The 268,768-nt window shown below is 59.8% G+C and overlaps 17 protein-coding genes, 4 long non-coding RNA genes and 1 pseudogene across 31 annotated transcripts; 12 read left to right on the top strand and 10 right to left on the bottom strand.

The window, feature by feature from the left end:
* The first annotated feature begins 4,835 nt into the window (after nucleotides 1-4,835).
* On the top strand, nucleotides 4,836-7,769 carry ARHGDIA (Rho GDP dissociation inhibitor alpha). The gene is made up of 6 exons (XM_042967222.1): nucleotides 4,836-4,921; nucleotides 6,359-6,578; nucleotides 6,694-6,777; nucleotides 7,075-7,151; nucleotides 7,241-7,304; nucleotides 7,472-7,769. Exons 2-6 carry the CDS (start codon nucleotides 6,389-6,391, stop codon nucleotides 7,669-7,671), a joined length of 615 nt encoding a protein of 204 aa, XP_042823156.1. The 5' UTR covers nucleotides 4,836-4,921; nucleotides 6,359-6,388; the 3' UTR covers nucleotides 7,672-7,769.
* A 3,695-nt stretch (nucleotides 7,770-11,464) lies between these two features.
* Nucleotides 11,465-12,890, bottom strand: LOC122233527. Its single transcript, XR_006211102.1, has 2 exons — nucleotides 12,174-12,890; nucleotides 11,465-11,651 (listed from the first exon to the last, which is right to left on the bottom strand). It is a non-coding gene; the product is annotated as an uncharacterized LOC122233527 (long non-coding RNA).
* Nucleotides 12,891-13,509: 619 nt separating this feature from the next.
* On the top strand, nucleotides 13,510-23,055 carry P4HB (prolyl 4-hydroxylase subunit beta). Its single transcript, XM_042966289.1, has 11 exons — nucleotides 13,510-13,726; nucleotides 14,647-14,853; nucleotides 16,272-16,405; nucleotides 16,542-16,679; nucleotides 19,843-19,947; nucleotides 20,132-20,257; nucleotides 20,439-20,639; nucleotides 20,968-21,088; nucleotides 21,204-21,385; nucleotides 21,489-21,575; nucleotides 22,163-23,055. Exons 1-11 carry the CDS (start codon nucleotides 13,576-13,578, stop codon nucleotides 22,241-22,243), a joined length of 1,533 nt encoding a protein of 510 aa, XP_042822223.1. The 5' UTR covers nucleotides 13,510-13,575; the 3' UTR covers nucleotides 22,244-23,055.
* Nucleotides 23,056-23,852: 797 nt separating this feature from the next.
* On the bottom strand, nucleotides 23,853-28,402 carry LOC102971964. Of its 2 annotated transcripts, XR_006211101.1 has the most exons (5): nucleotides 28,384-28,402; nucleotides 25,186-25,294; nucleotides 24,979-25,050; nucleotides 24,601-24,770; nucleotides 23,853-24,453 (listed from the first exon to the last, which is right to left on the bottom strand). It is a non-coding gene; the product is annotated as an uncharacterized LOC102971964 (long non-coding RNA). The 2 variants fall into 2 exon arrangements; XR_444610.3 differs by lacking the exon at nucleotides 28,384-28,402 and having other exon boundaries at nucleotides 25,186-25,613.
* On the top strand, nucleotides 26,993-28,118 carry PPP1R27 (protein phosphatase 1 regulatory subunit 27). Its single transcript, XM_007079110.2, has 3 exons — nucleotides 26,993-27,182; nucleotides 27,268-27,418; nucleotides 27,740-28,118. Exons 1-3 carry the CDS (start codon nucleotides 26,993-26,995, stop codon nucleotides 27,861-27,863), a joined length of 465 nt encoding a protein of 154 aa, XP_007079172.1. The 3' UTR covers nucleotides 27,864-28,118.
* Nucleotides 28,403-30,980: 2,578 nt separating the features above from the next.
* MCRIP1 (MAPK regulated corepressor interacting protein 1) lies at nucleotides 30,981-35,161 on the top strand. Its single transcript, XM_042966521.1, is given in 6 exon segments — nucleotides 30,981-31,731; nucleotides 33,145-33,200; nucleotides 33,295-33,353; nucleotides 33,356-33,412; nucleotides 33,930-34,031; nucleotides 34,241-35,161. Coding segments are annotated over 5 exon segments (291 nt in total). The 5' UTR covers nucleotides 30,981-31,731; nucleotides 33,145-33,192; the 3' UTR covers nucleotides 34,306-35,161.
* A 4,700-nt stretch (nucleotides 35,162-39,861) lies between these two features.
* GCGR (glucagon receptor) lies at nucleotides 39,862-47,722 on the bottom strand. The gene is given in 15 exon segments (XM_042966520.1): nucleotides 39,862-40,426; nucleotides 40,789-40,830; nucleotides 40,906-41,044; nucleotides 41,166-41,254; nucleotides 41,483-41,552; nucleotides 41,766-41,826; nucleotides 41,904-42,063; nucleotides 42,152-42,308; nucleotides 42,396-42,502; nucleotides 42,598-42,659; nucleotides 42,662-42,718; nucleotides 42,800-42,907; nucleotides 43,543-43,645; nucleotides 43,754-43,925; nucleotides 47,612-47,722. Coding segments are annotated over 14 exon segments (1,449 nt in total). The 5' UTR covers nucleotides 43,817-43,925; nucleotides 47,612-47,722; the 3' UTR covers nucleotides 39,862-40,195.
* A 24,405-nt stretch (nucleotides 47,723-72,127) lies between these two features.
* Nucleotides 72,128-79,745, bottom strand: SLC25A10 (solute carrier family 25 member 10). 4 transcript variants are annotated; one of them, XM_042966869.1, is made up of 11 exons: nucleotides 79,493-79,740; nucleotides 76,884-77,003; nucleotides 76,197-76,311; nucleotides 76,057-76,105; nucleotides 75,796-75,837; nucleotides 75,017-75,060; nucleotides 74,786-74,856; nucleotides 74,572-74,664; nucleotides 74,156-74,233; nucleotides 73,347-73,403; nucleotides 72,128-73,243 (listed from the first exon to the last, which is right to left on the bottom strand). In XM_042966869.1, exons 1-11 carry the CDS (start codon nucleotides 79,583-79,585, stop codon nucleotides 73,142-73,144), a joined length of 864 nt encoding a protein of 287 aa, XP_042822803.1. In that variant the 5' UTR covers nucleotides 79,586-79,740; the 3' UTR covers nucleotides 72,128-73,141. The 4 variants fall into 4 exon arrangements, with proteins under 4 accessions (XP_042822803.1, XP_042822805.1, XP_042822806.1 ...); XM_042966871.1 differs by lacking the exon at nucleotides 79,493-79,740 and adding an exon at nucleotides 78,927-79,416; XM_042966872.1 differs by lacking the exon at nucleotides 79,493-79,740 and adding an exon at nucleotides 78,542-78,859.
* Nucleotides 79,584-82,465, top strand: LOC122233422 (annotated as a pseudogene).
* Nucleotides 82,466-83,984: 1,519 nt separating this feature from the next.
* Nucleotides 83,985-88,106, bottom strand: MRPL12 (mitochondrial ribosomal protein L12). Its single transcript, XM_042965513.1, has 5 exons — nucleotides 87,844-88,106; nucleotides 87,034-87,220; nucleotides 86,792-86,875; nucleotides 84,509-84,643; nucleotides 83,985-84,380 (listed from the first exon to the last, which is right to left on the bottom strand). Exons 1-5 carry the CDS (start codon nucleotides 87,915-87,917, stop codon nucleotides 84,264-84,266), a joined length of 597 nt encoding a protein of 198 aa, XP_042821447.1. The 5' UTR covers nucleotides 87,918-88,106; the 3' UTR covers nucleotides 83,985-84,263.
* Nucleotides 88,107-89,889: 1,783 nt separating this feature from the next.
* Nucleotides 89,890-104,037, bottom strand: HGS (hepatocyte growth factor-regulated tyrosine kinase substrate). Its single transcript, XM_042965511.1, is given in 23 exon segments — nucleotides 89,890-90,009; nucleotides 90,012-90,048; nucleotides 90,436-90,525; nucleotides 90,719-90,838; nucleotides 90,914-91,047; nucleotides 92,617-92,794; nucleotides 92,888-93,028; nucleotides 93,109-93,281; nucleotides 93,628-93,838; nucleotides 94,364-94,423; nucleotides 94,516-94,659; nucleotides 94,744-94,782; nucleotides 95,387-95,488; nucleotides 95,613-95,711; nucleotides 96,117-96,195; nucleotides 97,076-97,200; nucleotides 97,909-97,977; nucleotides 98,381-98,433; nucleotides 99,693-99,816; nucleotides 101,483-101,575; nucleotides 101,955-102,030; nucleotides 102,361-102,445; nucleotides 103,913-104,037. Coding segments are annotated over 23 exon segments (2,340 nt in total). The 5' UTR covers nucleotides 103,950-104,037; the 3' UTR covers nucleotides 89,890-89,938.
* ARL16 (ADP ribosylation factor like GTPase 16) lies at nucleotides 102,023-106,686 on the top strand. Of its 4 annotated transcripts, XM_042965519.1 has the most exons (5): nucleotides 104,248-104,308; nucleotides 104,460-104,518; nucleotides 104,994-105,107; nucleotides 105,681-105,796; nucleotides 105,960-106,686. In XM_042965519.1, the coding sequence occupies exons 1-5, from the start codon at nucleotides 104,248-104,250 to the stop codon at nucleotides 106,150-106,152; spliced, it is 543 nt and encodes a 180-aa protein (XP_042821453.1). In that variant the 3' UTR covers nucleotides 106,153-106,686. The 4 variants fall into 4 exon arrangements, with proteins under 4 accessions (XP_042821452.1, XP_042821449.1, XP_042821451.1 ...); XM_042965518.1 differs by lacking the exons at nucleotides 104,248-104,308; nucleotides 104,460-104,518 and adding an exon at nucleotides 102,023-102,137 and having other exon boundaries at nucleotides 105,960-106,682; XM_042965515.1 differs by lacking the exon at nucleotides 104,460-104,518 and having other exon boundaries at nucleotides 104,134-104,288; nucleotides 105,960-106,682.
* Nucleotides 106,687-108,887: 2,201 nt separating this feature from the next.
* Nucleotides 108,888-113,105, bottom strand: CCDC137 (coiled-coil domain containing 137). The gene is given in 7 exon segments (XM_042965512.1): nucleotides 108,888-109,201; nucleotides 109,372-109,451; nucleotides 109,582-109,664; nucleotides 110,932-110,989; nucleotides 110,992-111,153; nucleotides 112,451-112,584; nucleotides 112,944-113,105. Coding segments are annotated over 7 exon segments (873 nt in total). The 5' UTR covers nucleotides 113,075-113,105; the 3' UTR covers nucleotides 108,888-108,976.
* Nucleotides 113,106-113,240: 135 nt separating this feature from the next.
* Nucleotides 113,241-114,754, top strand: OXLD1 (oxidoreductase like domain containing 1). The gene is made up of 2 exons (XM_042965514.1): nucleotides 113,241-113,340; nucleotides 114,161-114,754. The coding sequence occupies exons 1-2, from the start codon at nucleotides 113,281-113,283 to the stop codon at nucleotides 114,578-114,580; spliced, it is 480 nt and encodes a 159-aa protein (XP_042821448.1). The 5' UTR covers nucleotides 113,241-113,280; the 3' UTR covers nucleotides 114,581-114,754.
* Nucleotides 114,755-114,838: 84 nt separating this feature from the next.
* PDE6G (phosphodiesterase 6G) lies at nucleotides 114,839-119,912 on the top strand. The gene is made up of 5 exons (XM_015541750.2): nucleotides 114,839-114,872; nucleotides 115,739-115,797; nucleotides 118,481-118,702; nucleotides 119,112-119,152; nucleotides 119,541-119,912. The coding sequence occupies exons 3-5, from the start codon at nucleotides 118,557-118,559 to the stop codon at nucleotides 119,615-119,617; spliced, it is 264 nt and encodes an 87-aa protein (XP_015397236.1). The 5' UTR covers nucleotides 114,839-114,872; nucleotides 115,739-115,797; nucleotides 118,481-118,556; the 3' UTR covers nucleotides 119,618-119,912.
* A 982-nt stretch (nucleotides 119,913-120,894) lies between these two features.
* Nucleotides 120,895-125,942, bottom strand: TSPAN10 (tetraspanin 10). Its single transcript, XM_015541757.2, has 3 exons — nucleotides 125,002-125,942; nucleotides 123,086-123,660; nucleotides 120,895-121,954 (listed from the first exon to the last, which is right to left on the bottom strand). The coding sequence occupies exons 1-3, from the start codon at nucleotides 125,176-125,178 to the stop codon at nucleotides 121,459-121,461; spliced, it is 1,248 nt and encodes a 415-aa protein (XP_015397243.2). The 5' UTR covers nucleotides 125,179-125,942; the 3' UTR covers nucleotides 120,895-121,458.
* Nucleotides 125,943-126,007: 65 nt separating this feature from the next.
* Nucleotides 126,008-130,119, bottom strand: LOC122233731. 2 transcript variants are annotated; one of them, XR_006211421.1, is made up of 3 exons: nucleotides 129,869-130,119; nucleotides 128,406-128,578; nucleotides 126,008-126,910 (listed from the first exon to the last, which is right to left on the bottom strand). It is a non-coding gene; the product is annotated as an uncharacterized LOC122233731 (long non-coding RNA). The 2 variants fall into 2 exon arrangements; XR_006211422.1 differs by lacking the exon at nucleotides 129,869-130,119 and adding an exon at nucleotides 128,851-128,954.
* Nucleotides 130,120-130,254: 135 nt separating this feature from the next.
* NPLOC4 (NPL4 homolog, ubiquitin recognition factor) lies at nucleotides 130,255-188,524 on the top strand. The gene is made up of 17 exons (XM_042965687.1): nucleotides 130,255-130,332; nucleotides 133,749-133,829; nucleotides 143,188-143,300; nucleotides 147,691-147,867; nucleotides 149,571-149,619; nucleotides 150,409-150,503; nucleotides 152,157-152,280; nucleotides 153,354-153,533; nucleotides 156,462-156,548; nucleotides 159,051-159,122; nucleotides 159,494-159,620; nucleotides 163,242-163,402; nucleotides 179,185-179,256; nucleotides 182,744-182,839; nucleotides 183,896-184,012; nucleotides 185,566-185,668; nucleotides 187,661-188,524. Exons 1-17 carry the CDS (start codon nucleotides 130,318-130,320, stop codon nucleotides 187,816-187,818), a joined length of 1,827 nt encoding a protein of 608 aa, XP_042821621.1. The 5' UTR covers nucleotides 130,255-130,317; the 3' UTR covers nucleotides 187,819-188,524.
* A 4,074-nt stretch (nucleotides 188,525-192,598) lies between these two features.
* Nucleotides 192,599-202,851, top strand: FAAP100 (FA core complex associated protein 100). 3 transcript variants are annotated; one of them, XM_042966930.1, is made up of 10 exons: nucleotides 192,604-192,806; nucleotides 193,148-193,266; nucleotides 194,098-195,056; nucleotides 196,192-196,348; nucleotides 197,197-197,969; nucleotides 198,067-198,203; nucleotides 199,439-199,555; nucleotides 201,519-201,605; nucleotides 201,858-202,000; nucleotides 202,302-202,851. In XM_042966930.1, exons 1-9 carry the CDS (start codon nucleotides 192,642-192,644, stop codon nucleotides 201,987-201,989), a joined length of 2,646 nt encoding a protein of 881 aa, XP_042822864.1. In that variant the 5' UTR covers nucleotides 192,604-192,641; the 3' UTR covers nucleotides 201,990-202,000; nucleotides 202,302-202,851. The 3 variants fall into 3 exon arrangements, 2 of the variants coding, with proteins under 2 accessions (XP_042822864.1, XP_042822863.1); XM_042966929.1 differs by having other exon boundaries at nucleotides 198,064-198,203; XR_006211288.1 differs by lacking the exons at nucleotides 201,858-202,000; nucleotides 202,302-202,851 and adding an exon at nucleotides 199,687-199,893 and having other exon boundaries at nucleotides 192,599-192,806; nucleotides 198,064-198,203; nucleotides 201,519-201,577.
* A 2,430-nt stretch (nucleotides 202,852-205,281) lies between these two features.
* On the bottom strand, nucleotides 205,282-212,134 carry FSCN2 (fascin actin-bundling protein 2, retinal). The gene is made up of 5 exons (XM_042966396.1): nucleotides 209,896-212,134; nucleotides 206,808-206,964; nucleotides 206,162-206,283; nucleotides 205,608-205,775; nucleotides 205,282-205,512 (listed from the first exon to the last, which is right to left on the bottom strand). The coding sequence occupies exons 1-5, from the start codon at nucleotides 210,719-210,721 to the stop codon at nucleotides 205,307-205,309; spliced, it is 1,479 nt and encodes a 492-aa protein (XP_042822330.1). The 5' UTR covers nucleotides 210,722-212,134; the 3' UTR covers nucleotides 205,282-205,306.
* Nucleotides 212,135-219,807: 7,673 nt separating this feature from the next.
* LOC122233542 lies at nucleotides 219,808-221,728 on the top strand. The gene is made up of 2 exons (XR_006211138.1): nucleotides 219,808-220,917; nucleotides 221,049-221,728. It is a non-coding gene; the product is annotated as an uncharacterized LOC122233542 (long non-coding RNA).
* Nucleotides 221,729-225,301: 3,573 nt separating this feature from the next.
* Nucleotides 225,302-228,094, top strand: ACTG1 (actin gamma 1). Its single transcript, XM_042965902.1, has 5 exons — nucleotides 225,302-225,412; nucleotides 225,767-226,135; nucleotides 226,419-226,857; nucleotides 226,950-227,131; nucleotides 227,221-228,094. Exons 2-5 carry the CDS (start codon nucleotides 225,773-225,775, stop codon nucleotides 227,362-227,364), a joined length of 1,128 nt encoding a protein of 375 aa, XP_042821836.1. The 5' UTR covers nucleotides 225,302-225,412; nucleotides 225,767-225,772; the 3' UTR covers nucleotides 227,365-228,094.
* The last annotated feature ends 40,674 nt before the right edge of the window (nucleotides 228,095-268,768 follow it).

The raw sequence follows: 268,768 nt of genomic DNA, 5'->3' as shown, positions 1-268,768 counted from the left end.
ACCAAAAAAAAAAAAATAGAGGAGAAAATCTTTACAATTTTGGCTCAGGCAAAGAGTTCTGAGACGCAACACCAAAAGCGTGAGCCACGAAAAAAAGCAAAAAAAGAACAAAAAACAAAACACAAAACAAAACAAATGACATTAGACTTCATTAAAATAAAAGGTTTTGTCTTCAGAAGACACTATCAAGAAAATGCAAGTCGGGGCGCCTGGGTGGCTCAGCGGGTCGAGCACCTGTCCAACTTCAGCTCAGGTCGTGATCTCGCGGTTCACGGGTCCAAGCCCCACATCGAGCTCTGTGCTGACAGCTCAGAGCCTTGGAGCCTGCTTCGGATTCTGCGTCTCTCTCTCTTTCTGCCGCTCCCCTGCTCGTGCTGTCTCAAAAATAAAATAAAGCATTGAAGAAAATTAAAAAAGAAAAGAAAATGAAAGTCACGCCACGGACAATATTTCCAAGTCATACGTGAGAAAAGACTCCTATCCAGAATGTGTAAGGACTATGACAACTGAATACCAGAGTGCAATTTAAAGATGGACAAAAGGCTTGAGTAGATGTTTTACCAAGAAGCCCCTTCATCAGGGGCTGCAAAGCAGACCCCCAAGGAGACATCACGTCACACCCAGCTTTAATCAAAAAGACAGACAATGCCACGTATTGTCAAGGGTGTGCCTGAGTGGAACCTTCTCGTATTGCTGGCAGGATTGTGAAATGGTACATCCACCTTGGAAATCAGGGGGGATTCCGCTCTCGGGAATCTAGCCAAGAGAAATGAACATATGTTCCCACAAAGATAAATGCAAATGTTCATAACAGACAAACGGAAGTGAAAAGTCCATCGATTACCAAGGAATGCAGGCAGATGTGGGTGGTGTACTTGCACAATAAACGGGACAGCATGCACATCCTGTGCCTTCGATGGAACGTACAAACATCGCTCTAGGCGGGATCACGAAGCACCGTAGGACCACGCGTTGTATAATGCCACTGACACGAAATGTTCAGGAAAGGCAAATATATAGGTACAGGAAGCAGGACACAGGTGCCAGGGTCTGGGAGTGATGGTGGGGGCACGCATCAGTGACAAAGAGCTCAAGGTAAAGTCTGTAATGATGTTTATTCAACCCGACAAATTTACCAAAAAATAATTGAATGATAAACTGTCCATGAGCGGATTTGGTCAATCGTACCTCGATAAAGTTGTAAACAAGGCACCTGGGTGGTTCGGCGCGTTAGGCAACCAGCTCTTGGTTTCGGCTCAGGTCATGGTCTCCCGGTTCGGGAGTTCGAGCCCCCGAGTTGGGTCTGCAATGTCCGCTAAGCCTGCTTGGAATTCGCTCTCTCCCTCTCTCTCTGTCCCTCTCCTGCTCTCTCTCTCTCTCTCAAAATAAATAAATAAACATTTGGGACAAAAAAGCTGTAGGGGCACCTGGGTGGCTCAGTCGGTTGAGTGACCAACTCTTGGTTTCAGCTCAGGTCACGATCTCACGGTTCGTGAGTTCCAGCCCCACATCGGGCTCTGCGCTGACAGTGTGGAACCTGCTTGGGATTCTCTCCCTCCTCTTTCTCTGCCCCTCCCCTGCTCGTGCTCGAATGAACGCACGCTCTCTCTCAAAATAAATAAGTAAACTTTAAGATTACAAAAAATGTTGTTTGCTGAGCCAAACCACCTGAAGGTTACGCTAAGGTGTAAGGTTTATTTTCACAGCAGGCTCCCAGCCCCACCAGCCACCCCGGGTCAGGTATGGCCAGGCTGTTATACCGGGTGTTCACATCCCTTAGGTTCTTTGCTAATTTGTCTTTTTTTTTTTTTTTAATGTTCATTTATTTTGAGAGAGCGTGCGAGAGCGAGCTTGAGGGAGGTGGGGAGAGAGAGAGAGAGAGAGAGAGAGAGAGGGAGAGAGAGAGAATCCCAAGGATGCTCCACGCTGTCAGCAAAAGCCCAATGCGGGGCTGGATGCCATGAACCACGAGATCATGACCGGAGCCAAGTCAAGAGTCGGACACTCGACCGACTGAGCCACTCGGGCGCCTCTCTTTGCTAACTTGATAAAAGGTTCAAAATAGTGTCACTGCTCCCTCGTGACGGTGCGAAGTATGCGCCACATCACATTTGAAGGGGTCTGGTTCCCACAGGTTCGAACTGCACCCCACAGGAAGGACGGAGGACGGGGACTGGTCAGGGCGGTGGTGTGGGGCCACCAGCCGGGTCTCAGCCACGGGAGACTGTACGGGACCCCGGGATCCTTCAACACGACACCACATGGAGCAGAGAGAGGATGATTCTATCGACTGAGACATTAACGTATCGCTAACTGCAATGCACGTAACTTTGGTTCAGGTTCAAATAAAACGTGAAAGAACTCACGATGCAATCAAGGAGAATACCGTTTGGATCTTTAATTCTGTTTAGGACCGTCGTTACTTTTCCTGGTTGGTATTCCAGGTGCCAACTGCTCTGTGAGAGATTACCCAGAACTTAGCGTAAAGCAAACACCATTTTATCCCACGCTCGCGGACTGTGAAGGTCAGGGCGAGATGGGTGGTTCGTGGGGCGCGGTGGGGCAGGTCTTCCGGGTCTCGAGCCCCAGGTTTCAGATGAAGAGAAACCACACCTGTGCCCTCTCACCTCTGCCCTGAGCTGAAGCCAGAGTAGGAGGAGACTTTTGGGGGTGCTGGGAGGCAGTGTCTTAGCAGAGGGGGACGGGGGTCACTGTGGCTGGATCAGAGGCCACGCGTGCATTGCTTTTCTTCCCATTGAGAGAGATGGAGTCTAACTCCCTGCCCTTGAACCTAGGCTGGCTCAAGTCTCGGGCTTGACCGGCGGAAGGGCGCAGAAGTTTGGTTCTGGCACTTCCCAGTGGGTTCACACGAAGACTCGTGGGCGGGCCTTTCAGAACATTGGTTCTTGGGGTCCGGCTGCCCAAATCCCACAGGAGTCGTGTGGCGCGGCCTCGGCGGGGCACTACACGGTGGCTCTGTCTTAGGCGGCCCAGCCTTGTTTGGCCCCAGCTTGGACCTGACCCGGCTGCCGCTGCAGCAGAGCTCCCGCTGAGCTCACCCAGCCCACCGAACCCAGAGAACTGTAAACCGCTGCTCCAAAGCGCTCCGCTTTGGAGTGGTTCCGTCCACAGCAGCAGAGACGTGGGACACCACGGCTACTGTTTGCCCCCAAGGATCTTTTTCCTTCGAAGTAAATACGTGCTGAAATAGGGCGCCGGGCTCAAGGCGGTTAAGCATCCACCTTTGGTTGGGGTCACGGTCTCACGGTTTGTGCGTCCAAGGCCCCCATCGGGTGAGCACAAGCCCTGCTTCGGGATTCTCTCTCTCCCTCTCTCTCTGCCCCTCGCTCACGCTCTCTCTCAAAACAAAACAAGAAGTGCTGACATATTTATGGTGGAAATAACCTCTGAGGTTCGCTTCAAATTGGCTGCATGTGAGGGGAGGAGGGGAGGGCACGGGCGAAACGGGAGAGGCCATCGGCTGAAAATGATTGAAGCCAGGCAGCGGGCCCACTGGGTTCACAACCCCATTCCTTCCACTTTGGTGCATGGGGTGGTCCCCTCCCACACTGCACTAGGGCAGGCCCGTGTGACCAGAATAGGGCAGAAGTGACCCTGCTTCTAAGAGACGCCGCGGCTGCGTCTGGAGTGCTTGCCGGCTCCCTTGCGCTTGCTCGCTGTCCATCTGTCTGTCTCCGAGGCCTCACCCGGGAGCAGCCCTGTGCACAGCCGGGAGCTGCGGGTGACAGGGCACTAACTCCCCAAGCCACGAGGAACCGGGCCTCCTGATCGCAGCACGCGCTGGACTGCAGCCTCCTGAGAGGCCGGGGCCAGAGCACCTGCTCAGCCGCGCCCTGATCCTCGGAAACCCTAGAATAAGCGTGTGCGGCTGCTACATTCCAGGGCACGTTCTCACACGGATTGCTAACAAGATGTATGTTTGGAATTTTCCACAATAGGGTTTTCTGCTTTTGTTTTCAAGCACTTGGGTGACCTGAGGGCAGCGCTCTCCTCACCCGGCCACCCAGCAGTGCGGGACAGTGGTCTGTGGTACCCTGGGTCTCCAATGACAGGGAGCCGCTCTGCTTCGGGGCAGCTCAACTCTGCACAAGGAGCCGCCAGCGCGACTCTTAAGTTACACAAAATTCGCAAATGTTCCTCAAATATGAGAGAATCTCCAAAAGACAACGAAGGTTAGGGTTCTGCATTAAGTTCGCGGCCGAAACCGCGCCCCCCACCCCCCCTCGCGCGTGGGTTCCCCGCCTGGCCTCGCGGGTCGGGAGGGGACGACGGCGGGGGGCGCGCCCCCGATGGGGGGGGGGGGTCCTTCAGGGACTCGGGCCCCGCGAGAAGGCCTCGCGCTTCACGAGGTCCCTCCCGCTGCTACGAACTGTCCCTCGACCCGGCCCGCTTCCGTCCGGGGCGGCGGACAGCGCACGCCGGGAGCCTCCGAATCGAACCCCCTCCCGCGGCGCCGGCCGTGCGGCGCGGGGGCTCGGGGCGCGCGTCCACGGCCGGGGGTGGGGCGACAGCGCCGGCTCGCCCCCGCGCGGCACCTCTTGGACATGTCACGACGGACGGGGGCCGGGGGAAGGCGCACGGGAGGCTGCGACACTGTCCCGTGCCCACGGAGAGCGGCCGAGCCCCGAGGACCGCCCCGGGCCGGAAAACAGCGGCAGCGAAGGGCGCGAAGCCCCCAGGCGGCCCCGCCCTCGCGGGACGCGCCCACGAGGCCGGCTCCACAAGATGGTGGCGGCGCGCTCCCGGCAGCCCGCGCGCGCGCATGCGCCCTCCGCCGCCGCCCGGCGCGAGCGGAAGTCGCGTGACCCCGGAAGTGGCGGGCCGGGCGCGCGCGGGCGGGGCGGCGACGTTCGTCATTCCGTGCGGGAGGGAGCGTGAGAGCGGCGCGGTCGAGCCTCCGGTGAGCGGCGGCGGCGGCGGGCGGGGCGGGGCGGGGCTGGGGAGGGGGCGCCGCGGGGGCCGGGGGCGCGGCGCCTTTGTTCGCGCCGCCCGCCGGGGGTGGGCGCGGGCCGGTGCGGGCCTCCTTTGGGGCCGCCGCCCGAGTCCCGCGGCGCCCCCTCCCCGCCGATGCGCGCCGGCTGGACCCGGGCCCGGCGCCCCCTCCCCGGGGGTGGTGGGCCCGGCACCCGGCCAGGGAAGCGTGGGCACCGCGCCCCTGCCCGGTTCCCGAGCACCCCACCCTGCGCGGCGTGCCTGCCCGCCCAGATTGCGGGGCCCCGCGGAAGGAAGTGTGGGCCGCGGCCATCGCACTCGGAGGAGCCTGTCGCCCGCGGCCGCACTTGGGTGGCGTTAGGGCGTGAGCATTTTAGAGGAATTTAAGAGGAAGCGGCCGTGAGGCCTGGGAAAGCGGGCGGGCCCCACCCCACCAGTGGCCGGCCGGCCGGCTCGGGGTTCCCAGCGGCCCTTTGTGAGGTCTGCTGCTCGGGCAGCTCCGGGCTGCTAGGCTGGTCCGTGGGGAGAGGCGTTGATCATTCTGGGGCAACCTGAGGTCTAGTGCTGACCGGGCTGTGGCCCACTTCCCTTACCGCCCAGAAGGACTTGAGTGGTTTCCGCTACTTCTCAGATTCTAGCGGGGTGCGATGGGGATTCCTAGTTGAAGCCAGCCTCATGCACTGCTCCTTGTTCCCACAGCGCTGTCCCAAGCTCTTCTGGGCCAGGATCCAGAACGAGGGTCCTGAAAGCATAGGCAGGTCACAAACCCTCACAGTTGGAAAGAACATTAGCCCATGGTTAGGGTTCCTCATGACTTTTGGGACCCACCTGTGGGACTCAGGCTGGCCAGGTCGTCTGAGCTCCAGGAGAGCCCTGCGTTTGCAGGGTGAGGCCTTGCTTCACTGTTAGAACAAGGCCCAAGGAGTGTGCTTGGTCAGGGAGACCCAGGAGGAGGTGTCCCTTGGGGAGAGGGTCTAGGCAGCTCCAAAAGAACAGCAGGACTTTAGAAGTGACCCCGTAGGGGCCCTGTCAATTGGGCCTGGTGGTCTGTCTCTTCCCCCAGGGTGGGAGAGGTATGCCAGGTCTCCCTGAGGAGCGGGCTCCAGGCCCCACTTAGTTCTGGATGCTCTGTCCAGACCGTCCCAGCAGGTCCCCGAGGTGGGCAGGGCAAGGAGTGTGGTTCCCTCTGGGCCTTAGGAGTCTGTGTCTGGGCCTTTTGCAAAGCTCTGCTCGGAGCTGCTTTCTTCCAGAAGGCAACTATCCCTTGGGGTCCAAATATAGAGCCTGGTTACCTGCAGAGGTTTTTCAACAGCGAACTTGTGCTGGCTGTGGGGCTTGCTGAGGGACAGAAGAGGTAGACACTGTGGGTCCCTTCAGGCTGCCACAGCCCTGTCCCTGCCCACAGGTGTGCCAGACCCAGTTAGAGTAAGTGAGCATGGCCGAGCAGGAGCCCACAGCTGAGCAGCTAGCACAGATTGCAGCCGAGAATGAGGAGGACGAGCACTCGGTCAACTATAAGCCCCCCGCCCAGAAGAGTATCCAGGAGATCCAGGAGCTGGACAAGGACGATGAGAGTCTGCGCAAGTACAAGGAGGCCCTGTTGGGCCGTGTAGCTGTGTCTGCTGGTAAGTGGGCTGAGGCAATGCTGAGAGGGACACCTGTCACTTTGGGGTTTCTGCTGCCTCCCCCATCCTGCAAGTCACTAGTGGGGTAGAGCTTTAACCTGCTCTCACTCCGCAGACCCCAACGTCCCCAATGTTGTTGTGACCCGCCTGACCCTGGTGTGTAGCACAGCCCCCGGTCCCCTGGAGCTGGACCTGACAGGTGAGTGGCATCCGGGGGTCCTCTGCGGCCCAGGCCGCCCAGCACCTTGCGGGCTCTGCTGAAAATAGTCTTTTGGAATGCTGGTGCCCTCTTGTGGGGGGCCGGAGAAGTGCAGCCAGGAAGTGTTTGTGGACTCTGAGTTTGGAGAGGCCTGGGTCCTGGGTGGGGCTACCTGGGGCCGCCTGGGTCAGGGTGGGAGCGGAAGGGGTGCCCTGCAGCTGCAGACGGGGGACATGCTGAGGTCAGAGCAGCTTCCTGTAGCCGAGCCTTTCAGTACAAGCTTCTTCCTCGGCACAGGTGATCTGGAGAGCTTCAAGAAGCAGTCCTTTGTGCTGAAGGAGGGCGTGGAGTACCGGATAAAAATTTCTTTCCGAGTAAGGCAGACGCTGGGGGGCGGGGGGGTGCTGGGAGGAGTCGGGCCTGGAGAGCCCCACCGAGCCGTGTTTGGGTTGTGTCCCTGCAGGTGAACCGGGAGATCGTGTCCGGCATGAAGTACATCCAGCACACGTACAGGAAAGGCGTCAAGAGTGAGTGAGGCGAGCGCCACCTGGCTGGCCCGTGGGAAGGGGCAGGTGGAGGTGGCCGCCCGGGGCGCGGGGATCAGCAGGGAGAGGAAGGAAGCGGTGTGCGGCCCCGGCCCCGGCCTCAGGTGGAGGCGGGCGGCACTGGTGACCTGTGCGTTTCCTACGCGCAGTTGACAAGACCGACTACATGGTGGGGAGCTACGGGCCCCGGGCAGAGGAGTACGAGTTTCTGACGCCCATGGAGGAGGCGCCCAAGGGCATGCTGGCCCGAGGCAGCTACAACATCAAGTCCCGCTTCACAGACGATGACAAGACCGACCACCTGTCGTGGGAGTGGAGCCTCACCATCAAGAAGGACTGGAAGGACTGAGCCCCGGGGGGCGGGCCTTCAGACAGACGGACGGACGGACCTGTCTGACGCGCCCCACCCCCACCGCCCCCACCCCCTCCCAGCCCCCTACCAAAGTGCTGACAGGCCTGCCCCCCCTCCCCCCACCCGCCCGCGGGCCCCCGGCCTCCTCCTCCTCGGCGGCCTTGCCTTGCTGCTTCTGCCTGCGCTGGGGGGGTAGAGAGGGGAGGGAGCCTGCACCTCAGGCCTCCACCTCCCTTTCCGTACCCCTTCAGGTTCCCTCCCACCCGTCCTAACCCGACTTGAGGCCCCGGCTTTTCCAAGGGAACCTCGTGGCCTTGGCAGTTGCCCTGAATCCTGTTCTTCGGGGGTGGGGTGGGGTGGGGTGGGGTGCATGATTGGAGGCCTCTTGGGGGCCGGCCACCCTCCTGCTTTCACCTGTCCCCGGTCAGTTCATCCATCGCTGTCAGTAACCGTCTAACCATGATGCCTTAACATGTGGAACGTGTGCTGTGGGGGCCGTCACTAACCTCTAACCACCACCACCACCACCACCCCCCCCCGTGTCTGCATGAGCATGTGGTCTCCCCGGTCCCCGCCCCATCTGCGATCCCCGTGGCCCCGGGAAGTGTGTGGGATGTGCTGCTGCTCCCCTGCCCGCCAGGGCCTCGCCGGCCCCCTCCCCCGGCCAGGGCTGTGGGGACGGCTCCAGGGGCTCTGGGAAAGCCAAATTGCCAAAACTGAAGTTGCCTCCGTTCCCATCCGGGAGGCCGGGTGTCCTCACGCCTCTGCCTTCTTTGTCCCGGTGGGCGGCGCTGGAGCCCACAGCCCCAGCAGACGGCCCTCGCCGGACAGAGCCAGCGGCCGAGCCTTATGTGTCCCACCCGGGCCTGCCGGCCCGGGGTCGCGTGCCTGGCCCGTCAGTATTTATTGTCTCCATATGTGCCGTCCTCTGGGCCCCCTGGCCTGCCACCTCTGCCCCCAGGCTCGGTGCCACCGTCCCCGGCAGGCCCTCCCCACACCCAGCCAGGACAACCGTGGGACCAAGCGCGCACAGTCGGAGCCCTCCCCTGTGCCTCCCCTCCCCGACCTTCCCCGTGCCCCCCTCTCCCTGTCAGGACGGGGCCTAGAATGCCCAGGAGCCTGAACCTGCTTCTCCTTTTCTGACCGGGAAATAAACTCCCCCAAAGGAGCCAGGGTGTTTGCTGCTTGTCTCCTGGCGGGCGGGGGCAGGAAGGCGGCAGGAATGCTTTTTTCCTGGGTGGCAGCCGCTGCTTCTGTGACCACTTTCATACTAATGTCGAGTGGCCAGGGTTCACTGTGGGTGAGGAACCGGAGTCCCCAAAGTGCCCAAGTTCCCCCGGATTCGGGGCAGTGGGAGGGGGCGCGGTAGGCCCGTCTTGGGGTCTAGAGCACCGGCTCCTCGGGAAATGCCCCAACCCTGAAGAAGGGGAGCCTCGCTGGAGGTTTGAGGCCTGTGCGCAGGCAAGACATGCAGGTAGGGGATGGGAGGGGCCCTGCTGCCCTCTGGTAGTGCTGGGGGGGGGGGGGCAGTCGGTGCTGTGGGCTGCAGGAACAGGCAGGATCAGCCGTCCAAGGGTGGAAAGGGTGAAGCAGGGGTAGACTGGAGGAGACTAGAGGGCCCTCGCTGCCTAAGGTGCAAAAGTGCCAGGAGAGCCCTGAGTAACAGCCAATCCCGTGGACCAGGGAGGCCTCTGCCGGGCCTGGGGTGGTGGGGAGTGGAGAGGAGGATGGTCCTGCCTCCTCTCCAAGCACCACCCCCAGGGCACTCAGTAACCTTGACGCCCCTCCCCAACCCCAGGGTGAGGAAAGGGCAGGTGGGCAACCTAAGCTCCAGACACCCTCTTACCTGGCCCACGTGGGTTACAAAAGCGGTCGGGTGCCACACAGTGGGGACGCGGACTGCTCTCCTGGAGCCTCTACTGGCCACACCTAAGGCGGCCTGCCCCTTTCCATTGCTTCCAGCACAGTGTGCTCGGCTGGCAGCTTATCGCCAGCTGGGCTGGGCCACATGCCCGTGCCAGGACAGCTCCTACAAGGCTGGTCACTGCCTCAACCCTCCTTATGGGGGCCCCGTGCTCGATGGCATGAGGAGATGGCACTTCCTGCCCAGACACAGACCCAAGAGCCCAGGCAGGAAGCAGCCTGGGCCCCAGTTCTTGATTCCACAGGGTCAAAGACCCTAACCCACCTCTCCCAGAGCCAGAGCCGTGCAGCCCCAAGACAGGCCTGGTGGGACAGGCTCGGGCAGGGAGCCGCCGGGAGACCAGTTCCAGGCTCTGAGGCCTTTCTCATGGAACCTCATGAGAGGTTTCTCATGGAACCTCATCCCCATCTCATGGCGCTCATCCCCACCCCCAGAGGCAGAAAGCCCCATCTCAGTCAGTCCATAGCGCTGGGGCCACCACCTCCCTTCTCCGGGTACACTTCCTGAAAGGTCCAGTGCAAACCTCTAAACCCAGGGAAATCCTGTGCCGTCAGCAGCGCCTTGGGCCAGGGCCTTCTGAGGCTGGCAGGCCAGAAGGCCTACTACTTTTGCTCTCGGATTTCCCCAGCTTTACTAGACATGTGAACTCAGGACCCAGAGTGCCCAGTTGTACAGGCACACTGCCAATCCCCAGGACTTTGTCCCCCGCCCCCGCTGAGGGGCAACACAGGGTGGTGCCTGCAGGACGTGGCTCTTGGGTCCCAAGTCTAATCTGACCCTCCTGGTTCCACCCTGAACCTGCCTACAGTCTGGGAGCCGGTGTCTGTGGCCCTCTTCCCTTCCGTCCTCTTCCACGTCCCCCAGAAATCCCCAAGCTGCCACCTCCTCATCCACTCCAAGATGGGCCCTCCCTTCCACTGAGGAGGGTGCCGTGGTCACCAGGTCAGGACCCCTGATGTGACTGATCACCAAATACTGTGGTTTAGGACAATCTTCATGCCCCCGTGCAGTCCCGCTCCACGATCAGGACGCCTGCAGCCCCCACCCCGGGGGCATGCTCACCACCTCGCCCCCAACATGCACAGGAAGAGGACCGCGGGATAGTGCCTGATCGGCAACCTAGTCAGATTTCAGTGGCCCAGCGAGCACTTCTGGGGTGTCCGTGAACCTGCCATGACTCCCTCGACACACCCTATCCGACCCTATCCCTCCTTCCAACCCTATCACGCATTGGAAGGCAGTTTTATTCTGAGAACTCTACTTTTGAGAATGGTATTTATCAAAACATCTGCTATTTAATGGGCAACTTCTCCGGGAATGCCACGCCTGGAGGATGCCCTGTAGTTGTGTGGGTCCCCCAAGACACAGCCACAGGGGCAGGTGGGGCACCAACCTCCCAGGGCACATTCCGGCCCAGGGCCTGGGGCACAAGGTGAACACACCCCACTGCCTCTCTCTGGAGCTGATTTTGGAAGGTATGTGAGTGGGTCTTAGGAAGAATGAGACCGAGCCGGCCCTCCCCTCAAAGCTGAGGCCTGCAGAGGCGTTCAGTCAACCAGCCTGTGTTCCGGGACCAACCCCACAGAAACAGGGGGTCTCAGGCCTCCCCCAAACCAGGCCTCCTTCCAGCTGAACCCCCGCTTTGCTGCTCCTGCACGGGTTGGTACGTGAGGCCAATTCAAGATGAGCAAAGGCATCCTGAGGAGAAGGCACATTGGTGCGGCTGAGGTATCGGAATACCGTGCCTGGGTCAGGCCAGAGGCCAGTCGCCCGCATCAAGGTGTGTTTCGGCCGCCCTCAGCGGCAGCCATGGAGGCAGACTCGGCCACAGTGAGGCTCATTCGCGGCCGTTGCACCCTTGTCTGCTTTATTCTCCCCTCGATCCCGACGTTCTCATCTTTGTCGGGACTGTATGCTCTGGGGCGAAGCTGCCTCCGTGCTGGCACAAACTCATCGTCGTGGTGTGTATCATCTCTTCACTGTCCCCAGCGGAAGAAACTCAAACCCCACTCTTGAGGCACCTAAACCCTGGTCTCACGAGCGCTTCCGAAATCTAGACAGGATACAAATAACCCTTATATCAGGCCCCGCGGTCTGTAAAATAAGGGTTGTGGCAATCATAAAAACGTTAGGAGATAGTGCAGCAATGAGGCAATCCCCACCCATACGCAGAGAGCAGAGGGGGAGGACTCCGCTCGCAATTGTTAGGAAGAGCTGTCTTTCATCTGTTGAAGCCCCAGGCCAGGGCTTCCCCCACCCCATGCCCCCCTAGCTGGGGCGCAGGCCGGCACCTGCCAGGCACACGTTCACCGCCTTTCTATGCCCAAAGTCCCAGCTCCTGTCAAGTCGTCCCTGTGAAGACACGGATGCCAGCAGGTACAAGCACCTCGGTGAACCTTGCTCCCCTGGCACTGGGGGAAGAGCAGAGAACATGGCCTTGACCTTCAGGAGTGCATACACCAGTTGAGGCAGCCCCACACAGGAGAGACAGGAACACATGCCCTCCCCTCCAAAAGCAACCACTCGACAAATGTGAACTCTCCAAAGCACGAATGCATGTTTTTTTCTGTCTTACCATTTCTGAAATGAGGAGATTATTACAGCCAACGTGTACATTTAACGTGGGCGTTTCTCTTCTTCCTGCCATGTTATTAAATTGATGAGAAGTCTCAAAGCTACTGGTGGTGGCGTTTCGCAACAGAGGAAGCGAATACAAATGAAGAGGAAGGTTTCCTGGAGACAAACGGTCTGTTCCAGGGGTGGGGGTGGGGCGGGCTGCCAGGGAAAGGCAGACGTGGTGGCAGAGGCTTTGAGCAGTGACGGAAAGGGACGGCGGATCAGTCTAGAGCAGCGCCGTCCAGCAAAAATAGGGTGGGAGCCACAACCGATATTTTAAAATTTCTAGAAGCTAGTCAAACGTTTTAATTTAGCCCAACGTATACAAAGTACCAACGCAACATCTGAATATAAAAAAGTTACGGGAGTTCCCGTCGCCTCGGTGGCAGGTGGTCACCGCCGCGGAGGGCAGCGCCCGGGGGCCCGGGATGGCTCGCAGACAGCCAGCAGGAATCGGCAGCCGGCGGGGAGGCAGGTGCGCGGCCCCCCGAGTCGGCCTCCCCCGAGACCCCGAGTCCCCCGCTTTTGGACCCTCAGCTGCAGCGGCCCAACCTCCCTCTTCCTGCGCCCGTTCTGGTGGGCCTCCTCGCCGGCCTTCCGGCCGTATCACGTTCTGCCTCGGCGTCCCCCGCGCCACCTGCGCGCCGCCTCCGCGCCCCGACCCGCCGCCGGCACCGCCCGGGACGGCCGAGCCCCGCCGACCCCGTCGGCCCCGCCGGCCCCGCGGTGCTGGGCTCGCGGCACGCATCGCCCGACCCTCACGCGCACCGGAAGTTGCGTAGGCTCACCTTCCGACTCGCAGAGCTGGGGGGGCGGTGTCAGTTAAGGACAGGCCGTCCAATCAGAATGCAACACGAAGGGTTTCAGAGGCGCAGACGCAGCTCCGCCCTTCACTCGGGAGCTCCGCCCCACTGCCACGTTTGACGACGGATCGCGCGGGCGTGCGCGTATCTCTTGGCCAATCAGGAGCCGCAGATCCTGGCCTCCAAAGGTAGCAGCCATTCCAGACCCGCGGAAGGTGTAGGAGAAAGCCACCAGTCACAAGTCGAGGGAGAGAAAGTTCTCCATGGGGAGCCAATGAAAAAACCGGGTAGAGTGCGAGCGCGAGCTCCTCGGCCAATCTCGGGCGAGGGCGAGGGAAGCCCCCATGGCGATTTCGAATCCGGGGTCGGGGGCCAGAACGGACAGCCAATGCGAACGCTTTGGAGGTGGGCCCCGGAGCCCGCCAGCCAATCGAGAGTGGGCGCAGGCGGGCGCGCGCGCGGCGGCGGCCGGGCTTATAGGGGCGGGGCGGCCGGCGCGCGCTCTCGTGGCCTCGCTGTCCCGGCGGCGCCAACCGAAGCGCCGCGCCCGCTGCCGACATGCTGCGCCGCGTTCTGCTCTGCCTGGCCCTGGCCGTGCTGACGCGCGCGGGCGCCGCCGCTCCGGAGGAGGAGGACCACGTCCTGGTGCTGCACAAGGGCAACTTCGAGGAGGCGCTGGCGGCCCACAAGTACCTGCTGGTGGAGTTCTGTGAGTGCCGCCGGCCTGGCCGGGCCTCGCCGTGGCGGGGCGGGGACGCGGGGGGGCCGGCGGGACGGGCGGGGGTCTCCGGGGCTGTCAGCATCCAGCCCCCCCTCCGGAGGCGCAGTCCCGGGCTGGTGCGGCGCGCAGAGCTGCTGTCGGCGTCCCCGCGCTGCCCACGTCCTGGGGGCATCCCTCCTGCTTGAGCCGGGTCCCAAGGCTGGCCGCAGGCCGACAGCCAGGACATGCTTTGTGCCTTACGTCCACATGGCAGGGGCCCTCCTTTAGCCTGGTGTCAGCTGCCACCAATACAGAGGAGCACGCCGGGGTCCAGCCCCCTGACCGCCCCCCAGGACTGATCCCAGAGCGCCCCACCTTCAACCCCATACAGCTCGCTTTAGCAGTGCTGTCACCCAGACTCCAGCACCGCCGTCTGCGTTTATAAGTGTGTAAGCACTACCTGGGGTGGAAAGCTCCAGCCCGCCAGAGCTGCTAACCTGAGCTGGCAGAGAGTTGTGTTCCCACAGTGCATAGAGTCACTTTTAAGTGGGAGTCTCGGGGCAGGCGTGCACAGGTGTGTGTTGCACATTCACGACTAGGTCTTGCTGAGCGTACAGGTGCCGAGGCGCTGGCTTCTTGACTTTTCTGGGAGATCCCAGGGACGTGACCGCCCTCACTGCTTGCAGATGATGGGAAGTCACCCGTCGTTTGTCCCGTGCCAAGCAGCTTGGGGTCTGGTGTCAGTTTGTCGTTCGTGGCCTCTGTACCAATATTGCCCAAGAGCGTCAAGCTATCAGCTCAGCCCTGTGGGTTCAGGGGGGTTATCTTGGTGAGTAGATAAGATTTTTATGGAAGGAAGTGCCAGGAGAAGGTGGGGGAAGCGGTGGAACTTGGTCGACGCTGCTTTCCAGCATCCGTTTCTTTTCCAGATGCGCCATGGTGTGGCCACTGCAAGGCTCTGGCCCCCGAGTATGCCAAAGCAGCTGGCAGGCTGAAGGCAGAAGGCTCGGAGATCAGACTGGCAAAGGTAGATGCCACTGAGGAGTCCGATCTGGCTCAGCAGTATGGTGTGCGTGGCTACCCTACAATCAAGTTCTTCAAGAACGGAGACACCGCTGCCCCCAGAGAGTACACAGGTGTGATTGCTGCACCGCCCTTCTCTTCCCTGCAGACGGGGGTGTGCCTGCAGCCTTTGGGAGAGACCTGAGAGGTGGGGAGGCCCGCTTTCAGAGGCAAGGCGGGGAACCTGGTCTCAGACTGGATTCTCAGTCGAGGTCAGCCTCTGACGCTCTCGAGGAAAGTGCTCCCATCCCCGAAGAGTGCGTCAGGTAGAGAGGGACATCCTTCCGGGGCGGGTGGCAAGCTGAGGCTTGGCCTAAGGTTGACCAGTGAGAGGAGGAAGGCTGGGGCCCTCGGGCCCGCTTGGAGCTACAGGTGTAGCGATTTGGGACTGTCCGGTGTGCCAAGCCAAGTGCCCGGGGCCTTCCCCAGGGCAGGGGCTGAGGCTGAGAGCCACTGGGTGACAGGCTGGCGTCACTCACCTGTCCTGGCAGAGCTCAAATGCAAGGCCCGGCCCCTCAGGCTGCCTCCTGGGGCCTGGGCCCCTTTGTAGCCTGGTAGGTACCGGGACAAGAGGAGAGACTTTTGTCCATAGAACCGGTTCTGTGGCTCTTCTGTCAGAATGCTCTCCAGCAGCCTCGTTGATTCTGACGTCTGCGGCTCTGGTGTTCTTACTAGGCTGCTGTTTTGTTGTTCACACGTTCGCCTGGGTTCGCTCTCAGGACAGGAAGTGCAAGGTTCCCACGGTCCCATCGCTCGCGCTTAGGTTTGGTGAATGAGACAGCGGCTCCTAACTCCACCTGTAATGATGAGTCAGCATCTCGTTGCCACTTAGGAGAATCCTAAGCGTGAGCCTCGCACCCTCCTTGTGCCGGGCCAGGTGGCCAGATGCTTTGAGGGGAGGAAGGGCTTGGCCTTAGTCCCAGGAGGAGCAGGCTTCTACCTTTTCGGTTTGTCAGCTCTGGGTGGCGTGCGGGAGCCTGATCGCTCTCATTTTGCTGGTCTGGGAGGCATGTGGGAGGGCCAGGCCGAGGACAGGGACCCCTGAGCGGTCCTTATGTCCCAGGCCAGCTAGAGCTCGGGGAAGGCGGGGGTCGAGCTGATTTACCAAGCAGCCTTTTTTTATTTTATTTTTTTTGAATTGCATTACATCTTTGATTATGACGGAGCCTAGAGTGAGGGCACTGGGGGAAAGTGTGTGCTTGATGAATTTAAGCGTCAAGGGATTTAGAAAGTGCAGAGGGCTTAGAGGAGGGGGCGGCGGCGTGATTCTGCTACCCTGGGGGCAGCCGCTGCGTCTCCCCTGCTTCACACCCAGTCCCGGTTTCTCAAGAGGCAGAATAGTGCTCTTAGCGCTAGGATTTGCACAGACGCGTAGACAAGGTTCCTCTTCTGGAAGGAGAGTGTTGAGCCCCGGTCTTGGCAGAGAGCTCGGAGAACGGGCAGGGAGGGTGGGCCCCGGTTTTCAGCGGAACCCGCCTGTATTTGGGTGCAGCTGGCAGAGAAGCTGAGGACATCGTGAACTGGCTGAAGAAACGCACCGGCCCCGCCGCCAGCACGCTGCCCGACAGGGCCGCCGCGGAGGCCTTGCTGGAGTCCAGCGAAGTGACCGTCATCGGCTTCTTCAAGGTAGAGGCTTCGGCACTGCGCCCCGCCGTCGGGGAAAGGTTCCCTGTGGTCTGGGTACTGCCTGTCTGTCCTGCTGGCGGCCCGGGCGGGACCCTCGGTGCTTGGGTGAGTGGCCACCTCTGCTGCTTCTCTGTAGGATGTGGAGTCGGACTTTGCCAAGCAGTTCCTGCTGGCAGCGGAGGCCATCGATGACATACCTTTTGGGATCACGTCCAACATCGACGTGTTCTCCAAATATCAGCTGGACAAGGATGGGGTTGTGCTCTTCAAGAAGGTAAGTGGCCCTCCGGCAGCCCCGCCCAGGGCATGGAGACACCGCGGAGGGGGGGGGGGCTGCTTTCCTTATCACTTCCAGCCCCTGAGAACCTTGCCCGGGCGGCGCTGGACCGCCAGCTGGACTTATCGGGGGCCTGTTGGCAACGTCAGACCATAGGAGCCACTCAGACAGTGGCCTTCAGACTTTGCGCTGTGGGCCCGTTGTTCCGGCTCGAGTGGCAGCTCCAGGGCCGTGTTTGATGAAGGCAGAGCTGCTCTGGAGTGTTTAGTGTTTCCGAAAAAAAGAAAATGGCGAAATATTCAGGAAGGTCTGCCGCCCTAATCTTTTCTAAGCACGTGATTCTTAGTATGAGGCATCAGTTACGTTGATGGTGCCGTGCGGCCGACACTCCTGTTTGCTCAACTTTTTGATCCCTGGAAATGGAGGCCGTGCAGGTGGTAGGCAGAGGAGGGCAGAAATCAGGAGAGAGGGGCAGGGGACAGGAGGCGTGTCTTCGGGGATGAGGATCGGGCCTTTCGCTCCTGTTTTGTCCTGGTGGGAAGAGGGCGGGTTTGGAACTCCAGCAAAGCAGGAGACCCTGTGGTCAGAAAGGTCGCCGGCTTCTGGTCTAAGGCCGTTGTGTGTGTGCGCCCCACGTGTAGGGCATCTGGGCCGAGTGACTGAAGACAGGTAACCTTGTGTAGAAACTGCCGCATCTGGCACCTTGCCAGGGGCTGGCAGGGAGGGGTGAGGGTGTCTCCCGGCTGTACTCCTGAGGACTGGGGACGCCAAGGTGGCTGTGCTTCCGTCGACTGGGGACGCCAAGGTGGCTCCGGGTGGCTCTGTTCCAGCGTCCTTGCCACTCCAGTGTTTCTGTAGTCTTGCTTTCCTCAAAACAATTCTAGATCCTCGTAGCACCCCCCCCCCCGTCCCCGAGGGAACGGAGGGGCTATGAGGCCCCCATGGGGGGCCCGGGTGGGACTGGGTGGGATGGGCCTCTGCGGGTGGCCAGAGTCCTGGGTCCTGAGGTTGAGGCTGACGGAGGGGGAGGGTGTCTCAGAGACCGCCGAGACCCATGTGCCATCTCGCGTCCAAACCGTGCTTTCCTACCTCCTGAAAATCCAGAGCGCCAGTTCTCAGGCATCCTCCGGCCTCGACTCCCCGTTGTCTGTGGGCACTGGGCGCGGCCTGGGTGACATGACCCCTTGGGTCTGGTGCCAGTTGGGGGGCAGCCTTGAGCAGAGGCCTGGCAGGATCCCGGGGACTTTGTGCCGCGTGGGTCAGTATGGGTCCCAGCTGCAGTCACAGACCGTCGTACGGACGAGGAGGAGGAGAAGGCTCAAGTCTGGCCCCTCCCGGCTCTGTTGGGCCGGCCCCCGTTTTCTCCATCATGCTCGTTCCCTCAGTCTTTCTTGTTCCCTTTTCTCTAGGTTGTTCGATCCCGTTTCTTGCAGCGTGTTGGGTCTGTCCAGGGGCCGCTGTGGGCAGCCTCACTGAGTCAGGCACCTCCCTAGTGGGACAGGGCAGGCCACTTGCTGGGAAGGATGGGGGCTCGGATGGCGGCTTGGGTCATGGGTCACTGGCAGTTGGACTTCTGGTTTGAGAGCTATTCTGTGTCTTTATTCGTCCTGGTGGTTACTTTGCTTTTCTTTCCTGAAACCGAGGGGTAGGAGTAGGTGTCGGGCCAGGCCTGTCATCCGCTGCCTGCAGCGTTGCGCCTTTTGGGGATGTTTGTCATTGTGGCCTGACGGGGCTGGGCTTCACTACTGTCCCTGGCTGAATGAAGGCTGGTTGTGTGCTTTTTACTGAAGTAGACGGGGACTGTAGTGTGACGTGACCCCATTACTAAAAAGATTGTGTCTCAAGACAGGTGCGTGCGGCAACTCTGTTCTTTGGGCCTCTGGGCATGAAATTGGGCACGCCGCCCACTGCTTGGAGGGGCTGGCAGTACGGTTCTGGAGCAGTGGGGGCCTGTGTGCCCCTGGTAGGGGCTCAGGAGCATGCCTGGTGGAGCCGGGCCCCCTGGCCTTGGCTTTTCATCCCCTTTCCCCTCTTCTCCTTGGGTTTGGGGAAGAGAGAGCAGGCTTCAGCTTTTCCTGGGGGTGCTGTGCTCGTGGCCCCTGGCACCTGGCCCTCGATCTGGTCTAACTTTAGCAGCCGGTGTCGTAGTCGAGCCGAATGAAGGTCAGGCTGTAATGTGATGTTGGCGGGAGCAGGGAGTGGCCGCCTGCTTTTCTGGAAGTTCCTTCGGGGAAGTGTAACTGGAAATGACTGGGAAGAAAAGGTGAGTAGTTTCTCTCTGTGGGACTCATTCGAGAGTTCAGAGGGAAGGATGAGATGCTCGTGCGAACAGGTGTGGACGCAGCATCGTTTTTGTGCTGGGAGTGGTCTCTGCGCTCCACCCAGAGCCAGGGCTGCAGCTTGGCTGCACGGCTGCCCGTGGGCCTCTCTGGTCTGTAGCAACAGCCTTCCAGCTTCGGGGCCTCAGGACCTCTGAAACTCTTAGATATTACTGGGGATCCCAAAGAGATTCTGTTGCTGTGGGTTCTATCTATTGATTTTTACCAGGTCAGGAATCAGAACCGAGAAATGTTTCTAAGACCCTAACCGTCTAGGGTGTCTGGCTGGCTCTGTCGGTAGAGTGAGTGACTGTTGATCTCAGGGTTGTGTGTTCAAGCCCCACATTGGGCATGGAGCCTACTTAAATAAGAACTCGTCCGTCTAAGTAACAGTTACGTGTAATCAGAAGGTCTTATGAAAGTTAGTTTTTCCCAGACAACTGCATTTGAGTGGTGAGCGTGTTCGGGTTCTGCTGGTTTCTAGCCTCCACCTTGTGGAGGGCAGACCTGGCTGATGTCAGTCTGTCGGGACGTCCCTTGTCGCTCTGCTCTGATCTGAGGGCATAGCACACTCGGGAGAACGCGTGTTCTGAGCAAGAGCACGAAATTGCAGCCCGAAGAGCCCCACGCTCTCCCCTTGGTGTCGCTGTGGCTCAGTGCCCGGAAGAGGCTGCTGTCTGCAGCCCTCATCTGGCTCTGTTCGGTGGACAGAGGCGTGTGGCTTCTGCTATCACAACTCCGGGTTGCTGTGCCGGGCCGAACCTGGGCTCCGGGGGCCGGGGCGGGCGGCATGGGAGGCTTTGGGAGGACCGAGGTTCTCACAGCCCTCTCTGTGCCCACAGTTTGACGAAGGCCGGAACAACTTCGAGGGGGACATCACCAAAGACAAGCTGTTGGACTTCATCAAGCACAACCAGCTGCCGCTGGTCATCGAGTTCACTGAGCAGGTGCGGCTCTCCTGTGGGTCCTGCGCCCTGAGGGCGGGGCGGTGTGTGAGGGTCGTGGGGTCCCGACCCCAGGAACCCCCACGTACAGATCGTTGCAGCGGTGGCATTGCAGCCGTTGAGAGAATGTTCTGCGTAAATGGCTTAGTTTGTGGCTCAGACCCAGTAACCTCTGTTTACAACACAGACAGCCCCGAAGATTTTCGGAGGTGAAATCAAGACTCACATCCTGCTATTCCTGCCCAAGAGCGTGTCTGACTATGAGAGCAAACTGAGCAACTTCAAGAAGGCCGCCGAGCGCTTCAAGGGGAAGGTGAGCGGCTCGAGTGACTCAGGCTGCAGGGTGGCCCGGGGCTCTCTGCGGCTCCCGGGTCCCTCTGGGAGGGCCGGGCCGTGGCGGTGCGAGTCTGCACAGTGTGCGTGGCGGGAAGCAGCCAGGCAGGGGAGCGGAAGCTGCCTGCGGCCCCCCGCCTCACCTGCCGCTTCTCCCCTAGATTCTGTTCATCTTCATCGACAGCGACCACACGGACAACCAGCGGATCCTGGAGTTCTTCGGCCTCAAGAAGGAGGAGTGCCCCGCCGTGCGCCTCATCACCCTGGAGGAGGAGATGACCAAGTACAAGCCGGAGTCGGACGAGTTGACGGCGGCGAAGATTGAAGAGTTCTGCCACCGCTTCCTGGAGGGCAAGATCAAGGTGGGGGAGCCACATCCCGAGGTGGAGCCGGCCCGCGCCGGCCTCCCGGCCTTTGGGGTCCTGGGCTCCCTGCGGCTGCATCTGGAAGGTGTCCGAGCTGGGCGTGGACTCCTGCGGACGGGGCCCCAGACGGCGTGAAGATGCTTGGGGAGAGACGCGGTGGTCCCGCTGCTTGGGGAGCACCGAGCAGCCCCGACCCCGTGGGCTCGGCCCTCTCCCGAGGCTCCGTGAGCAGCTCTGGTCCCTGTGTGTCTCAGGCCGGGGTGGGGGTCCTAGGGGCCGGTGGGGTCTCGAGCCATCCCTGACCCTGCTCTGCCTGCCCCCCCAGCCCCACCTGATGAGCCAGGAGCTGCCCGAAGACTGGGACAAGCAGCCCGTCAAAGTGCTGGTTGGGAAAAACTTCGAAGAAGTTGCTTTTGACGAGAAAAAGAACGTCTTCGTGGAATTCTGTAAGTGGAGCCTCTTCCACTCGTGCGCGCGTCCTCCCCACGAGGGCCAGCGGGCCGGGGGTGGGCAGAAAGCGGCTCCTCGGCCCAAGGGGGGGACTCCGCCGCTCTCTTCCAGACGCCCCGTGGTGTGGGCACTGCAAACAGTTGGCCCCCATCTGGGACAAGCTGGGAGAGACGTACAAGGACCACGAGAACGTCGTCATCGCCAAGATGGATTCGACGGCTAACGAGGTGGAGGCCGTGAAAGTGCACAGCTTCCCCACGCTGAAGTTCTTCCCGGCAGGCGCCGACAGAGCGGTGCGCCTCCGGCCGGGGGCTGGGGGAGGAGGGGGGCGGGGCCGGGGAGCGCGGGACCGGCTCCCTGATTCACATTCTTCCCCCCCCCCCCCCCCCCCCCCAGGTCATTGATTACAACGGGGAGCGGACACTAGACGGTTTTAAGAAGTTCTTGGAGAGCGGTGGGCAGGACGGGGCCGGAGACGACGATGTAAGTGGCACGTTGGTTCCGCCCGGCCACGGCCAGCCTCTGGGTCACACCGTGTAGTCCGTGGGACAGGCTTCCGTGGGCGCCACTTGAGGCAGGCACGGGGACCCGGGCTGGGGGGCTGCCGGGAAGCCCTCCCCGTGCCCCGCAAAGCCATCCTCCCCGATGAACACACTGTACGGAGCGCCCGAGAGGGGCCTTTAAATGCTGACATCTGCTTGAGAGACTTACTCGTCCCGTGAGGCTCCCTACTGCGCTGGACCCGGACGCTCCTCCCGGCCGCCGGCTGAGGCGTCCCACCGGCCACCAGCTTGGGCCGGTCTGTGCCCAGGCCAGAGGGCAGGGTGGTGTGGGGGCGGGGGCCAGGGCAGCGGTCAGTTCAGCGGGGTATGGTCGGCGGGCTGTCGGCGGCCCCACAGACCCTGGAGGCTGGGGTCCCGGGCTCCCCTTGCACCGTCTTGTGGGCGGAAGCTCTGAGAGCCGACGGTTGGCTGCTTCTGCCCGAAGGGCCCCGCCCCGTCCCTCCCGGTCCCTCCCGGTCCCTCCCGACCCACGTGCTTGCTTCCCTCCCTCTTCCTGCTGCGCCCCAGGACCTGGAAGATCTGGAAGAGGCGGAAGAGCCTGACCTGGAGGAAGATGACGATCAGAAAGCGGTGAAGGATGAACTGTGACACGGAGGCCAGACCCCGGCGCCCAGACACGGCACCTCATGGCCGCACCCCCAGCGGCGCGGCCTCCGGAAGCTGGGGCCCCTCCCTGGAAGGAGGGAACGTCCATCGGAAATGCAGGGAACTTTCTGAAGCAACACTTCATTCTAACACACGTGTAAATCGAAACCCATCACCCTTTGCTTTTCAATCTTTGGAAAGGGATTTATCTCCAGGCCAGCCCATCTTCTGGGCCAGTTTTTTTTAAATCGTGACGTACTTTTTCGTACATGGTTTTGTCCAAAGTGCTCGTTAAAATGTCTTGGAATCTCGGGCAGGTGAAGCCTCCTTCCTGTTAGGTTTACACTGTCACTTTTGAACATGCCATCGGTGGGATTTTTAGACATTTTTGGACGTCAGGGTGTCCGTTCCACTCTGGCCGTGGCTCCCCGGAGACTCCTGTCCCCTGCTCGGGGAGGGGCCCGGCCGGCCTGGACAGCCACTCTCCACATGCTGGTGTTGCCATGGCTGAGCGTGGTTCTCCCGGTGTTTGGTTAAATGGACGCTTTGGCACGGTGGGGAAGGCGGGGGGCCTTCTGTGCCCGGAGGGGTGGTGGGTGCCGGCCGAGCCCCGGGCAGCCCCCCATCCTTCCCGAGCCAGGCCCCCCGTTCTGTGACTTCCGGGGTAACCTGAGGCCCGTGCCAGGCAGAACCTCCCATTTCCAGGCTGGGAAACGGTCAGGAGTGCTTGAGCCGAACCACACGTTGACAGTTTTCAGGCATTTCTACCACAATATTGGAATTGAACACATTGGCCAAATAAAATTGAAATTTTACTACCTCTCGTTGTCTCTGCTGTACGGTCCCTCCGGGGCCTGGGCTCGGGTGGGGCCTCTCGCCAGGGCCTTTCTTGGCACGTGGCGCCAACACGGCAGCCACAGGAGTCTCTTGGGTCGTCAGCCCGAGGTGGTGACCGCCTGCAGGTCACCGGGTGGAGGCGCTGCTCCCGCCCCCCGCCCAGGTGAACGGTCCACAGCCAGCGGGCAGGGAGCACCCGGTGTGAGCACTCTGGGCAGCGCCGACCAGAGCCCTGTGCTGCCTCCCCAGCCCAGTAGCCCGCGGTGAGCGCCGCCCATAGCTGGCTTCCTTCCCCCGTTCTCCAGTCTCTGGTGGCCTGTGCCGGCAGCTCTCCAGCTGGTCCGCTCCCGGGTTCAGGTGTGCGGGGCCTCCGTCCTGCTGGCACAACGAGGCGCTTAGCCGCGGAAAGGTGAGCTGGCGCCGTTCAGCTTCAGTGGGAGGACGGCGGCCCTGCCCTCCAAAATGTGAGCTGCTCCCCCAGGGGGCGCACGCCCTCCAGCCTCCAGAGGAGGAAACCCGGCACAGAGCGAGGCTGCCACGGGGGAGGGGAAGGCGGGGTCCGATCCTGTGCTCCCTGCCCCCAGCGACCGGTGTGGGTGACCCTGTGGACCCAACTGCGCCAGAGCCAGGCCCCTCCGCATGGAGAGCTGGGACCGGGCGGGAGGGAGCACGGTGTCATGTGCTCCTGGGAGCGGCGGGTGAATCACCCGTACCTTTCCCCTTTTGCAGAGGCAGCTGATTAGCACATTCCAGGGCCTGGATTTGCTGGGAGGATGTGGGGGTGGAGTCCAAAACCTGGCCGGGCTGCTGGATTAGCAGGCAACTTTGCACACTCAGGGTGGTCAGTTAAGGCTTAGCAGCCCGGGCGTCCCAATCTCCCTATCTCCCTCTCTTCCTCTCCCCTGCCCTCCTTCACTTCTCTCTCCAGGTGGCAGGAAGTTACTGCCCTGGTGCACCAGACACCCCTCCCCCGCCTGCCCCCCCAGGTCCTCAGGCCTCAGAGCCTGCCGGCAGGGACAGGCTTTACAGTGGGCCCTGCACCCAGTCTCCCAATGGGCTCTCTGGCTCCTGTTTTCTGCTGGATAAAAAGCACCACTAGTCGCACTCCTCGGACTTTCCAAAGTGGGCTTTTTGCATTAAATGTTTTGGTTTGCTTTATTCCTCTAGAAGGTAGAAACCTAACATCGTACAAGCCAGATCGCGGGTTCACACGGGCATCAGGAAGAAAGCCACATGAATACAGGTGTGGTTCTGATGTGGTTACAGGTAGTTAGGGTTTGCCAACCAACATTCTTAGGTGAGACGCTCACAGCCAGCTTCTGACAAAAAGTTCCAAAGTGAGACGCTTCAGGCCAGGCCCACGGTTTAGAGGACGGCTCCAGTGCCCAGATAAGAATTAAAAGCACATTAAATACCTTTCAGGGGAGTCTGTTGTGAATGGGGTAGGGGGCACTTTGGGCACCAGTCCCTTCTCTGGCCCAAGCTGAAACCCAAAAGCCAAAACCCCCAAGCTCTCAGCTCACCTTGGTAGGACGGGGCCTGTCTCCAGCCCGAGGCCTGGCTACTCTCAGGAAGGCCTGGGTGGCAGCTTCATAAAGCCTTCTTTCATTTGATCCCCTGAGCAGGGAGGGCAGACAGAACTTTCCACGACACCAGAACAGGCCATCTTCACATCAAAGGAAAGTTCTTTCTCCTGTAAACACGCCAGAAGAAAGTATACTGACTCCTCCCAGGTGACTAGGAGTTAAGGTCACCCAGCACCGTCCTCTGAGCCCTGAAGCTCAGGAACCCCAGGCACCACCCTTGGATCGGGGGCCCTGCAGGGCCTGGCCTGGGAGGAGGGTTCCATGGTGGCCAGGCCCGGCCAGCAGGTAGGGGCTCTGAGACCAGCCGAGAAAAACCTTGTCAGGGCAGGGAGTCTGTCTTCGGCGGTGCCCCATTTCTCCACAGCATTTGGCCCCAAGGCTTTGCACCTAGAGGGTGTTAAATACATTTGTTGATTTGGTTCTGTTGGATGGAGACCAACCTGGTGATGCAAGGCTGCTGGTGACCAGGTGGCCGGCCCCACCCCCAAGAAGAGTGCCAGTCAGCCTTGGTTCTGTCCTTACTCAGGACTCCAGAGACTCCCCAGGGGCTTCTCGCCAGTGTCATGGCTTGAACTGCATCCTCCAGTATTCCTAAGTTGAAGTGCCAACCCCCGGGACCTCAGAATGTGATCTAATTTGGAAATAGACAGTTGTCATAGATGTGGTCGCTCAAGACGAGGTCATTCCGGAGTAGGGCGGCCCCTAATCCAATGACTGGTGACCTTATAAATTTGGACACAGGCACACACAGGGGCAAGGCCGTGTGAACATGAAGGCAGAGATGGGGTGATGTCTCTACAAGCCAGGGAACAAAGACAGACACCAGCAGCCAGGAGGGGGCCTGGATTCTCCCTCAGAAGGAACCAGTCCTGCTGACGCCTTCATCTTGGACTTCCCGTCTCTAAAACCATGAGGAAACAAAGTTTTGTTTTGTTTTTCAATGTTCACTTATTTTTGAGAGACCGAGTGACACAGAGCAGAGCAACAGAGGGAGACACAGAATCCGAAGCAGGCTCCAGACTCGGAGCTGTCAGCACAGAGCCAGATGTGGGGCTCGAACTCAGTGTCCAGGAGATCGTGACCTGAGCCGAAGTCGGCCGCTTAAGTGACCGAGCCACACAGGTGCCCCGGAAATAAAGTTTGTTTCAGCCCCCAGTCTGGCCCTTTGTTATAGCAGCCCAAACGCACCCAGCTAGCCAACAGCACGTGCTGCGGGCGCTGCCCCCCCGACCCCGTGAGCTCCTGGCCCAGCTCTGCTCCTGTGTGCAAGGCTCATTTCCACTGGCCCTTCTCCCCGCCAAAGTCTCGGCCACCCCTGGACACAGGCTGCCGCGGTGGACTGCTAGCGCCGGCCCAGCCTGCCGGGCATCTTCGACGCACCGCACTGGTTACGTTCTCACAGGGAAGCCCGGACCAGGCAGAGTGCGTACGTCACCTGGGCCGTGATGGCCCTTCCGAGGGGAGCAGACTGAATGCTCCCTCAGGTGTGAGCATGTGTGTCCTTGGCAGTTAGCGGCAGGAGCCTGGAGCCAGAGGAAATGGGGGTGGAGGGCACGGGGGCTAGAAGGAAATGAGGGCGGTGTGGGGAGGGCTACCTGGGGGGCAGGGTGGGATGGGCTAGTGGAAGCAGAGGCATTTATTTACATTCTAACCTGGGAAGGTTCCCAGCGGGAGGGCAAGGTGGTGCAGGCCCAGCTGGAAGGTGACAAGTGGCGGGGGGGGGGGGGGGGGGGGGGGGGGGGGGGGGGGGGGGGGGGGACATGGGTGGGGCTGGACCTGTGCTGGCATGGTCAGGACCCTGTGCTTCCTCAGATGTGGGCAGCCCCTTGCTTCTCAGGAGGTGGGAGCAGCCACCCCCACCAGACCTCGGGCCTTTTCCTTGAGCTCCCAGGACTGTGGGAGATGCCTGGGCCCTCTCCATGCCCTTGGTACCCGCTTGCCGTCCTTATGGGTCCTGTCCTTCTAGTGCCTTCTCCTGCCCTCTGTAAGGCACCTTCTAGGCCCAGCTGTGGGGCAGACAGCAGTGGCCAGGGAGGATCTGACCCTTTGGCCGGGGCAGAGCGACAGGTGGGCTGAAAGACGAGCCACGAAACATGATCCTGTGTGCAGGGCAGAGCTGCTCTGTTTCAGCCCCTCCCGGTGTGAGCATGACTACGCAGCTTTATATAGCACTGCGGGCCCTATATAAGAGGGAGGTGGCCTCATCACAGGAGAGCACGGGGCGGCGGTGGCGCGGGAAGAGCCTGTATGCGTTGTCTGATCCGGGCCGGACACGTCCCTCCCCCGAGCAGTAGGGTCCCCGCAAGGTGGACCCACCACAGCCCCCAGGATGCCCAGCAGGACCAGCCGCTACGCCCGATACAGCCCACGACATCGGCGCCGGCGGATGCTGGCCGATCGCAGCGTGCGTTTCCCTAACGATGTCCTGTTCTTAGACCACATCCGCCAGGGTGACCTGGAGCAGGTAGGGCGCTTTATCCGGGCTCGGAAAGTCACCCTGGACACCATCCACCCCTCAGGTGAGCGCCTGTGGGGCCAGCTGAGGGTCTGAGGGGTGTTGGGGGGAAGACCTCAGCTTTGACCCCTCCCGCCTGCCCTGCCCAGGCCTGGCCGCCCTGCACGAAGCCGTGCTCTCTGGAAACCTGGAGTGCGTGAAGCTGCTGGTCAAGTACGGAGCTGACATTCACCAGCGAGACGAGACTGGGTGGACGCCCCTGCACATCGCCTGCAGCGACGGGTACCCTGACATAGCCAGGTGAGAGGGCCAGGCCAGGGGCTTCATCCCAAATGCCCTGACCTCAGGTGGCCTCCAGGATGTGGTCTCCTGAAAGGCGGCCCTGGCAGTAGAGCTAAGAGCCCTAAGAGCTTCTAGGATCTCCTTTCTACCCTGTTGCCTTCCCTAGAACAAATGGGAAAAGTCAGCCACTGTTTCTGGAGGATAAAGTTTCTTCCTCTTCACCCTTCCTGGAAACATTTTTTTTAAAAAGGTGCACCCCAGGACTCTAGCCTGCTACGCCGGGGTTGGGGTGAACATCCTGCAGGCCGCCTTCCCCCCACCACAACCTTTGCACCCCAGGTACCTCATCTCCCTGGGGGCAGACAGAGACGCAGCCAACGACGATGGAGACCTGCCTTCAGACCTCATCGACCCAGACTTCAAGGACCTGGTGGAGCTCTTCCAAGGGACTCGGATGGACTGAGCCCAGCCCTGCCCTCCCGGGGCTCTGGCCCTCCGGAGAGAAGTTGGGTGCCCACCTCCCCCACGTACGAGGACTTGCCCCACCGGTAGGGGCGGCAGCTGGCCAGGAGCCCGTACCTGGGCACAACCCCCACCCCCCACGCTTCTGGCCTGGCTTTTTCTCCAGGTGAATTTTTTTTTATCGTGACACTTTTTACTTTTTCAATAAACGTCATTCCCCAGCCCCTGGTGGTAGCCTGATTACTGGGCACGGGGCCGTCCCGGTTCTCCCGCTTCCGGTGGTCAGTGGGCCCTGCCATCCCAGCGCCAGGCTTGGGGGTGCAGGGGGCAGCGCCAGGGAAGGGAGCCAGCGTCTCGGGGCTCCGGGGTCTGAGGTCTCTGACCCCGCCGACCCCCGACTCCCAGAACCCCAGCGTCCCCAGCCCTCAGCTCCGCTCCCCTCGGCTCTGCAGCCCCCGCTCCCGCCGCTCCCGCCGGTACCCCGCCGACCCCGGACCTAACGAAACCGGAGGCGCCCGTACCGCGGTCCCCCGGTCTCTGGCCCCGCCCCCAGCGGCCCCGCCCCCGCCCCAGGCGCGCGCGCCGGTCACGTGCCCCCCGCGCCTGCGCCTGCGCGCGCGGTGGTGGCGTCACTTCCGGCCGGGCCCCAGCTGGCGGCGGCGGCGGTGGCCGAGCGGGCGAGGTGAGGCGGGAGCGGGGGCGGGGGCGGAGGCGGGGCGGGGCGGGCGCGGCCGGGACCCGCCCTGGCTCGGCGGCTCGCGAGGGCAGGGCCCGGGCGGGGTCGCGGAGGGCCGGGACCGGGCGCCCCGCTCCGTCCGCTGCGCCTGAGTCCCTGGGCCTGCTGGCGGGGGGGGCGGGGGGGGGGGCGCGCATCCCGCCGCGGGCGGTGCGGTGAGGAGGGGGCGTGGGGACGTGGCGGGGCCGGTCCGCACCTGTCCCGGGACGCGGCGCCTGGGTCCCCCCGGGGGAGACGGGCGCGGAAGGGGCAGCGATGGGCCCGCCCTTTCCATTCTCTGAAGCTGCCGCCGCGGTGGTTGACAAATGTCCTGCCTTCCCCCTTTCCGAAGGGAGCGTTCCTGAGGATGCTCCTTGGCTCTTGGAATGCAGCTGGCCAGGCCCCCCGCCGTTTTCCCTGCCTTCCGTTATCCAGCCTCTCCCACAGCCCGGCCTCCGCAGGCCAGGTGGTGCGGTGCCAGGTGCAGGGTGGGAACGGGGGAAGACGGGCCTGCGTCTGCCCCGCCCTCGGGGAGCTCCCTGGGTTGCAGGGCCTGACCACCGGAGGGGGCTTCCAGAGATGGGGTGGAAGCCGTGTGGGGGTCGGCTTTCTAATTACGAAGGCCACCGGGCTGTCATAAACATCAGATGATACGGAGGTGCAAAAGTTGTATTCTCCGCCCAGCCCCAGGGAGACTTCCAAGAAAAGGCTGTCTTGTAGCTGACTCCCGAGGATGAGTCAGGTCGTGTTGGGCAGAGGGGACACCTTGAGCAAAGGCCCTGAGGTGTCTGTGGTGAGCAGTGAGGGAGTCCTGGGTAGAGAGCTTTAAGAGAGAGTGGGAGTGGGGAGGAGAGGAAGCGGGGCGTGGGCTTGATTTGGGGTGAGCTGAGGTTTCCAGGTCACGTGGTGGGGGGTGCACAGGCTGGCGCTGGTCTGTTGCTGGGGATGGGAGCGGCTGTCAGCAGCCAGAAAAGAGGGTGTGGGGGTGGGGCAGTGCTAGGGGCTTGGCCTGAGGGATCTTCAAGGGAAAGCCCCTGTTGGACGTGGGGTACAGCAGTATTCTGGCTGTTGTTGGGGTAACATCATTTCTAGAAGTCTTAGTGGCTGAAACTGTTGAGTACCACAAAGACACAGGATGTGACGGGAAAGCGGAATCTAAGAAAAATTTAACATCGGAAATTCTAAAGGAATGCCCACCATTTGCATCACCGATTCTAATTCTGGAATACTCATTGTCACTTTTCTGGAAAACAGAGTAGCATCTTCTTTCCTGTCCTAAAGCATATGGCTGGGGGGGGGGGCGGGGGGAAGAATTTGAGACTGGGTGGCCAGAGGCTGGGCTTCGGGTCCCCCCCCCCCCCATGCCCTGCCTTCCCCTAGGAGGTCTCTGAAGTCCTTGGTTCCCATGGAAGGGCAAGGTAACAAAATTCACCCATCTGGAAGACTCCCTCCTTGTCTCTGAGCACAGCCACGTTGACGTCAGGGGTGTCCCGGGACCTGGCAGGGGTGCAGGCAAGGGCAGTGGTGGGCTCCGGAGGGCTCAGGTCGGCTGAGCTGTCCGGGCCTGGCCCTGTCTGCTGCCCCGGAGGCTCAGAGGCTAGGGCTCCTTGGGGTTCAGACCCTGCCTTGCTGGGTGCCGGGCTGCTGTGCCCAGCAAGCCTGTAACCAGCCCGTAGCAAGTGCTTGCTGTGGCTGGCGGTACCGCAGCCGCTTCACATATGCTGGACTTTCCTGGGCCTCTGCCTTCCTCTGAGTGGCTGGCTCTGCATTCGGTGTGTCCAGCACTGTCCACAGTCGTGCCTTGTGGTCAACAGTGGCCCTTCCGCTCCCAGAAGTGCCCAGTTAGGGCGCTCTTCCTAGGACGGTCCTCTCCGAGGGCGTGTCTGTGGTCCTGTTGGACGAGGAGCCACAGAGGTGTGGTTCGAGGTGGTAGCTCCACGTGGTTGTGCTGGGGTCCCTGTCAAGCGGGAGAACCTGGCGAGCCATCTTGGGGGCTGCTTTGGCTTCAGTGAGTTCTCTGAGGTCCAGAGAGGGAGGGATTTCCCTGGAGGCAGCAGAGCAGGGGGTGGATGATCTCCAGCCACAGAACGGTTCTGGGCCCTGCCGTTGGCTTGGATAAGAGTCAAGGCGCACAAAGGGGGCATTAGCGTGTGGTTCTCCGTGGCGATGGCAGCTGGCAGAGACGGCTCTGTTTATACTGTGTCTGGGGGTGGGCCCGGCAATGCGTGACACCTGAAGAAACGGACTTGGGCCAGATTGAGGGCTTGATGGCTTTAGAGGGCCCAGGGCGTTCAGGGTGGGGAATTATTTGGGGAGCGGAATTAGGACAAGGGTGGGGGATGATGGTGCAGCTGGCTGTCGTGTTGTGGGGGGTGGTAGATGGAGGAGGGGCGGCTGCAGATGGGAAGAGGTGATGAGGGTGAGTGAGTGGCGGGTCACTGTCCTTTCTGTCTCCAGGAAGGCACCAGGCCCCTGGTCTCTTTGCAGGAGAAGTCTCTCAGTGCCCCCGAGTCTTGCCGGGTGGCAGGGCCCGGGGGGGGAGGGGGGCAGTACAAGGTCTTGGTGGTGAAGACCCAGGGCCCAAAGCTGAGCTCTGGAGGGGGCGGGAGGACCCAGATGTTCCTGGGAAGATGGGTCGGTAGGACCTAGGCTGTGGCAGAGTCAGCTGGGTGGGGTGTGATTTGCTGCTGCAGAAGGAGGCAGAAGGCGGCGCCCGTAAATGTTATATTAGCCTCGTTCTTCAAGTCCCCAGGGGGTGAGAACCTGCTGACTGTGTGGCCAGTCCTGTCTTTCCAGAGTAGCAGAAACCTCCTTAGCTAAAGTAGGATGTCCGTACAGGCGGGCCTTTGCTGACAGATGCACAGCCCTGGGACAGGGAACTGATGTGACCTCATCCTGCTCCTGGTTTGGTCAGGAAGCCCAGCAGGCAGTGGGGCCGGGTCCCTGGTGTGGTGACCGAGTGTTTTGTGGGTCCAGGGCTCTGGTCTTAGGCACACCCCTGCGGGCCAGCTGCTCTGGGCCCAACCCGGGTTTGGCCTTAGGTCTGCAGGGACAGGGGAGCTGGTGAGGTGTCCAGAGAACCCCATTAGGCACGTGCCTGTAGGCAGGGCGACGGGAGCCAGGAGGGGGTGAGCACCTGAGTTAGCCCGAGAGGGTGAGTAGGCGGCCCTGAGATGACGCCACAGTGCCCACAAAGGCTGGGGGGCCCCCAGAAGCTGTGGCCAGAAGAGGCAGAGGCTGCCGTGCGGGGAGAGGCCCGAATTGGGGCGGGTGAGGCTGGGAAGGCAGGTGCCCTGAGCAGTGGCCTCCAGGGTTGAGGAGAGCAAAGTACAGGAGGAGAGGGGGGCCTGGCTGAGGCGGGGGGCCATCCTGTGGCAGGACCGGAGCTTCCCCGCCATGTCCCACTGCCGATAGCCCCCCGGGTCGACCAGCGCACCCTTAGGCCCGAGAGGGCTCCCTCTTTGCTCTGGTGTTCCAGGGGCCGGCGCCTGGGAGACAGGACCAGGGCAGGGAGACCCCTGAGTCCAAGAAAGAAGACGTCACTTTGTGAGGGAGGGGCACGGGGTTGCACGCACCCTCCAGGAAGCTGGTTCTGTGCTTTTTTTTGTTGTTCTTGCTCTGCCGCCTGGGCTCGCGTTCAGCCGTGCGGGTGTTCAAATGCCTGATCGTTGGTGAGACGGCGAGTGAACCAGAGAGCCGGTGTCCACAGCGTCCCGCCGCTCCGGCCCTCTGGGAAGGCCTGTAGCTGCACGCTGGGGCCGCAGGGGCGGGGGCTCTTGAGTTCAGGGCCCCCTCCGTCCGCCCCTGGCACCGAGGCTTGTCCTGTCCCGAGGCCAGGCCTGGGACCGGCCCCGTGTGGGCAGTAGGCAGCGTCCTCACCCTGTGCTGTGTCGTCCACCAGAGAGGGAACCCTGTCCAGCTGGCTGGTTTTAGAGTGAGCCTGAGAGTAACCCCCGCCCGGGGCTATGGCCGCAAGCAGGCAGCACCCCAGGGTCTCGGTCACTCGGTCAGGCCCAGCTGCTGCTTCCAGGCTCGCACCTTTACCCCGGCCCTCCTTCCCCGTTGGGTTCTGTGTCCAGGGCCCCAGGTCACTCGCGCCCCGGCCTCTGGGACCAGGAACCTCCGGCTCTGCTCGGCTCCTCACTGAGGAAGCATGGCCCCGTAGACAGGGAACCAGGCTCAGTGGAGACAGCCCCCGGGCCCCGCAGGCAGTGAGGGTGGAGGTGGGGTTCACTGGGATGGTGGCAGCCCTTTCCCGCAGGCCCACGCTTCCCTGACAGGTGTCCCGGGACTCTGGAAAGGGGGCATCTGGGCTCTGCTGCCGGCGCCTTCCCAAGCTGCCTGACTGCGGGGGAAGGGGCTCCCTGGGTAGCGGTGGCCCAGGCGCCGGGATCTGCCCGGAACCGAGGCTGCTCTGAGCGCAGGTGCCGGCTGCTGGCCCCCAGCCTCCACGTGCTTGACTCTGCCCACACTGGGGCTGCGCGCCAGCCTTGAGGGACCCCGGCGGGCAGCTTGAGGGAGGAAGCGCGACTCGGTCCCACCTCTGGCGTCTGGGCTTCTCTTCTAGAGGCCGAGGGGACCCGGCAGCGGAGCGTGAGGACCAGACACCCCCGCGATGACCAGGTGGGTCTCGGGTTGTGGAGCGGCCTCGCCCAGGGGTCAGGGGGTGGGCCCCACTCTGCCCCCAGCCCTTCCTCACGTGCTGGGCCCCCTCCAGTTCCCCCGTCTCCAGAGTCGTCTACAACGGCAAGAGGAACAGTAGCCCCCGCTCTCCCCCAGCAGCAGCGAGATCTTCACCCCGGCCCATGAGGAGAATGTGCGCTTCATTTACGAAGGTACGCGGGGCACCGCCAGCCGGGAACTCTCCAGAACCCCCCTCTTGCCGTTCCGGGATACGGGCTCTCCCCTGGCCTTCAGGGGCCCGGCAGCTGGGGTCACTGGGGACTTGTCTGGTGAGGAGACCCGGTCCTTGTAGTGGGAGGCGGGCAGCTCCTAGGACAGGCCCCATTTGGAGCAGGCCAGGTTTACTTGAGGACAGGGGACCGTTGTGGAAGACGGGCAGACGGTGCACCCCAGGAGGACCCAGGGGTGTCCAGAAGTGTGGCCGGGGCACATGAGCATGTGCGTGATGAGCGTGCCAGGAGGCGGGAGAGACCCAGAGCCTCCTGGAGGAGAGCTGCCGGGTCCCGCGTGTTGGGTCCCGCGTGTCGCGTGTCTCTGTGACCGCAGCCCCCTACAGACGAGGGGCGGAGCTCTGAGGGCTGGGAAGGGGCGAGGGCGCTGAGCGCGTGGGCTCCGCCTGCCACCGCCCGGCCGCGCTGGGGGATCTGACGTCCTCCCTGCTCTCCGCAGCCTGGCAGGGAGTGGAGCGAGACCTGCGGAGCCAGATGTCGGGCAGCGAGCGGGGCCTGGTGGAGGAGTACGTGGAGAAGGTCCCCAACCCCAGTCTGAAGAGTGAGTGGGGAAGACGACCCGGGAGGGAGGGGCCCGGCCAGGGGCCCCGCGCCGCGGAGGGTGGAGGGCGGAGGGCAAGAAGGCTGCCCACTCGCGACGCGGTTTGGCAGCACGGGCCCGGGCCCAGGGCTTCCAGAGGCAGGTACGGGATGGGGGGCCCGGGCCCGGTCTCCGTCTGTGCCACCGTTGACCGCCCCGTCCCCTGACAGCCTTCAAGCCCATCGACCTGGGTGACCTGAAGCGCCGGAGCACGCCTGACGCCAAGAAGTCCTGAAGCCGGTGTCCCCTCCCCACCCCCCCCCCACCCCCCCGCCTCTGGGAGACCCGGGTGCCACCCGATGTTGGTCTCCCGTGGGCTCAGTTCCTGGGAGGGGGAGGGGCCCTGTGCCCAGGGGGCTGTCAACCCCAGGACCGGGAGGGGCACGATTGGTGGCCAAGGCCTGCCCTTCCTCCCCGAGCCCCCTCCTTTCCTCCTAGGGGGTCTCCAGCTGCCCCTGCCCCTGGGCGGGTCTGGACCCTGCCAGCCCCCACTCTCCCTGTAGTTGTCTCCTCGGAGCTGCCTGCCCCACCCCAGGGCCTCGGCTCTGACTCCCCTCCACCTCCCGTCACCTTCCATTGCCGCCACCCCCTGCCCCCCGGCCACTTCCAAGGTCACGAGGGAGACCTGGGGGGCCTGTGCCGTCTCCCAGGCTGGTGGTACTGGGCTGGCCTTGGCCCTGAAGTGGCCAGGAGGCAGGACAAAGGTGGCCCTTGCATAACCTGTTGTGTATTCCCTACCAACTCCTGCTGCTTCTCTGGCCTGGACACGTTGGGGAGCATCTAATTCTTCACCCCACTGTCCAGCCTGGCCCTGTCCTTCCCTGCATCAGCTTCGGGTTGGCACCAGCCCTCTGGGCCTGGGATGTTGCGAGCACCCGCTCAAAAGGGGTCCTGGGCAACCAGGCCTAGCCCCTTGTTGTCTGTGGCCCTGTGGCCACAGCAGCCCCCTTGGGCAGGGGTATGAGGCTGGCCTTGGCCCTGTGCTGTGTGCCGGGACGGTCACCAGGGCCCCCCTTTCTTCCTGTGCTCTCCAAAAGCCAAGTGTCTGTGACTGAAGCCCAAGGACCAGTGAATAAAGGCGGGTGGCGCTGGATCGGCCCCCCTTGGTCTGTCAGGCCCCTGTCCCAGCAGCCCACGCGGGGCTAGAGGTCCAAGGTCACGGTCCAGGTGCCAGAATCCAGAAATTTCATCTGATCCCTGGGATCCTCTAGGGGGGGTTCAGGCCTCCTGGGGGGCTGTGGGAGGTGGACGTGGGGCTTTCTGGAGGAGAGATCGGTTGGGGTGGCTCTATGCTCTTCAGGGGACCATCCTCTTAAGGGCGGGGCCCTGCAGGCAGCAGCCTCCCTCTGCAGCCCTGAACCTCCGTGCTGGACCCTGGAGGGAAGTGGCTTCGCTAAAGGGGTGGCCGTAGAGCCCTGAGAGAGACCCAAGTGCACTTGACCTTCAAACCTGGAAAGCCCTGGCAGGCCAGGCCCAGATAAGCCAAACTGGAATTTATTTTGGGAACACTGTTTCCTGGAAGAGTATTCTGGGGCCCTACAGGTGGCTCCAGGAGGCATCTTCTCCGGTGGGGGGAGGGGGGCTCCCCAGGGAAGGGGCACAGGAAGGACAGGTCATGCAATAAACAGCCGCCTTGGCTCGCTGCCAGTGGGCGCTGGCTGGTGCCAGGCCCTGAGCCAAGCCTCTAACCACGTGGCCTTGTTTGCTCCCTGGGGACCCGTGGGGTGTTTTGCAGAGGGTTTCAGTGCCCGCAGCTACCCTCCCCGGCCTCGTGCACTAGTGGTGATAGCCGTGGACCCGTACGCCCCACCACTGTGTGTGGGGGCACCACAGGACACCCCCTCGAAGCCTTTTTCACTTTCCATGTCCCTGCAAACTTAGCTTTTCTGTGAAATGGAGGCCCTCAGCCTGCGGTGTCTGCCCAGAGCACCTGGGAGGTGGATGGAGGCTCGGGGGTCAGGGGACGGGTGGGGGCAGGGCAGATCGGAGGAGGCATGCCGGCAAGGTGTGGAACCACCCCTTCCCTAACTTGGGGTCCAGGTGTCCATTTGGAGATTATGACCGGCGGGTGAGGACTCTGTGGTCATAAAGGGGGTCTTGGGACCAGGGGGGAAGGGGCAGACATGGGGTGGAGGGATGCTAGCAGGTGGGAGGTGGTGGTTGGGCAGAAGTCCTCCCTGTTGGCCTGGCCCAGCTCTCTGGTGGGCATGGGTCCTCCGGGCTGAGCCCGGCCCCAGCTGTGCTGCCACCTCCCTGTCCAAGGTGCCTTCACCAGCGCTGTGCGGCTGCCTACGAGTGGCTGGAGACGCCTCACCTCGGAACAGTGAGGGCAGCAGGCAGCGTGGTGGACCAGGGCTGCGTTGTTTCTCCACATTGTACGCTGCACGTGTGCACGTCATTTCATTCGATGTCAGTGACTCCGCGGGGCAAGTTGTATTACCCTAGTTTCACGAATGAAATGGCCTATAAGAGACTGCCCTCATTCAAGTTTTAGGACTTTAGTTTTATCAGAATTTTAATTTAGTAAATACTGAGCATGTTCATGTGCCTTGAGCATGAACAATAATCCCCAGTCCACATTCCCCTTATCTGAATGCATTCTCGGCGGGTCACGGACTCGGGATGGGGAGGCAGAGTGCATCGGCTGCCTCTGCTTGACGCGTCCCTTAAGTCTTAACAGCTGCCCTGCCCCAGTTTGGTATTGAGGACCCTGGGGTGCTTCAAAGTGGAGTTTCCCACACTCTGGGTTTGGCCAGTCACCTCCTGTTAACGGGCTCCTCTGTCCCCTGTGTTTCTGTAAACTGAAGCGAGATATAGAGGCCTGATGGGATTCATAGGAAGAGACCTTGGATGTAATATGATCACTTTGGCTGCTAAGGTTGAGAAAGGACTGTAGGCAGTTTCAGGGTAGAAGGAGAGAGACCTATTAGGGCTATCTCAGTGAACTCTAGAAAGAGGAAGCTGGGGGTGGGGCAGTGAGGAGCTCTGTGGATTGTGGGAGTTGAGGTGTTACGTGGGAAGATGGGTCCAAAGTGTGGATATGAGAGAGCCACAGGGGCTGGAGATAAAATTGGGAATCATCTAGAAAGATAGTTTTCACAGATTGATGAGAGGAGGAGAAATGTGGCCTGGTCCCTGGGCAGGGCCGTCAGGGAGGGGAGGAGGAAGCAGGAAAAGGGACTGAGCAGTGGAAAGGTCAGAGAAAGAGCAAGCAGGGGGAGGATCTGGGGCTGAGGCTTGCCAAAGTGTCCAGGAAGAGGTTGAGGCAGCTCAGAGAGTGGACCAGCAGCCCTCAGTCTTCTCCCACCCCTCCCCCACCCACAGGCAACCCTTTTCAGCTCTTCAGCTGATTCTTTGACTTGTATTTCTAAGTAGCGAACATATGCTGTTCCTTCTTGGTTTTCCACTACACACATATGCCGTTCCCATCCACTATTCTTCCTAGACAGTTCTTTTTTTCTCCCCTACCTTTGGTCACATCAGTGTTGAGTATTTACATTATGATGTCTATGTATTTGAAGCTGAACCATGTGGTAAATTGTGATTGTTTTTCTGTTCTGCCCAACTTTTTGTTTTCCTTGAAGTTATTAATTGCCTTCTTTTTTTCATTTGCTTTGTTTTCTATGTACTAAGTCCTGAATTCTCCACCAGGTCATTTAAATTTCCCCTTGGTTTAGTCACTTTGGTCCTGTTGAGGGTGTCTCGCCTGGAGCTGTCTGCCCCCCACCCAGTGATGCACTCTGGTGCAGAGCTGCCATCCTGGGGAATGACCCCTCAACTCTCCTAGGTTTGATCCCTGTTTATTGTAGTCTAGGTATTCCTCTTGTTCTTCACACTCATTTTAGTAGCGCGTATGTACACACACATGCATGTGCATACAGGCAAGGCAATACCCATGTATTCTTTGGGGGTAAGGCCTGAAGTGAAGGACTGTGGTAGCGATGGGGAAGGCAGAGGGCCTGGAGTGTTCATTCTCCTGGGCAGAGAGAGGCGGGGGTGCTGGGCTGTGAGAAAGTGGGTTTCTCGAACCATCCCCCTCCTCCCTACTTGCGGGCTGCCCGGTCAGAGCCAGTGTTTATTGGCTGGGCAGGTCCAGCCCCTGCCAGACCTCTGCCTCCACCCTCAGCTCTACCGGTCTGCTCCAGTTCCCGTGGGGACAGGGACAAGGGTGAAGGAGGATAAGGGCAGAGGGAGTCAGGATAGGGAGGGCTGTCAGGAGGCCACTAGGTGAGTGGCACACTCCCCAAGGCAGTCACCACCCCTGAGCTCAGCTGGCGTGAAGGAGAGCTTACGCCCTCCTTGTGCCCACACAGGCTTCCGGGCATCAAGGGCTGGCAGGGGTGCCCTGTGGGCAGGGGCTTGGGAGGCCCTGGCACAAGAGGCAGCCTGAAGCCTCGAGGTCAAGGCCCTCAGTCTTCCAGCTGCATGGCTGGCACTGCCCACCAGTCCTACAGAGGCACAGTCGGCTCTGCAGACCGCCATCAATCATAGTAACGCTGGAGACCCCCCTGGGCCACGCAAGAGCTCAATCTCCCCTAACTTGTCTCCAGCCCCTCCCTGACCTCCCCCCCCCCCCACTTCCCTCCCTGCCACATCCGGGCCTGCGGTGGGTGTGGGCAGCACGGGGTGAAGGCCCCCTCGGGAGGGCCCCAGTGCCTGGCGGGTGAGTAATTTTATTTACCTTTCCTGAGAGGCCTTCTGTCCTCTCATTTTCTCCAATTAGCCCGGCTCTGCCTGAGCAGCTCCAGCCCACGTGGCCTGTGGGGGCTGTGGGCACCCCACACCCTAGAGCTCAGTGGTCACCTCCCAGGTCCTTGAGGCAGGGACACCTGGCAGGCTGGTCAGCTTGTGCTCTCTGTGCCTCTGGCTCCTTTCTCCTCTGACACACAGCCCAACAGGTGTCACCGCACTGGCTGCACGGGCACTCAGGAGGGGTGACCACAATCCCCACACTCGTTCCTCCCCCTGCACTTGCCTCCATCCCCGCGTCAGATACACTATCCCCAAGGTGGCAACCTTGACCTTGGGGTGCTCCCCAAGCAATTGGGTTCCCCACCTAAGTGCACCGTCTGGTTCTTCCTGTGTAGGACACTCCACTCTTCCCTGGTGAGCACCAGCCCTTGCTGCCTGCCAAGCAGGGTGCCCACCCATCATGCCACGGACAGTGTCCTTGCTGCACTCACTCGGGTGGAGCGGGTCAGGCTTCTCTGTTAAGCGATGACGTCAGGACGGCGCAGAGGTCTTGGGAAAATAGTGCCGCTGCCATCACTCGGACCATTTCAATTTTGGGGGGTCCGTTCCTCCCCACTTCATCTGCTAAATGGTCTGTGAATTGTTGGGGTTAGAGCCGGGATCGAGTAGCGGCCAGTGGAGGACATCCGGCTCTGGATTGTCCGCCGACGCCCCTGTCGGGCCTGAGCTCAGCCCTGGCTCCGGGAGAGAGCCCGAGGTATTCGCGTGGGGTTGGTGGAAGGAGTGTGGTACCTGCCGACTTCCCTCCGCCATCGTCCGCCCCTTCACACCCTTCCGCTGGCTGATGGTGACCCTCTGGGGGTCGGGAGCCAAAACGGATGGACCGTCCCCTCGGGCCCAGGGTGTGGGCGAGCCCCACCTAAACCAGCATGGGAGGGTGGCTAGAAACTGCTCCGGTGGGGACGGGGAGGGGCGCTGTCAGCCACCGGTCGGGTCGCGCTTTGGGACCCCCTCAGGGGTTCCAGCTCCAAGTTATCGGGAAAATGGGGGGCTCCCAGAGGCAGCACACCAGCCGCAGTCCTCATCCAAGGCTGCTCCCTTCCGTGGGGAGGCCCTGGGCCCGGCCCCGCCCTCTCTTTCAGCCCAGCTCCCCACGGGGTGCGGCCGCTACTCAGACTCTTTATTGTTGGAGGGTACACACGTCCTTAAACACCGGCTACGCCGGCAGGCGCTCACAGCACGGCTTCCCGCCACACCCCGCCCCCCCCAGCACAGGGCAGAAGGGAGGCCCTCAGACCTCCCACACCGGGCGGGGCACGGGTGGACGGTGGGGCCGCTGTCGGGCTCCCGTCCCTCCAGCCTGGGCTCTGGGTGGTTCAGCAGGGCCCTCTCTCAGCACCCGAGTCCGGCCTCGGCGGGGGCCCGCGGGGGCGTTAGAAGGGGCTCTCGGCCAACCCAGGGAGGCTGCTGACCCGGCCGGTGTCCGCGGAGGGGTCCCGGCCGGCCCCGTTGCTGCCGCCCCCGCCCCCGGAGAGCAGCAGCTTCGCGCTGGGGGCGCGGCCCCGGGGCCGGGCCGAGGCCGAGGGCCTGTGCACGTGGCGCTGTTCCCGCAGCGAGTTGCCCACGTGCCAGCGGTGCCAGCGCCGCAGCAGCTCCGACTGCACCTGGGGGGCGGGGGGGCGGGGCAGGTCGGGCCAGTCCCGCCCCCCGCCGGGACCCCCGACCTCCCAGCCTTGAAGGACCGGCCGGCGGCCCCGGGTGTAGACAAGGCGGGCTGCACCACCACGGGCCCCTGGGGTCTTCCGGTTCCCGGGCACCCCCCCTTCACCGCGCACGCCCCGAGCACCAGGCCGAGGCTGACCATCTGGGGGGGCGGGGGGGGGGGGGCAGCACCCGGCGTCGTGGGGACCGCGGCGCCAGTACATGCGGATGGACGTGGGGGGCGCCCCCTGCACGGGTGAGGCCAGGGCGCCTAAGCTCCCCTCCGACCCCAACCGCAGGCCCGGTCCCAGACCTCCCCGCCTACCTCCTTATTGAGGAAACAGTACAGAACAGCCACCAGCAGGCCCTGGAGAGAGGAGGCAGTCAGGGCCTCGCCCAGGCCCGGAGGGGGCCAGGCGGTTACAGGGGGCAGGGCGGGCACCTGGAAGGAGCTGAGGAAGAGGTCGAAGAAAAGCTTGGCGGAGCGCAGGGTCCCCTGGGCGTGCTCGTCCGTCACGAAGGCAAACACCACCTCGTGGACCCCCAGCAAGGGGATGAGGGTCAGCGTGGACTTCGCCAGCCTGTGGGAAGGAGCCTGAGCCGCCGGACCCAGCCCTGCCCGCCGGGGCCCCGGTGTCCCCCAGCGCCCCCAGCCCTCCCGCCTCCTCCCGGCCTCGGGGTCCGTAAGCCGCCCGCACCCACCGGAACTTGTAGTCGGTGTAGCGCATCTGGCGGGCTCGCAGCTTGGCCACGAGGACGCGGAGGACGCGGGTGAAGATGAGGAGGTTGATCTGTGTGTGGAGGGCAGAGCTCAGGGCGGCCCCTCCCGGAACCGGCGGCCACGCGGGCCGGGGTTGGGCACCGGCCGGTGTCCCGGCTGAGGGCCAGGGCCTCCCTCCCTGCGGCCAGCAAGGTCGTCCGCCTCCTCGGGCCCCCCCGGGGCCCACACAGGAGGAGGGGGCGGGCGGGGGCCAGACACCGGCAGCCTCCGTACCCCTCCCCGTGCCTCACTTCCTCACCAGGATCGCCAGGAAGACGGGGAAGCGCAGGATCCACCAGAAGCCCATGTTATCGTTGCTCGTCCAGCACCTGCAGGGTGGGGCCGGCTCAGGTCCCGCCAGCACCCCCTCCCCCCACCCATGGGGGGGTCTAGTTAGTGCCTTGGGAGAGGGTGGGAAGTGACCCCCATCCTTGGGCAGGCTCACTCCCCGCCCCCGCCTCTGACTATTGACTCCACCCACACACCCGGCCCCGCACCCTGCGGCCGCCCCCAGCCCTGTCCTCTGGCCGGCCCATACTCACTGGATGTTCTCAAACAGACACTTGACCACAGCCCAGGGGATGACAAAGAGCATGGGGGCACCTGCGGGGAGGGGGCAGCTGTGGTCCCGCGGCCCCAGCCAGCCTGCCCCCCCCTCCGCCCCGCACCGGCCTACTCACCCCAGCCGAGGCCCAGGTAGAGGGCGAAGAAGCTCCTCTCCGGGAAGGCGGCGAGGCCCAGCAGGCTGTGCAGGTACACGCCCTCCACCAGCAGCCAGCAGTAGTTGGCCACGATGCCGTACTGCATGAACACCGCGGCCACCCGGCAGCCGGCCACTGCCTGGCCGCAGGGGCGGGGTGAGCTCGGGTCCCGCGGCCACCTGCCGCCCTGGGGCCGGGAGGCCCGGAGGCCCGGTCTGGGTGCTCACCCCATCACTCAGCCAGACGCTCACGCTGAGGTCGTCGCCGATCTTCTGGCTGTACCGGGTCTTGAGCAGCGTGTCGATGACCAGCACGGAACTGGCCTTGAGCACGAAGGACGCGAACAGGTTTGCGTGGATGTAGTTTCGGGTGCAGTGCAGCTTGCTGTGGGGACAGCGAGTCGGTGCCTGCCCGCCGGCCCGCTTCCCTCGGTGGGGGCGGAGGGGGGCCGAGCAGGGTGGGCGGGCGTACCTGAGGCCCAGCAGGGTGGCGAGGGCCAGGAGCAGGGCCCCCAGGGAGAGAGAGTACCCCACCGTGTACATCACCTGGAAGCTGTTGTACATCTTGGCCACCTCCTTCTGCAAAGCGCGGTGGCCGGTCAGGGCCGGGGCGCCGCCGCGCCCCGCCTCCCGCCCCCCTCCCCGGGGCCCCGCTGCGCCCGCCGCGGGCTGACCTGGACCTCAATCTCGTCGTCGTCCATCTGGCACTGAGAAGCATTCCGCCACGGCTGCCCCGGGGCCCGCGCACCCACTGCCCGTCAGGCCCGCACTTCTTGAAGACGAGGCGGTGTTGTACTGGAGGGGCAGGCTCCGGTCAGCCCCCGGCCCCCCGGCCCCCGGCCCATCGGCCAAGCCCCGCAGCCCCTCCACAGTTACCTTTGTGGTGCCAGGGCAGGTACCAGGGGCAGGAGATGTTGGCCGTGGTGTTGGGAGGGGTGTCCGGCCAACAGGAATACTTGTCGAAGGTTCTGTTACAGACCAGCTCTGCGAGGCAAAGCAGGGCGGGCTGGGAGGGGCCCCTCAGCACTCTTAGAAGGCCCTGCCTATCATCCTCTGCTCCCCAGCATGCAGCCCTCCCCCACTCCCCTTGCACACCTGCCGTCTCCAACGTGCCCCAAACCCACCCGGGCTCGTCCCTCTTCCCAGTGCCCCCTTGCAGTGCCTCCCTCTCCGGGGGCCGAACCCCTATCTGTTGGCTTCCTTCCAGGGTCCAGCCCCGAGTCTGTGGCTCACATCCCCTTTCCCTTGGCCCAGCACAGGCTCCCTCCCTCCATCGGACAACGGCCCTGAGTGACCCTCAGAACTTACGTGCCCCTGTCCCTGCCTGTGCCGCATGACGGCCCATCTCCCTCTGCACCCGGGCCTCGTGTGGGCTGCCTCCCTCACCACCCCATCTGCCTGCTGGGCCTGAAGCTCCATGGGGGCAAAGACATGACCCCTGGGACCAGCAGCGGACTGGGGGGGAGGTGGGGGACTGTGTAGCTCCCAGTTCTGGACCATTTCTTTTCTTTCCTGGTGTGTGGCCTTGAATAAGTCGCTGACTGGCCTTTCCGCGGCTCCCCTATAAACGGGGGGAAGGGGGGCAGGGGGGCAGGAATGGTGAAAGGCTAGGGGCTCACCGGTGGGGGGGGGCAGCAGGCTCAGGTTGTAGAGACACTGGTCACCGTACAGCTTCCACTTCTCAAACAGGAAGTCCATCACCTGGGCGGAGGGGGCCTGTGGCTGGGCGGACAGGTGAAGGGACAGGGGACAGGACTGCATCAGCGGGAGAGGCAGGCCGGTGGGTGGGAGCCCGGGGGGGCTGGTGGGGCGTCTGGCCGTGGTGCTCACCTGGCAGGCCAGCAGCAGCAGCAGCGGGAGAAAGTGGGGGCGGTGTGTCCGGGTGGGGGGCATGCCTCTGAGCGGCCGCCCCCCACATTTGGCTGGGACTGCGCGGCTGGGGCAAAGCGGTCCTCCTGGGCACGCACGCTCCTCTGGGGAAGTCCGGTCGAAGCAGCGGGGCCTGTGGAGGGACCCCCACGGGTGAGGAGACCCAGCTGGGCTCCGCTGCGACCAGAGGGGTTTTCTTCTTCCCTGAAACCGCCCCTCTGAGCCTCTGGTCCTGTTGATGAAGTGGGAGCCGGGAGGGAGAAGATGCCAGAAGTCGCTCTTGGCCAACGACAGGGTTGGGGTCCGGCCCGGTGCCAGGAGGTGCTGCCCAGGGTCGTGGAGGCTGTGCTGTCTCCCCCGGGGGGAGCTGGGTTTCCCACGGCTGGTGGCTGTCTGTCTGGCAGCTCTGACAGGCCCGGAGCTCTCCCCGCCCCATGCTGGTGGCGGTCACCATCCAGCCTGACGACAAAGCTGCTCGAAGCAGCCTCCCTGGTTACCCACCTCCTCCCTTCGGCCCTTGCCATCCTCCCTACCTATTCTTAGCCCCTGGGAAAGGCAGCTTGCCAGGCCGGGGCGGGGTGCCAGGGCCATCCATCACAGTGCCGTGGTTATCCAGGTGGCCCCAGGCCAGCTCCCAGCCTCGTCCAGGGGCCAGGAGTGCCGGGCACATGCCTAGGATGGTCCCTGTCACACACATGCCCTCTTCCCAGGACTGGGGTGTCAAGGGGTACCCTCTGGGCCCCACCCAAGGCTCAGGCCTGGCTTCCTGGATCCCCTGGGGCACATAATGCAGGTGGCTGGCTGCCCAAGCTCGGGACCCCCGCCGTGGTGGTGCCTGCAGGGGGGTGCCCTGGGCCTGGCCTGAGTCTGAGTGGAGATCTGGGGTGGCAGATCCGATCGACTTTCTTTGCTTTCAGAGCCTGTCTTGGGCTCTGAGCGAATTCCCCGAGGGCAGGAGGGAGGGGCCCCTTAGGGCCTGGGTGTGGACTCCCTTAGGAATGGCTTGCGTGAGCCCTCCAGGGCCCTGGATAATCCCTTCTTTGGGCACCCTGGCAAGGAGTGAACAAGTGATGGACGGATGGATGGACAGATGAACAACCAGTTGGCTGGAAGACAGTGAGCAACCAGGGGTGGGAGGGGGCGGGGTGGGGTGCAGGCAGGTGGAAGGTTTCAGCTTCCTCCCATCAGCGTCCAGTTGGGCCCTCGTGGGGCCAGCTCAACCTAGGGCTCCCCTGAATTCACCCCTCAGCCCTAAGGGGACCCTGAGACGTCACCATGTGGGGTGAGAGCTCAGTGATCCAGGACGGGCACTTCTGTGGGGCTCCTGACCCAGCCCCTGACCACGGGTGCAGACCAGCCCGGTAGAAGCCTCACCCAACGGTCACCGGTCCCCAGTCTACAAGCCAGGCGAGGGGACACGCAGACTGAGGGCTCAGGAGCAGAGGCGCCACAGTGTGGAGGACCCTTTTGGCAGGGAAAGTGGCAGGCAGGTGGAGAACGAGGGCCAGTTCAGGTATCTCCAGCCCTGGGGTCGCCCAAGGGGCCTTACCTCCTGAGGCTGATTGGCCAGCCCCGTCCTCTGCCCTGCCCCTTGCCGGCTCCGGCCACTGAGCCGGGTGGGTAAGGAACAGGCAGGAGCCAGCCTCTTGCAGGAGGGAGAGGCGGTGCAGGGGTGGCCTGAGAGGCAGGGAGGGGGAGGCAAGGGCTGGCTGGGGCACGGCGGACAGCGAAGATGCAGGCAGGGGACACGGGGAGGAAGGACGGCCCAGTAGGTTTTCCCTGCCAGCCCCGCAGCTGGGGATGGGGAGCGAGGAGCTCCACGCCAGAAGGACAGCCCCTCGGACCGCAGCTGGGGGTGGCGGCCGGGACAAGCCTGGCAGCACCTGAGCAGCCGACTGGAAAAGGGGAGCTCACCTTGCTGACTTTCGGCCGTTCAAGGCTGAGGGTCTCGGGCCCTGGCTTTCGGCACCCAGATGCCAGGCCGGCCCCACAGCAGAGGGCCTGTCGCGTGCCAGCCCCGTTCCGGTTCTGGGGCCATGAGTAAAGAATTTAACTTCCCAGAGGCTCAGTTTCCCCACTTTACAAATGGGGATCCCTGCTTCCCTATCTTGAGGAGTAAATGAGCTTTGCCACACGGATGACCATGGCCAGGCCCCTGCCCTACCGCGGGGGCACACTGAAATCCAGCCCCGGGATAAATATTTGCCGAATTGGATGAGGGTTGAAGTTGAGACAATGAGGCGGTCAGAGGCGGAGACGCGGCTTCTGGGGCTCCCCCAGCCCCCCATCGGCCGCAGCTCCAGAGCTAGCTATTTTCCACCTTATTACCCTAGCTTGAGCCGGCGGGGGTGGGGCACGGCCCGCCAGGGACCCGAGCCTCCTCGCTTCGTGGACCGGGTGACCTGGTCCTGGACTGCCCCCGCACAAGTGTCAGCTCGGTGCTGGAGATGTGGGCAGGGGTTTAAGCAGAGAGGCAGAGTCAGGGGCCTCGTGGGAGGTCTGGTGGGCTAGGAAAGGACGAGGTGGCCTTCCCCAGCTGCTCCGCTCACCTCCTGTCCCCTTTCCCAGCCCTTTCCCTCCCCCCTTGGATTCCCCCCCCACACACACCACCTATTGGGCTGGCTTGCAGGGGGTGCCCAGCCCCAAGCCTGGCCAAGGCACCACTCCCAGGTGCTCACGGCCCAGCCACCATCCCACCAGCTTCCACTGGGGATAGCTGAAGGACTGCCAGACTGGACTGGAGGAGGGGCCCCCAGAATGGGCGGTTGGTCCAGGGAACCGGCTAGGTTGCCCTGGTCACCCCCTGTTTGCCCCTTGATCCAAATGGGGGGGGTTTGAGGATTCCCAGCCTCAAAGGGGTGTGACGTGGTGGGGGTGGGGGGTGTTTTTGTGAAACCAGAGCAAGTAGCAGGAAGGTCATGGCCCCAGGGCAGGATCAGGGGCCACCGGCTGTTGACAAAGCCTGACTCCCGTGTCCTCCCCACCCCCGTGGGGCGGAGCAGACCTGGATGCCAGCCAGGGTGCAATTCCCCTCCAACCCTCATCCCCCAGCGCTGGGGGACCAAGAGACAGCCAGGGCCAGTCCTGTGACCATGCGGGTGCCCAGACATCAGGGGTCAGTTGGTTCAGGGTGGGGACAGAAACCCCGAGGCCTGGAAGTAGTGGGGGGGGGGCACTGGAATGGTGGGGGCAGAGCAGAGCAGGTCAGCCACCGGCCCTCGCTCTGGCTCAAAGTGACAAGTGTGGGCCCCACGAAGAATGGGCCGGGCAGGGTGCAGCGCCACTCGCCCCCTCCTGGGGAAGCCGGGTAGAAGGGATGATGCAGTGGGAGTCCTGGGGACCTGGGGGTGGGGGGACGGGGAGGGGGGGCTGTTCTGGGGAGCTGGGGCCAAAGGGGGCAAGCAGGACTGCCTCTGCCCTCCCCCTGGGAATCTCTGGGGTGTCTCCTTAGAGCTGCTTGTGGGCACCTTGCGGGGCGGCCAAGGGGGCGGGTGCTGGACAGGAGTGGAGAGCTGACTGGGGCCGCAGGACAGAGCGCCGGGCCGCCCGGACCACCGCCCGCAAACCCGGCTGCCCTCCCCAGGGAGGAGACCCCAGACTGCCCGACGGTGCGGGACCCGGTTGACCGTCTGAGCTGGAAGGGCGAATCGGATGGGGACGGAGGTGTCCGCCGGGGTGAGGACAGCGACACCCCGGGCCCTGAGACCGCCCGGCCCACGACAGGGGTCCCCGCCGGCCATTTCTGCGCTGCCCACCCCGCGGGCCCTGGCCGGGTGGGCTCCGGGGACGTCCCCTCGGGGCCGGGCCCGGGTTGCTCACCGTGTGCCGCTCGGCCTCCCGCTCCGGCCCCGGTTCCTCACCGCCCTCCGCGCTCTCGGGTCGGCGCCCGCTCCGCTCCCGCGCCCGCCGCGCGCAAACTTTCCGGCGGCGACGCTGGGTGGCGGTGGCGGTGGCGGCAGCGGCGGCGGCGGCGGCGGCGGAGGCGGAGGGGCGGGGGCGGGAGCGGCCCCGCGGGGGGGCGGGGTGGGGGGAGGGGGGGCCGCACGGAGGGTCCCCGCCCGCCCTCCCCCACCCGGCGCCGCGCTCCCGCCCCCGCCCCCCCCCCCCCCCCCCCCGGGTCCCGGACTCCTGCCCGCAGATCGCTGCCCTGCGGACCCCCACCCCCGGGACGGGTCTGCAGACCGGGTCGCGGCGGGTCAGCGGCTACCCCGGGGAACAGGAGACGCGGGGGGGGGGACTGGTGGGGGTGAGCAGAGCGCTCGGCCGTGGCGGGAGGGAGGCTGTGACTCGACGTCCCCTCCTCTCGCGCCACCCCCCGCCCCCCCTCCGCGCTCCCCGCCCCGCCCCGCCTCTTTCCCGGATGCCGCGCCGACTGGACCCCACTTACCCCCGCCGCGGCTCTGGGGGACATTTCTTCCGAGCGCGCCACGGGGCAGACTGGGCTGGGTGGGGGCAGGGCGGCCCGTGGGGTGTCCCCCGGCCCCGGGCTCTCGGGGCCTCTCCAGCACCGCTCGCTTTGCCGGTGCCACCGACCCGACTCCTCCCGCCGATGCCGCCGCTGCTCCCGGTGCCCCGGGGACGCTCTGCTCCTCCCAACCTCCTCCTCCCCAGACTTCTGCCCTGGGCTCACCCTCCTGAGGGTGCCCTCTCCTCCCCGCCCCCCCGGGAGGGGGCTAAAGCCTGAATCCCAGCCCCTGCTCTGTGCCCAGTGACTTCAGGGTCACCAGACCCCAGAGACGCTTTGGGGCCTCCTCTTTCCTGGCCTTTCAGCATCCTGGGACCCTAACCGTCCTCCCTCCTTCTAGAACGTTATCTGGTGTCTGTGGCTTCCAGGGTGGCACTCCCCCTCGCCCTCTTCACTGCCCTGCTCTCTCCCTCTCCTTCACAGCTCCCAGCCCCCCCCCCCCCCCCCCCCCCCCCCCGCCTCCTCCGGGTGCCCAATGCCCCCCCTGGAGCCCTCTCCCCCCACCTGCTCCTAGTTTCCAGAGGGACTTCCTCCACCCACCCCACCCGCCTCTGGACACCGGGCAGTGTCCCAAGGCCTCCTGTCCATCAGCAAATCTCCATTCTCCTTCTGCATCTCGCTGGAATCCATCGGGTCTCTTCTCCACTGTCAACCCCGACCAGCCACCCACTGTCACCCAGGACGGCCTCCCTGGCCCAGCTCCTTTTTTGGTGCTACCCTTTGTCCTTGGGACCCTTCTCTCGACGCTACTTCCGTTTTAGGGGGACACTGGAACCTGTAGGCCACCCTGCCGCCCATCCCCCAGTCCCCGGAACAAAGCTAAAGCTGGCCCCGCTGGGCGACAGGTAGCCGGTCTTTAGCACATCTCTGTGCCCGGCCGCACACCCCGTCCCAGGGTGGGGGTGCCCTTCGGACCTCCATTCTTACCAGCCCACCCGAGACCCTGCCCCCAGAGCTAGCCTTTCTGTTTTCATTCTGGGAACGGGCAGAAGGCAAAGGTCAGAGGCAAAGGTCAGAAACTGTGGCTCCACCTAGGGCCACAGCTAGCTGGGTGCAGGTGCAGATGCTGGGCTGGGGGCGGGGGGAGTTAGCTTCCAAAGACTCCCTTTGCCTCTGCCTCCACCCTCCCCCATCCCCTTCCTCCAGCTCCCCCCCTCCCCACCCCCCCCACCCCACCCCGCACCTTTCTGTGGTGGGGCCCGTGGAGGGGGCGGCACAGATCTGGGTCACGCCCCGTCCATCCCCAAGGGAGACCCTGCCCTGCAGCCCTGGTTGGGTCCCAAGCTAAAGAGATGGGGGGTGGGGGGCAACACCTGTGACGCGTGGACTGGGGCGGGGGCGGGGCGTGGGGGGGCATCAGAAGGGGATGGGACAGATGGGGTGGGGGGCCTCCCAGGGCTGGGCCACCTCTATTTACATAACGGAACTCAGAAGACATAAACAAAGTGGGAGCTGGGAAAGGAGGGGGCTGGGCCTTCCCACAGAGCCCGAGTGCTGAGGACGGTGCCTGCCCTCTGCAGAGTCCCCGAGGGTTCTGAGGGGAGTGGCATGTCCCTGGAGGTATGCTGGCCGGGCTCTGGGGAAGGCCAGGGTGAAGACTGGAATGCGGGCTCCATCTGTCTGCACCGCGAGGTCTGGAGAGAAGCCCAGCAGGGCTTAATTCAGGTGCTTGACCAGCTTGTGCAGTGCTGCCCACAGGCCCAGCGCCCGCTTGCCTGTCGGGGGAGAACCAGACAGACGCCCACCCTCATGTTCTAGGGTGGCCAGACGGGTGGCCGAACAACAGAAACCGAGGGCAGGGGGAGCCCGGGTGGGGAGGGGCGTCAGGGCTGCAGGAAAGAAGGTGGAGCCAGAAGGGGGTCCTCCCCCCCCAGACAGAGCCGCTATTGACAGCGCGGACGTTTCCTCCAGACGCCTTCCCTGGGCTCCTGACCCGGGACGTAGTTTTGTTCCCGGCTTTGCACTCCCCACCACAACTTGTCACATAAGTGTCCCTTCTATCAACAAGAGGGGACGGAGCGCCCATCTCAGCGCCTCTGCGCTTGGGTGAGACCCATCAGATCTGACTCAACCAGAGCCCGGGCTTGTCCCGGCACCTCGCTCTTAGAGGTGGATGGAAAACCGGGGACCAAGAACTGAGGGCAAGAAGGACGCTGGAGAAAACGTCAGCGACGTGGTGGCCGCGCTGCTCACCCCGCGGTGATGGCGAGAGGCGCCCCTGCAGCGGGAACAGGACATCGTGGAAGACGGGCAGAGAACCAGAAAGAGCCCTTGTAGATGAAAAGTGTCGTATCTGAGGGGCAGCTGCGTGGCCCAGTTGGTTAAGCATCCGACTTTTTTTTAATGTTTATTTATTTTTGAGAGAGAGAACAGGGGAGGGGCAGAGGGAGGGAGACAGAGGGTCTGAAGCAGGCTCTGAGCCCTCAGCCGAGCCAGACACAGGGCTTGAACCCGTGAACCCCGAGATCACGAGCTGAGCCAGAACCGGATGCTCGACTCACCGAGCCACCCAGGCGCCCCACCTCGTGCGGCTCTTGATCTAGGCTCGGGTCATGATCTCACGGCTCGTGGGCTAGAGCCCCGTGTCGGGCTCTGTGCTGGTGCGGGGCCTCCGTGGGACGCTCTCTGCCCCTCCCCCACTTGCGTGTGCTCTCACGCACTCCCTCTTTCTCCAAATAAACATTAAAAAAATATATGAAACGTCTCACACACAAAAAAGTACAGGAAATATCAGGTGTCTGAAGAAATAAAACGTTAGGGGCACCTTGGCTGGCTCAATCAGTGCAGCGTGGGACTCTCGATCTCGGGGTGGTGAGTTCGAGCCCCGCGTCGGGCTCCGTGCTGCCGGCTCAGAGCCTGGAGCCTGCTTCAGATTCTGTGTCTCCCTCTTTCTCTGCCCCTCCCCCGTTCATGCTCTGTCTCTCTCTGTCTCAAAAATAAATAACGTTAAAAAAAAATTTTTTTAAAAACAAAGTGGTTGAACGTGAGCCGGGGCTCACCCGTGTTGGCCGGGGGGCGCACTGGCTCTCGGCTGCCGCCTGGTAGTCCCGCGTGTGGGGCAAGCCCACTTTCCTGTTCATGCGTCCGATGGAGGGCACTGGGTTCGATTCCTCCCCACGCCGTCCTCTCCTTTCCTTCTCGGCCGTGACGGTGGAGCTGCCGGGAGCGGTCCCGGACGGGCCTCCTGTGCACGCGAGCTCGGGGCTCTCTCGTCATCGGGCTGTGCCCATCGTCAGGTGGCTAGGTTTGACGGGCTGTTCCTAAAGTGCTTGTGTCCCCTCGTAATCCCGCCAGCCCGCGCTCGCCAGCATCGTGTTTTGTCTTCTGATGGACACGTCCCCGTTGAAAGTCAGGCTGGTGGAGGCTACATTTGCACACAGAGAAACTTACCCTTGAGAGATGTATAGTTCAATGCACACGTGCAGCCGGGTAACCCCCACAATAGGGGTGCCCAGCGTCTTGCCCCCAGAAGTCCCTGCTGTCCCCCAGCCCCAGGCCGCCCCTGACCTGGCTTCTGTCCCTGCGGTCCTGCCCTTCCAGGAATATTCTGTAATGGGGTGTGGGGCCCTCTGCGCCCGGCTGTTTTTCTTTATCACAAAGCCCTGGGGACTCTCCTCTGCCGCGGGATGTGACAATAGTCCCTTCTGTCTGTCCCCCGCTGGCAGCCACAGCTCTGTTTCTCCACTCTCGGGCCGGCGGACACCCGGATTGTGTCCCCTCTCGGGCGGCTGCGAGTGGACAAGCGCGGGTCTCCCTGCGACGCGGGTGGTCGTTTCTCTGAGGCTGTCGGCTCCCAGAGCAGGCATCTGGTCCCTGCGACAGAAACTGCCCGGCCCCTTTCTGGAGCGGCTGCTCCGTCTGGGTTCCCACCTGCCCAAGGGGGAGGGGCGGGTCCCCCACCCCCCCCCCCGCCCCACCGACCCTCCACGGTCCTGGCTGTCGGGCCTTCCTGTGTTTGGTTCTTTTGGCCATTTTAGCAGATGTGCAGCGGGACTTGGGGCGTCTTCACTTGAACTTCCCCAGGAACCCCGCCCGTGCTGCCTGGCCGTCGGTGCGGCTTTTGTCATGATCATCTGTTCAAATCTATTTCTCATTTAAAAATCGCCTTCTTTATTTTATTTTATTATTTCTATTGAGTTGTAAGAGTTCCTTATACCTTCTGGACACAAGTCCTGTACCGGCTGCATGTTTCTGTAAGTGTTTTCTTCTACATGCCAGCTGGGTCTCCAGTTTCCTTAGCAGTTTTTGGTTTTTAGAAAAAAAATTTTTAGCATTTATTTATTATTAAGAGAGACAGCGTGGGGCGCCTGGGTGGCTCAGTCGGTTACGTGTCCGACTTCGGCTCAGGTCACGATCTCGTGGTCTGTGAGTTCGAGCCCTGTGTCGGGCTCTGTGCTGACAGCTCGGAGCCTGGAGCCTGCTTCCGATTCTGTGTCTCCCTTTCTCTGACCCTCCCCCGTTCATGCTCTGTCTCTCTCTGTCTCAAAAATAAATAAACGTTAAAAAAAATTAAAAAAAAAAAGAAAGGGACAGCGTGAGCACGGGAGGGCCAGAGAGAGAGAGGGAGACACAGAATCCGAAGCAGGCTCCAGGCTCTGAGCTGTCAGCACAGAGCCCGATGCGGGGCTCGAACTCATGAACTGCGAGATCATGACCCGAGCCAAAGTCAGACGCTTAACCTACTGAGCCACCCAGGCACCCCTGATTTGCTAGCATTTTAATAAGGATTTTTGCATCTGTCCTAATTAAGGGTATTATTCTGTAATTTTATTTTTTGTGTATTAAGAAAATTGGCGTGGGTATCAGGAAAATGCTGACTTCATAAAATGAGGTGGAAAGTGTCCCCTTGTCTTCTATTTCCTGGAAGTCTCTGTGGAGGTGGTGTTATTACTTCCTTAGAAGTTGGTAGAATTCAAAAACAAACAAACAAAACAAAACAAACAAAAAAAGAAGTTGGTAGAATCGACTAGGAAAGCTGTCCGGGCCTGGAGCTGTCCTCTTGTGGGAAGGCCTTTAACAAATCCAATGTCTTTAATAGATACAGGGTGAAAAAAAAAAAAAAATAGATACAGGGTGGGGGCACCTGGGTGGCTCAGTCGGTTAAGTGTCTGACTTCAGCTCAGGTCATGATCTCGCGGTTTGTGGGTTTGAGCCCCGTGTCGGGCTCTGTGCCCCCTCTCTCTGCCCCTCCCCTGCTTGTGTCCTGTCTGTCTCTCTCTCTCAAAATACATACATAAAGAAAATACATATACATAGATACATATATAAGCAAAATAACTACATAAACATTAAAAAAATCAATCAATCAATCAAATAAAACCATTGTGCTCATCTTCACCCCACGTAGGATTTTGGGGTTTCTGTTGTTAATCTTCACCAATACAAGGCTCTGTTTCATTTTCAAGTGTGTGCGTGTGGTATTTTCTTAATGTAAAGCACCAAGATATCAGGTCAGTGTCCCGGTGGCAGGTGCATCCGAGGTGGGTGGTGGGCAGTTATCTGTCCCTGTCCATCCACGCAGATCCAGCTGTGGGTAGAAAGCCTCACTTCCGTCAGCAAACAAAAGATTGTGTCATCAGAGAGGCACTGCCTTGAGGTGGCAGGTGACAGGTGGGAGCCCTGAGCCCTGGAGGTTGGGGGCAGAAGTGCGGGGTTTGTGTGTGTGACTGGGGTGCGGTCCTGATGTCAGCCTGGCCACCCCCATGGCCGCAGCACGGGACGGCCTCGACCCTCCAGCCCCTTCCCCTGGGCTCCTTCCTGTCTTCTTCCTCCTGACCTGCTTTTTCTCCCCTTCCCCACCCCCCCACCACCCGATTTTGAATTTTGGTTGTAAAAGAAACATCTGTAGGCAGCCCTCGTCCTCCAGGCTGGACACTGGCCCGGGCACCATTTCCGAGAGGATAAACTGAGGCACAGAGGAACTGAATAATGCAAGCTTGCCCAACGACCCTCCAGGACGGAGAAGCATCTGGAGCCCAGAACCCATGCACTTGACCTGCAGGGGACTCTGATCCCTGGGACCAGCCTCTGTGGAGGGGAGGGCTGTGCTCTCCCCTCTGCAGATGGGGAGCCTGAGGCTGTGGAGGTGAAGTGGCTGGTCCAGGGTCACCCTCTGTCCTCAGGGCCTGTCCCAGGGAAAGGACCCAGGCCCCCCCGCTTGCAGGAAGGGGGGCGGGACCAAGGAGAATGGCCTCCCCTCCACGGCCTTCGTTCTCTCCCCGAGTGACCCCCATCCTCTGGGAGGACACCTGGGTCCTGGCCTCTGTCTCGCCGGTTGCCTCTCGCCCTGGGGCCACCATCAGTGTCATTTGGCTCTGCAAAGTCACATTAGGTGTCATTCCAAGTGGCTGGATCAAATCAGGCCACTTAGAGGGATGGTGGCGGCTGGAAGGGGCCCTGGGGCCGCCAGCTCTGGATGGGGCCAGGCTCGGGTCAGTGACAAAACGGGGACGGGGGGAGGCTGGGGTCCAGTGCCGCTGGCAGGGGGGACCCGAGGACAGGGGAGCAGGGGCATGGAGGAGATTGTGAGACAGGCGGCCCCTGACCCACGAGCTCAGGAACCCCCATGTGGGTCACAGAGCCCAGGTGATGTAGGACAGGAGGAGGCATGGCCCCTGGGCTCCTGCAGAATGAGCCAGGCCAAGTGGGGTTGGGGGACAAGGAGGCAGGACGGGGTGAGGACTGGGGAAGGCACCGGAGGGGGTTAAGTCTGGTGCCTCTCGGGGTCTGCCCCACCACCTCTGCGCACACCCAGCGGCTCAAAACCTGCCATGACCCCCGCGTCCTGCGGCCTCTCAGCAGACACGGACTGGCCTCTGCTTCCCTCTCTTGTCTCAAAAAGGTGAACTGGTAGAGTCCTGGGGCAGGGACGCTGGAGATTAGCTGCCACCGGCCTCAAGGGTTGCTGGCAATGGGTGGTGATTGCGGGTGGAGACAGCTGCTCCGCAGCCTGGCCTGGGCCACGAGGACAGGAACAAGCGGCCGAGACTCGCCTCCAGCATCCAAGAGATACGGGGGCGACAGGAGTTCTACGCATCGGGCATTAGCGTGGAGCCCCGAAGGCGGCTCGGTCAGCAGATTCCGGGGCCTGCGGCGAGACCCAGAAGTGCCCTATGTGGGCTGAGCAGAGTCCCTCCAAATTTCTTTAATTTTTTAATTTTTTTTAACGTTTATTTATTTTTGAGACAGAGAGAGACAGAGCTTGAACGGAGGAGGGGCAGAGAGAGAGGGAGACACAGAATCGGAAGCAGGCTCCAGGCTCTGAGCTTTCAGCCCAGAGCCCGACGCGGGGCTCGAACCCACGGACCGTGAGATCGTGACCTGAGCCGAAGTCGGACGCTTAACCAACTGAGCCACCCAGGAGCCCCCCCTCCAAATTTCTATGTCAAGTCTTAGTCCCGGGTACCGCGGGGTGTGACTGTCATTAACGTACATGAGGTCCTGTGCGCGGGCCCTGAGACACTAGGAGATGGGAGCACAGACTCACGCAGAGGGACGACACGTGAGGACATGGGGGAAGAGGCCTCTGAGCCCAGGAGAGAAGCCTGGGGAGGAACCAGGGCCGGAACCAGGCTCTAGACCTGGTCTGGGCCCCCAGTCCGGGGCACGTGCCGTGACCGCCCCCGGCCGCCACAGCACCGTTCAGAGTCTTGATTCCTAAAGCCAGGGAGTGGATTGTCCTGGAAATCAGGCCAAAGCTTTGATGAAAGGGTGTTGGGGCCACAAAGGAGGGGACAGTGACTCCTCAGTCCTCCTCCCATGCTGCAGCCAGGGCCCCCCGAGGAGAGAGCGGACCCCACCCCCTGGGGGGGCGGGTATCTACGGGACTCACCTGCGGCCAGGAGCCAGCAGCCCGGGCCCACGGGCCAGCTGAGGGGGCCAGCCTCCCGCGTCCCGGGCCGCGCTCTCACCTGGGCCAGCTGTCCCTCTCGACCTCCCTGCCGACCCTCTGAGCTGCCTGGGCAGAAGGCTCTGCAGGCCGCAGGCGGGGGGCGTCATTGCACAGGGAGTGGCCGGCCAGCAGGCCCCGGGAGAGTGCGAGCCAGGGGATGAATGTTGAGGCTGCCGGGGGCTTGGGCCTGACCGGAGGAGTTTATGGACACGAGGCACTTTGCAAATCCTGGCCAGGCTGCGTGAGAGCCGCCGCGGTGCCCCCCGAGGCTGGGGCATGACAGGCCCTGAGGCGAACGGGACGGAGGCGCCCCGGCTGCCTAGGGCGAAGGGGCAGAGAGGCGGGAGGGCCGGGGTGGCCAGATCAGAGCCCCTGGCTCAGGTCATGATGTCACCGTTTTTGAGTTCAAGCCCCGCGGCGGGCTCTGTGCTGATGGCCGAGAGCCTGGAGCCTGCTTTGGATTCTGTCTCCCCCTCTCTCTGCCCTTCCCCGACTCACACTCTGTCTGTCTCTCTCTCTTTCAAAAATAAACATCAAAAATTATTTTAAAAATAAATGAACATTTAAAAAAAATTTTTTTAACGTTTATTTATTTTTGAGACAGAGAGAGAGCATGAATGGGGGAGGGGCAGAGAGAGAGAGGGAGACAGAATCGGAAGCAGGCTCCAGGCTCTGAGCCATCAGCCCAGAGCCCGACGCGGGGCTCGAACTCACAGACCGCGAGATCGTGACCTGAGTTGAAGTCAGACGCTTAACCGACTGAGCCACCCAGGTGCCCTAACAAACATTTTTTAAAAATTAAAATTTTTTTAAAATGACTGAGGGTCCAGCTTCAGGAGAGGCTTGATCAGGGCTATGGTTCCATCTCTCTGGGATTGTCTATTCTGCCCGCTCTATGTGTTGGCGGCCTCGCCAGTCCTGCCATCGGACCCACACGCCATGCACACATGCAGAAGGTGTAGGTGCCTCAGTGGAGACCAAGTAGTCCTTCCAGGTGCCTGGTCCCATGTGACTTCTGCTCTGACCACCCTGGGGAAGGGGCCAGCTGCCTGGGTAGAGCCCAGACCTCCCTGGAACCACTCTCGGCCTGGAAGAGTGGAGCCGTGCCCTGCCTGCATGGGGAGCTGGCCTAGGGGACCTGAGCCTTACAGGAGCAGACAGTGGGCCCTGGGTCGGGCTTGACCCTGATCCCCCGAGAGGGAATGACTCACAGAGCCTGCAGTGACCAGGCTTCCAGGGACCACAGGCACCTGTCATGGGAGGTGAGGCCCTCGTGGGTGCCGGGTGCCCCAAAGAATGAATCACCTACCTCCTCTCTGATGCCAGGTGTGGCCTCTGCATTGGCCCTCGGTGGCAAAGCAGGCCATAGTGGCTGGTGCTCCAAGTTCCCGGGGGGGGGGGGCGGTGCTCTTGGTATAGGGTGCTGGGGAGGGAGGGAGCCCCACGGTGGTCCTGGGCTTCCTGGTAACCCTCACGGGGTCCGGAGCCATCACCTGGAGAAGGAACCTGCGCTCGGTTGGCCCCCCCGCGGGTGAGGAAGGACCTGGTCCCACACAGGGCAGAAGGCGCAGGTGGGTCGGAAGCCAAAAAGGGGTGGTGTAGAGCCCCCAGGGGCCCACAATGGAAACAGCCAGGCCCCTCTCCACGCCCCTCCACTGCACCCGCGTCGGGCACCCCGAGGCCTGCCATTGCATGGTCCTCTGCACCCTGTCCCTCCAGCCCCCTCTGTCCCGTTTGAACTCAAGACCATGCTCCTCAAACCATTCACCGAAGGCAGCCAGAACCTTCTGCCCCAATCTCTGGAGTCTCCCTCCCGCTGTAAACTCCCAGGTGTCCCCAGCCGGAATCTGGAGGGACAGACTCGTCACATGGTCTGGCGTGTCCCCTTCGTGCTTCCCTCAGGTGGGCTCAGGCCACCCAAATGCCCCTCACCCTGCCTACCCTCCCTCCTCAGGAGGTGCCTCTGTGGTCCGGTGCCGGCGTCCGCGTGGGGAGCACAGAGGCACCCCAGGGTCCGACCTGTGCCCCTGGAGCACCCTCCCTGCTCGGGAGCCGGGAACCCACGCGCACCCTCTCCCCAAGGCTGCCTAAGCCCCCAGGAGCCGGCAGGTGCAGGAAGGCCTTCCCGCCTGGACCCAGCCACCCCCTCTGAACGCTCGGACCGCCTCTGATCCCCGTTTTTGTAGTTTTGTGTTTTCCAGACCACTGCTGTTCCCAGGCAAACCCAGAAACATTTCAGCCAACTTTTCGTCCGTCTGCTCATCTTCCACCCTGGAGGGCCACGCCCTCAGCAGCCAGGCCGCACCCTTCTGGGTCACCTCCTGAGCCTGGGCTGTTCCACTCCTGGGCCGTCCTGGCCATCGGCGCCTCGTGGCTGCCACCCAGCGGCCACTCAGGGGGTGGCAGGCTTTCCCCGTGGCTGCTGGCCTGCCAGGTGGACACACCCCCAGCTCCTCTCCCATCCACTCCTTCGCTCAGCTGCTTGCTCATCCATCCGCCCATCCATCCATCCATCCATCTGTCCATCCATCCATCCATCCGTCCATCCACCCATCCGTCCATCCACGCATCCATACAACCATCTGTCCATCCGTCCGTCCATCCATCCATCTGTCTGCCCGCCCGTCCGTCCGTCCGTCTGTCCATCCATCCATCCATCTGTCTGCCCGCCCGCCCGTCCGTCCGTCTGTCCATCCATCCATCCGTCTGCCCGCCCGTCCATCCGTCCGTCTGTCCATCCGTCTATCTATCCATCTGCCCTCCTGCCCGTCCATCCGTCCATCTGTCCATACATCCGCCCATCCGTCTGTCCGTTTGTCCATCTGTCCATCCATCCGTCCATCCACCCATCCGTCCATCCATCTGTCTGTCCGTCCATCCATCCATCCGCTTAACAAACAACAGTGACCTCTGCGAAGACAGGCCCCAGCGGGCCCGATGGCTGGAGGGACACAGCCAGAGGAAGCACTCGGTCCCCCTGCTCAGGGACCACCTTTCTAGCAGGATGCAGACAACTTCGCACACGGGCAGTTGGCACGTGGGACAGAGGGACAGACGCGCCCTGCCCGGGGCCGCGCTCTAGGCGCCACGACCTCCCTTCTGCAGGGGGTGCTGGGCTCCCCGCGGGGAGGGTGGGCGGCCCGAGGCGCCAGTGGACGCGCTGTCCTCCAGCTTCACACCCCTCCCACAGGCGTCCTTTTGTTCTGTTTCTTCTAACAGCTTTACTGGCGCCCCCCCCCCCCATTCACTCCCTGGGAGTGCACCGTCAGTGGGCTTGGGAGCCTGTGGTCCCTGGAGAGAGACCCCCTGCCCTTGCCGCCGCCCCCACCCCCCACCCACCCCCCAGCCGCTGACACACTGTCCAGGGACCCGCTGTCCGTGGTCTGCCCCCTGCTCTGGCTCCTTCCCTGGGAGGAGAGTCTGCCGTTCCCCCCGGGCCTGCTGTGCGAGCCTCGATTTCCCTTCCCTGGATGGGCCTGCCACGGTTTGTTTATCCGCTCATCCTCCAGGGGACCCTCGACTCGTTGGCACCTTTTGGCGGTTATAAGGGGGCTTCGAGCGAGCGGGAGGAGCTTGCTGTGGGGACGCGAGTTTCACTTCTCCGGCACAAACCCGGGAGGGGGGCGGGGGGGCAGGGGTAGCTCAGGGTTTCCCTGAGGAACCGCCAGCGGGGGGGTCTCCAGCTCCCAGTCCTGACTCAGCCACAGCCCCCACCCAGGCCCCCACAGCCCCTGCCACGCAGCCCGGCCAGCCGTGCACCCTCCCTGCCCTGCGGGTCCTGGGCGGGCTCTCCCCTCCCTTCCCCTGCTCCCCCTAGATTCCACCACCCCCCCCCCCGCTCCCAGTTCTCCAGCCCCTTTCCTGAATTGCTCCCCCAGTGTCTGTGCAGTCAGTCCATTAGAGTCCAGTCTGGAGGCTGCAGGAGAGAGAGTGTTCCGTCTTGAAGCACATAGTAGGTGTTCGTCTTAAAGCACATAGTAGGTGTTCCACGTCGCCTGGTGAGAACAAACTTTCTGAGCAGGACAGGATCCAGAGATGTTTTAATTTCTTTTTCTCTTTCATTTTTTTTTTTTTAAAGTTTATTTTGAGAGAGAGAGCGAGCAGGGGAGGGGAAGAGAGAGTCACAAGCAGGCTCCACACTGTCAGTGCAGAGCCCAGTGTGGGACCTGAACTCACGAACCATGAGATCATGACCTGAACTGAAATCAGGAGTCAGAGACTCAACCAACGAAGCCACCCAGGTGCCTCTCTCTCTCTCTTTTTTTTTTTGTAGTTTCAAGTTTAATTTAAATTCCAGTTGGTTAACATACAGTGTAATATTAGTTTCAGGAGGTAGAATCTAAATTAAAAAACCTTTTTTCAAATTTTATTTGAGAGAGAGAGAGAACGCGCGCGCACAAGCGAGGGGAGGAGCAGAGAGGGAGGGAGACAGAGAATCCGAACCAGGCCCCACGCTCTGTCAGGAGCCCGAGGCGGGGCTCGATCTCGTGACCCTGGGATCATGACCTGAGCTGAAATCAAGAGTTGGACACTCAGCCGACTGAGCCGCTCCCGGGCGCCCCTCAGGAATAGATTCTAGAGACTCATCGTTCACATCACAAGTGCCCTCCTTAATGCCCATCCCCCACCTAGCCCATCCCCCACCTCCCTCCATCAGCCCTCAGTTTGCTGTCTCTAGTCAACAGTCTGTTTCTTGCTTTGCCTCTCTGTCCCCCCAGCCCCCACCGTGTTCATCTGTTCTGTTTTTTAAATTCCACGTAGGGGTGAAATCATATGGTAACTGTGTTTCTCGGACCGACTTATTTCGCTCGGTGTTACACCCTCCAACTCCATCCACGTCATTGCCAATGGCAAGACTGCATTGTTTTTGACGGCTGAGTGATATTCCACTGCTGTTTTGATTTCTAAACGGGGCTGCATGGGACAGAGTTCTCTTCGGCCTGCAGAACATTCTCCAGTCCCTCCCTGTGCGTCTGTTCACAGCATGTTGGTTTTCCCTTGGGGACCTTCTCCCCACTCCTGGGCTAAGGTTAGAGGCTGGAGCCTCAGACTCGGCTGCTCAGCCTGTCCAGGGCAGCTAAGGTTGAGGTTGGCCCAGGGGCCAAATGGCTCAGGCGGCGTAAAGAGGTCTTTACTGCCCCCCCCCCCCCGCGCCCCCCTCCCATGGGGAATCCGAACTGGTGGAATGTGGCCACCATTTGAGGAGAGGCTGCTTGAGAAGGAAGCCGTGTAAAGGAAAGCTGGACTGAGGCCGGAGAAGAGGAACGAGTGAGGCACCCAGATCAAGCCGTGCCTGAAGGCTAACACCCAGGCTCTTCAGTCACGGAAGCCAATGATTTTCTTTTGTACAAGTCATTTTGAACCTTGTTTCTGTACCATGTAATCAGAAGATCCCCAACTAATGTGAGTGTATGAGCCACAAAAGATTAACAGTCTTAGCCTATTCTTTTATCAGGTTTCCGAGTAATTTGCAAGAGCAATTAGTCCAGTAGGGACTTTTTATTACAAACTTTGCAAATATTGTCTCTGATTCGTTATTTGTGGGCGTGTTTGGTATACTTGTTTATGAAACTTTTTGCCATGCATAACTTTATTATTTTTTTTAATGTTTACTTATTTTTTTGAGAGAGAGAGAGAGCACGAACAGCGGCGGGGCAAAGCGAGAGGGGGACAGAGAATCCTAGCCTGACACGGGGCTCGAACTCACGAACTGCGGGATCAGGACCTGAGCTGAAGTCAGACCCTTAACGGGCTGAGCCACCCAGGCGCCCGCCATGCGTAATTTTAAAAGATTGTTGGATAATCAAATGTCTATCTCTCCTTCTAAACGTATGCTTTAATTTCGCTGTACATTTTTAAGGAGACGCCCTTTAGCAGATCAAGAAATTGTTTTTCTACTCCTGAGTTGCTGAGATTTTTTATTTTAAATCACAAGCGAGTATTAAATTGTGTGAAGCGCCTTGCATTGCTTACCAGTCTATTTAAGCTTTGTGCAGCACGGCCGTGACCTAGATGGCTCTACTCATATTCGTTTTGCAGCCGAGCGCCTGTTAGCCTTCTGCGAACACTGTAGGACAGGGACTTTTCTGATCCGGACACAGTCCGTGGACATGTGGCAAAAATTCACCTGTGGAGCCAGCCAGCTCTGGGATTCGGGTGAGGTGCGGGGTATCGATGAAGGCGCCCGGCCGGGGCTGAGTTCCCAGAGCTCGATCCGGCACGGAGGCGGCCCCCCCGTGACTCGCACTCGGGCAGAGACTCAGGCCGGAGGAGAGGGACGGTTCGTGGTGCAAAGCGGGGAGGCTCGGGGGCTCCCCGGCGGGGACGGGGCTGTTGGCCTGGGGAAGCCGCGGGCCGGAGCAGGAGGCACAACGTCTGCGATGGCTGAGCGGGGCGCACCGGCTCTCTGCTGGGGCCTGAGTGGGCAGTTGAGGCAGGAATTAGGGAAGCTGGCAGTTATTGACCAAGTCCTGGCCGTTTGGGGCCCGAGTGGTGTTGGCATATGTCACCACCGTGCGGTTGTATATTCTGTCTCCGTTCTTCTAGAACATTATCTGTCCGATCTTGTCTTCCAAATCTGCGAGCCATTTGGGGGATTTGCTTATGACTCTAATCTCTAAGATTTCTTTAGGGTGTTTTCCTTCATGGGTGATTTCTACCCTCGCTCGTTTTCCCCTCGTTGGACATCCAGACGTTGGATGATTTCATTCGTCTTTTCAAAGGGCCGGTTGCGTGTTTCTGTCGATCGATTTCTCTTTTACTGGTTCTGTTCTTATCTTAGTATTTCCTTCCTTCTGTTCTCTCTGGGTTTTACTCTGCTCTTTTCATACTTGCTGAAGCTGAATGCTCAGGTGTCCTTTCAATCCTGCAATAAATGCATTTCAGGCTGTAAGCTTCCCTTTCAGTGGACAAGCTGTGGCCGCAGCTGCGAGTTTGATGCGTTTTACCTTCATCGTTGGTCATTCTTAGTTTTTTCATGGTTCCCCTTGTGATCGCCCCTTCAGCGGCTAAATTATTAAGAGTGTGTGTTTTAGTTTAAAAGATTTGTTTAATGCTTATTTATTTTTGAGGGAGATACAAAGCGTGAACAGGGGAGGGGCCGAGAGAGGGGGAGACACAGAATCCCAAGCAGGCTCCAGGCTCTGAGCTGTCAGCACAGAGCCCAACACAAGGCTCGAACTCAAGAGCCGTGAATCATGACTTGAGCCGATATTGGACGCTTAACCAACTGAGCCACACAGGCACCCCTTTAATTAAAAAAAAATAAAATAAAATAATTTTTAAAACATTTATTTATTTTTGAGAGAGACCGAGCACGTGGGGGAGGGGCAGAGAGAGAGGGAGACACAGACTGTGAAACAGGCTCCGGGCTCTGAGCTGGCAGCACAGAGCCTGACACGGGGCTCGAACCCACGAACCGTGAGATCATGACCGGAGCCAAGTCAGACGCTTAACCGACTGAGCCCCCCAGGGACCCCTTATTTTTTTCCTTTTTAAGACAGAGTGCTAGAGCGGGAGAGGGGCAGTGGGAGAGAGAAGGAATCCCAAGCAGGCTCCACGCTCATCACAGAGCCTGATGCAGGGCTCAGTCCCACGACCCTGGGACCATGACCCGAGCCGAGATCAAGAGTCACTCAACCTTGGGGCGCCTGGGTGGCGCAGTCGGTTAAGCGTCCGACTTCAGCTCAGGTCACGATCTTGCGGTCCGTGAGTTCGAGCCCCGCGTCAGGCTCTGGGCTGATGGCTCGGAGCCTGGAGCCTGCTTCCGATTCTGTGTCTCCCTCTCTCTCTGACCCTCCCCCGTTCATGCTCTGTCTCTCTCTGTCCCAAAAATAAATAAAAAAACGTTGAAAAAAAAAAAAAAGAGTCACTCAACCGACTGAGCCACCCAGGAACCCCTGTGTTTTAGTTTATAAGCACATGTTATTCTTTCAAAGAACCTCCCTTTTTATAAACAAAAAATTTAGTTCTAGGAGAATGTTTTTTTTTTTCCTTTTGTAGCTTCTTGTGTCAACAGTGGTAGTTTTATTTCTTTCCTTCTCTGTATGCCTTTTGTTTTCTGTTCTCGAGTCCTGTGCTGAGCGCAGGGCCCGCTCTGACCTCGGGGAAGCACCCTGTCCCCCAGCATTAAGTGTCATGTTAGCCGTAGGCTTTTTGGAGACGTTCTGTATCATGTTGAGATCATTCCTCTTATTCCTAGTATTTTTTTTAAATAGTTTTTTAAATGTTTATTTATTTTTGAAAGAGAGAGAGACAGAGTGAAAGTGGGGGAGGGCCAGAGAGAGAGGGAGACCCAGAATCCGAAGCAGGCTCCGGGCTCCGAGCCGTCGGCACAGAGCCCGACATGGGGCTCGAACTCACGGACTGTGAGATCATGACCTGAGCCGAGGTCAGGCGCTGAACTGAATGAGCCACCCAGGGGCCCTCCCCGGTGATTTTCTATCCAGTTTTTTTTATCACCTGAGAGAGGGGTCAAGTGTGATTGGTTCAGTGTCCAATCACAATGATGAATTTGTCTATTTTTCAAAATAACCCTTTGAGAGAACTCTTGAGCAAAAGAGGAAACAAATTTTAAGTGCCTGGAGCGCCTGGCTGGCTCAGTGGGGGCGGGGGGCGGGTGGGAGGCAAGAGGCTCTTGATCTCGGGGCTGGGAGGACACTATTGATCAGACACCTGGGAGTCAAAGTGGGTCTCAGAGAAAACACTCTGCAGCCATAAGTGCATAACTTAGAAAATGTGAGTAATTAGTAATCAATGGACTGATTAAAAGGGCACTAAAGGAACATTATGGACAGTTCCAGGCCAATACCTTCAACAAGTTCCTTGAACAGCGTAAAGTACAAAGCTCACCAAAGAAGTAGGTGACCCGAATAGGTAGGCCTGTATCTACTAAAGAAATCCAACTTTTAGCTACGAGGAAAACTGAAATAAATATATGAACCAAAATAAATAGTTTGCTGGGGTTATGTTTTAAAAACCCTATAATGAGAAAACAACTCAATTATAAAAAATGGTCAAAGCATTTGAGCAGACCCCTTACTAAAGAAGATGTACAGAGGGGCACCTGAGTGGCTCAGTCAGCTGAGACCATCTTACTCTTGATCTTGGCCCAGGTCATGGTTGCAGGGTCGAGCCCCGTGTCAGGCTCCACTTAAGCATGCTTAAGAGTCTCTCTCTTTCTCTCTCTCTCTCCCTCTGCCCCTCTCCCCTGCATACTTTCTCTCTGTATAATAAAAAATAACAAAATAAAAAGTAAAAAGGATCAAAAAAGGAGGGAAGGAAGGAAGGACGGAGGGAAGGAAGGAAGGGAGGAAGGAAGGAGGGAGGGAGGAAGGGAGGAAGAAAGGAGGAAGGAGGAGGGAAGGAAGGAGGGAAGGGGAAGGGAGGAGGGAGGGAGTGGGGAGGGGTACTGTGGCAGGTGAGCCCACGCACAGGAAAGGGCTGCATCTCGGTTGTCCTTAGGAAAACGCACCCGAGACGCACAGGACAGCCCAACGTGGGGCTCCAACTCGTGAACCAAGACACCAAGACCTGAGCCGAAGTCGGATGTTCATCCAAGGGAGCCCCCCCAGGCACCCCGAATAAGGAACTTCTTCCTGGCCTTGGCCTTGGCCTTGACAAGCATTGGTGCAGGCTGCTCGCGGCCCCGACCCTTTTTGGCACGACCAGTATTCCTTCTTTTATCGGTCGTCTTGGAGGTGAGGACACGAGGAAGGATATAGCACTTTTATAAAGAATATATAAATGAACTTAAAAAAGAAAGAACTTCACATGGTCTCCTGGAACACCTGCTTTGGGGAAGGTCCCTCCTGGAACACTGTGGCCGGGCTGTGAGACACACAGGAGGCCACTTCTGGGCACTCCGGTCAACAGGCCCAGGGTCCCCCGGCCCGAGGAGGCCCGTTGGTGGGAGCCACGGTGATGACTGTCCCTCGGGCCCAGGTAACACCTTGGGCTGTAGCACCTTGGCCTTGGCCGGCAGTGCCGTGTGTGGAGAGGCGGGGAGGCCTCTGCTCCCAGGCAGTTGATGTCCGGCTGTCCTCTGTGGAGGCCGGAGGGGCCCGGCAGCAAAGCACCCTGGGGCGTGACCCTGGGATTGGGGTCAGGGAGCAGCACCTCCTCTCCCGGGAGCCGGACGCCGAGCTTTGCGCAGAGCAGGGCTGGATGGCGGGTCCACTGGGGAGGCAGCTCCCTGCTCTGGGCCTCGAGGGTGCCCCAGGCTGGGGGTGGGGCAGCGGGGACTGTGCATGGGCAGCCGTGTCCCCGAAACCCCAGAGGACCTCGGGGGAACCGAACTACATCGGAGCAGGGGGTGCAGAGATGGGCAGTGCCCAGAGAAGGGGTGGAGTGGGGTGCGAGGGGAGGGGCGGAGAGGGAGAGGGAGAGCAGGGACGGAGGGAGGGAGAGGACAGAGAGCCCAGGAAAGCCAGTGGGCAGCCTGCAGGGACAGACCAAATGCCCGATCTGGGGAAAGGAACCAAGGAAGGAGCAAAGGGCATTCGGAGAATGGGGGAGAATCGCTCAAATTAACCACCTGCTGTCAAGGAGCAGGACAGAGCCAGCCAGGGGCAGCCTGGGGACAACTCACAGTGGGGACAGCCCAGCGTGGCCCCTGGCAGGTACAAGCAACCTGGGAAAAGTAACGGGTGTGCAGCACAAAGACTCCCCAGGGGAAGGTGTTTCTGGAGGGAAGCCCTTTACCTGAGGCAGAAAATGTTCTAGAAGGCGCAACAGAAGCCGAGGTCCGAACCCGGGAGGGACTCATGCACAGATCCAAGGTACACTCGTTCCAGGAAAACACTGCCACAGACAGACCTTGAGACCTACTGTGGTTGTCACTGAAATTCAGAGTTGAAGAACCATGCAGGCCCGGAGTCAGAAGAAGAAGGAGGGTAAGGAAGGGATCAGCATTTACAAAGGGGCGGAAGGTGTCCGGGGGCTGTGGTTGGCTCACAAGGCAAAGGGTAGCGTTCAGGCTGAAAGACCCCGAGACTTCCACCCCCACCCCAGCCTTTCTTCGAGGCTCCCCAGCAATGAAACCCTGGCCAGCAGGAATCTTCCTGGGGATCACAGGGTAGGAGGCGGAGCTGGATCTTCAGAGGCCTGGGGGCACCTCCCGCCGATTGTCCCCCTGGGTCCAGGTCCCAGGGGGCAGAGGGTGAGGGTCCCGGAGACCCGGGGCAGGGTCCAGACGGGGCTGCTGGGGAGCCAGGGGCACCTTCAAGGACAGGACAGAGGCAAGCTTCCGTGCTGGAGAACACACACTACAGGAGGGGCAAGTTCCAGGGTCACTTGTGCCCAACCCTCAGAAGGGGCCCTGCTGGTCGCAGAGTGTGGGCCTGACCCCAGGGACAGACCCCTCTGGCTTAGTGCACCAGCAGGACGGCCACTGGTCTCAGAGGACAGGTTGACCACTGGGTGCCAGGTGGTTGGGTGGCCTGGGGAGCAGGGGAGGAGGGGGAGGGGGAAAAAGGGAGGAGGAGGAAGGGAAGGGGAGGTGAGGGAGAGAGAGAGACAGGGAAAGGGGAGGGGAGGAGGGGGAGGAAGTGAGGGGAGAGAGGGGACAAAGGGAAGGGGAGGGGAGGAGGGGGAGGGGGAGGAGAAAGAGGAGAGGGGAGGGGGGAGAGGGGGAAAGGGAGGGGAAGAGAAGGGGAGAAGGGGAAAGGAAGAGGGGAGGGGGAGGGGGAGGGGAGCAGGGAGGGGGAGGAAGGGAGGGTAAAGAGAGGAGACAAAGGGAGGGAGAGGGGGGAGGAGGAGGAGGGGAAGGGGAAGAGAAGGGGAGGAGGAGGGAGGAAGACAGAGTGGGGAGGGGAGGGGAGAGGAGGGGAGAGGAGGGGAGGGGAGAGGAGGGGAGGGGCCGGGAGGAGAAAGGCACATGACTCCACTTTGCCCTGTTTTCCATCATTTTTGGGGAACTAGCATCTCATGGACCGTTTCCTGAGCAGCGGAGATTCCCCGCGGCGTGTCTGTCTGTCCCCTGCTCTGTCACAGCCCAGCGAAGCGGGGAAAGTACCCAGGTCAGGCGGGCGGGGTGTTTCTGGGGAGGGTCTGGTCGGAGGGAGGTGTGTGTACCGTCCCAAGAAGAGCCTTCCCGATGTGGAGTTTGTGTTGAGGTGCAAGGTCCCTTAAAACCCCTAAACGGACAGAGGAACTAATGGGTCGGGGGAGCAGAGCGGGAAGAGACTGGTGGCCCAGGGTGGCGGGGTCGCGGAGAAGGCTCTCCCTGCCCGCCAGCCTGCCCTCTACACTCCTTTGGGCTGGTTTCAGTGCTCCACCCTTGTCCCCAACTGCCCCAAACGCCCACCAGCCTCACGCAGGGATCCAAAGTTCCTGGCGGGGCTGGGCGGGGAGGGCAGTGTGTTCGTCACAAGGCCGTGCCCCCAACGCCCCCTCGCGTCCCCGTCCCCCACTTCAGTGTGGCCGCTCTCAGGGTCCCTAGTCCATCACTTATTCCTGCGAGCACCCGGCTGGCTCGGCCGGCAGAGCGTGTGACTCTCAGTCTCGGGGTTGTGGGTTTGAGCCCCACGTTGGCCGTAGACGTTACTTAAAAGTAAAATCTTGGAAAGGAAATTCTCTTTTCAAAGTTAAATATAATTATCTCCCTTGTAAGCAAGATATGAAATGGACGTCTTTATTTAATGTTTCCATATAGCATTATAAACGCTCCCATATGTTCCGGTCCCGTTACAACAGATGGTTCCGTTTCTGTGTTACCAACACTACTACTGGGGAATGTGCGGGTGGGGAGGGACATTTCTACCTGTTTGGCTCCCTTTGTAGTTTTGTGTATTGCTTGAAGTTTTTTTTTTTTTTTTCCTTTCTGGCATTTTACTTATTTGCTTATTAATGTTTATTTTTGAAAGAGCACAGGCAGGGAAGGGGCAGAGAGGGGGACAGAGGATCTGAAGCGGGTTCTGTGCTGACGGCAGACAGCCCAACGCGGGGCTCGAACTCACAAACCCTGAGGTCATGACCTGGGCCAAAATCGGATGCTTAACCAACCGAGCCACCCAGGCACCCCTGACATTTTATTTCTAAGCCGTCTCTACACCCAACGTGGGGCTTGAACCCACAACCCGGAGATCAAGAGTCGCAGGCTCCACCCACTGAGATACCCAGGTGCCCCTTTCTTTTTTAAAACCCATTTTTTAGTTGGGAAACTACGGAATGCCTCTCTCTGCATGCGGTCCTGGTGCCGGAGCCGCGCTAACCTTCCCCCGTTTCCGTGCGCGGCTGTGGACCTGCGCCTGGCTGTCCTCACCCCTGAGACAGCGTCCACTGGCCAGGACAACCGCGGCCCAAAGCAGGAGGCTTGACTCAGTAATCACTCGGTAGCTTCCCCCTATTGCAATGGGGGAAAGTCCAGGGCGACCTGACCTCCACCGCCCCGGGTGCTGCGCTGGGGGCGGGGGAGGGGGCGGCCTCGGGGGGGGGGGGTGCAGACGGAGAGACAGGCCTTGCAGCCGGGGCTGGGGTCCTCCGGTGTCCCCGCAGCACACGCTGGATTCTCCTGGCCGTCTGGACTTCGTTCTTTTATGGCCAAAGAATACTGCGTTAGGCGAACACACACGTGGTCCCCCCGCCAGGTGGTGGACGTTCGGTGGGTGTAGAGCGGCCGTGACCGTCTGTGCACAAGGGTCTGTGTGGACACATGCGTCTTGGCCTCTGCCAGAGCGAGCTCTGGGTGCGTGGCCCCTGCTGGTTCCCGCCAGGGTCACCGTGTCAGCTCTGACACGGGGGTGGAAGACCCACTGCCGGTGAGATTGTGGACGTGCGAGGGGAGGGTCCGGCCGCACGCCTCAGCACGTGGACACCCAGCTGCCCCGCGATGCTCGTGGACAGACTGCCCTCTCCCCAGGACTGGTCTCGGCGCCCTTGCTGGAAATTGGCAATGCCCATCACGTAACTTTTTGTAAATTATAAAGTGTTTCTTTAAAAAAAAGGGCTGAGGGGCGCCTGGGTGGCGCAGTCGGTTAAGCCTCCGACTTCAGCCAGGTCACGATCTCGCGGTCCGTGAGTTCGAGCCCCGCGTCAGGCTCTGGGCTGATGGCTCAGAGCCTGGAGCCTGTTTCCGATTCTGTGTCTCCCTCTCTCTCTGACCCTCCCCCGTTCATGCTCTGTCTCTCTCTGTCCCAAAAATAAAAAAAAAAAAAAAAAAAAAAAAAGGGCTGAGGCAGACCCTGGAAATGCTGGCGTGCCCTCAGGCCCAAGTGTGAAATTAATCGGCTTGGGGCCAGACCGCAGGTGGAGCCCGGGGTTCTGAGGCCGCACAGAGCTCCAGGGGCCCAGGCCTTCCAGGCGCCCTTCCGCCCCAAGCTCCGCCCTGGGAAGCCACGGGGTGGGCGGGTGGACATCTCTGCTCCAGGAAAGGTACCGTCCCTCCCTCCTCCGCATCCTGCCACGTCCCTGCCAGACCTGTCCTGTCCCTACCAAACCAGTCAGGGCACTTCCTTCCCCTGGCCCTGGGAGACAGCTGGTGAAATGCCAGCTTCACGTAGGGCGGGCAGACCATCCTGTGGTGAGCCCAAGCGGCTTCAAGGCGAGAACTTGCCCCTCAAGTGGCCCAAACTTGCTGCCGGGGTCCGAGAAGCAGCAGCCTTCAGCCTTCCTACGGCTCATTCACTCACCCCTGCCTGTCCTGATTTCCTGTTTGGGCTGTGGGTTCTAGTCCCCTCCACGGGGGGGCTGTGGCCTGGGCTGGGGAACCGTGTGTGAGCCCCAGGCCACCGCACAGCCGGGCAGGGCCAGAGCGCACCTCGAACACAGCCAGGCCGGCCCGCTTCCTCTGTGCGTGTCAGGGCACGCGGCTGCCCTGTGCTGACCCCCAAACGTGGCCAGACCCGGAGACCCCTGGCAAGGATGTGGCAGGAACCACACCCCACACCAACTTCTCTCGCCCAGGAGTGGGCCTGGATCCAGATCGCTTGCCGGATTTAGGAAAGAGCCCGCAGGACGAGCTGCAGAGAAAGGGCAGGGAGGGGACCCCGCTCTGCACGCAGCCAGCACAGGGCAGCCGGGAAACCTGAGGGTAGTGAAGACTGACCGTGAGTTTCTATCTTGGGTGGATTGCCACTGCAGCGATCACATTCTTTGAAAGACTAACGTACAGGTACAGGTGCAAAGTATCTGCAGAGGATTCAAAGTCTGGGATTTGCTTCCAAATAACGCGGTGGGTGGGGACGGGGCTGTGGGGCGTGAAGGTCACGGACAGCCCAGTGGGTGCTTACCCTGTAGCTGGGGTGGACAGGCTTGTTTTTGCAGGAACAGCTTATCAAGATACAGCGGGTTTTAGTACATTTGCAGAGCTGGGCGACCCTCACCACTGATTTTTTATACACTCGAAACGCTCCAGGACGGTGTCGGAGGTCCTTATGTCTGGACGAGCTGCCAGCAGACCACCTGTCAGTCTCTGGTGAGCAGGTGGCCCCCGGGGCGGCGCCCACAGGTCCTGGAACACTTCAAGGCCTCAGGTGGTACTCACACCAGCTCCTGCCCCAGCCCGTCTGCCCGACGGTCTGCAGTCTTCGAGAGCCAGGGTCTCCCCAGCCCCTTTCTGGGCTTGCCAGACAACCGGGCAGTGCCCAAGAGCCCAGGACTCCGACTCCAGGGGCTCCTCCCACAGCCAAAGAGGGGTGGGGCTCCCAGGGCAGCCGGCCGGCCCAACAGGGGACTCTCAAACCATGGCGCTCAGGTGCCTGCTGAAAAGGGGAAACCCTGGGGGTCCATGGTAACTTGGATCCGGAAACTCAACGCTGACCAGACCTCCAACTTGCACACCCTTTCCCTCTCCTTCCCCGGTTTTGGGCTGCTGTCAGCCCAGTGTCCCCCAATTCCTTTGCCCGCAGGCTGCCCCAATGTATCCAGGGACTTCTTTCCCACCCTGGGCCCTCAGCCTTGCCCCCGCCTCCCCCACCGCCCCGGACACTGGAGACCCCTCCTTGGAGGGTGCAGAGTGGGTCTGTTGCCCTGGAGGCCAGACTCAGAGCACTTCACGGTCCTTTATTAGTGTCCCTGCGGAACACCCCTTGCTGTGGTGGGGGTGCAGTACCCGGGGGTCCTGGGGAGGCAGACGGACGTGGCCCCGGCCCACTTGCGGGAGGACAGGCTGCTTGGACAGAACCCAGGTGCTGACATCTGGGTCTCGGCTGCGGGGGGCCTCGCGGACAGCTGCCGTCCACACAGAGAGGGCCCCTGAGGGACACTGCGCAGAGGGGGCTGTGCAGGGAGCAGGGGGAGGCGCGGACCCCGTGCACGACACCGCACGCTCCCTGAAGGCAGCAGGACCTCCTGGCTCTGAGGTTCTGGCGAAACCACTTGTGAAAGCAACCGGGGGCTGGCTGGACCTGGCGCCCGCGGGCCATGTAGTCACCTCCCTCCTGGGCACGTGGTTTCTGCACGGTGCCATCTGCCCACTGGCCTGGAGCTGCCAGAGCGTGGCTGCCTTCGAGAACTTCGGAAAAGCGGTGGTCCCTCTCCACGGATAAAAGTGCATGTGCACACACACAATTTGGTAAAGCACTGCAGGGGGTCTGCGCCCCACTACTCTGCCCCCCAGGTCCTCCATGGAAGCTGCTGGAAGATGGTGTTGAGGGCCCCAGGCGGCTGCTCCATGAAATGAAGAAACCTCAGGGGCCAAAGGAGAAGGGGCAGGGGACCCCAGACCCTAGAAGCCCCAGCCCAGCTTTCCCGCCTCCAGTGTTAACCAGCTACCCAGGGAGGAGAGAAAACCGGACCCGGGGCCTGGATACCTCCCTTCTGAGTGAGTCAGCAGTGTGCAGGGGACAGGCTGGGGCGGGCAGGTAGGAGATGGAGGGGGCCAAGGTCACTGGAATGAGCCTGCTGGGAAAGGACAGGGTGGGGCCTGGGGCCAGGGAGGCCGGGGCGCGCCGGGGCAGATGCTGGGCTCAGGGCAGCGCTCGCCCACGGCCCTCCCAGACCCTGGAAGAGCCTGGCGCTGGGGGCTGGCCCTGGCTCAGCCCACTCCTTGGCCCCGTCAGGAAAGCACTTTGAGGCCAAAGTGTTTGCGAAGCTGTTCCAGGAAGACAAACGTGAGCACGGTGTGCGGCATGAGGCGGATGCCTGCAGGCACGAGGCCCTGGGCGGGGAAAGGGGAAGCAGGGAGTCAGAAGACCCCAGAGGGACCCCCAGCCCTGCCACCCCAGCCCCGCCCCAGCCCTGCCGCCTCAGCCCTGCCCAACCTTGTAAAAGGCCAGCGGCCCGAGCTTTGCTGTCTCTACAGCGCAGTGAAAGACACCCTGCAGAAAACACAGAACAAAGCAAAGCAATAAAAGAAAGGCTGCTTTTGGCTTGAAAGGCACAAATCAACCCCCCTCCCACCCTCAGCACCAGCCAGCGGCCCTGTGCAGAGAGCAGGGCCGGTCAAAGGTAACGACAGCTGGAGGCGAGTGCGGGGGGCGGGGGTTGGGGGGGGTGAACGGCCACCCCGTCTGCTGACACAGCAAAACCAGAGCCAGGGCAGGCGACCCGCCGGGCCCCCACAGCGCGTGGGGGACTGTTCACGCGGCAGGGCAGGCACGAAGCAGGGCACCGTAATGACTGGGGAGCCGCGGCGCGCGCTGTGGGTCTGCCCCGGGCACTTCCCGAAAGTTCATGGACTACAGTGAACCGGCTGCCTCTGTGAACGCACCAAGGAATCGGATTTAAAAACACATACAGGGGGTGCCTGGCGGGCTCCATGGGTAGAGCCTGCGACTCCTGATCTCAGGGTCGTGAGATCAACCCCCATGTCGGGCATGGAACCTACTCAAAAAAAAATAAAATAAAATCTTTAAAAACACACACAGTGCCGACCGCTGCCCCGGGGCCAGCCAGGGAGGACAACTGAGAGGACACAGTCACGGAGGGAAGGGCCTCATCCACCTGCCAGGACGGGGCTCACCCAGCCACGGAGCGTCAAGTGGCAGCACGGGGACTCCCTCCCTCCCCGCCACCCCTGGGCCCCCGGGTCTGTACTCGGGAGGGGGTGGTGCCTGCCGCCCCCATTCACCTTGTACTCGCCCTTGGAGTTCATCAGGCGGGTCTTCAGGACGTCGAGGGGCTGACACAGGACCGTGGCACATCCACCCTGGGTGGGGTGGGGTGAGGTGGGGGCGCTTATCACCAACGGGCCTGCCAGGCAGAGTGCGCAAGCACCCTCCCTCTCCCCTCACAGCCCCCGGCCCGGATCCCCGGATGCATCCCGAGGGACACCAGGAACCAACCAGGGACTGTCCTGGCTTTGGCAGCAGGGGACCCGTGAGCTCCTCCCTCCCCAGGGCCTTGGTGCCCACTCACACAACCCGGAGGGACACCCCCAGACTCGCCCCAAGCCTCCTGCTTTCTGGGCTCGGGCCTCATCCTGGGTACCCTCAGCTCCCAAGGCTGGTGAGGGACCCCCACCACCTCCGCGAACCCAGCACTCACCGCGATGAAGCTGGCGACAAAGTGAGTGAAGATGTTGTCGGCCAGGTACCCGGTGCTGAGGACCAGCTGCTTGGCCTGATCGTAGCAGGACAGCTGTGGGCGTGCAGGGGCGATCAGGGCCTGGAGGAGGGCCCCCAGCTCTGGGGAAAGCGGATGGGGGCCCACAGTGACACCACCTGGGCTGACCGAACCCCAGGGCCAGCAGAAGCCCCACCTGGCCCACGGTGACGAACATCCCGCGACTGGCCGCCATGCTCGCGCCAGAGAACAGCTTCTTCAGACCCTCTGCCGGAGAAAGGAGGTGAGGCGCCCAGCCCAGCCCGATCCCTCAGGCCCGCCCAGGTCCCGCACACGCCCCCCATGCCGGAGGAAGGAGGTGAGGCCCCCCCCAGGTCCTGCACGACGCTCCCCACACCCTCGGCCTCCTTGGACCCCCTCTTCTTACCTTCTCGGGCCACGCGGTACAAGCCATCCAAGGCATGGGCGTAGCTGCCAGGGATACAGAATGGACTCCGTGAGGCTCTCCCTGACCGCCAGCCCCCGAGGGAGGGTCCTCCCTGGGGAGAGCCATGCAGCTCTCACAGGAGTCAGGGGACAAAGGAGCCTGAAGATCTCCCAACTACCACCAGAAAACCCTTGCTCTGGGGCTGGTTTTGTCTGCCCGCTGTTGCCGAGGGTGAGGAGGGGGCCTGCCTGAACTCCTTCCACCCCGTTCCCTTGGCTCACAGTCTGGCCACAGAGAGGACAACGGGCTTGCCTGGAGCCCCATTTCACTGCTCAGCTGAGTGTAGCCCGTGTCTGCACTTAGCTAGGACAGCAAACCATAGGCAGCCTTGGAGTTAACAGGAACTTAAACTTCATGGAAAATAAGATTTTTACCGTTAAAAAAAAAAAAAAAAAAAAATCCGAGCTTCCAAACCTGTTTGAAGGCCCAGACTCAAACTTCTAAACCATCCTCCCTGTGAACAAGCACAAGGCCCAGGCCTCGGGGGCCCTGGGAGCCCAGCCACCATCCCAGACTCCCCCCCCCCAAAGAAAGCAGCCAGAGGCCTTCTGACCCAGGACGGCCGTGCCCGGTGCGGGTTTCCCAAAGCTGTCAGCCGCCTCTGCTCACTCCAGCTGACGCCACAGGCAGCACGGCCCATTGGGGCCCACGCTGGCGCCTGCATGGCCCCCCACACCCGCCAGGAAGCCCCAGGGGCTGACCTCGGCCCTGCTACTCACTTTCGGCGCTGACTGGGCTCCAGCTTCACGTCGTTCTGCATCCTGGAACGGGGGGCGCCGGCTCAGGGGGCGCCTCACACGCCCCGCACGGAGGTCAGCGGGCTCCAGGGCTCACCCTGGCAGTGAGCAGCTGGGCCCGCCCCGGCCTGCCCCCCCAGCGCCCAGGACCCCAAGGCGTGAGCAGCTCTTTCCGAGCAGAACACACCGCGGTCCCGTCAGGGGACAGGGAAGACCCCGAGCTGGGTGGGTGGGCACACTGACCTGACGTTGACCATATCTGCAGGGGTCCCCACGAAGCCTCCGATGCAACCTGGGGCGACAGACCCCAGAGCCAGCATGCGGCGACTGGCGATGCCCGCATGCCCCCCCATCCCCCCAGCCCAGCCCAGCTGGCAGCTCACCGCTGATGGAACCCAGCAACACCTTCTTGTAGAAAGGCAGGGGTCCCTGGCTGCCCGTGGTCACATGGTCCCGCACGGACTCATAGATGGCAAACCGAGTCAGGGAGTAAGTCATCTGGGGAAAAGGGGCCCAGCTCAGAGGGTGCAGGTGGAGGGACCCTGCTGGGCATGTGACACCTGTCGGGCCTCCCCCCCCCCGGTGCACAGTCATCACCAAATGGGCCATGGGGATATAGGGACTCTCTCGAAGCCACACGGTCAGCAAGTGGCTGAGACAATGTGCAAATCTGGGGCTGGCGGAGTCCAGAGTCCTGCCCTTTCCTCTGTCTTTCCCTCCCTGGGCTCAGCTTCCCCACCTGTAAAGGAGGGTCTTGAGCCCCGTAGGAGGCAGAGCACACCCGATCCCACGGCACCCTGTGCCATCTGGGGGTTGCCGCCCCTGGGCCCCGTGGTTCCTTTCTCCCAACCACCGTGAAGAGGAGGAGAAGTCACTTCGGGGCCCACAGGGCACCCCTGGCGAGGAGGCGTGGCTGTGTCCGAGTCCAGGCCTGGGGGGCGCCAGCCTTCCCTTCGACCTGCCTGGGCTCTGGGGCCAGGACCTAAGGAAGCCCCTGGCTGGGAGGCGGAAGTGCCCCGGCCATGCGTCCTGCCCACCCGGCGTCCTGGGAGGGGGGCCCCCAGGGGCACCTGTCTGCACAGGGAGGCGCTGAGGCCGTTGTAGAGCGCCAGGACGCCGTCGGAGCGCACCACCTGCAGCGCCATGCCGGTCATGCGCAGCTTCACCTCCTGCTGCGTCTGCAGATGTACCTGTCGGGGGCACGGCTGCTCAGAACAGGGCCCCTGCCCCAGGGCCCACCCAGGCCGGCTCTGCTCTGAGCCCTTTCCCACCATCTAGCGCTTTACGTCCTCATGAAGACCCCACGGGCCGACTATTACCAGCGCCCCAGTTTAGAGACGGGAAACTGAGGCACGAGGAGGCAGAGAGCTGTCCTAAGGGCATCCAGCTGGGGTGGAGAGATGGGACGCCACGCCCACACCTGGCCCCAGCCTCGATCCCACACTCTTCATCGACAAATGACAATACCAGCTGACACGTGAGCCCGCCAGGCCCGTGAGAAATACTCCACATATGTGTCTGAGTCCTCATGGCACCTGCCGCTGGGATGGCGGTTGGCAGTCCCATTTTACAGATGAGGACACCGAGGCACCATGCAGACACCCACCAGCTGACTGCAGGGCCCCGTTTCTTAGCTATGCCACTTCTCAAGAGGGACCAAGAGTCATGGAGACTCAGAGACAGTCCCGGTGGGCTGGGAAGAGGTGGTGGGAGTTCAGCGGGGGAGAAGGGGAAAGACACTTCTGGGAGGGCCAGAGCACGGCCACCCCGGAGTCTGTCCAGCCTCAGTGATGTTCTGGCTGGGCCTGCTGGGCAGGTTACCGACCCTCCTGCTTCAGTTTCCTCGGTGTGCTGTGAGCACCAAGTAGCTCAGTGGATGGACCCTTCCCTTCCCACTCTGTCGCTGCCCAGGGGCTCTGGTGGTGGGGCAAAGGTGGGTTGGGGTGGAGAGGGCTTCGTGCTCAGCACAGCCACATCAGCCGAGCTGGATAGGACAGAGGGCACTGGGCCTGGGGGCAAGGTGGCCATGCAGGAAGCAGCCCTCGTCCAGGCGAGAAGCAGCCTTGAGGACTGAGCCAGGGCACAGGGGCAAAGGGAGAGATCAGCGAGCTATAAAATAATTTCTCCAGTGACCACAGGGCCAAGAGGCAACAGCCTCAGCCAGGGCCTCCCCTTGAGGCTGGCCTCCGTGGCTGTCCACACTGCCTGCTGCTCCCCAGCAGGGGCCAAACAGTGGCCCCGGTCCTGTGGCTGCCTGCCTCTCTCGACCTCCTCCCCCTGCAGGATTCTGTGGCAAAACAGCACCTGGGGGGCAGGCACGGGGCCTGTGGACAGGTACAAATGACTGTAGGCTGCCTGTGAGGGCTCCAAGGGCCCCTGGGAGCTGTGTCCACTCACAATCGGATGAGAGCCTAACCCTCCAGGGCCCCACGGTGGGGACGGGGGAGGGGACATGGGGAAAGCAAAATTAAACACAAGGAGGGGATCTTGCCTCCCCTCTCTCTGGTGGTCAGAGCAGCCTTGACTTGGCCCTGCTCCTTCTGGCAGCGCTCAGGCCCTGGGGACTACTAGGAGCCATGCAGGTCTCTCCCAGGAGAAGCCCAGGGGCCACCAGCTTCTCAGCCCCCCTCCCCATCTGCTAATGCTGCCTTGACTGGGGAGGGGGTGCATTTTTACCAGAGAAGTCAATTTCCTTCATTCAGCAAAAAAGTCGCTGGAAGGAAAATACCTTAGGTGGAACGCAGCGCAGCGTGGGGGCCTGGCCGGGCTGCAAGTGAGGCTGAGGTTTGGGTCAACAGGGCCCCCGTGCCAGTCGCTCCCAGAGGGTCAGTGTGGGGATCAGGCTGCTCTGGGTGGGGGCAGGGAAGGAAGTGGCTGGGCTGCTGTCCCTTGCCCAAGGGTCCATGTGACCCCAGGCCAGGTTCCCCGGGGCAGGGCCTCCTGGGCAGGCGATGCTTTGCATCACTGGCCCTTTCTTCTTTGTTCTTTGCAGGGAGAAAGGGGCAGAAAACACCCCCCGCCGGCTCTGGGAGACAACAGAACTTCTGTCTCCTACTGCCTCATAAGCGTGTTTTCTACAAGAAGTGAAGTGGGCATGAATGCCTCTTGCTCACCCTCCCCGGGCAGGACCTGCGTGGGCGCAGGGTCCCTGGCTTCCAGGCGCCCACCGGTCCAGGAGGAAGCAGCCACCTGCAGTCCGCATTCCCTCACTGTGTGCTGGGTCCCCACCAGGCAGGGAGGCCACCTGGGCCCTGGGTGTGCCGGAGCCCTGGCTCGTCTCTAGATGCCAGCTTCTGTGCGCCTCACAGAACCACCCCCTCAACTTGCAACCAGGCAGAACTGTGCTCAAAGGTGAGGGGTGGAAACTGGCTCAGAGAGGCCAAGTGACTAGCCCAAGGTCACACAGGTAGTATGGGGGAACCGCGGCCCGTGAGCTACGAAAACGGGACGCCTCCATCCGGGAGTGGGCAGGGTCTCCCGGCGGGGGCGGTGAACCGATGCCCCTCAGGCCCGGCGCCAAGGCCGACCCAAGTCCGAGGCCCTCCCGGGCAGCGCAGCGCCAGGCTGGTCGGCGCCCAGAGCTTGGGCGGGCCCCCTCGCCCCACCCCCACCCCCACCCCCACCGCCCCGGCCCGTTAGCGCTCGTCGCCCGCCCCCGCCCGGCCCGCGCCAACCTCACCTTGAGCAGGTCCAGCGGGTGCGTGCAGCAGGCGGCCCCGCACGAGGCCAGCCCCCCGAAGTACCAGCGCGACACGCGCGCCTCGGCCGCCATGGCTCGCGCCGCGGACGCCCAGGAGCGCCGGCTGCCGGCCCCGGTTCGCGCCGCCCAGACCCCGGCTCAGGCCCAGGCCCCGATCGGACCCCGACCCCAGTCCCGGACCCCGGCCCGCGTAGCCGTCCGCTCCGAGTTCAAAGCACCGTTCGCCACCCGCGCGCCGCGCAGCCAATGCGCCCGCGCGGCCCTGGGGGCGGGACCACTTCTGGGGGCGGGGCCACCGCGACCCCGCCTCGAGCCGGGGGGGGGGGGGGCGGGCCCCGCGCCTTAAAGCGGCCGCGCTCGGGCTGGCCCGCGGAAAGGGCTCCACCGAGCCGCCTCCCCGTGTGCAGCAGGCGGCGAGAGAGGGAAGGGGAACGGGCGCGGCCGCGCGGACCCCCGGGAGCTTGCTGAGTGGGCTGCTCCACTCTCCCCGAGAACCGGGAGAACCGGGCGTCCTTCCCCCGCCCTGCTCCGGCTTCCCCAGGGCCACCCCCACGCCTAGGGCAGGTCTCCGAAGGTCACGGCTGAGGAGTGGCCTCGGCGCTCGGCCAGTCCCCGCCACTCCCGGAGCCAGGCCTCCTGCAAACACCCCGCCCCAGCCGAGGCCCTGACCTTGCACCCTGTGTCCCAAGGCAGCCACACAGGCCCTGGGGTCAGCTCTGGGACACGTACACCCAAAAGAGGTGGCACAAAACCTTCTTGGAGCCAACCTGCGAATTACATGAAAACTAGGGGCAGAAGACAATCCACTCTCCGGAGCTCCCAGCCAAGGCCAGCCTCAGGTCTGCTCTGACCAGACAGCCCCAGGCAGCCATCCCGGAGGAGGACAAGGGGACAAAGTTCTGAGCCATGGGGGTTCAGGCTCCTGGGAAGTGGCAATCAGGAGGCTGGCTGCCTGTCCCCATGAGAAACACACCTGTGCACACGTTCCCACTCTCATCTCACCATCCAGCAAACAGCAGGTGCAAGTGCTGGACAAAGACACACCTGCTGGGCAAGATGGAAATTGGAATCCCTGGGGCCACATGGACCCGGGGGTTCCCCGCACCTGCTGAGAACCCTGAATAACAAGTCCAGCTGGCCTCCGAGCGCCCAGCAGTTATCTCGCCGTGTCAGAGGCGTAAGATGGGCCAGCAAACCTATTTGCTTCAAGTGGCCATCTGAAGACTAAGGAGACTGCCTTCCAGAAGGCTAGGAGGCTTCTGACCCTGAGGTCATCATCTGGGGAAGTGAACAGCCCAGAAATGCTGTGTGGACTGGGGAGGTGGAGGGAGCGTCGGCCACACAGACATCCGGCATCCGGCTTTTTCTTAAGGGGGGGGGGGGGGCGGGGGCCTGTGTTTCATCTGGATGAAAACACAGGCCAGTGGGACCCGGTGCCGGAAGGGAAGGGTCGGGTCGGAAGGGTTGCAGCGATTCTCCAGAAGAAACCAGAGAGGGGGCGCCTGGCTGGCTCAGGCGGAAGAGCATGTGACTCGATCTCAGGGTCGTGAGCTCAAGCCCCACGTTGCGCATAGAGCTTACTTAAACAAAAATTCAATTGTATTTCTATGCAACAGCAATAAACAATCTGACAATTAAATCAGGAGAAACAATTCCATCAAAGAGACAGAAAGAAAAGAAACCAGAGAGGATGCGAGACACAGCTCCGTAAGGAAATGGGAAAATGTGTCACCAAACAGCGAGATGGCTTTCACAGCTGAGCTGGCCCTTTGTTTTAAAAAAAAAAAAAAACAGGGCTACCAGATGGAACTGGTAGGCTGCAGAGGAGGGGCCTCCTTGTCCAGGGTCCTATGGGAAGTAGGAGCACCTTTGGGCCCACTCCCTCTCTGAGACCCAGGCCAGCACAAAACCTGCCCCTGCACCGGTCTCATTCAGGATAAATCGAGATGTTGGAATCCTGAATCACCCGAGGGCAATGTTATCATCTCCTGCCTAAGCAAACACGTCAGTGGCGTGGAGCAGGGCAGCCCAGAGGGTGAGGGGCCAAGGGGCCAGCGCTTGCTGTGTGCAGATGGTGGGCCGCCCAGAACATGAGACACAGCACGAGCGATCTGCGAAGCCCCGCCTAGAACTGGAGAAGCCCCGGAAGCGCGGAGGAATCCTGGAAAATGGTAAGTGCGTGGAGTGTGGGGCGCCCTCTTAAGAAATAAGGGGTCTAGCTTTTGGCTTTCTGCTCAGGGGTGCGAAGGTGCGACTGTCTTCTGGAGTCCTCAGTCCGAGTTCCTCCGACAGCGGCCGCCTCCACCCTTCCGCCTAAGTTCCGCCCCCAGCAAGACGAAATCAAAATCGTGGGCCTGAGGCGCGCCAGTGGGGGAGTCGGGGCTACATCTGCCCTGGCCCCGAAGCTCAGCCCTACTGGCCTGTCTCCAAGATAGGGTGGTGATGACATCGCCAAGGCAACCGGTGACTGGAAGGGTCTGGGGGTTACAGTGAAGCTGACCGTTCGGGACAGGCCCAGATCGAAGTGGTACCTTCCACCTCTGTCCTGCTCATCAAAGCCCTCAAGGAACCGCGGAGACAGAAAGAAGCAGAAAAATATTAAGCACAGCGGCAATGTCGCTTTTGACGAGAGTGTCAACATTGCCTGACAGATGCGTCACTGATCTTTAGCCAGAGAACTCTCTGGAACCATTAAAGACCTCCTGGGGATGGCCCGGTCTGTGGGCTGCAACACCAATGGCTCCCACCCTCAGGGCATCACAGAGGACATTGACAGTGGCGCAGTGGGATGGCCCACTAGCTAAGAACTATGAAGGAAAATACTTCCATGAAGGATCATTTGGCAACCAAAAAAGGAAAAAGGTGGGACTTTGCAAGCTGTAGGTCAGGGGAACTCAAAAAGATCCCCAGCCAAATTCTCAAATGGATCATGAAGACTTCTGCATAAATCCAAGGGGCTCTGAGATGCAGAGGTCAGGTGAGGTCTCGAGAACAAGGCTGCCGGCCTCGTCTCTGGAGGACGTCCGTTCCTGAGCACTCCTGCATGGCGCTTAGGGAGCTAGGATGGCACCATGCGGGGGCCAGGTGGACACCAGGGTTCCTGGAACGGGCAGGAGCCAGGGGTCAGCTTCAGAGCTCCCCCTGCCGTGTCCTCTGTGACCATTTCATCAGCCCGGACGAAGACGCGGTACGCGGATTCCTACCAGGATCTGACGGGACCTCGCAAGGTTCTGTGCTAGTAACATCAAGCCAACGCAGGATGCACAGACCTACCTCCTGGTGTCGAGCCCACGGGCCAAGGCCAAGTGGCCTCCGGGGACCCAGGGCACACCCCATCTACTGCCAGGTCTGAGACACTTGGCCAACTGCACCAGCAGGTGGAGACCACAGCTGGGGTGGGGTGGGGGGGTGGGGGCAGGACCATGAGGGACTGTGAGGTCAGGTGGGGGGCACCAGGTGACACTCAGCATCAGGGAAGCAAAAGGAGTATGGCCCGAGGCACACGGTCAACTGCACTTTTGAGCAGTCAGCCCCAGCACGTCCGGGACGCAGCGAGGGTGTCATCATCCCAGGAAGAGGGGAGGGGAGGAGAGTCCTAATCATTACCCACAAGTCCCTTGGAAAGACAAAGGGGCTCAGAGCACACACAGACTCGGGCCACCAGTACAAGGCCGAGGCTGAAGGCTATCCCTGACTTTAGATCCTCCCTTCCCCTGGGAAGGGCAGTTGGGCCAGCAGGATACCCAACCGGTCATACCCGCCTCAGGTGGCCCAGGAGTCACCTCTGCTGAGGGAAGGCGCGCCCAGAGACCTCCTGATGGTGAATCATTAACTCCCTGGGACCGTGCGGGCCACAGGTTTGGCCGGTGGAGCTCTCTGGGTCAGGGAGCAGCCTTCTTACAAGGAGGTCCAGCAGGGTCCTCCGGGAGGGCCCACAGGTGGCATCCGGGTGCTGGGCACGACCACCTGGGCACATGCCAGCTCCCCAGACCTGTCCTCAGGGTACCCAGAGCCCGGCACTCCCAGATGCAACATCTCCTTCCGGGCCCACAGCCCTGTCCTTGCAGACCACTCTTCCAGCATGGCCAGGGAGGGGACACAGGGGCTGGCCGTTCTCAGGTACACGCCTCACCTCCTGCCTGTCTGTAGGCCAGTGCTATGCTTCCTGCCGAAGACCAGCACTGGTGCCCCACGCCCACCTCCCAGGTCACGATCTGACATCAGCCAAGCACTCAGGCAAGCTGGGTGCTGCCCCAACCCACCCCCCCACCCCGTCCCCCCCTCCGTGAGCTGCTGCCGGACCTCCGAGGTCAGGCCCCTGCACAGAGAAGACACAAGGAACGCTGGCCGACCCCCACGTGCCCGGCAGGGAGCGAGCCCTGCCACCCCCGGGGCGGCCTCCCTGGCGGGCAGGAGCTCCAAGCCAGCCCGCATTGCCCACTGGCCGCTGACTCAGACACACCACTGCACACACGGCACCCAAACAATGTATTTTTCTCAGTGGCCACCAGGGGGCGCGCGTTGCCTCTGGTACGTTCCAGAGTTCATCTCCCCGGTGCTCACACAGGAGCTGCCCCCCCCGTCTCAGCAGATCCCTTGTCTGTCCCGGAGCAGAGATGGCAGAGCCAGTGCCAGAGCTCTGCCCTGAAGCCGCTCCCACCACGGGTCCCGGATGCCAGGGCTGGAGCAGGAGGGGGCCTCCCCCAGGTCAGGTCCCAGGGACCCCAGTCCACCAGTCCTCAGAGCTGGCCTATTCTAGAACCACGGTGCCGCCCACCGCCTCCAGGGCTGCCTTGATCTTCTCCGCCTCGGCCTTGGAGACATTGGCTTTGATCTCCTGGGGCAGGGACTCCACCAGCTTCTTTGCCTGCCAGAGAGCAAAGTCAGAAATGGGGCCCATGTTGCCCCAAAAAACCCTGCAGTAGGAGGGGCCGGTCTGAGTACCGTTAGCACGTTAGCAGCAACAGCCAGAGGGCTGTGCAGCGCGGAGCTCACCTGGACGAGGTTTATGCCCTGGATGTAGTTCTTGATTTCTTTGATCAGCCTCACTTTGTCCACGGGCTTTGCCTCTGTCAGGCGGACGGTGAAATGCGTCCGCTCTTTCTGTCTGGGGATGTCTTCCTCTGCCTCCTGGGAGAGGGAGAGAGAAAGGATGGGGTAAAGCAGGCACATTCGGTCCTGTGGCCCCAAAGTCGCCAAGATGGCACAGCAAGGCCCGCCATTCCAGCGGGAGGCCGCGCCGGGCAGCTGGGCTCAGGACAAACTGGTCCGCCTCGTCAGCGCCGGGGCCCCTCCCTCACGTGCTCCTCGGCGACACCTGCTCCGTCGCTGGAAACCTTGCCATCTCTCCGGAGGCGGTTCTGAAACCACCTCCCCCCACCCCGACCCCGCTCAGGTTCCCTCGTCCCTTAAAAACAGTCACTTGTGGGGCGCCTGGGTGGCGCAGTCGGTTAAGCGTCCGACTTCAGCCAGGTCACGTTCTCGCGGTCCGTGAGTTCGAGCCCCGCGTCAGGCTCTGGGCTGATGGCTCGGAGCCTGGAGCCTGTTTCCGATTCTGTGTCTCCCTCTCTCTCTGCCCCTCCCCCGTTCATGCTCTGTCTCTCTCTGTCCCAAAAATAAATAAAAAAACGTTGAAAAAAAAAAAATTTTTTTAAAAAAACAGTCACTTGTGGCCGGTCAGGGTGACACCAACAGTGCTCGGCCCATCCTCGGGTGAGCCCCAAATCACATGGACAAATTTGCAGCTGCACCGTCCCCAGGTGACCAGTGGAGGACTGGGGTTGACAGAGCCTCTCCCACCACATGTGAAGATACAGCACCGCGGAGAGCAGGGGGCACGCGGCCCGGCAGCCTGGGGTGTCCTGCTTTGCACCTGCCCTATTATTAACAGTGTTCCTTCGCCCCCCGAAGTGTCCCAGTTTAGATGACAGACTTCAGAGTAACTCTCTCTCCTTGTCCCAAACGTTCAGGCTGAACATGATGAGTCTGTAAAGCTACCACTTCGTGGCAGGTGGGGGAGTGGATGTGATGCCAGGGGAGCCACAGACACATATGGAGCCGGGAGGGCACTCTACGGGACCCCTGACCTGGTCTCCTTGGTAGGGGATGGATGGCCAGGGAAAGGAGACCGCGGACAGTGATCCAGACTTCAGACACCCAATGACCAAATGCAATTCACAGACCTCGTATAGATTTGGGTAAACCAACTGTTGTAAAGTCTGGAAGCATTAGCTAAATCTAAATAGACTGAGATAGAAAACCACCGCTAATTACGTTTGTTGTACAAATGGCTCCTGGCTACGTCAGTACCTGCGTTCTTAGAGATGTGGGCTGGAGCGCACCAAGAAAGGTCAGATCAGAAATGTGCCCCGAGGGGCACCTGGGTGGCTCAGTCAGTTAAGTGTCTGACTTCGGTTCAGATCACGATCTCATGGTTTGTGGGTTTGAGCCTCATGTCGGGCTCTGTGCTGACAGCTCAGAGCCTGGAGCCTGCTTCAGATCCTGTGTCTCCCTCTCTCTCTGCCCCTCCCCTACTTGTGCCGTCTCTGTCTCTCAAAATAAATAAAGGTTAAGAAAAAAAAAAAGAAGCAAAAAACAAAGAAAGAAAGAAAGAAAGAAAGAAAGAAAGAAAGAAAGAAAGAAAGAAATTTGCGTTAAGCTTCAAAGGACAAATGAATTAAATATCAAAACCTTACTAATTATCGAGACTGGAGACAGATACACAGGGCATTATTTGCAGTTGCAGATAGAACTTCGAAACTTTTTGTAAAAATTGCAACAGCCCCCAACCAAACTAAAAAACCTAGAAAACAAAAAACAAATTCACGTGTGGCTTCAAGTCTGCTTGTTTCCTTACAGAGGCTCCAGCCTGTCCAGCGCCTCCCCACCTCGCCGCTCCAGCCCGACGTGCCCCCACGGCTCTCTCGCGTGCAGTCCCCTTGCAGCCTTTCTTGACATCATAACCCTCCTCTCCCCTCAGCTTCTTCCCTACTTTTTTCTCGTAGCACTTGAGTTCAAGTCCTGCTATTCAACAAACATTTTCTTCTCCTTTGACTCATTGTCAATTCCCCCCGCGAAAACATGGTCTCCGCGCGGGCAGGGACCCGCACACCCTTGGCAGGGCTGCAGGGGAACCCACAGCCAGCACACACAGGTCTGCAGGGCGCGCTGACTGATGCAGGGCCAAGACAAGGGACAATGAGAGAAATCTGGGCGTCGGGCCATGTGACACGAGGCAAGACGGGGGCCTTTCGGCACAGGACCCTGGCCTGGGCTCACCTCTGGGGCTGCTGCAGCAGGGGCAGCACCAGGCACTGTGCCACCCATTGGCATGAGTCCAACATCCTGGATCTTCAGGGTTTTCTGCAGGGAGGGGAGAGAGCAATCTCAGTAGCTGCCCATCACATCCAAGATAAACACACAGCCTGGCAGGATCCTCACATTCAGAGGGCACACTCTGGACGATTTACTACACACCCCAAATACACCAGGAACAAGACACAGGCCGGGGCCTGTGGTACCTTCAGAAGCTCGTTGAGATCTGAGATCTCCAAGAGCGTGAGGCTGGCGATGTCCTGGACCAGCTGCTGGATCTTGGGGGGATACTCCTTGGGGGCGTTATCCAGGGGTGCGCCGGCGAGGGCCTCCCCCATTCGAGGGCTGCTGCATCTCATCAGCCGCACAGCGCAGACACGGGGCACCTGTTGCCTAGCCCCCCAAACAAAGCTGTCAGCCTGGCACAGGCCAGTGACACAGACCAGACAGGTTGATGGTGAGAGCGCGGTTCTAGCTCCTAGGTCCCAACCCAGGGTTCTCAGATTCCAGGGTCCACGCAAATAAGGGGATTTCCCAGCTACCTTAAGTACTTCAAAGAGCCGTAGAAATGCACGCAATTATCTGCAGACAGACCACCCACACCGTTAAGTTCCCGTGTCGGAAAACTCTCTATCAACCCACGGGAGCAGGGCAGTAGCCTGACGGCATTTTGCTACACTAAGGCCTTCAGAACCTGGGGCCCTCGGACGGCACAACGCCGGGCCCATCGACGGAAGACCTCCAACGTCACTAGGCCTGTAGGGGAAACTGAGGCCCGCAGAGTGGCAGGGACCTGAGCAAGGTCATCTGGGACCACCCCTAGCACTCTGCGCAGCACGCGTGGTTAGGGGGCCGGCAAGTGGGGACCCCCGCGACCCGCACCGCCTCCGGGCCCCACCGAGTCGGGGGTGGCATCCCGCCCGCCGCACGCGGACACCGCCCCCAACCTGCACCCTCAGTTGCCGGCCCAGGGCCCCGACCCTGCCGCCCCGCCAGCCCTCGGCGGACCGTGGTACCTGGCGAGACGGAGCGCAGCGCCCTGACGTCTGAGACACGGCCCCCAAAAGGGGCGAGCGGCCGCCGGCAGCATCGGTCCGCGGGCGGGAAGGTCACACGCGGCTCCCCAGGAGGAGGACGCTCTAGCCGCCCGGGCCGCCGAGCATACGAGCTGCGTGAGGACGCTCTAGCCGCCGAGGCCGCCGAGCATACGAGCTGCGCGAGGGCGCTCTAGCCGCGCGGGCCCGACGGGCGAGAGAGTTGGGGACCGACGCTCTAGCCGACGAAGCCGCCGGGCAAACGAGTAGGAGAGGACACTCTAGCCGCACCTCGCGCTCCCTTCCCGAGATTACCCACTAGGCGGCGAACCGCGCAGGCGTAGAGGGTCGTTGGTGGCGGCCGGGGGCCTGGGGCTGGACGGTGACCGGCTGGGGGCCCTCTACTCGCTGGGGGAATCAAGGCCAGAAAAGGCCGCCGCTTGGAGCCAGGCTCCGTCCGATTCGGGGAGGCGGTCCCGGCCCCCGGGCAGCCCCGCCAGGGAGAACCTGGGGAAGCCTCGCGGCGGCTGACAACGAATTTCCGCCGCCGCGGGGCGGGCACGGGGATCCCAGGTGTCCTTTCTCCGCAGGTCCGTGCTGGGGGCCTTGGCCGCCCGCAGCCAGGAGCCACCTAGTGCGGGGAGCCCCCGCTGCCCTTGGGCAGTCTTTTCCTTGGTTTCCTCCTCCTTCTGAAGGATTGCCTTTCTCGGCCGCGCGGTTCCCGTAGCCTCGGGAGCGCCTCGGCAGCTGAGTTGGGGGCTCTCCCCTTACAGCGTTGCCAAGGGTTGTGATTGAGCTCTGAAGGGTCGAGGGATGGAGCCCTGGACGGGAGGGCTAGCCGCACACCTGGCTCTGTCTCCAGCTGCCTTTCCAGCCGGCTCCCAGACATCCCGCACCTGCTCTTCTGCTTAGACCTCTGTAGCTCCACCCCGCTCAGCCAACACCTGCCCTGAGGGCCCTGGGTCTCTCCTCTTCCAGCTCATTTTCCAAGAGCCAGGCGTGGAACCGCACTTTAGATCACGAAAGCAGAGCCGTCCTCTGCCTCAACCTCTTGTTCTCCTGGCCCAGCTTTTGACCTGCACTCAGATCACCTATTAAACTAGTCCATTCTTTCTCAGAAGAGCTCATGCCGGGGTCATCTAAGAGACTTGGTATTTAAGGTGTGAAATGTTTTGAACTCTAGACGCAAAGGGCTGTGAGTTTACATTCTTAAAATATTTTCTTCCAGACCACGACTGGTGTAGAATCAGACCAGATCCTTGGGCTTTGCAAGTCTTGGAGGAGTCTGGGCAGAGCAGAGCCGGGTGGAGAGGGCTGCTGCTGGGCTCCCCAAGGGCACAGCTCGATGGCGCCCAGTTTCCAGGGCGGGAGCAGATCTGCAGCTGCTGCCAGAGAGTGTCCACCCCTGGCAACTGCCTGTGGAGCTGTGCCAGGCTTGGAGGACAGGCTGGCCTACGGACACGTGCCCACACGCCCCTGCCCAGACCTGGGCCGGCTGCCTACCACCTTCTTTCCGAACAGACACTCCAGTACTTGTTGAAAGACGTTTTATTTTCAGTGTTCCATTCCGTCTACTCAGGGCACTGGATGACATGGCAGCTCAAAAGCAGAGAAGCTGGAGATGAACCCCAACCTTCCCGTGAGGGCCGGGGGTGCCTGCTGACCGCTGGGGGGCACGCACACGAGTCAGACCACAGGCTGCACAGGCTCACGGTGCAGATGGGAGGGCACAGGCTGCACGGGACAGAAGGGCCCCACTCCAGCAGCCCTCACAGGACCTGACACACTGGGCTGGGGGCTCCCTCTCAGAGAAGGTCCTTCCCTCCCACCCTCTGAGGCTTGGCCCTGGGGAAAGAGATCAGAGACCCAACTCAGGGAGATGGGGATGAGGGTAGGGCCTGGAGCACGAGGAGTCAGCAGAAGAGGACAGAAAGGGGGAAGGGCCACCCCCTGCCTGTAGCAGGGACACTACATGGCGGTAAGAGGAGAGCAAGGCAGGACGATGCTAGTTAGAGACGGAGGCAGGGGTTTCAGAGAACCGTAGTGTTGTTCTGGATGGCCAGCTCCCAGCTGGGGATCAGTCAAAGGAGATGAGCTGGGCTTCACTGCCCTGTGCCGGAGGGCCCTGTGCCGGTGGCTGCTGGGCCACGGGGGCGGCTGCTGGGGGGGTCCCCCTGAGGGCGCCATCTGGAGGGGACACAGAGGAACCATTGGCCCTGCCTTCCCACCCTCTACTGGCTGTTCTATAGAATGCTCTGCCCTGGTCTCAGCCCCAGGGAGGCCCCAGCCCCACTCCCTCCTCCCAGCATGTGGCCGGTTCCCGTTTCTCTTCCTGCCCCAGCATAGACCCCACGCGTTCCCAACCAACATCTGTGGAGTTGAGCTGACTTGGCCTCGAACTTTTAAGGGAACGTGCGTAGCTTGGTTATCTGCGGGTGCTGTGGCGTGCGTGCGGTGTGTGTTGATGTCCTCGCTGCTGGGAACCAGTCCTGGCCTGCACTGTCTGTCCTCCCCAGGCCAGCCCCACCACCCTCAGCGTCCTGAGCCTCGCCGGCAGCCTGGGGAGAGGCTCACCTGCTGGTACATGGGCTGCTGCCCTGAGATGTAGGGCTGCTGTGGGGGCGGCATCGGTGTGTCCTGGCTGGGAAGGGTGTTCATGAGGTTCTGCGAAAATGAAGCGAAACTCACATTAAGGAGTCCTGCCGACAACAAAGGGGGGGCATTTCTGACCTGAAAAATCAAACGCCCACCAGCTAGGAGACCCTAACGGTGGGGAAGGGGGTGTTGAGCAGGATGGCCTGCCCTGCCCAGTGCTCCCCTGGCGTCTTTTCCGTGTGGACGCCTCACAGTCTCTCACCTGCATGCTATACGGCTGGTAGCCCATGGACACCGACTGGCTCCCCATGTAACCCATGGCACCGGACTGTGGAGGCTGGGAGATGGCCGGGAGGCTCTGTGGGGCCTGGGAGGCCACGTTCTGTGGAGGGAAGGGCGTGATGGGACAAAGGCTGGGGTCCTCTCCCCGGGAGAGGGCGCGGCCCCACCTGCCTACCTGATAGCCCTGCGTGGGGGTGGGCTGATAGGAGGAGTAGGCTGGGCTGGCGGTGGGTCCGGCCGGGCCCTGGGGGGCCGCCTGCGCACCGGCGGCTCCTGCCGGGTACATGTAGGCGCTCACCATGCCGGGATCTGCAGGGGAGAGGAGCAAGCTGGCTGTCCTGCAGGGTGGGGGGCGGGGAGGGGCAGCACTTCGGAGTCTCCCTTTTTGTCGTGACTTTTGGGAGCGAGTTCATGTTTCACGTTCTCCCAAAAAGAAAAGCAACGAAATCAACGAGAACAGGAGAGGAGTTCTAAAACAGAATGAAATCAGAAGAGATGAACCAAACTGTACTGACAGTGACAGGAGGACACGGGAAGTTGGCGAAAATGAGCCCTCGGGCCTTCGGAAACTCAGCGTCTGGACCCTGCGTCCTCGGCCGAGAGAGGACCACAGACCTAGTGAACCTGTCAGCGAGCGCCTGTCCCCAGTGGCTCGGGCTGGCGTTCCCGGAGCCACTTTGTGTGTATCCCAGGAACGAACAAAACAGCACACGTGGAGTGGACGAGAGGCAGGAGTTAGAGGCGTGGGAAGGGGAGGGAGCCCCGTGCGGCATCACCGAAGCTTTGCCTGCCGGAAGACAAGCCGCGCGTGTGCATCTACACGTCCCGGCGGTCCCCTGCGCTGAGCGCGCCTGGGCCCGGGTTGCCAAAGAGCCTCCGCTATCAGGACCAGGGGCTCGCTGGACGGGAGCTACGTTTCAGGAAATGGAGCAGCCGAAGGGGTTTCCTGGGGCCACAGGAAACCCTGTGACCATCTGAGCGTCCAAACACACTGTGAAATTTGAATAAAATGGGTCTGCCTGATGAAAAAGTAGACAGGAGAGAACAAAAAGTGCCTTCTTATTTTGAACAGACCTCTGATCAACGGGAGGAACGAGACAGTCACCGTTTGGCAAACGTTATGATAAACTCAGACAAAATTAGCAAAAAACATTAAAACCACGAGCTAAAGCCTGCAGAAGAACAAGGATGTAGGTGTCTTATCTCCTCGCCAGGGTCTTGTTGGTTACGGGAAAACCGTCCCCTCCGGGGAGGACACCCAACAGACGGCCCACGCACCACGTGGCCAGCGGCCGACTGTGCCTTCCTGCTGAACACTGTAGCCCCCCGATGACTGGCCCAAACACAGCCACGGGCCGTCACGCCGACCGAGACCAGACAAAACCCGCTGAGGGGTGGTCTGCAAGACATGGGCCAGGGCTCTTTGAGAAGTCCGTGTCGTGAAACACACAGAGTAGGAACATTCTAGGTTAGGGACAAGAAGAAACAGAACCAGTAAAGACAACAACCGTGGGGTTCCTACTGGCACAAAGAGATGTGTGAGAGCTGAACCCGGCTGCGGAGGACGTCACACCACGGCCTCAGGGGCTCCTAGCGTGGCATCCGTGCCCAGGCCGTGAGGGAGTGACCTGGTTTTAGGACACGCATGCTGAGACCACGAGGAGCAAAGGGCATCGTGCCTGCCCCTTACTCTAAGAGGTTCAGGAGAGGGCACACGTGCCCGTATGAAGAGAGCGCACACGTAATGAAACGTTAACGTGGGGAAAACCTGGAAAGCTCTCGGTGCTGTTTTCACCTTCCTGCAAATCCAAAATTACTCCAGAACGAAGAAAGATAAGCTGGTGGTCTGGGGCTCATCGGAGGTGCCCGCCCTGTTACCTGCTCCGGCCCCAGGCATGCCGGGGTAGGGGCTGCCGGCAGTGGGCGCCGGCTGGCTCATGTACACGGTGTGCATGGGGGAGCCCTCCACCGAGCCTGCTGGGCTGAAGGTGCCTGGGAAGCTGGTCGGGCCGGAGGGCTGGTAGAGCACGCCCCCGGCCGCGGGCACGGCCTGGAGCTGCGGACAGAGAGAGACGACGGTCAGGGCGGTCGGGGCAGTACGTGGTCGCGGGCGTCCCCGGCTAGGGGTGGGCCCGGTGGGGGTGCGTGCCTGGGCGTAGGGCAGGGAGAAGGCGGGCATCTGGGCCCGCATCTGGATGGTCTGCTTCTGCTGCTCCAGGCGCATCTGGCGCTCCTTCTCCTGCTCCTGCAGGCGCTGGATGGCCAGCTGCCGCTGCACCTCCAGGTATTCCTGCGGGCCACGAGACAGGGGTCAGGGCCGCCCGCAACCTGGGCGCCCCCCCCCCCCCCCCCCGGGGCCGACCGCCGCACCTGCTTTTTCTGCCGCATGATCTCCAGCTTCTGAGCCAGCTGTATCTGGCGCTGGCGCTCGGCTTCCTCAGCTGCCCGGCGAAGCTTCTCCCGGTGCTCTTCCCGCAGGGCGCTGAGGGCCCCCCGGGCATCGCGGATCTGCGCCAGCTTGTCCTGCAGCCCCTCGTAGTATACTGTGGGGAGAGGGCGGAGCCGGGAGCCCTTGGGGTGGGTGGGAAGCGCTGGCCGCCCAGGGCTGGGCTCCCACTCCGGACAATGGCCACCGGGCCTGCCCCTGCCCAGCCAAGGGCTTGGCGACAGGGCACGGCCGGGGTGTGGGCTTCTCAGGGGCAGGGCCGGGGGTGGGATTCCTCCTTGAGCGGACTGCCCTATGCTCAGCGGGGTACTTCCCACCGCTGGGGGCACTTCCCCGCCCCCACCCTAAAAACCTTTGCCGCGCCCACGGCGACCGGGCCGGCACTGCCCCGAGGGGCGCAGCGAGGCCGCCACGGAAGGTCCCCCGTGCGCCGCGGCACCTACGCCTGCGCTCGTCCAGCTGGTTGAGCAGTTCCAGCAGCTGGGGGTGCATGCTGTTGATGGACTGGAACAGGGACAGCACGGCCGAGTCGTTGGTGATGCTGCGGCCGCGCACGTGGTTGCTCTTCATGCGGTTGACGAAGGTGGTGACGGCGTTCTGCAGGGCCTTCAGAAACTGCGCGTGGCTCTCCTCCGACTCCCCGTTCTGGAATTGCTGCTCGGGACACACGTGGGACCTTGCTGAGCGTCCCCGCCCCACCCCGTGCCCTCCAGGGCCCCCAGACAGGACCCGCCACTCCAGGCGCTATGCTCCGACCCTGCTGTGCATCTGACTCGATCCTCCCAATGGTGCCGCTGAGCCCCAAGGAGCCCCAGGAGCGCCTCCTGCACTGGGCTCCGTGTCGGCCAGGACGGAGCTGGCCGAGCTTGGGCGGCCTGGCTCGGAAGCCTTCAAGGTGGCCTGATTCCCTTGAAGAGGCCCTGGTCTGTTAGTCAATGGCCCACAGAGCCCCCAAGCCCCAGGACAGGGCAAACAAAGATTCATCCGGGTGGTTCTGGGCTGCCCTACAATATTCTGATCCACGCCAGGCAGCAGGTGGCCAAGAGCCAGCTGGTGCGCAGGGGTTCCATGGAGTTCTCCGCTGGAACAGCTCGCCTCCGGGAGGTCGCTGTGGGCGGGGCCCTGGCCCCACCAGGAGTAGTGCCGGTAACGGGGCCCTCAGAGGGGGCCACGGCTTACCTCGCCAAAGGGGCCGCTGGAGGGGGCCACGGGCTGAGAGTCTGTCTCCGGGAGGGGCGTCTGGAAGAGGCCAGAGGGTGAGAGGGGCGTCCGGCCTATCCCAGGCGCCGCCCCCCCAGGACCGTGGGCCTGGAGTGCCGAGAGCAGCCCACCTCCAGCGCACTGGCAGGGACTGTGTGCCCCTCCGCCGGCGGGGCAGCCGGCTCCGTCAGGGGCGCGGGGGCAGACGGCGTGGGGCTCTTCCGGGACTCCTCCTGCTTCTTCTCCCAGTAGTTCCGGTTGAGGTACCGGGCAAGCTGCACGGGCAACAAAGGTCACTCCCGAGGAACAAGGAGCTGCATGGGAAAGCACCACGCGCAGAGGCACCCTCGCCCCCTCACCTCAGGGTCGATGTCCTCAGCCAGAGGCGCCGACGAGGTCTGGGGAGACACAGGCCAGATCGGCAGTGACCCACGGGCTCGAACACTCACCCAGCTCCTCCCAGGCCATCGCTCAGGATGCTGGGATGCCACGGCCGTGACAGTGGGCACTGAGCACCGGCCAGTCTGTCCGAGGGGCCCCCGGGGCTCTGGGTGTGGTACCCCCACGTCACTTCCCAGAAACCACACTGTAACGTCCCAATGGCAGGTGCAGGGTCTCCTTAGGCCCTTGGCCAGCTGGCCCCCCTGCTCGTGCAGCCCCGCAGAGCCCACGATGACTTCCTAAATCTTCCGCCCCACCTGCCACCCACCCCCTATTTACAGAGGGAGCTAAAGCCAGAAAAAGGCAGACCCCTTTTGACCCCAGGGTTCACCCATCTCCTCTTGCTCGGGGCGGGGGCGGGGCTGGGGGGGATGCCTCCAGCCTTCCCATGTCCTCTCCCCTCACAGGGGACCCCTGGCCAGGGGCAGGAAGGCCGGGGAGGTCCAGCCCGGACCTCGACCTGCACCCACCCCATCAGGCGCCGTCTTTTCTGGGGCAGCCCTCTGGCCTGCCTCCCCACCCCCTGGCACAGAACCGCGGCCCGGCCTGGGATGGGCTCACCACTGGCGAGGAGTACAGGCTGCTGGCAGGGGGCGCCGACGAGGCCACGGGCGCGGGTTCTGCTTTGGGGTACGTGGCGGCGGCGTAGGCAGACTTCTGTCTCTGCCGGAGCAGGGAAGCGTCAGGGTGCAGGCAGACTAAGCCTCCACACTCCTCGGCCCTCCCCAAACGTCTAGGGACGTTCTCCCCCCGTGCCCCCGGACCGGGGGAGCCTCCCTCGGCTCACCATCCTCTCCTTCTCCTCGGCCTCTGACTGAGACAGGGCCAGGGCCAGCTGCAACTCCTCCTCCTCTTGCAGGGCCGTCTCGTCCCGCTTGGGGGGCAGCTGGGGACAGACAGGCCGGTGAGCGGGGCCCGGGGCCAGGAGTACCTGGGACTGCTGGGACAGGGGACCGGTCAGGTACTCTGGGGGCAGCTGGGGACAGACAGGCCGGTGAGCGGGGCCCGGGGCCAGGAGTACCTGGGACTGCTGGGACAGGGGACCGGTCAGGTACTCTGGGGGCAGCTGGGGACAGACAGGCCGGTGAGCGGGGCCCGGGGCCAGGAGTACCTGGGACTGCTGGGACAGGGGGCCGCTCGGGTACTCTGGGGGCAGCTGGGGACAGACAGGCCGGTGAGCGGGGCCCGGGGCCAGGAGTACCTGGGACTGCTGGGACAGGGGGCCGCTCGGGTACTCTGGGGGCAGCTGGGGACAGACAGGCCGGTGAGCGGGGCCCGGGGCCAGGAGTACCTGGGACTGCTGGGACAGGGGGCTGGTCAGGTACTCTGGGGGCAGCTCCGCTGTGGACGACGCCTTTCCTTCTGCTTTCCTGGAGGTGAGAGAACGTTGGGTGGCCGAGAACCTCACCCCAGCCCCCCGCATCCCCACAGAATGACGACAGAAGTGCCACAGGCCATGCTCTAGAGAAAAGCCGGTCCCTCAAACCAGCTGTCGCCTCTGGGATGCGGGACCCTGGGCAAGTCACCGGCCTAAGCCCCAGCCCCCTCTCCTGAAAATGAGGTTCACACGTGGGAAAGGAAGTTTTCAGGGGAGCGGCCTGCAGACACCATCGCAGACGCCGGGAGGTGGACAGCACGGGCCTCCAGACGGGCCGCACCGAGAGGGATGAAACCTCACTCCTGGGATGGAACCAGGAGCACAGAACCAGACTCTAAGGCAGCTGAGGAGGTGGGACGGCCACCTGTCATGTGCCACGGACCTGGATGGGCCTGACAGGGACGCAGTGGAACCAGAATGGGAGCGCAAAGTAGGTGTTGGCCCCGCACTGATGTCACGTGGCCCGGTGTGACAACTGTGCTGTGCTCCCAGGAGAGCGTGCACTTCTAGGGAAACACACGGGGCTTGGGGTACAGGGGGGGCGGGGGGGCTACCCGCAGCTCGCTCGCAGAGATCCAGAACGGACATGGTGTGCGTGAACATGCAGGTGGGTGGGGAAGGGGGACCGTGCAGTTATGCCAACGTGGCGGCCTCAACACTGAGGGAGCCGTGAGGAGGCCACACCACGTGGCGTCTGCTTACCGCCCCTGCGTCTCTTCCCTAAGTTTTACGTCCAAGCTAAAAAGTTAAGAAGCACACAAACCCTAGCACCCGGCTGGCAGGTCTGAGAGCCTGGGTGCGTGCCAGCCCCCCTCCTGGACAGCCAGGACCCGGAGCCCACGAGGCCCTCGGGGCAGCCGGTGCGGACTCACTTGTTCAGCTGCTCGTAGCACGGCTCGCACACGCGCACCTCCTTCTCGATGCCGAACTTGGGGATGGTGGAGGACTTAGAGGAGCACTTGCCGCAGAAGATCTGGCCGCACGCCCGGCAGTGGTGCTGTGAACGGGGCGGGTCAGGGCGCGGCCCGCCACCGGGCCGCTGCCCTCTCGCGCCCACCCTGCCCACCTCCGCCTGCTGCTGAGTGCCCCCGGCCGGGCCTCCCCGGGTGGGAGCTAGGCCAAGAGCGGGCAGAAGGCAGGCCTGAGTGGCCCCAAAGACCCTCGGGAAGCAGCACGCTTCCAGGCTCCCGACTGCAGCCATCGTTGTGGGAGAAGTCCAATTAAAAAAACCCACGCACGAGTTGTGCTCGGGGATGAGTACTTGCGGGACAGTAGATCCGGGGCGTCAGCTGAGCCCCCCGCCCCCCCCCGGCCCCAGCCTGCACCATTGCCTTCTGTGCCTCAACAGGAAGGGAGGCTGCAGCCGGGGGGCTGGAGCGCACAGGCTGTCGGCCGTGAGGTGCAGCTAAGGGCGCAGCAGGCCCGGGAAACACACGCCCGAGCCTCCCGCGGCCCCAAGCCCACGGCATTCTTGTCCCCTGGGGGACGCAGCCTCGCCCAAGCTTCCTCCGACAGCACAGGCCATCAGACTCAGGACCCCTCGGTGACCAAGATGACCGCACGGCTGGGGGTGGACTTGGCCTTGGCCCCCCCCCCCCCACCACCACCACGAGGTCACAGCCAAGAGGGAGAGGACCTCGAGCGGGTGCAGCGGCCTCACGGCAACAGCGGGTGGTCTGGGGGCTGCCCCGGGGGGCACGCTCACCTTGCGGGTCACCACCCCGAACTGCACCCGGCAGCGGTGGCACTCTTCGGCATCCACCCAATCGGGGGCCTGGGGGACAGGCAGAGTCAGGGTCACGTGGCCCCCGCCTTCCCTGCCGACATGCCCACTCCCCACAAATGGGGGAAGACCCCAGAGAGCGCAGGGGCTGGGGGCCAAGTCCACAGATGCGAGGAGGGAGGCCACTCCAGGACACCCTCTTCACTCTAAGCACGTGGCAGCCAGGCTCCCTGCGGGCCGCAGCGACACAACGGCGGGTCTTAGCTACGCGAGCCCGCCAGCCACAGGCACCTTGAACGACCTTCCGACCCCAGCCTGACAAGACCCAGCGGCACGTTCTCGTGGAGACGGCAGCTCCCCCGCCAATGTTCCCAACGAGCCGGGCCCCCCGGGCTTCCCTTCGGCTCCCTCAAAGCAGCCTAACTCCCAGATGCCCAGCACCCGGAGGACTCACTCTCTCTGCAGCAAACATGGCATCGCTCTCCTTAAACTCTGGGAACACGTGTCCTGGAGGAAAGAGCCCGCGGTCACCGCCGGTGCTACCCTGGCACGCAAGACCCCGACCGCCCCACCTGTCCTCGCCCCGTCTGCCCCGAGACCTTTAGGAGCCACGTTCTAACTCTTGGCATCCGCCTCCCCAAACGGACCTACAAAAGGAGGCCTAGAGCCCCTGGGTGCAGAGAGCAGCGACCTGGCACCAGGTGAGTGCGCCTGGGTGCACGAGTGGGCCTGCCCGGTACCCGAGGTGGCTCCCCACGGCCGCGCCATTCCGGGGCCGTGGCATGGAGCCTGGCCGCACTCCCACCACACCAAGGGCCTCACAGATCCTCCCTGGACCTCCCATCTGGCTCCTGGCCCCACGCTCCAGCCCCCTGTACCTCTCAGGATTCTTAAAACCAGTTCCCAAGCTTTTCTGAGACGCAGATCCCTCAAGAATTCAAGCTTCAGATGCTCTCCTCAGCAAAGTAAACGTGAGCGTATACGCACCATCCCAGGTCAGAGGTCCAGGGACTGCGGGCCTGAGGCCAACTCACCAACACGGACAGGACCCTTGTCACACGTTCTCCACAGGTTCCTACCCGCCCGTAGCCACCAGACGCTGCCCCTGCCCCAGGCCTCATTTTCAGGGCCAGAGGGCTCTGCCCAGGTGGGGGACACACCCGCTCAGCCACAGTGGCCCAGCCCTTGCCAGACCCCACCAGCTCGGCACGGCCACTGTGGCGGCGGGGAGGAACCTCAGCTGTCACGGCCCAGCTTAAAGCCCTCCTGGGACCAGCTCTGCCTGAGCTCTCCTGCGGGCCGGCACCTCCCATGCCTTCGCACCAGCCCGCCGTGGCTCCAGGGCCTCGGAACGGAATCCTCTGGGGGATTCCAGGGCCCAGCCCTTCTCACTGCCCGTTCTCGTGTTCAGGTCTGGTGTGCGAGCTGCCTGCTCCCCAGGCGCTCTCCAGCCCTCGTGCTAAACCAGCACCAGGGTTTAGAGGCAGGGTTCCCAGGCTTTGCTTCCTTCCTAGGACCTGACGCTCGGGAATTGGCTCCTTCACTAACCCTTCACTCGTGTGTCGTCTGCCTCACCCAGGGGGTGTCGGGCTGCCCCACGGCGATACCACCTCAAGCTCCCGCCACCAATCACGCAGCACGAGGCCGTCCCCCGCCCCGCACACGGTGCACACAGCCTTCCTTGGGACGGCCTGGTGCACAGCGGCCCCTCAGCTCCTAGAGGCTGTGTCCCGAGCCTGGGACCTGACAGACCCCGCCCAGCTCACCTTCCACCTTCATGATCTGGTACGTGTCCTGGACCACCTTGTACTTGGGCTCGTTCCGGAAAGCATGCGCCCAGGCCTGGATCAGATACAGGATCTTGTTTCGGACGTTTACCTCCACCTGCCTCTGCAGAGAAAGGGGAAAGGAGAACAGACAACGAGGAGGGCCGTGAGAGATGGGAACACCAGAGAGGGGCCTTGCGAGGAAGCGGCAGGGAGACCGCGCCACTCTGAGCGCACGGGCCGGCAGGGGTGTGTGGGGGGGGGGAGCCCTGCGTGGGACACAGGGGCCACGAACGGACCCACTCCCCAGGCCCGACGCTCCTCCGTGAAGCCCGGCCCCGAGGACAAGCCCATCACAGCCATCTACCCACACAGGACCGAACTTGTCCTCAGTCCCCTAGAAAAAGCTGGGGCCTCCCTGAAGCCCAGCTCCCCAGATCCACTACCCTGCCTCCTCTTGCCCTACCCCAAGGCACCCTAACCGAGCCCAGAGGCCCCTCAGTCTGTAACCCACTGTGGCTCCAGCAAATGCCAGGCCGTAACAGGCAGAGCCCGGCAGGACTGCGTTGAGGCCGCGGACACGCGGCCGGCTGCCTCTCCTCTGGTCACAGCCAGCCTGTGTGGGTGGGGGCCGGCCGCTCCAGGAACCTCCCCGCGTGCACAGCCACCATTTCCACCAGGTTCCAGCACGGCCAGTCACATCTCCAGAGCTCTCTCGGGGACTCTCAGGAAGACAGCAGGGCGAGTAAGCTGCTTCCTGGAGATGCCAAGTAGACTCACGCACGAGGCCTCCGGTTCTCTCCCATAACTGCATCCAGTGAGTGGAACCCTCTTTCTTATGGTTACCCTCCCTCTACAAAACGGGGTTAACAGGCTCAAGCCACGTGTGGCACATGGGATGTGGCCGTGATAGCACGAGGGGCAGGGCTAGCCCTTCTGACCTTGTAGCCAGGCCACCCTAAGGACCGCCTGGGTCACCAGTCGGAGCCCACCTCAGGCCCCAGATGGGCTCTTGGCCACGTGAGCCCACGGGTGCCCACCCGGGCCGGGAAGCGGCGGCCCCGCCCACCAGTGGTGACAGAGCCGGTATACGGGGCTGGGCTCCTTGGCCGCCCCCAGGTGGCCTCACCCCTGCGAGATGCCCTTTCACCTCAAAGAACGGCCGGACCACCTGCTCTGTATCACCCAACCTCATGTTGTCACCACCCACATCACAATCCCTGCAGCTGGGCGGTGGCCCGTGCAGGACACTCTCTCTAGGGACTCTGGAGGACCGTCCCTCCCCTAAGAACAGAGAGTGTGAAACCCACTCCCCAAGGTGTCCCCGGTATGCCGTCTCCCCCAGCTCTCCCTCCACGAACACGTCAGACTCACGTGCCTCCCTGCTCAGAATCCTGGCTCTGCACGTGGGACAGCCCCCCCCCACCCCGGCCCACGCTTCGGGGCTCCCCGCAGGCCTCCACCCGCACACCCTGCCCACAGCTACTCACGCACACACAGCTCCTTCCCCACCACCCAGTGAGGCTCTGAGCCCAGCCCCTGGGAAGCCTTTCCCCTAGGAACGGCGGGGTCTCCTCTGTGTCCCCAGACGCAGCAGCCTGGCTCACTTCTGGTGACGCCCCGACCTCACCCAGCTGGGATTCCTGAGGCTGAGGTGCTCACCTTCCTGTCCTCTGCTCTGCCCGGCACTGCTCTGCCCTAGGTGCCGGCCAACACCCAGAAGAGCCCGGCCTCGGGGGTCACTGCACTCCCCACAGTCTAGAACCGTCTGTCCCCTTCCAAGAGCCCACCTTCAACAGCTCCTTTAGCTCCTCCATAGTCTGCTTGTTGGCCACCTCATCGTGGACCGTCTGGCCGCAGTTCTTCACCACAGACTCCATGACCTGCGGGACCCGAGGAAGGGACGGGCCAAGTCACCGGTCAGGGTGGGACGCCCCTCTCGGACAGGCCCCTCGGGCAAGCCAGCCTGTCGAGGGATCCACGTGGCAGCTCTGGGTCAGGCAGCAACCGCTGCTACGTGCGCCCCTTCTGATTCCATTTTTTACTACCAGGGACAGAGACGAGAGTCCACGTCTGGGCCCCAAGTCAGCCGGCTGCAGGTGGGACAGCCGAGGCATGACCTCTATCAGGTTGCTCGTATCTCCCTCGTTCCCCAGGCAGGTGGGCAAGGCCCCAGACTCAACTCGTCTCTGCCTTCCTGACACGGACAGCGGGGTGGGGACTCTTGAGGTGGCCAGAGCGCGGGGCGGGGGTGCTAGTTACCTCGAGGGCATACAAAGCCACGTGGGGATTCTTGTCGTTGACTTTCTTTTTGATAGAACTCACCGCGTATTTTGCTCTGAAAGAAAAGAACGTTGGTGAAAGAAATAGAAAAACGAACCATCTCAGAAGCTAACGTGAAGAGAGCCCACCCGCCCTCTGGTCCTCAAAACCCCCAAGCAAACGGTAAGGGAATCACACACCTCCAGGCTATACAGAGAAAGCCCTTTCGTTGTCCCCAGATCCCAAAACTCCCAGTGTGGAGACCATTCACTTCTCCACCTCAGGACCTGCTCCCACGAGGGCAGGCCACTGCCGGATCTTGGCGCATCAGAGGGCACCAAGCAACCCCGAGTGCGCCATGGTGCCGCCCCCTCGCCTCTGGGCGGCACAGGCCCGCCTCACTTACTGTGTGTCCCCCTGGCGGATGAGGTCACAGATCTGGAGGATGGACTCCCAGTCGGTCTCCAGCAGAAGCTGGCTGGTAGCTTTGTCTAAAGCAAAAATGCATCGTTACTGGGGCTCGGCGTTCGTCTGATGCCCTAGGTGGCCCCAGAGCTCCGCAACAGGGAGGAGAGACCGTCTCCTTCCCATTTAAAACATCTGGACTGAATGGAAAGGCACACGAAAATCCTCTTGCCACCTGATAATGAGAGCGCTGTCCTTCTCAGAGAAAGGACAAACCGCTTAAAAAATAATGATACGGAACACCGCTTATGCACTTGTGGGCCAAATGCCGTTCCAAAGGCTTCATGCAAATGCTGAGTTCTCACACAGCCTCGCCAGCAAGGGCCTGTTTCCATCCTCTTTACCGACAAAAACAAGGAAGCCGAGAAGTGAGGTCCCACGGCTCGCTGGGGCAGAGCCAGGCAGAGTTCAACACTACACTCGGCCACCTCATCCCGCAGAGTCCCTGGTTCCCCCCCAAGTTTAGCCTAGTTGACGAGATCCCAGCAAGGGCGAGGCTGGAGAAGATGCCAAGTGTTTTGTGGGATGAAGACAGGACTGACCCGGAAGAAGGACTCTCTGAATGACACCTTCACACTCTCCACATCACAGGTGCCTCAGGCAGACACACATGCTCTGTCCTCCAGCCCTGCTGCCTCTCCTCCCGGGGACACACAGGTGATCTAACGAGGTGCACCCACTCGCAGTACTGGTCTGGCAGTAACTTCGGGGTTGATCTCTGGGGGGCTGAGCCACCGCTCAGCTGCGTGTGCTCAGAACAAGGAAGGTGGCTCATCTGAGGTCTTCTCCAAAACCGTATTCAAGGGGAAAGCGTGACAGGCTCAGACTGACCACCGGAGCACAGGGAGCACTGGCCCCAAACAGAGCTCACGCAACGCAGTTTCACTGGGGGCAGAAGAGGACACGTCCCTAAACATTCATTTTCTTTGCTAAAACTCGTGACCTCCAGGAGGCTCCCAAAGGATCAGCTCCACCTCCGGCAAACAGAAAACCCGCCTTCCTAAACCACCGCGGCCTTCCGGGAGCCCAGTGGGGACAGACAGCGCCGGCCTGGTTCCCCAGGGAAGCAGCGCTCATAAGAGCGTGGCAGGTCCCAGTGAAGACACTACTGGTTCCACCGTTTGGAGCCCAATGTTTGGGGGGCACCCTCAAACCCCACGCAACCTAGGTTTTTTGGGGGAGCGGGTCTATGTGACCAGGTCACCCCTTTCCGTGACTCAGGACTTGTGGCCCGCTCAGTCAGATGCTTGTTTCCTCGGGACCGGCCCGCTCCCGGCCCAGGAGCAGAGCCCCGAGCGCAGTCGCCGCGGGCGCGGGCCCGGTCTCCTCCGCAGACCCTCACCTACTCGGGTCGGAGCCCGCGCCCAGCACCCGGGACTGCCCGGTCCCCAAAGCGCGGGCGCGCCCACCCACACCCCGGGGGCTCGGCGGCCGCCTCCCGGCTCAGCTCCCAGGACGCGGGCCGAGCCGCGGGGGGGCGGGGGCCACGTTACCTAGGAGACGCTCGAAGGTGCCGCTGCCGCGCCCCATGGCGCCCCAGGACCCCGACCCGACGCCGCTGCGCTCCCCGCTGCGAACCGGCGCGCCCCCGACTTCCGCTTCCGCCTTTTCCCCGGGCGCGCGCACGCGCGCGGCGCCGGGCCGGGCCGCGAGCGGCGAGGAGGCGGGCTTTTCGGCTCGCCCCAGAGGCTGTGCGCCGATTGGGCTGCACCAGGTCCTGAGCGCCGCGAACCAATGAAGAACTTGGACGTGAGGCCTATCCAATGAAAGCGGGGTGGAGGGCGGGACTTGCGCGGGCTACGGATGCCGGGTGGAGTCCGGGGACGCGATGTGTCTTCTCCTGGGGGCCTCGGGTGTCGGGAAAACGCTGTTGGTGAAAAGGCTGCAGACTATCCTTCCGCGTCGGGCGAGGGCCCGGGGGGCGGGGTGGGCCCGGGGGGGCGGGGCTGGGGGCGCCGGGACGCGGGGTGTTTCCCCGGGCGGGGTCCGGCTGCCGCCCGCCTTCCCTGCCTGGCTCTGGGGATCCTTGACCGCGCGCACAGCTGAGCTCCGGGGATGGGAAGGGCGACCTGGGCGATGCTCCCCCGACGCGCCCCACGGTAGGCACCCGCCCTCTCGCGGGGCTACGAGAAGGGGGTACCCTTCGCGGTTTGCAAAGTGCTTTGGGCTGTTTTAAGCGGACGCTGGAGTCCGGCCGGTCCCTGTGTTAAACCCAACCCTCAGGAGGTGAGGGTGTCTTGGGAAGGAGACTGCCTCCTGGGACACAGCTGCAGGGGAGGTGGGTGCGGGACAGGGGCCCAGAGCCGCCCACCCCTCACCACTCTTGAGACTGCTTTTTCTGGTCGCCTCGGAGGGCGAATCCCCCGATGGGTGTGGGTGCTGCGGCCACAGTCAGCTCTGAGGGTTAGGGCGTTGGAACCCAATTTAGTCTTCCTTACGTAGGACTGTGTCTTAGGGGCTAAGCCCTTGACAAGGGGCGTTTTGGGGTTTGGATCACAGTGTAGAGAGCTGCTAGCCAGGAGTTCCCAATGGGAAAGTGCTTGTGTCCTTTGTGCATCTCGAGTTTTTCCACAGGTGGGCACCAACCTTACTGACATCGTCGTCCAGAGAAAGATTACCATCCGGGAGCTGGGGGGGTGTATGGGCCCCATCTGGTCCAGCTACTTTGGAAATTGCCACTCTCTCCTGGTAGGTCGTAATCCTTTGCACTTAAGCGTTGTCTGGTGCTGGACCTCACTCTGCGTAGGCTGAAGTTTGGGTTCCTGAGCAATTACGCGAAGGCAAGGAAACATGACCGAACTTCGAGTTGCTTCCTTTTCCGAATAGCTTGATCCCTAAGTGCTCCTGCTTCAGAGCGGACATAAAAGCTCACGCAAGGTTTGCTGAGGGGAGCGTTTATTCTCTGCCAGTAACTGGCGCTTGCTCTCTGCCTTGATCCTCTGGGTGTGTTTTATGTTTGTGTTTGAATCCCACATCTCTTGGGTTTGTCCCATCCTGGCAAGGCCTGTGCCCCAGATTCCAGGACCCTTCCTGGAAGAACTGATGACCACGTGAGTAGTGGAACTTCCACGTAGGTGAAAGCAAATGACATCAGGTCGCTCTCATGAAAGTCATTTCCCCTAACTTCTGCTGTCCCCCCAAATCCTTTGTTTAAAAGTCCTTTTGCTCTTCCTGAGCCAGGTCTTGCTGCCCCAGGGAGGGGATTTGGGAAGGACTGTCTCCATCACGGGGTGGTCCCATCTCTGTTTTCTTCCTCCCCAGTTCATGATGGACGCCGCTAACCCCACTCAGCTGTCCGCGTCCTGCGTGCAACTCCTGGGCCTCCTTTCTGCAGAGCAACTCGCAGAAGCATCCGTCTTGATTCTCTTCAATAAGATGTACGGTCTGTCTTCCTGGAGGAGAGCACGGCCGCGAGTCCTGGGAGGAGCTCCCTTGGAGTGGAGCCGGGACGGTGGCTCGTGGCTTGGGGGTGGGGGGTACCGTGGGCTTTGGGATGCACTTGTGGCAGCCCGCCGTGACGGGGTGCTGCTTTTGCCCTAGCGATCTGCCCTGTTACATGACCGTAGACGAGATGAAGTCATTGATCAGGCTCCCAGACATCATTGCCTGTGCCAAGCAGAACATCACCACGGCAGAAATCAGCGCCCAGAAGGGCACTGGCTTATCGGAGGTGCTGCGCTGGCTCCAGGACACCCACAGAACTGACAGGCGACTGCCGGGAGGAGAACCGTGACCGGCCGGCTCTGGGGAGGAGGCAGAGAACGGCACCGCTTGGCCTCTGGCGATCTGTTCTCGTCAGGGACAGGACGACCCGACGTGAGCCTAGGAGATGGGCTCCCGTCCTGAGTGGCGGTGATGGGTAACTGGCCTCTGAACGAAAAGATTGTCCCCAGGGCTGGGAGAGGACAGGCTTGCAGGCGGCTGCGTGTCCTGCCTGGGATGTGCTTCCTGGGATGTGCTTCCCGCCCATCGGGAAAGCAGCTCTACTTTCCTGACGGTGTTTGCACCGCCTGGGACCAGACTTGCTCTGGGGACTGTGGCACAAAGCCGTACCTGTGGAGTTTCCCACATGCCGACGATGTGGCCTCCGTCGTGTGAGGCCGTCACCTTAGGAAGAACCGAGCCTGGAGTCAGAACAAGAGTAGTGTCTTCATCCGTTCAGCAAACGTACATCACCCCGAGGAGGGCACAGGGCTCCCGCGGGTCGGTGCGAGTGGGAGCAGCCCTGCTAGAGCACAGGGGGTGCCGTGCTCAGCTGAGGGGGCTCACGTGGGGGGGGGGGGGGACACCTACTGGTATATTCGTGTCCTAGAGTCTCCGTAACAAATTAGCACAAACCTGGTGGCTTAAAACAACAATTTGTGCTGACAGTTCTGGAGGCCAAACTGAAACCGACGTCAGCAGGGCTGGAGGCTCTGAGGGAGAACACGTTCCTTGCCTCTCTCCTGGCTTCTAGCGGCTGCCGTACTTCTTGCCGTGACTTGGCTTGTCACACACAGAACTAGAGTCCCTGCCCGTCTTCCACGGCTGCTGCTCCCTATGGGGACACCCGTCACTGGATTTAGAAGCCACCCTAAATCCAGGATGATCTCTTGAGGTCCACGATTATGTGTACAAAGGCCCTTTTCTGGAGTAAGGGGACACTTGCATGTTCCCGGTCGCAGGGAGACCTCTTTAGGGCTGCCGTCCAGCCCACTGCAGTTGGCTAAGAAGCCTCTACTCCTGGCCGTGGTTGAGTTGCTGACAAACGGCTTTCTCCATCTCAGCTGGCAGCAGGGGCTGGCTGGACCACGAAAGAATGCCAGGCATCTGTCGTCTCGCTTCCTGCGTGCAGGGCACCGGGCCCAGGGCCTCCTCCCGCACACAGTTTCCTGTTGGCCACTCTGCTGGGGTGTTCGCTCGGGGGTTGCAAGTGATGCCTCAGAAAGGCTCTTGCATAGACTCCGGGTAATTTGGGCTCGAGTCTCTCCCCGACCCCCACCCCGTGGAAGCGACAAACCCCCTCCTCTCTGGGAAGGGCACCACTGCTCCAGGGGTCCCACTGTGCGGCTGTAGATGCGGTGGTCTCCATCCCATGGGCGAGTCCTGGTGGATGTCACGGACAACCTGGCACCCAGGGTGAATGGGCTTTCCTCACACCTCCCACCTTCAGAGAGCTCCGTGCGCTCAGGGGACGTGCACTTTGTTCTGTCTCTAGGGGCGACCCCCAGCTCAGGGTCCATCTCTGAGATTTGGGCCTGGTAATCTCTCATGGCAAAGCCATGGGCCGAGTTGGTGAGTTTGGAGGACACTGACAGGCCTGAGCAAAGCTGACACGTGAACTCGGTTTTGAAAGGCAAATTTCCTCCCACCACAACCCATTTCTACCTTCCTGCTTTTGTGCCGTGCTTGGCGAGGAGCCCAGGGATGTGGGTATTTCTCAGGGACTGTGTTCACCCCTGGCCCTGCCCCTGCCTGCCCGCTGCGCTCTGGGGGGGACCCCTGCCTACAGTAATGGCAGCCAGCACCCCTGCCACCCCATGCAGGAGACGGGCCCTGCCACACAGAAACACGTTCCTGAGAAGCTAATAGCTGTGATCTCAAATACAGCTTCAACGTAAAATTTCTTGATTTGAAAATAAGCGTTGTAAGGGATACAAACTTAGGGAAGGGCAAAAAAGGATCCCACAGAAACACACCCCCCACGCCGTGCAGGGCCACCCTGGCCAAGGCGGAGACAGCACTTCCTGAGCTGTCCCAGCCCAGCTCTGCCAGCCAGAGGCACCTGAGCTGGTGAGCCCGAGGGAGGAGCCAGGTGCCTTCACAGGGATGTGAGCAGGACTCCACCCCTCCCCCCGCGCCCCCGGTCCTACAGCTGAGCACCCTCAGAACACGTGGGGCTCCCTCCTTCGGCAGGAATTCCCACGCAGCCTTTTTAACTACAAGAAAGTTGCGGGGCCAGGATCCTGTCCTTGCCGTCAAGCTGCTTCACCCCTGCTCTTCTCTCCCCGGAGTCCTTGGGGACGCCAGGAACAGACCTCCTCAAACCCACTCCACGTGGGGATGTGGCACCAGGAGAGGGTCCAGGTGGCCGAGGCGCTGAGCCCACCCCCACCTAGGCTGTGTTTCCACCTGTGCTGCACTGTTGAACCCAATGGGGCCTCAGTTATCGGCTTGGCTGCCAAGTCTGCAGTGTCTACAGTTAGTCGGCGTTTAAGGACAGGATTACGGGATTGGCCCTCCCCGAAGTGACCGTGGGTTGTCTCAGGCTGGACCCGTGTGTTCAGCACAAAGCTGTGTGTGATGCCCGACTGGCTGTGTCCCAAGCAGGTGCTGGTCTGTCTCTGGGGACTTGGGACGGACAATGCCCTGTGGGAGATGGCCCAGCAGACGGTCAGTCACAGAAGAGCCCTCTTCGGGGAGGAAAAAACGAGAGAGCAGAGACCTGGAGCCCTGTTCTACACTCGAGAGCTGGTACATGGGGGCCTGGGAGTCCCAGTGTGCTCCGGAAAGGACCCTTGTGTACAGGCCATCTACGTGTCCTCCCCGACACAGGTGTGGAGGCCCTGGTCGCACCGTCACAGACAGGTCTCTGCCTTCTTCCTGGAAGCAGGGTGGGGTGAATGGGGTGGCCGTGGGGACTGAGCCGCCTGCCGCTGCCGCGTCTTTAGTGCCCGGTAGGCCTGCACAGCCCGCTCTCTCTCCTCCCCGACAATCCGCTGTCGGGCCAGCGATGCGGTCAGAGGCTGGGACACACCACCAGGGCTCAGAAGCATCCTCAGCATCAGCGATTTCTTCCCAGGCTAAAGAACAGAGATAGAAGTTGAGGCACAGGTTCGGGAAGGAGGGAGATGAGGAAGGGCCCACGGTGGTCCGACAGCCGGACGCCCGGTGAGAACGCAGCATTCCGTCTGCAGGCCGTGGGCCCGGCAGCGCTGGGGGACACACAGGGCCACCCCCCGCCCCTGCTCACCTGGCCCCCGCCCCTGCTCATCCTGGGCTGGGCGGTCAGCTCTGGGGGCTGCAGGGCAACCTCGCCAAACTTCACCGTGTCTGCAGGGGCAGAGGGGCACAAGTGAGGCCTCTGCCCACACAGCCGCGGCCCCATCCGCTGACCCCCCTCTGCTGACCCCGGGAAGACAGCGGGGCCCGAGGCCGACGCAGTCGCTTCAGGAAGAGCCACCTCGGAGCAGCTCCCGCTCCAGCCTTTCTGCTGCCTTTTCCTCCCTTCTCTGCCGGACTCTATCCAGTCGCCGTTTCTGGAACCTGGGGAAGAAAGCACGATGCCGTTCAGATTCCTAAACTCTCATTTCTCTGGATTCCGAAGGTGGAGATCACCCTGCCCGGGAGGGTGCCCTAGAGTGGACCCCAGTGAGCTGCCACCGTGTCCCCACAGCTGTGCGCCAGAGAGGGCTCCGAACGGCAGGCGCCCAGAGTTCCACGTCAGTGGTTCTCAGTGGGGGCGACGGTGCCCCGGGGTACGTATGACAACATCCGGAGACGTTCTGGGTTGTCACAGCGGGTGGGAGCACTCCTGGCACCTCAGGTGGAGGCCGGGGATGGTGCTCCCACACCCTACACCACACAGAACGGCCCCCACCCCAGAGAATGACCGGCCCCGAGTGTCAGCTGTGCGACTGTGTCTAAAGGGTCTCACAAAGCGGCCCTGTGTCCGGGGCATCGCTGCGGCCAGACGGTACGTGGGACAGGTTACCTGTGATGGGCTTCTGGTCACCTGACCTGACTACAAGCACAAAGAGTGCTCAGACGAGGCTGCAGACCATCCCCAACTCACAGGTGCTGAGGGAACTGCTGATGAAGCCCGGGCTGGCGCAACTCAAAAGCCACAGCTATGGCAGAAACATCTCGAAAAGCCCTTGTTTGTCAAAATCACCTCCCAGCTCCGGCCCCCAAGCCCGGGAGGTGGCACGTGGCTTCCTTCCCAGACTCCAGGGCTGGGAGGCAGGGGAGCAGCAACTGGCAGCGTGCTCCCCCTGGCCCCAGAGGCCGCCTGAACCCCCCTGGAGATGCTGGTGTCCCTACTTTGCGGACGGGACACGGGAGCTGAGAGAGGTCACAGAACTTGTGCATATGGCACAGCTGAAGGTGCTCAGAGATGACGTGGCATCTCCCGCCAGAGGCAGGGGAACCCCGGGGCTGCGTGGGAACCCCACATGTAGTACCGATCTCCGGCAGAGGCGGCATGGTCCCCTGGTGGCCAGCAAACCCTCCCGAGGGAGCATGGGGCCTCGTCTTTTCTCCACCTCCCTACTGCAACTGGCCAGGAAGACGGCTGGCCCTTGACCTCATCTGGCTCTTGGGCCCCTGGATGCTTTTCCAGAGAAAGGCAAAGACAGACCTAGGCCTTCAGAGTTCCGTGGGTTTAGAGGCTCCCTGCACCGCAAGGTTAAGAGGCTCGGGTGTAGAGAAAACACTCACCGACTGACCAGCTTTTCACTTCTTTCTGTGCTCCCCATTCTGACACTGCAGGAGACAGTCGTGGGACCCCAGCCCCTACCCCGCCCCCACTCACGCTTTCTTCCGCTCAGATTTCTCCTTCTTGGGAGCCACCTGCACCTCAGGCTGCCGGCCACCTGGTTCTTGCTGAGAAAAAGCACATGCTGGGCCTCCTGCTCCATACGCTGGATGTAGGCCCCGTCAGACTCCCACTTCCTCTGCTTGAATTTGGGGACAGCAATGTCCGGCTCCACTCCTTTTGCTTCCTTCTCCAACGTCTTTCTGAAGGCCATCTGGGCTGAGGACAAAGCGGGCGTGGGGTGAGGGGCAGGAGGGAGACGGTGCCAGGCTGGCTGCACGTGCTGGTGCCTCTGCCCAAGGCCACGGGGAAGGAAGACCAGACCCAGTGGGAGCAGCCCAACCACGGTAGCTAAAGAGGATCACGATGCCCAGCTCGGGCACCCTTGCGGATGGGATCCCCATGGCCCACCGCTCCATGTCAAAGACGTCCACCACAGCTCGGCTGAAAAACAAAACAGGAAATAACCTAAATGTCTACCAAAACACGGCTGCTTGAGGGAGCACCCTATGTTCGTGCGAAGACTTTATCACACAAATCGAGGACAGTAAGCAAAGCACGGGAGGAAGGCATAGCTTTACCGCCGTTAACACGTGAAAATAGGCAGACCCTCTCTCGGAAAGGCACCTGAGAAGATGAACGGTGCTTTCTCTCAAAGGGTGACAGCAGGATTCAGAGACAGGGAGCCAGGCTATGCCGTACCTCATACCCCTCAGAACTGCTTGATTCACCGTGTACGTGAGCGTATAGCTCTTAAATGACCAAAAACGAGTGCCAGCTCAGGAGGGCACAGTTCAAAGTGTGCCATCTGCCACTGGGGCCAGCGCGCCTCCTCCAATTCTCCCCTTCCGTGCCTCTCTCACGTTCTCTTTGGCAGTCACGTAACCCCAATGAAAAGCAGGAGGTTTACAGAGAAATTATAGAACAGCACTGCTGTAAAATCAATCTCACATTTGGGAAAACATTTACATACACAGAACATGCTGGACTCCATCCCCCTCAAACGCCCTGAGTGTTGTTTCTGGCAGAGGCTGACAGGTGGGCACCCAGCCTGGCCTTGGGTGAGGGTTGGAAAGGTAAGTTTCTCAGGGGGGTCCGATCAATTCTCTCCTTAACCTCCGGAAAACATCCACTTCTCTCCACCGTCCTTTTCCGCACTCCCATCCAAGAAACTGCCATTTCTCACTTGCAAGAGCTTCACTGGCCTGTCGTGTCCACCCCCTCAGCTGTTACACAGTGATCTCTCTTCTGATGGATCTCCACTACTTCTGGGAGGGGAATCCACAATCCTCACAGGAGGCCCCTTGGGGTTTTTCTGGAGCCTCATCTGAAACCACACTACCACCTGCTGCCAGCCACCTCTTTGGCCCTGGTGACACCAGCCCTTGGTTAGTGTCCCACATGTTCCTGCACCCTCAAACCACTGGGTCCTGGCAGATTTCTTCTGCCTGAAACACGGCAAGTGGATTCAAACACACAAAGCTTTATTACCACCCAGCATGGGCCTGCACGTTACCTTCTTTCTTTCTCTTTTTGTTACTGATGGGATTTTTCATCTCCTGGCGGCTCCTCATAATCTCTCGGAGCCGGAAAGGGATTTCCTGTTCGTCCTGGTTTTGGGGCTTGCAATTTACTTTCTTTTTTTCTTTGCTGGGAGGGAGAACAGGAGGGTGAGACGAGACTTAAGCTCGGCATAAGCAGAATCAGAGAAACTGAAGCCGGGCCTGGACGGGAATTTCGCAGGCCACCTGGCTGCTGGGGTGCGTGCCAGGCAAGGAGGCATCCTCACCGCACACTGTCCCTGCGCTGCGTTCCCGCAGGACGCTGGGGTGGAGGGCCGCTCCCACAGCCCCAGGAGGACTCGTCCCTGACCTCCTCTCGGATGGCAAACACGGCACCCCGGAAGGTGGCTAGTGCCTCCACGCTGGAGACCCTCACGCCTTCCCTCACCCGGCCGGTCCCCCGTCGCGCCCGTGGCACGGACACAGCGGGGCCGGGTAGAGACCCACCTGCGCGGTCCGGGCCACGGCGCCGAGCGCTGCTTCCCCGGGAGCTGCTGCTTTCTCCCCTGCGGCCGCCCCGGACCCCCAGGCCCCGCCGTCCCCACCGTAGCACCCCCTCTACGCCCGGCTCCCGCCATCTGCACGCCGGGCGCTCCAGGAAGAAGCCACTTCCGCCCTTCCGCACAGTCCCGCCCCACGACCGCCACTTCCGCTTCCTGCGCTCAGCCTCGCGCCCATTGGGGCGGTGCTGCTTCCTGGCGGGCCAGGATTGGCCAGAATGGCCGCCCCTCACGCCTCGGTGGGCGGGGTGAGGCGCGCGTGTGCGTGGGTCGGGCCGAGTGTGATGCTGCTCGGGAGCTTGGCCGGGGGAGGCCGGGCGGTGGCCGCCGCTGCCCGGCGTCCGGCAAGTACCAGCGGGTCGGGGGCCGGGGCTGGGCGCGTTCGGGAGGCCGGGGCCGGCAGGGACTGGAGACGTCCTGCTTTCCCCGCCTGCAGGGGACCGTGGCTGCCTGCCCTGGCTCCACGGGAAGGACCGCCCTGCACTGGACCCACCCGCTCAGCAGTGTCCCTTGCGCGCCCGCTGTGTGCGAGCCCTTTGGGGAAGCTGCGGTGAACAAGGAGCTGATGCTCCTCGCAAGAGTTAGAGGAAATGGATAAATAGAGTCAGGGCCGCGTCTGTCAGTGCTGAGGGCCCCAGACACAGTGGAGAGGGGAGGGGACCCTGGGCCGGGGCTGGGACCGGAGAACGGATAGGAAGCGGGAGGGCTGCCCTCGGAGCCTTTGGGGGATGACCTGGGGGAAAACAGGGATGAAGGGGCGGTGTCCGCAATCAGGCTGGTAGGACAGGGACGCGGCTGCGCTGGTTGGAGAGGGAGAAGCAGCTGTGTGGCCCGAGCTCACAGGCTCCCGCCCCGCCCCCATTCTGCCAAAGGAGCAGAGCGTTCTTAGCTGGAGGTGCCAAGGTACCCCCCACACCACCATCTGCTGGAGGGCGCACCCAGTGCCTGTACCCGAAGCCAGCATTTCTCACGAGTTGTGTGTTACAGCAGCCCTTATGTCCACTTTACAGAGGGAAAACTGAGTCTAGAGGTGAAGTAACTTGTATAAGGTCTCATGGGAAATGAGGGAGTGGAGAAGCACCTGGGGCCCCCTGCCAGTGACAGGGGCCGAAACTCCCCTGGAGCTGGGGGCAGGCAAGGCCTTACCAGCCTCTGTCTCCTTAGGGGCCACGGCGACTCTCCAGCTGGGGCCGGTGCCGAAGGCTTCCTGGAGGCAGCAGCACTCTTTACCAGCACTGTGCCCGGGTCCAAGCCCGGGAAGGCCACGGAGAGTTCGGGAAGGACCACGTGGAGGTGGGCTCTCAGTCCAGTGCGGAGGGCACCAGGCAGCACAAGTCCTCCTTGCCTGGCGGGGGCCCCTTGGAACCCCCGGTTCCCCTGCCCCCCGGGCTCGAACCCCCCACAAATTGCTGCATGAGTGGCTGCCCCAAGTGCGTGTGGGTGGAGTATGCGGGCGCGCTGCTGCGGCACTACCAGGATGGCGGGGAGCGGGCCCTGGCCGCCCTGGAGGAACACGTGGCTGACGAGAACCTCAAGGCCTTCCTCAGGATGGAGATCCAGCTCCGAGCGAGGAGTGGAGGCTGAGCTGGCTTGCCCACACCCGCACCCAGACAGGCCCCGGCCTGGCAGCTCCTTCCTCCTCGGGAAGCGACACGGAGCTTCATTCACAGCCCTTCACGAGGCTGGTGCCAGACAGGAGTAGGAAGAATTATTTATTGACCTCATCTGGGAATAAATAAGTTCTCTGTGGTGCTCAGACCGGAGGCTTCCGTGTTGTCGTTTGCGGGACTGACGTTGCGTCGTCACAGAAAGACGGTACAGGTTGCAATCGAACGTTCGTTGAGGGCCTACAGCTTTACCAACCCGTAAGGGTAACGTAAGCTCCATTCTTTTGAATAATTATGTGACGACGACCCCAGGAACCCCCTTCTGCCTCCCAGCGTCCCAGAAGTCCTGCGCCGAGGTCAGCTCTGGTTATTCTCAGTGCTGCAGCAGAGGGAGGGGCATCTGGTCCCTCAAAGCTGCTATTGGCAAGGCCTCTAGCAGGCATGAACGCCCGCGGGCAGCCTGGGAAGGGCCCCTTTGTTCCAGCTGCAGGGATCCTTGGGGAGATACCCATTCAGCCAGGGGGGAGGCGGTAGATACACCTCCGGGGCCTGAGCCTTCAGTCCTTCCAGCCCACTTAGCTCCGAGGATCGGGGCGATTGGCCAGGGCATCAGCCCTAGAATCAGCCTCCGGGAAACCAGCCTGGTCAGCTGCAGACCTGGCTGCTGGACCATCCAGCCCAGGTAGGACTTTGTCTTAGGGTCCTCACTGCCCACCTCTCCTGCTCACCGCCAGCATGGAAATTGTCCCACCTTCTCTCCCTCCCCCAGCATTTCCAAGCGCTGATATGAGCAGCCTGGACGAGGCAGGGATTAAAGGAATTTATGCCTGTTTTATCTCTTCTCATTTAAAGAAAAAGCTAAGATTGTACTAGAATTTCGTGAGAGGTTTGAGCTGATAGGTCTTCCCAGGTAGGGGCTTTAATGTAAAGCTAGTGTATCACATGGCGATGTGTGGGCCAGGGAGTGGGAGAAAAATGTGAGCCTAGTGAGACCCCTGTGGCTTAGGCTGTCTTTCTGAACAGCTGAGTGCCCTCCAGAAACAGGGTTTTGATTGGTTCAGAGAAACCTGATTTATGGTGACACATTTATTAGACTATATCTCAGAGCATCTAATTTAACTGCATCCTCACACAGATTGAAAAACGGCCCAGGAAGAGAAAGATTTTCCCGAGACAGCAGCATGGCAAAGCTTGGTGAGCTCTGGGCCTCTCAGAGACATAGAGGTTTTCTGTATTTTTCTCAACAATTCAGGTTTATGGGGTGCCTGGTGGCTCCGTCAGTTAAGCGACCGAAGCTTGGTTTTGGCTCAGGTTCTAGTCTCATGGCTTGTGAGATCAAACCCCACGTCAGCATCGGTGCTGACAGTGCAGAGTCTGCTGGGATTCTCTCCCTCTCTCTCTGCCTCTCCCCACTCTCTCAAAATAGAGTTTAAAAAAATCAGATTTATAGAGGTTTTTGTATACGTACCCGTGTAGGCACGTACGTACACCTCGAGTGCATGCTACTCAGTTGGCCTCGCTTCAGAGCTCAACAGTCCTAGCAGAGGCCTGTGTGATGTGAGCTGTCCCCATCAAGAAGCCACTGGCGTTGGCCCTGGCAGCGAACGTGGCAATCGTGCCAGGGCAGCATAACACCAGGCTTGCTGAGACGCATGCGGGTGTGGATCTCGTCCTTGTGCATCTGTTTGTTTCCCAGGTACTTCCCCATCTGTGACGTTCTGGCACTGGGCTAGCCGCCGGGGTCCAATAGAAATGTCTGCCCCACTCCGCTGTAACGTGCAAGACGGAGGTTAACACAAGCATTACTCAGGCGAACGACTCTGTAAGAGTGATGAAGGAAAGTTCCGGTTGCCATGAGGTCCTGTGAAATACGTATCCTGGTCTAGCCTGAGGGGTCACCCTAAGGAAGGGATCCTGGTGCGGAGCTCTGAAGAGGGAGCTAGGGGAATGAGGACAGGTGCAGAATACACCCACCGGAGGGGGCAGCCGGTGCAAAGGGGGAGAGCGAGGGGGAGGGATACAGATGAAGTCAGAGAAGTGGATAGTGGCCACACTACGCGGGACTTGGGGCCGTGAAGACAGTTTCTTTACAAGTCGGAGGATGGAAAGCGGGGGAGACCCAGGACAGCAGCCAGTTTCTTCTTCGCTTCAGAGATGAGCAGCTTCAGGAGAGGGTCTTGTCCGTCCCCAGCTGTTTGTGATCGCATCGTATCCCTTGTCCCGACCACATCCCTGGCTCATCCCTTGGGCCCCAGGCCACACCCGAGCCCCTTCCCTCCTCTCCCTGAATCCTTGGAGGTGGCGCCCTCCCTCTGCCCTTCCGAATGGCCCTGATGATCTCATTAGTGTAGCGTCAGGGGACGATCCTAATCGGTTTAGCCAGAGGCAGGATAAATTTCCAGCCGCACCCTGCCGAGGGAGACCTGGTCACTCACACCCATGGCCCCCTGAGACCTGCCCAGTGCGTGGTGAGTAGTGACCTTCCTGGTTGCCTTTCTTGGTGGCCACTTACCCAAGGGTGTTGGTGGGGATCTGCCCTGAGAATGGGGAGCTGGTGGGCTTTTTACCACCGCACTGAGGACTGGGTCTATGGGGGTCTGCCTGCTGTCCTATTCAGAGAGGTTGCCCAGCCAATGATTTTCAGCTCCCCCATGTCAAACAGTGGCTGCAGGCAGCCCCCAAGGCCAGCAATGGTCCGGGGACCTTGGGCCACACACTCCCAGCCAACTTGAGTGGGCATCAGCCACAGGCTGGGCTGGGGCCGGGGCAGCTGGGAGAGCTTAGACGGCGGTTTCCATGAGGCCAGCATCTGAGAGTAGGAGTTCGGTCTGGGCCAGGGCTGTGCACACCAGGCCCACGGCCTGGGACTGGGGAAGGGTCTGGCTGAGCCTACACCATCTAGGCTGTGAGGAGTGGGCATCACAGGGTCTGAGCAGCCTGGACCACCAGGCCCGCTGCCATGCACCTTGGACCCCGTGCACGTCCTCTTGGCATGGAGGCGGAATCTTAGGGAGGGAAGGTCCATGGTGGGGTTCCCCTGGTACCGGGTGCCCACACCCACCACCCAGCCTTCCTCGGGGTGGGCCCACCTGTCCTCGCCTGCCAGTCTCAGCCCTGGTGCTCTAGCAGGCAGCTGGCAGTGGCCCAAGGCTGGATTCAGGCACTGCAGCCCACAATACCAGGGATGGGTCCCAAGAGGCGGTGCCTGGGGTATCCAGTGCCAGGGGCTCCTGTCTGTGTCATGTGCTTAGCCCCAGAACCTTCCAGGCTCACAGTGGCCCTGAGGGATTAGGGTCTCCCTCTGGAGCTAATAGGCTTAGGGAAGCTGAGTCGCCCTTGAGCAGGGTCAGGGGGCTTAGGGCATCCAGGGAGAGGTTCTGCGGGAGGGGCAGAGGGGAGGTCACCCTACGCAGTGGGTTCAGGGACACCAGCAGGTGGCACTGGTGCCCAGAGCAGTCCCTCAGCACAGCGAGTGGCCGGGGGTGGGGTGGGGGGTGAAAGATTCTACTAGTTGAGAGAGGAAGCTGCTGGGGTGGAGGGGAGGGTTGCACAGCTGAGCTCTGGACTTGTTCTGAGACACGCCCCTCCCTGGCCAGCCTGCTGCCCTCCCTTTCTCAGTCGTTCTTCATTGACACTACTAGCTGCCTGGCATGCCACCGGGAATGAGACAGAGTGTCCCCACCCACCCGAGGGGGGTGCACCTGCAGAGCCACCCAGGACTCTCATTCCCTCTGCCTGACCCCAGCTGGAGCCCCACCTGGAGATGAGAGGGGGCTGTTGTCGGGGTCATGCCCAGGATCTCGTGTTTCAGGATTTCCTCTGTTCTTCTGGGTTGAGACCTGCAAGGGGGCTGACTGGGATCCCCTCCCCCCACCAGCCTGGTGTGCCCCCAGCCCACAGCGTGAGGAAGTCTAGAAGCCAGAGGTCTCCGTGGGGTCTCTGCCATCCTGGCCATGAACCTGGAGCCACCCAAGGCCGAGATCCGGTCGGCCACCAGGGTGATTGGGGGGCCTGTCACTCCCAGGAAAGGGCCCCCCAAATTTAAGCAGCGGCAAACCAGGCAGTTCAAGAGCAAGCCCCCCAAGAAAGGCGTCCAAGGGTAAGCAAGGCTTGGGGAGGGTCCCAGCCCCAGGCTACACAGGAAGGAGGCGGGGCTACACTTTGAGTGGGTGCTCAGCTGTCCTGTCCTGGCTGAGGGTGGTCCCATCGTCCTAATAGGGTGGGGTGGTTCTGGAGGGCCTGAGGGTCCCCCTCAGCATGGGGGTGCGGGAGGTCTCCGGGGCTCCTGTCCCCCTCTACCTGTTACTGCCAAATGGGTCTGGAGACTATGCTCACTGCCACCTAGGGATTCAGCCACAGGCCACCCACTGACGTGTGTCCCTGCACACACACTCACAGCCAGGGCACGCTGGGCAACTCAGGGGTCTGCGGTCAAGTGCATGAACACCCCCCCACACACCCCCACTCCTCTTTTCCTGGCCACTGGCCCTGACCACTCTGTCCTGTAGGTTTGGGGATGACATCCCTGGAATGGAAGGCCTGGGAACAGGTATGATGTCCTCGAGGGTCTTCCCAGGTCCCCCCCACTCCCCCACCTGTGGGCTTGCCTGCCGTCCCACCCTTCCTCTCCTTCCTCTGGCGGAAGCTTATCTAGGGCGCCGCCCCAAGCCTGTCCTTCATTCTCTGCCCCAATATCGAGCTTTAGACCTCCCGTTCGGTGGGTTTACTGTGGACTTGGAGGGGCTGGAAAGGCATGGGGAGCTCTTGCCGTCCCTCTCTCCACCTGGCCTGCTGCACCCACTGCCTTCCACCCGGCCCCCTCCGGCTGGCGTGCCCCGGTGGGGAGGGCTCTGCACCCAGGACTTCTCTCACCCCCTGAGGGGATGGTGGCCCCTGGGGCCATGACCCTCCTGGTCCCACCGTCCCTTCTCCTGCAGACATTACGGTCATCTGCCCATGGGAGGCCTTCAACCACCTGGAGCTGCACGAACTGGCCCAGTACGGCATCATCTAGCGCGAGAGCCTGACCCGGAGTCCCAGGGCCCTACCCCCTGCTGCCCGCTCCGACCCCTGGTCAGGATTCCTGTGAAGAAGCCCATCCCCCTGAGGGTGTCCGGATTGTCCAGTTTGTGTTTGGAGACCCTTGCAAGGTGACAACCTTGGGACCCTAGATGCTAGTTACCAGAAGCCTCCCGTCTCCCTGCAGGACATCTCGGGCCCGGTCAGGCCCTGCTTAACTTCCAGAGGCCCGCAGATCTTCTTTTAGGGCTGGAAAGCCAGGGCAGGGCTCCCAGAAATGTCCCTCACCCCCCGCTCCCGTCCTGCTATCTGGTGGTGAGGACAAGCCCCCCTCGCCAGTCCTTCCCGGCTGGTGCCCTTGGGTTGGTGGCTGGAGGGGGGGGGGGGCGGTGTCCCGGTGGCATCAGCAAGAGCGCGGCACCCCTCCAAACCCCTCACGCCAGCAGGAAACTTGACCTCCCCCCCACGGCCCGTGCTTGCTGTCCGTGTTGCAAAATAAAGTCAGCATGCCTCCCCTCGCTCGTCTAGAGTGTGCCGTGGTGCGGGCAGGGCCCAGAGGTGTGGGTCTCCGGCCGGAGTGCACGGGTACAGGTGCAGGGTGTTGGGGGCCGCAGGGGCCTGGCCGGGCTGAGGGGGAGGGACGCCCACGAGATGCTGAGCCTGGGTCTGTGGTGGCTGGGGGTACGCCCGGCGAGGCCAGACACGCTGGGGGGCAGGGCGTGCACGCCCGGCTGGCTGCTGGAGCCCACCCGCCAGGGGGTGGATGGGGCCCAGCCACAGCTCCTGCCGGGAGGAGGGACGCTTAGCCCTGCCCCACAGGTGAGGAAACAGGCGCAGATTGTGGAGTTTGCTCAGTGGCCCAGCCAGCCTGTCCTCGGTGGTCCGCGAAAGCTGGATGGGCGCCCGCCCGTGACCCGGCAGCTCCGCCCCTGACACCACACCCGGGGGAAGTGGGCGCATCTGCACACACACACACACACACACACACACACACACACACACACACCTGTGTGGAACTGTCCCCAGCAGCAGTCACCATCCGGAAGCCACCCAAGTGTGCGTCCACACAGGCCAGGTGCGTTAGCACGGTGCAGACGTGACTCTTGGGAAGGGCCCTCTGTGGTCCCGTTAACGTGAAAGGGTCACCGACGGTGATGAAGTGCGATCGGGGTGCCCGCAGCGAGGGGGCAGAGGAGTTGGCAGAGGCCGGCTCCTGACCTGGCGGCCGATCTGCAGGTGCTTAGCTAGGTAAGGGTTCCTCACGCTGCCCGCTTAACACCGGCGCTGTTTATTGTGTGGATGCTGCCTCTCGCCCAAGTTTACTCCCGCCTGGGCCCCACCTCAACCACCACAACGGGTGGGAAAGGGCGAGGTGACCCCAGAGGAGGGCAGGTACCCAGGCCGTGGTGAGAGAGTGAGGCATCAGGGCTGGGATCAAGACTGGGGGTCATAGGTGACATCCTAGGCAAAGCGTCAGAGGCGGGGTCAGAGTGGAGGTCAGAGGCAGGGTTTGGACGCAGGCATCAGAGGCGGTCGGAGGAGGAGGTTGGAGTTGGGGGCTTGGCAGCAGGATTTCATCCGGTCTCCATACCCCACACGCTCCCTGCCCGCCGGGTGGCTCTGCCTGGTGTCCCCGGAGGAGGCAGACAGCGGCCAGCAGCACCCACCAGGCTCAGCTTACGCTCGGGTCACACGGGGTTTGCCAGGGAGTAGGCAGTGCCCGACTCAGTGGTGGAGAACAAAAGTCCCCAAAAGATCGTGAAATCAGGGGGTGGCACAGGGACTCATGCTAGCAGGGCCTGACGGAACCGGGAAGGAGGCGGACGTGCTCTGCCCTCAGGGGAAGGGGGCCCCTGGGGGGCCGGAGGCACGGCCGGTGGAGGAGGCCAGGGCGTCTGGGATGCCGTAGGACACCTTCCCTGGGGGTCCTCCTGGGCTGTCAGCCCTGGGCCAGTTTGGCAGGGGCCGTTTCACGGAGTGTGAGGCGCGGGTGGACAAGGCCACCGTCCCCGCGGCTCTGGAGCTGTCCACCTCCCCCGGGCGGACGGCCAGGGCCCTCACCAGCTGGTTGACCAACAGGAGCTCCACCCCTTGGACCGCCACGACCACGATCGCGTAGGCACCTGCGGCCCGCACGTTCCTGCGCAGCCACCGCCGGAGAGGAGGGCCACAGCCCTCCAGGTGCACCACTCTCCGAGCGGCATCCTCGTCCAGGCGCAGGGCTCCAGAGCCACACTGGTCGTTGACAGAGACTCCGTCTTCCCCGGGGTGGACGCAGCAGGAGGCAGGAAGGCTGCAGGCCTGGACCCCCGGGGAGCTGCAGTTAAAGTACCTGTAAGGGCGGGCACGCCTGGGCGTCAGTCTGGAGGGCACACGCAGACACACAGATGCGTGCACACCCGCACACATACTTGTGCACACACAGTACCCAGGTTTCCGGAGCTTATCCCAGCACCCAGTAGTCCTGCGCACATGCAGGCACCTGTAAAATCTCGGCTAGAAGGGACGTGCTTGGTGACAGGGTTCAAGGGGAGACGAGCTCGTGAGGGGGGGAATGAAGACCGCCTCGCTCGGTGGGGGCTGCTGAGTTGGTCTGAACAGGCAGGACTGGAGGGGGCAGGTGGGCGGCAGCCTGCGGGGGGTCACAACGGGCAGTGAGGGGCAGCACTTGGGAGGAGCTCGCCGGGCGGGAGGAAGCTGCTCTCCTCACGGCCCCCGCCTCCAGGCAGCAGCCCAGCGTCCCCGGCCTTTGGGGTCCAGGGTCCTGGGCCTCCAGGTCACCCCCCTTGCCTTCCCTCACAGGCCTGCTCTCATCTCTCGGAAGAGTAGGCCTCACCAAGACAAGGACTCGAAAGCCGGCAGGATAGGTGGCAACGTGACCCCACAGGGCCCCGTCACCAATCCGAAGTCAGACACAGTCCGTGAGTGAGAACACCGGCATGGATGCTTCTGGATGCCTGGCATGTGTGAGTGACCGTTGGATACAGATGGCTGTTTTTCAAGCCTCTGTATGGCTCTGTCTCTCGTGGTCAGTTGTCCTCAGGCACAGTGTAAAAAATACACTACACCGTGTTCCTAAATCCATGCACACACAGACGCATGCTTGCACACGGACACCAGCGTGCACACGCTGTTGAGGGAGAACCGTGGAGTCCAGAGCCGTGTCCCCAAGTAACCTAAAGGTTATTTTCGTTTGACACCGAGATGTCCTGTACGATGACCTTCACAAAAACACCCCCAAAAGTGACTTTCTGACTCTGTTGGCTCGATCTCGGTCCACCTGGTCCTGGTCCAAGGAGAGGGAGCAGAAACACGGGCCCAAGAGCATGCACGTGCACATGTGTGTGCATACATGCAAGCGTGTCCACGTGGGCACGTGCATGAGGGTGCCCACGCGAGCGAGTGCGTGGCCTGGTCTGCTGGCCTCTGGGGACCGTCCCTCCCCCTTGGGCCCGGGACTCACAGGTTCCGCGTCCAGTCCCGGTAGGAAGACGCCCCGCAGCACTGCAGCCCAAGCTGGATTTGGTCAATAAGGAAGCGCAGGCCCGGGTCATCCTGATAGTGGGTGATGGCCGCACGCAGGGTGTGCTCCAGGCCATCCTGCAGTGGGCCCCAGAGGGCCACCAGCAGGGCACCCACCACGGCCTCCAGCAGCAGGAAGGCGACGAGACCCCCCGAGAAGCAGCGGAGCAGACAAGCGCTCTCACACAGGGCCCCCAGGCAGCCCGCCAGGCTCACCGCACTGACGGCCAGCCCCCCCAGTACCAGTCCCAGAATGGGGTCTTTGGGCAGGGCCGCCCCCCAGACGCTCCCCAGAGACCCCTTGACGGCCAAGCCCCAGAGCCCGATGGCCAGGGCCAGCAGACCAAGCAGAGAGAAGAGGAAGTTGAGCAGGAAGGTCAGGCACTTCAGGCAGCTGATTCCCAAGGGGAGGGAGGAGGCCGGGCCTCCCCCGGGGCCTGCCCTCCAGACCCGCTCCTCTTGGGGCACTGGACCTGGACGGCTTGAAGTGAGCGGCCCCTCCTGGCACCCGGGGTCCTGCAGAGGAGGGAGGGATGAACGGGGAGACTTCACCAGCACGATGCGATAACCAACAGGGAGGTAGCCTCCTCCTCGCGGCCAGGGGTCAGAGCCCGGCAGCGGGAAAGAGGCTGGACATTGCATAGAGAAGGGGGTGCTCAGAGACCCTCGGAGGCCGGAGACATGGTGGCCTCCGGGCTCGTCCCGCTCAGCTAGGCGGCAGAGGGGACGGTGAGGGCCTACCTCCTTTCGAACAAGGGCTGCCTGTACCCTGCCAGTTCACGGTCCAGACTGAGCAAGGGGATCCAGAGAAGCAGCCGTTCCACCAACACGCTCCTGCCCTTTATCTCCCCCCGCCCACCCGTGTGATGAAGGATGTGGGTCAGGCCCCTGACTTTCCCGCAGTGCAGGCTCGGGGCAGGTAGCCGGTTACCCCGGGTTTGGAAAAGTATCTGTGTGGGTTGGTCTGTACGTGCGGTGGAGAGAGGGGCTTCCCCACCCAGGCCAGGGGGGTGGGGGCCTGTCAGGCAGAAGGGCTGGCCCAGGGGACTGCCCTTTCTGCTCCCTCCTCTGAGACCAGCCCCAATGTCCCAGGATCTGCTGGGCTGGCCCCTCTGTCGGAGCACAGACGTGGTACCAGGCCTACAGCTGTAGGAGGCAGGCTCCCAGGGCAGGGAGAAGGGCGGCCTGAGACCAGGGCTCTGTGGGATTCAGGGCCCTCCAGCAGGACACTCAGCCACCCTCTGGGGCACTGGCCGGGCCAGGTGTGGACTGTTGGGAAGTGCTGACCCCTCCCCTGCCCCCACCTCTGACTCTGCATCAAAACCTCATCCGTTATGAACTTGGAGCTGAGGAGCAGAGAACTATTTATCAGCCCCTGAGACCCCAACAGTCAGTAGGAGCAAAAGGGCAGGTTGCTGGTACCAGGTTGTGGGCGGCAGGGGGGAGCGGGTGGAGGGGGGAAGGGGGCACCAGGGCGGGTAAGAAGGCCAAGAGGCTGGTGGGGGCGTAGTCACAGGTGGAGGTGGATGAGCAGGACAGGAGGGAGGTCCCGAAGGCCCCAGTGGGCACCGTCCCCCCGCTCCCGGAGCATGGATGCAGCCACGTCAAACACAAGGCAACAACACGAAACGTTTCGGAGCTGGAGCAAGGTGCGGGGTGATGGTCGGGTGCCTGATCAGTAACCCCCCATCCTAAACTTAGCTCCTCATGGGCGCCCACCTACTGGCCGGTCCGAGCACACACCGCAAGGCTCAGGGTGGGGGTGAACCCAGCCTGAGGTCCTCCCAAGAGCCTTGGTGGGGGGGGGGGTGGAGACACCTCCAATCCGGGGCTGAGGCCGACAGGGCGCTGGCTTACCTGGACCAGCAGGGGGCTCTTTTCCCCTTCCTCCATTCTCCAGCAGGACAGGTGAGCTGGGCCCCTGCCTGGCCTCTCTAGCTGGGACGCAGAGCTGGTGCCGTGTCCTCGGCCAGTCTGTGAGCCGTGCAGTCGGGGCCGGCTGAGTTGTGAACCGAGCCAGGAGGCCACAGTCATGACCAGATCATGTGAGGCATCACATTTTAGGGCTTAAGGCAGCCTCTGCTTGTTGAGACCGAGAGCCTCTGTGGATTCCCTGAGGCTCCATGCAGGCGTGATGTGGGTCGGCTGCCACCTCGTGGTGACCGCTGCAGGCCCCCAGGGTGGGCCTCGGCCTGGCAGGTCGGCTCCGTCAGTTCACCCAGGGAATCAGACCCGTGAACTGGTTCCCAGAAACAATCCTGGGAGACCCGCCAGCAGCTAGATGCCAGGTTATCCCCCCGATTCATTCACTGCAAGAACGAGGCGGTGTCCACTGGGCAGATCACGTCCCTCCTGGTTTTGAGGTACGTGGGCTCCCCACTCCCTCTGAGTTTGTCTTCTCAGGGGCAGGACTGTGTTCACCGTGTCCACTGGGCCCTAGAGCTTGGACGAACCCGGGCCACGCAGCTGCTGTGCAGACAGGGTGCTCTCTGGCCCCGTACTTCCTGGCCCCTCTCCCTGGCTTGGATGGCGGGGGGGAAGCAAGGCTCAGAGCAGATGCCCACCCGCTACCAGTGCTTTGACAACACGGCGCATATCTCTCCACACCTCCCTCCCTCCCTTGTGATGTGTGGGATTATGATACGAAGGTGAGTCCTTGGCTCGCGGGGATCTCTGGAAGTTGGGGGAGCACATGTTTCCATGGCAGGAGAAAGTTGGGGGGCCTCCTCCGGGGCAGGTATGCCACAGGCCCCGCTGTCTTCACCATCCTCTCCCCTGGTGTTTCTTGGCTGCTTTGGTTTGACATCCAAGCCCCCCCCCCCCCCCCCCCCCCCCCCCCCCGCCTTACAGTCCAGCTGCATGGGCTGCCTGCCAAGCACTCAAGTGCCCTTGACCTTTGCCATCCCCTGAAATCTCCCTGTGTCCAGTTCCGGACCACATGCTGCCCAGCGAGCGGAGGCCTCCCCTCTCCTGGGCTTTTGGGGGGCACTTTTCACTTCTAATGTGCTCCGTTTGGCTTCGTTTTGTAATTATCTGTGTTCCGGCTTCGTGTTCCCATGCGACAATCACGCAACTGAACCCAGTCTACGTTCCCGACCTGCAGGACCGTGAGGCGAACGAGTGGCTGTCGTTTGAAGCCGCTAAGTTTTGGAAGAGTTTGTTTCACCCTATTACCGTCACAATGGATTTACAATAGATACACAATCCTACGACAGATAACTGTCGCAAGAGATCACGGATATACGTCAGGGACGGTCGGAGCCCTGGCGATACGGCAGTGGAAAAACTCGTCAACTTGTCAGCAGGAAGCGGAAGTCCCAAAGTAGGCGAATAGATACGTGAATATATGTGATTTTACATGGTCGCCAGAGTTACGAAGCCAGGAAAGGAGGCAGGAGAGTTGGGGGAGGGGTGTTGTCTTACGTAAGGTGCTGAGGGACAGCCCCACTGTGAGGCATCTGGCCCCCAGGTATGTTCTGAACTGCAAACAGGGACTCAAACAAATTCACATGCACGCGTATTCACAGCAGTACTATTCACAACTGCCAAAAGGTGGAAGCAGCCCAGGTGTGAATCCGCGAAGAACAGATAATCCAAATGATGTGCTCCATCCACCCAATGGAATGTTAGCCATGGAAAGGAAGAGAACTCTGACACCTGCTACAACATAGCTGGGCCTTGGAAAATTCGTGCTCAGTGAAGGAAGCCAGACACAAAAGCCCACACTGTAGGATGCCATCGCGTGAAATACTCAGAATAGGTAAATCTGTAAGGACGGAACGAAGATCAGTGGCTGCCAGGGGCTGGGGGAGGGGGAGGGGGGGCTGCTGCTGAATGGGGTGGGGTTTCCCTTTGGGGGTGATGGAAGTGTGTGGGAACCACAGAGGACGTGGTTGTACCACATTTTGAAAGCATTAAATACCCCTGTATTGTTCACTCTAAAATGGTTAACAGCATGTTACGTGAATTTCATTTTTATTTCATTTCATATCATTTCATATTTTAGAGAGAGAGTGTGTGAGTGAGGGAGAGAGGTAGAGGGAGAGAGAGAATCTTAAATGGGTTCCATGCTCAGCACGGAGACCGATGTGGCTCGATCCCATGACCCTGGTCATGACCTGTACTGAAATCAAGAGTTGGATGCTCAAGTGACTGAGCCACCCAGGCACCCTGAGAATTTCATCTTAATATATTTAAATCTGGGGCGCCTGGGTGGCTCAGTCAGTTGGGTGGCTGCCTTCGGCTCAGGTCATGATCTCACGGTGTGTGAGTTCGAGCCCCACATCGGGCTCTGTGCCGGCAGCTCAGAGCCTGAAGCCTGCTCCAGATTCTGTGTCTCCCTTCCTGCCCCTCTCCAGCTTGCACCCTGTGTCTCTCTCCCGCTTTCAAAAACGAATAAATGTAAAAAATTTTTTTTTGAAATTTCCTTAAAAAAAAAAAAGAGGTTATCAACTTAAAATGAGGCAAATGGGCCAATGGCCTTGTACGAAGAGGAAATTGGGACACACAGAGGGACACCAGGGATGCCTGAGCACAGAGGAAAGACACAGCTGTCTGCCAGCTAAGGCGGCCGGCCTCAGAAGAAACCGAACTTGGTCACCTTGATCTCAGGCTTCCAGCATCCAGAACCATGAGAAAACAGGTTTAAGTTCTCCAGTCTGTGGGATTTTGTTACGGCAGCCCTAGCAAAGTGAAACGACCACCATAGAACTTTAAAGAGTCAGTGTAATAGGCGTGTCCGGGGGGCTCAGTCAGTTAAGCGTCGAGTTAGGCTCAGGCCATGATCTCATGGTTCATGGGTTTGAGCCCCGCATCGGGCTCTGTGCTGACAGCTTGGAGCCTGCTTCGGATTCTGTGTCTCCCTCTCTCTCTGCCCCTCCCCTGCTTGCTGCCCCTCTCTCTCTCTCTCTCTCTCTCTCTCAAAATTTAAAAGGGGGTGCCTGGGTGGCTCAGTTGGTTAAATTGGCTCAGGTCATGATCTCCTGGTTCGTGAGTTTGAGCCCCACATGGGGCTCTGTGCTGACAGCTCAGAGCCTGGAGCCTGCTTCGGATTCTGTGTCTCCCTCTCTCTCTGCCCCTCCCCTGCTTGCTGCCTCTCTCTCTCTCTCTCTCTCTCTCTCTCTCTCTCTCGTAAATAAAGATTAAAACATTTTTTTTAATGAATACGTTTGGATAGAAGAGAAGCAAAAACACCAGAGGCCATTCTGTAAAAGAGAAGCAGGAAATAGAAGGGTGCGTGTTGGTGGAATAAAACCCAGTACCTTGATCTTCCAGGCAACCCTTTCGGCTCTCCCTCCGGAGTTTGTCTTGGATCTGGACACTTCTCAGCCTTTGCTGTCACCCTGCTGTCCTCTGGACTATGGCATCAGCCTCCTCACCCGTCTCCCTGCTTCTCCCCGCCGTCTCTTGTCCATTCAGCTTCCGGAGAATCCTTCTGAAACATAATGGAGAGCATGCCTTCTTTGCTCTCTTCCCCCCAAAGACTTCCTAACTTCTATTTAGAATAGAATTTAAAGGCCTTTCCACGTCTCACGTGGTTCTTCCTGACCCAGCCCTCCCCTGCTCTCACTCATGGTACCCCAGCCACGCTGGCTGCTTTGTTGCTCCTGGAGCACCCAGCACTTCTCAGGTCGCCGCCGGACCTTTGCACATGCTTTCCCCTCACCCTTTCACTCTTCCCTCAGATACCCATATCGCTCACTTTACCTAGGACCGGCTCACACATCATCTCCTTAGAGAGGTCTTTGTTGACCATCTGATTTCAGATAGCCTCTGGGCGCCTGGGTGGCTCAGTCCGTCAAGCATTCGAATGGTGATTTAGGCTCAGGTCACGATCTCATGGTTCATGAGTTCGAGTCCTGCATCAGGCTCTGACAGTGACAGTGTGGAGCCTGCTCGGGATTCTCTCTCTCTTTCTGCCCTTCCTGTGCTTGTGCTCTCGCTCTCCTTCTCTCTCTCTCAAAAGAAATAAACTGAAAAAAATAAAATAGTCTCTATCACCCTCCACCCCCTCCCCTGCTTTGGTTGTCCATTACTGGACATTGTATACCTACATGTATACCTACAACCTGCCTCCTGCTGGGAAGACTCCACCAGGGGATCTCTTTCTGCTCTATTCCCGGCATTAGCTTAGCCAAGCCACACACAGAGAAGACACTTGAAAAGTTATCTGTTGACAGACTGAACAAGGCAAGCTCAAATGACTTCGAGATTGAGATTATAGAACAGACGGTGGTGTAAACGTTGGTATTGGAGCAGTAAATAACAGAGCCGGGGAAGGTGGGAGGTGCCGACAGGGAGGAAAGGAGAGTGGCAGTCCCCTGAACTTTTCAGCACAGGGGATAAATACAACCTGAAGCTGAGCCACGGGGTTAAAAAACACGGATTTTGGCCTTTAGAAGTTTTCATAACTCTCCCCCACAGTCATGGGCAAGGTCAGCCACGGACTTTGCAGGGCCCAGTGCAAAACAAGGAGGGGCTCCTAGCTGAACATTATGAAGAGTTACGAGCCCTTGGCAGCTAAGCGTCGAACCCAGCACGGGGCGGGGCCTCTGGGCCAGTCGGTGGCCCGTGAGGCTGGCCCTGGCGGCACGGTTTAGAATATTACATCTCTGGGGCGGAGAAATGTTGACCTTAAATGCAGTTTAAATTCAGTTGTTTCTCTTCTGTAGGATTCCTGGCAATACCTTTTTTCGTTTTTCGTAGCATCAAAGTGTGACGTTACCTTCCTGAAATTATTTCTCTGCATGCTACCGGCAAGACGGAGGGCGTGCTAGTTTCCTCAATTATCAGCCAGCAGGGATTGCTTCTGGGCGAGAGTCGGACTCTCCCCGCGCGGCCCGCGCTTTCAGAAAGCAGCGCGTCCCCGGGGCGTCCTTCCCGCCTGCCGGGCGGGGACGCGCGGCTCCGAGGCGGGCTCCGGGGCCGCGCGCCTGCGCATGCGCGGGCCGTTGGAGGGCCGGAACTCAGTTTCGGGGCTGCGCTGCCGGCGGAGCGCGTTGGGCGAGGCGCCGGACGTCGCGGCGGTGGCGGCCGGCGGCGAAGCTGGAGCGGCGGTGGCGGCGGCGGCGGGAGGCCGGGGCTGAGGCCGGGGCCGGGGCCGGGGCTGCGAGGCCCGCGGGGCGGCAGGCGGCGGCGGCCCGGGGCTCGAGCCCGGAGGCGGGATCGGCCGCCATGGCCGAGAGCATCGTGAGTGGGGCGGCAGCGCGAGCGGGGCGCCGGGATGAGGCAGCAGATTTACCGGCGCGGCCTGTGGGGCGGCGGAGTCCGCCTCCCGGCCGAGGGCTCGCGCCGTCCCCGCCCTCCCGCCCCTCCCCGGCCGTTGGCGACGCGGGCCGCGCGGGCCCCGCCGGGAGGGCCGGGCCGGGTGCGGGGCCGCGGGCCTTCCGCCACCACGTCCCCGGCGCGGGCCGGGCTGCGGGGCAGGGCTGCGGGGCGGCGGGCCTTCGGAGCCGGGGCGCGCCCCTGCCCGCGCACCGGGCCCCGGAGGTGCCGGCTCAGAGTTCCCGCGAGGAGAGAGCTCTTGTGTCCAGAGGGGCCTTTGCGGACGCGGGGTGCCGGGCGGGGGGCGCACGGCGGCTCGCCGCCTCCTGCCCCTCGGTGGCAAGGACAGTTTGACAGCTACCTGTTTGAAAGGGGACGTTTTAGAATTTGACTTGTGACCAGGGATTAGGAATTGGCATGCCCTCCCCCCCATCCCCCCCCCGCCGTGCCCCTTAAAGAAGTCAGTGGAAACGAGGAGGAAAAAACAAAACAAAACCAAATCGGAAAACAAAACAGTCCTCCCTTGACATGTGGCAAGTTGCCTCTCAGAAGTAAATGTGGCTGGGAAAAAATCAACAGACCAGGTGGACAGAAGAATTTTGGTTAATGTTAAGGAACATTTGGGATTTCTGGGGGGAAAGCAAAGCAGTATTGGGTGGCAGGTACTATTCCTGCTTTAGCGGAGTGATGGCTTCTGCAGTTTGGCTGGGGGGTCCAGACTGGCCTGGCATCTGCCTTCTGGATGTCTTGGGTCTACAGGAAGGAGCTCTGGAGTTGGAGGCTTTCCTCTAGCCCTCCCTCGGCTGCCGTGCAGGCCCCCTGGCGTCTCCTCCTTGTTTCCCATGGATGAGCAGAGGGAATAAATGCCCCAAGAGAAACTTAAGAGAAATTGACTCTTTTCTTGTTTTAAATGTTTTTATCTTTGAGACAGCGTGAGCTGGGGAGGGGCACAGAGAGAGGGAGACCGGAATTGAAGCGGGCTCCACACTGACAGTACAGAGCCCCGACGCGGGGCTCGAACTCCGGAGTGATGAGATCATGACCTGAGCTGAAGTCAGACGCGGAGCTGACTGAGCCACCCAGGCGCCCCTCTTTTCTTTTTTTTTTAATGTTTTTTTTTTTTTTTTAATTTTTATTTTTGAGAGAGACAGAGCACCAGTGGGGGAGGGCTGGGAGAGAGGGAGACACAGAATCCGAAGCAGGCTCCAGGCTCCGAGCTGTCAGCACAGAGCCTGACTCAGGGCTCGAACTCACGAACCCGTGAGATCATGACCCGAGCTGAAGTCGGACGCTGAACCGACTGAGCCACCCAGGCACCCCATCAGTAACTTCTAAAAAAAGGATGAGAATCAGCATTCAAATCTACTTTCAAACTCTCTTTACTGTCATATTTCAGTTCAAGTAGCCACGGACAAGCATGTTTTAGAAAAGGACATTTTTCCACTGGTGTGTGTAAGGCTAGGTGAGAAACTGTGGGTGTAACTGATTTTTATCTGGCTAATGCTTGGACTCTCCAAGAAGTGTTCCAGGCTCATTTTCTTCTAGATAGTGAAACCTAAGTTAGCAGGAGGCTGTGTGTCTCTGCCTCTCCTTGTGTGTTCTATTTGGTGGCCTGCGTCAGAGACCACACTAGAACTTCCCTCGGTACAAATTATGTTTGTTGGAGTTAAATACTGGGTTTAGTTGAGAAACCTGGACTCTGCCCTGTTGCAGATGATCAAATAGAAGGACTTCTTAAGCTTCAGAACATTCCAGAAACATGTAAGCCTGGCCTTTAGCTCAGAGGTGGAGCGTCATGCTCTTGTTCCGAAGTGAACGGTCAAAGGGAGGGTCACAGAATCTCCCACAGAGAAACGCAGCTCTTGTTAACGTGCCACAGTGTTGCAGACCGGTTTCAGGAACAAATGGAAGTATTTGCTGCCCGTGCTGTGCATCATGGAAACGTTTTTCTGGGTGTTCAGTCCAGAGTGAAGTGGAATAGAAGTCAAAACTCAAAAGAATCTGGATTTGCGCTCCTCACTGACGAGGGAGAAAGTTGAACAGATGTAGTTAAGCAAACAGAAAATGTTTTGTGCTCTTAACAATTGGGATTTCTTAAGGGTTATTCAAAACAAAATCTTCAAAATTGAGAACTGTGGAGACAAAGCCTTTTCAGTCAAGTGAAAGTAGAAAATGAGACAGTCCAGCTACTTGAGGAGAATCTAGATTATTCTTATTTTGTTCGAAAGTAGCAGGCAGTAGACCAAAAGCCATTGTGGCATTTTGTTGTGAATCAGTGAAAAAAAATTTTTTTTAATTAAAATTCTGTTTTGTTTTTTTTTTAAGATTTTATTTTTAAGTGATCTCTACACCCAACGCGGAGCTTGAACCCACAACCCCAAGATCAGGAGTCACACACTCCTCCACCTGAGCCAGCCAGGTGGTTTTCAGCCAGTGAAAACCTTTTTTAAAAACAATGGCTTGTGACGTTTTCCATGTGTAAAGGGTTCTGTTGTTAGTTTGGTGTGTGTGTGGTTTTCTGTACGGGGCACAGAAGTTGCTGGGAGGAGAGTGCACCGGGAGCACTGGGTGCTGTGCTCCTGCCCTTTCCTCCTGTCCCAGGTGTCCCTGGGAGCGCTGTCTGTCTTGTTGTTCGTGGCAGGGCATGTCCTTTCACGCTCCCTGACTAAGGCAGGCACTTGGACGGTGGGCCGTGCGTGGCAGCTCCCTCCCCGCCCCGCGCCCCCGCCCCCGCCCCCCAAGGACTTTGATCAGCATAAAAATCCAGTCCTAGAAAGTGGTGCTCTTTGTGTGGCCTTCCAGGCCTGCCAGAAAGATCTTTTTTCTTAAAACCCTGCCAAGCTCACTGTGGTGTCAAACACCTTTTTTTCTTTTAGTCTCTTTATTAAAGTTCACAAATTAGAAGGTTTCCTGTGATTCTTCTAGATCACTCTACTTTTTGTGTACGGATTCTGGAACACGGTGAGATCTTTTTTAAAGAACCCGGCTGGCTGTTCGTGGTTCATGGAGGAGTTTTTTTCTTGCTGTTGTTTGTTGTTGTTTTTGTAAATCCGAAGAGAAAAAATGTTAAGTGTTTCAGATATCTTCCTTGTGAATAGTGGTTAAAAACTGAAGTGTTTCTCTGAGTGAAATGGTGATGGGGTTTCTTCCCTTGTGGTGGTGAATCTCCTCTACCTCGGCTTCATCTTCTGAAATTCTGGCTTGGGTGTTGCCAGGGGAAGGGTGAGGTTTGGCTCTAAGTTTCGGTGACCCAGATGCTGAGAGACTGCAGATGTTAGTTTCAGTGGTAGGTCGGGAGCTTACTCATCCGTGTGGTGACCACCTTGTTTCATTTGTGACAGATAATCCGTGTCCAGTCCCCGGACGGGGTGAAGCGGATCACAGCCACGAAGAGAGAAACAGCCGCAGCGTTTCTGAAAAAGGTAGCTGTGGCCTGGGTGTGTCCTCCCCCCCCCCCCCCCCCCCCCCCCCCCCCCGCCCTTTTGCTCCCTTCCCGTCTGTGCTGCCTCTTCCCTCCTCCTCTCCTGATTCTGCCCACTCCCTAGCTCAGCCTCTGGCACTGCTTTTCTCTGTCATGACGGATTGGACTGACCCGGCGTCAGATCGTGTCACAGCTGACCATTGGTTACACTCGTAGGACCAGGGGGGCCGAAGATGAGTGGAAAAATAGTTCACAGGACTGGTGTTTACGAGAATGAAAAATTGGAGAGTGAAAGACTTCGGCTGTCCACCAAAGGAGACTTGTTAAAAACACGTATAGAGTGATCCACTTTGTTCCTAGAGACTTAGAGCCACGTGCACAGATGTGTTGGGTGAGCACAGAATGTAGTGGGAAAGAGCACAGCCAGATTTAAGAAGGGTCACCCAGGGAGGAGAGTGGCCTTTGCTTTATACCCCATGCCAGAGATTGGCAAACTGTGGCTCATGGGCTAATTTTTTTCCCCCTCAGCACGCTGATTGCGTTTCCCTGACCTCCTATTTCTGTAAATAAAGTTTTATCAGAACCCAGCCACACTCACTGGTTTATGTATCGTCTGGCTGCTCTTGAACTCCAACAAGGAGCTGAGTAGTTGTGATGGACACCATATGGCTTGCGAAAATAGGTACTTTCCTTTAGGGAAAAAGTGTGCCCACCTTCATACATTCGGTGTTATTTGAATCTATTGTGAGCAGATGTTACCTTCGTAATAATAAATATTGTTTTTCATTTTCATAAACCAAAAAGGTTTCGGGGTCATAGACTGTTAGAGCCAGGGGAGATCTTAGGTGGCATGTAGTCTGATCTTTTCTTTTTTTCACAAAGGTGGAAACTGAAGGCCTGGGAAGTAAACAGATTTAGGACGATCACTGGGCTGTCATCTGTTAGTGGGTCCACAACACTTATTTGGGAAATTTGGTTTCTTTCTTTTTTAATTTTTTTAATGTTTGTTTATTTTTGAGAGAGACTGACAGAGCATGAGTGGGAGAGGGGTAGAGAGAGAGGGAAACAGAACCTGAAGTAGGCTCCAGGCTCTGAGCTGTTAGCACAGAGCCGGACGTGGGGCTCAAACTCATAAACTGTGAGATAATGACCTGAGCGAAAGTCGGGCGCTTAACTGACTAAGCCACCCAGGCAGCCGTGGTTTGTTTGTTTGTTTCTTTCTTTCTTTCTTTCTTTCTTTTTTTTTTAAATTTTTTTTTAATGTTTTATTTATTTTTGAGACAGAGAGAGTCAGAGCATGAGCAGGGGAGGGGCAGAGAGAGAGAGGGAGACACAGAATCGGAAGCAGGCTCCAGGCTCTGAGCTGTCAGCATACAGCCCGACGCGGGGCTCGAACTCACGAACTGCGAGATCATAACCTGAGCCGAAGTCGGACGCTTAACCGACTGAGCCACCCAGGTGCCCCTCCTCTTTTTTTTTTTTTTTTTTAACGTTTATTTATTTATTTTGAGAGAGACAGAGTGTGAGTAGGGGAGGAACAGAGAAGGAGACACAGAATCCAAAGCAGACTCTGAGCTGTCAGCACAGACCCTGATGGGATGCTCGAACTCACGAACTGTAAGATCATGACCTGAGCTGAAGTCGGATGCTTAACTTACTGAGCCACCCAGCCACCCTTGGGAAATTCGGTTTCTAAAAGGTAGTTGCTATCATAATGCCATAGCACTGCTTACAGGGCTATAAGAATAAAAGGAAAGAGAATTAGCTGCGCTAGATGCCAGAGAGGAGAATCTCTGAGTCTTTAAGAAATTCTAATTTCCTCCTCTTTGCTCTTTTTGTAGCTGCTGACCGTGGTCAGCTTGCTCCTAGGGGTCGAGCTGGGGTACGGTGCGTTCTGGAATTCTCGAGAGATCATCTGAGACTGAGATTAAGCATTAAGTAGCTACTGCTTAGGCAATTGTGTGATAAACACCAGCCATTAGAGTCCTGTGTGCTGTTCTTTTTTTCTTTGAGGCTTTGTGGTAGGGAAATTTCTTAAATCTATAGTGACCATGTAGGAATATGATTTTGATTTTAACTTGAGGCTTTTGTGCTTGGTAGCAAATGTAGGGTTGTCAAACAGGTTACGTTCAGGTTTCAGAGAAACCTAAGAATATGACATCGTAGTTCTCACTTTTATTTGCTTTACAAGTATCCTTACAGTGCTAGTATTTCCCTCTGGGTAGTTCATTGTCACCTCACACAGGGAGACGCAGAATGACAACCAGTCACTGGGAGGGTTGGAGTTGGGGGGTGTGGGGTAGCTTTGACCGCTTTGTCTCTGAAGCCGTCGTCTGCATAGTAGTTACTGTCTAGGGGAGATTTTCTTGGGAATACTCAAAAAACAAACATACTTATTACTCTGAAATGTGTTTCCCCTTAAATGAAAATCCTTTCTTCTGGTTAGAAGAATAATGTGGATTAATTATAGAAGGTGCAAACAATGCAGAAAAGTATAAAGAAGCAAGTGAGAACCACTCAGAAATAACCGTTAACGTGGCACGTCTTTAGTGCACGCGTGTGCACACATACACAGGTGTGTGCACATCTTCAATAAGTGGGATCATACCGGACTGTCGCTGTATTTCATCAAATCTAAGACATTGTTGAGTTTAAGGAGACACATTTATGTACCATTAGGAAAGAAAAAATGCTTTCACACCCGCTTTCCCTTGTCATTTAGGTTTTATACTTACATAAAGTGTTTTTCTAGACTTGCTTGGAATTATTTATTAAAAAATGTTTGAGAGAGAGGGAGCGTGTGGGCATGTGCTCAAGGGAGGGACAAGAGAGAGGGAGAGAGAATCCCAAGCAGGCCCTGCACTGTGAACAGAGTCCAGTGCAGGGCTCGATCTCACGAACCACGAGATCATGGCCTGAGCTGAAAACAAGAGTTGGATGCTTAACTGACTGAGCCACCCGGGCGCCCCTGCAAGTTTATTTTAATCACGTGTTGTTCTTATACAGACACAAGAAGGAAAATCTAAGTGAAATTAATTGGGTCGGATCTCTCTCCAATGTCATATTCAGAGTCTGGCCCTTCTGAACCATTGTTTGGATTCAGCTGTCACTGTCCCCATCTCCCTGCAGAGGGTCATCTTCTGCTCTGTCAGGAGGATTAACACCAGCTGCCCACACCTGTTCTGTAGGCGCTGGTACTGGAGGTTTTCTTGGGAATACTCAAAAACTGCTGTCTTGCTAGCGGGCGGGGCCCAGCAGCCAGAATTCCTGTTCTTTCCTTGATTGATCATTAGATGGCTTGTTTGACAGAAATGTTGAGGGATGACAGTTATTCAACCATGCTACCTAGGGGACAGGTTTACAGGAGCTCAGGGAGTCACCTGTATGTCCTGCTGCCCCGCAGGCAGGAACTATAACACGCCATTGTTCCTAAGATGCATCCATTCTCAAAGATGTTAAAAACTTACAGGAGAGTTTGTAACTTGGTTTTTTTCACTTGACAATACGTTAAGGAATGGTTTTACGTCAATAAATGTAGATTTATATCTTTTTAAAAATTATGTTTAAAAGTAACGCCTAACAGGGGCACCTGGCTGACTTAGTCGGTGGAGCACGCAACTCTTCATCTTGGGGTCGTGAGTTCAAGCCCCTCGGCTGTAGAGATTACTTTAAATTAAAAAAAAAAAAAAAATTTTTTTTTTTTTTTTTTAGTGTTTATTCTTGAGAGATAGAGACAGCGTGGACAGGGCAGGGACAGAGAGAGACACAGGATCCAAAACAGGCTCCAGGCTCCGAGCTGTCAGCACAGAGCTCAATGAGGGGCTTGAACTCACGAACCACGAGCTCATGACCTGACCGGAAGTTGGATGGATGCTTAAACGACTGAGCCACCCAGGCACCCGGAGATTACTTTAAACATTGGTTTCGGGGCGCCTGGGTGGCTCAGTCGGTTAAGCGTCCGACTTTGCGTCAGGTCATGAGCTGGCGGTTCGTGGGTTTGAGCCCCACATCGGGCTCTGTGTTGACAGCTCGGAGCCCGGAGCCTGCTTGGGATCCTGTGTCTCCCTCTCTCTCTGCCCCAACCCCACTCGTGCTCTGTCTCTCTCAAAAAAATTAATGAACTTAAAAAAAATTTTTAAAAATTGGTTTAGACGGTAAATTTTGTGTGTCATTTTCTTTTAAGAGTTTAAAGTTTATTTTTTTGTAGTCTCTACAGCCAGCGTGGGGCTCGAACTCACAATTCTGAGAGTCCCACGCTCCACCGACCGAGCCAGCCACGCGCCCCCATCTAACCCGTTTTTAAGGGTACAGTTCAGTAGCGTTAAGTGTACGCGTATCGTCGTGCAACCGTCGCGACCATCTGTTTCCAGAACTTTTTCGTCTTTCAAATCTGAAACTCTCCCCGTAAACAGATAGCTCCTCTTTCTCGCCACCCCCGGTCCTTGGTATCTGCCGTCGCGCGTGGTGTCTCCGCGAAGGACCGCCCCGGGGGTCTCACGAAGTAGATCGTGCTCGTTTTCGGTAACCGGCGATCTGGCTGCGCGTAAGCGGGCTTGGGGTGGCTTTCCTGTTCCCTCACAGACTCGTGTGCCGGCCGCCGTGACCATTGCCGGCTCCGGCTTGCCGTCCCCACGTCGGACGGCCTCGATCCCGCCTCAGCACGTGGCGCTGCGCCCTCTGAGGAACCACGTTTGCGAGTGTGAGGACACGGGCGAGGTGGGGCGGCTCTCGCGGTCTCGGCGCGGCTGGTTCTTTGAGACCATCTAACGCCCCTCGTCCCGCGCGCCGCCGGGCCGGAAGCCCCTCGGAGGGGCCGCCGGTCCGGCCCGCGCCCGCGCCCGCCCCTCGTGCTCCTCGGCTGACCCGCCGGCCGCTGCTGTCCCTCCCCCGCCCGGGCGGGTGGAGGGCTCCGTCCCGCCCTGACTGCCCTCTGCGGTCTGGGACCCGGTCCCGTCTTCTTCTTTTTTAACCACGAAGTACAGTACGTCCCAAGATGGGCTCGCACATCACAGGCGGCCAAGTGACGGAAGGTGACGGAGACGCTAGGGTCAAGCGGGGCGCCGCCGGTGCCGCGGGATCGGCCGGTCGGCCTTCCCCGCTCCCTCGGCTCTCTCCGGGCCTGGCGCGGAGCGCCTCCCCGCTCTCCTGTGTTGTGCCGCCTCAGCGTGCGTTCTAAACCCCAGATTTGGGTTTTGCCTGTTTCTGAGTCTGACGTAAATGGAATCATGCCGCGTGTTCTTGTTACTTTGAGTTATACGTGTATTAATTTCATTCCGTACCATTTCCGGCTCCATTACGGTAACCGTACGCAGAGTTTACCTCCGGTGTGACTGTAAGGTTTTTAAGACCTCGATGATGCCCTTGTGAGACTGTGCTCAGACTTCCGTTGTTAACGGCCGGCGCCTCGTGGTAGATTGCCGGATCTTCAGATAAAGAACTCAAAAGTTCGCAGAAGCGGTTCGTTGGAGTAGCATAAAAAAGTACTCCGTACACGCCTGTCTCTCTCAGAAGTGGGATTCGACGTACGTGAAGCACTGTTGCCGGTCAGCACGTTTGAAAACGCTGCTGCACCTCAGGCCCGACGGGAAGCACAAAGCTCTGGTCATGCGGTCCCGGGGGGACTTGCCTTCACACAGAGGGCCGGCTCTACGGCAACCCTACCCCATTCGGGAAACGCCTTTTCATCCCGGGAGTGCGTGGCAGGTTTCCTCATTTTTGGGAATAGCTTGCAAGGCATCGTGTACGGAAACACACGACACTTTTGCAGAAAAGCCGAAATGCCGCAGTCGGTGAACTTCAGTTTATACCTAAGTTATTTCAGAGAAAAGTCAAACTAAAGACGTTATCTTTAGTCTTTAGTCTTTTTCTGCAGTTGGGAATACACATTTCATGGTCTTCATTTGCTCGTGCTTTATTTTATTAATGCCTTTTTTATTTGTTTAATATTTTATTTTTGAGAGAGAGAGAGAGAGAGAGCAGGGAAGGGGTGAGAGAGGGGGACAGAGGATCTGAAGTGGGCTCTGCGCCGACATCAGAGAGCCCGACGCGGGTCTCAGACTCCCGAACCGTGAGATCATGACCTGAGCCTTGGACACAACCTACTGAGCCACCCAGTGGCCCCTTATTAATGTCAGTTTTAGTCTGGAAAAAACCATATGGACGGTATCAGATACCACGTTTGTCTCATAGAAAATCTTGTTTGTCTGAAGACCATTTCTTATCACTTGGAGAATTTCAGAGTTTTCAACAGTTTCCTATTACATAGTTTAGAGTTTTTGTTGTCATGCTTTTTGCCTTATTATCCTGGTTGTTGGAGTTGCTTGCAATCCATTTCTTTAAAATGAGTAGAGGGGCGCCTGGGTGGCTCAGTTGGTTAAGCGTCTGATATCAGCTCAGGTCACGATCTCATGGTTTGTGAGTTCGAGCCCCACATCGGGCTCTGCACACTGACCGTGTGGAGCCTGCTTGGGATTCTCTCTCTCCCTCTCTGTCTACTCCTCCCTAGCTTTTGTGCTCTCGCGCACGCGCACTGTCTCAATAAATAAACATTCAAAAATCAAATCGGTAGAAAATAAGGTTAATATGTAAGGTTAATCATTAAATCAACTTTTTTCTCATAGTGAATTAATAGTAGGTTTTAGCAATAAATCTGTACATTTTTTGAAATATTTATTTATTTTGAGAGAAAGTGAGCACACACGTGCGCAAGGCAGGGAGGGGCAGAGAGAGAGAATCTCAGGCAGGCTCCACGCTGTCGGTGCAGACCCCATCATGGGTCTTGGGCCCATGAACAGTGAGGTCATGACCTGAGCCAGAATCACAGAGTTGGACGCTCAACCCACTGAGCCATCCGGGTGCCCCTGCAGTTCTTTTTTTAAAACCAATCACGGGAGGGGCGCCTGGGTGGCTCAGTCGGTTGGGGGTTGAGTGTCCAACTTCGGTTCGGGTCATGATCTCGCAGTCTGTGAGTTCGAGCCCCGTGCCAGGCTCTGTGCTGACAGCTCGGAGCCTGGAGCCTGCTTCAGATTCTGTGTCTCCCTCTGTCTCTGCCCCTTCCCTACTCATATTCTGTCTCTCAAAAATGAATAAACGTTAAAAAAAAAAATTTTAAAAAGCACACGAGACACACCTGGGTGGGTCAGTCAGTCAAGCATCTGACTTCAGCTCAGGTCATGATCTCACAGTTCGTGAGTTCGAGCCCCGCGTCAGGCTCTGTGCTGACAGCTCAGAGCCTGGAACCTCCTTTGGGTTCTGTGTCTCTGTCTTTCTCTGCCCCTCCCCTCTTCATTCTCTCTCTCTCGAAAATAAACATAAAAAATTTTTTTAAACCAATCATGAAACATTTAATGTGATAGTTTCCTATCGTATAGTTTAGAGTTTTTGCCGTCATGCTTTCTGCCTTATTCTTCCAGTGTCTTTCCTGGGTGTGACTTGTATCTGGTGTTGCGTTCATCAGCCTGGGGAACATCCAGCATTTCCTGTAGTGGAGGCTTGCTGGTGACGCCCTCTTAGGTTTTGGCCTGAAAACGTTTTCAGTGTGCCTTTGTATTTGAAGGGTATTTTCGCCAGATAGAGAATTCTGAGTTGACAGATTTTTGTTCCATCTCAGCACTTTGAAGGCGTCCTTCCATTGTCTTCTGGTCTCCATTGATCTCCGGCTGTCAGCGGTTCGAGCATGATGCATGCACCTAGGGGTGGTTTTTTAATGGATCTCACTTGGGATTTGCTGAACTTCCTGGATTTGTTACTCGGTTTGTTGTCACTTTTGAGGTTTTCAGCCATTCTCTCTTCAAATACTTTCCAGTTCTCTATTTTCTTTTCCGTAGGATCATTAATTAAATGTTGTCCCAGGAGTTCTGAAGGTTCTGTTCATTTGCTGACACATCTCTGTTTTGAGGTCGTGCAGGCTCTAGTAATCTGTCTTCAGGTACATTGACTCCTTCTGCCTCTCCCTTCGGCTGGCAAGCCCATCGGTATTTTCCATTTCAGTTATTGTATTTTTCTGTTGTAGAATTTCCATTTGATTCTCTTTTATCGTTTGTTTCTCTGATGAGACTCCTGGTCTCTTCGTTTGCCTCTGCCCTGCTGGCCCCTGAGCATTGAGCCGTGGCTCGGACTCCTCTCCTGGCCGGGTCTCAGGTGCTGACTGCCGGCTGATGCCTTCCCCAGGGCGCCTGGGCGTTGGAGGGAAGGCTTGGCTTTCCCTTCAGTCTTCCTCCTCCTCGGCCCTCTTCCTTGCTTCCTTACAGGTGTGGCTTCCATCCCACCTGCTTCCAAGCCAGAAGTCTGAACACCCCGCTTATGTCCTTCCTTTCCCTCACTCTGTCCTGCCCCTCATCCCGCCCATCAGCAGAGGCCGTTGATTATGAGAGCTGGAAGGTCCTCCCCGCTCCGTCCCCAAGTCTCGGCCGTGTCTCAGCCCGTCTCCTCTGGGCTCTCTCCCCACCTTCAGACTGTCGATGGCTTGGCAGCCCCCTGCCCTTAGCCCCTGCGGCCCTGTGTGCCAGCTCTTGTCCCCCTTCCCATTCTGTTGCTGACCGTTTCCTTTCTGCCCGCTGGGCTCTGGCCTCACTGGCCTCTCTCTTCCCACCCCCTTCCTGCCTCTCGGCCTCTGTGCTGCTCCTGCTGGCTGCACTCTTCCTTCTCAGCTCTGAGTAGCAGCTTTAGTCTCTTCCTCCGGGCCTCTGCTCAGACGTGGTCTTCGCAGAGGCCTGTCTGTCCTCCCATCTAGAGTGGCCTCTCCCACGCTTCCCTCTCTTCCTTTCCTGCCGTGGTGCTGACCTCGACCTGTGCTTCTCATCTGCTAACTTTCTCTCCCTGCTGTGATGCTGAGGTCCTCGATAGCAGGAACCTTGGCTTTGTTGTTCATGGTCGTGTTCGGAGCGCCCAGAGTGGAGCCGGCACGTAAGACTGTTTACTGGTTGGTGAGTGAGCAGTGAGTATTCTCGGCACCCACTGAGTACCTGGCATGGTGGACACTTGCTGTCATAGACATGGGAGCCTCGTTCTTCACTTCTGGCTTTCTTCTGCTGGGCTTTAACGTTGGAATTGATTTCAAAAATAGAAATAAACTTTGCAGATACGGCCGTCACTTTTGCTTGCGTCAAACTCTCACACGTGTCATTCAATCATTTACACAAATCTTTGCTTCTGCTTGGCCACTTTTTTCATTTTACTTGACATCTGTGTGGGCAGCACAAATTTCCTCCCAAGAGAGCAAAATAACAAAAGAAATTTGGTTCACGAGGAACAGTTTCTAAATTTAACGAGTGTTCTAATATTATTATTTGGTATGTGTGTGGCCCGAGTAGTGATACTCAACATTTTTTTAAATCTCTGTTGTTTTCTGCTTGTTTTAGGTCGCAAAAGAGTTTGGCTTCCAGAATAATGGCTTCTCAGTTTACATAAATAGAAACAAGACTGGAGAGATAACAGCATCATCTACCAAATCCCTGAGTCTGCTCAAAATCAAGTAAGTGCCGTGGGGGGATGACAGGGCGGGGAGGGGGTGACTCCAGTGGCCCACCGATCGCTCATTCTACCCGATTGCCTCCCAGTGCCACTGCGCGGTGGCTGGAGTGCAGGTGAGCGTGTTTTTTGCCGGGATTTCAGCAGTCACACCGGCTCCGCTGGTCCTCTTGTGCTGAGCTGATTGACTTGCAGATTCTGAGCTTTTGTCACTGAGGAGAGAGAGTTATGGGTTCGGGGTGTGCGCCCAGCTGCACACTCAGCTCTGTCTCTGCAGAGAAGGACCTTGAACATGGCCGTGGGGAGTTCTGCCTCGGGACTGCTTGGCGGGGAGGAGGGGCCGTCGCCCACACTATATTTCTTGGTGGCGTGACCCCCTCGAGCGCCTTAGCGGGGGGCAGTCACGTCAGTAGGGTTTCCAGGACATAGAGACCTCTTACCGTGGCCGCTGCCTGTTCTCCGTAGTTTAATTGGAGCCCAGCCACATCCATGCGTTGCTGTGCTCTCGTGCTCCAAGGGCAGAGCTGAGTGATTGTGACAGACGGCCTGGCCCCCGAAGCCGAAAATACTTACTGTTTGGCTCTTCACAGAAGAAGTTTGCTGACTCCTGTCTGAACTGTCTGGGCATACCTGCTCACGTGCCGGTGATCTCCGTCCTCGGCGGCGAGCTTGGAGCTCTCTCCTGTCGGGGCTGCAGGCCGTGTGGCTGCTGTGGTGATCGAGCTGGCTTTGCTGGCGGTCGGCCCTGCGTCTGTTTACCAGTTAGAATAATAGGCTATTTGGACAATTTGTGTGATTGTTTTTAGGTTCGTGAATTAGTATGCCTAGGAGGAAAAATACGCAATTATAACATTCATTCATTTGTTCCTCAACAGATATTTGTTGGGTACCTGCCACTTGCCTGTTTCTGTAATTAGCTAAAGCCTTTCGTTGTTGTTGACGTCCATTCCCCACGTGGGTGAGGTCATCCTTCCTCTCAGCTTATAAAGGGCTTTGTATCTTGAGAATCACTTCTCGTGAACGTTCCGTGGTTTGAGTTCATCTGGGGAAGTTACTTAACCCCCCTGGGCCTCACCCTCTCGGTCCGCGAGTAGCAGTGCCGCCTTCCCGTGGCCGCGCAGCGCCTGCCCACGGCGAGCATGCGGATGACGCCTGTGTTACCCAAAACTGTTTTGATAGCGGATGCCAGCAAGGGCAGAGGTTACAGAGCGAAACGCCTCTGAGAGAAAGCCCCCAAACTGTAGTGTTGTCATAGAGCTGTCCCAGAGGGGTGGGGCCCGGGAGTGGGGCAGCTCGGCCATCCTGGGGGGCACTTGGAGGCGCTGTGAGTCACGCTTGAATGTATCTTTCCAGTGATAGTCGTACTAGTTATTGTCCAACTTGGATCTGACCTTGAGGGCTATGTTCTCTCTTACCTGATGTCTTTGGGCAGGAGTGACGTGCCTCTCCTTGACCTTGGTGTTGGTCTTTCCCCACTTCTTCTGGCCTCTGGGGTTGTAGTCCAGTCTGCTTGACTCTGTTGTTCATTTGGAGGTGATCCTTTTTTCCCTCTGGCTGCTTTTAGATCTTCTGTTTCTCATGCGGTCCTGGTTTCTGTCTGATCTGTCCCGGTGTGGATTCCTGGTTCCTTTAATCCTGCCTGATGTACACTGTGTTTCCTATACCTGTAGATCAGGTCTGCAGAATTTGTGGCCATTATCTCTTTTTATTTTTTTTTAAATGTTTATTTTTGACAGAGAGAGAGACAGAGCATGAGTGGAGGAGGGGCAGAGAGAGAGAGGGAGACACAGAATCGGAAGCAGGCTCCGGGCTCCGAGCTGTCAGCACGGAGCCCGACGCAGGGCTCGAACCCACAGACTGCGAGATCATGACCTGAGCCGAAGTCGGACGCCCAACCGACTGAGCCGCCCGGGTGCCCCGCCATTATCTCTTTAAATATCACTGCTCCCCAGTTCTCTTTGTTATTGTAGTGATTACATTTTTTGCTTCTAAAATGTTCGAATTGATTTCTTTTCAGATCCAGCTGTTAGCAACACGCACTCGTGGGGGCCACACTGCTCTCACAGCGGCCTCTGGGCTTCCGGTGAGGAGCGCCGGGCTCCCCGGGGGCTCTGCCTTGGCCAGTCACACGCGTGAGGCTTCTGTCTTGGGTCTTGGGGCGTCTGTGGTCTGTCTCCCCCGCATGGAATCCAGGTGCACTGTTGTTAGTGCTGTCTGTGGTTGTCTGGCCTGTCCGTATGAGGGGGACTTGGGAAGATTTACTAAATCTGTGACCCTGCCACCCTGCTCCCAGAAGCCCATGTTGTTGGGTGGCCTCTTGCTGCTTGGGCTTTTTCCATCCCGTTTCCGGTGACCATTCCGTGGCAGTTTGTGTTCCAAGTCGTGTAATTCCAAATCTGAAGTCCTCGGTTCTCTTTCTCTGGTATTGTTGTCTCTGCCCACTCGTGCGTGTGATGACTCGGTTCTCTCCTGCATTTGGTGACCCTTTTTTGAGAGCTTGTAGTTGACCAAACTTGGTCTTGGGGAGTCCTGGAGAGCTGCAGGGGAGTGGCTTTTCCGTGGAGGGAGGCCTGCACTTGCTTCTGTTGGGACAAGGGGGCCCGTGCACCTGGCGGGCCTTCGAGTTCATTTCTGTCTTTGGGCTTCCTGAGCCAGGTGGCATCCCTCATCCCACCCCGGTGCGTGCGGCACAGCAGGCCTTTGGTTTCAGACCCTGAGTGACTACAGCATCCGCCGCTGCGTAGTGGGTGGAGGAAGACAGGATTCCTCCTTGGTTCCTATTCGCAGCTGGTGGTCTCTCCCGGCTGTTGAGCCGTCTGGCTTTACGTGTGGCCTTTCAGGCTGGGCAACCTGCTTTGGACAGGCTGGCTCAAGGCCTCGCTTCCCGTCGCCCAGAGAACGACTGTGTAAGCCAAGCTCGGGGCCCCTGTCGTGCAGTGTTCTCTCGCTGTTCTTGTTTGAGCTACTGTGGGTTGTCGAGACCCTGGGGGAGCTCCGTACTCTGTCCGGAGCTCCGCGGTGCTTGTCGGAGTAGGTCTGCTAAAGCAGAAGTAGCCGCCGAGCCAAGAATTCCACGGCTGGGGTGTTGAGGAACGTCCGGTCCCTTGCTAGAAACAGAGGCCTCTGGCTGGAGTCTGGCAGGTTTGTTCCCTCGGCAGGGAAGAGGCAGAGGGGAGAACAGACCCGCGGCAGAGCCGAGGGGCCAAGCCTCTTAGTGGCCTGTGTCTCTGGTGTCTGTGCTCGAGGCCCGCTGCCCCACCTCGCTCGGGGAGTGGGGTCGGGGGTGCGGCAGGCTGTCCCTTCGGTCTCCCGGCGGTTCGGTGCCTACCACACGTGGTGCCACAGCTCTGCCTTCAAGACCGGGGCTGATCTTCGTGCCGCGGGCCCTCCGCGCGCGGGAGCCCATGCCGCGTCTGGACCGCTGCTTGTGAGCGGGGACGTCACACGCCTCGGGCCTGGGGCTTGGCTGTGCCAGCCGGGTCTGGCGGTGAGTCGGCAGTGTGAGCGAGCAAGGAAGGAGCGTAGTTGACGTGGCAGATGATAGAAGGTCAGACTCTGCCGTTTGAAATGTGAGTTGTGCAGCCCGTTTGGCTTGAAAAGCCAACCGAAACCCGCCTCATAGGGCCACTCCTGGAAACGCGCCCTGTAGAAGTAACACCACGCAGCTGCCTGACTTTGGTCATTTCGTCCAGTGGTGTCCGTGGTGGCAGACACCTGTCGGTGCACCTGCCACCGGCGGGGGAGACGGGGTGAGCTCGGAGGCAGGCTCGCCGGGGAGTGCGGCCGTTAGAAGCAGTGCTCAGACACAGACCGTGTTTGGAGGGATCTCGGGTGAGGTATCGTTGAGTGAGAAAAGCAGACGCAAAGAATACGTCTTCGGTCATCTCATTTTTATCGAGTGGGGCGTACGTGTCTGTGCGTACGTGTGGGGCGGTGAGTGTGAACGTAGGGAGGAACGTAGGGAACGTAGGGTGGAAATGGAAGGCTGTGTACCAGGCGGCGAGACTTCGGAGTGCTCGATAGTAGGCGGGAGAGAAGGAACAAAGAGAAGTGGGAGCCAAGCGCGGCGTGAGCAGGGGAGAGTGCCGCCCACGGGCCGGGTGTATACGTCGCGACCGTGTTTCATCTGTGTGGAGTCGGGCGGGCGTGTGGGTCTCACAGTTGGGCGAGAGATGAAGTCACGGCCACGGAGCGCCCTCCCTGACCTTCAGAGTGCTCGGCGCGTGGCAGTGCCGTGCAGGGAGGGCCCTGGGCTCTCGGAATTAGCAGCCTCGTCGTTTGGGCCTTCAGGGAGGTTGGATGCCGGAGACCCTCACATCCGAGCAGCTCGTCTGGGCGGCCCAGGTTGTGAGAGGAAGGGAGGCAGGCCCTGCCCTGTGTTCGTCACCTGACAGGCATGGAGATTTGCTGTTCCTGTTCCCCTCGGGCCTCGCCGGCCCCTCGTCGGAAATGGAGACGTCGGTCCCGCCGGGGTCGAAGGCCTGCGGCGCTCCCACCGTGGTGGAAGACGAGATCGACCAGTACCTCAGCAAGCAGGACGGGAAGATTTACAGAAGCCGCGACCCACAGCTGTAAGTGCTGGCGCCGCTGAGCTGGCGGAGGGAGGGGTTCGGACGGGCCCTGCTTTCGAGAGTGGCTGCGGGAGAGAGGCAAGTTCTGAGTGTGATCCTCTCTGTTCAGGCGAAATTTCACTCCACGTCACTCTGGAAGCTTTTTCTTACCGTGTGAGTCTCCAAGTGTGCTGCCACACGTACTTTAAAAGCGTTCGAGGGTTTGGAACTAAGAGATCTGGAATACGGGAGGGAACTGGAACCAAGCCTTTCCCGGGATGCGCTCCTGAGACACTTGCCGCCCGCGCAGCGGGCGCGGCTTTAGCGGGTGTGGGTGCGGCGGGGCAAGCGTGGGGTGGGGGGGTGACGCCTGGGCACCTAGCCGCGGAAGGTCCTTGTTCGGGTCCCCTCGTTCACTTACGGGAGGGACATTTCAACAGCGCATCCACACAGTACGTTCTGCCCGTTGTGTTCGGCGGGTGTCCCATCCGGGGACGCTCGCTGCTCCTTGTCGGCACGGTTACCTTCCACCCAGGATTGCGTGGGGCGCGTCTGTGTAGTTTTGGTTTTTTGCAGTTCCTTTCAAGAAACCAGTTAGAAACATCTGAGTGGACGCTCAGTGATGGGAAGTTGTCTGGGGGCAGGTTGCTCGTCTCTGCAGTAGAGCTCCGTAAACGTGCCGGGGTGCTGACGCCGAGATGCCGGGATCTAAGTGCTGCCTTAGCAACTTGCGGGTCTTGGACTAAAGAGCCCAAGTGGTGCTCAGCGGCTCAGCACGGAGCCGTTCCAGAGCCACAGCCTGTGTCCCTGTTCATTTGCATTTCCTCCCAGGGATCCCGCGCTGGCTTCCCCCACGGCCTGTGTCTTCGGGCCTCCGTTAGGAACCTTTCCAAGGTGCCTGTGTGCGTGTATGTGTGCGTTCTGGCCTGCCATCTGTGAGAGCCCGCCTGTCAGCAGACACAGGCCGTCTCTACTCTGAAGTGTAGAATGCTCGTGCGTCCAGGAGTTCTGACCCCATTTAGAAAAGGATCTGCTTGAGCCCAGAGGGACTGCCACTTGGCTTTCCCACCAGCCCATCACTGCCCTCCTCATTGGAGCACATGGTGCTGTCACCTTGCACGTGTGGGTCTTCTTAAGGCTTCTCTGACTGAAATGGCCGAAACCCATAGAGCCAGGCATCCTCCGTGCATTTCTCAAAACTTGCGCAAAGTGGGCGTTTTCCAGACTGGAGTGACTTCTGTTCCACTGAGAAGGATTTCGCCACATCCGCATCCCGGCTTTGTTAGTATTAACGTCTGTCGAAACTGATTTTAAGTATACTCACTTTAGTTTTTACTTGGTGTCATTTTAAGCAGTTAATACCCATAGAATCACAGGTTTGACGTCCTGATGATTTTTTTCTAATAACACATCCGAGTAAATACTAAACTGTTTTATTACAATAAAAATGTTCACATCCCAGCTAAAATAATTCTGCACAGCAGGTGCCCGGCTGGCTCAGTTGGTAGAACCTGTAATTCTTGATCTCGGGGTCGTGAGTTCAAGCCCCATGTTGGGTGTTGGGCGCAGAGTTTACTTAAATAAAAAATAAATAAAATAATTCCACGCAGGTCGGGAAAAACTTTATTAAGTATGGTGTGCGCTTTAAATATAAAAAACATGGGGAGGCAGCAACAGGAAAACAGGCCTGCTAATCACTGTGTTTCTCTCGCCCGTGCTCTCAGGTGCCGACACGGCCCCCTGGGGAAATGCGTGCACTGTGTTCCACTAGAGGTGAGAGCGTGCGGCGTAAGTTCCGGGCTGGCGGGAGGGACTGCTTCCCAGGGCGTGTCAGGTGTCTGCTCTGCACCCGTGCGCCGGGCCGGAGCCCCGGAGCCCCGGAGCCACGGAGCCCGAGCGGACCTTACCTGTCTATTGCCCTGGGCCCTGGCGTTCCCGCTGGTGCAAGCTGCGTGAAGAGGGCCGGCCTGTATTTATGGGAGTGACCTTCTGGTGGGTTATGAATGGCCGACGCGTTTGTATTGCTGTGATGGACGGGCAGCGTTCCGGCGGGCTCCCCAGACAATCCTTCTAAAACCTGACACGGTGCCGGGGCTGGCGGTTTCTGTGCTCGTCGTCGTTTTGATTTACTTTTCCCTGAGTCTCCCGTCCTCCTACTGATTTGTCCTGGTGAGATTGAGAGTTACCATAATAATGCTGACTGGTAACTGGTTACTGCTGAGTTTACAGCAGCAAGGCCAACCTGATTTTCTTCACGAGCCTCCTCTCCATCTTGCGGCTCCCCCCGCCCCGCCAAATTTTCCTGATAGCTACCTGACCTAGAGCATTTTGTATTTAATAGAGATGTATTTTAATCTCGGGAAGATAGCTGGTACGCGAAGAAACCTTTGGTTCTGACCTAGAACGATAAGTGAGAAGCCAGCCCCGGTTCTCTCTCGTTGCCCTCCGTGGGGCCTGGCTTGACCCCCCGGGGCGCGTGCAGCAGGAGCGCGGCTGCCCGCCTCTCCTCACCTCTCCGCGCCCGCGGGCGTGGGACTGTACTGACTGTGTGTGTTTCGGCAGCCGTTCGACGAGGATTACCTGAACCATCTTGAGCCTCCTGTGAAGCACATGTCCTTCCACGCCTACATCCGAAAGCTGACCGGGGGCGCCGACAAGTAAGCAACCTGAGCGCAGTTAGGCTGTGCCGGTGTGGCTCTGGCGTGGCTCTGACGTGCGGGTGCCCCTTTTGTGTGTCTGGCAGGGGTCGCTTAAAGACCACGAGCGTGTGAATGAGAAAAGCAAAGATCGGGGTCTGGGCGTGGAACATTTGAATTCGTGGCTTCTGCCCCGATTCTAGAAAAGAAACAGACGGGTGGAGCCTCTGATGCCCTGTCACAATCCTTGCCCGGACTGGCGGGCAGATGCCAAGCTGGCAGTGGTCTCTGTGGAGGCCCCTGGTGAACGTCCCCCGCTCCCCCCAGATACGTGGTGCTCCGGCAACTTAGTGGTACGTGAAGGCGATGAGATAAGGCGGCACGATGGTGGTCGGTCTTGTGGAGTGTGGGCTCATCCTCTGCTTTTCAGAAAAACTGAACCACCGCATGGTTCTCTTGGCTCACTTATTCCACAGCCCCCGTCGGCCCTTTGCCCTGGAGCCTGCCCCTTCATCAGCTTGATTTCACAGCCATCGTGTGGGCTCGGCAGGCGTGGGCCGCAGCCTCGGCCAGGTGGGCGGTGGGGCGGCCAGCTCCGGGCTCCCTGAGCGCGGGCGGTGACAGTGGCTGGAGAGGGGCTGACCGAGAGCATTTTGAGTTCTTCCAAGCCACGTCAAGTACTTGCCCGCGTGACCCCTTTCCGTTGACTGTACTTCACCCTCCCAGAAAGCGATGGACTTCACACCAGGATTTTACAATTTCCATCAGTGCAGCAGGACGAGATGGTGGCTGAACCCAAGGCAGCAACGTTTTGTGAAGGGTGTCTTGTTGGCCTGATTGTCGTTTTTTCTCTCACAACCTGCTGACATCCTAAAAGGAGTTTTTAAAAAAGTTAGGCCAGGAGGAAAAAAGTCCAACCAGAAACCCATTCTTGCCTGTCCGTGGGGTAAGCCATGGAACTTCCTGGACTACGTATGAGTAGAGATTTTGTCGTGCTGAACTCCGTCAGCCTTCTGCACATTTGCAGCTGTCGGTAACGTGCGGGCTGGTGGCGGTCCCTGCTGCCAGCGTGCCGTTGGCCTGTGAAGACAGGACTGAGTTATGGGACCGTTTGTGAATGGGAAGCTGGCAGAGGGTCAAGGCACATGTGCACATTGTCCCCACATCCAGGTGGCGCCCTGGCTTCCTCACGGGATCGTCTTTATTCCAGCTGAAAGCCGGGGACAGAGGTCTTTGTAACGTACCCTCATCGGGGTTCTTCCCTGTGATTCTGAATTTTTTACGAGCATCCAAGTACTGGACTCGTGACGTAGATGTTGCTGATGAGTTAGTGAAACTTAAAAACTAGCGTTGTTTCCTCTTAGTGGCACGGGTTAGAGCAATAGATACTTAATTGTGTCCCTGAAAGTCTTCATGGGTGTTAGTGACCGACATTGAAAATGGAGACTTTTTGCGGGCCGGTAGTTCTGTATTCGTGCGCAGTCTGCGTGTGCAGGACGGAGGCTGGGACTCCGCGAGAGCACTTTTTAGCACGTTTCCCTTGCTGTTGCCTCCACACGCTTAGGTCTTTAGAACTCTGTTCAGGAGGGGTAGGATATTTGTCATACGATTTCCAGTTTCCTGCTGAACGTTTCACCATCGGAATGTTGACTCAAGTTGCCTCTTCTTGTTCAGGGGGAAATTTGTTGCTCTGGAGAACATCAGCTGCAAGATTAAATCAGGATGTGAGGGGCACCTTCCGTGGCCCAACGGCATCTGTACTAAGTGCCAGCCAAGTGCCATCACACTGAACAGACAGGTGAGACGTTTGCCGTGCCCGCCTAGACAGCGGAAAGCAGTAGATTGGTTTTCATGGCTCGGAAATGAACATTTCCAGAAGGGGCCATCCTTGGAGGGAGCCACCCCCTGCGGAGTGCAAGTTCAAGTGCACTTTCAAGTCCTACGCTGGAGGCCTGGAGGTGTTATTTGTGAGATCTGTTTCAGGCGTGGGCGAGGGGGGTCTTCAGTTTTCTGTTTTGTCGGCCTGCGTGGAAGTAGAATTTTCTTGGTGACTTTAAAATGCTCCTTGGTTGCAACTTTGCCTTCTGGGAGCTGGGAACCGAATTGTCCTGGAGCCCCCTGGGAGCACCTGTCCGGGCCAGGTAAAGAAGGGAGCTCGACTCTGGAAGGAGGAAGAGACAGGGGAAGCTATACGCAGTATCCTGGCCTCTTCCCCTCTGGTCTCCGTGCTCACCTGGCCTTCCCTGCACCACTGGCCCACGTTTCCTCCTTAGAAAGCTCTCCATAGCCTTTGTGACTGCCTGGGAACGGCTTGCTTTCTTTTCTCTCTTCCCTTCCCCCACACCCCTTCTCTTTCTTTTTTTTGAAAACTGATTTTTATGCCAGAGATCCTGAAAACCTGCACTTTAGGTAAAATCCCAGTAAGATGAATTTGAATTCATTTACAGAGGAATCCCACCTCTACCCACCCACCCTCTAGAATCTTGATGGCAGGGCACATTCTTTTTTTTTTTTTTTTTTAATGTTTATTTTTGAGAGAGAGATTGAGAGAGAGAGAGAGAGAGAGAGCGTGAGCAGGGGAGGGGCAGAGAGAGGGAGGCACAGAATCCAATGCAGGCTCCAGGCTCTGAGCTGTCAACACAGAGCCCGACGGGGTGCATGAACCCCTATACCGCGAGATCACGACCCAAGCCGAAGTCCAGACGCTTAACCTACTGAGCCCTCCAGCCCTACTGCCCCTTCAGGGCACATTCTTAAAACGTGTGTGCATGCGTGTAAGAGCTAGGTGAAGGCAATTTATGAATGACTTAGACTAGGAAAATAAGTTATTTATTACTGAGTGTTTTCATCAGCCCATTGTTTGCTCTACAGAAATACAGACATGTGGACAATATCATGTTTGAGAATCACACGGTTGCCGATCGCTTCCTTGACTTCTGGAGGAAGACAGGGAACCAGCATTTCGGGTATTTGTACGGACGGTATACAGAGCACAAAGACATTCCTCTTGGCATCAGGGCTGAAGTGGCCGCGATTTATGAGCCTCCCCAGGTAGGCGGGCTGGGGCTTCACGGCCCGTGGCTTCTGTGGCTTCTGCTCTGAAGGCTGCTCGGGACTCTCGTTTCGGGCTTCGTTTCACTCCTTTTGCTTTATCATTTCCCAGTCTGTCTCCGTCTGTGTCTACACGAGACACGTGCACACAGACACATGGTATTTATTTTCCGAATTCTTAGAGGGTAAGCTCACGGCCCCTATGTATTTTAGTGTGCCTTTCTAACGCGTAAGGATGTCCTCTTACCTAATAATAAATACACTTGTCAACTTCACTAGGTTGAACATTGATGCGATATCGTCATCTGTGCCCTGTGTTCCGCTTCTGTCTCTTGTCCCCACACGGCTGCTCTCTCCCTTGTAATTCTGTAGCTCCTTTGCCCATGCCTGTGGTCAGCTGGCTCGGAAATGATGGAACCAGAGGGTCTTTATCCCTGTGCCACACACACAGCTATCTTAGAATGACAGCACCAAAATCACCACCGGTATAAGACTGGAAACTTTTCTGGTGGAAGGAGGAGGGTCCTTAGGGCGTGTCTCATGAGGGACCAGCAATCAAATACTGTTTTAAAGTCACTTGGAAAGTCCTCTCTTGAGGACTGTCCCACCAACTAGTTAACGTATTTATGTTTGTTTGCTTTATTTGCAGTATTTAGGGATAGGTTTTATGTATATATACTCTTAAACGTGTTGCACGATTACATGAAGTACTTACGTAGTATGTTTCATTGTGTACAGTTATTACGAAGGTGAATACTGTAAACATGGAACCCAAGTGTGCGATACACGTGCTGGAGTACTTGGGGAGGGTGTGCTTGTGTCTCTAGTTCCCTATGAAATCAAGAAACTAAGGTGGCTTGGGGGGTGGCCAGAGCATAGTAAATGTTAGTGGCTGGCTCCAAGTAGTCGGTGTATGAGTCCTCACAAGGAAGTTCTGTAAACTTTCTGTATGTTTGGAAAAAATTTTTAAATATTTGTTTTGAGAGAGAGAGTGAGCAAGCATGTGAGCAGGGGAGGGGCAGAGAGAGAGGGAGAGAGAGGATCCCAAGCAGGCTTCACGCTCAGCTTGGAGCCCAACGCGTGGCTTGATCCCAACCACGAGAACATGACCCGAGCCAAAATCGGGAGTCGGACACTTGACCAGCTGAGCCACCCAGGTGCTCCTATGTTTGAAATTTTTAATTAAAGTGTTAGAAAAGAAAAAAAAAATCGCATGTTTCCAAAGATCCAAGGTACCCCCTTCATCCTGTCCCTCTCTTTCCAAAATATTTGGCTTAGACTTCTAAAATTTGAGTTTTTAAAATACAAGCGAATAGACAGATATTCATACGGTCCTTTGGGCGTATGCCTAGCATACTCACCCTTGTCACCTTGCACTGTGTTCTTTACGTCGGTCCGTGACCCACCGACTTCTTTTTTTATCATTATTAATATTATTTTTAATGTTTATTTGTTTTTGAGACAGAGACAGAGTATGTGTAGGGAAGGGGCAGAGAGAGAGGGAGACGCAGTCTGAAGCAGGCTCCATCCAGGCTCTGAGCTGTCGGCACAGAGCCCGACACCCATCGACTTCTTAAGTAAAGGTCTGAGACCGCAGCCCCGTCGCTCCTGACTGCTGTGCAGGTGTGTGGCTCTTCACACGTGCCGTTGTCTCCCCGGCTGTATTTATGCAGGTTCCGAATGTTGTCTACACCCCTTTGTCCATTTCTGTATTTACTGAGCTGCAGAGGAGGTGTCTGAGTGGACCTACTGCGGCGGCTCCTTGGACGGGGGTCGCTAGGTGGCGACAGAGGCTCTGCCTGAGAGCCGGGATCCCCGGATTGCCCAACCGGTAGGGCACTAAGTGTGCTCCGTAACGAGGGGGCTGCTTTTGGAAGCGTGGTCCGTTCGCCTTGGGTTTCGTACAGGGTCGCTCTCGTGAGGAGTTTTCAGCAGGTCTGTTAGGTGCTGATCGAATTAAAAACGGAAACAAACCTCTGTCGTCCAGACAGACTCCTAACAGCATCGTCCTGGAGGTTGAAGCCATTGACCTCCAATAGCATCCGGTTCATCAGAAGCTGAAGCCCATGCCGTGACAGGTCTTGAAACCAGATCCTTAGATTTGTCCGGGATCTGTGGTGTGACCTGTGCTCGGGAGGTGTAGGTGATCTCCATGTGCTAATACTCAGCGACAGAAAGTTCTTTTGTTGTTTTGCCAGAATTTGACTAATTTGCAAGGACGTGCCCAATTAGTATAACTGGGTCTGGGGCGGCCTTCACTTTCCTGTGCCTGTGGCTGGGGTTTCTGCCGGGTACGGTACTTACTAATGACCCTTGAGCTACGTGTCAGTGCAGGCTCTGTCCACGGCAGGGAGTTGGGGTCTTGTGGCCGGCGTAGGTTGTGTGTGAGCCAGCCAGAGTCTGAGCCCGCCTGCCGCCCCGAGCCAGGTGCTCTGCCCACCCACCAGCAGGCTGCCTTGCCCTTTCCTTAGGGTGTGCACGCCTGTCATTGCTCACTTGGTCCTGTGAAGTGTAGCGCTGTGTGCGAAACGGCACACACGTTTTCCTCGCCTGTTTTCTGGAGACACGTTACCTTAGGTTTTCTGGAAACGTGTTACCTTACAGCTCAAATAATCTTGCCTAACCCGGCCAAACCCGTTTGGAAGGCAACTGTTTACCCAAGGGAGTTTTGAAACGGACTTTCCTCAGTGAAGGAACCCAGCAGAAAAATGTGTAGAGAGCCTTTCTCCTCCCTGAGAGCAGCCACATACTCGACGAGGGACTGTGGTGGGAACCACCTTGCCCTCTCAGTCTGGATTGCCGAGCACCGTACGGCCTGAGGAGGCCAAGCCCCCGGGCTGCGTTTAGCTGCCCTCGGGACTCCTGAACTGGAGCCGGGTGGCTGTGGGCTCCTCTGAGTTGGGTCTCCTCCTTTTACTGCCCCAACAGATTGGCACACAGAATAGCCTGGAGCTTCTGGAAGACCCAAAAGCTGAGGTGGTGGATGAGATTGCCGCCAAGCTTGGCCTGAGGAAGGTACGGAACATTCTGCTGGCTTTTGATGGGGGGGGGGGGGGTCGGAGCTGTCTGTTGGGGACCTCCGGGTGGGTGGCACGGCCAGGTCCTGTCTGGGACTGAGCTCCCAGCTACTCAAGGTCAGGTGCAGGCCCAGTGTGTTTACTGGGCGCCACTGCCTCTCTGTTCCTCTGATTTGAAATAAAATGAGAATGTTTCTCTGATCTAAAGTAAAATGAAAACAGATGACTCCCCATTCTGGGACTTGTGTTTAAATCTGCCGGCCCTTCTTCCTGAGGACAGCTCAGAGACTGGAGGAATGTAATGGCGGGAGCCAGACCCCCTCTTTTGTCCGGGAAGGGGCCTCGATGCCGGGCTGTGTGTCCCGCCCTCACGCTGCGGCCCGGGCTCCTGGTGTGAGCCGGTGACAGAGGCCTGTGTGTGGGGTTCTGTTTCCGTCTCAGGTGCTTGCAGCCTCCGGTGCTCCTTCTTCCGTCATCATTGGACTTCCTATTTCTGATTTAGGTGTCTGAGCACGTGAGGTTTCCTAATTTTACTGGGCAGTTAGAAAACAGAGAACTTTCGTTTTGAGTCTGTTTTGTTTTTTCTGTTAAGTTTACTTACTTTTGAGAGAGTAGGCGAGAGAGTGCATGAGCTGGGGAGAGGCAGAAAGAGAGAGCGAGGGAGAGACAGAAGATCCCAAGTGGGGCTTGATCCCACAAACTGTGAGATCATGACCTGAGCTGAAATCAAGAGTCAGACACTTAGCCGACTGAGCCACCCAGGCTCCCCAATCCTTTATTATTTGTTTTTTAATTTAAAAATTTTATTTTTATTTTTTTTAAATATTTTATTTTAGAGAGCGAGCACATGTGTGAGCAGGGAAGGGGCATAAGGTGAGAGAGAGAAAGAGAGGGAGAATATCCCAAGCAGGCCCCTGTGGCCAGCGTGGAGCCTGTTGCGGGACTTGATCCCATGACCCTGGGATCACGACCTGAGCCAAAATCAAGAGTCGGATGCTCAGCCAACTGAGCCACCCAGGTGCCCCTATCCTTAATTTCTTAATCAACTTATGAACATGGAAAAATTAACTCTCTACAGAAGATAAACAGTGCAAAATAAGGAATGTATTTAAAACCTAGGAATGTTATAAAGCAAAGTCATTTTCACAAAACCTTTCAGAAAACGTCCTATTGTTTCTAGCAGGGAATCAGCATCTTGATTTAGGGCCATATTTTGGTTTAAATTCTTGAAGTTTCTCTTGTTCAAAAGAGAAACTGGTATAACTTCTTTTAAAAATTTTTTTTTAATTTGTACTTTTTTTTTTTTTTTTAACATTTATTTATTTTTGAGACAGAGAGAGACAGAGCATGAACGGGGGAGGGTCAGAGAGAGAGGGAGACACAGAATCTGAAACAGGCTCCAGGCTCTGAGCCGTCAGCACAGAGCCCGACGCGGGGCTCGAACTCACGGACCGCGAGATCGTGACCTGAGCCGAAGTCGGACGCTTAACCGACTGAGCCACCCAGGCGCCCCATAATTCTTATTCATTTTTGAGAGAGAGACAGAGGGAGGGGCAGAGAGAGAGGGAGACACAGAATCCGAAACAGGCTCCAGGCTCTGAGCTGTCAGCACAGAGCTGAACTCACAAACTGTGAAATCACGACCTGAGCCAAAGTTGGACGTTCAGCCGACTGAGCCACCAGGCACCCCGTTTATTTGGGTATTTTTGAAGAAAATGAAGTTCACATTTGCCTGGTCTTGTGTGCGGGAGAGGGATTTGAAGAGTTCTGTGTCAGGGTTGTGCCGGAGAGGGTCTTGGGCACTGCATCGCTTCTCCAGAGGATGTGTACTTGGTTTCCATCCCCAGCCCGGTTCTGGTTCAGGAGGGGCAACCGGCTGTGAGGTTCATGGGTACAAGAGGATCAGGGATCACGGAGCACACAGACAGGCAACCGTCCGGGACTGGCGTGTGGGTGCCCTAGCGACAGGACTCTCACTCCTTGTACCCCCCAGACGGTTTCTTCAGCACTGCAGCAGAATGCAAAGGAGCAGCTGGGCAAGGTCTCCGTCGTAGCGCTCCTTACTTTAAGTGCTTTCTCTATGGAGTCCGTTTTCTTGTCTCACAGAGAAAGCCGTAGCCCCTTAAACAGCATTGTCTCTAGTTGCTTGCTCATTGTGTGCCTTCCTGGTTGGAGTGTAAGCGTTCTGTTAATCTTGTTCTTGCCGGCGGTCTCCCCCCACACCCGGCACGGGGCCGGGTACCGAGTCGGTGCCACGGGGCTTCTAACAATAGGTGAGCCCTGCTCGCTCACCGTCACCTCCAGCCCAGCAGTACCAGGGGAGTGTGGCCGTTTGCGACTGAGTGGAGTTTGGAAGTCATGGTAGCTGAGTTGAGGAGCTGGCTCGTGAGAGAGTCTCTTACTGAGAACATTGTTCTTAAGTCCTCCGGGCGGAGGCCAGAAAACATTCACCACCCGTTTTCAAGAAGAGGCTCGGAAGATACTTTCCTTTTTCCTGCAGGTTGGCTGGATATTTACAGACCTGGTCTCAGAAGACACCCGGAAGGGTACAGTGCGATACAGTCGGAATAAGGTGAGGTGGGGTGGGAGCCCGCAGCTCGGTCGCGAGCCCGCGGGGCGGCCACGCACAGCTCATCCTGGCTTCTAGGCCAAATGATTTTCCACACAGTGGGGAACATCGATAAATTACAGATGGGTCTGTCGATGTGTCTTCTAGAGCAAAACCCCTGGCCTTCCCCCACCAGTGCTCTCGGGAGGTGAGCCTGTAGGGCGGATGCTTGACGCTTCTGGCCTTCATAGTTATTTGCGGTGGGAAAGGAGCCCGTGACAGCTAGGGACTGGAGGTGTTGACGTCGTGTAGCAGTTGACAGAGTTGGGTTCTTAATGTTTTCTAAAGAAGAAATAGAGGCCGTACAACTCCATGTGCCGTTTCTCTTTTCTTAGGACACCTATTTCCTGAGTTCGGAAGAATGCATCACGGCAGGAGACTTCCAAAATAAGCATCCCAACATATGTCGACTCTCTCCAGATGGACATTTTGGATCCAAGTTCGTTACCGCGGTGGCTACAGGTGTGTGTTTTGTTCTTCTTTTGGTGGCTTTTCATTCTCAGCTTAGTTACTACTGTGCCCGTGAGATGCAGATTCCTCTTTTTGTTTTGTGGTAGAAATCTAGAACTTACCTGCATCGCCCGCAGAGCCACTGAAACGGGGGCCTCCGCGTGGCTCTTCCCTCATCTGCTCCTGTTCCAAGGTCAGTTCACTTGGTTCTGGGTCTCTGCTCCGGGCTGCCTTTGCCCCTTCCAGGAACCAAGAGTGACTCTGGCCGTGCAGGAGAAGACTTACTGTTTGTTATTTATTTTTGACGTCGTGAATAGGAGTCATTCAAGATACCATTTCCGTGCATGTGTGTGTGTGTGTGAGATGTTATATATGTCCTATTCCGTGCTATGTGTGTCACAAGTAGATAGTGACCAGAAAAATCGGGGCCCCATAAAAAAGTGCCACCACATCTCCCATAACATCCTTGACGGACGCTGTCGTAGGAAGAGCCAGCCATAGGACCGTGCAGTTTAAAACGAGTAGGAACTTTAAACTTGGAGAACCAACTCCTGCAGACGTGATCTGTTGGGTCACTTTGGTCCAGTCTAACCCGGACCCCGTGAAGACCTGGTTTCTGCTCTCACGGTCTGTTCACGGTGGCCATCCTTCCCCTAGTCTTGTAGGAAGAAGCACCCTCAGGTCACACCAGTGTGCAAATAGCCCGAGCCCGTAAGCAACTAGATCCCCTGCTAATCCAAGTTGAGGCTGCTACGCTGTCACGGGAACCGTGATGAAAAACACTGCCTGAGTTTTTAAGATGCATCAGCTTGAGGTCCATTGGGATTGGTAGTCACCTTTTTGAAACGAATGTCCTTTTGACGAGTGAGAGGCAATGGCGGCAGCTTTCACATGCTAGTGTGAATTAGTTGAGTTGGATTTATTTTCCTGACCTGTTGTTGGGCCAGGTACTTAAGGGAGTGGATGAGAGCGTCGAGTGGGGTTACAGTAAACGGTTCCCCGGCGTAGGGTCCTTCCAGGAAGGCGGCTTGGCCACGGGCTGTCACGGTGGGTGCCGAGCAGGAGGAGAGCAGCTCAGACTGGACGCCCAGCAGGGGAGCCGGGGCAGGGCGGGGGGCAGGGGGGCCGTCCGAAGCATCGCGCATCGTCCCGCTCCCAGTGGAAATAAAGCGCGCCGTCCCCCTGCATCAGTGGTTCCTCAGCGGGGGCGTGTCGCTGCCCTGTGGCGCTGTTAGGGCTGCACTCCCCACGCCGCACGCCCGAGGCCCCGGCGGGATGGGAAGGAGCGGGCCCGTGTGTCTGCGGCCGTCTCCCAGGAGACTGTCTGCTGCATCCCTGCTTTATGGTGCCTCTGCAGGCCCCGTGCCCGCAGCCGCCCCTCGAGCTGCTGCTGAAGCTCTGAGCTCCCCCTCGCCCCTCCCCGCCAAGAGCAACTGTAGCTCCAGACGTTTGGAGGAAGGGAGTAACGATCACGTGTGGGGTTTGCTCCTGTGAACACGAAGGGTCTGCTGGAAGGAGAAGGCTTCGTTGAGCCCGAGTTGAAGCTCTCTGCTCTAATGCTAGCTTCTGTGTGTCTTGGAGGGCTGGCCGCCCACACCTCGGGGCCGTGAGAGTCCCTTCCCGAGGCCAAGGCCCAGGCGCAGAGTTCTTCCGCCACGGGCCCTTTCCTCCTGCGCGCGGGTTCCCTTGGCAGGTTGACTAGGGAGGGGAGTGAGAGAGCTCGTCCCACAATCCCCTCAGCTCAGCCGGGATCAGGCCTCCCGCGGGCCTAGAGAGACCCACCAGAGCTCGGCGTCTCGCTCCTCCCCGTGGAAACGAGCGTGCGGGTCTTCTCATCGAATCTACCTTTGGAGGCCGTCCATGTGGATGAATACCGCTTTGTTTTAAATAGCCTTCCATTTTACAAATCCTGTTTTCTGTTTTCCGCCGGTCCTCAAAGGCCAGGTTTTTTTTCCAACGACCCATCCTGTTTTAATGATCCAGCCAAAAGCCAGGGTGGGTTTACAACGCCCGAAGTAAAATGATAGCCAGAGGCACCCACTGAGGGCGGCCTCTCCACGCTCCTTCCCCACCGTCCCCTCTGCTCCTTCTAAGCCAGCGCGCTCCTCTTTGGTGCGAGGGTGGTGTGCCTGACCCCGAGCGCACCGGAGGGTGAAGGGCTTTGCATCTGCCGCCTCGACCTCAGGGAGCGGTCGTGGCCACCTCTCCCCAGGATGTGCGTCAGGGCCGGAGAGATGCTAGGCTCGCTTGCCGGTGGGCCCCTGGAGCCCGTTCACCTCTGCTTGGGAAGCCGGCTGCTGCCGTCCTCTGGTGTGCAAAGTGGAACACAGCAGGCCCTGGCTTGTCCTCTCCAGGCTGGTTCTGCCCCTGTCCTTCACACTTTCTGATTGTTTGGTCATCAGGTCTGGTTTCTGATAAATGTTTGAAAGCCAGATGGAAAAACATTTCTGTTCCCCGATGAGGAACTTAACTTTGTTTTTGTCAGAGAGACTGAAGTAGAGATATTGAGAATTTTTTGTTTTTTAAAAATTTTCCAAAGCTGCCAACGATAATGGACATTAGAGTTGTCAGAACGTCACCCGATTATGGAGACGCGTGTATTTGTGGCGGTGGAAGTCGGCCGAGTGCACGGCCTGGTCTTCCCTCGGCCAGAGGCTCGGGGCCCGCCTTTGACGTGGTGCCCGTCCTTCTCTCCGGGGTCTCCTCTCAGCCAGGTTGCCGCTCGGTTCCACGTCGCTGGATGGTTCCCTCTCGGTGGCTTTTGCACTATCCTCGTCCCTAATTTTAAGACTTGCTGGAGGTTTTATGAAGCAATGATGGAGAGAGGAGTGGGAGAGGCACGCAGGGCCGCACATGGCACAGTGAAGCCAGCGGCCCGGGCTGAGGCCCCCTGCGTGCTGGCCCTGGCTCTGTGTCAGCGTCCTCGCCTCCCGAGCGTGGCGTTGGAGGACAGTGCGTGGCCGTGCGGGCGTCTGTAGGGTAGAGACCACGGTACAGACGCTGTGTTGTCTTCACCGCTTGTCCCGTCCGTCTCCATCCCCCTCCGCTCACTCAAGAACGCAAGCGTGCTGGAGGCAGGGCTCTGGTGTTCCTGACAGCTCAGAGCCCCGGTACTGGGTGACAGCACACATATTCTGGGGTGGGATTGGAGGATTTTTTTTTTTTTAATGTTTGTTTATTTTGGAAGGAGAGAGAGACCGAGCGTGAGTGGGGGAGGGGCAGAGAGAGAGAGAAAGAGAGAGAGACAGAATCTGAAGTGGGCTCCAGGCTCTGAGCCGTCAGCACAGAGTCCGATGCGGGGCTCAAACTCACGAGCCGTGAGATCATGACCTGAGCCGGTCAGACGCCTAGGCACCCCAGGATCGGAGAACGTTTCCCAGTCCTGTTTTCTGATTCTGAGAGAGTGTGTCCTTGGTGGGAACCGCTTGAACGGCCGCGCGGCGTCTTCGTGCCCTGTGTCCGCCGCCGTGCGCTCCGGCCACTCGTAAAGTTGCGGTGGCACGTTTTTGAATTCTTACCCGAGACAGACTCTTCGGAGTTGATTTGCTCTGTTGGTCCGGAGTGAAGAGTGACAGATACGGACTGGGTTCGAATCTCCCTCGTGGATGCTCATCGAAGGACTCTCTCTTGCAGGTGGTCCCGACAACCAGGTCCACTTTGAAGGGTACCAGGTGTCCAATCAGTGCATGGCGCTGGTCCGTGACGAGTGTCTGCTGCCGTGCAAAGACGCCCCTGAGCTCGGCTACGCCAAGGAGTCCAGCAGCGAGCAGTACGTGCCTGACGTGTTTTATAAGGTAAAAACGCCACGGTACCCAAGGAATCGTGCGGCGTGGCGTGGGCGCGGACCCGTGTTGGACTCCGCGGTCCCCTCAGCCGCTTCTCCTCTGAGCTTGTTTAGGACCCACCTTGCGGGTAACAGCGCCCCGTGGCGTCTTCAGGGCTTGGTATTCAGCTGCTCGGGCTTCTAACCGAAAGGAGACGTCACATTCACGGGGCTGGGTTCTCTGACGCCAGATCAAAGCCCTGTAGCACAGAGACCGTTTCTGTTTCTCAAGACACGACGACGGGATACATCACCAGGAGTCAAGAGTGGAGCTGTGTGCTCAGTAATTAGGCCCTCCTCGGGGCGCCGGCATTTGAGTTAACGAGTCGGACAAAGGATCGTCTGTTTAGAAATCCTTTTCCTTGTGAAAGCTATAAAAGCTGTTTTTATCGAGAAATGTCCTGTTGAACATGTAGGAGTCAGGTGCTTCCCTATGGGAAGCTGGAGACCCCATTTTCCTTCTCTACTCGGCACTCGTTCTCGGGTCCCGTCGGGTGGACTTGGGTCCCGTCTGCCCCATCCTGCCGCCTGGAGGGCTCCTTGAATCGTGTCTCTCGGCGTGGGGCGGCCTTGCCGCGTCTGAGGGCGCTGTCTTCACTTGGAAGGGTGTCTTCACGGTAGAAAGAATTCTGGGTTGACCGGTCGGCTCCACCGTCCCCTGCCTCGGGGTGTTTCTCGCAGGAAGCCCCCGTGCCCCTCGTGGGCTCCTCCATTCACAGTGTGACTTTCCTGCTGACTGCCTTTCCGTTCTTGTCTTATCGCTGGTTTTTAGCAGCTTGACTTTGATGTGCTCGGGTAGTCTTCCTCGTGTCCTGCGTTTGGCGGTGGTTGAGCTTCTCGGGTCTGCGAGTTGTGTCAATTTTTGGCCATCGTGTTTGTTTTACGTTGCTGCCGTAACAGGTGTTTGCGGACGTGGCGGCCATGAGACCCGGCTCAGGCGTTGCCTCGTAGTCCGGTGCTCAGGGGTCTAGGGTCTGTCCGGGCCACGGCAGGGTCGGTTGGGGCTCTGATGTTCTCCGTGGCGTGAGGCGTCGGCAGCACCGAGTGTCCCGGCCCCGGCCCGGCGGCAGGTCACGGCAGGGCCATCCGCTGCTCTTCCCTGGAGGCCCGCAGGAGTGTGCCCTCCCGGCCTGCCCGGCTAGTCTAAGGTCATCTCCCGATTTTAAGGTCAGTTGATTAGTAACCTTCATCACACCTGCAAAATCCGTTGCCACGTGAGGGGACAGATCCACGGGTGTGCGTCCTCCTCCCATTCATGGTCCTGGGGAGGAGGCTGGGAAGTATCCCAGAACCATTTCTAGAATTCTGTAGAATTCTGCACATGCCAGCCGTTCAGTACCTTTTTCTTTTTTGGTTTGGGATTTTGTTGTTGTTGTTTGTTTTTGATCGCTCAGGGACTCCAGTCACACGTGTATTTGGCTGCCTGAAGTCCCACGGCTTACCGATGCCCCGTTTGTCGTATTTCAGTCTGTTTTCTTTCTGTGCCTCATTTTGAGGAGTCTGCGTTGCTGTTTCTTGCGGCCCGTTCGTCCTGGCTTGTGTGACGTCTGGTCTGCTGCCACTCCCATCTAGCAAACCGTCCGTCCGGGGCGTGATCGCTGCAGTTTCCTCTGGTGTGTGTGTGTGTGTTTCCCACGCCTCCACCTGCCTGCACGCGTAGGATGCAGTTATAATGAGTATTTTGATGTCCCGATCTGTTAAATCTGGCTGTCACTTCTGGATCAGTTTTGATTGACTTTTTTTTTCCCCTAATTATGGGTCGTAATCATGGCGTCTTAAGGTCCTCGTGTCCAACATTTGTATCATCTGTGGGTTTGCAGCTGTTGTCTTTTTTTGGCGTAATGTCTGTCTTTTCTCTTCACACGTTTGGTAAGTTTCCACCGTGTGCTGGTCATCGCATATGAAAAAGCCAAAGACCCCGGAGGACGTTTTTCCCTGGAGACCGCCCCCCCTCTGTCCAGCGGGGCCACGACGCAGCACCCAGATGCACCAGAGCGGTACTTAGGGGTCAGGTCTGATTGACGTTTATGGAAGACTGTCCGCTGCGGGTTCTTGCCTTTTCATAGAGTGCAGTCCAGAGTTCCCGCTCTGTAAGATGACGCCTGCTTCGGGTGTTTGTCCCCTCGGCCCCGAATGACTGGGAGGTTCAGTCTCCTCCTGAAACAGGTTTCAGCTTGGTTGCTGCGTCGTGCAGTGTAAACACGTGGAGACTCCACCCCACACGCTTCAAAACTTGTATTATCTCGACTGGGAGAATGGCTGTGTGTTTGAAACCCCCGGGTCTCCAATGTGGTCACCCCGGCCCTGTGCAAAGCCCGTCTGCCAGGTTCTCTGTGTGCGGCCCCGGCCCTCTGCCAGTGAGCTGAAATCCCAGCCCTACATGCTCTCGGGAGCGGGGGAGCCTTGTGGCACTCATCACTGCGTCCGCGTGTTCACTGCCCTGCTGTGCGGCCTCCAGGCCCCTCCTGCCCTCAGAGCAGCCCTCTTCGGAGGTCTTGCACGTTCAGTGCCAGGCCACCGCAGTCGAGCAGATGGTGCCGTAACACGAGTCAAATGCATGTTTTGGTTTCCCAGCGCGTGCTGAAGTTCTGGGTACGCTGCAGTCTGTTCAGCGTGCCGTGCCGTCGTGTCTAAAAAACAGAGTCTTTTATTTATTTATTTTTTTTAAATTTTTTTTTTTCAACGTTTTTTATTTATTTTTGGGACAGAGACAGAGCATGAACGGGGGAGGGGCAGAGAGAGAGGGAGACACAGAATCGGAAACAGGCTCCAGGCTCCGAGCCATCAGCCCAGAGCCTGACGCGGGGCTCGAACTCACAGACCGCGAGATCATGACCTGGCTGAAGTCGGACGCTTAACCGACTGCGCCACCCAGGCGCCCCTATCGTCTTTTAAAACTTTAATTGAAAAATACTTCATTGGGGCATCTGGGTGGCCCAGTTGGCTGAACATCTGACTTTGGCTCAGGTCATGAACTCACAGTTTGTGAGTCCGAGCCCCACGTCGGGCTCACTGCTGTCATCGCAGAGCCCGTTGGGATCCTTTGTCCCCCCTCTCTCTGCACTTCCCCTGCTCATGTGTGCTCTCTCTCTCTCTCTCTCAAAAATAAATAAACATAAAAACCCCATATTTTATTACCCGAAAATGCTAACCATCATCTGAGCTTTCGGCAGGTCGTAATCTTTTTGCCTTGACCTGGGGGCTGCCAACCGGTTAGGGTGGGGGCTGCCGAAAGCCCGGGTGGCTGTGGCAAATTGTTGCCAGACGACAGCCGGGAAGTTTGCTGCAGGCTCGTTCCCTCGCCGATGGCTCCTCTGCAGCAGGCGACGCTGTCTGACAGCGGTGCACCCCCAGGAGAGGTTTCGGAGCCACAGGCCGTCCTCTCAGACCCCGCCGCCCCCTCGTGCACGAGTTTACGTGACAGCAGAGATCACTGGGCACGGGTCACCACGACAAATGTGGTCGTAACGAGAAGCACCAAACAGGACACAGACACAAAGTACACAAAGGGTGTGGGCCATGGCGCCGGTGGACTTGTGTGACGGCAGGGTGGCCACAAACCCCGGTTTCTAAAATCTCACGGCATTTGTAAAGCACAGTAAGACGAAGTGGGGCGGCTGTTCCGTGAGATCGCACAGGGGCTGTGACCTGCCCTCTAGGTGCGCGGCCTCCGTGTGTCTCAGGGCTGAACCGGGACGGGGGGGGGGGTGGCGTGCACTCCAGGGCCTCCAGTGTCCAGTCTGTAGCTGTGGCACCGCCACGTGCCCTCCCCGGCACGCCCCTGTGTCTGCACGCGCTGGACACCCTGAGGACAGCCCCCCGCTCAGTCCCCTGTCCCCTCGCCACCGTGTGCCCACAGCTCTCTAACAGCTTCTCAAGTGCAGCTTTAACGGTCTGTGTTCTCAAGCTGTTCGTGGGGGCCGTTTGGCACATTGTGTGGGTGTCTCTGGGTCCCGGCAGCTGGCGGGGTGCCAAGGCGTGGATCTGAGAGGGGGCGGGATTCGGGGCTCTCCTTTCCTACCTGAGAACTGTGCTTCCCGTGGGCCGTGGCTTTCTGAGAGCTGCAGGCGTCTCCTCCACTCCCCACCTCGGCCGCTGGGTTAGGTTTCGTTCCGATTGTGGTCGTCACCCTCCCCTTTCTGGTTGGAGAGAGGAGGCTCAGAGAGGCTCGCGCGGCCACAGGTGGAGGGGCACGGGCGGGGGCTGCCGGGACCGCAGAGTCTGGGCGCCAGCACGCTGCCCGCGCGGGAGCCTGTCATCCCTGGGGACACTCGAGACCTGTGATGCTCCTAGCACGTGGAGTTCTAGAATGGATAAAGGGAGCTGCCTGCTGAGCCGGATGCCCTGCGTGAAGCCTGGCGGAAGGGCTTCCCTCGCTTCGCTGTCTGTGCAGAGTCCTCGTTGTGCACAGAGTTTTGGAGGGGCTTCCCTTTCCGGAGGTTTTCGCTGCCCGGAGTGCGTGTTCTGGAGTGATTTGCTGGGAGAGGCCTGGAGGCAGCACTTGCGGAACTGGAACTCGTTCCAGTGCTTGTAGGCTCTGTGACGCTTTTGACATCCTTTTCTTAATGAGCAGGTGTCCACGTGGAGAGAGATTTTCGGTTTTTTTGTTTTCAAAGATTTATTCTTTTTTTTAATGGTTATTCATCTTTGAGACAGAGAGCGAGAGGGTGAGTGCCCTCGAGTGGGGGAGGGGCAGAGAGGGAGGGAGACAGAGGATGTGAAGCGGGCTCCCTACTGTCAGCAGCAAGCCTGGTGGGAGGCTCCAGCTCACGGACCGTCGGATCGTGACCTGAGCCAAAGTCGGACGCCCAACCGACTGAGCCAACCAGGCGCCCCTCAAGTCTAAATTTTGTTTTAATTTTTCAGTGTTCATTTATTTACTTTTGAGAGAGAGCGAGAGGGAGCACGAGCAGGGGAGGGGCAGAGAGAGAGGAAGACACAGAATCCGAAGCAGGCTCCAGGCTCTCAGCTGTCAGCACAGAGCCTGCCAGGAGCCCATGTGAGAGTTAAGTTATCCCCGCCCCCCACCCCCAAAGTTCCTACCTTACGAGATGCATTTGTGATGCAGCGTTTTGTAATGCAAAACCAGTATTTTGACTCATTTTTAGCACTTGAGACCTAAGGTCCTGCTGGCTGCCATTCTGAACAGCTGGACAGTGACTTCATCTGACCCTTTGTAGGAAAGCTGTGGGTCTGCGGGTGATGACAGAATCCGGTGTCCTCTTTCACGAGCTCAGTGTCTCCCATCCGAGGCCCCTCACCCAGGCTCTCTGCCTCCTTTAGCAATAGTGTGGGCCCCTGGCTCCACCCCAGCACATGCTCAGGAAGCCCTCACGTGCATAATATGAATGAAAACGTCACTTCAGATGAATCAAACTGCCATCTGTTTTTCTTTTCAAAGGTTTTAAAATGAAACATCGAATAGATATGAGGATTATTACTTTCTAAGTTGGCCAACCAATACTTTTTTTTTAACTTTGTTTTTGGGAGAGAGAGAGAGAGCGAGCGCGCACGTGTGTGGGAGTTGGGGAGGAGCAGAGGGAGAGGGAGACACAGAATCCCAAGCAGGCACCAGGCTCCGAGCTGTCAGCACAGAGCCCGATGCGGGCTTGAACCCATGAACCGTGAGAACATGACCTGAGCCGAAGTTGGACGCTTAACCTACTGAGCCACCCAGGCACCTCCCCCTACGCTGTGTCTTTTTACCTTTCTTTTTTTAACTTTTTTTTTTTTAATGTTTATTTATTTTTGAGACAGAGAGAGACAGAGCATGAATGGGGGAGGGGCAGAGAGACAGGGAGACACAGAATCAGAAGCAGGCTCCAGGCTCTGAGCTGTTAGCACAGAGCCTGATGTGGGGCTTGAACTCACGGTCCGCAACATCATGACCTGAGCCGAAGTCGGACGCTTAATCGACTGAGCCGCCCAAGGTGCCCCTTGTGTCTTTTTAAAATTACATTTTTAGGATTACATTAGCCTATATTTGGGCCAAAAAAAATTAGGTTTTCAAACTGTTTGAAATTGGTAAATGTGTGTTTGGCAGCTTTGCTGTGTGTTATTCATTCCTGGAATTTATTTTATTTTTTATTTATTGATTGTTTAACTTACATCCAAGTTAGTTAGCATACGGTGCAACAATGGTTTCAGGAGTAGGTTTCTTAATGCCCCTTCCCCATTTAACCCATCCCCCCACCCACAACCCCTCCAGCAACCCTCTGTTCTCTATACTTAGGAGTCTCTTATGTTTTGTCCCCCTCCCTGTTTTTATATTACTTTTGCTTCCCTTCCCTTAATGTTCATCTGTTTTGTATCTTAAATTACTCATATGAGTGAGGTCATATGATACTTGTCTTTCTGTGACTAATTTTACTTAGCATGATAGCCTCCAGTTCCATCCATGTAGTTGCAAATGGCAAGATTTTTGATCACTGAGTAATACTCCATTGTATATATATTCCACATCTTTATCCATTCATCCGTCGATGGACATTTGGGCTGTTTCCATACTTTGGCTGTTGTCAGTAGCGCTGCTATAAACATTGGGGTGCGTGTGCCCCTTCGAAACAGCACACCTGTATCCCTTGGGTAAATGCCTAGTAGTGCAATTGCTGGGTCGTAGGGTAGTTCTATTTTTAGTTTTTTGAGGAACCTCCATACTGTTTTCCAGCATGGCTGCACCAGTTTGCGATCCCACCAGCAGCGCAAAAGAGATCCTCTCTCTCTGCATCCTCACCAACATCTGTTGTTGCCTGAGTTGTTAGCGTTCGCTATCCTGACAGGTGCGAGGTGGTATCTCATTGTGGTTTTGATTTGTATTTGCCTGATGATGAGTGACGTTGAGCAAGTTTTCATGTGTCTGTTCGCCATCTGGATATCTTCTTTAGAGAATGTCTGTTAATGTTTTTTGCCCATTTCTTCACTGGATTATTTGGTTTTTGGGTGTTGAGTTTGATAAGTTCTTTATAGATTTTGGATACTAACCCTTTATCTGATATGTCATTTGCAAACATCTTCTCCCATTCCATCAGTTGCCTTTTAGTTTTGCTGGTTGTTTCCTTCTCTGTGCAGAAGCTTTTTATTCCGATGAGGTCCCAGTAGTTCATATTTGCTCGTTTCCCTTGCCTCCAGAGACGTGTTGAGTTAAGAAGTTGCCATGGACAAGGTCAAAGAGGTTTTTGCCTGTTTTCTCCTCTAGGATTTTGATGCTTCCTGTCTTATGTTTAGGTCTTTCATCCATTTTGAGTTTCTTTTTGTGTCTGGTGTAAGAAAGTCGTCCAGGTTCATTCTGCTGCATGTCGCTGTCCAGTTTTCCCAGCACCACTTGCTGAAGAGACTGTCTTTATTCCGTTGGATATTCTTTCCTGCTTTGTCAAAGATTAGTTGGCCATACGTTTGTGGGTCTATTTCTGGGGTCTCTATTCTGTTCCATTGATCTGAGTGTCTGTTTTTGTGCCAGTACCATGCTGTCTTGAGGATTATAGCTTTGTAGTATAGCTTGAAGTCTGGGAGTGTAATGCCTCCAGCTTCGGTTTTCTTTTTCAAGATTGTTTTAGCTATTCAGGGTCTTTTCTGGTTCCATACAAATTTTAGGATTGCTTGTTCTAGCTTTGTGAAGAATGCTGGTGTTATTTTGATAGGAATTGCATTGAATATGTAGATTGCTTTGGGTAGTAAGTTCCTCTAATTTATATACATATTCTTGTGGGTTTTCTGCACAGATGAGCGTATTGTCCAGGAATGGCAGTTGTCTCCCCTTTGCCATTCATTTCGGCTCCTCGTGCTGTAGGGCTTCCAGAACAGTGTCCAGGGACCAGTGCTATTATCTTGTTTGCGACCATGAAATAAGTGCTTTCAGGATTTTATCGTTAACTGTGAGTCTGTCTTTCTGGTAATGCTCTTTATTTGGAGATTTGCTTTTTGCTTGCATGTCTTGTAAGTTTCTTGCACTTAAGAAGCGAGCTCCCTTTTGTCACGGAGCCTATGTTGTTTCTTTAATCCTGCTGTGGTTTCCCTGGATTGCTCACTCGCCTGTCGGTGAGAGCAGGCTAGCAGTGCTTCCCACAATTTGTTACAGACTTATGGGGTTTGAGACACTCATTTCTCACATGTTTTAGGAAAATACCAGTTTGAGCAAAGAGACCTCCACAGGCAAACATTGAATAACTCCTGTGGGCCGTGGGCTGTAGGCTGTGGGCTGTGGCCTGCAGGCTTACAGGTGGGACACACACCGATGCCTGTCTGAGGCTACTCATCGTGTTGTTGTATGTGGTAAACAAAAATGGGAAGTGATTCTACAAGTTCAATAACAGGGCCTTCAATTAAAATATGTCTCTGGGATAAAATACTATGTGACCGTTAAAGGCATGTGCTTGAAAATTATTTAAAAATCTGGGATAGGGGCGCCTGAGTGGCTCGGTCAGTTGAGTGTCTGCCTCTTGATTTTGGCTCAGGTGGTGGGATTGAACCCCACGTCAGGCTCTGTGCTGAGTGTGGAGCCTGCTTTACGTTCTCTCTCCCCCTCTTCCCCTCTCCCCTGCTTCCCTTGCTTGCACTTGTTCTCGCTCTCTTAAAAAAATATATATATATCTGGGATAAAACTCATAATGTAAAATTAAGCACGTACCTGTACGTGCAGCGTAAAGATACACGTGTAGGTGTTTGTGCACACATCGATGCGTGCATTTATATGGAGGACGGGGCTGGAGAGCTCGGGGGTCCTTCGGGAGGGCGGTGCTTGTCCACAGCTCCGATCTGTACGTCCCGGCACGTACTGTGCAGCCTGCGACGAATGGCTGGGGGGGTGGGGAGCGGTGCCCTGAGACCGGGACACCGGAGAAGGAAGGAAGGTGAAGAGACCCGCAGGACGGCCAAGGCGTCGTGTTTTCTGTGCTTTTCCTGAAGGAGTCACTGCTTGACCTGGGTTATCTTCGGGGGGGGGGGGTGTTCACGGTGGAGGGGACTGGTCTTTTCTGTCTTCTGTGCTGCGTGGACGCTACGTGTGTGTTTCTTTTATAATTTAATGCAAGAGTTGTACTTGTTCATGGTCGCACCCTTGATTCCTACAAAAAGACACAGGGAAGGCGTGATCAGTGGTAGCCACTGTTTGTGTCTAGCATGTTTCCTTTTCATTTCTGTTATTTTAGAGCAGATTTTTTTTTTTTTTAACGTTATTTTTGAGACAGAGAGAGACAGAGCATGAACAGGGGAGGGGCAGAGAGAGAGGGAGACACAGAATCTGAAACAGGCTCCAGGCTCTGAGCTGTCAGCACAGAGCCCGACGTGGGGCTCGAACTCACGGACCGCGAGATCGTGACCTGAGCCGAAGTCGGCCGTCCAACCGACTGAGCCACCCAGGCGCCCCTAGAGCAGATTTTTTAAAGTTTATTTATTTTGAGAGCACACCTGCGCACACAGGGGAGGCGGAGAGAGAGGGAGAGAATCCCGAGCCGGCTCCACACTGTCAGTGCAGAGCCCAACACAGGGCTCGATCCCACGAACCCTGAAATTCTGACCTGAGCCGAAATCAAGAGTCAGATGCTTAACCCACTGAGCCCCCCAGGCGCCCCATCAGGTTTTTAAATGGGGCTCATAATGATAAGGGAGCACGTTATTGAATATGTGGCTGAATCAATGTATTTAACAACTGACATCTGCTTCCGTCGCTCCTGGATGCCGCTAGGGGTGCTGGTGCGCGTCGGTGCAGCTCTGGACAGGACGCCGGTGCCGGTGCCCCCATCGTCACCCCGGCCACGGGTAGGTGAGGGTGCGGCTTGGGAGAGTGCCGCGTTCCCTGGGGTTTCCCTGGGGGTGGATTTGCAGGCGTGGTGTTCGGATGGTGTTCGGGGCCGTTGCCTGGATGAGGTGGAGACCAGCGTCCAGGGCCAGCCGAGGCCTGGGCCCCCAGCACGGACAGCCGGGGCTGCCGTGCACCCTCGGGGCACAAGGGCACACCTGGAAGCCAGGCAGAGCTGCCTTGTCCGGAGGCGCCCGTGGGTCCAGAATGGGGGCGCCGTTGGCACCACGTGGCCGTCGGGGCCTGGCGCAGCTAGCGTGGGGAACGCGGGGCTGGTCAGCGCGGTTTAAAGAAGAGACCAGGGAGGAGCCAGGTCTGCTGGGAAGGCAGGCGGAGCGGTGGCTGGTGCTGCCGTGGGAAGCGGGGCCAAGACACGTGCTCGTTCAGGGTTTCGTGAACGTCAAAGAAATACCCCGCGTGCGTGTCCTGTGGGAAGAGGTGACGGGCGGGGAACAGAGGAGACCGCGGGCGGTGTCCTTGAGGCAGCGCAGCACGGTAGAGAATGTGTGGCGGCCCTGGGCTCCGGGGTGTTCGGAGACAGGACGGTACCGGCTGGGGGTGGACGGGGGCCCCGGGCTCCCGGACGGCGGGCCGCTGCTGGAGGGCTGGGACTGGGAGTCTCGGGGGACCAGTTTGCACACGGGAAGCCAGGCTTCGGCCGAGGGCGAGGCCACAGTAGTAGGTGGAGCTACTGGAAGCTCGCGGCGAGCATCCAGGCAGCGGGAGCCCCGAGGGGGTGCCGTCGGGCGGGCGCGCAGCTCCAAGGCGCACGCGCTCCAAGGGCACAGGTCTGTGTCTCACTTAACGTACAGGGACTTTACTAATGCAAAATCGGACGTGTGCTTCCGGGAAATCCGAAATTCTGGATGACGGGGAAGTAGGCGCCCGGCACCAGCCTTCACCTGTGCTTCCAGCACCCACCGTGCACGCGTGGGGGCAGGAGAGCCTAGGACGGCGTCGCCAGGGTCTGCAGCGTCTTCACTCAGGCCAGACCTCGACCCCCTGCCATGTGTCACACCTGGGTCCCGGGACGACAGCGGTGGGCGAGTCGCACCGGCGCCCTCCTCCCAGGCGGTCCGTGGGGCGACCGTGGGGGTGCCCCGGTGTGGCGTGGCAGGGCGCTCCGGAACTGAAGAGTGTGAGAGTTAGCCAGGTGGGGAGGGCCTCGTCCAGGGGCCACACGTCCTCAGGCCCTGATGCGTCTGGGGGCCGTGGCTCTGCGGTAGGTGGAGCGCGCTGGAGATGGTGACGCGGGTGGCGGGAAGACACGGGCAGAGGTGGCAGGTGGCTCTGGGACTTGCCCGCCGGAGGGGATGTGGAGGCGGGTGGATCTCGCGGCAGGCTACACGAGCACCACATGCCGGCTGCCGAGCTGGGAGAGGGCAGCGGGGGGGAGATGTGAGGTGGGCCCGCAATCCGCAAGGAGGCGCGCTAGGAGGGGAGGGAGCTCCCTGTTGTAGGTGGTCATTGTGGGCACAGGGCTGGGGAGCCCGATGAGGCTGGCGCTGTCACGCGGGGGCCGTGCGTCCACTGGCTGTGGCCTTTGGGTGTGGAGACTGGGTGCCAGGGCCCAGGGCTCTGCTGTCCTAGCAGGAAGGGACCCGGGCTGGAGCCAGGCCTCTGGTTGGGGTGGGTGGGAAGGCACTGGAGTCACGAACTTCGGCGAGTAGCACCGTGAGCACGGCCGGGGCTGTGTGTTCGAGGTCTGGCGTGGCCGGACCGCAAGGAAACCAAGCCAGCCATCTTTGGCGTCCTCCTCTCTGGAGGCCCTGGAAGGGGGAGAGGGGACAGGGAGGCAAAGAAGGGGCAGCTCTCCTGCAGGGAGCTGCCTTGGGGGCTCGGCCCGTGGAGCCCCTTTCTGTCTCCGCCATCGTTCGGGGGCCGCCCCAGTGCCTGGCGCTTACCCAGGAGTGCTCTCTGGGCCAGCCCTGCCTCACTCCTGCCACGTCCTCTGCGCTGGCGTCATTTGTCGAAGGATAGGTGTGTTTCGGGGGTTTTATGCATTCTCCCAAATCTCCGAGAAGGTGGCGCTGTCTGAGCCCGCGGGGCCGTGCTGTCGGGACCCCGCGCCGCACCCCTTCATCCTGAGAAGGTGTCTTCTGTTTCCTTGGGGAATTGCCTTGTGCTTTCTGCATTCGGTCGGCCGGTCTTTGTGATTAACCCGTCATGTGCTGACACACATGCCAGGGTGCCGTTTTCTTTATAGTTGCCATACAGAGAAGCTGCAATCGTTTCTGTTCAAAGAGTCTTTTTCGTTTTAATTTCTGCCCATTTCATTGTATTTGGGAAATAATTCTTTATCCCAAAACTACATACTTACTTATGTTTTCTCTTGGTGTTTTTATCGTTTAATTTTACATTGAGGTTCGTGATCCATTTATCCGTTATTTTTTGGTTTATTTATTGTAGTTCTCTTATACATCACATGTTTGTCAGGGTGGGACCCTTCACTCATTCAGCTGTTTGTTTGTTTGTTTGTTTGTTTACTTATTTATTGAGAGAGAGAGAGAGAGAGAGAGAGAGAGAGAGAGAGAGAGAGAGAATCCCAAGCAGCTTCCGTGCTGTCGGTGCAGAGCCTGGCTCAGGGCTCGATTTCATGAACCATGAGATCATGACCTGAGCAGAGATCAGGAATCAGGTGCTTAACCAACCGAGCCCCCCAGATGCCCCTCATTTAGCTTTTTTAAACAAATGGTGTTTTTTTTTTAATGTTTATTTTTTGAGAGAGTGAGCACGAATGGGGAAGGGGCAGAGAGAGATGGAGACACAGAATCTGAACCAGGCTCCAGGCTCTGAGCTGTCAGCACGGAGCCCGACACAAGGCTCGAACCCACGAACTGTGAGATCATGACTTCGGCCAGAGTCAGACGTCCAACCGACTTAGCCACCCAGGCACCCTTCCAAAATGTTTTAATTACAAGAGATTACATTTGCTACCAATGTTATTTAGGAAAACTTAGCAATTAATCAAGAAATTGCCAAAAAGAGAAGAGATTCTGAACAATATACTAGCATAATGTCCGGTCTCAGAAGAAGGATTTTGTGGTACCTGAAATCTCCAAGCTAGGCTTTCATTCGAATCCGCTGTCAGGACCAGGGTCTGTGGCCACAAGGTCCCCACGAGGGGAGGAGTAGGGTTGGAGTGCGCGACCTCACGGCGCCATCGCTTTGTTGAGCGGAGATCGCCAAGTTCTGATGCAGAGATGAATTCTGCTGTGGATGGACCGGGTCTCTGACCCCCTCCAACCCTCCCAGCCGTTAGATCTTGGGCAGGTTAACTCACCTTGGTACCCCTTCGTGTCCTCATCATGCGCTGGAGACCCCGGGGTTGTGTGCACGCGGTATCTAGCCTGGACTGTAGGCTACCAGCGCCTAATATATGTCGGCGACTGGCTGTGTCTTCATCTGACGGACACTCTGCAGGTGGTTATCAGCGAGACCGTTTCCTAGACGGTGATTCTTGGAGAAAGTTTGTTCTGAGATCTTGCCAGTTCTTTAAAGAGAAAAGCAAAATAGGAGTAAACTTAAAAAAAGGGGCGCCTGGGTGGCTCCGCCCGTTAAGGGTCTGACTCTTGATTTCGGCTCAGGTCATGATCTCTTGGTTCGTGCGTTCGGGTCCCACATCAGGCTGTGCGCTGACAGCACGGAGCCTGCCTGGGATTCTCTCTCCCTCTCTCTCTGTCCCTCTCCTGTTCGTGCTCTTCCTCTGTCTCTCAAAACCAAGTAAACTTTTAAAAATAAAATAAAGAGAAAAGCAATACATCAAGGATTTCATTCGCCTTTTCCAAAGCAAGATGGTGCCACCCGGTCAGTGGAGTTTGCCCTTTTCCTGGCACCAAGACAGAGATCCCCGGACTCTTCTGTGACGTCACCACTACGGTGCCGCGGTCTGTGCTCATGGTCGTTGCCGGTGGGGGGGCGCTGGGGACCTCGGCCCCCGCCTCTCCCGGAGGCTTGCTCCCCTCGGACGAGGAACCGCTGACGCTTTGACTGCTGACCCGGGAATTGAGAGGCCCTCCTCCCTCAGTCCGACATCTGCTGACGCCCATAAAAAGTAATTGCTTTTGAGATGCGGTAGAGGACTGGGGGCTGGCTGGCAAAGACATCAGCAGGGAGGCACGTGGGAGAGAGAGAAGTTACCTGTTTTCCCCCAGCCCCGGGGAACAGAGGGGGATGCAACACCTTTATTTTCTTGGGGAGCAGAAAGGTACAGTTGGGTAGTTAAATTTGAAAGAGAATAGCACGACACAGAAAAAGGAGAGAGGGGCATTTAACAAGAAAAATCCCTGGAGGGGGAGATTAAAGCGAACAGGTGCTGGAGGAATGTTTCTGCATATTAGAGCTTAATTAGATTTGAAGATGAATTCCAGATGGGCTAATTATAGATGAGTTGTTGCAGGTTCTTTCTTGTAGGGGCAAGCGCGTATTTTTGGAAATGGTGATTTAGTTTGATTGGGTTTGATTCCCACCTCCTACCATATCTCCTCCGTCGAGAAACCACCGCCTCTGGGGCCCCAGGACCCGCTCAGCAGTCTCCTGTCTCCAGCTGCCCCTGTGAAGCTGGCAGGGCCATGGAAAGCTGGGCCCAACCTGACTGCTGCACAGACGAGCCCAGGGTAGCCACCTGGCACGTGGCAGGACGAGTGACTCTTCCCCGAATCGGTAGGAAGTCACTCCGACTTCAAAGGAAGGCAGACAGACAAAGCGGTGTGCTGTTTTCGGGATTGTGTCCTTTGACGGGTGCTAATGCTCCCTGGATAGCTAGCTGGTTCAAGCTGTTTGGACCATTTTCTGGGAGAGCCGAGGGGCAGGTGCTGGTGGGCAGCTCTCTTACGTCGTGACTGGAAGGGAGGGAGGGAAAGCCTAGATAAACTGAGACGTATTGCAGATGAGAAATTTTAATTTCTAAAAAACAGGATCTGGGCCAAATGGGATCCCTGGTCTTGCCATTAGGGTGATAAGCCTGGTTCGACTTAGGAACCACCGACGTGGGTTGTCTGGAGAGAAGGTGCACACCTCTGACGTCCCCGGGAAGGTGCCCGTGTGCCGGGGTGGCCCTGCGTCATCCTGCAGGGGGAGCCCCTCCGGGGGACCTGCTTGGCTTCCCTTCAGGTTTGAGAGCTTTAATAAGTGTAAACTTTTATGTAAGGCCTCATAATTGGAAGTTATGGATATATAATTTATATAGGAGTCAGAGAATGATTTATATGATGTTAAGTGATGATTTAGATAGAAAATATGATCCCCTCTCACAGAATCTTTAATGAAAAGTGTTGGTTCTTATGAATTTATTTCTAGAGCTCTGTTTGAACTCAGCATGTTTGACATAAATCAGATATAATTGTCATTTTATGATTAATGAACATATGCTGGCCGTTTTTCCCCATAATTAAACTTTATGTTCTGTGCATCTGACAAAGCAGAACAAGTTTAGACTCTGACAGATTGGTGGCGGGGGTTTTCCATGTCTGCATATTTGTGCGTACGTGTGCTCATTTGCGTACGTATTTATTTTATTAATGTACCGGATGAAGTGGGGATTTCAGAGGAGGGTGTGAGGGGGGTCGTTGGGAGCTAGCACTCAGTCCCGGGGTTGGGGGGCGCTTGTGCGGGTCAGAGAGGTGCAGGTGGGGCCTGCGGGCAGGGGCCCGGGCCATGTGTCCTGCAAGGGGCAGCGAGTGCCGGGCCTGGTGTGTGTGTGTGGGGGGGGGGGGGGGGTTGCTGGAAAACGCTCTCCCGGTGGAGACACCCTGTTAAGCAAGAACACGGCTGCTCCTTCATGTTGTGGCCATCACAACAGAGGCCGATGCGGGACAAAAACATGCACATCTTCCTCTGCTTTTTACATACTCCACAAGAATTGTGACCATTGACCAGGTAAGACAAGCCTGTGAGAGGCCAGCCGTGTCACTGGTCAGCAAACCCTCGCTCACACCTCTCGCTTTTGTTTCCCGTTCCAGGACATAGACAAGTTTGGCAATGAGATCACCCAGCTGGCCCGGCCCCTTCCCGTGGAGTATCTGATCATAGACGTAAGTGTGCGTCGTCCACCCCCCCGGGCTGCTGGGTGGGGGCTGCGTGCAGTGGCGGCTGCGACGTGGACAGCCGCCCCTCTACCTGGCCCGGGACAGCCACACAGAAAGCATAGGAATCCCTGAGCTCCTGTCATCCCCGAAAAGCTGGTGACTTTACGGGGGTTTTCTTCCAGCTTGTTTTTTTACTTCCTTAAAAACAACTTAGGGTTTACCTCTCCCTGACAAAAATGCAACCCTGGACCGGCGACCTGGCCAGGCGGCCTCTGGAGATCAGCCAGCCAGCCCGGCGTGGCTCCGTGCTCGGCGTGCTCGGTGCTGTGCTGGTCACGGTGCGGCTGCCAGGCCGGGCTCGTGGTGGGCCGCCTCACCTGAGTCAGTCCCGGGGGCACGCGGCTGTGACTGTCCTCGGGTGAGTCGGCGGGTGCTCTCCTGGGCAGAGCTCCGGGAGCCAAGGAGGCAGCTGGCTCCACCATCCAGGCTCCGCTCCTTGCGGGAGGTGTGGCCCCCGGCCAGAGCGCCACAGAGGGCTCCAGTGCCCGAGGCATCTGCAGCAGCCGGCTCCGTCCCAAGGGGATGGGCAGCGGCTCGTTTCCTGACTGCTTCCGGCCAGGATCTCTTCGGCCGTGTTTGGACTCAGGAAGGGCACGTGATTCAGGCTGCAAAACATCATTGCATTTGGAGCAGCAGGTCCCCGTGAGCCAAGCCCACCGGTGCTCCATTCCAGTTGACGGCTCCCGAGAACATATTTATTACCTAGGCCGTAAAGGCATCTGTTTGTTAGACTACCTAGGGTGTAATTAAGATGAAAACAGATTGACGGAACATACACTTAGGAGGGGTCGGCATGATTTAAAGCCAGCTTTCTGAGGTCTCCCCTCCCCGTGGCCTCCCCACCCCTTTCCTTTTAGAAAAGAACCGAGTTCTTGCTTAGTGTGCTGTGTCAGTGAGCTTGGTTGTAAGGGAACGTTGCGCCCTGGGACACCTGAGCTCTCTGTTCTTGTGGAGGGAGGCTGGAACAGTCCCTTGAGAGCAGGTGTCCAGACCAGACGGCCATCTCCAGCCCCACGCCCGACCAGGCTTGTCTGATGTCCCCAAACCTCGTGACCGGGCCACTGAGGTCACGCAAGACGAGGGATGGGCCTCGGTACCCGGAATGCCGTGGATGTGCTGTGGAGGCTGCCGGGCATTGGCCAGATGACCTGAAACTGGCTGGGTGGGGGGCACCGAAACAGGAGACGAGGTGCTGGGCTCACTGCACCCCTCTCCGGTGTCTGAGATATTCACAAACCGCCCAGGGCACTTTGGTTCGGCCGGGCTCTAAGGGGAGGTTACAAGTCTAGCACAGACATCTCTTAATTCCACATCCGTGGCCTGGGAGGTGCCCTGTTGTGCTGGTCCACCACTGTCTCTGCCTCCCGAAGGGGGAGCACTGCACAGTCCACAGACCTTTGTCTCTGGCAGCAAGGACAGAGGCTGAGACTAATAATGCAGGCTTGCGTGTCTGAACCTTGGTGACTGTAGGCGCTCTGGGCTGTCTTTGTCTTGCAGAGGGACAGAGTGAGGCCTAGGATCTGTCCGCAGCTGACAGGCCACACAGCCAGTACGTGGCCCCGGGGCTGGAGTCCACACGGCTACATGCTCTCATCAGTAAAAGATGAGTGGGCTGGGTGCCAGCCTGGCTCAGTCGGTAGAGGGTGTGGCTCTTAACCTTAGGGTTGTGAGTTTAAGCCTCACATTGGGTGCTGAAATTACGTAAAAATAACATCTTTAAGTGGGGCGCCTGGGTGGCTCAGTCGGTTAAGCATCCAACTTCGGTTTAGGTCATGATGTCGAGGTTCGTCAGTTCGAGCCCCGCGTCGGGCTCGCTGCTGTCAGCACAGAGCTGACTTCAGATCCCTCATCCCCCTCTCTCTCTCTGCCCCTCACCTGCTTTCATGCATGTCCTCTCTGTCTCAAAAATAAACAAAAATAAAAGTAAAAATCGACAAATTGTTCAGTTGGGGTGCCTGGGCAGCTCACTCGGTTGAGCATCTGACTCTGGATTTTGACTCACGTCACAGTTGCATGGTCGTGAGATGGAACCCCACAACGAGGAGTGGAGCCTGCTTGGGTCTCTCTCTCCCTCTCTCTCTCTCTCTCTCTCCCCCTCTCTCCCTCTCTCCCTCTCTCCCTCTCTCCCTCTCTCCCTCTCTCCCTCTCTCCCTCTCTCCCTCTCTCCCTCTCCCCCTCTCCCCCTCTCCCCCTCTCCCCCTCTCCCTCTCCCTCTCCCTCCCTCTCCCTCCCTCTCCCTCCCTCTCCCTCCCTCTCCCTCCCTCTCCCTCCCTCTCCCTCCCTCTCCCTCCCTCTCCCTCCCTCTCCCTCTCTCTCCCTCTCCCTGTCTCTCCCTGTCTCTCCCTCCCTCTCCCTCTCTCTCCCTCTCTCTCCCTGTCTCTCCCTCTCTCTCCCTCTCCCTCCCTCTCTCTCCTTTCTCTGCCCCTCCCCTGCTGGCTCGCACTCTTTCTTTCCTAAAATAAATTCATAAACTTTAAACAATTGTTTTAAAAAGTAAAAAAATCTTCAAGACCATCAGGGCTCTGGTCTCAGATGCTGCTGCCGGCTCGGCTTGTCCTTGAGCCTGCTGGCACAGTCACAGCACATCCCGGGCCAGCCCCAGACAGCCCGCTGCCTTCGCCGATGCAGAAAGCAGACCAGAACAACACTTTCATTCCCGAGAAATAGTCCCGAAGGAACCAGAATAGCTGCTCTAAATCTGGACGACGTGTAATCCGCTGCCGCTGGTGTCGCGTTGCAGAGGAAAAGCTGCGTCAACCAAAATGTGGCACTTTGGGGCGGGGGAGCATCTGCCCGGAGGAATGAAAACGGTATTTGTATCGGTTATTGCACATTTACCACTGTCCTGTAGTTTCCGTCGACTGTGTGCCGGATTTAAAATGCTCTCTGTTGCTAGTAAAGCACGTCTGAGCCAAATGAAGAGTTTAGGTTCCCCCCCGGACACACATTCTTGACTCCAGCCCGTCTGATGGGGAGCGGGATCGCCGTGCGCCGCGCCTCGGGGCTGAGCAGCGGCTCCCTCGCGGCCTGGACGTGTCCTGGCCCCGTGCAGTGGTGCCGCGGGCTCTCTGGAGGTCACTGCGCCTCTCAGACCGTCGCGGGCTGCCCCTGAGAGTCCTCCCAGCCGCGTCCGTGGCGCTCCCACGGCGCACCCTCTGGCTTATCGTCGGCTTACAGAAACTGCCCGCAAATGGCACGGTCCTAGAAATCGTCAAAAACGATTCTTCGGTTTGCTTCCCAGAGTCCTGAGCATCAGGGGTCTCACTTAGGCGTGTCGTTAGCGGGTAACCGCTGCGTCCAGCGTGGAGCAGTCGGGCCTCCGCGGCCGTGAGGGACTCGGAGCTCGGGGAGGGCGTCGCTGCTCGTGGCACCTGAGGGCCGCCCTCGCCCGTTGGCACACAAGTGACGGTGGGTTTGTGTTTTTGTTCATTAGATCACAACAACTTTCCCCAAGGATCCAGTTTATACTTTTTCTATTTCGCAAAATCCGTTTCCTATTGAGAACCGGGACGTGTTGGGTGAGACACAGGTAAGCTCTTTTCTTTACAAACATAATTTAAAGTAACTGCCGCTTGTTTATCTGGTGTCAGTGTCGTTTTCCCAGAAAGTACCAAGCTTTTACACTCTCCCGATTGATTCTTATGGCAGAACCACCAGCTGGGACTTTTTTCGAGACGCTGTTGGTCACCGTGACACCCTCTCTGGAGTGGGGTTGATGAATCCCCACAGAGGCACATCCTCGGAGGCCCCAGGCCTGTGGATCTGCCGGAAGAGCCGTGGTCGGCTGACTTCTTTTTTTCCCCAGATCTATTCACCACTTGTGTCCTCTCCCAACAACTTTTGTGTCATTTGTTTGTTGACCAGCGTCCCGTCTTTGTGGAGATGTCTCTCTTTGCTCTGTCATCCTGCCGCGTGGACCTCGGGCGGCCCGGCCGCCTGGGCTTCCCGCCACGTCCTGCGCGGCGGCCCCTCCTCTGAGGCACGGCGGAGGCCGTGCGGAATTGCTGAAGCTGCCTCGTGCTGCCACACGGATGGTCCGGGACACGTTTGTTCCTAGGTGCATCTGTCTGTGCGGGGACCCGGGCCGCTTGTAGCGGTGCAGAGCCACTTACCGGGTGGCTCTCTTGAACGTCCTGTTTTGAGTTTTGCCGAAGGCGCGGCGTCTCATAATCCCCCCAGCTCGCACACATAGTTACTCCTCATCGCAGTCACGCTGCCCCAGTCAACAGCGCGGCTGCACAGGGAGCACAGACCAGTCGTCTCGCCCCGAAGTGGGCCCTTCCCGCAGCCCACTCCACTTGGACGTGTCTTTTTTTGAACGCGTCTCCCAGCTGGGTCATCTTTATAAACGTGTTCCCTTGCACGTCCCTCGATGCGTCCCGTGTGCCGAGGGCCACAGCCTGTGCCGCGGCCACGTGCGTCCCTATGCCTGGGTCCCCGTCGGTGGCCGTAGAACGAGATGGGAGAGGTGTGTGTCCGCACCCTGCATTCGGCCGTGGCCCAGGCGGAGACGGACAGCTGTCTGGGCCGTGGGGTGGCCACAGCATGCTCCCGTTCACTGCGTCCTTCTGCCTCACCACTCTAGGACTTCCACAGTCTGGCCACCTACCTGTCCCAGAATACTTCCTCCGTGTTCCTGGACACCATCTCGGATTTCCATCTCCTGCTCTTTCTGGTCACCAATGAAGTCATGCCTCTGCAGGTACGGGCCCGGCCTGCGTGTGCGCGCCCGCCGAGCACCTGGCTTTGTAGTCCTCGGGCGGGATTGGCTATATAAAGAGACGCTGCTTTTCCTCTCAAGCCAGAGCGTGGCTGGGAAGCCGGGTCGCAGTCCCCCTTACGTCCTCCGGGCGGTGGCTTTTCACAAGGGGCTTGCCGGTAGAATGATGGATTTGACACGAAGCATTTGCACTGAAACAACTTGTTTTAAGTGTCTGCCCCTCCCCCCCCCCGTGATGGAGGACAGCTTCGTTTGTTATAATCCCGTGGGAAGCAGACAATAGCGAGCTCCGTGTCCTCTAGCGTGGAGCTTTAGAGATCAACCATTTACATAATTTCTGTCCTAACGGTTTTGGAATCCTAGCCTCTGCTTCTTACTGATCTCTCGCCTCCTCCTGAATCAGCTTTGGTTTTATCACCTAGGCCCAGAAGGTTGGCCAGCGTCCAGACCCTGAGTGCACAGCTGCATAGTTGGCATTTTTAAGGCATGCCGTCAGGGAGAAGAGGGCGTCTGTCACCGACACTGGCTGCCATCTGAGCATTGCGGGGGTAGGGGGCGGTAGGCGGTGGTCAGTGGGTCCAGCCAGGAGGCCCCTACTTATCTTGTGCCTTCTTTCTGTCGGAGACCCAAGGAAACACCAGAGAGAGGGGGACGAATTCTTTCTGAGCCACTGACTCAACACATTCCCTGCAGGTGACAGAGAGGAGAGGAGATGCCCCTCCCTCCCCACTGTTCTCCTATGTCAGGTGGCCTATAGCCGTTCTCGGGTCCTGCTGGGCTTATCTTGTGTCTGTATTTTGTCCCCGAACTGCCCACTTCTGGTGTTTGATGTCAGGCGCCCCGAGACTCCCCACTGGCTTTCTTTGCCTGCCTTGTTAAACCCAGAGAGCGGCCCCCCCGGCCCCAAGTGTAGCCGCTGCCGGTCCGGTTGGACAGGTGACGAAAGCCTGGGCTCTTCACACCCCGGCCTCCTCGCCAGTAAACACGTACTGTTTGGCGGTCACCTGCTGGAAAACATTTTTCCGGGGAGCTCCTGAGAGCCCCCAAAGCTCTCCTATAGATTCTCAATGTATAAACTATTTTAATTCTCTGCACGTTGACCCTGGGGGCCTGGGATCTAGAGAGCATTTTTACAGACTTGGTTGAGAAGGTAGAGAGCCTCCAGGGAGAAGCGTGAGGGTGGAGGGTGGACCCCACGGCCACAGGCGCCTGTCTGTGCATCCGAGCCCTCAGGGTAAGGAATGTGAGCTTCAGTGTCCGGTGGCTGAGAGCGCTGGTTGGCTTAGGACAGAGAGCAGCACGTTAGGGCTATTTGGGAAGAACTTAAATTTTGGCACTAAAATTCAGCACGTAGATGTATAGACCTAGGTGTGTGGTATTCTGTTTCATGGTGACGGCCTGGGAGGTTCTTTACATTCCCTTTGAAGAGTGTCTTGAGGTTTCCCAGCATACGGTTAATAGGAAGCAGCCTATTAAGCGGAGTGTGCCCACCATAGGCAAAGCCGGTTGGAGCCTTCGGTTTTGGGTTCTTGCAGGACAGCATCAGCTTGTTGCTGGAGGCTGTGAGGACCAGAAATGAGGAGCTCGCACAGACGTGGAAGAAATCCGAACAGTGGGCCACCATCGAGCAGCTCTGCAGTAAGTGTCCTCCCTTTCCTCAGTCCCGAGGGTCCTGCTCTCATACTCCTAGCGCTAGAGCCCAGGCGAAGCTGCTTATGTCCTGGGAGCCGGACCCCCCGGTGCGCCCCGACGGGTGTCCCGGGCCATCACACGAGCACAGACCTTCTCGTTGCCGTAACGTGCGTGCTGTAAAGGTCACCCGGATCGTTGGGATACAGTTCCGTGCACGCACCCACATGTACATGGGGGATCTGCTAAGCGTCCAGCGTCTTAGGAGCGATTCAAAAGCCCTTATTTTAGACGCACGGAAACCTCACATTCACGTAAGTGCCGAAAGGCCAGAACCCTTTGGCATCAGCCTTTTCTTTTTCCCCTCCTTTCTGCTGGTCCTCCGAACCTTCTCGACGGATAAGGAGGGAAAGTGTTCCGAAGAGAATGTGGGGATCTGTGTCTCGGAACCTGAGTCGGCACGCTGCCCCGGGAGGGCCTTCCGTCTGTGGTTCCTTCCGGGCAGGTGCTACGCTGTGGCCGAGCCGTCCGGCCGAGCACTGAGAGTGGTGGCCGCGGTGCAGCCCTTCGCCCTGTGGCTTTGAGCAGCTCTGGAACGCCCTCCTCACACGGCTTGGCAAATACACATAGGGGGTGTCTGCGGCGTTGGCTCGGTGCAGCGGGTACATCTTAGAGCCAGTGGAGTCTCCGCTGTGAGGGCACCCAGGTGGAGAGCTCTTGTTCTCTCTCGACGCTAAGGTCCCCGGGGGGTCGGGGGCCCGAAGGGCCTCGTACTTGTTGCGCTGCGCTGCTCGTCAGGCTTTTGCCTAGACGATTCTGACGGGCCAGTGACGCGGCCGGCTCCGCGTGCCTTTACTCTTGCCCTGGCGTTCTGAAACACGGCTCGCGTATTCTGAGGCAGAGGACAAGGTCTTCCCGCCAAATTCCCCAAAACGCAGGCCTGCAGCCTCGTGTCCTCGGGAGGACGGCGGTCTGGTGCCAGCCAGCGGCGCTCAGCCCCTGGTGTAAGTCTCTGGTCCCCGCGGCCCCCACGCCGGCACCATTCCGTTCGAATCCTTCACACGGGAATGTGGATGGCAACAGCTTGAATATTCCGGGGCCCTCGGCGTCAGCCCAGGAATGCCCAGAGGGACTGGGCACGGGGTTGACCAGCACAGCACGGGGAACGGTCAGGGACGTTGTGATAACGTGGGGGGAGCACTGGGCAGCGCACAGGACCGGCGAGCCACCGTGTTGGGCACCCAAACTAATAGAAAGTTGTACGTCACCCATCCTCGAATTTAAAAAAACAACAACCGGGCGAGACATTTCACAGAAAGAGGTAACGGCGACGGTCACCATCGTTAGTCGTCAGGGAAACGCGAAGTGCAATAAACAAGAGACCGCTACCCATTCGGCAGAGTGGCTGAGACGAGAAACTGGCAGTGTTACGTGCTCGCGGGTTCGCCCACGCTGGTGAGGACGGGAGAGCCGTCTGGCCGCGTTTTGTAAACGGTCACTCCCTCTGGGATCCGGCGAGCCTGCTCCTGGGTTTTCACCCGAGACGTGAAAACACGGGCCCACGCGGAGGTGCGTGCAAGCATGTTGACGGCAGCTTTGTTGGTAATGGCTCAGAACTGTCAACGACCCAGATGGCCATCGCCAGGGAAGTGGGTAGCCAGCACCGGTGTTCTCACAAAGAGCCCACACGCAGCAGGAGGAAGGAGGGCGCCACGGACACGGCACACAAGGAGGGTGGCGGTGGGGTAGAGTTGGTCACGGGTGACGGCTTCGGGTTCTGAGGGCAACGGTGTCATGTATTTAGTGGGGTCCTGTGTGCGAGCAGGGGACTCGCAGCGGGGGTCCTGGCACCCAGGCCGTCCCTACCTGTAGTGCTTTCTTTGCGAGCCCCCATTTGCTCTGGGGGCGGTGCAGGAGAGCTCTGGGGCGGGTGGGGCGTCCCGCCGCGCCCCACCCGCTACCGACGAACCACGACGAGTGGCCGTTTCTCTCCCCCCACAGGCACGGTCGGAGTGCAGCTTCCAGGCCTCCAGGAGTATGGAGCCGTGGGCGGCTCCACGCACGCTGCCACGGCCGCCATGTGGGCCTGTCAGCACTGCACCTTCATGAACCAGCCGGGCACCGGCCACTGCGAGATGTGTAGCCTCCCTAGGACCTAGGGCCCCCAGCCCCTGCTGGCAGGACTCGGCCCACCGCAGCGTCTCTCTGCAGCCGGGATCATTGCAACTGTCGCCCCGCGGTGGGCAGCCCTGAAGGGCGGGGCAGGGGGGCTGCACTGGGGTCTCCGACCCACGAAGCTTCTCAGCACCAGGCTTCCGTGGAGGGAGAGCCAGCCTGGCGCTCTGCGGGCTGGCAGCAGCCTCCTAGCGGAGCGGCACGGTGGTCTCCCCCCCCCCCCCCCCCCCAGACGCCCCGCGCCGGCCTCCGAGGTGATGGAAGGCCCCTGGCGCCTTGGAATCGTCACCTGGGGTTGGGAGGGACGCCGAGGCCTTACTGCCACCATCCAGCTTTCTCTTCCCTTCCCTTTGGATGCTTTTTGTTCTTGCCCCTCCCGTGGTTCCGGTTGGGGGTTTTTGGTGGCCACCGTACCTGTCGCTCTGGGCAGACCCTGCCCGTGAGGCCTCTTCCTCCCCTGCCAGCAGCCGCCGTCTGGCGGAACGTGAGCAGGACCGGGCTCGCCGACCCACCGTTTGCTTGATCTGCGGCTTAGTTTGCTGCCCACCCTTCTCGCTCTCACCAGACATCCAGGTGGGGCTTTTTAAAGTCTGCGTTGGTTGTAATAACAGTTATCAGTAATTTCTGCCCGGAAGACTTTTATTTATTTCTTTTTAAGGTAAAAACAACATAAAAGGGGAGTGAGAGAGACTAGTTTCCACTTCCTGCCCTCCCATACCGAGTCCCTGGGAGCGGGCACAGGGTGGGCACAGGGTGGGCGAGGGTGGACGGGAACCCACAGTCAGTTCTTGGAAGTAAACCTCAGTGCCTGAGACTCTTCTGCCAAGCCACACAGCCGCCACAGCTGCGGACTCGGTGGACCAGCAGGAGGGCGGCGGTGGCTCCGCCGAGGATCGCCTCCCCCCACCCCACCCCGAGGCCTCGGACCAGGCCTGCGTGGGGCGAGCTGGGTTGTCCAGGACCCGCTTTGCCCTGTACACCGTTTCCTCCCACTGCCCTGCCAGCCCCCAGCCGCCTGCGTGGCGTGTGGCCGTTGCGGCAGGCCTGCGTGAGAGAGCAGGGGCCGGCCTGTAGGGAGGGCCGCTGCCAGGGGTCGAGGTCAGACCTTGCACGTGTGCTCTGGGGTCCCCGGGGACTTGTGGGCGGCACCCTGATGCCTCTTTGCCTTAATGCCGGCCACGTCTCTTCGCTGCACGATGCCCACGAGAGGCCGGCCCGGACGCAGACCGTGCTGAGGACTTCATGTCTCTGCCCCGGGGGTGGGAGGCGGGCCTGTGTGACCCTCCCTTGCCCGTGGCACTGTGGACAGAGAGCCCCGTTCTCTGAGTGTTGGCTGCTTTTGTGGCAAGGGCTGTGCCCGGAACCTCCGAGTCCGCCGGGCGTGGGGCACACGAGACTTGTCTGCTCTCCAGGCCAGGGGCCAGTTGGGGTGGGTCTGGCCTCAGAGCCATCGGTTGGGGGTGGGGGTGGCGGGAGAGGTGCGGAGCGGCCGGCCTGAACCACAGAGTCCCCGCCAGCGTGGCCCCCGTGTCGTCTGGCCGCTGCGATCCGACGCGAGGCTGCGGGGGACCCCGTGCTCAGCCTGTGTGTCTCCCGGGCCCGCCCCTGCCGGTTCTCCTGGTGTCGCCTTCACCCACCTGCTGCTTTCTGTCTCTCTTCAGCCAATAGTCTCCTCACTCTGAAGTTCTGGCAGCTGCAGAACTCGTTTCCTTCTGTCTCTGAGCCGAAGGAAAAGTGTTGTGACTTCCCTGCTTCTGGTTTCAAGTCACTCTTTGTTCAGTAACGCACTTTACTTCATCGTCCAAATAGATAGACTCAGCTCAGCATGCGGGTGGGGGGGGGGCGCCCTGCCAGAGGCCTTGGCCGTGGGCAGTGCAGCCACCTCCTCTTGCCCCGGGGAGGGTCCCCCAGCCCCGCCTGCATCCTCCTTGCCCTCGTGCGCGCACACCCTCTCTCGTCACCAGGCGAGGGGCGACCGCGTGCTCCCCCGCCCAGGTGCACACAGCTGGCCGCCCCGGCCTCCTCTGACCGGTCCGCTTCTGGTGCTCACGCTCCAGCTCCGCTTGGGGCTTCCAGGCGGGCGTCAGTTGGGTTCGCGTTAGCGTTACCTGGACTCCGGCCCTGCCGGGAAACTAATAAAACGCCTGAAGCGACTCGTGGGCTCCCCGTTTGTCACCCCGGGCCCCGGGGCCTCTCCCTGCGCGCCGAGCTTCTGTCTGCAGGTTGTGTCGGAGTCTGCTTCCTGTCGTGTGACTTCGCTTTTCTCTGCTCGTCACTGTCCTCGTATGGAGCCCTCTCCCCTGCCCGGGCTCCCCGGCACTGACTTGCGACGGGTCATCCGGTGGAAGAGGAGAGCGTGGCCTCCCTCGGGCGCTTCCCTGCCTGTCAGCCACGTGGCTGCTCCCAGGTCTCCCTGTCTGGGGACAGCTGCTGGTGTCGGGCAGCAGGTGAAGGACGCAGTCTGGAAGCCCCTCCACTGCGCAGGTGTAGGGGTGTCAAGCCGGGAGGCGACAGGCTGCCTGTCCTGAATCGTCGCGTGACGGCGGCCAGGAGGCACTCCCTCTTGGGGTTCAGGTGCCCGCCTTCACACGCACACCTTTCTGCACCACCCGGTCCTTGGGCCACATGACTCATTGCTCCCTGGACAAGTATATAGAAAACGGCACCTGCTGACGTCGGGGGCCCTAGGTGCCTCTGGGCCTGGCCGCTCCGAGCAGCGTGCGGTTCACACTACCAGCCACGGCCTCCGAGTTGGGGTCACTGCCATACCCGGCCCTTGGGGCGCCTCAGAATGCTGGACTTGCTGGATCTGAGGGGAGCCACCCCCACCTCAGGAAACCAAGCAGAGGGGACGTGCTGCCTGTGAGGGGGCCCGACAGGGCCCGCTGCCGCCCTGCACCCACCAGGGATTCGCCCCCCAGGCTGGCAGTGTCATCGGACCTTAGGAAGATTGAACTGCCCCCAGATTTGGCATAGAGAGCCCTGGCGGGAGCATGCACCTTGCACACCCACGAGAGGCTGTTGGCCTTCAGCCCTATGGTCGTGTCTGTAAACTCCAGGGGTCAGCACCCAGGGCCCCCCTCTGTCTATATAGAGCATTGCTCATAAATCCTCACATCACAGTGTGGGCTTCCCCGGCTTGGGGCCAGGATCCTGCTAGGCCTCCTGAGCAGAGGGAGAGGGACAGAGGAGTGACCTGGCCCAACAGCGCCTGCAGGGTCGTCCTGGCCAGCCGAGGGTCTGGCCGTCCAGGCCAGACCTGGGGGGGTGGGGGGTGGGGGAAGTCCTGCCCAGCTCAACCCACCTCCTAGATCCACCTCCCCACGTGCTCATCTTCTCTAGGACAGCTCCTCGGTGTTGGGGAACAGCCTGGGAGGACTGGGATGGGAGCTGATATGAGCGGGTAGTTCAAGAGGGATAGTGGTCAGACCAGCAGACAGGCCTTGGGCCCTGGGCACAGGAAAGGAGCCTGCCCCCACTTCCCAATTATGAAGGCTTATGGGGCACCTGGGTGGCTCAGTCCAACTGCAGCTCAGGCCGTGATCTCTTTCCAGCCCAGACTTCACCTGGGATCAAAAATGGTGAACGACAGACTGCGAGGGTCACGTTCACGTTGTGTTCAACCCAGCACCCGGAAACCGTGGAGCGGTGGCTGTCCACTGCCCTGGCGGGGGGGGGGGGGGGGGGTGCCCGCCTCAGCAAGGCCGATTAGAACTGCCACCGGCTGTGCGTGTTGGCAGACACGGCAGCCTCGGTGAGGTCAGTTTAACTTCCACGCCCGGGGAACAGTTGGCCGCTGGCCCCTTCAACGTACTGTGCTAGGCTGCACCCCGCAGGTGCCTCGCTCACTCCTGGGTCTCTGACTTTGGAGATTTTCCCGTTGGCAAGGAGTGGCATGTATTTGACCTTCCCGTCTGCAGGCACCTTTCAGGGACTCTCGGGGCCTCCTGACTCAACCAGAGGAGAGCTCTTGGCTCTTCTCTGGTGAGCACTTCCAAAGCCCCAGGGAATGTGGAGAGAGAGGGGCAGCCAGGGTGGTGGGGACGAGAGGTGTCTCGCCCTGGCTTCACCTCACCCCCAAACCGATTTCTGGTTAGCCATACCCTCCTCTTCATGATCCTTTGCCCCCATTGTCCAGCCAAACTAATACACACCCTGAACGACTCGTGGCCAGGATCGGAGGGAGGGGCACCTCTGTCCATGTTTAGCTCAAACCCTGGGGTTGGGGTGGGCTCAGAGGGAGGTGACCCGTCCTCGGGCCTGGAACGCCCGGGCTGCGGGAGCCCTGGACTCCTCCAAGAAGTCCAACCGCTTCCCGGAACCCCACAAAATCGCTTTAGGAGCGGACCGTCTGCCCAGAGGAGGCGGTACGCTGGCCCCGGCCCCTCCCCCCACCCCCTCCCCGGGGTTCAGGCCCCTGCCTGGCTCTACGGCGTACGGGGGAGGCGCGACGCGACTTCGGTCCCGGCCGACCAGCCCCGAGGCACCGCACCGGCGTGGGAGGTGCCGCGGCGTTCCCCGCTTCGAGGGCGCCTGGGGCCGCGCGGCGCACGGGCGGGATTCCCTGGGGTTCCCCGCGTTTGGCTTTACACACGCGGGCCCTTTGCCAAACCGCTGTGCCCACTAGTTTCCTCGCAGGGGCGGGGCCTCCGCCTGCCACCCAAACTGGGACCCGGGACCCGGCCCCCGGCGCGGGTCCGCCCCCGCGCCCCGCGCCCCGCCCCCGTCCGGACCGCTTTACGGCGGAGGTCGCGCCGCCACGTGGGCGGCCGTAAAGCGCCCCGCCCCCCGAGCCTCCGCCGGCACCATGGCCGGCTTCGCGCCGCGGGTCCGGTACTTGGCGGGCTTCCGCTGCCCGCTCGGGGGCCTGGCGGCGGGCAAGCCCCGCGTGCTGTGCCGCGGCGCCGAGATCTTCGTGTCCACCGGGAGCGAGCTCGTCTACGTCTACGACCAGGAGGGGAATCTGCTGACCGTGAGCGCCGGGCGGGGGCCTCAGGCCCGGGAGGGGCGGGGAGTGGTGGTGGGCTCTCGGGCGGAGGGGTTGGCGGGGGTCCCGGACGGGGAGTGCGGGGAGGAATCGGGTGTCTGGAGCCCGGGGTCGGGGGAGGACATGGGGGACAGGCCACCCGGGGCGCGGGGGCGGGGCGAGGGGACAGGGTTCCGAGGGTGAGGAGACTTGGACGTGGGGGGGTCCTGGTTCTTTGGGAGGGGCCGGCGCTTTTGAGGAGCTTGTGTGAGGACTGGGTGCCGCTCTCCGCCTCCCCTCGGTCCTTCTCGCGGCCGGCCTGACGCCTCTTTCCCTCCGATGTCCAGGCCGTCTTCAGGTTTCCTGGTCGGGTGTGGCACCTGGAGCTCTCGGCCCTCCGCGGGGTGCTCTACGTGTTGTGCGCCCAGAAAGGCGTCTACTGCGTGTCGTTGGACCAGGCGAGCAGGTGAAGAGGGGTCACTGGGCAGCCCTCATGGCAGAGGCTGACATGGTCTCAGGTGGACTGTGGTCGTCTGGGACCGTGGCCTCCCTCCTCTGTCTTCTCAAACACGCTTCTGTGCCTGCTGCGACCTGTACCTTCTGCTTGCCCCCTGGATTAGGTTCAGAGTGAGCACCCACCAGCCCTGTAGGGCTGCTGGGCCCCGGGGCCGGCTCTGAAGTCTTGGGTGCCCCCAGCCCCCAGCGTCTACATTCTCTAGCAGGCTCCTGCTGGAGGAGAACCCTTACTAAATGAGGTCTAGGCTGTAGAGTGTGCAGCCTGAGGTAGGACCCTGTCCCCTCTGCTGTGACACACCTTTTAGGTGGGCCCCTGTGGTTAGCAGTCACAGCCAAGGCACCCTGAACCCCGAGTCAGTTGGGGGGGACCGATGTTGAGGAGTTAGGCCTCACCCAGGTACCAGTACAGAGGCTGGACACAGGCAGCTCGTTGCTGGTTTAGGACTTAAAAAGGTGGGGGCCGCGATTCAGATCCTAGGCCCCGGGGGCTCTTACAGTTCTGCACTGATGAGAATTTTCTTTTGGCATCCCGTTTCTGGAAGCCTGGATACATCCCGACGCGTGTGTCCCTGGGTGACTGGTCAGAACAGTCCGCGGGCAGGTGGGAGGTAGTGGGGCAGACCAGCTGCTCCCTGGGGGGCCTTCTGCCCACTGCTGAGGGGCTGTAACCCCCTCACCAAGGTCACTCCCCGTGGAGACTCTGTGCCCCGTGTGCTCACTGGCGGTTTGTTGGGAAGAGAGCTTATGAACGTTCTGACCAACAGTCCCCTGGTTCTTGAAGGTCTGTGAGCCAAGATGACGGGGATGACAGCGACAAGAATGATGAGGACAGTGAGGACGGTGAGCCCCCTTGCCCCGTGATCCCCGTGGACCCAGATGCCTGCATCCTCCCTGACGCCACACTGTGTGCTTTCGTTGTGCTCGATGACGTACTGGTCACCCTGGCACAGGGCCCTGCCCAGTGGAAGGTACAGCTGTTCCGGTGTCATCGTCCAGGGGAGGACGCCAGGCCCCCAGGCCAGATCGGCGAGGTGGAGTTGTCCACTTCCAGCCCTCTGGCTGGGAGCCTTGGGGAGCCCACAGCCCCCCGCTTCCTCCCAGTGCTGTGCTGTGTGTCACCACCGGGCTGCAGCGGGCTGTGTGGCCGTATGCCGGGCTCTGGGGGCTTCACGCTGGAACGGGCCCTCTTTGGGCTGCTCTTTGGAGTTGACGCCTCCCTCTTGGAATCACCTGTGATCCTCTGTGGTCTCCCTGATGGCCAGCTCTGCTGCGTGGTCTTGAAGACTCTGGTCACCTCCAGGTTGGCCCCTGGTGACCCAAAGGCCCTTGTCAAGATTCTCCACCACCTGGAGGAACCCGTTGTTTCCATCGGAGCTTTGAGGACAGAGTCCTCGGGCGAGAACGTGGAGGACACACACCCAGACTGCCTAGTGGCGCTGGGTCGCCACGGCCGGGTGCTGGCCGTCAAGGCCAGCTGGGATGAGGCGGGGGATCCGGTGCCGGAGCTGCAGGAGTACCGGCTCCCAGGGCCTGTGCTGTGTGCAGCCTGTGGCGGAGGCAGCCGTGTGTACCACAGCACCCCCTCGGACCTGTGTGTCGTGGACCTGGCTCGGGGAGGTGCCCCCCAGGACCCCGTGCAGCCTGACAGGGGCTCGGGAAGCCTGCCCTCTCTGCTGTGTCCAGCCAGCGTCAGCGTGTGCAGCGTCGTCACGCTCTCCGTGCTGTCCGAGGTGCCTGAAGGTACGAGCAGCTGCTTAAACCTGGAAAACCAGAACCTGTCGTGGCTGGGGGTGGAATTTTCCGCGTGGCTGTCTTCTCTCCTGCGACCTGGCCCGTCCTCCTCTTTCCGTCTCCTTCGCGCCTTTCGTAAACCTGACAGGCAGGTGTTTCCTTGCCTGGAGTAGCCTGGGGGTCGGTACTTGTTTTCCTTTGGGTCACGGGGTGTCTGGTCGCGTGTGGCCCGTGGGGGCCGCGGCGGCAGCCGGCCGCTCGCCCCGGGTGGGGTCTGCACCTGGGTGACCTACGGGTCTCCTGCGGTGGGTGGTCCAAGGAGGGGCAGGTGGTATTTTTGGAAGGTGGGAGGCGCCTGCCCTGCTTCCCGTGTGGCCTGCTGGCCAGCCTCCTGTGCCCCGGTGCGGGCGGCGTCCCGGAACTCTGCCCCCGTGTTTTCCCCAGATAGAGTCGCAGAGGGTTTTTGCCGTGTCGGCCCGGCGCCGCGGTTAGCGAAGTGCGCGCTCTCGTTAACGTGGTGCACGAGGCCCGTGACGCCAGGGTGGACGGTTCTCACCAGTGTCCGTACCGCAGGGAGAGGGTCGTGTGGATGGCTGCGCCCAGCAGCGGCTCGGCCTGGGCGTGCTCTGTGCCTCACCCTTCTGGCTGCTGCAGCTCGGGCCGGGGCCCGGGGCCTCCGCGGCATTGGGCTTGGGGGACCAGCGGCCAAGTCGCAGGAGGTGGAGCCTGTCTCCTGGAGGCTCCCCAGGAGCCCCCCCAGGAGCCCGGGGGTGGGGGAGGGGACGGAACGGGTGCTAGAGAGAGCCGGCTTCTGGGGAGGCCCCGGCGAGTGCGGAGTGAGGACGAGGGGCGTGTGCGGCACCCTTCGGTCTGGAGGCAGCTCTGCCGTGTGTGGCCCGTCGAAGGTAGAGCCGCACCGGGCTGACTCGGTGGCCCGCACGCCGCGTGCGTGAGGTGGATGTGGGCAGTGGCTCTGCCCCCCGGCCCACGTCCAGGGCCCTTTGGTCATCCGGCATCTCTTCAGGGCCGTCGCCAGGACCCCCTCTCTCGCCTGGGTCCTGGCTTCTGGCCCCATTTGTGCCGTGCCTCCAGCCATTTGCCCCTTCTCGCCTGTTGACCAGGCCCCGTGGGTGCCCATCCTCAGGTGGCACCAGGCTCCTGGCCCTGTCTGCCAGGGGCCGCCTGATGACCTGTAGCCTGGACCTGAGCTCCGAGGCGCCCTGCCCCGCCAGAGCGACAGTGGTGAACACTGGCCAGAAAATTAAGGAGCTGCTCTCCGGAATCGGCGCCGTCTCTGGGAGGTGAGCGGCTGGGCTGCCTGTCGCCCGGGTGGAGGCCAGTGCCGTGTCCTTGGGGGTTGGTATCCTTCGGGGGGGACGACATCCTGGGTGGCGGTGGCGGTTCGGGCCAGGCCTGTCGCTCTGCCCCTGACCCCAATGAGAGCCCCAGATGCCGCGTCGTGTCCCATCCCGGAGGTCGGGAGGGACGTCCGCCGCGTCCTGGGCCCTGCTCGCGTGTCTTCCCTGCCATCGGGGAGACTCTCTGTGCCGACGCCTCAGCTCTCCCCTAGGGCTCCCCTCTCCTCGGAGGTCTCAGCCCCCCCCGTCTCAGCAAAGGCCCCAGCGGCTTCGTCCTCTGACCCGCCTTTCTGTGTGGCCCGGGGTGACGGTCTGTAGGCTCCGGGCCCCTGTCGCTTAAGGCCGTTCCGTCGTGCCTGCCGTCCCCTGGGCTGTCACAGCACGGCTGCGGAGGAGCAGAGGGGCCAGCTCAGGACATGGCCGGGAGCGCAGCGGAGAGGCCAGCCCTGCTGTGGCACCACCTGGCCCATGTGGCCCCGACGAGGTTGGCCGTGGCCGTGAGCCTGGTGGACTAGGCCAGGCCCGCCGAGTGGGGTTCCGTCAGCTTCAGCCTCTGTCCTCTGTGGTCCTGCTGCCTCAGAGCCGGGCTTCAGTTAGACAGCTGGGGGCACCTTCGAAAGGGCTCCGGTAGGGGTGGGGCCGGCGAGCCGCCCCGAGGCAGGCCCCCGCTCCTCTCTGGACGCACGTCACGGGGCCGGGTCCTGGTGTCTTCCAGGCCTGGGAGGACGGACGCGGCACCCACCCCCGCGCTTCCTCGCCCGTCCCCGAGGTGCCGTGTTCGTTCTTTCCAGGGTGTCTTCTCTGAAGAAGGCAGTTGACCAGCGCAACCGGGCCCTCGTGTGCCTCAATGAAGCCATGAACGTGAGCTGCGTCCTGCTGGCGAGCCGCGAGGGCCCCAGGCCCATCTCGTGTACCACTGCCACCGCCTGGAGCCGCGCGCAGCTGCAGGACGTGCTGACGGCCACCTGCCGGCTGCAGAACGGCAGCGGCTTCAGTCTGGACCGGGGCTGGACTTGGTGTGTGCAGGTGCGTCCCCGCTCCCGCGCCTCAGACCCAGACTCGGCCGGCTTGGCCGCCACCTACACCATCCCCGTGGACCGGCTGGGCCCCGGCGACCGGCGGGAGGTGACGCTGCCCCTGGGTCCCGGTGAGGACGGCGCGCCGGACCTGCCTGTGACGGTGTCCTGTGCGCTCCACTACAGCCTCCGGGAGGTTGTGGGCGGGGCCCTCGCCCCCCCAGACTCTTCCGAGGACCCCTCCTTGCGAGGGTGCCCCCCCGACATGTTGCCTGAGCAAGACGGCGTCTGCCTGCCCCTGAGCGAGCACACCGTGGACGTGCTCCAGTGCCTACGCTTTCCTGGCCTGGCCGCGCCCCCCACGCAGGCCCCCAGCCCGCGCAGCCCCGCTGGCGACCCCGTGGACACCTTCTTGGGAGCGCGCCTCGGGCCGGGCGGCGAGCCGGCCGGACCCGCTTCCCTGCGGGCCAAGTTCCCGCCCCCGTCGGTGGCCACCATCAAGGTGTCGGCAGGGCTTCTGAGGGCCGCCCTGGGGGACGGTCAGCCAGGTTGGTGTCGCTGACGGCCTGGCTCCTGCCTGTGGACGCGGGGCTCCCGCCTCTTCCAGGACCTGTGCGAGCTCCCTGCGGTGCCTCTCTCCACCAGGCGTGTCCCTGGGCTGTGCCACCCTGCAGTGGCTGCTTGCCGAGAACAGCGCCCTGGACGTCGTGAGGGCCCGACTGCTGTCCTCCGTCCGGGGAGTGGCCCCCGACGGCACTGACCTCCACCTTGTCGTCCGAGAGGCAAGCCAGGGGTCAGCTCTCTGGGGAAGTTGTGTCGATAGTGGTGGTTTTCAGAGCGGCGTCTGAGAGCCCCCAGCATCTCTGGGCTGCTTGAGAGGAGTCAGGGTATTGGGGCCAACCTTCCGGAGGTTTCTGACGTGCACCGCCCGACCCACGCTTGTGCCGGAACAGCCTTCGCGGGGCCAGTGGCAGCGTGGACCTCGCGTTTCAGGCCCCTGTGGGGACGGGCCCACGCACTGCTGGAATTCGTGGCCAGGTGCCCCAGCATTGCTTGGCGACAGTGTGTACTCCGGGACCCCACTGACCCCAGGCCCTGAACCACCAAACCCCTGCCCTACAGGGGCGCTGAGACCCCGGAACCAACTGCCAGCACGCTTCTCGCACACACCTTCCCTCCCAAGATGCTCCCGGTGGCAGGCCTGGGGTCGCGTCCAGCAGACTGTCACAATCCAGCGTTGGAGGCTCACACAGTGGCCCAGGCTGCCAAGACACCTGTCCCTGAGGTGGCGGGCCGCCCACTGCACAGCCTTTCAGGCCAGATCAGCGTGCCTGTGTTGGCATATCCCTGGGCCGATTCTGGGCCCTGACGGTGGCTCCCCAGGTGGTGGGAAGGGCCGGATAGTCGGCCTGGTGAGCACTCGCAACCTAGCACATCCCAGGCTGCGGAAGGAAGAACTTCTAGGACAGTGGCTCCGCCCCTGGGCCGTTGGGTCCTGCGTGGGGAGCGAGGCAGCACATCCTGGCCTCCGGCCTGCCCGTGCTGTGCCAGGGCTTCACCCTGAGCTCGGTGTGCCCAGAACTTCCTGGGGGCACTTGGCTGACTTTGGGCACCCGGTCCCCTCCCAGTTTCACTTCTGAAACCCTGACCTTGCTGCCGGGTGACCCGGGATGCCCGGTGTGGGCTGTCCACGGTGGAGTGGGCACAGAGTCACCGCATTGTAGAGTGAGTGCCGTGGCTGTAGTCCGTCCCACGGGAGCCGTGAGTGTCCGTCCCATGGGAGCGGGACGCCTTCTGGGCGGCAGTTCCCAACGGGATGCTGCTGGTCGGGTGCAGGTGGCGGGCTCTCAGGTACAAGTTAGCAGGTGGGGAGGCCCAGGCCCGGGAGCCCTCCCGCACCTCTCCGCTTCCAGGCTGCAGAGGGGCGGCCCAGACTGGGGAGTTGGGGCCCTCTGAGAGTTGCCCTCGGGGTGGGGCAGGGCGGTGCGTGGACAGCGAGGCTCCTCGTGCTTTGCAGGTGACGGTGACCCACCTGTGCGCGGCAGGGCCCATGCAGGCCGTGGAGATCCAAGTGGAGAGCTCCTCTCTGGCCAGTCTGTGCCAGGCACACCATGCTGTCATCGGGCGTCTGCAGGTACACGGGCCTGCTCGGGAGGTCGGAGTGCGGTGGTGGGAACATGGGACTGTGGCGGACCGTGGCTGCCTGCGTGGGTGTTGCGGGACGATCCTCCCTCCTCTTTGCTTGTGCGTGTTCGTGTCGTGCAGGTGAGCTGTGGGCAGCTGAGGGGTGAGTAGGGCAGCTTTGCTGATGACGCTTCAGTAACGCACCGCCATCTGGTGTGCCAGCGGGCCCCCAGCGCGGCCGCGAACCCACGTGGGCACTGCGTCAAAAGAGGACGGTCCGTGTGCTACCTGTCACGCTCACGTGCAGGCCTCCCAACTTGCCTGGCTGTGCCGAGAGGCCGTGCCCTGGTGAGATGCCCCGAACGTGGGTCCTGGGACAAGGTGCCTACACTCTGAGCCTCCACGTCTCTGCCAAGAAAGCAGGAGTGACAGCCAACCTCTCACACGCCTTTGGGGCCCGTTTTGCCACCTGGCATGGGATGAGCTGTCACATTGCTGTCCTCGGGTTCCAAACGAAACCTCCCACCTGGTGCCCTTGGCGGGACAGAGCTCTGGCTCCGAGGTTGGCCGGCCTATCTCCTCCCACTTGTTCTGAACGAGGCCTTGACAGTCATAGAGGGGTCTGCAGTGATGGTGACAGCTCTGCGGTATGGCTCTGGAACCAGCCTCCCCCTGGAACTTACCAGAGCACATTCCCAGGCCCCATCCCAGACCTGGGAATCGGAGAACCCGCGGTCTTGGTGTTTAGGCTTTGACGAGGACCTGAGTGGTGGTCGTCTAGACTCTCCAGTGCCCCCTGGGGACCCAGGAGCCCTCACCAGCCCAGGCAGGTGGGCACTACTCAGGAGCCTGTGACCCCAGCGGTCCCCCCACGCAACACTGATGGCACATGTGCCCACCGTGGCACATGTAGCTCAGGGATCTAGTCCCGAGTGTGTCGAGCTGTCAGAGGGGTGTGGGCCTGGTGGGGACACCAGCCCCCGGATTGGTTCTTGTTCCCTGTGCCCAGAGAGGGGCCTCTTCGACCGTCCTTTCGCTCCTGCCAGGCCGTCTCCAGACATGCCAAGCACGGCAGCCAGGAGGTTGACGCTTAACGTGGCGCTCGGGAAGGAGCGTGCTGACCCGACCACCGGCAGGGAGGGGACGTTCGTGTCCAGGTGCCACGACAACCACAGCCTGGGCACGAACGGCAGGAATTGCCTGCTGGAGGCCGAGGCCTCCGTGGTGCACAGACAGCCGTGTTCTCCTGTGTCTTTCCGCGGCTGTCCTCTGTGCACGTCTGCACGCTTCTTACGAGGACGCCGCTCACGTCGGTTTAGGGCCCACCCACGTGGCCTCCTCTTCCCTTGTTCGTTGGCAAAGACCACAGCTCAGAGGACAGTCATGTGCTGAGCTGCTGGGGGCAGCTTCCACGTATGGATCTGGGGGCAGGTTTGGCTCCTAACAGGGAGCTGCAGACGCTCCCTTGACAGGAACATTCAGGCGGACTGCAGGCCACGGTCTGTCCTGTCGGCTGACACCGTGGTCCACGTAACGGTCGCCGCCGCCCCCCCCCCCCCACATGGTCTTCCTGCAGCGGCTGCCACGGGCCGGCATCTCCTGCCGGATGTCAGTGCTTTGCCGCAGAGGCTGGTGGGGCCTCGCCGCCCGAGCCTGTCTGGGGGCTTGGATCTGAGCTCCCAGGAGCTGCCTGGGTTTCCCCAGAAAGCAAATGGGGCAGGTTGGGTGGCCCCCGCGAGGGCAGCGGGCGCCAGTCCTGACGCCAAGGAGGAGAGAAGGGCTCTGTGAGGACGAGGGAGGGAGTGGGCAGCAGAGGAACGGGGAGCGAGAAGGACGTTCCTTCCAAGTAACCTGCTGGGGCTGCAGCAGGCAATGCAGAGGGGCCCTCGGAGGTGATGGGGCCCCAGGCACCCCCTCCAGATGGGAGGTGGGAAGTGTCCTCTCCAACCACCTGCCCCTTGTCCCCCCACCAGAGGATGGTTGTGGAACAGGCTGCCCAGAGCTCCAGCCCACCCGACCTCCGTGTTCAGTATCTCCACCAGATCCAGGTCAACCATGAGGTGAGGTCCCTCATCTGGGCCTCCCCCCAGCCTGGCCAGCAAGCGCGGGACCTGGCTGGGCTCCTCTGGGGACATGCACAGGCCTCAGGTGTCCCCAGCACAGTGGAGCCTGCCAGGACTCACAGCCCGCCACCTGGGGAGTGGGGACTGTCCTCCCAAGTAGGATGGGCCTCCCCCAGAGGGGCCGGGGCTGTGCCCAGCAGGGAGGTGGGGAGTCTGAGTGCTGCCCATTCCCCCCTCCCCACCCCGCAGACGCTGCTGCGGGAGGTGCAGACCCTGCGGGACCGGCTGAGCACAGACGATGAGGCCGGCTCACGGACCACGGCGGAGCGACTCCTGCAGGTGTACCAGCAGCTGCGCAGCCCCAGCCTCCTCCTGGTGTGATGTCCCTCCAGGTGAGCCTCCAGGCCCCTTCTGGGCCTTCCTCGGACCTCCCACGACTCGGGGGCCTCGGGTCTTCAATGGAGAAAGGACCGCTTCCAGCCCCCGACCCTTTCTCTAGATGTGGGGGAGGGGTGCATACGGGACGCAGGGCTCCTGGCTGCTCTGGGGGGGCGGGGTGCTCGGAGGAGGTGGGGTGTGAAGTGCCAGGTCTCTGGGGTCTGCCCTGCGGGGCACTGGGCCCTGTTCCTGTTCCCCGCCTGCCTGGCCCCAGACGGCCCGAGACGCCCCAGGTCCCACCTTTCCCTTCGACAGCTTCCTTTCGCCCCCGCTGCACCTGGTCCTGCTGGGCGGTCTCTGCCCTGGAGCACTGGAAGCTGGATCAGCGAAGTCCCCTCCGCCCGGAAACGGGGTCTGGACCCCAGAACGGTGGCATTGCCACGTGGCCTGCCCAGGCCCCGGAGGAAGTTTCTGGGTGTGACGTAGGGTGGGCCGCCCACTCACCCACCCACAGACCCTTTCGTCCACCTGTGGGCCCGTCAGCCCTGCTTCTCTGCAGCCGCTGAGCTCACTGGCTGGGAGGACGCTCCCAGGGGCTGGAGCACTCCCCCGGGAGATTCTCCCATCCGAGGCCGCACTCAGCACCGGGCACTGTGCATTGTTTGCAGGGTCCCTCGGGGTGGGCTGCAGCCCCCCAGCTGCCTCCCTCAGCCTGGGCAATGGCCCAGCTTGATTCCCATTCTGGTGCTGGCACATTTAGCATTTGGGGAGGGTGACCCTCCTTTGGACTGTGACGTGGTGCTCTTCTGTGCGCATGGGGTCTTTGAGGCACCCCCTGCTGCAAGACACGTCCGCTGTTTGTCGAGCTGCCTTGGCTTCAGCTGTGTTTTATTTCTGCTTGCCCTCTTCCTCAGTTGGGTGGCAGCTTTGACCGGGATTTCTGGGCCTCCCCCAGGTATGCTTGGGTGAACCCCGCATTGGCCTCTCCGTGGTCCTGGGGGCCAGTAGGGAGTCCCCAGCACTGGGGTGAAGTGGCCACCCGGCCTTCAGGGCACGCGAGTCCCTCCCAGGGAGAACCGAGGACATCTCTGGGGAGGGAGAGGGGCCAGTGGGGGGGGCTCCAGTCAGAGCCCGGGAGAGTGGGTGGTCGCCCCACGGACCCCACACTGGAGGCTGCTCCAGGGCAGGAGGGAGGAGTGACGGAGGCGGTGGGCACGCAAGTGTGTGGAAAGAGCAGTGCTGGGACCGCCACCCCAGCACCTGGCATTTGCTTGGCTGTCCCTGGTCCCCAGCGTACAGCTCCCCACCCCCACTCCGTCCTTTCACTGGGCCTTTCACAAGGGTCGCCCTTGGGAGGCCTGAGCACTGGGCCTTCCAGGCAGGGATGGAGAAGCAGCAGTGGCGGGAAAGCGCTTCTGCTGGCTGGATGCCCCTGGTGGGGGGGGCGGGGGCGGGGGGGGGCAGACCACGCAGTCTCCGGAAAAGGAGAATACACGTCGCGGAGAGAAGGGGACTGTGTAGAACCTTTGTGGATTGGCGGAGATCTGCAGGGGGCTGATGGCAAATGGGACACAGGCCAGGGGACCGACCTCAGCCCAGCCGGGTGCTTGGGGAGTCTCGTGTTCCCGGGTGCCCTCTCGGCGCCCTGTCCGGGATGGGACGCCCGGGATGAGCACCAGGTGTCCCTCAGCCGTCGTCTCTGTTGCCTGTGGTTCTCCGTCCCCCGCGCACGGCTCCGAGCCACCCGAGACCGTCCTCCACCTGCTCCAGTCTGTTTCTCGGACTGGGGGTGCCAAGACACCCTTATTGCCACCCCAGCTGTCCCCTCCCGGTGACCCAGGCACCTTCCCTGCCTGCCCCCTGCAGCCGCTGTGTGGGCTCCATTCAGCAGGTGCCTGGGGCCAAGTGTACTCTCTGGCAGAGGTCAATAAACGGGAGCTGGAGGACCCCCGAGGCTATCTTTTCGTGCAAACGCAGGCCTGTTGCCTTCTTGCACGGGGTGAGCCCTGAGTAGATGAGCCCCCCAATTCTCCTGCCCTGGATGCCACCAGGGGGCAGCGCAGGCCGTGGCTTCTTGCCTCTGCCTCCCCTAGGCTCTGGTGTGTGGTCTTAAAAGGGTTAACTCAGCCACCTTGGACGAAAGGACCCACTTGGGTCCCGCCCTTCCTTGTACTCAAGGCAGGGGGAAGGCGGTGAGGCCAGGAGCAGGCCAGGCCCAGGAGGGGCCTGGGAGGGGAGGGAAAGGGGTTCCCTTCCTCCCCTCTCTGGTCCAGCACATCCACTCTGCACCCCCTGCCCTGAACCCCCTCCCCAAAGTGCCCCAGTCCCAACTGGCCCACACTGGCTGGACTCACTGGGGGAGAGGGTGGGGCTTTGGGCCCCCGGGCAGGGGCTGCCCAGGGTCTGGAGAGGGATGTAGGCCTCGTGGCAGGGCGTCTGCTGTCTCCCCTCCTTTCAGGCTCTAGGCCACCTGGCCGTGTACTACCCCTTCCCCCAGCCCCCGGGTTCTACTTCTCCCCCTAGGCTCTCACCTCATGGCCTAGGTCACCCAGCCCATCCAAGGGGAATCGGCCTGGGTGGGGGTCCTGGAGGGCTGGGGGTTCTGGGTGCTGGCTGGTGAACCACAGACTTTGTCCTGGTATCCGGCCTGGCCACAGGGAGCCCAGCCTGCAGGTGCCCAGGCTCAGGGTCTGTGAGGGGGGGGGGGGGGGCGCCCTGGGAATAGGAGGCCTGGAGCCCCCTTCCTGGCCTGGTAGCAACCAAGTGGGTGCAGGGCCTGAGAGGGGCTCTCTCCCCAGGGTTAGCCAGACACAGCCCTGCTTGGGATGGGTGGGGTCGCTTTTGCTTCCAGGGCTTTCCAAAACCCTGCCCCTGGGGAGAACAGTGTGAGCAGACACCTCACCCCGAAGCCCCTGCAAGCTGCAACACGCGGGGTCTCGGACCAGGCAGCCCCACCCCCACCCCCACCCCGACCCGCCGGGTGGAAGGGGGGCTCTTCTCCCTGGGTGTTGGGGAGCAGCTGTGTGGCCAACAGGTGACAGCAGCTGGTGGGGGTTGGGGGGAAACCAAGGTGGAGCCAGAGAAGGTCCGGGCTGTCCCTGCCCTGGACGGGAGGGGTGGTGTGCCGTCGCCTGGACCCTCCTCCCGGCCCAGCTCCCCGACCCTGGGTCTCCGGCGCGGAGGCATGGGGAGGCCGAACGACCCCCCGGGCCGAGGCGCAGACCCTCCGCGTACACCCCTCCCCGCCCGGTGGCGCCACGGAGCCCGCCGGCCGCTGCGACACAGACACGGTTTTAATGGGGGACAGGCCGGCCGCCCGCTCAGTACTCCCAGAGCGCGACCCCGGCGGGAGCGTCCGCGTCCGCGCGCAGCAGCCCCGAGGCGCCGCCGCGCAGGTACTTGCCGCTCCGGGCGCGGATGGCCAGGCGGCCGCGCTCGCGGAACTCGAAGAGGAAGTCCTCGGCGCGCTCGCCGTCGCTGCACACGCTGCCGTGGCTGCCGGTGTACCAGAAGCCGCCGCCACGGCCTGGGGGCGGGGGACGCGGTCGGCGGGGGTCCTGTCGGGCCCTTCCGATCGCCGCGCCCCCGCCCCCCGCCCCCGACTCCCGTCCGGATCCGCACCTCGGATGTGGTAGGCGCCGTCGCTGAAGCTCAGGCGGAAGACGTCGTAGACCGAGCGGTTGGTGTCCAGCTGGTTGGAGCCACGACGGTGGCAGACGAAGCCGTCCAGGCCCCGCAGCACGAGGATGGGGCGGTTGATGAGCTTGAGAATGAACTCCTCGTCCTCACCTGGTGGGCGGAGTGGGGGGCTGAGGGGTGGCCCCGCGCCTGCCGCCTTCCCGGGTTGGGTGAGGTGGGCGGGGCACGTAAAGGGCCCCCCGGACTCTTGGCGCCTCTTGTGGGCCCCGTGGGCCACGGCCACTGGTGACCTTGGCAAGGGGCCCGCGGCCACTGAGCCCCAGGTCCCCCCAAATGTACGGTGGAGATGAGGGCGCTCTGGGCTCCGACTGCTCCCTGGTGTCCCGAGCGCTCTTCTGGACCAGCAAGGATGACCGTTGCTTACCAAGCGCTGTGGCAGCAGTGATGCAGGGGGCAGGAACGGGTTCTCAGTAGGGACCGGGACTCTGCGCAGAGAGCCCAGCCCTCTTTCCCCAGGACGGGTGAGGAGTGCTCACCCACAAAATCGCTGGTGGCCGCCAGCTGCCCATTCTTCTTCATGCACACGTAGCGCCCATTGCTAGCCTTGAGTGCCACCCGCCGGCCGCGCCACTCCACCTCAAACATGGTGCTGGCCGAGCTGGAAAAGGCAGGGCATGGTCCCCTCGGAGCAGCAAGACATTGGGAGCTCAGGGTCAGGCTTCCCCGTCCCCCTCAGGTCCGGGACCAACCCCCCCAGGGGGAGACACTGGCCTTCTTCTGGCACACCCACCACCACTAGGAGCTGCCCCTCACCCCAGTGGGCATTCGTTCCAGTGGTCCTCCTGGTGCAGATGAGGTGACAGCGGTGGTGATGGATCTGGAGATGGGGGTGATGTAATGGTGCTGGTGATGGTGGTGACGGAGGTGGAGGTGATGGTGGTGATGGTGACAGTTGTGACAGAGGTGGAGGTGATGGTGGTGATGGTGACAGTTGTGATGGTGACGGAGGTGGTGGAGGTGATGGTGGTGACAGTGGTGGTGGTGGTGACAATAGTGGTGGTGATGGAGGTGACGGTGGAGGTGATGGTGATGGAGGTGACGGTGGTGACGGAGGTGGTAGTGGAGGTGGTGATGGTGGCAGATGTGGAAGTGAAGGTGCTGCGGAGATGGGGACACACTCACACTTGTGTGGCCGTGGCCTGGATGCCCCCATGGGTGACCAGGGTCCAGTAGCCCCCCGTGCTGGAATAGAAGGTACACTTCTTTGTCTCCTGGTCAATTTGCATCAGGAAGGTCTCATGATGCAGTTCCTCGTCTTGGTTGGCTGAGACGTTGACCCCTGGAGGGAGGATATGGGAAGCCCCTCACGCCTCTCCCTGGGTCGGGGGGTGGGAGCGGAAAGGTGGGGAAAAGCATGCTTGGGGGCAACGCTGGAGACAGAGGGGCTCCCATCTAGAACCCTTTGGAATTAAGACTTGGAAGGCACTTCTCGGAGGGCGGGGGCCCCCATGGCCATGTGGGCTCACTGCAGATCTCCACGTCTGGTTCCCTGAAGGTCCTTGGCCCAGGTCCCGCCACAGCCCCGGGAGCCGGGCCCTTCCGTGCCGGCAAATCCCCTGCCTCTGCTAATCGTCAGGTAATCAGCTTGCCTCTGCCCTCTCGACCCAAGCCTTACACCAGCCTCTATTTATAACTCACTCTAAGCCACTGGGTGGGCACAGTGGGGTCCCTTTCTTCCTCAAGCCATCGCCCAGGACACACAGCTGGGGCCTGGGGTCCACTGAGCGGAGGCTGGCCCCCCTGTCACCTCCCCAGCCCCCCTCTCACATGTGTGGTCTCCCAGGAGCCTTGAGGGAGGGCAAGACTATCTGAGGCTCTGCCTGGGGTTCCTGGAAGGGGGACACAGGGGACATTCATGCTGGGGTGGGGTGGGGGGAGAGGGCAGGCACCGGAGCCTCCCTGGTATGTTCCCATGAACCACGCCCCTGTTTCCAGTGATGTGACACATCATAGAGCTCCGGACGAGGCTGGCCTCCAGCGTGTCCGGCTGGTGGGGCCGGAGGGAATGGGGGCCTGAGGGTCAGGGCCAGATCCTGTCCAAGCCTGTCCCCAGGAAGGTGGGGCGGGCGCCAGGCAGGGCCTGTGCTAGAGAGGGTGAGACCTGGGGTCCTTGCCCGGCTCCCAAGGCCGTCCCTCCAAAGCGGGGTCTGTCTCCACCGCCACCGTCCCATCAGCAGTGCTGACAGTGTCCAGTGCCCGTGGGCGCTGTGGGCTTCGGCCGGGGCCGCACGCCACTGCCACCTCTGAGGCCAGCGTCCTGGGCATCTCCGGTCACACACCCCTCCAGACAGACCGCGGCCGAGGGGCTCCAGCTCACACGGCTGTTGTCAGCAGCCGTCTTGTGACCACAAGGGCACCAGCCCGATGTCGGAGCTGTTCCAGGAGAGCGGCCCCATGAGAAGCGAGCAAAGGGCTTTGATGACGCCACTGGACAGGCAGTGGTGTCCTGCCTGCGACCCCACGACCCCGGGGCCTCCAGACTTGCACTCATATGAGATACTTCGTGTCCTTGAGCCATTCGGGACCATATTTCTGTTAGCCACATTGCGTCACTGAAGGCCAGCGGTGGAAGCAGCAGAAACAAGCAGGCTCTGGTTGACGGAGGTAAAAGAAGATCGTGCAGGCCAGTGGGGTGCTCCCAGACACCCCATGGGGAGGAAGACGGGTTTGGGGCTGCCCGGCCGGCAACAGCATTGGGGTGAAGCCACCAGCACTCGGCAGAACCTGCAGCTCCGGCTGCCTCGGCAGCCCCCGTGTCCCCCCACAGGCCACTGGCTGCCAGGTCAGCATCTGAACATGGGGGGTGGGGGGCAGGTCATATGCCCTCAGGCTTATTGCAAAGGACCTAGCAGGCGAACGTGGGGCGTGTCCGGCTTCTACCCTGGAAGGCAGAGCTTGCCCTTAGTAGGGGATTCCCCCGGGAAAGGGACAGGCAGGTGCACGGTGGTCCCGAGACGGGAGAACAGTCCAGAAGGCACCACCGCCACCAGCACTGTCCCTGTCGCCACCTCCAGTGCCACCGCGGCCCTGCTCGCCAGCTGAACACGCACAGCCGCCTTTGTGTCCAACACCTCCTCTGACCCTCGCAGAGGAAGCCCTTCACACACCACTGGCTGCATTTTGCTGACGAACCAACCACAGGGGCCTTCCCGCAGGCCAGAGAGCCGTGCGGCTGGACTGTAGGGCCTGTGCTGGGAAGGACAAGGGCTGACTGTCCTCCGTTGTGCCCCGCGACCTGGCCACGGTCCAGACAGGCCTGCGGGAGGGGTTTGCCGGATGACCGTCCCCACACAGGACTGGTCTCGGGAACCCTGACTCCAGGCAGGGCCCCCACAGCCACAGCAAGGCTGTCCCCCCCCCCCCCCCCACCACCAGGGGGCTAGTGGCTGGGCCTCTGCCAGCGGGACCAGGGGCCAGATCAGGGTGCACACACCCAGGAGCCCAAGTAGGGCCAGCCATGACTGCCGGCCTGGGCCCAGCCACTCCGGAACCTCAGCTTCTTCTCAAGGAAGCAGCAGTTGCCCGTGTTCACCCCGTAGGTGTGTGATCACACGTGGAAAGGCCCCTTGGGCACACGAGGCAGGTGACCGATGATCCAGGATGCAGAGAACCAGGCTGCACCCACCGGGCAGACACCGTGCCTTCCACCAAGAAGCCCAGGCCCCGGTGGGGCAGGGGGTGGGGGGGGGGAAGGCGGGCACCAGCCTGGAGGGACCCCAAGGTCCCTCCTCATTCCACCCCTGGGTTGGTGGAGGATCCCCACTGGTCAGGCACGGGTGGTGTGGGCACCGGAGCCCTGCCCACTGCACTCCTGCTGGCTCCTGGCCCTTTCCTCAGCCCCCTCCCCAATTTCCTGTAAAGTTCAGAAAATGGAGCGGTGGAAGAGAAGGGGTGGGTGGGGACAGCGGGGGCAGCCCCCTGCCACTCGCAGCAGCCGGCCTGGGCCTTGCCCGCCTCCTGCTGGGCACTGCCCGTCCCCCACTCGAGCCGCTGCCCAGCACGCCCAGGGCTCAGTGGTCCCGAGAGGGACCCCCTCCTTCTGGCTCTGCAGCCAGTGGCCCTCCGCCGGGACCCCCACACGCGGCCCAAGGTGCGCCCCTGCCCCGTGCACTGCCACCATTCGTCGCCACCCGCGCGGACACGATGCCACTGCCCCAAGCGAGCCCCCACGCTGAGGTCAGAGTGGCCGGCCCGGTCGCACCCACGTTACCTTGCCGCACGGACACGTAGCGGCGGTTGGCGGCCACCAGCACCACCTGCGGGTGACTCTCCTCCAGGTCGAAGAGCTCGTCCTTGCCGGGCCTCGAGTTGCGACCCGCCCTAAGCGTGGCAGTGGGGCCCACGGGCGCCAGGTAGCGGCCATCACAGTCCTTGAAGGCCAGCTTGCCCGCCTTGAACTCCAGCGTGTAGCGGGCTCGGGGCTCGGGCTCCCACACGAGGCGGCCGTCGCTGCGCAGGTAGCGGCTGTCACAGGACCTGAGGCAGTACTGCCGGTTCTGGAAGATGAGGGTGATGAGCGCGCCCACGCCCCACGGCGTGTTGCTGTCCGCCACTATCTCGTCCTCCTGCGGGCACAGGTGCACGTAGCGCCTCCGGCTGACGCTCAGCAGGTGAGCCTGCGGGTGGATGGCCAGGTGTACGGTCCACAGCTCGGCCGGGGAGATGGCCGTGGCGAAGCAGGACAGCCGGTCCTCGGTGCCACCGAAGAAGCGGCCGTGGGGCTCCGACCGCAGCACCCAGCGCCCGTCGGGCTGCGGCAGGACCAGGAAGCGGCAGTCACGACCCGGCCGCTCTGCCTCGCAGGCCACGCGCCCGTCCTCCTCGGCTGACAGGTAGCGGCCCAGGTGGCTGCTGCGGAACAGCACGGCCGGGCCCTGCCCCGGGTCAGGCTCCAGCACCCACATCTGCTTCCGCTTGAGGCTGGGTGCCGAGGCGTTGACCTTGAAGCCGAAGCTCTCGGCTGTCAGGTAGCGGTCGGTGTCGTTGACCAGGCCGAACTGGATCTTCAGCACCTGGTGCAGGCCGTTGGTGGGCATCTTCGGGGCTGGCCCTCGGCGCCCCCCCGCCCCCGAGGGGCCCGGGAAGCTCTCTCCGCGTGCTCACGGCCCCCGAGGTCCCCCGGAGGCCTGGCCGGCGTCATGGACCCGCTGCCCTCTGACCAGCGGCTGCGGGGCCCCCGGGGCCGTTCTTACATGGCCCGCGGGCAGCGGAGGGCGGGTGGGAGGGCGGATCAGAGCTGTGCCGGCTTAGGGACAGCGGCTGCCTTTCGTTACCCCAGCTTGGATTTCAGCCACTCCTGGACTTCACGAGTCAGCGGCCGGAGCCCCGGGGCCTGCACGGCTGGAGAGCTCCTCCCGCCCAGGGCCGCCCACCTCCCTGTTGTCTTCTGGCGGCCGCCCAGGCCCACGCCGCCTCGGGCCCTGTGCCCCGCCTCCCGGCCCCCCGCGCCTCTTGGCCTCTCTCCCACGTGTCTCCCACCTCAGGGCCCCCGGACCCACTGCACAGACTCTCCAGCCCAGCCCGGCTCCTTCCCGATGCAGAGAAAGCCGCCTGATGGAAAGTCGCAGCGGGGCCGCAACCCGATCGCAGCCCTCCGCCCGCAGCCGCCGCCAGATCCTCGGCCGGATCTAGTTACCCTTCTCTGATTCCTGGTGCCAGGAGCCCAGCACGGCCCCCCGACTCAGGCAGCCCGCAGCCCCGCGCCTGGTACCTCTCCCAGGGTGGCCCAGGCTGGGCGAGTGGCAGGCGGGGGCGTCAGTGCCATTGAGTGGCCAGGTGCGCCCAGGCACCCCCGTCCCGGCCCTTGCGGCATCCAGGCCCAAGCCAGGGTGCAGGCAGTGTGGAGAGGCCGGCCGGGCGGCCTGGTGGTGCGGGGCCCAGGAGAGGCCCCCGGTTTGCCAAGACGGCAGTAGTGTGATGGAGAGAGCGATGCCCGCCTCAAGGACCACACAGAGGGAAGGTGACATGGGACCGTGAGCGTGGAGCAGATGGTGTCCCAAAGGCCGTGTGGACCCAGGGCCGGAGGACCAGGCCTGGAGCCCACCCCCGTGCTGTAGGCACCGCAGGGAGCCCACTCTCCCCCTTCCCCCGGTGAGCGGAGCCGAAGCCAGCCTTGCTGCGTGGCCCTGGGGACTCCTAAACTGTCGTTTGTGTTGCCGGGGCGACTGGTCTGTGAGGTCTTTACAGGGCCTGGTCTAGGGGGTTGTGGGGCCCGAGGCCCTCTCAGCAGTCAGATGTGAAGAGCGGGCTGGGGGAGGCCGGAAGCCGGCCACCCCTGCCTCCAGCCCCTCCCGGCCCCAGCCCCTGGGACCACCTGGCTAGACTCGCTCCCCCTGAGCCCACGGGGGCCATCTTTGGGGACGTGAAGGGGTCAGCTCAGCCGCACCCTGCCTGTCTGTCTCCTGCACCTGCCTCCGGGGCTGGGAGCCAAGCGGTGAAAGCAGAGCTGCCCGGCCTGGGCCCGGGCCAGCCGTGGCGCCCTCTTCGTCATTGCAGCGTGTGCCGCTCGGGCCTCCCTGGGGAACGGGCCCGGGGCCACGGGCATTTCCAGCCAAGCCTCCGGAGCCTCGCCTCGGCCTCGTGGGTCCCGGATTCTCCGGCAGCACCCCTTCGACCCTCTGGAGGCCATGACGGGCCCCCCACTGGGGGAAAGGGCCTGGGGCTGGGCGTGTGTGGGCCCCAGGGAGCGGGGAGGGCGGACAAGACCCAAGAGTGCTTCCTCCGTTCTCCAAGCCCTGGGCAGCACCCTTGGAGGCCCATGCAGACACTGGGGAGACAGACAGGGTTACATGTCCCTTCGCGGGGGCCAGAGTGGGATTCCGGGAGACAGGCCTGGACACAAAACCTCACAACAGCTCGGCGCACGCCGTGGGTTGGTCAAGTGAGGCTGGTCTTGGCCCTCCCTGGGGGCTGGCATCGTCCATCTCTGCGACCCACACGCATTGAGGGGGCACCAACTGTGTGCCTGGCTGGGCTGTGTGCCAGGTACCCGCTGGCAGGGAGATGTGTCCTGCCCCCAGAGATAGTCCCCAGATAAGATCTTCCCAAGCCCCGGGGGCCCGGGCCTAGCTGCGATGCCAGGGAAATGTCCGTGGTCTGGGGGTACAAGCCATGATGCTGTCCACACCTGTTCCTCGCTGGATCTCACTTTGTGCCACCTCCCAGGGCTTTGGGAACACCCGTGGGACACGTGCCCAGCAGCACTGCTCAGTTCATCTGTGGGGGGGGGGGGCCCTGCGGGGCATGCCCAAGGTCCCCCCAACTCCCAGCTCTGACGGAGCGCGGGATGCCTGATTAGCACCAAGGCCTCATTAGTGCTGACGGGTGCTGGCAGGATGCTCACGGGCGTCACGTGCCCAGCGGGAGGGCGGCCAGCTGGCAGGCGCTAAGCGGGCCTGGCTCCAGGAGGCCTCTTGGTGGCAGGGCCAGAAGTGGCTGTGGCCTCTCAGTCCTGGGGCCCTACAGCCCGAGGTGGGCATGGGGTGGGGCTGCCTGGCACTGACCCACAGTTTAAGCCAGGGGGTGACCTTTCAGCCCCCAAAGGGACTCTTGAGGGGTGGGCCTCGGAGCCCGGGCTTCCTTGGAGGCAGGTAGTTTGCATGGATCTACCCTCCACCCCCCTCCGGCCCCAAGGCCCAGATGCCTGCCGGGGGTCGTGGTTCCTTTCCGGATCCCCTGTGAGGCTCTGGCACACAGTAAGTACTGTGAATGTTTGGGAAGGTCTGGACCTTGTGTGATGCGCTGAGACCCTGCAGCACGCGCACCAGTGTGGACGTTGTGTGTGCAGGTGCCCGCGGGCGGACGGACGGACGGGGCGGGGCAGAGTGAGCCTCGGGCAGCTGCTGGGCCAGCCCCGGCCCCGGAGATGCTTCCCTGGACCCCAGCCTCAGGGCCCACTCATGGCCGCCCGGAGGGTGATCAGGCTGCGTGCAGCACAAGGGAGTCTGTTTGAGACTCCCCGTGAGCGCCTGCGGTGGGCTGGAGGTGTCCTCGGGCAACGGGGAGCACTCCTCACGGAAACACGTGCCACCCTGTGGCCACGCCCCCCACCAGGGGGTGTCCACACAGCCACCGTCTGGGGGCACACAAGGTCTGGGGCCTGTCCAGGATGCCCTCAGGGGCCTCCAAAGCCCCCTGACCCCACTCACCTCTGAAACTGCCCTCCTGGGGGGTGGGGGCGTGCGCCCCCCGTGTGTGTCCATTGACCTGGGCTTTCATCTGCGACCTCCGGACGAGGCCCCAGGATGGATGTCAGCCCGACTGATGCACCAGCTGCAGACCTGTGTCACTCGAGGACAGGTGCCTTTCCCTCATGGGTGCTTAAGGGCTGTTCGTGTGAGCGGCACCCCGCGCCCCCTTCAGGGAGTGGCCAGCTGTAGACGGACAGAGCTGGGCGGACCCTGCTGCGGAAGCTGGGCCTGCAAAGCAGGGGCTGCCTCAGCTCTCTGAGCTGCCAGCAGACAAGCTTGGGACAGATCCCCCGCCGCAAGCCCCACTTAGTGAGGTCGGGCTGTGGCCAGGAGCAGAGAGGGCCTTGAAGCCCCCGGCCCCTGGCATCGACCCCGGAGAGCTCAGGAAGCCGTCCCTTCCCTGGGATGCTGGGGGGTGGCTTTGGAGGGCCTCCCTCCCCAACCCCGTCGGGCCCCTCCCGGGGCGGCCGGGAAAAGGACTCTCGGTCCTACGTATCTAGACCACCGGCCTTGGATGCGCAAGGCCCGCCGGGGCTCCTGCCGGCACACGGCTTGCTGCCATGGCGACCGGCACGTGTACCAGGCCGGGTGCCCGGGCAATGCGGATGCTGGTGGCGTGAGTTGGCACAGGCCCCGTGTGTGTACAGGCCGGGGGAGGGGGTGGGTCCCCACTTCGGCTGGCCTGGAGCCCTGGAAATCGGGAAACGGCCCAGGACGGAGACCGGGGCAGCCCTACCACCTGAGGGACGGACCTCCACGGGCCACACCTGTCCCGGACCCGGGTCTCGGGTCCCTTGCTAGAGCAAGGCCGGTTGTGCCCTCCCCGCAGGGCAGTGAGTCTCTGGGAATGCCTTCCAGGAAATCCCCAGTGCCCCACCGGCTCTCAAGTGCCCCCGCCTCAGCCCCGGGACAGTTGCTGCTCTGGTTAGAGTTCCTGTCCTACTCAGTTCCGGGCACCATGCCCTCCGGGGGCCAGGCCACTCCGCCAGGCCCCCTTCTGGTCCTGGCCCCCCCAGATGAGGCGAGGCGAGGCGAGGGCTATCCCGCTGGCCTCGAGGCTGCTGGGCCTGGCCCAAGGCCCTGATTTTCATGCTCCCAGCCCCAGCATCTGTTCCTGGGGGGGCCAGCTTGGCAGGCGCCCCAGGCCCGGCCTCCTGCATGGTTCCTGAAAACAGGCCCAAGGCTCGGGTGCCTCATGATTCTTTCATGGTGGAGTTCTGCGGCTCTGGAGCTCCATTTACACGGGCGGGGCCTGGGTTGGTTTACGGGAGGCCTGCAGGCGGTTTAGGGTGACAGGCTCCCTTCTGCAGGGCAGAAAGGACAGGGCAGTCCTTGGGATGAAGAGTGTGGGGAGGGGGCCAGGGGGTGCCCGCCCGTGTGCTACCTGCTCCCCATGAAAGTCCAGCCCCCGGCCTCGCCCCTCCCCCTCACTCAGCCCTACCCCAACCCCGCTCCTCCTGAAGGCAGGGCAGCTCCTGAAATACTGGTTTTCATGGGCTCCTCTCCGGGGTGCGCCCCTCACCCCGACCCCCCGAAGTGGAGAGCCGCTGTCTGGGTAGGAAGCCGGTGTGTGGTCTCCCGGCTCGGCTCTTGTCTCTTGTCTCTTGTAAAATCGTACAAGTCCTGGGGAGGGGGCGGTTATTTCTGGAGGGGTGTAGGGAGAGAGAGAGAGAGAGAGACCTCTGAGCCCGGCCAGAAGTCCAGGGCCCCCGCAAGGCTGAGCGTCTCTGAAGGGACCATGAGAGCAGGACTGCGGGCCTCTCAGCAAGTCCAGATGCCCTGTGACCACTGCTGTCTTCCAGCACCCAAACCCCAGGGCCTTTGCATATTTCTGGAACTGGAAGGGAGCACTCACAAGAATATCTGAGAGTAAATCCCTGGCTGCACGGGGCTCAGAATCAGGACCAGATCAAGTCCAAGAAGCGACGGGGGTAATTACCGTCCACCTGGGCTTCCAGACACACACCTGGCAGGGACAGTCAGGAGCCCGCGACTCCGAAGGTGACGAGGGCAGCCCGGCACTCTCACACGCGGCCACGCACACACAGCGAGCCGCAGACACACATGCACGTAGCTGCCGTCCGTCCGCAGAGGCTCAGCCCACACCCCGCACGCCGACAAGCACAGACACACAGTAAGTACCTAACTGTGTGCCTGAAGTCTCGCCAGTGAGAAAAGCCACGCACGTGCCCACCGTCCTCTGTCAGATGGCTCCCAGGGGCATCAGCTCGGGCCTTTGTGCTGGTCCACTTTTTGTAAAACTCTCCGCACCTTTGGGTGATGCTCTAAGTGGCGAGAGAGTAAGACAGGGGTCGTGGGGATATACTATCTGACTTTATGGCAACTCAATGACCTAGGTGATCCGGGGTTAAGTCACTGTTGGGACAGCCACCATTAAAACATACACTTAGATGGCTTAGATGAACGTGTCCTATTCACGTTAAATCGCCTGGCTTTGATCACTGCACTGTAGCTACGTGAGACAATGTCCCTGTTCTCAGGAAAAACACACTGAAATATGAAGGAGTAAAGGGCGGGATGTCTGAGGCCAACTCCCAAGCTGTTGAGAAATGAGAAGAGATAAAGAACAATGAGGCAAGTGTGGGAAATGTGAAAACAGTAAGTGTGAAATTATCTCAAAACAAAAAGGTTGAAAAGTATAATGACTAGAATAAAGAATTCCATCACGGGGTCAGAAGAAGTCAAAGAAATGTCCCAGAGAGTTTGGGGGGGGGGGGAGCAGAAACAGGAATAATGTTAAAGGATTCATCTGAGAGATAAGACGCCCAATAACAGAAATCCCAAAACAGAAATGCTGAAAAAAATAAACCAGGAAAGAAACAAACTGTGTTGGAAGGGACACAAGACATTTCGACGTTTCACCAGAACCGAAGGGTACTGAGTGGCCAGGGCCTAGAAGTGGTCCAGACCAAGAGACTTCACCAGAAGCACACCCAGAGATCTCAGCTCGGCAGAAACAGAGAAGCCTAAAGCTTCATAGAGAAAACACAAAACAATCCTGAACATTGGATCAGGATTCAAATGACACTCATTCCCCAAAAACAACAGCATAAACAAGACACAGAGTCAAGACTTCAAAATCCAAAGGGAACATTTTCTTTATTATTATTGTTATGCTTAGTTAATTTTGAGAGAGAGAGAGAGAGAGAATGTGAGCAGGGGAGGGACAGAGAGAGAGGGAGACACAGAATCCGAAGCGGGCTCCAGGCTCCGAGCCGGCAGCACAGAGCCCGACGCGGGGCTCGAACTCACAAACTGTGAGATCATGACCGGAGCTGAAGTCAGATGCTCAACCGGCTGAGCCACCCAGGCGCCCCAAAGGGAACATTTTCAACATGGATTTTCCTCACTCCCCAAACGACCCTTCCCAGGAAGGGTAAAATACAGGCCTGTGCGGGTACCCCGCCCTGCCAGGGGGCCCACCAAACTCCGTCCGCCCTGGTGTAAAGCTGGGCCTGGAGAGAGGGGTCTGGGAAGGTGCTCAGCACAGCTAAGCTGCAGGTTCGCTCCGGGTGCTTATGGGTAGGGGCCCCTCCTGCGGGTGGGCTCCCGCAGTCCCCGGTGGTATGGTGGGGCCAACCCACCCGTCGCCGAGGGAGGTGGAGGTGTCCCGAATGCCCAAGAGCATCATCTGTCTTTCCTCGCAGTATGCTGTCTCTGCACCCCCCACCCCCCCACTCCACCTTCAGGGCGACCTCTGCTCCTCCACGCTACCCCACCCCAGGGCATTCTGTGGCTCCCCACTGCCCTGGTGGGGCACTCCAGCGCCCCCTGCCATCTTCCTGGGGCTAGCCCAGCCGCTCACAGCCCTGGGACCGCCCCTGGACCAGTGGAATGGACTCACCCCCTCTGTCCTCCAACACGGGCGGGCCTCCCATAGCTAGCAGGGTGAGTAAAGAGTTGGCTGTCTCCGGGCCCCACCTTTCTGGCCGTGGGACCTGGGACTTGCCTCAGCCTCTGAGCCCCCATGTCATTCTCTCTGAATTGCTTATCATTGGCCGTCTGCCTGGGTGGCCTAGCTGTCAAAATAACCCAGTGTGCCCAGGAAGCGGACGGGGCATGGCTGCTTGGACCCCTGCGTCCCCATCCCCTGGGCACCAGCACTGTGCATTCCAAGAATCGGGTCCGGGTCTGCCCTGGCTTTGGTGTCCCCCCGTGGCCGCTGTCTGTTCCTGGACAGAAGGTACCTGGGCATCATGGTGGGCTGGCCCCGTCTGGCTGAGTCGAGGCCCCGGCCCTCCCCCTTCCGTTGCCTTGGGCACCGGCTGACCCCAATCCCACCTTCTCTCCCTGCGTCGGCACTGGCTGAGGTCACCGGCCACTCCCCTCACTCTCTGGCGGCAGTGACTCAGCGGCTGGCCCGCAGTGCCGGGCGCCTCCCCAACCCCGTCAGTGGCTGTAGGGGTCCCTCCCTGCGCTGGGGAGGGCTCGGCCCACCGCGTAGCGGGGAGAGGGCGGCGCAGACCGGTGCAGCCTGGATTTCTCGCTAAGCCCCAGGCGCCCAACCCCGCTAGCGGGACCCACCTGGCGGCCCACCTGGGAATCACACCGGGCCCGCCTCGGAGCTGGGCGCCGTCTCCTGGCCCAGGCCTTCAAGTTCGCTGCCCCTCGGGGGTGTCCCGATTCCCAGCCCGTGGCCCACCCGGAGAGGTGCGCGCTGATGCGGGCCTAGGAATCAGGGTGCCGCGCCTGCCCGCACCCCGCCGAGCCAGAGGAGACGCGGGGGTGCGGCGGACGGCTCCGACGCCAGGTCTGAGGGCCGCTAACAGCGGGAGCGCAGAAGGGCTGCGGGCGGCCCCTGCGCGCATCCCCGGAGACGGTGCGGGTCTGGACAGGTCAGGGCGCCCCCGGGCTCCAGCCCCAGCTTGCGCGGCCTCTGGGCTAGCCTCTTCCGCGCTCCTCGGCCGCCCTCTGGATTTCCGTGCGGGGTCACTTGCGCGGTCCTCCAAGGGCGCGGGGACTCGGCTCCCGGAGTCGGGGGCCGGAGGCCGGGCCCAGGCGCGGGGAGGGGCGCGCGAGAATTTGTGGCCTCGTGGCCGGACACCGCACCCTGACCATAACGACACGCGGCCCCACCCACCGGGGGGGTTCCTCGGCTCCCCCGAAGCGTCGGGCCCTCGCCCCTCATCCCGCCCCGCCGGATACCCAGCACCAGGAGGGTGGGCGGGGCCTGGCGGGGCCCCGCCCGCGCCTCGCCGGCCCGGCCCCGCCCCCGCGCGCCTCGCAGCCTTCCCGGGAAGCCTGGGCGGAGGAGCGAGGGTGCAGCAAGCGGTCGGGTGACCGGTCCGGAGCCCTCGCTGGACCCTAGCCTGGCCCACTCTCTCCACGCCCCCTGCAGCCCTCGCGACAGTGGCGGGGAGGACGGGGCGCCCAGGGCAGCGGCCTCCTGCCGGTGTCCCGCCCTGATCGCCTCCATGCCTTCCGCCTCCGCCGTTAGGGACGCCTGCCGCGCGGGGCCCTGACCCAGTCGGGAGAGCTCGGCCGGCCGGGCGCGCTCCCGCAGGCCGGGGCCAGAGCGGGAGGTGCGGGTGAGCCCGCACTTTTCTCTGTGCCCTACCCCACCACCTCAGCACTGCCCCCTGCAGCCCTGCGAGCCTACCAGCCGGGGTAGGCCGACCCTTCCCTCTCAGCCCTAGAGCCATATCCCGGAGTCAGGGTAGGGGACAGCTCGCCCAGCCCCCCTGTGACGGTCCCTCCGGGGCTGCTCCGTCTTCATTCTTTCTGCCTCCGTTCAGGCGTCCTGCAGCCACAAAGGTGCCAGGCGTTATTCCGGTCGCAGGGGACACCAGTTTCACCGTTGTTCCCCGGGGAAACTCTGGGGCAGAGGGTGGGGGCAGACAAACAATGAATAACCAGTATTCAGGGAGGAGGTGGGGGCCTGGACCTGAGGCCAGGGCAAGGTCTGGGGGCCTGCAGGGCAGTGGCGGCCAACCAGAAGAACTTGTAGAGGAAGAGCCAGCCGGAAACTGAGGTTGGAGGGCAGTGAACAAGAGAGGCAGTAGGTGAGGGGTTGGGGGGGTCGGGCAGGGCCACCGGAGAGCTTCCAGCACAAGGGTAAGGGCTCAGGCTCGGTCTCGAGGCAGTGGCAGGCCCGGGGAGCAGAGGGAGCTGATTTGCAACACGGATCCCGCGGAAGCGGAGGCGGGCAGCCCGGCTGGACAGACAGCACGGCAGGTCAGGGGTGTGCGGCGTGTGCCGTCGCCGGCGGGCACCTGGTGTCTGGCCTGAGCTGCGTGCGGAGGCGGGGCTGTTGCGAAGCAGCCGGAGGCCCGGACTCCTGGGTTGAATCCTCGGGGTCCCGCCGCAATCTGTGGGTGCAGCTCCCAGAGAGTAAGGGCCGTGCAGAGACCGAGCGGTGACCTCTTGGGGAGGCAGCTGTGAGGCGGGCCCACGGTGCGTCCACGACATAATTTTTCTTGGCAAAGGTGGCGGGCAGCAGACTGACCACTGCTGGGCCGCGGTATCGGGCCCCGCACCCCCACCCTGTGGTACAGGGAGCGCTGCCACTCTACCTGCTGAGGCCCAGGAAGTGAGGCCTGGAAGAGTGCCCTCAGAAGCAGAGCCAGGAGCCAGCTGCCCCATCAAAGGCCGCTGCTCCCAGGAATCTTGGGTCTGATACACAGAGGCGCCGACTGAGTGTTTCTTAACCAAAACTTGAACACCGAGATGTCAAAGCCCGAGGCTGAGAAAACTGCAGTGAGGCCTGGGGCGGAGGGAAGATTCACCTCCCAGTGGCCTCCGGTCCCTAGACCTGTCGTCTAGTGCAAGAGGGCCGCCAGCCTCAGAGCCTCCGACGGGCTGCACGACTAGCCCACTTCTTTACAGAAGGAGGCAGCGGGAGGTCACAGCTGGCACAGGCTGAGCCTGGCCCAGAACCCAGGTCCTGACTCCTCGCCCAGTGCTCTTCCCGGGGCCTCCTTGGCTCCTGCTGCATCAGGATGGGGAGACAGAAGCTCTGATAAACTCCACGGGGGCCCACCCGTCTTTGAAATGCCTGGAACCCTCCTCTGCTGGAGCAGTGGGTAAGGTTAAGGAGGGAGGGGCCCAGGGACTCTTGGCCTGGGTGTCTCTGTACACCTGTCTCTCCACACTGCGTGTGGGGAGCGTACCCTGCAATCCTGTTTTCCCCACCTGCAAAACGGTATGGTTTCAGGGCACCTCCCCAGGCACATGCAGAGGCCTGGTTCACAGCTTCCGGCTGCAGGACGAGCGGCGGTGATAAGCCGGCGGCGCCTGGCTCCCGCACAGCGGTGCACGTGACCAAATGGCCAGCCACCAGAAGGCTCTGCAGGGAGAGGATCTGGAGCCCCAGCTTCCAGGTGTGCCGCAGCAGATACAGTGCCCTCAGAACGGCCCCCACTGGGCACTAGGCCAGAAGTATGTGGCCCTGACCTTGCCCTTGGAGTTGAAACTCAGACGCAAGCAGGCCACGCCAGCAGGAACTTGGCCTTGTCTACCTTGGCAGCCCTCAAGACCACTGTTCCCGACAGACAGACAGACATAGCCGCCCAAGCCTGCCCCCCTCTCCACGGGAGACTGCCCAGCGCCCTGCAGACACAGGCAGAAGAAGAATCATCCTGCCTTTGATCTGTCCACAGGCCTGGGAGAACAAGACAGGGACCTACGGGTAGGGAAACTTTGCTTTTCCTTAGGTGATCTAAAATGAAGTTTTTATTGTAATCTTAGATTTACAGAAAAGTAGCAAAGACTGCGTGAGCTTTGCTGTAGCCTCCCCACTCAGTTTCTCTCAAGGTAACACCTGACACAGGCGTGGCTCGGCTGTCACCGTGAGGAACTTTGGCACTTGGCATTAAACTCCAGACTTTACTCAGATTTCACTGCTTCTTCCGTTGCCTTCCTTTTTTGTGTCCCAGGATCCAAACCAGGATCCCACGTCGCATTTGCATGGAGAAGGCAAGGCATTCCTCGCAGCTGGGAATGGCCAGGCCAAAGGCTGGGGGCGCCGACCCATCACCAAGTCACCCGCCCTGTGTGCCTGACAAGTAATGACTAGTTGGGAGGTGGCTAGAGGTGGGAGGCTAGCAGGGTGAGTAGGGGGTGCAGGTGGGCTGGTGGCCACGCTACCAAGTGCAGAAGTCCTGGGGACCATCCCTGAAGAGAGCAGGGAGATGACAGCCACGTGGGGTTGCCAGGCAGTGCCCAGGACCCAGAGGCAAGGCCTCGAGCTAAGTCTCAGCCCCACCACAGTTACCTGCAAGGTGACCCCACCTCCCCGACCCGCCATTTCCTCAGCCATTAAACGCATGGAAGATAAAATGAAATGCAACAAAGTCACAATAAGTCGCCCAAAGCCAGCACTGAGCTAGGGAAAAAAAAAAAAAAAAAAAATCACATCATTTCTCTGAGGCCCAAGTTTCTGTCCTCAAGATGGAAAGGACACACCCGCTTCTGGGCAAGGGCGCAACTGCTGGCCCTCTCCCTCCTCCCCAGAGCTTCCCCGCTCGCCCGAACCAGGGGCTGCCGCGTCCGCGCGGTCCCCTCCCCAGGGACGCCGGGCCCTCTCCCGCTCCAGGCGGGGTGGGGGCGGCCCCGAGCTTCCAAGTGCACAGCCCTGAGGTGACCTTGGGCGAGGCCTCGTACTGCCCGGTTGCAAAACAAAAAAATCACGGCACAGAAGGCGGCGCTCCCCCGTCCCCCCCGCCGGGGTCGGCGGGCCCAGTTCTACCTGGGGCAGGGCTCCTCCGCGTCCACGTACTCCCGGCTCCCGGCGGTGCTTCCCAGAAGGGCCGTCACTCCCCTCCTCCCCCGCCGGGAGGCGACCCAGCCCCGCATCCCCCGCACCCCCCGCAGCCGCGGGACCGGGAGGGGGGGGGCGCGGACACGGGTAGCCCCACCCCCATCCTCGGGGCCGCGCCGGCAGCGGAGCTGCGGGGTCGCGGGCGGCCGGGGGTGGGGACCGGGGGTGGGGGCGGGGGCCAGCCGCCGCCCCCTCCGCTCCCGCCCCGGCCGCCCGCCACCGCCCCTTTGTTCCGCCGGCCAATCGGCGGCCTCCTTGACTAAATAAGGCGAGGAGCGCGCCCGGCGCCCCCCGTCCGTTACTTCCACCCCCGCCCGGCCGGTGACTCAGGGCCGGCGGCGGGCGGGGACGGGGCTGCCCGGGCCGCGGCTTCCCGGGCGGCGGGCGGGGCTCCCGCGGCGCCGAGATCGCCTAATATGGCCGCACCGCGCCGCGCGCGCCGCCGCCCCCCGCCGCTCACCTGCGGCCGCACCTTGCCCCCCCCCCCCCCCCCCCGCCACCGCCTGCCCAGCCGGTGACACGCCGCGGAAGAGGAAGTGGCGCCCCGCCCCTCCCCCGCCGCCCGGCGCCGCGGGGGTGTGGGGGGGGACGTCGGGGCTCCTGGGCCCCGCCCCGCTAACCTCCACGACCCCGGGGCCTGGCACCCGGCGTCCCGCGGACTGCAAGGTGCGGAACGAGGAAGGGGGGCGGGGACCGAGGTCTGTGGATCTCCGCTCCCTCCCCGTCTGTTCCCAGAAGTGGCCGCCCCTTAAACACACCAGACAAAGGAGCTCTAGAGGGAACTGGCGTTGGAGGAGGGGCAGGTGTCCCCCCCAGCCCGAGTCAGAGGCCTGGACGCCTTCGCGGAGTGGGCGGACCCAGGACGTGGAGACCTCCCGCCCTTCCCACCTTCCCCGTGGCCTGTGCGTGACATCTTGGGACCCCCAAGTGGAAGTCCTCCTCGCATCTGACACCCCCACCTGAGGGTTGAGCAGGCCGTGATTGTGCCCAAGGGCGCGAATAAGGATAGGTTTTACGGAGGCCAAGCCCCGGGGTTCTCTCATGGGTGGGGCACACACCTGATGGACAGCAGTCTTGCCCTGCGCCCCCAAAACGCCCGGGAGTCGGAGACCCAGCTAGGCCTGTGGCCATAGACAAGGCCTTGGCGTTCGGGAACCGCAGTCCTCAGGTGAGCTGGACAGCTGCCTTACCTTCTGGGCCTAGCGTCCTTAGCCACAGATGTGGCCACCAGCTCAGCTCGCGGGGCTCTTGGGGCGCCTGGCCCCGCGCCCCCCCCCCCCGCCCCCGTCAGACACCTGCCCGGGTCAAGCTGAGCGCCCGGGGCGAGGGGGGGGGGACCTTGCGTCCCTTGCCTCACTCTGCCTGGCCCCGCTGCCCCCACTCTTGGCCTGTGCTCTTCCCCACGCCTCCTCTGACCTTTAATTCTATACTGAGCAATTCCGAAAGCTTACAAATCAGTCCAAAGAAAGCCCAGCCTTTGATTCCCCTCTGGGCAGAAAACATTGGCGCCAGCAGGTGCGGCCAAGACCCTGCTGGCAATGACAGGTCTTCCAACTCAGGCTGCTGGAGAAAAGGGCGCGTCCGGTATCCAGGAGAACCTACAATTCCAGGGCAGTTGGGGCGGGGCCGGCCTGGAGGCGACCTGGGGTCGGGAGAGCAGCGGGGCTTCCTGTTCCCGGGGATCAGCAAACCCACTCCCACCCGGGTTCTCTCTAGTGTCATAAAGCGGAGAAGATGGTGCCCGCTGAGAGTTGACCGTTCGGAAGGTCAAAACTTCCCTAATCTGCCTCAGTTTCCTTACAATGCCCACAGGAATTTAAAACAAAACAAAGCCCCTCCCCAGTGGATGGGGGAATGGCCCCAAACCCCGAGTGTAGCTCGCTTAAGGGGACAATCGGGCCTGCGGTTTGAGGGGCGGGAAGCTTTGGCTACGGCTGGAATGAAGCCTCTGTCTCTGCACCTCCAGAGACCCCAGGCAGGGAGCCCCATCCTCCGGCGGAGGGGCCTGCGCGGTGGCCGGCAACGCTGGGGGACACGCGGCTCCTAGCTCCCGTCACCGAAACGAGGTCACGACACCTCGGGTCTCCTCCGGGCCGCGGGGCCCGGAGCACCGCAAGAGCGACCGACAGGGACGCCCCCCCCCCCGCCTGCCCCTCCCCCAGCCCGGCGTCGGCCTTCACAGCCCACGCTCTCAGCGGAGCCTGGGGGGGGAAGCTCGGAGGGGGCGCGCGGGGCCGGGGGCGAAGCCCCCCGTGAGGCCTGGCCGCGGGGACACACCCCGGCTTGGGGCGCGGCCCAGCTCTGGGCCAGGCAGTTTCGGGGCGCAGCCGGGCCCTCCCCCACGGCGCGGCAGTCCCGGGGCGGGCCAGTCGGACCCGCAGCCCTGCCCGCGACCCCAAGTGGGGGGCACCCACCCGCTCGGCCCGCGCGCGCGGGTCCGCACAAGGTCTGGGGCGTGGGGTCGCGAGCGCGCGGGGGTGGCGCGGGCGGGGCCGTTGGGGGCGGTGCGGGCGGGGGGCGGGGCCGGGCGCGGGGCCCCACGTGTCCCGGCCGGACGAGCCAATGGGCGCCCGGCGTTCGGAAAGATCGCCATATATGGACATGTTCTGGGGCCGCGCGCGCCGCCGGCCCGCGCGCGCGTCCCGCTTCGCTTAAATAGCGGCGGGGGAGGCCGCGCTCGGTCTCACTCGCCGCAGCCGGCCCCTGCTCTGTGTCGTCCCGCCGTTTGTCGTCCGCGTCCACTGCCGCCACTTCCACCGGTAAGAGGCCGGCCTGCGTGCCCGGGCCCCGGGTCCCCGAGTCTGGCGCCGCAGGTGCACGCCACGCCTCCTGTCCCAGGATCCCCGCAACACTGCCTCGGGAGTTGCGGGGTCCGCGCCGGGGCGGGGTGTGGTGCGGACGGCCGGTGCACGGCTGGCGCGGGGAGTGGGGGGGGTGGGGCGGGGCAGGGCCGCAGTGCGGAGAGTCCCGGTCGCGCCGCCGCGAGCGAGTGAGGGGCGCCCCGAGAAAGACCGGGTCCCAGTTCCGGGCGGTTAACTCCCCGCCAGGCTCGGTGGGGGCGGGGGGCGGGCAGACGGACCCTCCGTGTCTAAGCCGGCCGCGTCTTCACGCAGACCGCAATGGAAGAGGAGATCGCCGCGCTGGTCATCGACAATGGCTCTGGCATGTGCAAGGCGGGCTTTGCTGGGGACGACGCCCCCCGAGCCGTGTTCCCGTCCATCGTCGGGCGGCCCCGACACCAGGGCGTTATGGTGGGCATGGGCCAGAAGGACTCCTACGTGGGCGACGAGGCCCAGAGCAAGCGGGGCATCCTGACCCTCAAGTACCCCATCGAACACGGCATCGTCACCAACTGGGACGACATGGAGAAGATCTGGCACCACACCTTCTACAACGAGCTGCGCGTGGCCCCCGAGGAGCACCCGGTGCTGCTCACTGAGGCCCCCTTGAACCCCAAGGCCAACCGTGAGAAGATGACTCAGGTAAGCGCTGCCCCAAGCGCCCGCCGTTCGTCTGTTTCATTAGCCATTTTCTGTTCCGCCTTATTTTCTGAAATTCAAGTATTTCTTTCGATATTTCCAGGGTTCTGTTCTTCTCCTGGCATTTCCTTCCTGAAGTCTCAAGGTTTCTTATTTGTGTTTCTGCCTGCAACCTTTTTTTCTTTTCTCTACACATCACATTTGTGGCATGCCAGCATGCGGTGTGTGAGCATGGGGTGGCTCCGGGTCCCTGTCTCTGACTAAGGAGCCCGTTGCCTTTTTCCAGATCATGTTCGAGACCTTCAACACCCCAGCCATGTACGTGGCCATCCAGGCCGTGCTGTCCCTGTACGCTTCTGGCCGCACCACTGGTATTGTCATGGACTCTGGGGACGGGGTCACCCACACTGTGCCCATCTACGAGGGGTACGCCCTGCCCCACGCCATCCTGCGTCTGGACCTGGCTGGCCGGGACCTGACGGACTACCTCATGAAGATCCTCACGGAGCGCGGCTACAGTTTCACCACCACCGCCGAGCGGGAAATTGTGCGTGACATCAAGGAGAAGCTCTGCTACGTGGCCCTGGATTTTGAGCAGGAGATGGCCACGGCCGCGTCCTCGTCCTCCCTGGAGAAGAGCTACGAGCTGCCCGACGGGCAGGTGATCACCATCGGCAACGAGCGGTTCCGCTGCCCCGAGGCGCTCTTCCAGCCTTCCTTCCTGGGTAGGTGTCTCGGGCAGCCGCGAGTCGGGGCCGCGTCGCTTTGGGCCCGGAAGAGGGGCGGATGCCCTCTAAGCGAGAGCATTGTCTCTTAGGTATGGAGTCCTGTGGCATCCACGAGACCACCTTCAACTCCATCATGAAGTGTGACGTCGACATCCGGAAGGACCTCTACGCTAACACGGTGCTGTCTGGCGGGACCACCATGTACCCCGGCATCGCCGACAGGATGCAGAAGGAGATCACGGCTCTGGCGCCCAGCACGATGAAGATCAAGGTGAGTCTAGTGCGGCCGTGGGCTGGGCCTCCCGGGGCCCCGCTGTGAAGACCGCGGCCTAAACTGAAGCCACGGTTTTGTTTTCACAGATCATCGCTCCCCCTGAGCGCAAGTACTCCGTGTGGATCGGGGGCTCCATCCTGGCGTCGCTGTCCACCTTCCAGCAGATGTGGATCAGCAAGCAGGAGTACGACGAGTCGGGCCCCTCCATCGTCCACCGCAAATGCTTCTAAACGGACTGCGGGCAGATGCGTAGCGTCTGCTGCACGAGTGAATTCCGAAGTCTAGGTTTGCCCTGGCAAGTGTGTACGCCTCCTGCTGGCCTCGTGAAACTGGAATAAGCCTTTGAAAAGAAATCTGTCCTTGAAGCTTGTATCTGATGTCAGCACTGGATTGTAGAACTTGTTGCTGATCTTGACCTTGTATCCAAGTTCGCTGTTCCCTTGGTATATGTTTAATACCCTGTACATCTCTTTGATTTAAATCCTTAGTACGTGCGGCTCGGTCACTTCGTGGCTGAGGTTGAGAACATGTTCGTGGAAGAGAAATCCATGGGTTTGAGAATCTTCGAGACCATGATATTCTCGATCTGTGCAGGGTATTAATGTCTAAGAGCTGCCTATTCCAGGATTTCTCTAGAGGCTGGCAAGAGTCCTGAACCAGTTGTCATTTCTGTCTTGCCGGTCTGACAGGGTTGGGAAGGTCCGAGCCTTGGGACCCACTTTCCTTTCTTACCCGATGTTTTCCTGCCAGAACACCGTGGGTTGTTAATTGCCTTGAGTTGGAAAACGGTTTGCATTTACAACTGTAAATTTATTCATCCTTTTAATTTATGTAAGGTTTTTGTACACAATTCTCAATTCTTGAAGAGATGACAACAAATTTTGGTTTTCTACTGTCATGTGAGAACATTAGGCCCCAGCAACGCGTCCTTGTGCGAGGAAAATAAAGTGCTGCCGTGAAGCGCCCTGGCTTCTGTTTGGGGGGTGGGTGTGGCGGGGGTGGGTGGTTTGGGAGGAGAACTGGCTGAAATCGGGCGGCAGCTTGGTTTCCTGCAGACCAGGAGTCGGGAGTATTTTAACAAGGTCTAGCGAACAGCCCAGCACACGGCAGCTTGGGATTTGGGATCCCCTGCCCTCCCATTTGGGGGCTTTTGCGTGAAGGATCCTGTGCGGGAGAACTCTGCGAGTGGCTGTGGAGAAGACGGTGTTGCAGGTGCTTAGGAAGCACTTGGAGGTCTAAGGGGCAGGTTCCTTGATCCTGGGCTTGGGGTTTTTTTTCCCACCAGTTTCAGCGAAGCAGCCACTGACTCCATGAAACATTTGGGTTACTGAACCAAGGAACTAGTCTTAGGTGTGAAGGAGGCTAACGAGCCTTCATCTAAATCCTTGGACTCAGTCACAGGTCTGGTTCTTCTAATGGCACGCCTCAGTCTTCAGTTTTTTTGGATTTTCAAACTATTGTCTATCGTTTGCAGGTTGGCTCAGGGAAATAACGGTTAACTAGACTGAAGAAGCTTAGGAATTTGGAAGGACTGAATTTTGAAATGGGAGAATAGTATTTCGACTGGCAGATGGGCCATTTTTGCCTTTGCTGCTGGGAAGCACATTTCAGCAGGGAGGATTGTGGTGGTGCTTCCTAACCGGGGCTCTGCCAGTTGGGAGGGGCTTTGTTAGGATTGGAGCAAGGGGACCCAAGAGCACGTGACTGAGGGCTGTGGGGCACCTCAGCCGGAAGTGGGATTTGCCAAACTCGGGCCTTCATCCTGTTTTCCCTCCTGTGACCACCCACGAGAACATAGAGCGGCCATTCAGATTGTCTTTGTTTTGTCCAGAGTGAGTGGGGGTGTGGGGCAGAGGCAGAGAAGGGGATAGAATCTTAGGCCCCCCTGCTCCATGCTGGGCCCAAGGTGAAGCTCGATCCAAGAACCCTGGGATCACGACTTGAGCTGAACTCCGGTTTGAGGCTCAATCCGCTGAGCCACCCTGGCGCCCCTCAAATTCCTTTTTTACTCTGGGCAGCTTTCCGCTTTGAGTTGGGACTAAGTGTAATTCGCAGCGTGCTGGGTCCCAGGAACAGAAGGGACTGGGCTCCATATGTGTTGGGGGAGAAAGACGTCTGGTGTGGTGGCCACACGGTCAGGCCCGTGCGGACTCAACCTTTCTGGTGTTGGGTGGGTGGGCTCATCCCTCTACGCCCTGTGTCCCCAAACAGGAGAGCAGTGCCTCCTCCCCATGGATGTGAAGGCTCAGTGAGGCCCCGGACACCTAAGCCAGGAAACCTGTCGTTAGCCTCCTTTCTCAGTAGCCCCGAATCCACCAAGAGGCTGTTTTGAGAAGGGAGATGGGGCTTGAGAGGGCTTTTGAAACCATCCGCTTAAAGCAGAGCAAGACGGGGACAGCTTTGCCTCTTCTACAAGAGAAAAAGCTCTCTTCGAGGAAGAACGCCACCAACCAAGTCGGGACACCAGCACTTGGGGGTCCCCTAAATGGAGGACCAGGGGTTGATCTCCGGACCACGCAGGGAGCTGCAGACCAGCGAGGCAAAGTCAGGGAAGTCTGCCGACGAGCAAAAGGAAGCACGTGAGTGGACGACGTCCAGAAGATGAAACCGCAGAGGCTGTCTTAACAAATGGAAGCTTCTGGAAGGGATGGCTCCTTGGAGAAGGGTCTTGTGTTCCCCGGGGACTCGGTGCGCCCCTGAACGGCTCCCCTTCCCCACGGCCACTTGGGTGTCCTGACAGTGAGGCGGAGGTGAAGGATGCGCTCTGAGCGGGGCGGGAGGCTCGCGGGTGCCCAAGCTTCCCGCAGTGTGAGGAGCGCCCACGTGCCCGGCAGGTGGTCAGTGACCGCTCCGCCCTGGAGTCGTCGTCCCCACGCAAGAGAAGGACATTGTGTTTATCGGCTGCCGTTCCAAGTCCGAGGTCCTTTCGTCCCAAATGACCAGTGCTCTAGTAGCGGACAGGGACCATTTCAAGGATTCACACTGGCGAGGCTGGTCTCCGGTGAGTGAGAGACTATGGCTCCCAGAACCTGTTCCGGTTAGAGGCCCCAAACATCCGACTCAGAGAGCTTCCCTCTGAGGAGCCTGTGGGCTGCTGCTGCGGGGGTCCCTGCTACACGTGGAGCCCCCAGGGCCTCGCGGCCTCCCACAGCCGTGCCGGCCTGCAGCCTCACCCCCCACTGGCCGGTGGCCATCCGGGTGTTCTTTCCTGCACGAAGCTTTCCTTCCCTCTGCTCTCCCTGCTGGGGCCCCTCCTAGGGGTGTCCTCCAGGGAGGCCTGTCATGGTGTGTGATTCCCAAGGGTCCTCTAACATTTGGGGGAGTCTGCCCCTCTCTGGGGACAGATACCCTTCCCACCCCACTGATTGTGGGTTTTGGCACACGTTTGGGGCGTGCCTTAGACAATGAAATAGGAGTGGAGGAGCTTTAGGAGCCAGCCGAGTGGCCCTGGGACCACAGTACTCCAGAGAGAGCCTCCTGCCTCGGCCTGGAGGCTGGAGAGATGCCATCAGAGCCAACCTGGATGGACATACAGAGTGAGCAGGAAAGAAATCTTTATTGCTGGCAGTCAAGGAGATTGTGGGGTCACGTGTTACGCAGCGTAACGAGCCTCTCCTGCCCGATACAACATCATAGTATATGTGAGCGGCACCCTCTGGAGTTGTGCAGTGTACCACCTGTGCGACCATCCATGGTATCCCTGCACAGCCCAGTCTGCCCCCTGTGCACCTACCCCACCATTTCGATGCCTGTGTTACTTGTCTCCATCCCTGGAGTGTAAGATTGATTGATCGATCGGTCTACCTACCTATCGTCTATCTTCGTTGTAATTAACCATTTATTTTATTTTTTAAATTTGTTTAATGTTTATTTATTTGGGGGGGGGAGGGGCAGAGAGGAAGGGAGACACAGAATCCGAAGCAGGCTCTAGGCTCCGAGCTGTCAGCACAGACCCAATGCGGGGCTCAAACTCGTGAATCGCGAGATCATGACCTGAATCGAAGTCTGATGCTTAACTGACTGAGCCACCCAGGTGCCGCTTATTTGAGAGACAGAGAGAGAGAGAGAGAGAGAGAGGGAGAGAGAGGGAGGGAGAGAATCTTAAGTGGGCTCCACTCCACGCTCAGGGGGCTCAAACTCATGAACCGTGAGATCACGGCCTCAGCCGAAATCAAGAGTTGGACACTCAACCGACTGAGCCACCTAGGCAGCCCTGTCTCTCTTTTAAATTGCGCTAAAATATAAAAAATATAAAATTTATCCTGTTTATAACGGCATCAAGAAGAATAAAATACTCAGGAATTACCGAGGAAATACAAGACTTGTGCAATGAAGACTATACAACATTGTAAAAAAAAAAAAGAAAGAATTTTAAAACACAAAAGTAGGTTGAAGTATCCCATATTCATGGATTGGAGAAAATCCTGTTAAAATGTCAGTATTGTCCCAAGGGATCTACAGATTCAGTGCAACTCCTGTGAAAGTCTTAATGGTGTCTTTTGCATAAGACCGGAGCCTGCCTGGGATGCCCGCCGTGGCTGTGCCCCTCCGATGCCTCCCGGCCCGAGGTCTGCACGCTGCTCCATTTCCCTGCCCTGGCCAGGAGCCGGGGTGGGGATGGCCCTGCGGGCGGCTCGGGGAGGCCCCTGCCAGGCCCCCTGTGCCCTCTCTGGGCTGCTCCCCTTGGGCCAGCGAGGTGGCACAGACAAGGCCACGAAGCCCTGCCGGCGGGAACAGGACACAGCAGATCACCGGCCGAGCCCTCAGGGCTGCACGAGGCTGAAACCAACCGGGCACAGGCCCGAGAATGTTCCACAGACACAGGTGTGGTGATCACAGAAGGATCCTGGCAAAGAAGCGCGGCTCGGGGTCCGAGACAGGGCTGGCAGGACCTGCCGTGTGGAGGGAGAGCGCGTGGTGGGGGGTGGTGGTGGTGGTGCAGAGACCCCTGCTGAGGCTGCAGGAGGAGGGAGAGAGGGGTGTCCACAGCCCGGCCCCCCGCATCCACCCCACTTCCCCCTCCTGAGGGGGCTTTGGCCCACCCTCTTCCCTGGCCCGGCCTGGTGTGGCCCGGTCCCCTTGCAAGGGGGGCCCTGCTCACCAAGGCCGTGCCCCGCTCCCGGGAAGGAGGTCTGGCGTGACCTTGTTTCTCGGGGGAGAGGGGTCAAGCAGACAGATGGGGGGGCTGCCAGATCTGGCAGATAAAGCTAGAGGACGCCGGTTAAATTTGGGTTCCAGACGCGCCACAGGTCACGTCTTAGCGGAGGCACATCGCTGCCTGCAGACATGCTCTTTCCCAACAGTGGCTTTCTTTCTCCCCAGCGGTGTGGACCGGTGACTTCTTGCACTCTGCTGATGTGTGAACAGGGCTGTGCGGGGCGGGGCGGGGGGCGGGGGGAGCCTGCTTCATAAGCGGCAAAGGGAGGGGCCGCGGCACCACGTGGGGGTCGCACTCAGTCTCCAAACCTCACAGCATCACCTGTGATGCCTAAGGGTTCCCTGTGTCCTCAGCACGGGCCCTGGGCGGGCTGTGAAGGCACCGTGCGTGGTCAGGTCAGCCTGCAGACCCCTCTGGAACTTCCCTGGTGAAGAGCAGTTTCAGTGTGTGCCTTTCCGGGTGTTTCTATTTCAATAAAAAGTCTGGCGACGCCGTTCTTTTGGTCACAGCCCCAGGGCCGCTTGGAGAGGAGGGGCTTTGAGAAGTAGGGGTTCTGGCGTCATGCCCCTCCCCTTCCATGACTTGTTTTCCCCAAAGCAGAGGCTGATGATGAGCTGTGATTTGGTGTGGGGGGGGGGAGACACTAGAGAGAGCCCTGCATTTCTGAGATGTTCACTCGGGGCACGGGAGGGATGGCTCCAGGGGCTGGCCCGCTCCAGCAGGACACGAGGGGGCCAGCTTCCCACCGCCCACCCTGCTTTGTTGGGCAGGAGGCATCATGGTGGTATCGAGAGCCCCGTCATTCTTGGTCACTCACTGGGACCGCAACACTTGGTCACTTTGGACTGGCCTTGTCAGGGCCCCTGTTCTCATCCGCATGAGGAAAAGATCCCTCAGTGTTAAAGGCTTGCACTGCCTGAATCATGAAGAAATTCTGCCCTGTATATATATATACAGACATATATTTCTGTATTTAAAAAATGACACGGGGCGCCTGGGTGGCTCAGTCGGTTGAGCATCTGACTCCCACTCAGGTCATGATCTTGCGGTCCAAGAGTTCGAGCCCCGCATCAGGCTCCGTGCTGACAGCTAGGAGCCTGGAGCCCGCTTCAAATTCTGTGTCTCCCTCTCTCTCTGCCCCTCCCCCACTCATACTCTGTCTCTCTCTCTCTGTCAAAAATAAATAAAAACATTTAAAAATTTTTAAAAAAAGATTAAAAAGGAAAAGACAAGTTTATATTGAATATTCTATGCTACCCCCTGAGCTAAATTTATCTTCCCTTATTTTTCTTTTTCCTCTCTGTCTCCTTTCTTTTCTTTCTTTCTTTCTTTTTTTTTTTTTTTTTAGTTTTTTGAAGATTTTTTAAAGTTTATTTATTTATTTTGAGAGACAGAGCAAGAGTGAACAGGGAACGGGCATACAGAGAGGGAGAGAGAGAGACTCTTAAGCAGGCTCTGTGTCACCAGTGCAGAGCCCAATGTGGAGCTCAGTCCCATGAACCGTGAGATCAATGGCCTCAGCCCAAATCAAGAGTCAATTGCTAAACCAACCGAGCCCCCCAGGCACCCTTCCTTTATTTTCTTTTTTATTAAAACTTTAAAAAATATATTTACTTATTTTTGAGAGAGAGAGACGGACAGAGCACGAGCAGGGGAGGAGCAGAGAGAGAAGAGACACAGAATCCGAAGCAGGCTCTGGGGTCTGAGCTGTCGGCACAGAGCCCGACGCGGGGCTCGAACTCAAGAGCCGTGAGATCATGACCTGAGCTGAAGTCAGACGCTCAACCTACTGAGGCACCCAGGAGCCCCTAGTTTCTTTTTCATCGACTTGTAATCTTAGAACAGTTACAGATTTGCAGAAAGGTTGCAAAGAGAGTACAGAGTTCTCATCCACCCCACCCCGTTTCCCGCCGTCAGCGCCTCCCGTCAGCGTGCTGCATGTGTCACAAATCACAAACTACTATGGTCTCGCTGCTGTCAACCAAAGTCCACACTGTTCAGGTGCCCTCGGTTTTCCTGTCATCCTCTGTCTGCCCCTTCCTCACGTCTCCTCAGTCATCTCTGGACTCAGCCGCCTCTCACGTCGTCCCTGGTTTCCGGTGGCCCGGCAGTTCTGGGGGTGCTGGGGCCGCCCCTCTGTTGGGATGTGTCTGATGTTGCGTGATGGGCTTGGGGGGGAAGACCGCAGAGGCAGAGTGCCCTTCTCTTCATGTCAGGGGTCCGTGCTGTCAAGGTGACGCCATCACCGTGGGCGGGACCTTGACCGCCCGGCTAAGGTGTGTTCATTCCCCCTCCCGGTACTGTTCTCTCTGGGAGGCCGTCACTACGTGCGGCCCACACTTCGGGGCTGGGGGGTCGTGCTCCACTTAGGCTTCACCTCCTCGAGGGGGAAGCCTCCACATACATTATTCAGAATTCTGCACGCCACATGTGTGCATTCCCCTCCCTTCATTTATTCAGGCGTACGTTTATAGCAATCGATAGCTCAGTATCCGTGGGTCCTGTGGATTCTAATCCAGCACCTTATTTATTTTGTTGTTTAAACCGCCCCGTCTTTGGCCACTGGGAGCTCTTTCGGTGGGAGTGCTCCTGTGTCTTTTGGGACTAGGCCCATCACTGTGGCTTATTTTGGGGCACCTCCTTTCCCAGCACCACCGGATGCTCCAGGCTGGTCTTGTCCGTTTCCTGCTTCAGTCCTAGAGTCGACCGTTTCTCCGAGGAGCCTGGTTCCTTTGCTTGGAGAATGGTATTAGAGACCAAAATTTGGGTGCTGGGTGTGCTCACTGCTACCGGGATGTCCTTGCTTGTAGGCCCTCCCTGGTGACAGAGCAAGGAGATACATTGTGTGTGTATTAATCTGCACACACACACACACACACACACACACACACACACATTTCTATATGCCACCACCTGTGTTTATATTAAACTAAACATGAGTTCTTACTGATATTTCCACCACTAACCCACACCACGTGGGTCAGATAAGCCCCTTGCTCATCTGCCAACTCCCACCCCAATGGCGGGAGACCTGGCTCCCAGCCCCACCGCCCCTCCACTCAATCACTCCGTCCCAGCGCGCACGCCGTGGTTTCAGAACTGCCGACGGACCCAGCCGAAACAGCTTTACCGACCACAGTGCAGGTCTTGTGACAGTCCTTCTGCCCTTACAGACCCCGCTCGTTTCCCAAGTGACCTGGGTCAGCATCGTTTCCCCACCCCCTCAGGTAGGCGGCTTCAGGCTTTGGTAATAGAGTGAGATTCTCTGTGACCGTCTGCATTCCTTCCTGGGGCCCCCTGACCTACGAGGTCATTTTTTAAAATTTGCATACGTTACGGCTCACTTTTTCTGCTGTAAAATTCTATGGGCTGGGCCAAACGCGTGGTCTCATGTACCCACCGTCCCAGGACCGTGAAGACAGCTGCCTCACCCTAAAAAATGCCCTGTGCTCCGTCTTCCCAACCCCCGCTCCCATTAAACCCCTGGCAACGATCGATCTATTTACTGTCTCCATTGTTTGCCTTTTTCTAGAAGATCGCATTCGCGGAGGCAGCAGTATGCAGCCTTTTCAGACTGGCCTCTCTTGCTTTCGCAACATGCACTTCCGGTTCTCCCACGTGTCAGCATTGGCTCAGAGCCCCTTCGCAGCACCTGCTAGTGTCCAGTGTATGGATATTCCCACAGTTTATCTATCCGCTTGCCTCCTGGAGGACATTTTGTCCGCTTCCAGGTTTTGGCAGCTACTAACAGAGCGAACGCAAACATTTCTATGGACGTTTTTATGTGGACATACGCTTTCAAATCAGGTGGGTAAAATATCTGGGGCGTAATCACTGGGCTGAATGGTAAAATTATGTTCATCTTTGTAGGAATGTGCCAAATGAGCTTCCAAAGTGGCTGTGCCATTTCGCATTCCTACTAGCAGCGGATGAGAGGTTCCGCTGCTCTCCACCCTTGCCAGCAATTTGGTATTCTTATTATTTTTTTTTTTTAGAAAAAATTACAGTGAAATACCCATAACAGAGAATTTACCGTCAAAACCACTTTTAAGCATTCAGTGGTGTTAAGTACATTGTTGTGCAACTAACGTCTAGAATTCTTTTCGTTTTTTTTTTTTTGGTCAATGTCTTTATTTTTATTTTCGAGAGAGAAAGAGAGCGCGAGTAGGGAGGGGCAGAGAGAGAAGAAAACGGAATCCAAAGCAGGCTCCAGGCTCCACGGTCAGCACGGAGCCTGACGCGGGGCTCAAACGCACAGACCGCGAGATCATGACCTGCGCTGAAGTCTGACGCTTAACCGACCGAGCCACCCGGGCGCCCCGAATAATCCTTTTCGTTTTGCAAAGCCAAAACTCTGTCTCCATTAAACAACAACTCCCCATTTCCCTCCCCAGCCCCTGGTACCCACCACCCTACTTTCCGTTTCTATGAGTGACTACTCTAGGGACCTCATATAAGAGGGTTCCTCATATCATATCCTTTTGTGATGGCTTATTTCCCTTAGTATAATGTCTTCAAGTTTCATCGATATTATAGCATGTGTTAGAATTTCCTTCCTTTCGGGGCGCCTGGGTGGCTCAGTCGGTTAAGTGTCCGACTTCGGCTCAGGTCACGATCTCACGGTTTGTGGGTTTGAACCCCACCCATGTCCGGCTCTGTGCTGACAGCTCGGAGCCTGGAACCTGCTTCGGATTCTATGTCTCCCTCTTTCTCTGCCCCTCCCCTGCTCGTGCTCTGTCTCTCCCTAAGATAAATAAATACTTAAATTTTTTTTAAGTATTTCCTTCCTTTTTAAGGATAAACAATAAACAATATTCCATTGTATGGATGGACCCCATTTTGTTTACCCATTCATTCGTCAGTGGACATTCGGGTTCCTTCACTGCTGCCTATTATGAATAATGATGCTGTGAATCTAGGTACGCAAATATCTCTGAGACCCTGCCTTTAGGTGTTTTGGGTATATGCCCAGAATTGGAATTTCAGAATCATATTTATGATAATCCTATTTTTAATTTTTTGAGAAACTGACGTGTCAGGGTTGGTTTTTATTTTAGCCAAACAGTGTAGCCGTATCTTGCTTTAATTTTGCATTTTGCTAATGACAAATGGTGCTAAGCATAATTTCATATCTTTGTCATCTGTGTGTCTTTGGTGGCAAAGTCTGTTCAGATCTTTTGCCCATTTTGTACCAGGGTTGTTAAATTCTTTTATTTACTTTTCTTTAAGAGAGAGAGAGCATGCACAGGCAGAGGAAGGGCAGAGAGAGAGGGGAGACATAGAATCTGAAGCAGGCTCCAGGCTCCGAGCTGTCAGCACAGAGCCCGACGCGGGGCTCGAACTCACGGACCGCGAGACCATGACCCGAGCCGAAGTCGGCCGCTCAACCGACTGAGCCACCCAGGCGCCCCCGGTGTCGTTAAATTCTTATTATTAGTTTTAAGAGTTCATATATTTTGGATGCGAGACCTTTATCAGATGTGTGATTTGCAAATATTTTCTCCAAGTCTGTGACTTATCTTTTCATTTCAGTAACAGTGTCCTTCACAAAGCAAAAGCTTTACATTTTAATAAAGTCCGGCTCGACGTTTCCTTCTGTGGACCATGATTTTGGTGTCAGAGCTAAAGTGGAAATCCGAGGTTGTGTTTCTTCCAACGTCTCCTCTGGAAATCCGACACTTTGACATTTTCCATTCAAGCCTGGGGGTTCAGACTTCAACACATGAATTTTGTGGGGACACAATTCAGCCCATAAAAACAGTGCGGCTAGAGCTTTATCAAAGTTACTGAGGTTTTCAAAGAGCTATCTTTTGCTTTCATTGATTTTTCTCTGTTACTTATTCATTTTCTATCTCATTGAGTTTTGCTCTTTTTCCTTCCATTTTGGGTTTCATCTGCTGTTCTTTTCTCTAGGCCTTAACATAAAAACCTATATACCTGATTTTGGACGTTTATCATCTCTCAATACAAATATTGAAAACTATATATACCCTCTAAGCACTGTCCTGGCTGCATTTCCAGGTTTTTGATGTGTTTTTCCACATAATTTGGCTAAAAATATGTCCTAATTTCCCTTGTGATTTATCAGGTTAAGTTTTGAGTATTGATAGTGTGTTCAGGTAGTCTGTTCCTTACTAATTGTTTTCTTGTCCTCTCAATTCCTTGTTTGTGATTTTTAACTTTTTTTTATTTATTGAGAGAGAGAGAGAGAGAAGGAGAGGGAGAGAGAAAGGGAGAGAGAGAATCCCAAGCAGCCTCCACGCTGTCAGCACAGAGCCCGACGCAGGGCTCAAACCCACAAACCGTGAGATCATGACCTGAGCCGAAATCAAGAGTCGGACGCTTAACCGACTGAGCCACCCAGGCGCCCCTGTGATTTTTTTTTTTACTCAGTAAGCTCTACGCCCAACATGGGGCCTGAACTCATGACCCAGAGATCAAGGGTCACGTGCTCTACTGACTGAGCCAGCCAGGCACCCTTGTCCTCTCAACTTCTAAGAAAAGATTGTTGAAATATCCAACTCTACTTGCGAATATTCAGTGAGACTTTGTCTCATGTATTTTGGAGGTTTGTTATTAGGTGTATACACCTTTAGACTTGATATGCCTTTACCTCTGGTGATATTTCTCGTCCCTAAATCTACTTTGTCTGATACTAATATGGCAACTCCCCTTTCTTACGATTACTGTTTGCGTGGCCCAATATATTCCATTTGAAACTTTTGGCCGATTTATATTTAAAATGTGTTTCTTGCAGACATCAGTTATTTTGGTCTTGTTTTTCCATCCAGTATGTCTACCCCTGACTTCTCATTGGAGTATTTAGACCATTTTCATTTAATGCAACTATTGATAAGTTCTACCATTTTGTGACTGAATATTTTCTTCAGTACTTCGTTTTATTTCTTATATTGGCTTTTATTCACTCTCTCCCTGTCCCCACACCCCCTCCAGACGTACTACGGTCTACCTTCAAATATGATTTTACTGGTACACATATTATGTAAGAACCTTACAATAATACACTCCCATCTCCTTTCTCTCGTCTTTGTGCTGGCTTTGCCATATAGGACTTCTACATGTGTTAAAACCTGACAACGCACTGCTATTCGTTTTTGCTTTAAAGTCAACTTTAAAAGAATTAAAAACAGTAAAAAAAATCTTACATTTCCCATTTAGGGCATTCTTTATTTCCATTTGGTACGACTTTCTTTCAGCTTGTAGCTTTTCCTTCATTATTTTTTTTTTAATATTTCACTTAAAATGTTTTTATTACTTTATTTTTGAGAGGCAGAGAGAGACAGAGCATGAGCGGGGGAGGGGCAGAGAGAGAGGGAGACACAGAATCCGAAGCAGGCTCCGGGCTCCGAGCTGTCAGCACAGAGCTTGATGTGGGACTCAAATTCATGAGCTGTGAGATCATGACCTGAGCCAAAGTTGAACGCCTAACCAACTAAGGCACCCAGGCGCCCCTATTCATTTATTTTTAAAGGTTTTATTTGTAAGTAATCTCTATACCCAATGTGGGGGTCGAACTCACGACCCTGACATCAAGAGTCGCGTGCTCTACTGACTGAGCCCCCCAGGAGCCCCTTTTTGAGGTTTTTAAAACTTTGTCAGAGTGAGTCTGGATTAGCCTTTTATTCGGGGACAGTTTGGCCCTGCTACTAACGTGGCTGTTATGAAACCTCCGTGAAATGCCCTGGGTGCTTAATGAGGTCTGTCGGGAGCCCAGACGTCTCTCTGTCCCATGTGAGGTCTGGGACTTGTTCAGCGCTACAGTTCTCCAGGAGCCGCTCTTTGGTGAGTCTCATGGGATTTCCTCGTACACAAGCACAGTTTAAAATTCACCAAAACCGTAAGGGAACCTCTACGCAGATTTCTGGAGCTTGTTCTCTGCGTAGCGACTTCCACTTAGCACCTTGCCCTGCTAATTCCAACCGTGTCTGCCTCGCCACACTCCAGTCTCTGCGTCTCAACTCAGGAGAGTTCTGTCTTCTGTCTCAGTCCAGAGCACACTGCCAGGCAGAAAGGCGAGATCGTTGTACGGCTCACATCTCTGTTTTCTTCTCTTAGGGACCTCAGTCCTGGGCTGTCTATTGCCGGATGTCTTTTTTATTTTATTTTATTTTATTATTTTTTTTAACGTTTATTTATTTTTGAGACAGAGAGACAGAGCATGAACGGGGGAGGGTCAGAGAGAGGGAGACACAGAATCCGAAACAGGCTCCAGGCTCTGAGCTATGAGCACAGAGCCCGACGCGGGGCTCGAACTCACGGACCGCAAGATCATGACCTGAGCCGAAGTCGGCTGCTTAACCGACTGAGCCACCCAGGCGCCCCGTTGCCGGATGTCTTAAGAAAGTTGCTACATATTTTTTTTTTTCTTGACAGTGTCCTAGTTGCTTATGGCAGGAGGACAAATCCCACACCAGTGGACCCATGACAGCGGGAGATAGAAGTCCCCTCTATACTTGGTAATGAGCACAGTAACATCTTTTTACACGTAAAGGATGTATCCTTGATCTGATTTTTCTTTAAAAATTTTTTTTAACGTTTATTTATTTTTGAGACAGAGAGAGACAGAGCGTGAATAGGGGAGGGTCAGAGAGAGGGAGACACAGAATCCGAAGCAGGCTCCAGGCTCTGAGCTGTCGGCACAGAACCCGACGCGGGGCTCGAACCCACGGACCGCGAGATCGTGACCTGAGCCAAAGTCGGACGCCAGGCGCCCCTGATTTTTCTTTTATCAACATGCTAGTGACAACTTTCCGCGTCCATAGGTTCAGACATACCTTCGTCATGGCTGTGTAGTATTTTGCTATGGAAATTTACTGCCAGGTAACTGCTTCTCCCTGATGGCTGCTGAGATGGCTTCACGTTTCTTACCGTTGCCCCCAACATAAGGATGGGAATTCTCACTTACGCACCTTTGTGAACTTGTCTGGGAACATCTGCTTCTTCCCACCTCTCAGCCAACCAACCTTGAGATTTCTCCGAGGGTGCTTGCATGTTAAGCCTTTTCCTAATTTCCATGGGGGAGATTTCTATTGAAACAAGACTTCCTGCCAGCTAAGCTAAAAGCCTGGGTAATTGGTTTCTTGCTCTCAGGAAATAACACTTCATCAGACTTCGCCAAGACAACCACAGGTACATTCCGTTCTTTTCACTTGCCGTCGCGATGCAAGCATTTCCCCAGCGTATTAAATATTCTCTGTAAGATGGCTGGGCCGCGCTTCACGCCCTCGCCTCGCTGCTCACGTCGGCTGCTGCCACGTGCTATGGTTAAAATCAACCCTTCTGTGATGGCGTGAGTGGTCGAGGCTCCCCACTGCCACCCCCATCCTTAAGAGAGATTACCTAGCCTGATGTTGCTGGGCCACAGGGGGTGGCCATTTGGAGGCTATCCGTATGTATTGCCGAATTGCTTTCCAAAATGTTGTGCCGACTTATGTCCAACAGGTTAAGAACCTCCTTCTCACGTGAGGTCAGTGGCCCGGCCTCCACCAACCTGGTGCGTCCACCTCCGGCCTCGACTCACACCGTGAATAGAGGCGGCATAGGACCCGCGCTGGCCGTGGGCGGTGGCGGGGGTGACAGCAGGGCCGCCAGTGGGCCCGGTGGATGTCCGGCGTGTGGCCTTGGTTGTAGCCTTCTGTGCCGAGGTGCCCGGAGGCAGCAGCAGGGCTGTGCTCACCTGTCCGGCCCTGCGGCAGGGTGTTGGGCTTTCTGGCCGGCTACACTGTCCTTGATCCTGATCCCCTGGGTGACCTGTGAGCCTCCCAATATCTTGTTACAAAATTCCCCTTCTGGGGCACCCTGCTGGCTCCTTGGGTAGAGTATGAAGACTCTTGGTCTCAGGTTTGGAAGTTCAAGCTCCAAGTTCAAGTTAGGTGTCGAGGTTATTTAAAGATAAAATCTTAATTAAAAAAAAAAAAAAAAGATTCCTCTTCTGCTTGAACATGCCAGGGCCTTCCCACCGGTGGCAGCCTGCTGCCCGCCCGATCTGGACTCCCACTGTTTTCTTGCCCATGGAACCATTCTTCTGTTGGGACTGCTGAGCCCCAGGGTTGTGGGATGCTTGGCTAATGCCGACCGTGGCCAGCTGGCTCCTGGCTGTCTCGAGTCCCTCACGTGGTGGGAGGTCCAGTGGCCTGTTCTGGCCAAAAGGCCTCGGGGAGAATTTGCTGCAGAGGCTTCTGGGACAGGTTTCTCTTGCCGTAAAAGGGGACAGATGTGACCCGCCCAGCCTCTTCCTCCTTTCTTTCCATTCTTTCTCTCTCTTTCACTGTGGTGAGGGCTGTGAACAATGTCTGAGGCTCCGGCGAATACTTTGCAACCCGTGAAGACCAAAGCTCAGACCCACCTGCTACAGGAGTGGGAGTAGAAAGACTAAAAGAGTCTGGTCCTGGCCGAGGACAGCCCCCACTTCTACATTTCTGGTTATACCAGGACAATAAACCGCTATGCGTGGGATCTCCTGTGAATTGGGTTTTCTGTTACCTGCAGCTGAATTTATTCCTAATTGCCATGCCATCCACCCCCCCCCCCCCCGGGACTTGCCTCTGCAGAGAAATGCATGCATACACACGATGCGTGGTGGCTTAGGGAAACCCTTATGCAGCCATTTCAGGCTATGTCCTCGGTCCGGATTCTTGGTGGTGATACCCCGCACCGGGAAACAAAATGAGAAAAGACAGTTTGGCAGATGAGATCGGGCAGCCCACCGAAGCCGCAGGAAGCCCGAGCGCCTTTCCTGGTAGGTGGGCAGCAACCCAAGGAAGCAGGCTCCCAGCCTAGGTATACCCAGGGTGCTCCGGTTGTGGGGTCTCCTGCCCTCGAACCCTCTGCTGTGGGCCCCAAACTCTCGGTGCAGCTGCTAGTGATCCCCCCAAATTGGAGTCTTTTCTATCACTACATCCAGATACTAAGTCGCCTGTGTTTGGCCGAGGCCGAGCTGCAGGGGTGGGGGTGGAAGGTCCTATTCGGCCATGGTTTTGCGTCAGGCTTCAGAGAACCACAGGCTCCAGGCAGTGTGAACAGGGCCGCAAGGGTTTCTCAGCTCTGCGCACCCCAGACGCGCCCCGCGCGTCCACGCCAGCTTGTCGCGCGTGGAAATAAACATCTCTGCTCCCGGGGATCCCGCGGGATCCGACCCAGAGTCAGAGGGAGCTGTGTTCCGATTGGCGGAGGCCCGCACGGTCTGGCCAATCACCTGCAGGGAGGCAGCCCGGAGCCGCTGGCAGGCCCCGCGGGGGCGTGCGGGTGGCAGGGGGGAAGGCGGCGGGAAGCCCCCGGCGGTTCAGAGCCGAGCTCCAGAGTCGGCGGTGGGGTCTGAATGGGGCTTTGCCGCTTCGCAGCTGTGCCCTCTTGGTCCCGTTACGCAGCCTCCTGGGGTCTCAGTTTGCACATCCGGGGGTCCGGGATGGGGGTGGGGGTGGGGGGCGCTCCTGATGCTGGAGTGCCCGCTCCAGGGATGCGGGTCCACCCGTCTGCATTAGTAAGTGCTTTGTCCCCTCCTCTCCCCTCCACTTTCTGCTTAAAAACAGATTGAACCTCGGGGAGCCTGGGTGGCTCAGTCCTTGAGCGTCTGCTTCGGCCCAGGTCATGGGTTCGAGCCCCGTGTGGTCTGCTTCAGATTCTGTGTCTCCCCCTCTCGCTGCCCCTCCCCCACTCATGCTGTGCCTCTCTCTCTCTCTCTCTCAAAAATAAACATTGATTTAAAAAAATAAAAAAGAACAGACTGAACGTTGATGTTTCATGCCCACTCACAGCAAACATTCAGTAAGCACCCACTGTATGCCTACTGTGGTGCAGGGTCTGTTGGTGAGCACAGCCGAGCGGCCGGGTGACGCCTGCGGCAGGGCAGCCCCTCCACGTCGGGAGCAGTGCCTGCGTGGGCCGGCTCCACCCCACAGGATGGGCAGGAGCAGGCGCCCTCTAGTGCCAAGGACGTCTTGGGCAGAGGGAGCACCGCATGAGAAAAATGCTGGCGGGACCAGACAGCTGGCCAGCTCCCAGGGGAGGGGACCCTGCAGGGCCTGGGCCACGTCTGGAGAGGGGGCCATGAGGCTCCGGCCCAGGATCTCACCCTGAATTCAGGCTCCCCCTGCTGCTCCTTGTCAGAAAAGGAAACTCATGGACCTGCCGGTCCCTCGTCTCCCATTTTCATGATGGGCTCAAGGTAGATGCCTGGCTACATCTCTTTCTTTTGCCGGCCTGTCAGTGCAACAAAGTGCCCCCAAACTTAGCGGCAACAGTATCCAAGGGTCAGGAAATGGCTTCCCCGGGGGGTCCTGCTTCAGGGTCTCCCACGAGGCCGTGGTCAAGCTGTGGCCTGGGCCAGTGGTCTCTGAAGACCGGAGCTGGCTCGTGTGGCTGTTGGCAGGCCTCCGTTCCTCGCCAATGTGGAGGGAGTGACCCAAGAGAGGGCCTCATCTCTCTCTCTCTCTCTCTCTCTCTCTCTCTCTCTCTCTCTCTCTCTAAGTTTATATATGCAAGTAATCTCTACAGCCAATGTGGGGCTCGAACTCATGACCTTGGGATCAGTAGCCACATGCTCTTCTAACTGAGCCAGCCAGGCACTCGGGGCCTCCTATCTCTTGTAACCTGGTCTCAGAAGTGTCATGGCATCGCTTCTGCCCTATTCTTTTGGTCACACAGACCTCGGCTGGTACGGTGTGGGAGGGGACCACAGGGACATGGGTACCGGGAGTGGGGCCATCGGGGCCGTCTTAGAGCTGGCCCACCATAGATGGCTGCTGTGGTGTGCCTGTGTCCCCCATCTATGTGTTTGTTTTAGAAACTAATTAACAGTTTTGTTATTTGTTTACTTACATATTTTTTAAGGATTTTATTTTTTTAAGCAATCTCTGCCTCTAACATGCGCCTTGAACTCACGGCCCGAGGTGGAGTCACACGCTCCCCCGACCGAGCCAGCCAGGCGCCCTCGCCAGTTTTGTCCTTAAGATGCCTCAAGTCCGTCCTCAGGTCCATTGAAGCAGCTTGAGGGCCACACCTGGAAAGCAGAACGTGGCTCTACTGCCGGGATTCTTCTGGAAACCCTTCTTGGAGGCCTTCAGACTCCTGTGGCCTCAACCCGTCCAGTTTAGACGAATAATTCCCTTGGATACTTTTCAGATTTCTTTCTGCTGAGAACATTAATTTGCTGAAAACAAATCCTTTTTTGTGATTCTCTCAGGTCTTGCCTGTCCTGGTGATTTCGGCAAAAGAACAACCAAACTGTCCCTGCAGCCTCGTCAGTCCCGAGGAGAGGTCAGCATCCCCCCCACCCCAGCCCAGAGACTACCTGCCCCCCTGGGAGGCATGGACAAGAGAGGCCAGGGCCAGGCACTGCTGCCTGGAGGGGTGTTCTGGACTATGGGTGTCCACCATTATGGACAAATGAGCCAGCTGCTAAGGACAGCACGGGCTCTGATGACACTGCACGGGGAATGGCCCAGAGCCAAACGAAGGAGCATCCGGGAGACAGAAACGGGGCCTTCAATGCTGGGGACCCATTACATCAGCCTTCCAGGGTCAGGAGATAATTTGTCAGCTCTCTGCCCCACGTGGCCCCTGTGGAAATCAAACAAGCAGTCTTGCCCATTTTTAGAGATAAATTAAACGCATCAATATAAAAAAGTCAGGCGGCAACGCGGAGAGGAGAGCGTGGGGAGGTGGACAGAGCTGTGATTTATTGGCCCTTTAATAAGTATTTCTGGGGCTGTCCTGGCTGCCTCCTGCCAGTCGCGTGGTGGCCGTGAGCCCCTCCACGGAGATCGTGAGGGGCGCTACCACCCCGACTTGCCCACCCACCGGCCAGAGAGGCAGCTCTCCTCCCAGCTGGTGTCTCGGAGCATCCAATACAAGTTGCATGGGGAAAAAGACAGAGAAGGAACGAGGGGCCAGCCGGCAGGGCGAAGGTCTCACCAGCTACCCTGGGGCCAACTCCCGTGCAGTCACAGTGCACTGAACACCCTCTGAGCTACACCTGGGTTTCAGCATCCAAGGAGCCTGGAGGGTCCTCGCTGGCTATACCTCTTCAGTACGAACCTGCAAGGGCCCTGCGGGGCCACTGCCCGCCCTCCCACCACAGGCACCTTTCCCCTGCACGCCCAACACTAGCCACGACCACCCTGTAAAGTGTACCAGCCTGGTAGGTGAGAAGTGACCCTTCCTGGTTATTTGGACGTGCATGTCTGATTTGGGGGGGGGGGGCTGGAGCACTGTTTCATTTTGTCTGGAGCCACAGTGGGGTGTCTGTTCACAGCCATTGCCTACTTTCTATTGAAGTGCTGTTTTTCTCCACGGATTAAATAAAGACCCTCTGACGTGTTGAGAATGTTATACACAGTGGCCCAGTTTGTTGCCGCGCACTAGTTTTGGGGTGGGGTGGGAGAAGGGTTGACCTTGACCGGAAAGGTGGCCTGCGGATTTATATTCACTACTTTATTGTCAACCAATACTTAGGGAGGGCCTCGTGGGAAGCATGCAGGACACAGCTGGAAACACAGCGGGCAGAAAGAACTCGAAACCTAGTAGATGGAAACAGACTTAGAAACCAGGAAACTGGAGAATGTCAGAGGGCGTGCGAGCTACGGAGAAAAAGCTGGGAGGGGGTTGCCAGTTTACAGAGGGGCCAGAGGAGGTCCCTCTGAGAAGACAACATTTGAGCAATCTTTGACAGCAAAGATTTGAAGGAGGACATGGGGCACCTAGATGGAAAAGAGAGGTCCCCAGAGACATAGATGGTGCAAAGGCCCTGGGGTGAGTACAGGACTGAGTGTATTCCAGCGACTGCAGAACAGCCAGAGCAGGGAGGTGGTCAGATGGCCTGGGGCTGTGGGCTCCTAGGAGGACTCTGGCTTCTCTTCTGAGGGTTGGGTGAGCAGGTGTCAATTGTGTAGCAATGCAGTTTGGGCAGCTGAGTGGGATTCCCAGTGTGGGTAGAGAGCATTGAGGCTGGGAGCCAATTTACAGAGGTTTGCCTCCCCAGCCCTCCACCCCTGCCAGGACCTGGGGTTTCTGAGGCACACCCAGGCAGCTCTTGGGGAACAGAGGCCCTGGGCAGGTAGGATATGCCGCCTCCCCCCCCCCCCACTCTCTGCAACAGAGAGGGGAGGGGAGAGGACACGGGGTGGTGCTTGTGGCGGCGTGGCTTCCATTGTGCACAGGGGTGAGGTGTCACCCACACCCAAGGGCTCCCCGTTAGAGTGGGGACAGCACCTGCTTGGCTCTGTCACTCAGCCCATTCCCCTTCCTGCAGGCCCAGGGCTGGCCGGGGGCCTCACCCTCACTCTCCATCAGCTGGGGCCGGGTCACATGTGGTGCTGGTGGGTGTACGTGCTGAAGCTGCGGGTCCCTGCGGCTTTTGTGCGGAGCCCCGCCCCGGGCACCTGGGCAGGCCCGAGGCGGGAGCTGGCCGGCCACGGACGGGGGGCGGGGATCCGAGCGCTCGGCCGCGTGGGCACCGGACCGCAGGAGAGACGGGGCAAGGTCCCGTGCTGGAGATTCCGGGTCCCCGCGGGCCTTTAACCCGGGAGAAGTTGTCTCCGCGGAAGGGGCGGGGGTCGCAGCCGCTCAGATTCTGAAGCAGAGCCGACTTAATGGAAATTTCTCCCGAAGCCTTTTCTCGCCGCTCCGCCGAGGGGCTGGAGCAGAGGGAGGGAGGGAGGGAGGAGAGCCCGGAGGAGGGGGAGGCCGGCCTGCCTTGGGGGGCGGGGGGCGCACCTGCAGGCCGCCGCCTCCCGCGCCCGCCGGGAGGAGGAGCGACAGGACCCCCCGCCGCTGCGGCCTCGCGGGCCCAGGGACGCCTTTGTCTTCGGGTGAAGGGACCCCCTCCCAACCCCCCGCAGAATGCGCAGCCAGATGTCGCCCTCCGCGCTCCGAGGGGGCCGTCTCGTAAATTTTGCGTCTCTTTTTTGTGCCGAAGCGCTGGTTCTCCTACAATAATGACCTTCCCGGGGCAGAACAGCGCCTCCTGCTCCCACTCCTGGTGGGAGAGCTCGGGCGCCCGGGGCCGAGGAGGGGCGGGCGAGCACCGACCCCGGGCAGGCTGGCGGGGCCGGCGGGGGAGGGGGAGGGGCCGTGCACCTGCAGCACCTCCGGCTCGCACCCCGTCAGGAGGCAGGAGCGCGTTCACACCCCCAGCACAGGGCACGGTCGCACCCGGCGCGGGGACCCCGAGCTCCCCCGGGGCCGAGGGTCGGACGAGGGCGGGCCCCCAGAAGCGCCGGCTGGGCCGCACGTAGAGCCCATTGCGCACGCGCCTCCTGCCCCGCCCACCACGCTCCCATTGGGCGCTGGGCCGCCGCCCCGCGTGATTGGCCCGGGCTGCCGTGCTCTCGGCCAATGGGCGTGTGGCTCCTGGTGAGCCGGGCGGCGGGGCGAGGCGGGCTGCGGTGGCGCGGTTGCCGGGGCCCCGGGGCCTCTCCTTGAGCAGTCGTGTTGCCGCCCTTCGGTGCGGGCCGTGAGGCCCCGGGTGAGCCTGCGGTCCCAGTAGTGGACCTTTGCACAGTTGCGCAGTCCGCCCAGCGGGAAGGCCCCGCCCCACGTTGGCCGGGGGCAGCGCTGGGCGACCCTCGCAGAGCGTCGTAGTCCCCCCCCCCCCCCCCCCCCCCCCCCCCCCCCGCCACCTGTGCTTACCCCCTTGCTGTCATCCTGCCGGCCCAAGAAACAAGGCCTTAGAAAGCAAACAAGCCTACCCTTGTAAAAAAACCAACAGTATCACCAAAAAATGAGCGGTTGGAGGTAAAGACAAAATGTTTCTTTCTTATATAGTTTATAAATTATCTTCAATGGATATATAATTTGTAATGAAAATATTACTTTTTTAAAAGTTAATGGTGGGGCGCCTGGGTGGCCCAGTTGGTTGGGCAACCGACTTCGGCTCAGGTCATGATCTCACAGTTCGTGGGTTCGAGCCCCGCATCAGGCTCTGTGCTGACAGCTCAGAGCCTGGAGCCTGTTTCAGATTCTGTGTTTCACCCTGTCTCTGCCCCTCCCCTGCTCATGCTCTGTGTCTCTCTGTCTCTCAATAATAAATAAACATTAAAAAAAAAAAAAGTTAATGGTACACATTAAGGGAAGGGAAGCAAAAATAATATAAAAACAGGGAGGGGGACAAAACATTAGAGACTCATAAATATGGAGAACAAACTGAGGGTTATGGGACGGGTTGTGGGATGGGGGGTGGGCTAAACGGGTCAGGGGCACTAAGGAATCTCCTCCTGAAATCATTGTTGCACTATATGCTAACTAACTTGGATGTATATTTAAAAAATAAAAAAACAGTTAATGCTACACTATGAGAATAACACTAAGGAAAGGAACAAGTGTTGCCCGGGGATGTAGAGAAAAAGAAGCCCTCATACCATGCCGGTGCAGCCCTTACGGAAAACGGTCTGTCCACTCTCAAAATGCTAAAGATAGAATTACCTCCCACTGTTAGCTAGATGCCCAAAGGAATCGAAAAGAGGGGTTCCAAAAGGTACTTGGATTCCGATGTTCCTTGTACCATTAGTCACAACAGGGAAAATGCGGGAACAACCCAAGTGTCCATCAGCAGATGAACAGATAAACAAAGCGTGGTCTCTCCACACAGTGGAATATTATTCAGCCATAAAAAGCCATTGTGACATAATGCTACAACATGGTGAGTCTGGAGGACATTATACTAAGTGACATAAACCAGACAGGAAAAGACAAATATGAGATGATTCCACTTATGTGCAACCTTTAGCATAGGCAAACTTTAGAGACAGAAAGTAGATTAGCGGTTACCAGGGACTGGGGTAGGGTGGACTATGCAGCTATTGCTTAATGAGTACAAAGTTTGTTTGGGATGATGAAAACGTCCTGGAAACGGGTAGAGAGGAGATGGTTGCACAATATTGTGAATGTACTTTAATGCCACTGAACGGTACACTTAAGAGTGATTCGAAAATGGCAAGTTTAATGTTCGATCTATTTTGCCACAATTTTAAAAAGTAATGATGAGGGGCACCTGAGTGGGGCACCACTCAGTGGGTTGAGTGTCTGTCTTCGGCTCAGGTCATGATCTCACGGTTCATGAGTTGGAGCCCCACATGCAGCTCACTGCTGTCAGCCTATCAGTCAGCGCAGAGCCTGCTTCGGATCCTCTGCTCCCCTCTCTCTGCCCCTCCCCTACCTGCGCTCTCCCCAAAATAAATAAATATTTAAAAAGCGATGATGTAATATACCAAAACCATGGTGAATTGCATGGTGTGTGAATTATAACTCAGCAAAGCTGTTGAAATATTTAAAGCAGTACTCTTGGAAACAGTGTCTGCTATCCCTGCTCCAAAAGTGCTCTTGACCTGGGTGAGGCAGGATTTGAGTTCAGAAGGAGGTGTTGACTACTTCTGGGTGGGCTGCCTTAGCAGGTGTGTGTGGCTCCTTCTCCATCCCGCTGGGTGAGCTGTGAACAGGGCCTGACCAGGAAGCCCACCACTCCAGAGGCTGTGTCCCCTACAGAGACAAGGCCCCGGAAGCACACAACCGCACCTGATGGGGATAAAACTAGACCTAGCTCCTCACGGAGTGCTCCCTCCACTCCTCCTCAGCTCCGCCCCCTTGGGATCCAAGCAGAAACCGAGCAGAGTCACCCCAAAAGGTGTCTTGCTTTTTACTCTCACAGGGCAGCCTCCTCTTTGGTTCCTAAGTTACCTCCCTTCCCATCAGGAACACGGGCGCGGGGACGGGCGGGGGCGCTGTCCACTGGGTGCAGAAGGGTCGCGGGGCGGGGGCGGGGGGGGGGGGGCTGGAGAGCGACCAGCTTCCCCGCCCCGCCCGCGCGTCCTGCAGGTCGGTCGGCCTTCCGGGCCGCGGCCGCTGGAGGGCGCCCCGGGACCGCTCCTGCCGACCGGCTGGCTCCCGCCGGGAGGGCCCTTGGCGGCGCGGGAGGTTGATCTCCTGGTTCACGCCAGAATGGTGGGCGGAGGGCAGGAGCGGGAGGCCGCCAGAAGTCTTTAGACCTGGTCCCCAGACCCGCCAGGCGGCCACTTCCCGCCCCAAAGCTGCACTGCAGCTGGCGAGGTAGCGGCGAAAATGCAGCAAAGACTTAGTGGGCGGAGTAACCGCTTTGCGTTCCTTCCAAGGCCATGTGCCTCCCTGTTAACTGCTTGGTGCGCGGCTCCTCTGCAAGCAAAATTGAACTAATCCCGCCCTTATGAAGCCGTGTCCCTCTCGGGTTTCTCTGGCCCATCCTCAACCCCTCTGTGCCTCAAAACTCTACCCTAGGGAGAGTTGGGGGATCCTCAGCAGGTGACCTGTGAGCAAGAACCAAGAGAGTGACTGTCACCCTCTCCTTGCACCTCCATGCCTTTCCCCCACCTGGCAGGACCTCTGGCTGCAGCAGCTGGCCTGGAATTCAGGCTGCCTCCCAGTGGCCTGGCTGGGAAGGGGGCAGCGTCCACACCGACGCCTCCGCTGCGTGGGCTGTGGAGACTGCAGGGGTCTCCTCTTCGTCTTCCAGGGAATTAGCCCAGGCTAGTTCCGGAAAGCGGGACCCTCAGCCAACCCTTTAACCCCACAGCCCTTTCCCAGCCTCTGCCCTGTGGCTCCTGAGTGCCAGCAGATGAAGGTCTCCGGCTGATCACTCTGTCCTCCATGGGAGTTTACTGATAAGACCCTGTCTGCCGCAGGTGGCCCAGACACAGTCACTTGACATCAGGGGACAGACATGGTCTGGCCGTTCAGGGTGACAGTGAGAGCGTCACTGCCGTGGCCTGTGATAAGCAGAAGCCCTTCGGCAAGTACCTGTTGGGGGGAATGGCAGCTGATTCACTGGGACCCCGCCTGCATCCCCGGCAGCCCTAGGAGAAGCCAACAGCCCCAGGCTCCGGGGAAGCAAGTTTGAGGAGGTAGCCCTGCTGCCCTTGCTGGAGTGGGGGACCGGGTGCAGCTTGGGCAGGGGAGCGCTCCAGCAGCTGCGTGGGCTCCCAAGCAGTGGCCAGCCCTGGGTCAGCTGGGTCACAGAGCAGCCAGCCCCTAAATCATTCTGGGCCCGGCCTGCCCGAGGGGGAGGCTTCCGCTCCAGGTGGGTGACTGGGGCCCTAGCTATCACCTCCACAGTCTGTTTCCTCTTTCCTGTGCCGGCTCCCTTGGCCTCCAGGGGCAGCCTCCTCTTAGGTGGAGCCTCCCAGCTTCCGGAGGGCTCCGTGGGAGAGCAACAAAATACTTCTGAAAGGAGCCTGTGATGTTGGGAAGCTCTGGTGCCCCGAAAGTTTGTAGGGCAGGCAGCCAAGAAGCCCAGAGTGCCTGAATCTTAGGTGGAGAAGTGGGTCTCACTCAGCATGGCAGAGGGGGGCAGGCACCGCTCACCACTCGCAGAGTCTCCTCCACATCACCCTGGTGACTCTGCCCAGCACCCCTGGGCTGGCTTTTCCTTCCCTCCCCGTGGTCAGCACAGAGGGTCCTTGCCCCCCAAACAGCAGGGAAAGGGTGCATCTCACTCCCGTGTCCACCCCAAACTCTCACCAAGGAGACGCCCAAGAGGAGGGTGTGCTGTCCCCTTCCCTCCGCTTTGCCTCTTCCTGTGCGCTATGCGCCCAGCCACCCGGATGGGGCCTGTTTAATTGATTCAATTTGTCCAACAGTAAAAACACTCTGCAGATGTCAGCCTCCCAGCACCCCACCCCCAGGGAGGCAGCAGACACCTGCCAAGGCCCTGGGGCCGGGAGTCCTTCCAGGGGCCACTACAGCCAGACTGCGGGGGAGGCCCCTGGCTCCCATGCTGCTTGCTGGGAGCTGGAGCCAAAGAGCCACCTATGGCTGAGGGACTGTTCCAACAACCGCCGAGAGGCATTCTGAATGCTGATCAGATTAGAATCTTTCTCAGGGAATTACGGGTTTTTCGGCTCCCGGTTCCAGGCAGATGACTCCTGTTTTGGTCAAGGCCCTATTCCTGGGCCAGTGTTAGGGTTTCATCTTCTCCATCCTGTAGGGCTTGGGGGCTCTCTCAGGTCACTGTGGGATGTGAAGGGGACTGAGGATTCCCTGGGGCCTGACAGCACCCCCCCCCCCACCCCGCCTGGCAGCTCCCCCCATAGCTTGGTGGTCTCCTTGGTTGCCACCTGGTGGAAGAAAAGGAGCTGAGGCTCTGAGCTCCTAGCTTGTTGGGGATTCCAGGCCCCTGTGTAGACAGGGTAATCCTACTATCTCAGGTCGGGGCAGACCTGCAGCGCCTCTGTCTGCCTGTGGCGATGTGCTCGCAGCCACGGCCTCACTGGAAAATGCTTTCCAATGCATTTTCTGGCCCTTTCTGGAGGGAAGGTGGTGGGCTAGGAGGGAGGCTCGGACCTGAACCCCTCCCTCCGTGTGAGGGCCCCTGGCTCCTAGAGTCACCACTTTCTACCGCAGAGGGAGACCCCTGGAGCAAAGAGCAGGGATGATTTAGGGAGGGTGTGCACAGCTGGCCAGGCCGTGCTTCTTTCTGCCCCACCCCCCACCCAGTCCCATCTGGGACAAGAACCCTCAACCATGATTGGGAGGGGGCTGTCACCCGGAATACGGCCACGGGTTAGCCAAATCCGGACACCCAGTCTCCCCTTCGCAGCCTTCCCCCACGTGCACCTTCTCGGGAAAGATCGGGAGACTTTCTATCATTCACTTGTTACATTTTACAAAGATCCCAAGCTCATTTTTTATGGCCTCTTCTCCACAATTCCTAGGAGACAGGGAGAAAGCAAGGGTAAGGGAACCGAGCAACGGAGAACGGAAAGGGCTTGTCCAAGGTCAGACCCTGCACAGGCCGCGTGTCAGGCGGTTGATTCTTTCTCTTGCGTGTGAATAAGCTAGGGGCTGGGGGAGGCCGGGCCCCCCGAGCGGCCATTTTGGAAGGACGTCGGGCGGCGGCCTGCAGCCTGCAGCCCCCAACCAGCTCCCCTGCGGCCCCGGCTCCGGGTTGGGGGGGACCCGGGCGGCCGAGAGCGGGAGGCGGGGCCCGCGGCGCCGAGGAGGAAAGAACAAAAGGGAGCCCCGCCCCCTCCCCCGGCCAGCCCGCGGCGACCAATCGTCGCGGCCGCTGCTGATGGTGCTCTATGATTGGCTGAACGGAGACCAATCCGGCGCCGGAGCCGCGAGCCCGTGCGGCCCCACGTGGGGCGGCGCGCGCGGCCCTTCGCGGGCCGCAGCGGGCGGGGCGTGTGGCTCGGGGCCGCGCCTCGGAGACGGGACCGGCGACCGCGCCCGCGCTCCGGCCCTGGGACCCCAGCCGCAAGGCTCCCCGCGCCGATCCAGCCGTCGCCGAGGCCCCCGAGTGCCCGGAGCGCGCGAAGTGCTGTGCCGCTTTCCGGGTGATTTGCTGTGCGGGGCCGGGGTGGTGGCTGCCCTCATTGCACACGCGGAGGTGAAGTGACAGCCTCAGAGCCACCCAGCCTGTTAGGGAGGAGGCCGCTGAGGACCCTGTTTCCTGATCCCGCTGCTCGGCCACGGAGCATCCCTTCCCCTGAGGGCCTGGGCGCAGGGCTCCCAGCCCACCCCAGCCCTGTACCCCCAGAGGACTGCGCTCAGGGTGTTACGGGGCTAGGCCCTGGAGGCTGGAGCAGGTGGGGCGGAAGGAAGGACCAGGTGGTCTGCTGTTGGGTGGTGGAGGGACCTGGTGGCATCAGGTCATTCGTTGACTGAGTCAGCTATTGATGCTTCTACGGTAATGTCGTGGGGATACAAACACCAGTGGCCCCAGCGGGGGCTTGGGGGCTAGCCTCCCCCTGGTTTCCATGAGTTACTCCAAGCTACACCAAAAGGAACATACAAGAATGTTCTTTGATAGGAGTAATTGACATGGTCTTACATTTTCATAGCACCCTTGGAGGGGGTATTTGAACGGAGGGTTGAACACACGGAAGTCCAGTGAATTAAAGGAGAGGTAGAGTGTGCGGTACCCAAGGCCAGCAACAAAGGGGAGCTGTTACCGCTCCAGACCTGAAGGGCAGCGGTGGTCCTGGGAGAGGCAGAGCCCGCAGGAGCTGTGACCTTGGGGAGAGGGACGCTGCGACCTCGCACGGAGGAGAATGAATATGTATACTGACCTCACTTTCCTCCTGCCTGCTCTTCTTGTCTGCGGGCTCCTCATTGGCTAAGTCCAGCCAAGCAGGGGCAAAGGAGTCCCCACTCCTTTGGACAGCTTCTGGCTACTGTGTGCAGGGCAGCTGGGGCAGTAAGGTGTCCAGCGCCCCTTCTGAAGGGTGAAGAAAATCATCTTTGAAATGTTGCCGTTTTGTTTCATGGGCAGTGGCATACGATGTAAGTGAAACGCATGTGCATCCTGTGCGGAGGTGGCCTCCAAGTGGGTGGGGGAGGGCACAGCTGAGCCCCTCCCTCCTGCAGAAGCCTTTGGAGCCTGTCCTGCGAAGGCATCAGGCAAATGATGAGCGGAACACAGGCAGGGAGGTGCACGAACAGCGCTCCTGTCAGTGCCTATGGGCAATGAAGTACAGGCGCCTCTCCTCCTCCAGGAGGCCTTCCTGGTCGCTCCGGTTTCATTAACAGTTGTCACGGGGGACTAAATCCCAGTGGCGGGGACTGGCCTTGTTCACTGTCCTCTCTTCACGGTGGTCGTACACACTGGAGAATGAACGGACCATGCTTTTTGCCTGGGTGAGGCCAAAGACTGTTCCTTCCCTCTGAGGCGGGGGCATTTATTTGCCCAATAAGCCTTTTTTTCTGGGGCCTTTCTCTGCCCGGCCAGGGCTCCCCCTCCCAGGGCCCCAAGGAGAAAAGGATGTGTTCCAGGAGCGAAGTCCATGGTCGAATAGCACGGCCACACATGTGTTTAGGATGAGGAAGCCTGAGCCAGGGACTCCTTAGAGGGGCGGGAGAGAGAGGACTCCTTGCAGACCGGGAACCAAGGAAACAGGTGGGACCTGAGATGGCTCTGAGGGGCAGGGAGGAGTTGGAGCAGTGGGCAAGGTGAAGCCAGGGGCAGAGCTGAAGCCAGAGGCGAAATCACGTGGCATCTGGGAGCCTGATCTCTATGTTCATACTGACGGAGCCACCCTGCCTGTCCTCCGAGGCTGGCTTCTTGCTCAGCACAAACCGTGTCATCCGTGGCATCACTGTGTCTGTCTGGGGCTTGTTCTCTTTCGTTGTATGGGCGTGCCACGGTTTACGGTCCCGGTCTCCGGCTAGTGGACACGGGAGCTGCCTCCAAAGTTTAGGAACAGTAGTGCTGTGGACATTTTAGCGCATGTCTTCCGGGTTTGTGCCTGGCAGCGGAATGCCAGGGAGGCAAATGTTCAGCTTTGGTAGATGCCACAGTCCTTCAGGTGGCGGTCCTCACCGCCATTTCCACCAGCAGTGTGGGACGGTCCTGGTGGCCCTGTACCCGCGCCAGCCCTCAGGGTTATTTGTCCTGTACTCTTTGCCATTTGGGGGCTGGGGGGACACATTCCATCCCTCGATCGTCCTTATGTCCCCGCGAATAGGATGCTGACCTGAAGCAAGGGGCCGTGCCCTGGGTATAAGACGGACACTCTGGGAGGTGAAGCCACGGCTGTCGGTGAGCCCTGGAGCTGCTTCTGGAAGCCCAGTCTCCATGCTTTCAGAAAATGGAATGTGGCTGCTGTGGCTCTCTGGATGGCCGCGGGGCCTGGAGCTCCCATGCGGGGTCAGGACTGGTGCGGAAGAAACTGCGCTGGGGAGGGGACTCTGGGCTTCGGGGGAGGGTGGGCAGCGGCAGGGGCTGTGGGAGCCCAGGAGGGGCGGTGGGGAGGGCGGTGGTGTCAGCAGGGCCAGCACCCATCTGGTGGGGCTTTGCCGGGTGCACGTTTGTGCCCAGACCCTGCGTTGGGTGCCGGGACATAATGGTGAAGGCACACGGGCGGGGGCCCTGCCCTCAAGTTAATGGCAGTCCAGGGCAGCAAGGCAAAATCAAGGAAACCCACAATAAATACCTAATTACAGGCTGTGATGAGCTCCCTGTGCCGCGAGAGGGCTGACCTGGCCTCAGAGATCACAGACTCTTGAAGGAGGTGTCCCAGCAGCATGCGGATGAGGGGCCGGAGGAAGGGGAGGGCTGGCGGTGGGGGCCCTCGGTGTGTGGCCCGCAGCCACAGAAGGAGGAGCCCCAAGAGCCTAGGGGTGGGCTGAGCCATACCCAGGCTCTCCTCAGGAACTCCAAGATAACAGCGACTTCGACAGGGAGGCCTTTCTTTCTCTTTCACATGAAGGCTCCGGGAGAGTTTGGGAGGCTCCAGGGTCATCAGGAACCCAGGCCCCTTCTTTCTTTAATATTTAAAAAAATTGTTTTACTGTTTATTCATTTTTGAGAGAGAGAGAGAGAGAGAGAGAGCATGAGCAGGGAGGGGCAGAGAGAGGGAGACACAGAATCGGAAGCAGGCTCCAGGCTCCGAGCTGTCAGCACAGAGCCCGACCCAGGGCTCGAACTCACCACCGTGAGATCGACCTGAGCCGAAGTCGGACGCTCAACCAGCTGAGCCCCCCAGGCGCCCCAAGAACCCAGGCTCCTCCTGCCGGTTGGCTCCGTCATCCTCAACCGTGGCCTCCTCCTCAGGATCCAGTGAGGCTGCTCCAGCCATCAGTATACATTACCAGCGGCAGGAAGACACAAGGGACGCAGAGGAGCCTGTATTTAAGGACCTTGCCTTTGCACATGACATTGCTGTGCACCCTGCTGGCTAGAACTTGGTCCCCGTGTGGCATCTAGCTGCAAGGGAAGCTGGGCAGCACGGTCTCGCCCCTGGACATCAGTAACTGGAAACCAGGAGCTGCTGCTGAAGGCCAGAAATGACCAGTGGATCGGATCCCCGTCCTCCCTGCACAGAATATGTCCCGCAGCGTCCGGTGGCAGAGGCCGCGGGGTCACGGGGCATGCTGGAGCCTCCCCACGCTGTCCTGCTGGCATCTCACTTCAACTCATTTTCACAGATGAGGGAACTAGGTCTCAGGGGAGCAAGTGGCCTGTCCAAGGGCCCACAGCTGACAGGCCAAGACAGGCAGGCCCTGCTGAGAATTTTCCAGAACTTTTACCCACCGGGCGTGCGGTGGGGGTGGTTCAAGACCATGAGGCCCCCATCACTCCCTCACCCAAGATGCCTCTTCTCTCCTGGTCTCTTGTTGACTGAGGCTGTCGCTGCCTCCTCTTTAAGCAGGACACAGGAGTGACCATAAACCCCTTCCTATCTTCCAGAGCACGGGAGGCAAGGCAGGGACAGTGACAGGTGGCCAACCTCTGGGTGACCAGCGTGCCCTCAGCACTGGATGGGAGCCCAGGCAGAGAGGAGAGGACCTGGAGCTGCCCCTCTCAGTCCTGATGTGCTCCCCGCTGCGTCCCCTCTGCTCACCCCCACCCGCCCCACAGCGGATCAGCTCTCCGCTTGGGCCCCAGGGCAGCATCCTCCAGGGCCAGAACTCGGTCTCAGTCTTAGTCACTGATGCTAACTCCCTGCCGTACTCTCTGTCTTCACATTCACCTTAAAACTCACAAAGGGGCACACGTTTATAAAAATAAAAGCAGACATTTCCAAGGTGCATAAGGTCAAAAGTCAAATTCTGCTCCGCAGGTGTGCTGACGCCTGGGTCGAAGGACCCGGAGCTGAGAGCTGACTTGGGGTGGCGGTTGCCAGACCGTGTCTATACCCGCGTGAGTGCCGCACGCACACAGATGCACGCACTGTGCGCTGCCCTGCGGGCCAGTGCGCGGCCGAGTTTGTTCGGACGGCTGCAGATGGGCACGTGGGTGCTTCCAGTTTTCCGTGGGAAGCGTTGGCATTGCGGTATTTGTGCAGCGGCTTTGTGGGCGTGGGTCCCCAGAAACTCACCGCCCTCTCTCCCTCATCAGGCCTCCACCCACCCCTCCCGCCACCAGAGCGCCTGCGGGACCAGAGCCACCGGGAGCAGGGGGCACAGCGGCCTGGAGGCTGTCCTCTGGCTGCCTGGGGAGAGGCGGCCGCAGGGCTCCGGCCCCAGGCGCGGCGCTGGCCTCTGGGTCTCTTGTTCCTTGGCTTTGCTTCTCTCTGCACGCTGGCCTCCTTCTCTTCAGGTTTCTCCATGCCGCGGGGGGGACGGGGCATGACCCAGACAGGGCCCAGCCACCTGTCCCAGCTTGGTTACCCAGTAGGAACACAGGGTTCTCTCTCCACGTCCAGGAAAGGGGCCAGGGATCAGTGCACTGCGATCTCCAGGCCTGGGTCCCGAGCTGCCCCCTGCCTTGGGGGTGGGTGGTGGCTCTACAGATCCGGTGAAGGCAATTCCTGCAGGAAGCGGGGACATCTGCTATGGGAAGAAATGGCCGGGAGGCCCACACTCTGGCCCCGTGGAAGCCACACATTGTCCCTCCACTCGCACCCCCCCTACTCCGGGGGCCCTGCCTGGCACAGCATACTTCCTTCCCAACAGAGGTCGACCTGGGCCACTTCACTGTGACAGTGGGAGGTGACCCGGGCCACAGTCCCCTGGGGCGTGTCCACCTCCCTGAATTCTGGTCAGGTTCTGCCCGGTGTCTGCAGCCTGGAGGAGATGCCAGGGCTACCCGCTGCCAGCACGTCTGACACTGCACAGCAGGAGGAAAGAAGAGGGAAGGAGGAGAGAATAAAGAGCGTTCAACCCCGGACAAGTCAAGATGACGTCCTTGCTTCTCCCCACGGGATCACAAGCCACCGTCGGTATCTGTGACCCCTCTGCTGCTGACTCTCCACGTTGCCCTCGCCTCCAGCCAGTGCCTCGGACGGGTGGGTTCTTTCCCTGCCGGGCTGATCCAACCTTTACTGCCGAGGGGGTCGGGGCCCTTGTGCCTCTTGCCCTCCTGGGGCTGCCAAGGTCTCCCACCAGCACATCAGCATGGCCCAGGGGAACGCTCCTGAGGTCCCCAGTCCCACCTGCGTCCTGGAGGCCAGACGGGTACTCCACACCCCCTTTCCCCATTCACTGGGTGTGGCCCCAGCTCCTATTTTCTGCACTGGCAGTGTCCTCCCCTGGGAAACACACTGCAGACCAGCCTAGCTCTGAGTCAGGACAGAAAGCAGAACCGAAGATCACTGGTGTGACATAAGATGCTTGGCCTGCTCCCCCAGCTCCCGGACCCAGGCCCAGGGCTGAGCAAGAAACACCCCTTCTGCGGGTGTGTGGGCTGCACCCCCGAGCCTGGGCACACGTGCCCGGCTGCGCGTGGCCCAAGGGTGGTCGCGTTCCTTGCTGTACCTGTGCTCAGAAAGGAGTCCCTTGGTTGCAGGGACTGGGTGGGGTTTCCTGAGCACGTCGAGGGGTCCACAAGGCCCATGACACAGCCAAATCCAGAGCAGCGCCTACTCTTGGAGGGGACACGCCATGATAGAAGGACCCAAAGTAACCCACTGGCCGCTGCACAGCTGCCTGGTCCCCTAGGGTATCACAGTTGGGATCTGAGGTCTCTTGTTGCTGACAACTGGGTATTTGTCCGAGGGGATCCAGGTCAGCTACAGGGAGGAGAGGTTCATGGTGGGGTCCTTGTCCATATCCTTCCCGCCTGCCCACTGACGGCGGGGCGGGGTGGGGGGGCTGACAGGCAGCCCCGGGGCGGGTCACATGCCTGCCTGACCATTACTAGCTCTTCTGCAGCGGGGCCTCCGATGATATTCACACGAGCGGGCAGGCGCCCGCTTCTGGGCACCGTCCACCACGTCCGTCCGCTCTCCTTCTTGGACCTGCCTGAGTCATCTGTCAGTCGTTTGCTCTTTCCAAGTCTCTCATGTCTGGCCAGATGGTCAGACACTGCCCAGGACTCTGTGTAGACCTTGGCCTTGGACATCCAGGGCCTCTGGGATGACTGTCCTGTAAAGTTCTGTCCTCTGGGAGGACTGTCCTGTAAGGCAGGGCTGTAATGGCACCGTGGTCCCCTTGGGGCTGGTGTTGGCACACGGGCGAGCCCACGCTGCTTCCTCGGCCAGCAGATCAGGGGGCTTCACAGAGGCCGTGAGTTTGCAGCAGGAAGTCGGCTCCAGCGGCCTCCTGTGCCTTAGGGCCTGCTCGGCCTCTTCTGTGGGCACCCTTTCTGCTCCATGATGGACAACTGCTGGGTGCACCTGCTTATGCTCAGGTGGGCAAGGGAGCGCCCGGTTTGACAGTTGGGTCTCAAGGTCAACCCACTGCCCCGCAGTAGCAAATAAATACAGGATGTCGTGTAAATTAAAATTTTAGATGAAGGGCGCCTGGCTGGCTCAGTCAGTAGAGCTTGTGACTTTTTTTTAATGTTTTTAATATTTATTTATTTTTGAGAGACAGAGACGGAGTGTGAGCGGGGAAGGGGCAGACAGAGAGGGAGACACAGACTCCAAAGCAGGCTCCAGGCTCTGAGCTTCAGCACAGAGCCCCACGTGGGACTCAAACTCACGAACTGTGACATCATGACCTGAGCAGAAGTCAGATGCTTCACTGACTGAGCCACCCAGCTGCCCCCACAGCTTGTGACTCTTGATCTCCAGTCGTGAGCTTGAGCCCCACGCTGAGGGGTAGAGTTTACATAAGAAATTTTATTTTATTTTATTTTATTTTTATTTTTATTAAAAAAAAATTTTTTTTAACGTTTATTTATTTTTGAGACAGAGAGAGACAGAGCATGAACGGGGGAGGGGCAGAGAGAGAGGGAGACACAGAATCGGAAACAGGCTCCAGGCTCTGAGCCATCAGCCCAGAGCCTGACGCGGGGCTCGAACTCACGGACCGCGAGATCGTGACCTGAGCCGAAGTCGGACGCTTAACCGACTGAGCCACCCAGGCGCCCCTTACATAAAAAATTTTAGATGAACAGTGAATAATTTTTTAGTATGAGTATATCCCTAATACTTCACGGGCCATACTTACGCTAAAAGTTATTCCTTGTTTCTCTGAAAGTCGAATTAAACTGGGTGTCCTGTATTTTTACCTGCCGACCCCCATGGGTCAGGTACGCAGGCCTCCCTGAGCACAGCACGAAGCCAGGAGACCCAGGTTTCACTTGGGTCCCCCAGGAAGTCGGTCACCAGCTCAGGCTCTCTGGTCCACCTGGTCCTGACGCAGGCCTTCGCTGGCCTCCGAGGCTGGCCTGCGAAGCGAGGGGCAGACTCTGATTGGCTCAGCTTGGGTCACGTGCCCACCCGAAGCCAATCACCGCGCCAGAGGGGCCAGGCACCCTGATTGGCCCGGCTGGGGTCATGTGAGCGAGGGGAGGCATGGCGGCCCGCGTGGCTGCGTCGGGTGGCCCTGGGAGGCCTTCGAGGGCTCGGGACTTTCTCAGGTCCGCGGGCCTGGGGCGGCGGCGTTTCCCGCTCTCTCTCTCTCCCCGGAGGCTCGGGCGGAGGTTGTCGCCGCGCAGGTTGGTGCCTGGCGGCGGCCTCGCGTGCCCTTCCCGTAGGGACCCCCCGAAACCCGCTTCCAGCCGGCGGCCAGCGGGCGTCCAGTGGGGAGCCCCGGCCCCCGGGTACCTCGCCCAGCATCGGAGGGGCGGCTGAAGGGCGCGGCGGTGAAAAATTCAATTACCCTGTCAGTGCGGGGGCTCCCGACACTCGCCCTGCTCACAGCCGGCCCCCAAGTCTGTTTCCTATAAGTGAAAACAGATTTCCTGACAAGGGGCAAGATCTTAAACTTGTTCAAAGGCTCCCAAATAAAAAGGGTGGTTTTAACTTTCCCCGCTCAGCAAACCAAATTGTAGGAGGCCTCTGAACCCTTCCATCGCTGCGGGAAGGGCTCGGGGTTAGCCCACCCCCACTGCCATCTGGAGCCCGAGCCCCGGCCTGCAGGCTCAGCTAGAGTGTGGTTCCTACTGGTCTCAGGGCCAGCCCCCCCCCCCCAGGGTCAGGGACCCGGGCCCAGAGGTTGCCTTCCACGTCACTATTTTCTGAGATGATGCGGATGGAAGGTGGTTCCCACCCACCAACCCCTCCTTCTGCCCTCCTGTGAAAGCTGCTTCAGCTTGGATGTTTTTCTTTGGATGAAACCACTTAAAGGAAGCAGCTGACATGCCCCTAGAAGTACTTTCAGCTGGGGGCTGGGTTTCCTGGGAGCAGAGCAAGAGGGCTCCCTTCCTTGGGCTCCTTGACCTGGACTTCTTGGCCTCACTAAGGAGGGGCCCTGCTTAGCTCAGCTAAGCACAGCTCCTGTGCTGGCCATCTTCTCCACTGGCCTCTGAGCTCCTGGCAGGTGGGGACTTCCTGAGATCCCCTCAGCTCTGCATCCCAGTGCCTGGCAGAGGGCCCAGCACACAGTAGGTCTTCAGCATGTACTTGTGGAAAGGACAGATGGATGGATGGCTCAGATGCAAACAAGTTGTGTTCCTGCCAGGAGCAGATCACATCTTCTTTCTTTCTTTTTTTTTTTTTAAATCTTTGAGAGAGAGAGAGAGAGAGAGAGAGGGCACGGGAGGGGCAGAGAGAGAGGAAGACACAGATTCCGAAACGGGCTCCAGGCTCTGAGCGGGCAGCACAGAGCCCGATGTGGGACTTGAACCCACGAACCGTGAGATCACGACCTGATCTGAAGTGGGATGCTTAACTGAGTGAGCCACCCAGGCGCCCAGGAGCAGATCAGTCTTAGCAGGGACTAAGAAACCCCTTTTCTGATGGGCAGGGTGGCTGGTTCCAGGATGTTTGTAGCTTCCCCACCAGCCCTGGGTATCAGTAGGGGCCTGCTATCTCTCTCCGTCTAGGGAGACAAGACCGGTGAAGGTTTTTTTCTGGACCGTAGTAGGCATTGGCCTTGGACACCTTGGGTGCTGGGTGAGTACCTTGCCTTTTCTTCCTGCAGACAGGTGCAGTCTGCCTCGGGAGCCCTGGAAAATCAGACAGGAAACGCCCATGGGAGAGGGCCCCCGCCGACTGAATTTGGGGCAGCATGTGATGAAGAGAGCACCTGAAAAGTCAGGGTGACTAAGCCGGAGAAGGGGGGCGATGTCAGGGGAATGCGGAACCAAGCAAACAGTGTTCTGAGTTTGCAGTGGCGTCAGGTGCCCGTGGCCTTGTGGTGTGCTCCTTACGAGCCCTTCTCTGGGCTGCAGGCAGCTCGCTCTGTTAGCTCACCGCCAAGGCAGTAACAGGGCAAGTGTTTGGGTGCCATCCAGACACGGCTGCTTCCAGGCACCGCTCCTTCCTGTTTCGTTTGGGAGGGCCTCTCCCCAGCTGTCAGGACGAGAGTGGGCTGAATGGAGTCAGAACACGTGTCTGAACTTCACACATTTACATCTGATGTAAATGCTGGAGAACTCTGCTCACGGACTCCATCCCCTCGCAACAGTGCCAAACGGGGGCAGTTTGGAGGCTGCCCCGTCCCCTTTATGCCTGAACTGGGCCCTCTCAGGACTCCCAAGGGTGTGGGCTGGGGCTGGGAGGCTCTGCAGAGGTGGGTGTCAAGACTACAGAACAGTGGGTCGGGGGTCCAGCCAGGTCAGCGGGCCTGCCCCCCGCCCGCCCCCCCCCGCCCCACCCCGCCCCACCCCACCAGCCGGTTACAGCCTTGACGATTGCCGTGTCCTGCAGTGGCCTCTCGCCGTCCTGGCCAGGCTGGCCACGTGTGACCAAATCTGCCATGCCTTGAGTAACCAACTGGCTTTTTGTTTCACGGGAGCTGGTCTGGGCTCCCGGTAAGGAGGGCGATGGAGGGGGTCCCTGTGCAGCCCGCCCACAGCCACCCAATCCGTCTGAATCCTCCTGGAGTTCTGGTCCCTCGCCGATCTGACGGAGACGCGCCGTGGGCCCTGTGTCCAACTGGACACATGAGAGTGTGAGTCTCCCGACAGGGCAGATCCCAGGAGCTGGGGCCCAGGGACGTGGCACCCGGCGCAGGGAGGAGGGGCAGCAGAGAAGGGGCTTTGACATCTCCTACCCCGGCTTCTGCTCAGAAGCCTCCTCCCTGGAGGCTTCTCTGCTCACCTGGCCCGGAGGCCTGGGTGTTGCCTCATTCGTCTTCCTCTGGTGCTGTTTGTCGCAGAGCACCTGTCTCTGCAGCCCCCATGTTTCTGCCATCCTTGGGGCTGGTCAGGGAGCTGCATGGGGCCATGGCATCCCAGACTAGCGTGGGGAGGGGGCGGCTTGTCCGGTGGCTTTGGGACCCCACCAGGCCTTCTGCACCCTTCAGGGGTGGCAGGTGGGTGCATCCCTGACACTTAGGTGGTTCTGTGATCATTTGTCAGAGAAGGGGGTATAGCCCCCTACAGGCACCCCCAGGGAAGCCCCTGTGAATCCCTGGGCTGAGCCTCTGGGGAGGCCGCAGGGACCCTTGGTGGATTTGCTGCGGCACCTTCCTGGGCCCTGAGGAATCTCCAGGTGAGGGACAGCGGGGCCCTCAAGCTGGGTGGGGGTAGAGTCTGGCTCCACTGCATCCAGCCTGGGTCCTGGTGTGTGTCCCCAACCCCAAGTCCTGTCACTGCTGGCCAGAGGATGAGGAGACAGGGTGCTTAGGCATGTGAAGGGCCCAGCCCTGGCTCGGCCATTGTCCTTTTTCCCTGGGGCAGCGGTGTGGGGCCCAGAGGAGGGCCCTGCCCGCGTGTGGCTCCAGAAATCCCTTCTGCCACCTCTTGTGAACCTCACCTTACTCTCATCGGTGGGCAAGAGTCAGGGACCCTGTTTTACAGATGAGTATTCTGAGGCCCAGGCTCACCCCTGCCGCCTCATCCTGCCCACCTCCATCCGTCCTTCTCTCTGGAGGCCCGAGTCATCCGGCCTCTTGGTGCCCCTGCCAGTGGTGGGCACTGAGAGGACTCAGCCTTTAGCGACCCCCAGCCTGTCTGCCTGGAGCTGGTGCGCGGAGCGGCCCTGCTTTCGTCACCGGCCACTGTCCCGGCTCCGAGCAGGGGGCCCGAGTCAGGTGCCCGGAGCAGGGCACGGGAGGCCTGACTTTTAGAGGAGACGCAGCTTTGGAGATGTGCTGGCGTTCACTGGGAGCCCTGGGGACTGGGACGGGGTGGCAGCAAGGGGGCCGAGACCCCTGGACTCCCGGCAGGAAGCAAAGGAGCCTTTTAGGGGCACTCTCCTCAGTGCCACCTCCGTCCACTTCCTTAGCTGGTACCCGGGGTCCCCAGGACAGGTCCCTCCTTGCCTCTTGCAGGGGCCGTTGTGGCCCGCGGCCTACAGCTGGCCGTGTGCCCGATGCCCCCTCGCCGGCCGGGCCGCGGAGCCAACCTCTCACCTGTCCGCGGCCCGGGTCTGACACCAGCTCCCACCCAGCCCTGGGGCCGGGGCATAAACAATTTCAGCCCCGCGTCCCCAATTGGTTTGTGGTATTAAAAACGAATTGCGATCAGCCAGGTTGTCATTTCTGCCTGATAAAACATCACTCGTATTGATCTCCCCCACCTGGTGCCATCATTTATCCTGCTTCGACGCTTCACATAATGGCTCGTTTGTCTTGATCAAAGTGTAGTCCTGCACGTTTAACCCTTGGGGCTCCACTCGTGTCCACCCCCTTCCCTCACTTGGGCCCTGTTCTGTGGGCTAGGAGGTTCTAGAAGGCAAGGGCCACCTTGTTGGAGTTACGGTGGGAAGTGGGAGGCGACAGGGAGGCAGCTGGAGGGGCTGGGGGATGGGAGGAGGTGGTCCCCGCTTGCCGTGTCCTTGCGGTCACCTGCCCACGTTCCCGGTTCCGTGGCGACCCTCCCTCCCGTCCCCTCCCGTGGTTTCCCGCCCTCAACCCCCCTGAGTCCCTGGCCTGGCCCCGTGCTCCTGGCCCCCACCTCAGGCCTTTCTCTGGGCACCAGCTCCTTCCCCTCCCCGGGGCTGGGCTGGCCCCTCTAACCCTGACCCAGGGCCGCAGAGGCAGTGGTCTCAACCTGATTGTGGACCCTCTGCCTACGGCCTTGGGTGCGTCCTGCTGTCCGGGAGACTCCATCCCGCGCCGGGGTCACGACCTGGCCTGTGCGGAACTCTGGCTCCAGCACCAGGCCCGCGTGCCTCCCAGCCACCGGCAGTGTTCCTCGGCTACTTTCCGCCTGCCCTGCCCTTCCTCCAGGACGGCCCGGGTATCCCCTCTTCCAGGAAGCCCGCATTGGCGGTTCCGGGGGTGGTGGTTCCTTTGTGTCCTTGGATGTCCCTGCCGGTCTGGCTGCAGCAGGGAGCTCAGTGCTGGAGCCACCAGGCCTGGCTCAGCCCTGGCGCTGACCGTGTGTGTAGTCCACGGGGGAGGTTGTCTTGGCCGCGCGGCTGTTCTCGCCCTTGGCCGTCGGCCTCTCTCAGGGCCCGCAGTGTCGCAGAGCTGTGGCTGCTGGTCCGGCATCCCCACCTTGGCCGAGGCACCCTGCTGGCGCCGGTGCTGGCTGGAGGACTCGAACCCACAACCTGCCAGCAGGAAGAGCTTCCCCGCCCAGCTCCTGGGCCCGAGTCAGTGCCGCCCTTTCTGTATTTTGTCACCCCTCCCACCCTGGCCCCTCCCGCTCTCTTGCCCCATAACTTCCCTTGTGACCTCTGGTGTCTGCTGACCTCCCCACACTGTACCCACCGTGCCCTGCACTGCCGGGCAGGTCTTGGTGTGGGCAGGAGGCGGGCTCAGGGGCCCCAGGCCTTCCTCCCTGCCCTGGCCCCGGCCCCGTTTCCCGCCGCCGCACGTAACCAGAGGTACCGAAGGTACTGAGGCTGGGGTCTCCGGGCCTCTGGCCCCGCCCTGGTGCCTCCTCCCCTGCCCACAGAGGCTCCCTCAGCCAGAACCCTAGGTTAGCAGGCTCCCCTTCCCCCAGAGCTGCCGCCCCCGTCCTGTCAAGTCCCAGCACTCAGCCCGGCCTCTACGGTCTTCTCTGGACCCTCTCTGTCCCTCTTCCTGATGCAGCCCTCGGGAGAGTTGGGGCCACGGGCTGCCACGGCTGGAACCTCGCCAACTGACCTGCATAAAGCGGGGCCCGATTCCCGGACTGAGTCTAGGGGTAGAATGTGCCCGCCTTCAGGCACAGCTGGCTGCGGGCGCGCAGACTGTTCGGTTTGGGGCCGCTCAGAACAGGTTTGCGTCCCGCCCCGGCTCTACACAGCCAGGGGCCTCCTGCTCGGGAGCTCGGCTCGAATCTCCTCCGCCTGGTGGGCTCAGAAGAGTTCCTGGGCCTCTTCCACCCCGTCTCTGTGCTCAGGGCCCTGGCCGGGTCACACGGCCTTGAACCTTCTCCTGCACCCCGGAGAGGGGTCACGTTCCCTGTGCTCTCTCTGGCCAAGTTGGTCCAGCAGAGGAAACAAGAAAGGGCCGGCCGAGGGCAGCCCCAGTGTGGTTGGTGGTTGTGTGTGTGTGTGTGTGTGTGCGCACCCAAGCGCGCACGCTCATGTGGGACTTACGTGCCCACAGAGGCGGGGGGCAGGCGTCTGGGTCACGGCCCCGCTCCCCGCACTCACCTTCCTTCTGCGTATCTGCCCTAGTCTGAGTCCCTCACTGAGGTCTCTAATCCCAGCTGGGACCTCCCTCCCCAGGGACCCTGAAGGTGGGGGCAGAACAGAGTGTGCCTCCTTCCCGGCTAGGTGGTAGGGTTCCAGAAGGACCTCAGGCCTGCAACCTCGGTGGGCAGGGCTGTCTCCAGCTAG

Source organism: Panthera tigris, chromosome E1 (assembly GCF_018350195.1).
Source record: "Panthera tigris isolate Pti1 chromosome E1, P.tigris_Pti1_mat1.1, whole genome shotgun sequence".
Classification (NCBI taxonomy): Eukaryota; Metazoa; Chordata; class Mammalia; order Carnivora; family Felidae; genus Panthera; species Panthera tigris.
Note: the sequence above shows the minus strand (reverse complement) of the source record. Positions and strands in the feature narration are given on the sequence as shown.

Excerpts from the sequence above, each read along its gene's own strand:
- PPP1R27 (XM_007079110.2), top strand. The coding sequence starts at position 26,993 with ATGCCCAGCAGGACCAGCCGCTACGCCCGATACAGCCCACGACATCGG. Across the intron at positions 27,183-27,267 it reads GGACACCATCCACCCCTCAG|GCCTGGCCGCCCTGCACGAA; the intron begins GTGAGCGCCTGT and ends TGCCCTGCCCAG. Across the intron at positions 27,419-27,739 it reads GGGTACCCTGACATAGCCAG|GTACCTCATCTCCCTGGGGG; the intron begins GTGAGAGGGCCA and ends TTTGCACCCCAG.
- ARL16 (XM_042965519.1), top strand. The coding sequence starts at position 104,248 with ATGTGTCTTCTCCTGGGGGCCTCGGGTGTCGGGAAAACGCTGTTGGTG. Across the intron at positions 104,519-104,993 it reads CTCCCCCGACGCGCCCCACG|GTGGGCACCAACCTTACTGA; the intron begins GTAGGCACCCGC and ends GTTTTTCCACAG. Across the intron at positions 105,108-105,680 it reads GAAATTGCCACTCTCTCCTG|TTCATGATGGACGCCGCTAA; the intron begins GTAGGTCGTAAT and ends CTTCCTCCCCAG.
- TSPAN10 (XM_015541757.2), bottom strand. The coding sequence starts at position 125,178 with ATGACTGTGGCCTCCTGGCTCGGTTCACAACTCAGCCGGCCCCGACTG. Across the intron at positions 123,661-125,001 it reads AGAGCCCCCTGCTGGTCCAG|GACCCCGGGTGCCAGGAGGG; the intron begins GTAAGCCAGCGC and ends CCTCCTCTGCAG. Across the intron at positions 121,955-123,085 it reads CGGGACTGGACGCGGAACCT|GTACTTTAACTGCAGCTCCC; the intron begins GTGAGTCCCGGG and ends CCGCCCTTACAG.
- NPLOC4 (XM_042965687.1), top strand. Across the intron at positions 133,830-143,187 it reads CCGCAGCGTTTCTGAAAAAG|GTCGCAAAAGAGTTTGGCTT; the intron begins GTAGCTGTGGCC and ends TGCTTGTTTTAG. Across the intron at positions 149,620-150,408 it reads TGCACTGTGTTCCACTAGAG|CCGTTCGACGAGGATTACCT; the intron begins GTGAGAGCGTGC and ends GTGTTTCGGCAG.
- PDE6G (XM_015541750.2), top strand. The coding sequence starts at position 118,557 with ATGAACCTGGAGCCACCCAAGGCCGAGATCCGGTCGGCCACCAGGGTG. Across the intron at positions 118,703-119,111 it reads CCCAAGAAAGGCGTCCAAGG|GTTTGGGGATGACATCCCTG; the intron begins GTAAGCAAGGCT and ends TCTGTCCTGTAG. Across the intron at positions 119,153-119,540 it reads AATGGAAGGCCTGGGAACAG|ACATTACGGTCATCTGCCCA; the intron begins GTATGATGTCCT and ends CTTCTCCTGCAG.
- FSCN2 (XM_042966396.1), bottom strand. The coding sequence starts at position 210,721 with ATGCCCACCAACGGCCTGCACCAGGTGCTGAAGATCCAGTTCGGCCTG. Across the intron at positions 206,284-206,807 it reads CAGGCCACGGCCACACAAGT|CTCGGCCAGCACCATGTTTG; the intron begins GTGAGTGTGTCC and ends TGCCTTTTCCAG. Across the intron at positions 205,513-205,607 it reads CGGCGCCTACCACATCCGAG|GCCGTGGCGGCGGCTTCTGG; the intron begins GTGCGGATCCGG and ends CCCCGCCCCCAG.
- P4HB (XM_042966289.1), top strand. The coding sequence starts at position 13,576 with ATGCTGCGCCGCGTTCTGCTCTGCCTGGCCCTGGCCGTGCTGACGCGC. Across the intron at positions 14,854-16,271 it reads TGCCCCCAGAGAGTACACAG|CTGGCAGAGAAGCTGAGGAC; the intron begins GTGTGATTGCTG and ends ATTTGGGTGCAG. Across the intron at positions 21,386-21,488 it reads CGGCAGGCGCCGACAGAGCG|GTCATTGATTACAACGGGGA; the intron begins GTGCGCCTCCGG and ends CCCCCCCCCCAG.
- SLC25A10 (XM_042966869.1), bottom strand. The coding sequence starts at position 79,585 with ATGGCGGCCGAGGCGCGCGTGTCGCGCTGGTACTTCGGGGGGCTGGCC. Across the intron at positions 76,312-76,883 it reads GCGCCTCCCTGTGCAGACAG|ATGACTTACTCCCTGACTCG; the intron begins GTGCCCCTGGGG and ends CCTTTTCCCCAG. Across the intron at positions 74,857-75,016 it reads GTACCGCGTGGCCCGAGAAG|AGGGTCTGAAGAAGCTGTTC; the intron begins GTAAGAAGAGGG and ends TTTCTCCGGCAG.
- FAAP100 (XM_042966929.1), top strand. The coding sequence starts at position 192,642 with ATGGCCGGCTTCGCGCCGCGGGTCCGGTACTTGGCGGGCTTCCGCTGC. Across the intron at positions 192,807-193,147 it reads AGGAGGGGAATCTGCTGACC|GCCGTCTTCAGGTTTCCTGG; the intron begins GTGAGCGCCGGG and ends TCCGATGTCCAG. Across the intron at positions 196,349-197,196 it reads ATCGGCGCCGTCTCTGGGAG|GGTGTCTTCTCTGAAGAAGG; the intron begins GTGAGCGGCTGG and ends CGTTCTTTCCAG.
- MRPL12 (XM_042965513.1), bottom strand. The coding sequence starts at position 87,917 with ATGCTGCCGGCGGCCGCTCGCCCCTTTTGGGGGCCGTGTCTCAGACGT. Across the intron at positions 87,221-87,843 it reads GCTGCGCTCCGTCTCGCCAG|GCAACAGGTGCCCCGTGTCT; the intron begins GTACCACGGTCC and ends TTGGGGGGCTAG. Across the intron at positions 86,876-87,033 it reads ATCTCAACGAGCTTCTGAAG|AAAACCCTGAAGATCCAGGA; the intron begins GTACCACAGGCC and ends CCCTCCCTGCAG.
- OXLD1 (XM_042965514.1), top strand. The coding sequence starts at position 113,281 with ATGCTGCTCGGGAGCTTGGCCGGGGGAGGCCGGGCGGTGGCCGCCGCT. Across the intron at positions 113,341-114,160 it reads CCGCCGCTGCCCGGCGTCCG|GGGCCACGGCGACTCTCCAG; the intron begins GCAAGTACCAGC and ends CTGTCTCCTTAG.
- ACTG1 (XM_042965902.1), top strand. The coding sequence starts at position 225,773 with ATGGAAGAGGAGATCGCCGCGCTGGTCATCGACAATGGCTCTGGCATG. Across the intron at positions 226,858-226,949 it reads CTTCCAGCCTTCCTTCCTGG|GTATGGAGTCCTGTGGCATC; the intron begins GTAGGTGTCTCG and ends ATTGTCTCTTAG. Across the intron at positions 227,132-227,220 it reads CCAGCACGATGAAGATCAAG|ATCATCGCTCCCCCTGAGCG; the intron begins GTGAGTCTAGTG and ends TTGTTTTCACAG.
- ARHGDIA (XM_042967222.1), top strand. The coding sequence starts at position 6,389 with ATGGCCGAGCAGGAGCCCACAGCTGAGCAGCTAGCACAGATTGCAGCC. Across the intron at positions 6,579-6,693 it reads CCGTGTAGCTGTGTCTGCTG|ACCCCAACGTCCCCAATGTT; the intron begins GTAAGTGGGCTG and ends CTCACTCCGCAG. Across the intron at positions 6,778-7,074 it reads CCTGGAGCTGGACCTGACAG|GTGATCTGGAGAGCTTCAAG; the intron begins GTGAGTGGCATC and ends TCCTCGGCACAG.